This window comes from Chiloscyllium plagiosum, unplaced genomic scaffold (assembly GCF_037043375.1).
Source record: "Chiloscyllium plagiosum isolate Xiang-an unplaced genomic scaffold, Cpla_swu_hap1 HiC_scaffold_49, whole genome shotgun sequence".
In the NCBI taxonomy this organism is placed as follows: Eukaryota; Metazoa; Chordata; class Chondrichthyes; order Orectolobiformes; family Hemiscylliidae; genus Chiloscyllium; species Chiloscyllium plagiosum.
The window spans coordinates 13,634,284-13,922,641 of NW_028270187.1; the positions used below are offsets into that span (position 1 = coordinate 13,634,284).

The following is a 288,358-nucleotide window of genomic DNA, read 5'->3' on the forward strand; positions in this document are numbered from 1 at the left end:
TCCATTTGTTCTTTAGTTCAACATACAAAAAGTTTTAAATTATTGTGAAGACTACAATCGAGGAAACGGGAACTAGTCTTCAGCTCAAATGTCACATGATGTGACGGTTTTTTTTTCAAACCATGTGTCCTCCAAAATGATTTTTATTTTCATTTCATTATAAGAAAACAAATGCTTGGAAATGTTGACAATTTCCCTTTACCTTCCATGTTTGTTGGCAGTGAATAATAATGACACAATTATGACAATTCCTTTCCGTACCAAATGTCATTGATACTACTGATTGTTCACAATAATAGTCATTTTCATGGCCTAAAACCTTTCCTCCTAATTCTGAAATAAATATTGAAACCTTTATTATGATAAAAAATACATTAATAAAATTAACATGACTCTTCAAGAAAGCTATTGGAAGCATATAACTCTTGCATTGTCTGCATTTTTGAACAAAACTGTTTTTTTCCAATTGTTGCTGAATGATTTTTTCACACCATCCAGCTAAGTTTTATGCTTTCATTTTTAGTTTGTTAACCTTAATGAATATCCAATCAACATCAGAGCAAAGCGCTTTAAAAATATTAAGTCAATTTATCTGTCTGGATTATAAAGGCATTTATCAATTACAACAATTACACAGCAATTTAACTTAGACTTTGTAAACATGCAGTGATTTTTAAAATTTCTTTCACTATTTCTTATTGTCAATGCTACTATATTAATACCTATTTGTTCAGGCCAATCCAAATACAAAACGACCAATAACATCCCTTGCAAAATTCTTTGTAACTGTCTGATTTTTGCTCATTTGAAAGATTACAATTATCTCAGCCTTTGAAATTCAGAGAGCTCCAATTATGATTCCCTGCAATATTATTCTTCATTTCTATATATTACTCAGTCTAATATCAATATGAGATATCTCATTATTCTCAAATTAACGAATATGATTTTTAACATCCCTTTGTTGCTAATATATCTTATATATAATAATTGTGCAATCCAGTAAGGGGTATAAATGTGGAATAATGCTTCCGTACAATAAATACTGCAAGGACATTGCAAAGTGCAATCTCTCAATCATTGTGAATATTGTATTTATTTTAAACTTGGAAACATTTTTGAATTGATTTGATTATAATTTACTTTGATGCTGACATTTACTGTATATCCAATCACAATATCAGTAGATTATAAGGAGGTATTATCGTTCATTCCAATAATCATAGTATCTGCTATATACTTTCTTCTGGTCACTAATAGCAAGATGTATCTAATTCCACTCAATCAATATTCTTCGGAAAATATTTGAGAATGTTGCAGTCATAAAGCTGAAATATAGGAAGACATGATAGTCATTAATTTTCTCTTGTTCTGTACATCTTAGTTAAAGCAACACATAGAATTTTATGTTCCAGTGCTATAAATACGAGAAGAGATCAATTTATTCTTCAGTAAAATAAACAAATGTCACATGATATTATTTATCATTTTTTTAAATTACTGGTCAGTTTATGAATTGTGTGAGATTTGATTTTAGCATTCCAGTCATCTATTTATATTGAATGTGACATTGAAATGGTGTGAAAATATCAGGTTCTGTTCATTTGAAAGTTGGATTTGCCAACTCTCACTTATCCCATTGATTGAATGATGGTTTAAGAACGTTTCACTCAGCAATCGTAGTAAATATAAAAAGCTGTCAGATTTTAAATCAGATCTGTTCCTAATTCATGTAAATATCTCAATTTTATTGAAACCAATGTTCACACTAAACAGTACACTTAGAGCTACACAAAGACTTCCATCACCATCTGATTATTGTTCAGTAGAATAACCTGAGTAAGTACCTTATTGTTCCTGAAACCAATGACAACAGCAAGCATTTGTTTACTATTCCATGCAAAAAGTGGCAATTGATAGCTTCTATTTCAGTTCAGTAGTTAAAGATGATTTATGTTGCTTAAAATAATGCTTCTACTTTATCACGGATATTGACTGTAATACACTCATGCAAACAACAAACATTTTGTCATTCTAAAAATTCTTAAGTTTACTTATTTTAAATTTGTGTGCAAGAGATATTTAAAATTACAACCATTTTTGTTGTATAATTCAGCAAACCTAAAGTTTGAATTTGGGAAAGTCTCCATTTTTGCAAAATGGAAGTAGTCTTCAGTTTACGTAACACATTAAATGACTGTATTTTCAAATCACGTGCTCTGCAAAATGATTATTAGTTTCATTTAATTGTAAGAAAAGAGCTGCTTTGAATATGTTGATTGTTTTTTGTCTTTTCTATTCCAACATTATTCATCACTGTACAATAATGACACAATTATTATCATTCCTTTATGTACCAGATGTCATTGACTGCATCATTTGTTCACTTTCATGCTCACTTTCATTATCTATTAACTTTCTTCCAAATTTTGACACAAATGTCTGAACTCTGACCATAATATTAATCATCTGAATTAAAATAACATGTCTCTATGAGGAAACCATTTGATAGAAATTCATATTTCTTGTGTTACCTGTATTTAGTAAAGAAAGAGTGCGAGCAGCAGCTGAGTTTAAACGAACCAGAAGGCCACAGCTAAGGTAAGACAGTCTGTTTTAAATTTACTTACCGGTAGCGGCAGCGGTGTTTTTTTCTCTCTACACAGAAAGAGTGGGAGCAGCAGGGGGAAGTGACGACGACCAGAGGGGCAGCCGGGAAGGAAAGCAGTGAGTATATAAATCAGGATGGCGGCTAAACCCGAGACTCTACAACCGTAGTGTCTCCTACCCGTCCTCCTCCTCCTCTAACCCCCTTACTAAGTACTGTTTATCTATTTTTTTTAAAAGACGAAAGCAGAGAGGTATCAGGAAGTATTTTAACTCAAACCTGTACAAAGTAATAAAATAATTAACTAAGTAGAGATGGCTGGTCAGGTGGTGTGCTGTAGCTGTATGATGTGGGACCTGGCTGATCCCATTGTGAATGGCAGTGACCACATCTGCAGCAAGTGTTGGTTGCTGGAAGAACTCCGGATCAGAGTTGATGATCTGGAATCTGAGCTTTAAACACTGCGGCGCATCTGGGAGGGAGAGAGTTACATGTACACACTTTGTTTCAGGAGGCAGTCACACCTGGGAGATTAAGTAATTCACATCCAGTTAGTGATCAGGCACATCAGAATGTGACTGTAAGTGAGGCAGGTAGGGGGAAGCTGAGTTCAGGAGTGCAGGAGCCTCAGCCCTTGACTTGTCCAACAGGTATGAGATTCTTGCTTCCTGTACGGATGAGAAAAGAGGCTCTGGACAGGATGAGCCAGCTCACCACGGCACCATGGTGCAGAAGGCCATTCAAGAGGGGGGAGCAAAAAGACAAATAGTTGTTATAGGGGATTCTATAATTAGGGGGACAGAGAGTATTGTTTGCAAGCCGGATCGGGAGTCTCGCATGGTGTGTTGCCTACCCCGTGCCAGACGTTATATATTAATGCTCTGGATGAAGGGACTGGGGGCATTCTAGCGAAGTTTGCCGATGATACAAAGTTAGGTGGATAGGCAGGTAGTACTGAGGAAGTGGGGAGGCTGCAGAAGGATCTAGACAGTTTGGAGGAGTGGTCCAGGAAATGGCTGATGGAATTCAACGTTAGCAAACGCGAGGTCTTGCACTTTGGAAAAAATAATAGAAGCATGGATTACTTTCTAAACGGTGAGAAAATTCGTAAAGCCAAAGTACAGAAGGATCTGGGAGTGCAAGTCGAGGATTCCCGATAGGTAAACATGCAGGTTGAGTCCGTGATTAAGAAAGCGAAAGCAATGTTGTCAATTATCTCAAGAGGGTTGGAATATAAAAGCACTGTTGTGCTACTGAGACTTTATAAAGCTCTGATTAGGCCCCATTTGGAGTACTGTGTCCAGTTTTGGTCCCCACATCTCAGGAAGGACATACTGGCACTGGAGCGTGTCCAGCGGAGATTCACATGAATGATCCCTGGAATGGTAGGCCTAACATATGAGGAACGGCTGAGGATCCTGGGATTGTATTCATTGGAGTTTAGAAGATTAAGGGGAGATCTAATAGAAACTTACAAGATACTACATGGCTTGGAGAGGGTGGACGCCAGGAAATTGATTCCGTTAGGCGAGGAGACTAGGACCCGTGGACACAGCCTTAGAATTAGAGGGGTTAAATTCAGAACAGAAATGCGGAGACATTTCTTCAGCCAGAGAGTGGTGGGCCTGTGGAATTCATTGCCACAGAGTGCAGTGGAGGCTGGGACGCTAAATGTCTTCAAGGCAGAAATTGATAAATTCTTGATGTCACAAGGAATTAAGGGCTACGGGGAAAATGCGGATAAGTGGAGTTGAAATGCCCATCAGCCATGGCGGAGTGGACTCGATGGGCCGAATGGCCTTACTTCCGCTCCTATGTCTTATGGTCTTATGGTCTTATAAAAAATTGTTCTATAATCACTGAATGGCTCATTTTTCCTTCAATTCATACAGATTGTTACTATATTGTATTCCACAATTTACCAATTTTAATAAATATTTAATCAACATCACAGCAAAGTGTTTTTGAAATATTGAATCATTTTAATTGCTCATATAACAACATTATCAAGTCATTGTCATGATAATAATTACACAATTATTTAAGAACGTCTTTTGAACAAGTAAAGTGAGATTCACATTTTAATTTGACCAATTGTTTCTGAGTGCCAACACTGCAATATGAAACTTTATTTTCAGGTCAAGTTTCCCACGATGGATCCATGGACTTCCCATCCAACATTAATTATGAATGTCTGATGTTTGCTTATTTGAATGATCTCCATAATCACAGACTTTAAATTCACAGACCTGCAATTACTTTTAATTGCAATAATTCTTGTTTGTTTGCATATATTCCTCAGTCACATAGCAAAATGAGATTTCTCATTATTTCTAAATTCATTGATCGAATTTTATAATTCAGTTGTTGCTCATACCTAATAATCATTCAATCCAATATTTGCTGTAAATGTGGAATTACAGCTCTTTACATAAATAACTAAATAGATTGTAGTGTACAATCTCTCAATCATTGTTAAAATTAATTCTTATTTTACCCGCGTAAACATAGTTGAATTCATTTAAATATATTTCACTTCGATGCGAACATTTATTGTACTTCTAATCATAATAAGATTTAAGTATTTTTCATGCAACAAAATCATGTAAAATTCCTGCGTTTTGTTAAGTCAAATGATAAAGAATTAACATCTCTGTATTGTTTCATTAAACAATGACAATGCATTTTGAATTTTTCGAAGATGGGCATTTTTGCAAAGAAGGGAAGTTGTCTTCAGCTGAATAATCGCATTGAATAACTAATTCACAGAATCTGCTGTTTATTCTCTTTGTGTTCCCAAGAGAACATTGAGAACAGAGGATCATTGGTTAACACTTGTGTCTTACAGTGTTATGCAAATATGTTTGATTCCATCCTCGGCCACATGTTTGTGTGGAGTTTGCATGTTCTGGTTTTCTCCCACAATCCAAAAATGTGCAGATTAGGTACATTGGCCATGCTAAACTGTACGTTCTGTTCAGGGATGCGTAGGTTAGGTGCATTAGCCAGGGGTAAATGTCCAGTAATCTGAGAGCAGAATGGTGCTGAGTGGATTATTCTTTGGAACGTCAGTGTAGACTTGGGCCAAATGGCCTGTTTCCACACAGTAGGAATTCCATATAATTAGAATTGTGTTTCGCTAAACAAAACTGACATTTTTTTTTAAATGTTGCCTTTAAAACTTATCTTTAACAGTCAATTGTTAATCTTGTAAAATATCTCAATGTCACTGAAATCAATGTTAAACAAAACACTGCACATAAAGCCACACAAAGATCTTCATGACCATCTAATTACTGTTCAGTGGAATAATCACAGTAAATATCTTACTGTTCCTGAGATCAATCACCACTATCACAGTAAAGATCTGGTTATCATTCCCTCCAATAAATGCAATCGTTGCCCTTTGGTATTTCAGTTCAGTAGTTATACACCATACTGGTTGTTCATAGCATGGTTATTCTTTATTATGAATGGCCAAGGGTTCTAACGGCTAGAGATGTTGTTCGATCTGATTTGTTGCATGTTCTCAAACAGGTTTTCTCTATAAATATTGCAAAACATGTGTTAATTTGGTCTTGTTCAACTGCTGATGCTAACCTTTTCAGTTCACATTCATTAAACGTATTTGGAGAAAGTGAGGAAAGCTGAAGCTGAAGATCAGAGCCAAGAGTGTGGTGTTGGAAAAAGGCAGGCACATCCAAAGAGCAGGAGGATCGACCTTTCGGGCATTAGGCCATCATCAGAGAAGATTCCTGATGAACGGCTTATGCCCAAAGTGTTGATTCTGCTTCTCCTCGAATGCTGCCTGACCTGCTGGGCTTTTCCAGTGCCACACTCTTGACATTAGAAATATTTGACTGAATATTCAGAGGTAATACTAAACGTTGCCTCTCAATTTAATTTACTTTGCTTTCTATTCACTAAAGTTTACATGTTAATTGCTTCTCCTGTTCTTCTTAAATCTGATATAAATCTCAAAATACAGAACACGTTAAAATTCACATGAACTATAAATTTGCATTTTCGACAAGAAAGGCAATGTAGAATTCTTGAACCGCCTACACATTTAAATGAAAAAGCAATTCCTTCCAAAAAAATGTTTGCACGTCTGTATCTCTTTCTCAATTCAATAATCCTGCCAATAGTTTATAATTGTCAGTTGATCTCTCTGAATGAGTACCTAATCAAATTCAATGTAAACAGCTGAAAAAATTTCAACAGATTGATAACTGGGTGTTAAAAATCTTATTTGAAGTCAACAAATGTTTGGAATTTACTAGCATTCCATTAGAAAACATTATTGAATCATAATGCTAGAAGTGAGATATGTGAGAGATGTGCAAACCTTATTTTTAAATGAACACACTCCAATATTGTCAAAACATTTCAATCTTACGGTCAAAATGAACAGGTGAATGGAAAAATAAAAACAAGTTTCTGACAATTCATAAATTGAACAACAATTACAAATTCACTTTGATCAAAGGACAGAGTAATATTTAGATGAATCACAACATTTGGTTAGAAAGTAGGTAACCAATTGACTGACAAGTAATAGGTGAGAGCATTTGTTAGTTTACTGAAGATGATATCAACTTTATTTCAAATTTATAGCACGAGAGAATAATGTTTAATGTATTTCAATTGTTTGGACTGCCCCTTTGTAACAAAAAGAAAGATCAATCTCATTACTTAGCTCTTTGATTCTGCAACATTTTCAAGTATTCTCCAGGAACTTGTAAGCAACAGAATTAGATACAGGTATCCCCTCTATCTGGAAGTAGAATGTTACTATGAAACCTTTCATAAGCTGAAAACGCGAAAATCGAAGAAGCATTAATTCTTCTTTTGTAAAAGTGAAAATCCTCTTCAGATTTCTTTCAGTTAGAGAAAACAGGGGCAGATGTAAGTCTTTTGTAAAAGCAAAGTAGCTAAAGCGAACTTTCCAAAAGTGGGGGATACCTGTACACATATTTCTTGGTAAACTGATACAAATAAGTATCAGATTTTGTGATTATTGTTATAATAGATAGAAGCAGATCTAATGTTGGATTGAAAAGCAATTCAGTCTGTGCTTAGGTACTCTCTAATCAACATTCAGAGCGGCTCTTGATATATTTCTGTTGAAGGTGTGATTTGAAACCTTCCCTCGAGTCTAGTAATAGAGACACTATCACAGCTACACAAGCTCCTTTCATAATGTTCCCATTCAGGACTGGCAGGATTGCAATATTATGTTTAATGCGGTTACTCAAATGAAAACTAATCAGCTGTTTATTGTAGTAATTTGAATGGGAATTAATTAGGTAGTTTCTGTGTGTAATGGACTGGAAATTAAACAATATTTTACAATAACAATAGAATAAAGGAATGGTGGTCTTAAATAAACAGGAATCTCATGACAATTCTTTGAAAGACAAATTGACAAAACTGCGTGATCATTGTAATTTGATTTAAAAAATGCATCAGTCATTCAATATGAATATTCAGCTGAAGACAATTTCCCTTCCTTTCAAGAATGTACAACTTCCACAAATTCAAACTGAACAGTCATTGAAAAAGGAAGGAACAAGCAGATGTTAATTTTATTTTCTGTACATAAACATGCGGTGAATTTTAATTAAGTTTTATATATGTAAAAAAGAAACTCTTATTGTGGTTCGAAATACAATAAATGTTAGCATGAAGTGAAATATAATCAAATCAATTTAACTGTGTTTTCTCAGTTAAAATACAGTTCAATATTCAAAGAAATCGAGTGATTGTGCACTGCCATAACTTTACATTAATTCAGTGCTGACATACAAATCCATATGTATACTTCTTATAGTAAAGCAAACTTGTGCCAGGAGTCAGAGAAGGTAGGGAAGGTCTTTAATGAGTACTTGGCTTCAGTATCACGAGTGAGTGGGAGCTTGTCCTTTGTGAGGACTGCGTGAAATAGGCTGATATGCTCGAACCAGTTGATGTTAAGACGGAGAATGTGCTGAACATATTGAAAAATCATGGGGATAGATAAGTCTCTTGGGCCAGAAAGGATATAACTTAGGTTGTTATGGGAAGCTAGGGAAGGGATTACTGTGTTTTGACGATGGTCTTTGCATCCTCACTGTCCACTGGAGTCAGACCAGATGATTGTAGAGTGGCAAACGTTATTCCCTTATCAAGAAAGGCAATCGAGATAATCCTGGGAATCATTGATGAATCAGTCTTAGATCAATTGTGGTTAAATTATTGAAGAGGATTCTGAGAGACAGGATTTATGATTATTTGGAAAAGCATAGATTGATTAGAGATGGTCAGCATGGCTTTGTGAGTGTCAGGTTATGCCTCACAAACCTTATTGAATTAATTGAGGATGTCACAAACACGTTTGTGAGGACATCGCAGTGGATGTGGTGTATATGGATTTTAGCAATGTGTTTGATAACGTTCCCCATGGAAGTCTTATTCAGAAAGTAATGAGGCATGGGATCCAGGGTTATCATGATTCAATGTCGAGACATTTGTGTCAGAGACTGCAAGGGGGTGAGTGAGAGAGAAAGAAATAAGAAAAAAGCAGAAAGGAAAGGAACTGGTGAGCAGAGGAGCTCCAAATGTAGTTTCTCATCCTGCCAGCATCGTATTGGGTGAGCTGGAACACAGACTGGTCAACCAACGGCCTTACACAGTTATACGCGTAGAATCAATGTCCCAGACACCACCATCACCATCCCTGTATGTCCTGTCCCACCAGCAGGACATGGATGTAACTGAAATGCTGGAACATGCAGGGCTGTGGATTAAGGTCTGCAGAATGGGATCAATGTGATTTATTTGACATTTCTCCAGAATAATAAACTCCAGTACAATTTGAAAATTCATGAACATCATCAGACTTGAACTCCAAATGTCAGATAAAAAATATCAGAAACTTACAGCACAGATCGCGGCCACTTCACCCATCCTATATGTGTTGCTTGTAATAGAACTACCAAGGCTTTACAACGTTCTGTACTTACCAATGACAGCAACAATTTCAGACTGTGAACTCTGCCATCTATGTTGTTATAATCTGTTTTGTCAATGTATTTCTTTGACAGGTGCACACCTTGTTTGCTTTTTCCTTTCCCAGCCCTAACTCCATTCTCCGTGACCTTGAGGGACTACCATTTCTGCTGTTTAATCTCTCCTGCCTTCCCCCGTGTGACAGACTGTCTTTATGTCCTTGTCTCACCCCCACCTTGCTCACAACCTGTTACATTTCTGATGGTTCCCAGGCCTCTGTAACTTTCACTGCACCTCCTGGGTCAATGGCAAAAGTTTTGAATTTTCTTCCTCCAGAGATAATTGGAAATCTTTCTGGTTGCAGTTTCCCCCAGATTTATTTTTAAAAACAGAGCATTTGTGTCAGAGTCAAATATTCGTGAGCCTTCATTCACAATTCCGAGCATTTGGATGTAATCTGTGACCCTCCCACAGATGTGCAGGTTTGCTCTATTGGCCGTGCTAACATGGCCTGTAGTGCGCAAATTCAGCTGGTTGGGTTAGCCATGGTAAATATAGGGTTATGGAGGTAGGGTGGGAAAGCAGGTCATTGCAGGCTCGATGGACTGAATAGCCTCTTTCTGTACCTACGGGATTCTGTGATTCTAACTAGTTGCGATTGTCATCACGTTTTCCTAAGGCTAGGTTCATTTAGCTCAGAAACACACTCTACCTTGATGTTTCTGTGGGTGCTCACTCAGTCCTTTCCTTCTGTTTTACAGCAATTTCACACTGTACGTAAGGGTGAGAATGAATTTGTAAATACAAATACTCCAACCGAAACCCGCACAGGTCAGGAACTGTTTCTGCTGCTGGCATCACTCACAAGGAACAGAAAAATAATAAAGTTGTTGTCACAACTCTTACAGGAACAGAGAGGTTATAATCACCAGGACAAGCTGAACAACTCAAAATGATTTCTCAAGAAAAGAGGAGACTGGGGGACAACCTGGCATAAGAAGGAAGCTTTGTTTTTGTGGGCTCAGAGATTTGAGGTTGGAATCATTGGGTCTGAAGCATGTTTCATTGCCCCAGGTCAAAGTTGTGATCTAAATGTGTATCTTTCTTTTGTCTTTCTGTCTGAGTTAACAATCAGATGGGTAGGTCAGCGTCTGAATGTTTTCCCAAATCCCTCATTGAATCGGCCACCCCAACAATCTCAGGTGCCTCACCACTCACTGGGTCATGGAGAAACTTTGCTGTTATCATGAGAGCTTTCTTTGCTGTCACCTCTCTTAGTGTTTCTGTCTAATCCCCACTTCCCTTCATTAAATCCCAGCTGCCTCTAGCCCACCCACATGGGCATGTTGAAGAGCATGACAGGAGAATGGATTGAAATCGAGAGGTCAATACCCAGACTGAGAGAGGAAGAAGGAAATAAACGGGGTTTGTGGATCCCAGGGGATACAGACTCCAGGCCAAGTCCTTTGTGGGCATTCCCGCAGTAATACGAGACAGCATTCCATGATAAGAGTTAAACCCAGGTGGCAGAAGAGGGAGCCACTGAACATTAGCAGGTTTAGCTCAAACACAGGAGGTTTGTTCAGTCAGTAACAGTGTGTTCGACATGGAGGTGAAGTGAGCAGTGAGGGGAAATGTTGCAAAAAACTGCAGATGGACAACTTTCATTGGAACAGGAGGAGGCCATTCAGCCCCTCAACAAACTCTGCAATGCAATAGATCATGACTGATTTCTGGCCTAACTTGCAATTTTCAAATCCCTCAAAACTCATCAATAAACTCCTCTCCAACAGATAAGATGAATATCGAAAAACTAACCATCTGCAAAAGGTGGGAAATTAGAAACAAAAACAGACATTGCTGGAAAAATTGAACAGAACTGGCAGCATCTGTGGAGAGTGAACCTTTGGGTCCAGTGACTGGTCAGGTGACCAGCTGCAGTTGACCATTCTGCCTTTTCTGTAACACTCTCTGGAACAGGTTCTGGTGCGAGGGGAATGAGACTGTCAATAACAACTGAGAGAAACAGGAGGACGTGCTCAATCAGAATAAAACACATTTTGGTCTTTCACTTTTAATTCAACTGCAAAAATTATTCATTATTATTTCCTAAATAGGATAATAGACCAGAAAGCAACTCTTCACGTCATTGGGTCTGGGAGACTGTGTTAATTCTGACCTGGTCCAGCCTACATGTGAATCCAGACCCTGAATAGTGTGGTTGACCCTGGACCATCTCCTGGGCAGTTAGAATAGATGACAAATGCTGCCCCAGCAAGTGATGCCATGATCCCATGAACAAACAAAACAAATCCAATCGCTGTGGTTACTTGTGAACTCGCTGGTGTTTCATCAAGCTGGATATCTGAGTGAATTTCTTCCCACACTCAGAGCAGGTGAATGGTCTCTCCCCAGTGTGTATTCGCTAGAGTACATTGAGGATGGATGGCATCCTGAACCCAGTCCCACAGTGAGAGCACCTGAATGGTCTTGCACTGGTCTCCTGTGACCGGGAGAGATATTCACCATCCCGGGGGATGGTGGGTACAGATACCTCCAAAAGGGATCTAGTGAGAGTAGATCAGGACAAACTGTTCACATTCATGAACGAATCAATTGTGAGGAGGCACCGATGTAAAGGGATTGACAAAAGAAGCACATGTGACATGAGACAAAACGTTTTCATGCAGAGAAAGTTTATGGTCAGGAATGCACTGCCATAGAGTGGTGGAGCCAGGTACAATGCAGAGAATATAATTGAACACTTACTGGAAGAGGATGAATGGGAAGGTTTATGGGGTAAAGGTAGAAGAATAGCATTCGGTGAGGTGATCCGATGGAGAACTGATGAGCCAATCAGCCTCCTTTTGCGCAGTAATACTTCTGTGAACATTTCATTCTGAGCCCTCTGAGGAAATAACAGGGCAGGGTTTGTAAAGAGGTCAGATTGAATGACGGTCTCTGTGAACAAATATTAGACACAGATACAGAGGGGTTTTTGGATTGATTGAATCAAATGTTATCAATTTGCACGGCCCCTAACACTACAGCAGTTACAAACGGGAATGATCAAGAGAGTGGAATTAGTGGAACTAAATCTTAAACATTTATACAGCTAAAGGGGATGTTGGGTAAAGATACCACAGCTAGTGCTTATTTCATTCGAGACACACCAGCCAGGGAGCACATCCTTCCTGTATCTGTCCTATTGAGCTCTTGAAGAATTTTGTTCATTTCAAGTGTTTCATTTTAGATACCCCAGAGAAGACAGTTTCATGCTCCTCAATCTCTCCTGCCAGGGCAATGCTGCTGTTAGAATTCAATTCACTGCGGCATGTTACTGGCTGCTTCATGGACTGGAACTGGCAATTAAGATTGTAAGGTTACTGTATAAAATATCTTCAATTGTATTTCCAGATTGCCAGACACATGAGGGACTTTAACAAAAAATACAACTTACTGGCATTGAGTGTCAGAACACTTCCTGTTGTGGGGGCATCCTGTTTAGATACAATCTATTGACAGTTGTTAGAATTGACTTGTATTGGCTCCGTAGAAGTGGTCAGAGCATTATAACGGTCATTGGAGCATAACAAATTTCCATTGGGTGAAAACATGTAAATGACAGAATAGGTGTGGGTTCTTCTGGTAAATTGCGCAAAGTTATTCAAAATGGTCCTAATTTACTTTCAGAAACAAGTGAGAGAAAGGCACATTACTGAGGTCATTGCATTAGTCCTAACTTAGAAGTTCAGGAGAACTGAAGGGAGAGCGGGTGTTGGGAGTTGTAATAATAATAGGGAAAACCTTGTTTTCCAGAGAGAGAGAGTTCCCAGATGGGAAACTCAGTTTTAACATCACATCAACTGCAGAGTCATCAAATTCCGCAGGTCCTGATCCTTATCGGTAATATGGAAGGGGAAAGCAGCATTCCCAGCCCAGAGAAATCATTCCCATGTTATGCATGTGGTCAAATATTTAACCGGACATGTGATCTGGGAAGACACCATTATGACGGGAGCAGGGCGAGGGTATGCAAATGTGGGAATTGTGGGAAGGAATATACCTACCCCTCCCAGTGGGACACACCGACACAGTCACACTGTGAAATGGCCGCTCACCTGCCTCACGTATGGGAAGGGGTTTACTCGATCTTACAATCTGCTGAGGCACCAGAGATGGCACAGTGGATTTAGACCCTTCACCTGCTCCATGTGTGAGAAAGGTTTCATTCAATTCTCCCACCTGCGGAGACATCAGCGCATTCCCATCGGGGAGAGGCCATTCAACTACTCAGTGCGTGGGAAAGGATTCAATCAGTGACCTGTTGAAACACCAGCGAGCTCATTCTAGGTAAAGGCCATTCACTTGCTCCCAGTGTGGGGAGAGATTCACTCAAATGTACCACCTGCTGAGACCCCAGTGAGCCCACACAGGGGAGAGGCCATTCAGATGGTCAGTGTGTGAGAAGGGATTCAGTTATTCATCCCGCCTGCTGAGACCCCAGTGGGTTCACACTGGGTAGGAGCTGTTTCCCTCTCTGTGTGACACGGATTTGCTGAGTCTTCAACACGACTGAGAGCCCAGTGAGTGCACACAGTGAAGTGGTCATCCACTTGCTCCGTGTGGGGTAGAGTTCACACATCACTGCAGGACTCTGATTCGGAAGTTACTGTTCATCAGAGTCAGGACTGGACCTTGTACATTATTACACTGTTGGAGTATTGATGATGTTGTTGTTAAGCACATTAACTGGGCTGGAGTTGACTGAATTTTTATTGCCACTTTCTGAACCTCAGGATGTCTCTCTAGGCAGTAAGTCTCCACAAACAGCAACGTGACAACGAGCAGGGATCATCTGTATTGATTTAAATTGCAATTGTAGCACTGCTGCTTCACAGCACCAAGTACAAGGTTGGAGTCCAGCCTTGGTCAACGGCCTGTGTGGAGTTCCCACATTCTCCCCATGATAGTGTGGGTCACCTCCAGGTGCTCTGCTTTCCACCCACAGGCTAAAGATGTGCAGGTTAGGTGGATAGGTTGTGCTAAATTGTCCACAGTATCCAGGATTGTGCAGACTAGGTGGATCAGCCTTGGGAAATGCAGGGTTATAGGGATGGAGTGCAGTGGGTGGGATGTTCTTCGGATGGTCTGTGGGATTTGATGGGCCAATGCTCTCCTTCCACACTGTAGGGATTCTATTCTATGATTGAGGATAAACGCTACACAGCAGGGTGTCCTTGAAGAAGGAGCATGTGGTGTGTATCAATGCTCTCGATGCCTTTAGATAGAGGTGGGCACTGCAGGGGATACAGTCCTTTATCTCTGTTGCTGCCCCCTCCCTACATCTCTATCTTGATTTAGTCCCTTCTCACTTTGTCACTTGTAATGGTTTGCTTTGCATGGTTTGTAAACATTCAATTGGTGACACGGGTGATTTACTGCTGGTGATTATAGGTTATAGGTTAACAAACAGAAAAAGTATGTAATGATGATTTTGATGGTGGGAAGGTTGCTCAGCTGTGTGTGAGAACAATTCTGGGTAGGAGAAATGGTGAATAAAGAGCGCTTCACAGCTCACAGAACGAGAACTGAAAAGCAGTTAAATCAAACCAAACGTTCAGACAGGGTGGGAATATTTCCCTGGAGTTTGAGTAACTGGAAAGTGATGGTGTCCGGGAGTAGACAGGATTATGTATTACAGGGCGTTTGAAATTTTAAAAATTGTTATATTCAGATCATTTCGATTCTTTTACTTTTATTTATTCTGGAATAAACTTTAACACAAGGTTAGCAAATTTGTTTTTTTTAATGTAAAAGACAAATATTAAATAAAATCCATCAAACGTTCCCTCACTGAAAACTAACGTCGAGCTGCAATCTCCTGCAGAATCCCTGCCCTGCTTACTTCTTCCTACCCGGGCTCCATGGCTATATGCATACCTGAGAGATAGCAGGAGGAGGCTATTCGGCCTTTCAATCCTGCTCCACCAATCAATGGGAAACAGCTGACCATCCAGCTCAGTCTCCTGTACTGCTGTGTTCCAATCCCCTTTCATGACTTTACCTCGAAGAATTATATCTAAGTCCTCCTTTGGTTTCACTGCCTTTTGTTCCACTGATGTTGCGGTGTTACTGTGTGGGTGTAGGCAGGGGTAATGTGATGGTGCTGCCAACTGGAGGACGCACTCAGTGTCCCTCATCATCCTGCAGTAACAGCAACTGGGTTTTAGCAACTAGAGATAGAAACCATTTCCAGGATATGGGCATCACTGGCTCAGCCAGCATTTATTCCCCATCTCTAGTTACCCTTGAGAAGATGGTAGTGAGCTGCTGTCTTGTACCATTCACAATCCATTTGGCGCAGAGAGACCGACAATGCTGGGAGGGAGAGTGTTGCAGGATTTTGGCCGAGTGATTCTCCGTCTTTGGTTCTTCAAATGCTGGTTAATGTAATAACAATCTGCACGTGATGTTGAGATTTCAGTCTGCAAATCTTCACCATCTAGCACCCTGTATAAAGGAATATGTACAGATTAGAAATTCAGAACAGACAATTTTCGTTTCTCTGGAATATCCTTTTCCGGTTTCTTCCCCCAAAGCTGTAACCCTCCAGCCCACTTACTCTCTCCTACCATTCTGACTCTGCTACACCCTAATGTACACCCTCCGCATTCTCATGCAGTTACTGGTAAACAGATCCATGCCACCACTTCCCGTCCTGGTTAGACTCTGCACCCTTTCTGGGTTCACTTCCTTTCCCTTCAGTTGCTGCAAGTCAATAATGTAACAGCAGAATGAGACAAAAGGAAACAGACAGGGAGGTGGCAGATCCTGGACAGAAGAGGAACCTTCAGTCTGGGAGAATGGGTCAGATCCTTCTTTGTTTCTCATTGGTCGATTCCAGTGATATGACGAGTTGGGGATGGAAAGTGGTCCCGTGTGGGTGTGGTGACACTTTGACCCCCCCCCCCCCAACAGATCAATACTATCAGCAGATTAGTCCCTCTTCCAGCTAATCACAGTGTGAAATGCTTTCCGCTAATTACCCCAAAGCACATGCTCCAACACCCGCTCACATTCTGTACATGTTCAGTGCCAGGATTCCCCACACACGCATATTCCCTGCCTCAGGGATTGTGGGAGATGTAGTCCCCATGCAGCCCCTGGAGACATGTCTCTGGAAAGTGAATGAAATTTGTGGGTGGAGGGTGTTGTGTTTTAGATCCCCATTCAGACACACAGGACATGTGGGATGGCACTGTGTTTTACTGAGACATCCGCTTATACAAACCGACTTCTGATGTAAGGAAAAGAGATTCAGCCAATTGGGGGATAAGGAGGTTAATAACGGGTAGCAGATTTTTAGCAGAGGTGGCTCAATGGTTAGAAGTGCTGCCTCACAGAGTCAGGGACCCAGGTTTGATTCCAGACTCAGGTGACCGTGTGGTGTTTACACGTTGTCCCCATGTCTGCGTGGGTTTCCTCTGGGTGCTCCTGTTTCCTCAGTCAATCCAAAGATGTGCAGTTTAGGTGGATTGCCCATGCTAAATTGATCATACTGTTCATGTGTGTGCCGGTTAGACAATTAGCCACGGGAAATGCAGGGTTACAGGGAGTAGGTGTGTCTGAATGGGATGCTCATCATAGGGTTGGTGTGGAATCGATGGGTGAATACTCTGTTTCTGCACTATCGAGACTCTATTCTCATGAAGAAGAATGTACCTATCTCAATGTGTTGTGATTCTGTGGAATTCCCTATTCAAAATGCGGGGGATGCCAGGACAATGAGTCAATTTAATGAAGAGATACAGATGTTTAATTTGCAATGAGTTGAAGGGTGAGAGAGAGCAGGCGGGAAAATCCAGCTGAGACCGAGGTGAGCTCAAACATCATGGTATTGAATGATGGAGCTGGTTCGAAGGGCTGCATTGCCTCTCCTGTGCCCAGTGCTTATCTTCTTACAGTAATAACTGGAAAGGTACTGAGGTGGGGAGGGGGATGCTGAGAGAGAAGGTTCAGGGGTGGTGGATAGGGATGTTGCGAAAAAAGATGCTGGGGTGGGGGAGGGGGATGTTGAGAGGGAATGTGCTGGGATGGGGAGGGGGATGTTGAGAGGAAAAGTGCTAGGGTGGGGAGGGGGTTGTTGACAGAAAAGGTAGTGGGGTGCAGAAGGGGGATTATTGAGAGGGAAGGTGCTGGGGTGGTGGAGGGGGGATGTTGGGAGGGATGGTGCTGGGGTGGGGGAGGGGAGATGTTGGTAAGGATAGTGCTGGGGTGGGGATGGGGATGTTGGGAGGAAGGTGCTGGGTTGGGGGAGGGGGATATTGAGAGGGATGGTGCTGGGGTGCGGGAGGGGGTTATTGAGAGGGAAGGTGCTGGAGTGCGGGAGGGGGTTGTTGAGAGGGAAGGTTCTGGGGTGGGGGGATATTGAGAGGGAAGGTGCTGGGGTGGGGGAGGGGGATGCTAAGAGAGAAGGTGCTGGGGTGGGGGAGGGGTGATGCTGGGAGTGATGGTGCTGGGTGGGGAGGGGGATGTTGAGAGGAAGGTGCTGGGATGGGGAAGGGGTTGTTGAGAGTGAAGGTGCTGGGGTGGGGGAGGGGGATGTTTGGAGGGATGGTATTGGGGTGGGGGAGGGGAGATGTTGGGAGGGATAGTGCTGGGTTGGGGAGGGGGTTGTTGAGAGGAATGTGCTGGGTTGGGGGAGGGGGATGTTGAGAGGGATGGTACTGGGGTGCGGGAGGGGGTTATTGAGAGGGAAGGTGATGGAGTGCGGGAGGGGGTTATTGAGAGGGAAGGTTTTGGGGTGGGGAGGGGGATGCTGAGAGAGAAGGTGCTAGGGTGGGGGAGAGGGGATGTTGGGAGGGATGGTGCTGGGGTGGGGGAGGGGATATGTTGGGAGGGATAGTGCTGGGGTGGGGAGGGGGATGTTGAGAGGAAGGTGCTGGAGTGGGGAGGGGAATATTGAGAGGTAAGGTGCTGGCTTGGGGAAGGGGAATGCTGAGAGAGAAGGTGCTGGGGTGGCGGAGGGGATGCTGAGAGGGAAGGTGCTGGGGTGGCGAGGGGGTTGTTGAGGGGAAAGGTGCTAGAGTGGGGAAGGGGGATGTTGAGAGAGAAGGTGCTCGGTTTGGGGAGGGGGATGCTGAGTGAGAAGGTGCTGGGGTGGGGGAGGGGGATTCTGAGAGGAAAGCTGCTGGGTGGGGAGGGGGATGTTGAGACTGAAGGTGCTGGGGTGGGGGAGGGGGGATGTTGGGAAGGATGGTGCTGGGGTGGGGGAGGAGAGATGTTGGGAGGGATAGTGCTGGGGTTGGGAGGGGAATGTTGAGAGAGAAGTGCTCAGGTAGGGAGGGGCATGTTGAGAGAAAAGGCGCTGGGATTGGGGAGGGCAATGTTGAGAGGGAAGGTGCTGGGGTGGGGAGGGGGATGTTGAGGGGAACGGTGCCCAGGTGGGGAGGGGTATTTTGAGGGGGAAGGTGCTGGTGTGGGGAGGGGTTGTTTGGAGGGACGGTGCTGAGGTGGGGAGGGGGTTGTTGAGAACGATGGAGGAGTGGGCCATGGTGACCGAGAAGGAAGAGTTCCTGCAGTAGGTGGACAAGGGAGGGGAGGGGAACGTGTCTGATGGTGGCATCTCGGAGTTGGCAGAAATTCCTGCTGATAATCTATATTCTGCATTTAACCAGAGACCTTGAGCTTCCAGTTAACTGCCACTTTAACACTCTACCCTGTTCGCTGGCCAACATCTGTCTCACACTTTCTGCAGTGTTCCAGCAAAGATCAGCGTAAGTTGGAAGAACAACATCTCGTTTTCCATTTGGGAACCGTGCAGCTCTCCGGACTCAATACCAAGTTCAATAGTTTAAAGCCTGAACTCCCCCATATCCTAGCCCTCTCTCCCACACACCAGGTTTTGTTATCACATAGCCTGCCATTACACACTACCTCTGGTTAGTCACCAAGTCTCCTTTAACAGTGATTCACCCTCCCAACAACATTGTTATCCACTCCTTTATCCAACTCTTCTTTTCACTCTATCTATACCTACCCTTTACACCTTACCTCCTCCCCCCGACCCTTCAGCATATAAACCAATATTTTCCGACTATCAGCTCTGAGGAAGGGTCACCGGATCAGAAATGTTAACTGTGAAATCTCTTCACAGATGTTGCCAGACCTGCTGAACTTGTCCAGCACCTTCTGGTTGTTGTTTCTGATTTATATCGCCCGCACTTCTTTTGGTTTTATTTCACCGGGAATTTCTAATTCAGGTCTAGCAGCCTAGATCATGTGGTTATAAACCCTCCCAGTGCACACTAACTCCATTTCTCTCCCAGTCTCTGCTGTCTCTCCCACTCCCTTCACACTTAGTGAGTAAAACAAACTTCACATTATCACCCTGCAGTATTTGCCAACGAAAGTAGTTACTAAAAATGGCACAAAAGTTTATAATTTCTCTCTGTAACTTAAATATCCCTGAAAACTATCTGTTCCTAGTCGAAATCACTGCTTAACCGTCTCAGCGCCAAGGAGAATTATATGAAATTATGTTACATCTCCATAAAAGAGAAATCTTTTAGGTTTAATTTATTAGTGTCATAGAGATGTACAACACAGAAACAATCCCTACAGTCCAACTCATGCATGCCAACCAAGAATCCTGGATTTCCATTTGCCAGGAGCTGGCCCATATCCCTCGAAATCCTTCCTCTTCATGTATTCAATCAGATGCCTTTTAAATGTTGTAATTGTACCAGTCTCCACCCATTCCCCAGGCTGCTCATTCCATACAAGTACCACCCTCGATGTGAAGAAGTTGCCCCTAAGACCACTTTTAATATTTTCCCTCACAACTTATGCTGTGCCCTCTAATATTGAACCCATCACACATGGGAAAATGACCCTGACTGTTCACCTTATTCATGCCCATCATGATTTTATAAATCTTGACAAGATCACCTCTCAGTCTCTAACACTCCAGGGAGAATACTCCCAGCCTGTTTAGGCTCTCCCAATAGCTCAAACCGTCCAAACCTGGCAAAGCCCTTGCAAAACTTTTCTAAACGTTTCCAGTTTCATTCCTAGAAGAGGGAGACTGGAACGGAAAACAGAATTCCAGAAGAGCCTTAAATCAACGTCCTATATAGCCACAATAGGACATCACAACTTCTGTATTCATGCATTGTCCAATATTGGAAAGCGTACTTTCACTACCCTGCCTACCTGGGACTCTACTTCCAGGGAACTGTGAACCTGCACTCCAAGGTTTCTTTGTCCAGCAAAGCTCTCCAAGACCTTCCCATTAAGTGTATAAGTCCTGCCCTGATTTGCCTTTCCAAAATGCAGCACCTCACATGTATCTAAATTATACTGTCTGCCATTCCTCAACCCATTGCCCCGTTTGATCAAGATCCCTTTTCTACACTGAAGTAAACGTCTTTGCTGTCCATTACACCTCCAATTTTGGTGTCTTCTGTAAACCCACTGACCATACATCATTCACATCCAAATCGTTTATATAAAAAGACCAGCATCGATCCTTGCAGCACACTGCTGTTCACAGGCTTCCAGTCCACAAAGCAACCCTCTGCCCCCTACCTTCAAGCCAATTGTGTATCCAAATAGCTAGTTCTCCCTGCATTCCATGTTATCTAACCTTGGTAAACAGTCTGCTTTGCGGAACCTTGTTGAATGTCTTTGTGAAGTCCATATTGACAACGTCCACAGTCTCCCTTCAATCATCTTTGTCATTCTTCAAAAGGTTCAATCAAGTTAGTGAGACACAATTTCCCACGCACAAAGCCGTGTTGACTATCCCTAATCATGCCTTGCCTTTCCAAACACATGTAAATCCTATGCCTCAGAGTCTCTTCCAACAACTTTCCTGCCACTGGGATGTTCTGGAGTGGAATTGCTCTTCCTGAGTGCAGACATGGAAGAAGTGGAGGAATTCAGTACAGGACTAAACTCGAGGGAAATAAGGAGAGCAAAAAGGGGACATGAAATAACTTTAGGAACGGTTCTCTAGGAAACTCTATGTAAAGGCGAACTGATCTCTTGTTCCCCAACCTTTCCTTACCACCTTTTTAAAATCATTGCAGCCATCTTCCAGTACTTCACCTGTGACTATCGATGATATAAACATATCAGGAGGGGTCCAGAAATCACCTCACTAGCTTTCCACAAATGTCTGGATACATCTGATCAGGTCCCATTCATTTATCCACCTTGATATGATTTAATACGTGGGCGGCACGGTGGCACAGTGGTTAACACTGCTGCCTCCCAACGCCAGAGACCCGGGTTCAATTCCCGCCTCAGGCGACCGACTGTGTGGAGTTTGCACATTCTCCCCGTGTCTGCGTGGGTTTGCTCCGGTTTCCTCCCACGCTCCAAAAAAAAAAATGTGCAGGTTAGGTGAATTGGCCACGCTAAATTGCCTGTATTGTTAGGTGCAGAGGTAAATGTAGCAGAATGGGTCTGGGTGGGTGTGCTTCGGCGGGTCGGTGTGGACTTGTTGGGCCGAAGGGCCTGTTTCCACACTGTAAGTAATCTAATCTAAAAAAAAAACAAGTACCACCTTCTCTGTAATATGGACGTTTATCAAGTTATCACTATATATTTCTCCAAAGTCCCTAGCTTCCATTTCATTCTCCAGTAAAAAAAAAGTGAAATACTTGCATAATATCCCTCCCAGCTTCTGTGGTTCCATAGCCCGCCTTGTTGATCTGCCTGGTTATTCTTTTATCTGTGATGTATTTGCATAATCTCTTTGGATTCACCTTAAGCCATTTTCTGGAGTAATTTCATGTCCCCTTTTTGCTCTCCTGATTACTCTCGAGTATAGCCTTGTACCCAATTCCTCCACTTCTTCCATATCTGCACTGAGGAGGAGCAATTCCACTCCAGAACATCTCAGAAAGGCTTCTCATTCAATTTCTTTCCCACGTGATCAACAATGCCCTCCAATGCATATCCTCCACACTAATCTCCAAATACAGTGCATTAACCATTGCCATTTCCGCTACCTACAGTCAGACCCCAGCATCAGGGATATATTTCGCTCCACACCCCTATCTGTATTCCACATAGACCATTCCGTCTTCGATTCCCTTGTTAGGTCCACACCATCCCTTAAACCCACCCTCCATACTCGCGCCCTCCCCTGCCACCACAGGAGATGTAAGTCCCGTGCCCACACCTCACCCATCACCTCTGTCCAAGTCCCCAAAAGATCTCTTCAAAAGCAGGCAGAATTTTTCCTGCAAAACTAAACACCTCATCTACTGCGTCTGGACACTCTGGAGAATTTACCATGGCTAAATCACCAAACTTTGACATCTTTGGACTGTGGGAGGAAACCAGAGCACGTGGAGGAAACTCCGTCAGACATAGGGAGAATGTGCAAACTCCAAACAGAGAGTCACCCGTGGCTCGAATCAAACCCAGGACCCTGATGCTGAGGAAGCAGCGCTAACCAATGAGCCACAATACTGTGGGATCTTTCGTACTTACTTGCTGCCCAACTGACACCTCATTCACTCACCCTGTCTCATTTCCCAAGACAGGAGGCGGTGATGGCCTAGTGATATTATCAATAAACAGTTAATCCAGGGACCCAGAAACGATCTGGGGACCTGGATTTGAATCCCACCACGGCAGATGGGGGCATTTGAATTTAACAAAAAATCTGGAACTAAGAATTTAATGATGACAATGAATCCATTGTCGATTGTTGGTTAAAAAGCATCATCTGGTTCACTAATGACCTTTAGGGAAGGAATCTGCCATCCTTACCTGATCTGGCCTGCATGGGTCTCCAGACCCATCGCAAAGTGGTTGACTGTTAACTGCCCTCTGGGCCCAGCCAGTGACACTCTCATTCTGTGAATAAATAAAGAAAAAGGTCAAGTTTTGTTCCTACTCTAGTAGGTACATCCTAGAAACTGAATCTGAATTGTTCTCGTACACACTGAACAAATACGTTTCCATCCAAGCCCTTAACACTACAGCACTCAGAGGTGATGTTGGTAAATTTAAAACCCCTTCTAATTGCAACCATTTTATTCTAACAGATAACAGATACAGATCTCCTGGTAAACTTACTTCTCAATTCCCTGCTGACTATTGGGCGGAGGTCTATAATACAATCCCAATGAGGTGATCATCCCTTTCTTCTTTCGCAGTCCCACCCAAATAACTTGTCTGGATGTAGGACCAGGAATGTCCTCCTGAAGCCCAGCTGTAATGTTACCCCTCATCAAAGATGCCACTTTCCCTGTTCTATCCTTGCTATAGCATCTATACCCAGGAACAGTAAGGTACTGGTCCTATCCATCCCTGATTAATGCCTCTGTAACTGCTGTAATATCCCAGTCCCACGTTCAAAACCATACCCTGAGCTCATCTGCCTTCCCTGTCAGGACACTTGCATTGAAATAAATGCAGTGTGACCTCATTCTGTGAAGTGCCCTTGCCTGCCTTGATAGTCTGACCTCTGAACAGTATCAGCCTCCGACTTACCTCTTTCCTCACTATCTCTTTGCGTTTACTCCCACTCCCTCACTGGTTCAATTCCGCCTAAGTAGCATTAGAAAATCTTCCCTTCCAATGCAGTACAATCCATCCTTCTTAGGCAAGTCGATTCTACCCTACAAGAGAGTCCAATGATTCAAAAATGTGAATCCTTCTCAGCTCCACCAGGTCCACAGCCACTCATTCATCTCCTCCATCCTGCTATTCCTTTTGACATTAGCATGAGGCACTAGAACTAATCCAGATATTACTATCCTTGAGGACCTACTTTTTAAACCTCCAGGCTAATTTGCCATATTCTCATCAGGACCTCATCCTTTCTCTTCCTATGTCATTGGTACCAATGTACAACCACATCCCATTGGTTATTCTCCCTTTTTGAGAAGATTCTGCTCCCTTTGTGAGACATCCTTGACCCTGACACCAGGGAGGCACCACCCCATTCTGATGTCTCACTGTCAGCTGCACAAACGGCAATCTGTGCCCTATACCAGAGAATCCCCTATCATCATTGATCATCTGGAACCTGATATACCTCTCATTACATTGGCGACAGTCTCAGTACCAGGAACTTAACTGTCAGTGCGTCAGTCACTTGAGAGTCTAGCACCCCCTAACTTTTCCAAACCAGTATACTTCTTTGAGATGGAGACAGCCACGGGAGACTGCTGCATTACCTGCCTACCCCTCCTACCTTTCGTAGAGGTAACCCATCCACGTGACTGTTTCTACAATATCCTACCATCCTGAGACTGTCACCTATCATGCTCACTGACCAACCCCACCCCCCGTCAATTCCTAACCACCTTTAACTTTCCCACTCCAACCGATCCAATGGGATTTGCAACCCCACTTCCTGCAGACATAATCATCACGATCATTGAAACTCTCCCTAATCTCCCACATCTGGCAGGAAAAGCACATCAATCTATGAATGTCCATTTCTGTACCTTAAAATTTTACAGACCCAGGAAAAGGCACAGTCGTACTGCTCTACAAAACATTACTCCAGAATAACTTAATACCTACGTTTTATATTTTAAAATTTAATCAAGAGACTGTAAGACACATTAAAAAGAAACCCTCACCTTATACACTATTGTAGATTTACGAAAATTAAACAGACTATGACTTATGTACTAAGAGCTGATCCCCAGCTGTAGTAGTTCTGAGAGTGAGCTCTCTCCGAGGGCAGCTGTGAAATGTCACGGTTTGTTTCTCTTTTCTCCCACAATGCTCCCTCCCTGTCTCTGTAATTCCTCCTCCAGCCTCACAACCCTCCTTATCTCTTTAATCTCCCCTCCAGCTTCAGAAATTACAAGTCTGTGGTGTAAGATTTTTTTTTATTCATTTTTAGCTCTTTTATCACAAAAATGGAAAATACAAACCCAAAAATGTGTTACTTTCTTTTTGAAACAGATTTGTGTTAACTGACTATTTGGAGAGGCCGACACATGGACGGGCTCAGTAATTTATCTCAATATGTTCAAATTGAAGGACAGCCTTTTTGTAAAATAAAAAATCGTCGCCAAATAGTGAGGTGATGTTCTAATGGTATTTTTGCTAAGACGAGTAATATGGAGACCTGTGTAAAGTTGTGAGGATGAGGGTTCGAATCCCAGCATGGCTGATGGTGGCATTGGTATTCAATAAAATCTGGAATTAAGGATCTAATGATGACTCTGAATTCATTGTTGAATGTTAGGGAGAAAGAAACACCATCTGGTTCACTAATGTCCTTTAGAGAAGGAATCTGCCATCCTTACCTGGTCTGGCCTACATGTGACTCCAGACCCACAGCAATGTGGTTGACTCTGGGCAATGCATGTTCTAAATAAATAAACAATAAGATTTATTTAAATCATGGAGAAGAGCTTTTTTTGAACATAATTGTGTTTTCAAATTTAAATAAAAAAGATCAGCTTGGTCGGATGGCACGATAGACGCTGCAATATTCAGAGGGAACTTGAGGGACAAATGCACAGCGATATCTCAGATAGATGTCAGAATAATGAGGTTGTAATAGTAAGCAATTTAATTTTCCAAACATTGATTCCGATTACCATAGTGTGAAAGGTTTGGTGGGTGGAGAATTTGTTAAATTAGTTCGAGAACATTTCCTTTATCAGTGTGTAAATGTTCCTGTCAGAAAAGGAGCAGAAGTTGACCTTTTCTAGGGTAACAAAAGAGGACAAGTGACTGAAGTGAAAGTAGGGGAACGCTTTGTATGGGAGGAAATTGCGGGCCACTTGTAGAAATATTTGTATAATTGCGAATCACACGTGAGGTGGCTGATGACTGAAGAGTGGCTAATGTTGTACTTTATTACGGAGAAGCCTGGGAAATATAAACCTGAGAGCCTGACCTCAGTGCTGGGTAAGTTGTTGGAGGTGCTTCAGAAGGATAGGATTTATATGCGGTTTAAGAGTTAAAGAATGATTAGGGATAATCAACTGGGAGAAGGTGAGAACTACAGATTATGGAGGTCAGAATTGAAGAATGAGGTGCGGGAAAAGCGCAGCTGGACAGGCAGCATTCGAGGAGCAGGAGAATCGATGTTTCCGATATAAGCCCTTCATCAGGAAGGGGATGATTAGGGATAGTCAGCATAACTTTATGAGAGAGTGTCTCATCAAAATGATTATTTTTTTAAGGTAGTCACCAAGTAGATCGATGAGGGCAGAGCGTTAGACATTGCGTATTTGTATTTTAGTAAAGCCTTTGGCAAGGTTCTGCATGGGAGACTAATTTGTAAAGTTCGATCACGTGGGATTCAGGGAGAACTTGCCAACAGGATACAAAAGTAGCTTAACAGTAGGAGACGTAGTAATAGCGGAGGGTTGTTTTTCAGACTGAAGGCCTGTGAATAGCGGTGTTCCACAGGGATAGGTGCTGGGCCCACATTTGTTTGCCAATCATCTAAATGATTTAGATGGTTTTATACTAAATATGGTTCGTAAATTTGTGGGTGACACTGAAATTGGTGTTAAAGTGGACAGTAACAAAGGTTATCTACGATTACAAAGAGATCTTGATCAATTGGGTGAATGGGCTGAAGAGTGGCAGATGGAGTTTAATTTGAATGAATGCAAAGATATTAAATTTTGATAAAACAAACAAGGGCAGGAGATACACTAATTAAAAGTAGGGTCTTGAGTCGTGATATAGAACAAAGAAACCTAAAGGTTCTGGCCTTTGAAGTTTGCATCACATGTAGACAGGGTGGATAAGAAGGTGAGAATGTCTTTAGCCTTAAAACTTGTCTTTAAGCATTTAGACTAAAATGTAATGCTGAATTATAGAACACATTTACTCAACACTAGAAAATTGACAGGACAGGCTTGCAGGCTCAGAAAAAGTGGGGAATACAAGGTATACAGAAGATTAAAATATCTGTGCTCACCCAGTGATAACAGGATGCTCGAAGGCAATTACGAACATTTGCTTTAACATCAGTGAATCTGTGTAAACAGGACACCAAGTGATAACATTCACGGCTGTTCTTTCGTGAAATTAACCTCAGTGTTTGATACAGAAGCCTTGGAATTGACCGTCAGCTCGTGTCAATTATAATGATTCCTTATTACCACTTGGAAGCTGGGCAGACACAGAGAAAAAACATTTTGCCATTACAAGATCCTGACTTAAGAGTTCAAAAGGACATTAGAGAAAGAGATCATTTTAGTGCTGAGGCTGCTGAAACCATTAGAAAATGTAATTGGATTGAATTTAATTGCATTTCTTGAGACTTTATGATGATATTGTGTAGCTCTTACCGGTTATTAAATGCAAACTCTGTAAAAGGTAATATCGATGAAGCTTTAACTTGCTTTTCTTGCAGACCGCGCTACAAACCTTACAGACTGCCCCACTGTCAATTCTAACTATTCAGATCTCATGTCTTATTTGAATCTGAATCACAACCCTGAAAAGAAAGCATGTTTAATTCAAAGACTAATGGATCAGCTTAAATCACGGTAACATCTCAGCCTCGGGTACAGAATGATTCAGTGCTTAAAGAGCAGGAGTCTGCTCCTAGCTTAGAAATAATTCGAGGCCAAACATTGAAGAGGTTGTAGCACAATGAGTCAGGAAGCCATTTTACGGTCAAACGTTTGCCTTCCTTGCCAAGAAGCTATTTTGTAAAACAATCGTATCTGACATGTGAGCTGTGCAAGGTTACATCATGAACTCTCCAATTAGCTCAGACTGGTATATCTTTATGATAGGAGTTCATCTCCCTTGCAGGTGCCTAACTCGGCTGGGTATGTTTTTCCCACCTGATGAATGGCTTAGGACCTGGAGGAGTGATTAGTTGAGCATACATAGACCTGTCAATTAACTTCTCTTCCTTACAAATTATTGCCTTCCACAGTTATCCGTCTAATTAAGAACATGCAATATTTTTGTAAACGTTTTGTATGAAGGAAGCCACTTTGTATCAGTACAGCCTGCTGGGATACCTGAAGAGCTGGTACCCTATTCTCCTTAGTTATTAGAACCTAGTTAGTTTAGATTATACTATCAGTGTTATGTTTTAATAGTGATGCTGTTGGTAAATAGAGGGGATGAGTAAAATTAAACGAATCTGTCTGTTTTTATTCCAGACTTCCAAAGAGTACGATCTCCGGGACGAACCAAGAGAGAGAGAGGCTTACAGGTCTGAGTCCAAACGGGATCCCTAGGCCGTCTCAAATCTATACTTTAACAACAGCGCTTTGCATGCATGCGTTCATTGCTCAGACCTTTGAGTATAGGAGTTGGGACGTTATATTGAGGCTGTACAGGATGTTGGCGTGGCCTCTTCTGGAATACTGTGTCCAGTTCTGGTCGCCCAGTTATCGGAAGGATATTATTAATTTGGAGCGGGTTCAGACGAGATTTATCACAATGTTGTCATGAATGGATGGATTGTGTTATAAGAGAGGCTGGATAGGCTGGGATTTCTTTCACTGGAGCGCAGGAAGTTGAGGGGTGACCTTATTGGAGGTTTATAAAATCATGAAGAGTGTAGATAAGGTGAATGGCTGTGGGGCAGGGGGATTCAAGACACGGGTGCATGCTAGTGGGCGGCACAGTAGCACAGTGGTTAGCACTGCTGCCTCACAGTGCCAGACACCCGTGTTCAATTCCCGCCTCAGGTGACTGACAGTGTGGAGTTTGCACATTCTCCCTGTGTCTGTGTGGGTGTGCTCCGCTTTCCTCCCACAGTCCAAAAACGGGCAGGTCAGGTGAATTGGCGATGCTAGTGTTAGATGTAGGGGATTGGGCCTGGGTGGGTTGCTCTTCGGCAGGCTGGCGTGGACTTGTTGGGCTGAAGGGCCTGTTTCCACACTGTAAGTATGAAAAGTTGTAAAAAGACATGAGTTTTTTTTTTTTATTTTTGCACTTGTGGATTGAACTTCCAGAAGAAGTGATAGTTGTGAATACAATTACAATACTTAAAAGACATTTGGATGAGTACATGAATAGGAAATATTTGGAGGGATATGTGTCAAGCAGTGGCAGGTGCAAATAGTTTCGCTTAGAATTATTGTTGACATGGACTGGTTGAATCACAAGGACTGTTTCTGTGCTGTATAACTTTATAACTCTCACTCTCGCGACCTCTGTAAATTCCTCCAGCCTCACAACACTCCCTAACACTGTCCCCTCATCCAGCCTCGCAACACTCCCCACCACTGTCACCTCATCCAGCCTTACAACACTCCCTATCACTGTCACCTCATCCAGCCTCACAACACTCCCGATCACAGTCACCTCATCCAGTCTCACAACACTCCCTATCACTGTCACCTCATCCAGCCTCACAACACTCCCGATCACACTCACCTCATCCAGCCTCACGACACTCCCTATCACTGTCACCTCATCCAGCCTCACAACACTCCCAATCACTGTCACCTCATCCAGCCTCACAACACTCCCTATCTCCGTCACCTCATCCAGCCTCCCAACACTCCCTATCACAGTCACCTCATCCAGCCTCACGACACTCCCTATCACTGTCACCTCATCCAGCCTCACAACATTCCCTATCACTGTCACCTCATCCAGCCTCACAACACTCCCTATCACTGTCACCTCACCCTGCCTCATAACACTCCCCACCACTGTCACCGCATCCAGCCTCACAACACTCCCTATCACTGTCACCTCATCCAGCCTCACAACACTCCCTATCACTGTCACCTCACCCAGCCTCACAACACTCCCTATCACTTTCACCTCATACAGCCTCACAACACTCCCTATCACTGTCCCTTCATCCAGCCTCACAACTCTCCCTATCACTGTCACCTCATCCAGCCTCACAACACTCCCTATCACTTTCACCTCACCCAGCCTCACAACACTCCCTATCACCACCTCATCCAGCCTCACAACACTCCCTATGTCTGCTATCACAAGTATCTCTATCTCTGATCTCCCCCAGCCTTGCAAATCTCTTTGGTGTGTGCCTTTCTCTAATTCCAGTCTTGAGTGTAGGCCATTTTAATTTAGATTCCTGCATCCCAAGATGCAAAGTTTCCTGCAAAATCTCTCTGGCTCATTTCCTCCCATAAACATTAACCAATCTTGTATCATCTAATATCAACTCTCTGACCTTGTTTCAAATATGGCTTCTCATATTCCGATATTAGGTATTTCAGAGGCCTCGGGGAGAGAAAAAGGCTATGTGGTCCATCGGATCTGTGCTGTAAAGAAATCTACCAGCTAACTATTCTACTCCCATTTTCCAGCACTTAGCCTATTGCCCTGTCAGCTTTGGCATTGCAATTGTAATCCTAAATACATCTTAAATATTATCGGGATTTCTGTGTCTCCCACCATTACAAGCAGTGAGGTTTAGTGCAACTGTTGCTCGATGATGATATCACCCACAGGAACACAGAGCAGCTGGGTCTGTGCAAACCAGAGGTCGCCCACACATTGGGAAGGATGGCAGGGTCCCTGAGAGGGGGCACAGAAGAATTACCAGGATGGTTCAATGAACCCCCTCACACTCACTACATAACCGTCATCCTGACCCCCTCACACTCACTCCATCACTGTTACCCTGCCCCCGTTACACTCACACCATCACCGTCACTCTGACCCCTCACTCTCACTCCATCGCCCTCACCCTGACCCTCTCACACTCATCCATCACCGTCACCGTGGCCCACTCACACTCAGTCCATCATTGTCAATCTCTCCCACTGACACTCACTCCATCATCGTCACCCTGACCCACTCACACTCGCTCCATCATCGTCACCCTGACCCACTCACACTCACTCTGGCACTGTCACGATGACCCCTCACACTCCCCCATCACCGTCACCTACACCCCCTCACACTCGCTCGATCACCGTCACCTGGACAATCTCACAATCACTCCATCACAATCAACCTGACCCCCTCACACTCACTCCATCGCCGTCAACCTGACCCTCAGACACTCATTCCATCACCGTCTCACTGTCCCACTCACACTCACTACATCGCTGTCACCCTGACCCCCTCACACTCACTCCATCACCGTCACCCTGGTCCCCTCACCCCTCACACTCACTCCATCACCGTCTCCTGGACAACCTCACACTCACTCCATCGCAATCACCCAGACAACATCAAACTCACTCCATCACCCTCACCCGGACCCCCTCACTCAGTCCAACACCGTCAACCTGACCCCCTGACACTCACTCCATCACTGTCACCCTGACCCCCTCACACTCACTCCATGATCGTCACCCTGACCCCCTCACATTCACTCCATGTCCGTCACCCTGACCCTCTCTCACTCGTAGCCCTACACACGGATGAAAAAAAAACACCATTTCGACTGGGACAACACATCTATCCTGGGAAAGGCTAAGCAAAGACATGCCAGAGAATTCCTAGAGGCCTGGCACTACAACCACACCGCCATCAACAAACACATAGATCTAGATGCCATCTATCAACCCCTCAGAAAACGAACAGGAAATGACATCACCACAAACCCCAGGAACCCCATCCAGGAGAAAGATATGAATAGAAAGCAGGAGACAACAGCTTCGCTTCACTTGGAGGTCGCCACTGATGATGTTACCTAGCCAGGTAATGAAACGTCTGGATATCAAACCTACTGCTCAGCAAGCAAACCTACACCCTAAACTCAGTCCATCACCGTCACCCTGCTACTCTCACACTCACTCCATCACTGTCACCCCGACGCTCTCACACTCACTCCATCACCGTCACCCTGACCCACTCACACTCACTCCATCGCCATAACCCTGACACACTCATACTCCATCATCGTCACACTGATCCCCTCACATACACTCCATCACCATGACCCTGACCCCCTCACACTCATTCAATCAGTGTCACCCTGACACCCTCACACTCGCTCAACCACTTTCACCCTGACCCCGACACACTCACTCCATCACTGTCATACTGAACCCCTCACACTCACTCCATCACCGTCATACTGAACCCTCACACTCACTCCATCACTGTCACCCTCTCCCACTCCCACTCACTCCATCAGCGTCACACTGAACCTCTCACACACCCTCCGTCACTAACATCCTGACACTTTCACACTCACACCATCACAGTCACCCTGATCCCCTCCCTCTCACTCCATCACCGTCACCCTGACTCACTCACACTCACTCTGTCACCATCACGATGGACCCTCACACTCACTCCATCACCGTCACCTACACCTCCTAACACTCGCTTGATCACCGTCACCAGGACAACCTCACAATCACTCCATCGCCGTCACCCTGAATCCCTCACAAGCACTCCATCACCCTCACCTAGATACCCACACTCACTCAATCACCATCACACTGACCCACTCACACTCACTCCTTCGCTGTCAACCTGGCCCTCAGACTCTCATTCCATCACCGTCACACTGACCACCTCACACTCACTCCATCACTGTCACCCTGACCCCTTCACACTCACTACATCACTGTCACCCTGACCCCCTCACACTCAGCCCATCACCATCACCTGGACACCCTCAGACTCACTCCATCAGGGTCATCATGACCCCCTCACACTCACTCCATCACCATCACACTTATCCCCTCACACTCACTCCATCACTGTCAACATGACCCGCTCACATTCACTCCATCACCATCACACTGATCTCCTCACACTCCCTCTATCACCGTCACCGTGGCTCTCTCACACTCAATCCATTACCGTCACCCTGAACCCATCACGCTCACTCCAACACCGTCACCTGGACACCCTCAATCACTCCATCACCGTCAACCTGACCCCCTCACACTCACTCCATCACTGTCACACTGACCCACTCGCACTCACTCCATCACCGTCACCCTGACCCTCTCACACTCACTCCATCACCATCACCCTGACCCCCTCACACTCACTCTCTCACCATCATAATGACCCCTCACACTCACTCCATCACCGTCACCGTGGCTCTCTCACACTCAATCCATTACCGTCACCCTGAACCCATCACGCTCACTCCAACACCGTCACCTGGACACCCTCAATCACTCCATCACCGTCAACCTGACCCCCTCACACTCACTCCATCACCGTCTCTCCGACCCCCTCACACTCACTATATCACCGTCATCTAAACCCCTACACACTCACTCCATCACCGTCACCCTGACCCCCTCACACTCACTACATCACCGTCACTAAACCCCCTCACACTCACTCCATCACTGTCTCCCTGATCCTCTCACACTCACTCCATCACCGTCACCCTGACCCCCTCACACTCACTACATCACCGTCACCTAAACTCCCTCACACTCACTCCATCACCGTCTCCCTGACCCTCTCACACTCACTACATCTCCCTCACACTGACCCCCTCACACTCACTCCATCACCATCACCTGGACAACCTCAGCAGAGGCCTCACCTTTATTCCCCTACGCTCTCGGATCAACGAGTTCAACACGCGGCGTGACATCGAACAATTCTTCCGCCGCCTTCGCCTCCGTGCCTACTTCTTCAACCAAGATTCTTGCCCACCCACTGACGACCCCTTCTCCCACTTCCAACACACCCCATCCACCTGGACACCCAGTGCGGCCTCTTACCCGCCCTCGATCTCTTCATAGCCAACTGCCGCCGCGACATTAACCGCCTCAACTTCTCCACCCCTCTCACCCACTCCAACCTCTCACCCTCGGAACGAGCAGCCCTGCACTCCCTCCGTTCCAACCCCAACCTCACTATCAAACCAGCAGACAATGGAGGGGGAGGGGAAATGAGGAAACTGGAGAAATCTGAGTTCATCCCTTGTAGTTGGAGGGTTCCGAGGCGGAAGATAAGGCGCTCTTCCTCCAACCGTAGAGTTCCTATGGTCTGGCGATGGAGGAGTCCAAGGACCTGCATGTCCTTGGTGGAGTGGGAGGGGGAGTTGAAGTGTTGAGCCACGGGGTGGTTGGGTTTGTTGGTCCGGGTGTTCCAGAGGTGTTCTCTCAACTGTTCCACAAGTCGGAGGCCTGTCTCCCCAATATAGAGGAGGCCACATCGGGTGCAGCGGATGCAATAGATGACGTGTATGGAGGTGCAGGTGAATTTGTGGCAGAAATGGAAGTATCCCTTGCGGCCTTGGAGGGAAGTAAGGGGGGAGGTGTGAGCACAAGTTTTGCATTTCTTGCGGTTGCAGGGGAAGGTGCCGGGAGTGGAGATTAGGTTGGTGGGGGGTGTGGACCAGACGAGGGAGTCACGGAGGGAGTGGTCTTTCCGGAATGCTGATAGGGGAGGGGAGGGAAATATATCCCTGGTGGTGGGGTCCGTTTGGAGGTGACGGAAATGACAGCGGATGATCCGCTGTACATGGAGGTTGGTGGGGTGGTAGGTGAGGACTAGTGCGGTTCTGTCCTGGTGGCGGTTGGAGGGGTGGGGCTCAAGGGCGGAGGAGCAGGAAGTGGAAGAGATGCAGTGGAGGGCATCGTCAACCACGTCTGGGGGGAAATTGCTGTCCTTGAAGAAGGACGCCATCTGAGTTGTACGGTTTTGGAACTGGTCCTCCTGGGAGCAGATGCGGCAGAGACGAAGGAATTGGGAATATGGGATGGCGCTTTTATAGGGGGCAGGGTGAGAGGAGGTGTAGTCTAGGTAGCTGTGGGAGTCGGTCGGTTTATAGTAAATGTCCGTGTTGATTCGGTCTCCCGAGATAGAAATGGAAAAGTCTAGGAAGGGGAGGGAGGAGTCTGAGAAGGTCCAGGTGAATTTGAGGTCGGGGTGGAAGATGTTGGTAAAGTGGATGAACTGTTCAACTTCCTTGTGGGAGCACCAGCACTCTGACCCCACTCACTCAATCCATCACCGTCACCATGACCCCTTGACACTCACTCCATCACTGTCACACTGAACCTCTCACACTCACTCCATCACTGTCACCCTGACCCCCTCACACTCACTCCATCACTGTCACCCTGTCCCCCTCACACTCACTCCATCACCATCACTCTGACCCCACTCACTCAATTCATCATCGTCACCCTGACCCCCTGACACTCACTCCATCACTGTCACACTGAACCTCTCACACTCACTCCATCACTGTCACCCTGACCCCCTCACATTCACTCCATCACTGTCACCCTGTCCCCCTCACACTCACTCCATCACCATCACTCTGACCCCACTCACTCAATTCATCATCGTCACCCTGACCCCCTGACACTCACTCCATCACTGTCACACTGATCCCCTCATACTCACTCCATCACCGTCACACTGACCCACTTACACTCACTCCATCACTGTCACCATCTCCCACTCACACTCACTCCATCGCCGTCACACTGAACCTCTCACACACCCTCTGTCATTATCACCCTGACACCCTCACACTCACTCCATCATCGTCATCCTGACCCGCTCATTCTCACTCCATCATTGTCACCCTGACCCACTCACATTCGCTCCATCACCGTCACCCTGACCCATTCATACTCACTCGATCACCGTCACGATGACCCCTCACATTCACTCCATCACCGTCACCTACACCCCCTCACACTCGCTCGATAACCGTCACCTGGACACACTCCATCACCCTCGCCCAGATCCCCTCACATTCACTCCATCATTGTCACACTGGCCCCCTCACACTCAGCCCATCACTGTCACCCTGACCCCCTCACACTCGCTCCATCACTGTCACCCTGACCCCCTAACACTCAGCCCATCACTGTCACCTGGACAGTCTCACACCCACTCCATCAGGATCACCGTGACCCTCTCACACTCACTCCATCACCGTCATCCTGAACCCCTCACACTCACTCCATCATCGTCACCCTGACCCTGTCACATTCACTCCATCACCATCACACTGACCCCCTCATACTCACTGTCACCCTAACCACCTCACACTCACTCCATCACCGTCACCGTGACCCTCTCACACTCACTAAATCACTGTCACTCTGAACCCCTCACACTCGCTCCATCACCGTCACCTGAACAACCTCACACTCACTTCATCACCGTCGCCCTGACCCCCTCACACTTACTCCATCACCCTCACCCAGACCCTCACACTCATTCAATCACCATCACCCTGAACCCTGACACTCACCTTATCACTGTCACACTGACCCCATCACATGCACTCCATCACCCATCACCATCACCCTGACCCCCTCACACTCACTCCATCACCATCACCCTGACCCCCTCACACCCATTCCATCACCGTCACCCTGTCCTCTTCACACTCACTCCATCACCGTCACACTGACCCACTAACACTCACTCCATCATTGTCACACTGAACCTTTAACACTCCCTCCGTCACTATCACCCTGACACCCTCACACTCACTCCATCACCGTCACCCTGACCCCCCACACTCACTCCATCAGCATCACCCTGACCCCCTCACACTCACTCCATCAGTTTCAAACTGACCCCATCACACTCACTCCATCACCATCGCCCTGACCTTCTCACACTCACTCCATTTCCCTCACCCTAACCCTCTCACTCTCACTCCAACACTTTCAAACTGACCCCATCACACTCACTCCATCACCGTCACCCTTACCCTGTCACACTCACTCCATTTCCGTCACCCTGTCCCCCTCACACTCACTCCAAAACCGTCACTCTGACCCTTCTCACTCAATCCATCACTGTCACTCTGACCCCCTCACACTCACTCCATCACCGTCACTCTGACCCCCTCACACTCACTCTATCACCATCACTCTGACCTCCTCACACTCAATCCATCACCTCACTCTGACCTCCTCACACTCAATCCATCACCTCACTCTGACCTCCTCACACTCACTCCATCACTGTCACCCTGACCCCCTCACACTCACTCCATCACCGTCAAACTGAACCTCTCACGCTCTCTCCTTCACTATCACCCTGACATCCTCACACTCACTCCATCACCGTCACTCTGACACTCTCACACTCACTCCATCACCATTACCCTGACCCCCTCACACTCACTCCATCACCTTTAAACTGACTCCATCACACTCACTCCATCACTGTCACTCTGACCTCCTCAGACTCAATCTATCACCTCACTCTGACCTCCTCACATTCAGTCCATCATCGTCACTCTGACCTCCTCACACTCACTCCATCGCCGTCACACTGACCCCCTCACGCTCACTCCATCACCGTCACCCTGACCCTCACACACTCACGCAATTACCGTTACCCTGACATCCAGACACTCACTCATTCACCGTTACCCTGACCCTCTGACACTCACTCCATCACCATCACCTACACCCCCTCACACTCGCTCCGTCACCGTCACCTGGACACCCTCACAATCACTCCATCACTGTCATACTGATCCCCTCACACTCACTCCATCACAGCCACCTACCCTCTCAAACCCACTTCGTCACCGTCACGCTGACACCCTCACACTCACTCCATGACTGTCACCCGGACGCCCTCACACTCACTCCATCACTGTCACCCTGATCCCATCACACTCACTCCATCACTGTCACCCTGACACACTCACACTCACTCCATCACCGTCGCCCTGACTCTGTCACACTCACTCCATCACCACGGCACTAATTTCCTCACACTCACTCCATCACTAACACCCTGACCACCTCGCACTCGCTCCTTCACTGTCACCCTGACCCCCTCACACTCAGTCCATCACAATCAAACTGACCCCCTCACTCTCACTCTACTACCGTCACACTGATCCCCTTCCATTCACTCCAACACCGTTACTCTGACCCCCTTGCACTCACTCCACCACTGTCACACTGAACCCTGACACTCACCCATCACCGTCAACCAGACCCCCTTAGACTCACTCCATTACTTTAATCCTGACCCCCTCACACTCATTCCATCACCGTCACCCTGTCCCTCTCACACTCACTCCATCACAGTCACCCTAACCCCTCACACTCACTCCATCACTGTCATCTTGACTCCCTCACACTCAATCCATCACCCTCACCCGATCCCTGACACTCACCCCATCGCCGTCACGCTGAACCCCTCACACTCACTCCATCACTTTCACCCTGACACACTCACACTCAGTTCATCACCATGACACTGTCACCTTCACACTGACTCCATCACAGTCACACTGATCCCCTCACACTCACTGCATCACCGTCACCCTGACCCACACACACACACTCCATTTCCGTCACCCTGACCCCCTCACACTCACTCCATCACAGCCGCCTACCCTCTCAAACCCACTTCGTCACCATCACGCTGACACCCTCACACCATCACCATCCGGCTGACCAACTCACTCGCTCCATCACCGTCACCCTGGCCCACTCACTCTCATTCCATCTCCGTCACCCTTCCCCCCACACTCACTCCATCACTGTCACCCTGTCAGCCTCCCACTCACTCCATCACCGTCACCTACACCCCCTCACACTCACTCGATCACAGTCATCTGGACAACCTCACACTCACTCCATCACTGGCACACTGATCTCCTCACACTCACTCCATCATCATCACCTTGACCCAATCTCCTTCACTCCATCACCGTCACTCTGACCCACTCACACTCAATCCACCACGATCACCCTGACCCTCTCACAATCGCTCCATCACAATCAAACTGACCCCCTCACTCTCATTCTATCATTGTCACACTGATCCCCTTACATTCACTCCAACACCGTCACACTGAACCATTCACACTCACTCAATCTCCGTCACCTTGACCCTCTCACACTCACTCCATCACCGTCACCCTGACCCCCTCACACTCACTCCATCACCATCACCCTGACCGCCTCATATTCACTCCATCACTGTTACCCTGATCTCTTCACCCTCACTCCATCACCATCACGCTTACCCCCACATACTCACTCCATTACCGTCTCCCTGACCCTCTCACACTCACTCAATCACCGTCACCCGGACAACCTCACACTCACTCAATCACCGTCACACCGACTCCCTCACACTCACTCACTCACTCACCATTACCCTGACCCCCTCACACTCACTCCATCACCGTCACACTGATCCTTTCATACTCACTCCATCACCATCACCCTGGCCCATTCACACTCGCTCCATCACCGTCACCCTGGCCCACTCACTCTCACTCCATCACCGTCACACTGATCCTTCACACTCCCTCCGTCACTATCCCTCTGACCCCCTCACATTCACTCCATGACCATCACACTGACCTCCTCACACTCAGTCCATCACCATCACCCTGACCCACTCACTCTCGCTCCATCACCGTCACCTACACCACCTCACACTCACTCAATCACGGTCACGTGGACAACCTCACACTCACTCCATCACTGTCACACTGGTCTCCTCATACTCACTCTATCACCGTCACCCAGAGCCTCTCACACTCACTCCCTCACTATCACCCGGACAACATCACACTCACTCCATCGCTGCCACCCTGACCCTCTCACACTCACTCCATCACCGTCACACTGACCCCCCTCACACTCACTCTCTCACCGTCACAATGACCCCTCACGCTCACTCCATCACCGTCTCGCTGACCCCCTCACACTCGCTCCATCAACGTTCCCTGAACACCCTCAAACTCACTCCATCACTGTCACCTGACCTCCTCACATTCACTCCATCACCGTCACCCTGAACCTCTCACACTCAGTCCATTACTGTTACCCTGACCCACTCACACTCACTCCATCACTGTCACCTTGTCCCCCTCACACTCACTCCATCACCGTCATCCTGACCCCCTCACACACACTCCATTACTGTCACCCTGACCCCCTCACACTCACTCCATCACCGTCATCCTCATCCCCTCACACTCACTACATCACACTCTGCCCAACACCTCATTCACCGTCTCGGTAACACCTACACACTCCAACACACACACACTGCCCCACACCACCCCCTTCATCAAGTTCACATAACCCACACTACACCACCCTCACACATACTGCCCCACAACTCCTGCACTGTCACGCTCATCCCCACACACTCCACCACCATCACACACACTGCCCCACACCACTCTCACTGTCACACTCATCCCTCCACCCTCCACCACCCTCACACACACTGCCCCACACTCGCCTCGCTGTCACACTCACACCCACACACTCCACCACCATCACACACACTGCCCCACTACACCACCACCATCACGCTCACCCCCAAACACTCCACCACACTCACACACACTGCCCCACGCCACCCTCACCGTCACACTCACCACCACACACTCAATCCCCATCACACACACACAGCCCCACAGCACCCTCTCTGTCATGCTCATCCCCACACACTCTTCCACCCTCATACAAATTGCCCCACACCACCCTCACCGTCATGCTCACCCCTAAACACTACATCACCATCACATATTTTGCCCCACACTATCCTCACCGTCACGCTCACACTCACATACACCACCACCATCACACACACTACCCCACACCACCCACACCATCACGCTCACCACCTCACACTCCACCACTATCACACACACTGCCCCACACCACGCTCACCCACACACAAACCACCACCATAACAAACACTTCCCTCACCACTCTAATTGTCATGCTCACCCCCACCTACTCCAACACCCTCACACATACTGCCCCCCACCACCTTCTTCGTCACGCTCACCCCCACGCAATCAACAACCATCACACACTCTGCCCCACACCACACTCACCGTCACGTCACCCCCACACACTCCATCACCATCACACACACAGTGCACGAGGCCACCCCCACCATCACGCTCACACCCACACACGCCACCACACTCTCACACATTGCCCCACACCACCCCCACCGTCACCCTCAAATCCACGCACTCCACAATCATCAAACACACTGCCCCACACCAGCCTGACCGTCACGCTCACCCACATGCACTCCTCAACCAACGCACACACTGCCCCATACCACCCTCAACATCGCGCTCACCGCCACACACTTCACCACCATCACACACACTGCCCCACACCACTCCCACCGTCATTCTCACCGCCACTCACTCCACCACCATCACACACACTGCCACACATCACTCCCACCATCACGCTCTCCCCCACACACTTCACCACCATCACACACACTGCCCCACACCACCCACACCGTCACGCTCTCCCCCACACACTCCACCACCATCACCCACACTGCCCCACACCACACTCACCGTCACGCTCCCCCCACACACTCCACCACCATCACACACACTGCCCCACACCACTCCCGTCACGCTACCCCCACACACTCCACCACCCTCACGCACACACTGCCCCACACCACCCTCACCGTCACTCTCTCCCCTACACACTCGACCACCATAACACACACTGCCCCACACCACCCCCACCATCACCCACACCACCACACACCCCACCACCATAACACACACTACCCCACACCACCCTCACCGTCACGCTCACCCCTACACACTCCACCACAATTACACACACACTGCCCCACACCACCTCACCGTCATGCTCACCCACACACATTCCACCACCATAACACACACTGCCCCACACCACCCTCACCGTCACGCTCACACCCTAACATGCCACCGACAGGACACACACTGCCCCACACCACCCCCACCGCTACGCTCGCCCCCACACACTCCACCAACATTACACATACTGCCCCACACAACCCCCACCATCACGCTCACACCCCAACACGCAACCGACTGAACACACACTGCCCCACATCATCCCCACCGTCACGCTCACCCCCACACACTCCACCACCATCACACACACTGCCCCACACCACCCTCTCAGTGACGCTCACTCCCACACACTCCACCACACTTACACACACTGCCCCACACCACCCTCGCAGTGACGCTCACTCCCACACACTCCACCACACTTACACACACTGCCCCACACCACCCTCACTGTCAAACGCACCCCTAACACTCAATCACCTTCACGCACACTACCCCACACCACCCCCACCGTCACGCTCTCCCCCACACACTCAATCTCCCTCTCATGAACACTGCCCCACACCATCCTCACCATCATGCTGACCTCCACACACTCCACCATCCTCTCACACACACTGCTCCACACCACCCCCAGCGTCTCGCTCTCCCCCACACACTCCACCACCATCACACACACTGTCCCACACCATTCTCACCGTCACGCTCACCCCCCCACACTCCACCACCATCATACACTCTGCCGCACATCAGCCACACCATCATGACCACCCCCACACACTCCACCACCCTCTCACAGACACTGCCCCACACCACCCTCACCGTCACGCTCTCCCCACACACTCGACAATCCTCACACACACTGCCCCACACCACCCTCACCGTCACGCTCTCCCCCACACACTCCACCACGATCTCACACACTGCTCCACACCACCCTCACCGACACGCTCACAATCACACACTCCACCACCATCACATACACTGCCACACACCACCCACACCATCACGCTCACCCCCACACACTCCACCATCATCACACACACACTGCCCTACACCACAATCAACGTCACGCTCCCCCGCAAACACTCTACCACCAACACGCACACTGCCCCACACTACCCTCACTGTTATGCTCACCCCCACACACTCCACCACCCTCACACACACTGTCCCACACCACTACAACCGTCACGCTCTCCCCTACACACTCCACCAACCTCACACACTGCCCCACGCCACCTCCATCGTCATGCTCACTCCAACACCCTCCATCACCCTCACACACACTGCCCCACACCACCCCCACCATCACGCTTACCACCACACACTTCTCCACCATCACACACACTGCCCCACACCACCCCCACCGTCATGCTCACACCCACACACTCCACCACCCACGCAGACACTGCCCTACACCACACTCACCATCATGCTCACCAGCAGACACTCCACAACCATCACATGCACAGCCCAACAACACCCCCACCATAACTCTCAACCCCACACACTCCACCAACATCTCACATACTGCCCCACACCACCCCCACCATCACGCTCAAGACCACACACTCCACCACCCTCTCTATAGTGCCCTACACCACCTTCACCTCACACTCACTTCACACATTCCACAACCATCACACACTGCCCCACACCAACCCTATTATCACGCTCACCACCACACACTCCACCACCCTCACACCACAGTGCCCAACATGACCCCCACCGTCACACTCACCCTCTCACCCTCCACCACCATCACACACAATACCCCACACCACCCCCACCATCACGCTCACCCACACACAAACCACCACCATAACAAACACTTCCCTCACCACTCTCATTGTCATGCTCACCCCCACCTACTCCAACACCCTCACACATACTTCCCGACACCACCCCCACCATCAAGTTCACATAACCCACACTACACCATCCTCACACATACTGCCCCACAACTCCTGCACTGTCACGCTCACCCCCACACACTCCACCACCATCACACACACTGCCCACACCACTCTCACTGTCACTCTCATCCCTCCACCCTCCACCACCCCACACATGCTCGCCCCCACACACTCCACCTGCTTCACACAAACTACACCACACCACACCCACTGTCACGCCACCTCACTCTCCACCACCATTCTCACACACTGCCCCACACTACCTTCACCGTCATGCTCACCCCCACACACTCCACCACCATCACACACACTGCCCCACACCAACCCTACCGTCACACTCACCCCCACACACTCCACCACCCTCACACGCACTGCCCTACACCACCCCAACGTCACTCGCACCCCCACACACTCCACCACCTTCACACACACTGCCCCACACCACCCTCACCATCACACTCACCCCCACACACTCTACCACTCTCCCACACGCTCCCCTACCGTCAAGTTTACTCTCCCACACAGTCGCCCACCATCACACTCACTCCACCACACAATGCCCCACTGTCATTCTCTCTCACCCTACACAAAGCCTCCCCATCAGACTGAGTCAAGCACACTCTCCCCTACTGTATCGCTCACTCCCCCACTCTCAGCCCACCCTAATTCTCAGACCCCGTGCACTGCCACACTATCATGCTCACTCTCCCACACACTCCCATTGTCCCGTTCACTCCCCTGCACACACCCCCATCGTCACTCTCACTTCCCCACACTCTCCCCCACCGTCACTCTCTCTTCCACATACACTTCCCTACCATCAGGGTCACCCCCTCACACACTCCCTCACCATCGCGCTCACTATCCCTCACACTCCCATTGTCCCGTTCACTGCCCTGCACACGCCCCCATCATCACTCTCACTTCCCCACACTCTCGCCCACCGTCAAGCTCTCTCCCCCACACATTCCCCCACCATGAGGTTCACTCTGTCGCACACTCCCCCATGATCACACTCACTCCCGTACAAATTCCTCCACCATTACACTCACTCACTTGCACACTCCCCCATCGTCACTCTCACTTCCCCACACTGTCCCCCACCATCACACTCTCTCCCCCACACATTCCCCCACCATCAGGCTCACTCCCTCGCACACTCCCCCAGCATCATGCTCACAGGCCCACGCAGTCTCCCTCCATCACACCCCTCACACACCTTAAACTGAGCTCCTTCCTGTGAACACCGACTCAGTTGATCACCTATAAATGGCCTTTAACCCCGTCCCCATTCTATTCCCTGAGTAACAGACAGAATGTCCCACACAATGTGTTCTGTTTGTGATCTCCGGTTGTACCTGTCTCAGCCTACTGTGCCACTCCACCTATTACCCCCTAGTAACGGCTCATGTTCTCATACCCACTATGTCCCGAGCAATGGCGTTTGGCCCAAGCTCCATACTGTTGCCCTGGCAATGGCCTGATATGCCGTCCCAATCTCTGTTCCCTAACATCGGCCTGAAGATCGACAACCCTCTTCTGTTTCGCCAGCACCATAGGATTCGAGGAAGACAGTAACATTGGGAGGTTATGATAGCAAGATGGAGGGAGAGTGAATGAGATTGGGGAAGGCAAGGACAGTGGAATTGAGTGTGCATATGGGAAGAGGAGAGAGAAATAGCAGCGCAGGATGAGAGTGGGAGGGATATATGAAGGAAGAGAGACAAAGGGAGCAAGTTAAATTCTGCTGATAGCCAAGTTGGAGTGGGAGACCCAGAAGGGAATGTAAGGACAGAGGGAGTTAATCCCAGCTCCTGAGCTCAGGGCGCGGTGCCCTCCCCTTCCCTGAGGACCAGGACTTGCGACTGAGTCTGTCTCTCTCCAGCTCAGCTTCTTCAACACAAAGACACACAACAACATCGGTCACTCTGCTGCTCGGCACGCTTTAATGAACATTTTTATTGTTTACAAATGAAAGTGATGGATACAGTCAGTGGGATGGTGCCTTTTCTCACTGGCCCCTGAGTTGTGAGAAACATTGAAATGTTTCCCTGTAACCCACCTGTGGGATAAGGATGGACAAACCAGAGCTACCCTCAGTCTGTTACTATAGCCTCAGGCTTCTCCATCGCTGAAACACTGAACTGAAATGAGAAAATCCCGGATGGATTGATTAATGAGGGAATTTGATGGATGGATGGATTTGGGTGAAGGGATATTTCAGCACATTCTTCAGCTGCTGCCTGAACTTAGTCTGGGTCACGGCATAAATCGCGGTGTTTGTGCAGCAACTGAGGAGCTGCAGCATGAAGCCCAATTCCTGCACAAAGTCATTGATATACACAGACTCATACCCAAAATCATACATCCGAGCCCATATAGAATACAGCATTAATGTTGACCATAACAGGATGAAATTGGCCGAGATCACAAACAGTAAAATGATGGATTTTTTTCGGTTTCTCATTTCTGTGTCAGACTGAGCGTCCCCTTTGGTCTGAGCGCGGAGTCTCCTGCGGGCTCTGCTGGTCACTAAAATGTGTCTGACGGTGAGAATATTGAGCAGCAGAATCAGGAGAAATGGGACACCCGGGGTTAGAATGTTGTGTAGGAACGCGATTGTGACCCAGACATTGGAGAATCGAACAGCGATTGTTACATAACAAAACCAGGGGTCGTTTCCCAGCCAATACCGAGTCGTGAGCATAAAATACCAGAAAATGTTCTTTAAACAGCTCAGCACAGTCACTGCTCCCAGAACCACAGCCGCCGTTTTCTCACTGCAATATTTACTTTTCAGCTTCTGGCAACAAATGGCCACAAACCGATCAAAGGTGAAAGTGACAGTGAACCAGACAGAGCAGTCAGTGGCTGCATAAAGCAGCACGGCGTGGATATTACACACGGGGACGGAGTCCACCAGGAAATAAAACTGTTCCCGATAAACAACGGGAATGTGTCTCAGTATCAGGTCGAGGATAATGACCAGGAGATCCGCCGCTGCCATGACCCCCAGGTAACGTCTGACACATGGAGACAATCCACAATCGTTATAATGCAGGACGTAGATGGTCACTACGTTAACTGTGAGGAAGGAAAACAAACCCATTATCCATCAGCCTGGAGGCAACGGGACCCGTTTGATTGGGGACCCAGTGAGATTTTCAAATGTGTCCCTGTATTCAGGGATTTATTAAAATAATTGGAGCTGGAATAACAAATGTAAGGTCTGAATTACTGACAAAAATGTGACATAAACCACAGGAAACTCTCCCTCCCCAAACACACAGAGACACATCTATAAGGATAGATGGTTCCTAGAACATTCCCACACACTCGATCACTCGAGAGCAGACACAGGTCACTCCTTCCCAGTTCCTAATACAGATGGTGGAAACGTCGCTATCCTGAAGGATTCTCTCCCAGTTTCCTGAAGACAAACGGAGTTTGGGAATTCTATATTTTGGTCTAAATTGTGGTCGACCCTGTGTCGTGGAGAAATGTAAACGCAGGGAAAACGTATTCACTCCCTTAACTGCCTGAGGGGCCTTCGGAACAGTGTCTACTTCTCCCTGGAACGGGATCTCTTCCCTCGGGATCTTATCGTTTGTTCAATTCACTGACGTCCGGCCGTTCACAAACAATGTCAGGGACAGAACGTTCCGGGGAATATCCGTTATAGAATGTTGGGGACAGAACGTTCCGGGGAATGTCAGTTATAGAATGTTGGGGACAGAACGTTCCGGGGAATGTCGGTTATAGAATGTTGGGGACAGAACTTTCCGGGGAATGTCAGTTATAGAATGTCGGGGACAGAACGTTCCGGGGAATGTCAGTGATAGAATGTTGGGGACAGAACGTTCCGGGGAATGTCGGTTATAGAATGTCAGGGATAGAACGTTCCGGGGAATGTCAGTTATAGAATGTTGGGGACAGAACGTTCTGGGGAATGTCAGTTATAGAATGTTGGGGACAGAACGTTCCGGGGAATGTCAATTATAGAATATCAGGGATAGAACGTTCCGGGGAATATCAGTTATAGAATGTCGGGGACAGAACGTTCCTTGACCTGTCCATCACCTTCTCCCCTTACCCACCCCACCAACATGATGTTCTGACCCTGGGCACACTGTAACATTAATGGGGTGAGAGACGGAGGGTCCAATCACAGGAATGGGTACTAAAGGCATCGCCAGATCAGCTGAAATGGTTAGATATACCACATTCTCAACCCACCTCCCAGAACCAGCCCAGACACCATACACCCAGGGGAGATATCTGTTCACCGTGGAACACTGTGCAGACCAGGCCACTGTACCGCTCAGTACAAACCAGCAATCTGTCCAGATTCATCCATTGCACTGGTCAATACAATACAGCGATCTGGCCAGAATGGAACACTGCACCAATCAGTTCAGGGCATTGATCTATAAACCCTGACTAGATATCTGTACAACACCGGAAGCTGTGCAGACCACAGCAGTGCATTGATCGATAACCCCGGACTAGATATCTGTCCAGCACTGGGAGATGTGCAGACCACAGCAGGGCATTGATCGATAACCCCGGACTAGATATCTGTCCAGCACTGGGAGCTGTGCAGACCACAGCAGGGCATTGACCTATAACCCCGGACTAGATATCTGTCCAGCATGGGGAGCTGTGCAGACCAACCCGTGCATTGATCTATAAACCCGGACTAGATATCTGTCCAGCACGGGGAGCTGTGCCGACCACGGCAGTGCATTGATCTATAACCCCGAACTAGATATCTGTCCAGCACCGAGAGCTGTGCAGACCACAGCAGTGCATTGATCCATAACCCCGGACTAGATATCTGTCCAGCACCGAGAGCTGTGCAGACCACAGCAGTGCATTGTTCTAAAAACCCGGACAAGATACCTGTCCATCACGGGGAGCTGTGCAGACCACAGCAGGGCATTGATCTATAACCCCGGACTAGATATCTGTCCAACACGGGGAGCTGTGCAGACCACAGCAGGGCACTAATGTGTGAACCTGAAACAAATATCCATCCAGCCTAAGGAGCTACACAAACCACATCATTGCATTATCTATAAACCTCAACCAGATAGTCTGACCAGCACAGGCAACTGTTCTTTGATCACCCGTGAATTAATCTGTAAACCAGGAGCAGTTACCCTCCCAGCATGTAGGACTGTGTACCCCACCCCAGTGCATTGCTCAGTAACAATGTGTTAGATCCCTGCGCAGTATGGGGAACCTTGCAGCCCGGGGTGGAAGTGACAGGATGTGCAGCTCCCACCCATTTCCAGCTCAATATCTCCATTGTGCCCTGACAAGGGGGTGCTGTGGGTGTGAACATCACTGTCAGAGAGAGATGGCGGGGGAATCAGTTTAAATACCACCACATGGGAGGGGTTTGGGTATAGATAGAGAGGGGGAGACTGAGAGACAGTGTCATGGAAGGATGTGTTCCCAGGTTTCAGAATGCTGAAATGTCGGCACTTCGATAACATCCTGTAACATGAACCTGTCTTCCCAGAAAAGATGGTTAAAAGGGATATTGGTGTGAGATCAGATGAGCATTTGTTCTGCATCTTTGTAACTGGAATTAGTTTCAACAGAATCTATGACTCATTGGGCAGATTCTAACAATAATTTATCTTTGTTTGATTTTCCTTGAGTGTGACAGAGGGATCGTCCGCACGAGGCTGAGCTAGTTTTCTGGTGCTATCTTATCGAATTCACCTCATTAACTACCCAGCCCACCCCATGGTGTCCCTCTCATTCAATACCAGCCTGATTCTCCCACCCATCATGATTGGAGGTACTCACCATCGCTTGGGTGCCCCTGGATATTCCGTGATCCCAGGCACTGGTGCCATCTTTAAAAGGCCAATGGGCACACGGTTGAGCTTTCTCAGTAAGGAGCTGCCCTGCACAGTTTACCCCGATCATGGCAGATAAGGGGCAATTACACCACATTTTGTCGACAGGGGCACGGAGGTCCTGGTGGATGGGCTAGTACAAAGGGGGGGCATTCTCTTCCCAGAAGGGGCCACACCACCAGACCCACCGAACATGATCTGAGCTCACCACCCAGCTCAGTGCAGTATCTGCAGTCTGAAGAAATGTCCAGCAATACAAGACAAACATCAATAACCTTCCCCGCTCTGTCAGGATAAGGGTCACCGTATTCTCTCTGCTCCCTCACATTCACTGTATATCTGTTATAGCACCGACCCCCAAACAAGGCTCATGGTCCATCACTCTCACGACTGCATGCAGCACATTCCCCCTTTCTGACTCTGTCTCTGTCTCTCTCTCTCTCTCTCTGTCTCTCTCTCCCTCCACTTTACCCCGCTCCACTAATAACACTGCATGGATACAACACTGTGGACTGACTCCCTCCGAACACCTCACCATGACCATATCCCCCACCTACACCAGCACTAAGAGCAAGGCCACCCACTCCCAACTCCTTCTCTCCCTCCCTTTCTCCCATTCCAGGAGAAACAGCGTGGAATAGGACAGGAAGGGCTTATTCGGGTGGTGGAGGGCCCGATATCGGTTCCGTCACCCCTCCCCCTGCCATGTGGGGAGGACCCTGGTACGAGCCGGAGAGGAGAGGGACACCTCGTGTGGGGATTCTGAAACATCCACGTTCCACAGACCGAGTAAGGTGCAATGTTTAGTGAAGGGCAATTCTCACTTTAAACCCACTGACAGCTCCGTTTCCCCCCGGCACAAATTAGAAGCCGTGGCCCTGATGCCATCTCCCTTTTGTGTCGAGCTGGTACAAATGGAATCCCCACGGTCTCGGTGGGCAGGAGGGTGGGCTCAAATCACATCGTCACCACCACCTCCAGGAAGGGAGCACGGAAACTCCCTCCTACACCTCCCCCTGTAAACAGCTCAGATACTGAAACTAATCTGTGATAGTTACTGCTCTCCCCACTTGTCCTGATATTTTCAACAATCTGTGCTCATATACACCCAGCGCTCTCTGTTCCTGCAGCTGCATTATAAAGGCACAGTCTGTTTTAAACTGTCTTTCATTATCTTTCCTAACAAAATGCATCACCTCACACTGCTCTGCATTGATCCCCATCTGCCATCAACCTGAACACAACACCAACGTGTGATTGTCCTGTTACAGTTCCACACTCTCCTCCATAGAATTCAGAGTTCTTCCAGGTTCGGTGCCATCTACAAACATTGAGATTGTTATAGCGTCTCAGTCCCCATGAAACAACTGAAATCCTGCCCCATATACACGAGTGTGAGCAAGTGAAATACTGATATTTTCCTATTGACAAAGTCGAATAATGGCATGCTGTGAATGGAGCAACAAAAGTCCTGACACACACCAGACGGAGCAAATGAAATATTGACAAACCACAGAGCAAAAGAAATCCGGATAGGTCCCACTTATCGATATTCATCAGGGTATAATGTGATGAAATTGAAAGTGTGTACTATACCTTCAAGAGAGAGGGAATGCTGTTCTGAACTGAGAGCTTACAAGCACCTGTGGTATGAGAGGATGGCAGACCCAGAAACAGTATATTGATATAGAGCTGGTGTCGGGTAATAAGCAGTTAAGAGAAAGGGGGTCTCAGTGTTGTGAATAGTTGATGTAAAATGTTCACTTTCAGAGTGAAAAAATAAATTGATGTTTTTATTTAAACAGTGGAATTTAGCAGATCTGTCCCTCATATTTTAACAGCTTACGAGGCGAATTGAGTATTTCTTTATGTTTCATTTAAGTTAGCAGATGAGCTTCACGCCGTGCCCTAACCATTACCGTGTGTGTACCGTGTGTGTCCCTGTGTGGGGCAGGTCTGGCAGTCTCTGTGGTGTTTAAAGTGATGCAATGCCACCCTCTGCTGGCCTCCCCACGCCACTGCACAGGCATTGGCAGAGGGATTCATTCAGAGAGGGGGAGGGAGAGGGCAGCTGCTCACAGCACCATCCAAACTGATGTCTTATCCATGTACTGATCTAAATGTCCTTTAAACATTGTAACTGTCCCTGCTTTCACCACTTCCTCTGGAAGTTCATTCCACACACAAGCCAGCTTCTGTCTGAAATAATTACCTCTCATGACTTTTGTAAATCTTTTTTTCCTCACACCTTAAAAATCCCTCAGTTTTGAATCCTCAACTCTAGAGAAAAGACATCAGCCCTTCAGCTTCTCTGTAACCCGCATTATTTTATAAACCTCTGTAAAGTTACTGCTTAATCTCATATTCTTCAGTGAAAAGAAGTCCCAGCCGATCCAGCCTCGCCTGATAGCTCAGTCCCTCCTTTCCCAGAAACATCCAGGTTAATCTCTTCTCAATCCTCTCCAGTTTAATAATATCAACGTCAGTAATATCAAAGTGAATAGTCAAGATATTTTCTAAGGGTACGGGGAGTCCAAAACTAGAGGACATAGGCTTAAGGTGAGAGGGGAACATTTAAAAGTGACCTAAGGGGCAGCTTTTTCACCCAGAGGGTGGTGTGCCTATGGAATAAGCGGGCAGGGTAACCAGGCAGGAAACAGTATTCCAGAAGTGGTCTCACCAATATAATGTACAACCTCAACATGACGTCCCAATTCTGATACTCAAAGGTCTGCCCAATGAAGACAAGTGTGTTAAACACATTGTTAACCACACTATCTATATGAGATGCAAATTTTAACGAATTAAACCTGACGGCCGAGGTCTCTGTACTACAACACTGCCAAAGGCTCTACTTTTAATTGTATAGGTCCTGCTGTTGTTTGATTTACCAAATCCAATACCTCGCATTAATCCAAACTAAACTCCATCAGCCACCCCTCAGCCCAGTGAGTGATATTACTGTCACCTCACCCTCCCCCTTCAATTTTAAAATGCCCATCTGTCTCCAGGATGCCTACACACTCCGGCCTTGATTTTCACGAAGACCCTGAGCTTGGGATGCCTTGTATGGTAGGGGGAGGAGGGACAGATTGCAGACACAGTCAGTGGGGAGGGAAGGCTGTACAGTAATCAGCGGCCTGGTGTCATTTCATGGTTTTAGGAAGAGGGGAGTCGCACGTGAGAGTTGGGTAAGAGTGATCGGTGTTTTGGGGTAAGAAATTAAGCTCTTCCTTCGTCTCTGGTGTTCAGTAATAAATATCTATTTGAGACCCTACATTGGGCAGAGTATGTCTGCAGGATTTCTTTCCTTAATATTGCAGACTACAGATAATAGCAATTAAAGATGTTTATAGTTAATTTCGATGGCACAGCACGTACACTCAATATCCTACAGTTGAGACAAATATCTTGCATTTGTTTAATAATACAAAGTGTTGTTTGTAATTCAGTAATGGTAATCTGATTATAATAAATCCACACCAAGCTGAAAGTGGGCACTAAAATATGACCCTAAAACTGGGCATGGTAGTGTGGAGGGTAGTGTCCCTGTCTCTGAGCCAGAGCTCTGGATTTGATTCCAATTCCTGAACTTGTGTGGTAGTGTTCCTAGCTCTGGGCTAGAAGGCCTGGATTGAAGTCCTGCCTGTTGCAGAGGTATGTCCCAGCATGTCAGAACAGGCTGATGAACAAACACACAGGAGAATAATGTGACAGATTTATGGGTATTGCTGAGTGATGCTAGTATCCCTACCTCCGGGCACAAAGGTCCAGGCGTAAAGACCACAGAAGTGTCTCAGGATACATCTGAACAAACTGATTAAAATGGATTTAGAATTGTGACTTGATGGAGAAAGAAGAGGTGTCAGTATTGCAGTTCAGAATTTAGGCCCAGGATGACTGAAAATACAGCCCAGTCGTGTTGATAGGGGTCACATTTTGCAGCAGTAATGGTTTATAAAATCAAAATGGCCATGGATAGGGTGAGTAGTCAGGGGTTTTCCCCAAGTTAGGGGCGTCCAAAACTAGAGGGCATTGGTGGAAAGTGAGAGGGGAAAGGTTTTGATGAGGCCTAAGGGGCACCATTTCACATAGAGGGTGGTGTGCGTATGGAATGAGCTGTCAGAGGAAGTGGTGGAGGCTGGTACAACTACAGCATCTGGGTACTGAGAGACCTGGCGAGCTTTTCCAGCAATTTCTGTATTTTTAAAAAAAATGCATTCAGTTTAACACAGGCATTCTGAATAAATTAAACATTTTTATTTTCTAATGATGCAGGGACATATAACCATATCTTCAAATTGACCAAGACCATTTTCTGCGAAGGGTATGGGTCTGCGTATGACAGCAGCAATGATGCAACTACATGGAACAGGGAATGTGCTGGAGACATAGTTTGGACAATGTACAAGGAGACCTCACATGGTCCAGTTTGGGAGAGGATGACATTACTGTGAGATTCAGCTCAGAGAGGGAGAAAATGTAATCTGCCCCAGAAGGAATGGCCTCTTGCACTCTCTCTCCTTCATTGTTCCTCGTCACAGCAATGCGTGCAAGCTAAAAAAAAAAACAAGTCTACAGTCATTGTTACCATTCTTATTTTTATGGAATCCCTGCAGTGTTGAAACAGGTCCTTCGGCCCAACAGGTCCATACCAAACATCCCAACCCATTTCTCTATATTTACCCCTGACTATTGCACATAACCTAGAAATCCCTGAACACTACAGACAATTTGGCATGACCAACCACCTAACCTACACAGTTTGAGCTATGGTAGGGAACTAGATCACCCATTAGAAGCTCACACAGACAAGGGGAGAATGTGCAAACTCCACACAGACAGTCACCCAAGGCTGGAATCGAACCCAAGTCCCTGGTGCTGTGAGGCAGCAGTGCTAACCACCGTGCTACCCTTTGGATAACCCCTAACCAGAATTCACTGGAATCTACTCACTGCCTAAAGCAAAGGGAATCCAGCCAAATCCAAACTCTCCCAGGATGAAATCCCATTGCTAGCAGCTTGTGTGAGTACAATATCTTCCGAAGCAGAATAACGTTTTGGACAATCTCACAATTTTTCCTTTGTCATGAGTTCCAATAATATTTGCACCAAGTTCTTTCAAGTTAAAATTGCAGAAATTGTGTGTGTGTGTGTTTTTAGAAAGTGAAATATTGATTATATATATTTGCAATACCCAAACAGTTTGCCGTTCATCTTTTCATCATAGTTTGAGTAACATTGCTCTGGATCATAAACGTGTTATTTTAGCAGATTAAAGAAACTAGCCTGACTTGTTCCTAAAACTGACCCTGACCCAGTCTGAGACCGATATCATCGGCAATATCACCAACCTGGTTACATTTAACATTTGTTGTGAGCAGTGGAGGAGTGGGACTAGAAAATGAAACAGTGACACAAAAAGCCGGCGAACTATAGACCGATGAGCTTGATGTCGGTGGTGGGTAAGTTGTTGGAGGGGATTCTGAGGGATAGCATTTACATACATTTGGGAAGGCAAGGGCTGATCGGAGTAGACAACATGGCTTTCTGCATGGGAAATCATGTCTCATTAATTTGGTTGAGTTTTTTGAAGAGGTGACAAAGAAGATTGATGAAGGCAGTTTGGTCGACATTGTCTATATGGACTTCCGCAGGGTGTTCTTTTAAAGAACAAAGACCAAAGAAAATTTACAGCCCAGGAACAAGTCCTTCGCCCTCCAAGCCTGAACCGATCCAAATGTACTGTCTAAATCTGTCGGTCAATTCCTAAGCATCTGTCTTCCTCTGCTCCCCACCTACTCATGCATCTTTCCAGACGCATCTTAAATGAATCGACCGTGCCTGCCTCTACCACCTCTGCTAGCAACGCGTTCCAAACGCCCACCACCATCTGTGTGAAGTACTGACCGCGTGTATCCCCCTTAAACTTTCCACCTCTCACTTTGAAAGCACGACCCCTCGTTATTGAATCCTTAACCTGAGAAAAAGCTTGTCTCTATCCACCCTGGCTCTCCCCTTCATGATTTTGCAAACCTAAATCAGGGCCCCCCTCAATCTTCTTTTTTTCAGTGAAAATAAACCTAACCTTCCCAGCCTGTCTTCATAGCTAGTATTTCATTCTGATTGGTAGACAGATTAGTAATTTTCAATCACATAAGTTACAGAAGAAGCTAGTCACAAATGGCTTGAATGAAGAGGGATATTTTTCAGCCTGGAGGCTTGTGAGCAGCAGTGTGCTGCAAGAATCAGTGCTGAGTTCACTGCATTTCATCATTTATGTAAAGGATTTAGATGTGAATATTGGGGCAATAGTTAGTAAGTTTACAGATGACATCAGAAAGGTGGTGTCGAAGATTATCTCAGAGTACAACAAGATCGCAATTAGATGGGACAGAGACAAGGAGTAACAGATGAAGTTTAATTTAGATAAATATGAAGCTTTGCATTTTGGGAAGGCAAATCAGGGCAGACATTATATACTTCATGGTCAGGTCCTGGGGCATGTGGTGAAACAAAGGGGCATAGTCTGCAGATGCATTGTTCTTTGAAAGTGGAGTCGCAGGTAGACAGTATGGTGCAGAGCATATTTGGCACGTTTGCCTTAATCAGTCAGAGCATTGAATATAGGAGTTGTGGTGGTATGTTGTATCTGTACAGGACGTTGGTGAGGCCACTTTAAGAATACTGTGTACAACTCGGTTTTCTGCAGAAATGACTTAAATGGATGTACCAGGAGCTTTGGGGGAGGTTGATTAGGTTGAGGTGTTGCCCCCTGGAGTGTCAGAGGCTGAAGGGTGACATTATAGAGGTTTATAAAACCATCAGGGGCATGGATATTCTGAACAGCCACGTTCTGTTCTCCAGCATAGGGGAGTCCAGAACAAGAGAGCATAGGTTGAAAGGGAGAGGGCGAATGATTTAGAAGGTACCTGAAGATAAATGTTTCACACAGAGAGTGGTGTGTGTACAGAAAGTGCTGTCAGAGGAAGTGGTGAAGGCGGTTACAATCGCACATTTAAAAAGTATCTGAAAGAGGAGGGATATTGGCCAAATGCTGGCAAATGGGACTGGATCAGATTTGATATCTGATCGAAGTGAACAGATTGGACTAACGGGTCTGCTTTCGTTCTGCATGACACTCTGGTTCTATAAGAGGGATAATGAAAAATTCTGTAAGGTCCTTTCAAGTCGTACTTCTCTTCTCTGGAAGCTTATCGTGACTCTATGTTTACATTGATTGAAAGCTGCATTAGTTAAATATTTGACAAAGAAGTGAGTCATGGATAATGGGATACAGACAGGAAGGTGGGGCTGAGACCCCAACCTAATCAGCCACAATCTTACTGCCTGGTGGAGAAGGCTCAAAGTATCTCATCATCCTGCTCCTCAGTCCCATATTCCTGTATTCCATTCAGCCCCTCATACCTGCTAGACAGGAACAGTTGGAGGCCACTTACTCCTATAACCTGGTGAACAGAAACAGAGGAGACCATTCATTCCCTCAAGACTGTCACACGCGCTTTGAGGTGATTTGGGAAATGTAATTGGAAAATCCAGGCTGGGAAAGAAAGAGGCCCCTCATCTCTCTTTAGAAAGCTTCCCCTATCTGCAGCTTGTGTTCCATTTGTTGATCATGTTGTAGACCCAGATTCACTGTGAATACAGCCCCCATACCTCACCCAGAGATGGCTCACAAAATCATCTGGTTTCCCTGACTGCAATATGCAATACCAGAACATTCATAAAAATAACACCCACTAACTTTCCAAATAACAGAATGTGAGAACATCAGAAACAGGGGCATGTCGTTCACTCCCCAAACCTGCCTTGCCCTTCACTAAGATAATGGCTGATCTGCTCCTGGACCCAAATCCTCTTTCATACCCAATTCTTCATAGCCCTCAACTCTCTGACAGGTCAATATCCATCTATTTCCTCTTCAAATACTTTCAGTTATCTAGCTCCCCGAACACTCTTGAGAAGAGAAATCCTGACATTCAATCCCACCTGTTTGAAGAAAACTCTTGCTGCACCTATATCATGGCCTATTGATGCGAACAAAAGAGGTTGAGACAAGTGTTCAGGTAAAAATGACTGGCCCTGATATCAAGGCAATGGTTGACTTCTGTTGACATCAAGAAGCTGGACCTAATGGGAATCAGAGTAAAATCTCCAGTATTTGGTGTCAAACATGGCACAAAGGGAGATGTTTATCATCTCCGTCCTGGGTCACCTCTGAGGGAGATCCTCAGGGTAGCTTCCTCTTCACAAACATCTTTCGCTGCTTCATCAATGTCTCCCTACCCTCACCCTCCCCACCATAAGAACAAAAGTGGGGATGGTCGCTGAAGATTCCACAATGTTCAGAACATTTTGTCCCCCGTCAGCTCCTGAACTGGTCTGTGTTCACGGGCAGCAAGACCCAGGTTCCATTCAGGCTTGTGCTCTTAAAGTATCAGTAACATTCATGTAACAGCACTGCCTGACACTGCGCATTGCCACAGTAAAATAAGAGTTCATTCAACACCTAACGCTGGTTTCACAGGAATATGAGGAAGCCATTCAGCCCAATGACACTATTGGAGAAGAACAGGGATAAAGAGCTGAAAATGTGTTGCTGGAAAAGCGCAGCAGGTCAGGCAGCATCCAGGGAACAGGAGAATCGACGTTTCGGGCATAAGCCCTTCTTCAGGAGCCCCTCGAAAATATTTGACGGCAATAGCCTAGACTCTAATGTTTTCTTATTTTAAAGGAAATGTAAACTGTCTGTTCCAGATGCAATGTGACTGGTCAAACTACTCGATGGTAAGCAAAATGCCATCTATTTCAATACGAAAGAAGAAATAACACCACAGAAAGAGGAATTTAGAAAAACGTAATTCTATTGGACAGCTTAACAGAATAATAGATCTAGGAACTATTACTAATGAACTATTCCAATATCGAGAAATACCATAAACACAGCCCTTGGCAAAAAGAAATATTCAGACACAGAATGTCACAAATATTTCTCCAATCCAGGAATTAAAAACAGCATCAAGAGAAAATTCAGAGAGAGTAGCAGCCAGGAGACATCCACTGAAGCTTCCATCTCTGTGGAGACCCCAATAGTTTCTGACGTTACAGAGAAACCAAAACCCAGTGATCCTAACCTGTGAGAGCTGGCCACAACCATTCAGGCTGCATTAAAATTAACCTAAGGCCTCGCTAGCTGTTACTCAAGTGGTCTTAACTAGCCAGCTTGGTTGCAATCGTTCAATCTCTCTCATAAAAGAAATCCGGACAAAATAACCTCTTAAAGCTGCAGCAACATCACACTTGTCAGTACATCGAGCTGTCAAACAGGAACCAGGGGTAACCCAGTCAGGCCCTTGGCCCTGTACAATTGGACGAGGAAGTAGCCAGTCAGTCCGTTGAGTCACTTATACAGGGAGTAGGAGGCCATTCCCACCTCAATGCACTTACACGGGGGCAGAATGAGGTAATTGATGCTATTCCTGATGAATGTCTTATGCCCGAAACGTCGATTCTCCTGCTTCAAAGATGCTGCCTGACCTGCTGTGCTTTTCCAGCAATCAACTCTCTACTCTGATCTCCAGCATTGGCAGTCTTAAGTGTCTACTAAATGATGCTCTAACATGATGAACAAGTGGAGCAGAAACCACAGACAGACTGCTCCATGTTGTTCCTCGTGGCTCCGTTGCTCATGATACATACGTGAGATTGCAACCTGGTTTTCTAGTGGTGAGCAGGGAAGCCATATATCTTGTGTGAAGACAGCCTGGTGTTCTCTATGTAGGGTGGAAGTTGATGGGAATGGATACCTGTTTCAGATGGAAGGTACTGTGGCTGCTGTTGGGGATTGTGAATAACCTGATGTTCAGTACAGGGTTCACACGCCGACTGCACAATAACATGGGGAGAGTTAATTTAGGCATATAAACTATTTGGAAGGCCACGTTAGACTGATGAATGGATGCACTAATTTCAAAGAATACTGATCTTGTTCATGTTGATCTTGTCTAGTGCACGTCCTGTTCAGTGTAACCTGTATGCCTCACTCTGTCCAAGTCTATTTCCACCCTATGATCTTTCTGGCTATGCTTACTCTGATCTTCCTCCACTGCTCATAAATAAAGTGTTTCCCTGTACTGAGATACACGTGACAATAAATCAAACCAATCAATCCTGGGTAAAGTATGGAATTTCTCTCCCTGTCAATGTCTCTTTTGGAGATAAGTGATCACTGCCACGCTTCGTGTTTCAGCATCACAATTTCTTCATCTCTCACAGCTCTACAGATTAAACACTCAGCTTATTCATTCTATCCTCATGTTACCATCACCCGTGTCTGTGCTAAGGAGATCATTCCTTACAAAGGAGATCAAATCTGTAGAGAGTGCCCAAAATGCTCTCTCAGCAAGGCTTTACAACAGCAGGAAGATGGCTTGACTTATGTACTCGAATCATCTTACAGTGAAGGACAGCATACCATTGTCTGCACCCATTGCTTACACAGTGTTTGATTCGGAGCAGTACGCATAGACTTGTGAGTGGGAGATCATGCTTGCCAAATTTCTTAGAGTCCTTTGGTGAAGTGACCAAGAATGTTGATGAGGGCAGAGCGGTAAATGTAGTCTCGATGGATTTCAGTAAGGCCTTTGATAAGGTTCTACATGGCAGGCTGCTCTGGAAGGTTCCATAACATAGAATACGGGGGGAACTGACCAGTTGGAAACACAGTTGGCTTGTTGATAGGAAGCAGAGGGTTTAGTGGAAGGATGCTTGTTAGACTGGAGGTTGGGTCCATAGCTTTTTGTTATCTATGATTTGGTTGAGAATGTACAAGGCATGATTAGCAAGTTTGCAGATGACACTAAAATAAGTGGGAGCATGATCAGTGAGGACGTTTATCAGAAATTGCAGCAGGACCTTTATCAGGTGGGCAAGTGGGCTGAGAAATGGCAAATGAAATTTAATATAGATGTGTGAGGTCTTGCATTTTGGAATCTCAAATCAAGGTAGGGGTTTCACGGTGAATGGGCGGGCCTTAAGGGGTGTAGTGGGCAGAGAGATCTTGGAATTCAGGTGCATGGTTCCCTGAGAGTGGAGTCACAGGTAGGCAGGGCAGTGAAGAAGGCTTTTGGCACACTGGCCTTCGTCAGGCAGGACATTGAGTATAGAAGTTGGGAATTTATGTTTCAGTTACACAGGACTTTCGTAAGGCCGCACTTGGAGTATTGTGTTCAGTTTTGTCAACTTGTTATAGGGAGGATATAATGAAATTAGAAAGAGTGCAGAAGAAATTTACAAGGACATTGCCAGGACCCAATGGTCTGAGTTATAGGGAGAGGTTGGACAAGCTAGGACCTTTGCTTTAGAGTGTAGGAGACTGAGGGGCGACCTTATAGAGCTGTATAAGATCATGAGGGCTATGGATAGGGTGAATGCTCTCGTCTTTTCCAAAGTTTAGAGAATCGAGGACGAGAGGGGATCAGTTTAAGGTTAAAGGGGAAGGAATAAAAGGGAACCTGAGGGACCACTTATTTACATAAATGGCTGGTACGTGGATGAGCTGCCAGAAGATGTGGCTGACGGGGGTGTATTAACAACATTTCAAAAGCATTTGGATAAATACGTGGATAGGAAAGGACTAGAAGGATATGGGCCAACTGCAGGGAAATGGGGTTCGTGTGAATGGACATTTCAAAGGTGGAGTCGAACTCCTTTGTTAATTAAAACCAAACACCCAGAAAAGCTCGCCTCACATCGTAATCTGTTAAGATATGAGTGGCACAGATCTCCTACATTCCACTATTTAAACAAAAAATAGCAAGTTAGTTTCTTAACTTTAATATTGAACACCAAAGAAAAAGTATTCGCAAATACAAGCCCCTCTTTTCTTATCTACTTATTATCCAACTCTGTAAAACATATGCTGTTCCAACAACCCACATATTAAACGTAACAATCTCAAGACCACACAGTCTCTATCTTCCCTACTGTGTTCACTCTTTCAGCAGTTACTCTGCTGTTGGATGGCAGCGGCTCTCCCTCTATTTTCAAAATGCTGGGTTTATTTACTTCCCGTGATACAATAATTCTCATAATTTGATTGATTTCCAGGTGTACGAACAATAATATTCAAATTCCATTGGCTTCGGATATTCTGAGATTATTTAAAGTCTTTGATTGCATTTGAATTGCTGTCAAAACAGCAACCAAAACTCAGGCTTCCATTTCCCAGCTAATTGTTACATTTGGAACAGTCTGACCTTCAGCTGGCATCTGTGGCTGTACTTTCGATTCACAAAACCCGTCCTATCTTAAAGAGAACAGACATTGATTAGATTCCAGGCAGTAACACACCCCGGGCTATCTGTTATTCTGTATACTAACCTCCTTGAACCCCTTGATTAGATTCCAGGCCATAACTCACTCTGGGTTATCTGTTACTCTGCATATAACCCACCCTGAACACCTCGATTCGATTCCAGGCTGTAACTCACTCCGGGGTATCCGTTATTCTGTATATAAACAACCCTGAATCCCTCGATTACATTCCAGGCTGTAACTCAGTGCGGGGTATCTGTTATTCTGCATATAAACCACCCTGAACCCCTCAATTAGATTCCAGGCTGTAACACACCCCAGAATATCTGTTATTCTGTATATAAACCACCCTGAACCCCTCGATTAGATAACAGGCTGTAACTCACTCCGGGGTGTCTGCTGTTCTGTATGTAAACCCACCCTGAACCCCACGAATAGATTCCAGCCTGTAACTCACTTCGGGCTATCTGTTATTCTGTATATAAACCACCCTGAACCCCTCGATTCAATTCCAGGCTGTAACTCACGCCGGGCTATCTGTTATTCTGCATATAACCCACCCTGAACACCTCGATTCGATTCCAGGCTGTAACTCACTCCGGGCTATCTGTTATTCTGTATATAAACCACCTAGAACCCCGCGATTAGATTCCAGGCAGTAACTTCCTGTCAGGGTTGAAAGGGAAGGGTAGTAGTTATAGGGAATGCTGGCTGACTAAAGAAATTGAGAGTTTCATTCAGAAAAAGAAGGAAGCATATGTCAGGTATAGACAGGATAGATCGAGTGAATCCTTAGAAGAGTATAAAGGAAGTTGGAGTATACTTAAGAGGGAAATCAGGAAGACAAAACGCGGACATGAGATAGCTTCGGCAAATAGAATTAAGGAGAATCCAAAGTGCTTTTACAAATATATTAAGGACAAAGAGTAACTAGGGAGAGAATAGGGCCCCTCAAAGATCAGCAAGGCGGCCTTTGTGTGGAGCCACAGAAAATGGGAGAGATATTAAATGAATATTTCGCATCAGTATTAACTGTGGAAAAGGATATGCAAGATATAGACTGCAGGGAAAGCGATGGTGACATCTTGCAAAATGTTGCAGATATACAGAGGAGGAAGTGCTGGATGTCTTGAAATGGTTAAAGGTGGATAAATCCCCAGGACCTGATCAGGTGTACCTGAGAACTCTATGGGAAGCTAGAGAAGTGATTGCTGGGCCTCTTGCTGAGATATTTGTATCATCGATAGTCATAGGTGAGATGCTGGAAGACTGGAGGTTGTCAAACGTGGTGCCAATGTTTAAGAAGGGCGGTAAAGACAAGCCAGGGAACTATAGACCGGTGAGCCTGACCTCGGCGGTGGGCAAGTTGTTGGAGGGAATCCTGAGGGACAGGATGTACATGAATTTGGAAAGGCAAGGACTGATTCGGGATAGTCAACATGGCTTTGTGCGTGGGAAATCATATTTCACAAACTTGATTGAGTTTTTTGAAGAAGTAACAAAGAAGATTGATGAGGGCAGAGCAGTAGATGTGATCCATATGAACTTCAGTAAGGCGTTCGACAAGGTTCCCCACGGGAGACTGATTCGCAAGGTTAGATTTCATGGAATACAGGGAGAAGTAGCCATTTAGATGCAGAACTGGCTCAAAGGTAGAAGACAGAGGGTGGTGGTGGAGGGTTGTTTTTCAAACTGGAGGCCTGTGACCAGGGGAATGCCACAAGGATCGGTGCTGGGCCCTCTACTGTTTGTCATTTATATAAATGATTTGGATGCGAGCATAAGAGGTACAGTTAGTAAGTTTGCAGAAGACACCAAAATTGCAGGTGTAGTGGACAGCGAAGAGGGTTTCCTCAGATTACAACAGGATCTGGACCAGATGGGCCATTGGGCTGAGAAGTGGCAGATGGAGTTTAATTCAGATAAATGCGAGCTGTTGTATTTTGGGAAAGCAAATGTTAGCAGGACTTCTACATTTAATGGTAAGGTCCTAGGGTGTGTTGCTGAACAAAGAGACCTTGGAGTACAGGTTCAAGCTCCTTGAAAGTGGAGTCGCAGGGAGGTAGGATAGTGAAGAAGGCGTTTTGTATGCTTTCTTTTATTGGTCAGAGTACCGAGTACAGGAGTTAGGAGGTCATGTTGCGGCTATACAGGACATGGTTAGGTCACTCTTGGAATATTGCGTGCAATTCTGGTCTCTTTTCTATCGGAAAGATGTTGTGAAACTTGAAAGGGATTCAGAAAAGATTTACAAGGATGTTGCCAGGGTTGGAGGATTTGAGCTACAGGGAGAGGCTGACCAGTCTGGGGCTGTTTTCCGTGGAGTGTCGGAGGCTGAGGGGTGAACTTGTCGAGGTTTACCCTGAGGTAAGGGAGTCCAGAACTAGAGGGCATAGGTTTAGTTTGAGAGGGGAAAGATATGAAAGAGACCTAAGGGACAACGTTTTCACGCAGAACGTGGAACGTGTATGGAGTGAGCTGCCAGAGGAGGTGGTGGAGGCTGGTACAATTGCAACATTTAAGAGCAATTTGGATGAGTATATGAATAGGAAGGGTTTGGAGGGATACGGTCTGGGTGCTGGCAGGTGGAACTAGATTGTGTTGGGATATCTGGTCGGCATTGACAGGTTGGACGGAAGGGTCTGTTTCCATGCTGTACATCTCTATGATTCTATGACTCTATAACTCACTCCGGGCTACCTGTTATACTGCATATACACCACCCTGAAACCCTCGATTAGATTCCAGTCTGCAACTCACTCTGGGGTATCTGTTATTGTACACATAATCGTCCCGAATCCCCTTGATAAAATTCCAATCTGTAACTGACTTCCAATTTTAAGGGACTCTTTACATTAGCCACTTCAATCGTTTGATTAGATTCCAGTCTGTATCACACTCCTGGGTATCTGTTAGTCTGTATATTAACCATCCAATCAAAGCACTGTTAAAATTCCTCATGGTATTCAGGGATGTGTAGGTGAGGTGCATTAGTCAGCGGTAAATGTGGGGAAATTGGTCTGGATGGGTTATTCTCCTGAGGGTCAGTGTGGTCTTGTTGGGCTGAAGGGCTTGTTTCCCCACTGTCGGGATTAATCACCCGGAACCCTCTCGATTAGATTCCAACGTGTAACTCACTTCCATGTATGTGTGACTGGCATGTTTCAAAAACACCCCAAAACCTTCAATTCTATTCCACTTCGATAAACACGAGGTGCTGCATTTTGGGAAAGCAAATTTGAGCAGGACTTATACCTTAATGGTCAGGTCCGAGAGAGAGTTGCTGAACAAGTAGACTTTGAAGTGCAGGTTCGTAGCTCCGTGAAAGTAGAGTGGCAGGTGGATAAGATAATGAAGGCAGCGTTTGTTATGCTTTCCTATATTGGTCAGAGTTTTGAGTATAGACATTGAGAGGTCATGTTGTGGCTGGACTGGACATGGGTTAGGCCACTTTTGGAATATGGCATGCAATTCTGGTCTCCTTCCTATCGGAAGGATGTTGTGAAACTTGGAAGGGTTCAGAAAAGATTTACAAGGAGGATGCCAGCGTTAGAGGATTTGAGCTGCAAGGGAGAGGCTGAATAGGCTGGAGTTGTTTTCCCTGGAGGATCAAAGGCTGAGGGATGACCTTATCGAGGTTTATAAGGTCATAACGGGCATGGATAGGATAAATAGACAAAGTCTTTTCCTTGGGGTGTGGAGACCAGAACTAGAGGGCATAGGTTTAGTGTGAGAGGTAATATGAAAGAGACCTAAGGGGCAACTTGTTCACTCAGAGGGTGGTACATGAATGGAATGAACTGTCAGAGGAAGTGGTGGAGGCTGGTACAATTGCAACATTTAAAATGCAGCTCGATGGGTATATGAATGGGAAGGTTTGGAGGGAGATGGGCCAAGTGCTTGAAAAAGAGATTAGAGTAGGTTAGGATACCTGGTCGGCATAGACGTGTTGGGCCAAAGGGTCTGTTTCCATGCTGTACATCTCTATGACTGAATGACTCTGCGATTTTGTGACTCACTCCTTGTTATCTGTTATTCTGTATGTAAACCACCTCAAACCTCTCGATTAGATTCCACTCTGTCCCTCACCCCTGGGTATCTCTTATGCTGTATGTAAACCCTAAACCCCTCAATTAGATTCCAGTCTGGAACTCACTCCTGGGGATGTGTTATTGGATCTGTGAAGTGATCCTTGTTGGATGTTAGACTGAAGACAAGATAAACTAAATGGTCAAATGTTACATTGGGAGCAGGAATACAGAAAGCTGCTGCTTCATTTCTGTTCTGTTAGATATCTCCAAGTTTCAGATTGGGGCTGAATTTCTGTCACAATGGGGAGAGTCTCAAAAGCTGTTTACTGTCCTGCATGAATGCATCATCATAACATGAATTCCCTTGCAAGATAGGAAATGGAGACAGCTTCTGGAAGGTGTCTGTATATCTGTGTGTGTGATTCTGTGCGTCTGTGTATGTCTGTTTGTGTGTAATTCTGTGTGTGTGTTCAATGTTTTATATAATTTCGAACTGTATTGATGTTGCCAGTCTCTCTTTCTTTTCCTTATTTATAAACTCAATGTCATCGTTTTGTTGATATAAAATGGTGGCTGTGGACAAATCTAAAATGTCTGCCTGACTGATTTGTGTCAGGAATACTTTCAGCAAGGGAGAGGGGGCAATGTGTCAAAAGCCATTTCCATTCATTGATGCTAGCAGAGATAGGGAATGGAGACAGCTCTTTGAAGGTGCTTAAAATGCAAATCCCAGAACCTGTTTACAGTGAATGCGGAGAGACAATGTGACATTCCAGTAAAGTCTGCCTTACTTACCAAGCTCCTAATATATGAGAGAAACATAATATACACAACCTGAAAGAGCTCAGCCACTGAATTGAAGATTTGCAGCGTTGGATCAGAATCCTGCCTGGCTAGGCCTTATCCCAAAGTGAAGGGTTTCTCAAATCCCACACTGACCTTCTGTGAGTCCAAATTGTGTTTTGTCTACAAATAAAAGAAAATAATGCGCCTGCAATTAAACAAAGCTCTTTATGGAACTTTGTGCATCTGTTGGTTTAAGTATCTTTCAACAGGATTGAAGATAAATGAGACAGAGAGAGATAGGAGCACTGTAACCAGAATGGCAGTGCATTATAAAAGGTATATTAATACTTTCAGTGAAAGGGGAAAACAGAGGAGGATAGTCCTCAAACTAGGAAAGTTGAAAGTCAGTAAAGTTGTGTAGTTTGTTTCTGCATCATGTTTATGTGAGTCAAGATTTGAAACCAGTTGGCCAATAGTACACTATGTGACTCACTCCCAGTTACAAGTTATTTCACATAAAAAGGTTAACCTATCCCTCGATTAGATTCCAGTCTGTAACTCACTCCGGGCTATCTGTTATTCTGTATCTAAATCTCCCTGAACTCCTCGATTAGATTCCAGACTGTAACTCACTCCATGGCATCTGTTATTCTGTACATAAACCATCCTAAACCCCTCGATTAGGTTCCAACCTGTAACACGTTCCACGCTATCTGTTATTCTGTAAATAAACCACCCTGAACCCCTCGATTAGATTCCACGCTGTAACTCACTCTGGGCTCTATGTTATTCTGTATATAAACCACCCTGAAACCCTCGATTAGATTCTAGGCTGTAACTCACTCCGGGACATCTGTTATTCGTATATAAACCACCCTGAACCTCTTGATTAGATTCCAGATTGTAAGTCACTCCGGGGTATCTGTTATTTTGTATATTAACCACCCTGAACCCATTGATTTGATTTCACTTCCTGACATGTTAAGCTCATGTTCCCAACACAATCTAATCTCAATAATGTTAAATGTATCACTGGTCCACCTATCTGCTGGCACTACCATCATGTTAACTTTCTGATGTTTTCGTACATGATTACCTGTAGCAGTGAGTCGCAGGTAGACAGAGTGGTGCTGAACACATTTGGCACATTTGCCTTAATCAGTCAGAGCATTGAGTATAGGAGTTGTGGTGGTATGTTGCATCTGTACAGGATATTGGTGAGGCCACTTTAAGAATACTGCGTACAACTCGGTTTTCTGCAGAAATGACTTACACGTAGGTTCCTGGACTGGAGGTTTGAGCTATCGGGAGAGGCTGATTGCATTGAGGTGTTTCCCCCTGGAGTGTCAGAGGTTGAGAGGCAACATTATAGAGGTTTATAAAATCATCAGGGGCATGGATATTCTGAACAGCCATGATCTGCTACCAACGATAGGGAAGTCCAGAACAAGACAGCATAGGTTGAAGGGGAGAGGAGGAATATTGGCCAAATGCTGGCAAATGGGAATAAATCAGATTTGATATCTGATCCGAGTGAACAGATTGGACTAATGCGTCTGTTTCCATTCTGCATGACGCTCTGATTCTATAAGAGGGATGACTAATAATTCTGAAAGGACATTTCAAGTCGGAATTCTCTTCAGTGGAAGGTTATCGCGACTCTATGTTCACATTGATTGAAAGCTGCGTTAATTAAATATTTGACAAAGAAGTGAGTCATGCACAATGGGACGCAGACAGGAAAGTGGGACTGAGACCACAACCTGATCAGCCACAATCTTAGTGCCTGGTGGAGAAGGCTCAAAGTATCTAATGACCCACTCCTACTCCTCAGTCCCATGTTCCTGTGTTCCATTCAGCCCCTCAAACCTGCTAGACAGGAGCAGTTGGAGGCTACTTACTCCTATAACCTGTTGCACAGAAACACAGGAGACCATTCAGCCCCTCAGTACTGTCCCACACGGTTTGAAGTGAATTGGGAAATGTAATTGGAAAACCCAGGCTGGGTACGAAAGAGGCCCATCATCTCTCTTCACAGACCTTCCCCTCTCAGAAACTTGTGCTTCATTTGTTGGTCATGTTGGACACCCAGATTCAGTGTGAATACAGCCCCCATACCTCACTCAGGGATGCCTCACAAAATCCTCTGGTCTCCCTGTCTGCAACATTCAATAACAGAACATTCATGAAAATAACACCCACTAACTTTCCAATAACAGAATGCGAGAACATCAGAAACAGGGGCATGTTATTCACCCCCCAAGCCTACCTTGCCCTTCTTTAAGATCATGACTGATCTGCTCTTGGCCTCACATCCTCTTTCATATCCAATTCTTCATAGCCCTCAACTCTCTGACAGGTCAATTTCCATCTACCTCCTCTTCAAATACGTTTAGTCATCTAGCTCCCCGAACACCTTGAGGAGAGAAATCCTGACATTCAATACTACCTGTTTGAAGAAAACACTTGCTGCTCCTATATCATGGCCTATTGAAGTGAACAAAAGAGGTTGTCACAAGGGTTCAGATAAAAATGACTGGCCCCGATATCAAGGCAGTGGTTGACTTCTGTTGACATCAAGGAGCTGGACTTAATGGGAATCAGAGTAAACTCTCCAGTGTTTGGGGTCAAACATGGCACAAAGGAAGATGTTCATCATCTCAGTCCTGGGTCACCTCTGTGCGAGATCCTCAGGGTAGCTTCCCCTTAACAAACATCTTCAGCTGCTTCATCAATATCTCCCCGCCACCACCCTCATCACCATAACATTAGAAGTGGGGATGGTCGCTAAAGATTCCACAATGTTCAGAACATTTTGTCCCCCGTCAGCTCCTGAACTGGTCTTTTTCCATGTGTAGCAGGATCCAGACTCCATTGAGACTTGTGCTGTTAAAGTGTCCGTGACACTCATGTAAAAGCACTGCCTGGCACTGCACATTGCCACAGTAAAACAAGAGTTCATTCAGCACCTCACGCTGGTTTCAAAGGAATATGAGGAAGTCGTTCAGTCCATTGACACTATTGGCGAAGAACAGTGACAGCCCATTCAGTGCCTCCAGCCTATTACTCAGGAAGAGAGGGAGTCTAGTGTGATGGACCACACCAGAGCCCCTCGAAAATATTTGAAGGCGGTAGCGTAGATTCTAATGTTTTCTTATTATAAAGGAAATGTAAACTATCTGTTCCAGATGCAATGTGAATGGTCAAACTACTCGGTGGGAAGCAAAACACCATCTACTTAAACACGAAGGAGAAAATGAAACCAAAGAAAGAGGAATTTAGAATAACGTAATTCTATTGGACAGCTTAACAGAATAATAGATCTAGGAACTATTACTAATGAACTGTTCCAATATAGGAAAATCGCAAAAACAGAGCCCTTGGCAAAAAGGAATATTCAGACACAGATTGTCACAAACGTTTCTCCAATACAGGAATTAAAAACAGCAGCAAGAGAAATTTCAGAGAGGGTAGCAACCAGGAAACATTTCACTGAAGCTTCCAACTCTGTGGAGACCCCAATAGTTTCTGATGTTGCCGAGAAACCAAAACCCAGAGATCCTAATCTGTGAGAGCTGGCCACACCGATTCAGGCTGCATTAAAATAAACACAAGGCCTCCCTAGCTGTTACTCAAGTGGTCTTAACTAGCCAGCTTGGTAACGATCGTTCAATCTCTCTCTTAAAAGAAACCAGGACAAAATAACCTCTTAAAACTGCAGCATTGTCACACTAGTCAGTACAATGAGTTGTCAAACAGGAACCAGGGGTAACCAGTCAGGCCCTTGGTCCTGTCCAATCGGACGAGGTTGAAGCCAATCACTCCCTTGAGTCACTTACACTAGAACAGCAGGAGGCCATTCCCACCTCAATGCACTTACACGGGGGCAGAATGAGGTAATTTTTGCTGATTCCTGATGAATGTCTTATGCCCAAAACGTCGATTCTCCTGGTCCTCAGATGCTGCCTGACCCGCTTTGCTTTTCCAGCAATTGATGCTCTACTCTGATCTCCAGCATCGGCAGTCTTAAGTGTCTCCTAATTGATGCTCTAACATGATGAACAAGTGAGCCAGAGGCTGCACAGACAGACTGTTCCACGTTGTTCCTCTTGGCTCTGTTGCTTATGATACACATGTGGGAATTTAACGTGGCTTTTTAGCGGTGAGCAGGGAAGCCATATGTCTTGTGTGAAGTCACAAGAAGGCATCTTCCATCTCCAAGAAGACAGCCTGGTATTCTGTATGTAGGGCGGAAGCTGGTGGGAATGGCTACCTGTTTCAGATGGAAGGTATTGTGGCTGCTGTTGGGGATTGTGAGCAACCTGACGTTCAGTACAGGGTTCACTCGCCGACTGCACAATGACATGGGGATAGTTAATTTAGGCATATAAACTATTAGGAAAGTCATGTTAGACTGATGAATGGACTCTCTAAGTTCAAATAATGCTGACCGTGTTCATGTTGACCTTGTCTAGTGCATGTCCTGTGCAGTGTAGCCTGTATGCCTTACTCTGTCCAAGTCTGGCCATGCTTACTATGATCTGCCTCCACTGCTCATAAAATAAGTGTTTCCCTGTACTGAGATACACGTGACAATAAATCAAATCAATCAATCCTGGGTAAAGTATGGAATTTCTCTCCCTGTCAATGTCTGTTTTGGAAATAAGACATCGCTGCCACTCCTCGTGTTTCAGCATCACCATTTCTTCGTCTCTCACAGCTCTACAGATTAAACACTGAGCTTATTCACTCTATCTTCATGGTACAATCACTGGTGTCTTTGGTAGGGGAATCATTCCTTACAAAGGACATCAAATCGGTTCAGAGTGCCCCAAATGCTCTCTCAGCAAGGCTCTACAACAGCAGGAAGATAGCTTTACTTATGTACTCGAATCATCTTACAATGAAGGATAGCATACCATTGACTGCACCCATTACGTACACAGGGTTTGATTCGGAGCATTCAGCATCGACTTGTGAGTGGGAGATCATGCTTGACAAATTTCTTAGAGTCCTTTGATGAAGTTACCAGGACGTTTGATGAGGGCAGCGTGATAGACGTAGTCTCTATGGATTTCAATAAGGCCTTTGATAAGGTTCCACATAGCAGGCTGCTCAGGAAGGTTACATCTCGTAGAATGCGGGGGGAACTGATCAATTGGATACACAGTTGGCTTGATGGTAGGAAGCAGAGGGTTTAGTGGAAGGATGTTTGTCAGACCAGAGGCTTGGTCCATTGCTGTTTGTTATCTATGATTTGGTTGAGAATGTGCAGGGCATGATTAGTAAGTTTGCAGATGACACTAAAGTAATTGGGAGCATGATCAGTGAGGAAGTTTATCAGAAATTGCAGCAGGACCTTAATCAAGTGGGAAATGGGCGAGAAATGGCAAATGGAATTTAATATAGAAGCGTGAGGTCTTGCAGTTTGGAAACTCAAATCAAGGTAGGAGTTTCATGGTGAATGGGAGGGTCTTAAGGGGTGCAGTGGGCAGAGGGGCCTTGGTATTCAGGTACACAGTCCTCTAAGAGTGGAGTCACAGGTAGGCAGGGTAGTGAAGAAGGCTTTTGGTACATTGGCCTTCATCAGGCAGGATATTGAGTATAGAAGTTGGGACCTTATGTTGCAGTTACAGAGGACTTTGGTAAGGCCTCACTAGAAGTATTGTGTTCAGTTTTGTCACCTTATTATGGGGAGGATGTTATTAAATGAGAAAGAGTGCAAAAGAAATTTGCAAAGACGTTGCCAGGACCCAATGGTCTGAGTTATAGGGAGAGGTTGGACAAGCTAGGACCTTTTCTTTAGCGTGTAAGAGACTGAGGGAGTCCTTATAGAGCTGTATAAAATCACGAGGGGTATGGATAGGGTTAATGTTCTTAGTCTTTTTCAAAGGTGTCGAGAATCGAGGATTAGAGGGGATCAGTTTAAGGTTAGAGGGGAAGAATAAAAGGGAACCTGAGGGGTCACGTTATACAGAGGGCTGGTACGTGGATGAGTTGCCAGCAGATATGGTTGAGGGGGGTACATTAACAACATTTCAAAAACATTTGGATAAATATGTGGATAGGAAAGGACTGGAAGCATATGGGCCAACTGCAGGGAAATGGGGTTAGCGTGGATGGACATTTACAAGGTGGCACAGTGGTTAGCACTGCTGCCTCACAGCGCCTGAGACCCGGGTTCAATTCCCGCCTCAGGCGACTGACTGTGTGGAGTTTGCACGTTCTCCCCGTGTCTGCGTGGGTTTCCTCCGGGTGCTCCGGTTTCCTCCCACAGTCCAAAAGATGTGCAGGATCAGGTGAATTGGCCATGCTAAATTGCCCGTAGTGTTAGGTAAGGGGTAAATGTAGGGGTATGGGTGGGTTTCGCTTCGGCGGGTCGGTGTGGACTTGTTGGGCCGAAGGGCCTGTTTCTACACTGTAATGTAATCTAATGTAATCTAATCTAATCTAAAGGTGGACTCGAACCCCTCTGTTAATTAAAACCAAACACCCAGAAAAGTTCGCCTCACCTTGTAATCTGTTAAAATATGAGTGACACAGATCTCCCACATTCCACTATTTAAACAAAAATTATCAAGTTAGTTTCTTAACTTTAATAGTGATCACTAAACAACAACTATTCACAAATACAAGCCCCTCTTTGCTTAGCTACTTACTATCTGACTCCAACTCTGTAAAAATATGCTGTTCCAACAACCCACATATGAAACATTAAAATCTCAAGACCATACAGTCTCTATCTTCCCCGCTGTGTTCACTCTTTCAGCTGCTGATCTCCCTGGGTCATTTTTTTAATTGCAAGTAGGTTTACATGAACATGTGTCTTTGCTAGAGAGTGTTTGAGATAGCCAGTTAGCACTCCTGCTCTACAGCAGTTGCTCTACTGTTGGATGGCAGCAGCTCTACATCCAGTGTTCAAAATGCTGGGTTTATATACTCTCCATGATATAATGATTCTCATAATTTGATTGCTGTCCAGGTGTCCAAGCAATAATATTCAAATTCTGTTGGTTTCTGGTATTCTGAGCGTTATTTAAACTCTTTGGTTGCTTATGAATGGCTGTCAAAACAGCAACCAAAACTCAGGTATCATTTTTTCAGCTAATGGTGACATGTGGAACAGTGTGACCTTTAGCTGGCATCTGTGGCTTTAATTTCTATTCAACAAAACCGGATCTGTCTTAAAGTGCCCATACATGTTTTTGGCTTCATAACATCTTCCCGCTTCAGAAAATAAAATGAACCAGCAGAATGAAAAGATGGCTACATTTCTTTTCCTCTAATTCTTAATCCCAATTATATGAAGAACAAAAGTATTAATCTCAGTTATATCATTCATATTAATTCTGCACACCAGTACAACACTGGAACAAGTCGAATCTTATCTACACTGCTTTCCTTTAAATCAGCGAAAACACATCTGCTGTCACATTGTAGGAGCCGCAGCATGTACATTTTGTGAGTTTAAAGTCGGTAAGGTAAGACTCCAATTAAATAGTCTCATATTCTGGTCTTTAAATATTCCAAAAAATGCGAGAGGTTTGTCGTTGTCCACAACCATCTCCGACAATTTGTTTGTCACATACACATTAAAATATTGTCAGGTCAGTGTGAAACTTCATCATTCTTGTTCAATAATGGAGATTTTGTAATTTGTTTCTGGTGGTTATTGAGTTTTTTTCGACAATTAGCCAATTGGCCATTCAATTCCATCATCATCTTTCTGTATCAATACATCTCCGACCCCTATATCCCGAGCATCAAACACAATTTTCAAAGGGTTTCAAAATATTTGGTATATCTAAAACTGATGCGGTGATTAATCCTGCTTTAAAATTCTCAAATGCCTCCTGCCATTGTTCTGTCCACCACAATACTGTTTCCTTCTTTCATAAATCCATCAGTGGTGCCAATACGCTGCTGAAGTTCGGTACAAACTTCCGATAGAATCCACGCAGTTCCAAAAAAAATGAAGCACCTCTTTCTTCGAGAATGGTCGTGGAAATTCCTCAAAACCCTTCGTTTTTATGTTCCAGGGAATCAACCTTCCATGTCCAATGTAATATCCCAAGAACATCAGCCCTGCCTTCGTGAATTCTGTTTTCTTTAAGTTTATTACCAAGTTTCCTTCTTGTAATCGTTCAACATGCTCTGCCAACTGTAACATGTGAGCTTTCAATCACTTGCTAAAGATCTCTACATCATACAGATAAACTACACAATGTGTTCATATGGCCACAACGCTGTTTCTGAGTCTTAAATGTGGCTGGTGCAATATTCATCCATATGAAATACTCCATTAAGTTTTTTGTCATCTCTGGTATCTTTACTAGATAGTTTAACTGACTCCACATTTTTTATTTAATTTGAAAGGGGCCACTAAACCTGGCTTTGAAGAGATTTCTTACCACTGGTGGCAATACTAATACGTCATCCCCACGGGAAATCTTCAAAGTTTCAGTGTTTTTATCTGCCACCTGCTTCACTCTATGCTGTGCTCTTCAGATACTGTTTAGCAAACTCACCTACTCCATCTACTCTCTCCATCACCTCATACACATAATCCTGGGGTTAGATTTCCGACTTCGGTCCTGTCAATTTATATTTAATTAATTTCAAAGGAGCTCTCACTTCATGTACGAATATTAACTCAAAGGAAGTAAAGTGAGTAGATTTATTTGGGGCATCTCTAATGGCAAACAATTTAATGGGGCACCTTTATCCCAATCATTTGGCCAACCCTGACAGTACATTGTTAACATAGTCTTCAGCGTCTGATGCTAACTTTCCAATGCTCCCTGGGATTCAGGATGGGATGCCCTTGATTTGAAGTGCTGTATGCCTAAGCCATCCATGACTTCCTTAAACAGCTGAGCGGTAAAATGAGACCCTTGGTCTGACTGAATCTCTCTGGGCAGTCCACAGCGAGTCAAGAAAGCTACCAACTCCTCCACCTCCCTTTTTGCCTTGACACTCCAATAATGGAATTGCCTCTGGAAATCTGGTAGACACATCCATTATGGTCAGCAAATATTGGTTTCCACTTTTACTTTAGAAAGGGGAGCTACACAATTAATCATAACCCACGTGCAAGGTTCTTCGAATACAGGAATTGGCAAGAAAGGTGCTGGTTTTATTACTGCCTGTTACTTCCCTACCATTTGGTATGAATGTCACGTACAACAAAAATTAACCACGTCCTTGTGCATTTCAGGCCACTAGAAATGCTTCTGTACATTAGCCTGAGTCTTCTGTACACCTAAGTGACCACCTGCAGTTATTTTATGAGCTACCCGTAACACTGTACGTTACAGCGAACACAATCTGGTGCACTTCGGCCCATTTCCCTTCTGCAGTAACCTATCGGGGTCTCCATTTTAATTTTATGATTCTATCTTTAAGTTAATAACGTTCAACAATATATTCTGATTCCTTTTCTGTGTGTGTGCATGTGTATGCGTGCGTGTATGTGTGTGTATATATCTGTTGTAAGTCCATTAGCCTTTCTGGATTAAACACCTCTGCCTGATCCTCTGCCTGTTCAGGTTTTTCCTGCACGGTTACATCAAACAGGATATCAGTTCACTGAGCATCAACCCATTTGTCTTTTTCGTTCGTTTTACGTTCCTGCTGTAACTTATGACAGTGGGATCTTGTTACTACACAGTCTGGAAAAATTCCTGGGTAAAATTTTCTTTTAACTCACCAATTTCCTCGTCTTCCTTTGGTTTCTCCACCACAAGGGGTGCCTATCCCACCTCGCCTCCTGTTAAATCGTTCCCAAGAACAAACTGTATTCCTGGAACTGACACTCTGTTCCTCACTGTCATTGTTACTTCCCTAATCTTGATTTGACATTCTATCCTGATGTTACACAAGGGAATGCTTAATTTCTGTCCCCATTCCACAAATTAACACGCTCTTGATTAACATGCCAGAAAGAGTGAAAATACTTCCATATCTTACTATTAGAGGGTGAGAGAAAGTGAGGGCTGCTGATGCTGGAGATGAGTGTTCAAAAGTGTGGGGCTGGAAAAGCACAGCACGTCGGCAGCATCCTAGGGGCAGGAGCACTGACATTTCAGGCATAAATGCTTCATCAGGAAAGTGGTGGGTAAGGGAGGGGGAAAGAGGTTGAGAAATGAATTGGAGGGTGGGGGTGGAGCTGGGTGAAAGGGAGCTTGGAAAGCGATAGGTAGATGCAGGTAGCGTGTGATGGTGATAGGTCGGAGAGGAGGGTGATAGGACAACTATCGGTGGTAGGACAGCTGGAACCCTCAAACTGTACAGCATCAACGTTGACTTCACCAAATTCCAAATCTACCCTGCACCACCCTCTCCCAGATCCAACCATTCAACCTAGCACTGCCCTCTTGAACAGCCCTAACTGGCCATCTTCCTTCCCACCTGTCGACTCCACCCTCCCCACCGACATATCACTAACTCTCCCACCTACATCTTGTTATTGCGTTCCCAGTGACCCTCCCACCAGCTCAGCTACTACCCTAGTATTTATCTTTCAGCCCCCTTGTCCCCCCACCATGTTCCTGACGATGGATTTCTGCCTGATATTCGATTGTCCTGCTGTTTGGATGCTGCCTGATCTGTTGTGCTTTTCTGGCGCATCACTTCTCAACTATTAGAGACTGAGCAGATCCCGTATCTCACAAAATTATAACTTCTTGTCCTTCTCCCCCTGTTCTTTCTGAGTAAACTTTATCTACAAAGGCGAATTCTTTAGACAGATCAGGCACTGCCTCCATACCCAGCCCTTGCCTAGGCTGTGCAATCTCCTGCAGCTCCTCGGCTCCACTTGGGGTCTCCTTTACCAGTTTCACGAATACCACTGGGCTTAGCCTCTTCTACCACATCTTTCCCCAAAGTGTCTTCCTTTAACGCCCAGCACGGTGTGTCCCAGCTTACTGCAGTGAAAACAACTTTTTCCGTGTGCCCTTCTGAAACCACCAGCACTCTAATTTTATGTGTTCCACTCCCTTATAGTGAGAGCACCTGAGGCCTTTAACCACCTTTCAAACCCCTTTGGCTTCTTTCTTCAACTGTGGTGAACTATTGTGCGCTACTGTTCGCTTTGTAATGTGAGATCTTCCCTTCTCCCAATTTCTATCCCTCACAGAATGAAAATCCTGCCAGAAGCTAAATATCACCTCATGCCCCAATGCATATTTACCTGCCATTTCTGCTGCGCTTCTCACTTCTTTAACTTTCTGTAAATTTGTACCATCTCTGGAAGTGAGTCTTTTAACTTCTCCAGCAGATTAATCTCCCTTCAAGCTTCACAGGTGTTATCCATTTTTAAGGCCAGCACCTATCAAAATGACTGTGGTTAATTCTTTCAAACTCAATATAAGTCTGACCTGGTTCCGTCTCTATTTTTCTGAACTTCTCTCTATATGCTTCTAGCACCAATTCATAACCAATGAAAATAGCCAATTTGACATCTTGATAATCTCTTGACCCCCCATCTGATAGCGCTGCACATTTCTCACCAGCTGTGCCCACCAGCTTATTATGAACTAGCATTACCCACAAGTTCACTGGACACGTCATCTGCCTAGCCATTTTTTCAATTGAAATAAAAAAAGGTTTTGACGTTTTTCTCACCGAAATATGGCAAGTTATTAACATAGTTGCATATATCCCTACGTTCTCCCTTTATCTCAATCCTGTTAATTTAACTTCCTTGTCTAATTCCCAACTTCTGAATTTCAAATCCTCTCTCTCTTTCTTTTTCCTCTCTTTCTCTTTCTTCTCTCTCTGTTTCCATCCCTTTATTATCTTCTAACTCCAGTTGCCACATTTGCAATTTAAGTTTTTATAACTCTACTGCAGTTGCCTGTTTTTCTGATACATCAAAGTGCTTGACAAACTCCATTACAATTTCAGCTTCCCTTTTCTGCCTGGTTAAACCCAATTCCAACCTATTTGCTAATCCTAAAAATTGTCCTCTTCCTGTCTTTCTAAACTTCCTTGGAAAATTTGGGAACCTCTTTAGTAATGTTAAAAGCCATTTCCCTGACTTTTAATTTAACCAACCACAAGTAAGAAAATTAAACGAATTTTTCCACCGGTTTTATTTGAAGATCTAGGTCACTAATTGCAATGAGTCGGAAGTTGCTGGGACCTTTTGTGCCCCAAATCTGTTCAAATATGTCCATATCCCACAAGGCAAGGCCGCAAACTGTTATGACATCAATGTCGAATCCCTCTGTTAATTAAAACTACACACCCAGAAAAGCTTACCTCGCATCATAATCTGTTAAAACGTGAGCGACAGAGAACTCCTAAATTCCACTAATAAACAAAAAAAAAATTATATGTATGCAAGTTAGCTCGCTGAGCTTGAAGGTTTGTTTTCAGAAGTTTCGTCAGCATGACTAGGTGACATCATCAATGAGAGTCTCCGCTGAAGCTCTGGTGGTATGTCCCGCCTCTATATTTATAGGTCCTGGTTTCTTAAAGTGGGTGATGTCATTTCCGATTATTTTAACAAGCGAATGTAGACAGGATATAAATTGATGCGTTTATTGACGGGCTTCTGATACGAATGCCATTCCTCTAAGAAGGTCCTTGCGTGCCTTAGCATGTGTGTGTGTGCTTTGTCCCAGTCAAAGTGGTGCCCTTCTTTGTCTGTATGTATGGAACATAGTGATAGTGGGTCATGTCTTTTGGTGGCCAGTTGGTGTTCAGTGCATCCTCGTAACACGACAACAGGACAGTTTCAATGGTGGAAAAGTGATTTTGTATACACTGTTTAATCAATGTGTGTGTGTAGATAAGTAGCATATTTTACAGGTGCACAACACATTGTAAATGAACAACAGAGGCACAGTTAACGAAAAATGATGCATATAATGTATAAAATTGATAAAACATTAAAACATGATTTGATCCTCTCAACCTCCCCTCCTTTTCTGTAATTCTCTACTCTAATCTCTCATTCTTACCAGGATGTGCCCTCCAAATTCTTGATTCTAGTGCCCCAACTTATTTCAGTTAATCCCCTTTCTACGGGGAATTAAATATATTGGCCTGCTGGGTTCTTTCCAAAGCTAGTGTCTGTCACATTATTGGAGATAAATGACCTGGCATTAGACCCAGCAGTTCAACGTATTACTCTGTTGTACATGCACTGTACAAAGGACCCAGCACACAGGAATTGCCAAAACATTGGGGGATGTTCATCTCCTTCTTTCGATGATTTGGTTTTCTCATTTTGCACATTTCCTCATATATATCCTCTCTCTTTCTCTCTTTGCTGCTAGTTAAGAAATCTACATATTATTCTTCGCTTCCCTTCTCTCAAAACTCCTTTCGCTTTATATCTATTGCTCTCTTCTCGATGTAATGTGATTATAATTGAGCAAGGTTACTACAAATACATGCGGCAGGAGCTGACCAGAGTTAATCGGCAGTAGAGCCGAGCAGGGAGACCATGGAGCAGCAAAGGCATGCATTTCTGTGGATATTTCGGAGGATATCAGAAATTCATCCCAAAGAAGATGAAATATACTCATGGGAGGACAAGGCAGCCGTGAGTGATAAGGCATCAAACCAAAATAGTAAACATACAATGTGGTGAAGATGATCAGGAATACAGAGAATTCATTGGCTCTGAAACTACATAAGGCTGGCATCACTGACACTACAGAGCTCTTAATCATGGTCATGGAGAGGAACAGAGGGAAACACATTCACTTTAAACATAGAAGATGGCATTTCTCAAGGAAGAAAAAGATTCAGATGAATTAAAAAGTTGAATTGAAATCTGTTAATTGGTTTTGTAGAATGTGTCAGATTGGAAGCATGACCCGGGGACCGACCCTCTGCAGAATGAGAGTATGAAAATGGAAGTATTTCCACATTCGAAACCAGAGTGGGTCACTGAGTACAGGGCTGATGGGTGAATGGGTCTCGATGTGAACTAAGGGAGAGACAGCAGAATTGCATTGCAGATATTGCAGCTCAAAACTACGTTTTTATGTAGTGCTGTAGACTACAGCAGCAGGAGAAGCAGACCTGCATTCAACCACAACCTGTAACATTTTGCCCGGGATAATCTCCTCAGTGTGCCATTCCCATCAACATCATCTATGGCTCAGTGACGAGTGTGGGTAAACATATCAGGGTCAGAACCATGTGAACAGAACCCTGATTCTAACGCATTAAAGTTACCGCATTGACCAACAGATGTGATAAAAGCTCCGCTGTCCTGACACATTCAGTTATAAATGGTGATGGACGATTAAACAAATGACTGGAGGAAAGGGCCCCACAAATATCGCCATCCTAAATAATCGAACAGTGTGAAAGACCAGGATGTCATATCTGCACCATCCTCAGCCAGAAGTGTGGAACTGATGATCCACCTCACCCTCGCCATGATGCCCACAGAATCGTTTTGCCAGTCTTCAACCAATTTTATTTGCTGCGCGTGACATGAAGAAACAGCTGAACACCGTAGATACGACAAGGGCAATGGGCCCTGACCCCATTCCTGCAATAGGACTGAAGACTTGTGCTGCACAACAAGCCGTGTCCCTGGGGAAGTGGTTTCAACCCAGCACCAACTCTGACATCTCTCTGGCAATGTGGAAAATTACTCAACTATATCCAATCCCCTAAGAGAAGAATAACTACAATTTGACCATTCACCACCCCTTCAGTTCCATTACGACAGTCAAATTGGTGGGAGTTATTTTTGACGGAGCTGTCAAGCAGCACAGAAATAATCTGTTCAGTGTGGTTTCCGATAGGTCCCCATGTGGAAATGGTGCTGTTCTGGAAATGTCACTTTGCAATGATCCTTTGCAATGTTACAGCTACCCACTTGGAGGGTCTATGTACACTGGTCAGCGTGCCAATTCCATTCCCAGAATTGCCTTGTGGGTTCAGACCTCACTGCGCTGCAGGGACCTTGGAGGGATGCGCAGAAGGAAACAACAAAAAGGTGCATGCGTCCCTTTGTAGATCAACATGTTCCAAACAATCCCTTTTCAAACGATATGCTTCCAGTCTACTGTTCCCAACGAAGGGCACACCGTCACCTCTACACACCTTGCTCTCCATCTGCAAAATATTTGACCATTCACTCCACTTGTCTTAGTCACATTGAAGCTTTTTACAACCTCTTCACCCACTCACAATCCAACATCCTTTAGTTCTGTCAGCAGGTTAGGATATATTGTATTTGATTCCAGCAACCAAATGTTTAATTGCTATTGTGAACAGCTGGGGCCTGAGCACCGATCACTATGATGTCTAAGCAACCTTCCACTGTTAATTCTTTAAAACAATCGTGAATCTGGGTGTCACTGGCTGGGCCAGCATTTATTGCCTGTCCCTGGTTGCCTCTTGAGAGGTTGGTGGTGAGCTGCCTTGTTGAACCGCTGCAGTCCACTGTGGATTCAGTGATGGTAATACCATTGAACGCCAAGAAGCAGTGGTTAGATTGTATTTTAGTGGAGATGGTCACGGTCTGGCATTTGTGTGTACTGAATATTACTTGCCACTTGTCTGCCTGAATACTGTCCAGATTTTAATCAACAGGACATGGATTGCTTCAGTATCTGAGGAGCCACAAATGTTGCTGAGCATTGTGCAATCATTGGCGAACATCCCACTTCTTATCCTAAAATGGAGGGAAGGTCATTGGTGAAGCAGGCTCAAAGATGTTTGGGCCTAGACCACTGCCCGAAGGACTCCACCAGACTTGTCCTGGAGCTGAGTTGACTGACCTTTATCAACCATGACCATCTTCCTAAGTGTCAGGTATGGTTCTAACCAGCAGGGAGTTTGCCCCGGATACCCATTGATTCCAGTTTTGTTAAGGCCCCTTGATACCACACTTGGTCGAAGGCAGCCTTATTTTAAAGGGTTGTCACTCCCACCCCACCTCTGGAATTCAGCTCTTTTGTCCATGTTTGAACCAAGGTAATGAGGTCAGAAGCTGAGTGGCCCTGGTGGAGCCAAAACTGAGCGTCATTGACCAGGGTATTGCTGAGCAGGTGCTGCTTGAAAGCACTGACACCTTCCACCACTTTACTGATGGGTTGGTAATTGGCCGGATTGGATTTGTTCTGCTTTTTATGTATCGGAGATACTTGAGTAATTTTCCACATAATCGGGGAAATGTCATTGTTGTCACGATATTGGAACAGCTTAGTTAGGGCAGTGACAAGTTCTGGAGCACAAGTTGTCAGTACTATTGCCAGATTGTTGTCAGGATATGTACCCTTTGGAGTATCCAGTGTCTCCAACTGAATCTGGATATCACATGGACTGAATCAAATTGGCTGATGACTGGTAGCTGAATTGCTGAGGACAACTGGAGGAGGCCGAGATGGATCATCCACTCAGCACTTCTGACTGAAGATTGTTGCGAATGCATTAGCCTTATCTTATACACTGAAGTGCTGGGCTCTTCCATCATTAAGGATGGGGATATTTGTGGAAACATCTCCTCCAATGACTTGTCTAATTGTCCACAACTATTCTCAACTCGAAGTGGAAGGACAGCAGAGATCTGATCCGTTGCTTGTGGGATCACTAAGCTCTCTCTATCACTTACTGCTTATGCTGTTTGGCACACACGTTTTCCTGGTTGGTGGCTTCACCAGGCTGACACCTCATTTTCAGTTATGCTTGGTGCTGATCCTGCCCTCCTACAAACTCCATTGACCCAAGGTTGATCCTCTGGCTTGATGGTAATTGTTGTGAGGGGAATATGCCAGGTCATGAGGTCGTGCTGGAGTACAATTCTGCTGCTATTGCTGACCCACAGCAGCTTATGGAAACCCAGATTTGAGCTGCTAGATCTGCTTGAAGTCTGTCCCATTTAGCACGGTGATAGTACCACTCAAAATGATGGAGGTTATTCTCAATGAGAAGGTGGGACTTTGTCTCCACAATGACTATGCGTGGTCACTCTTACCGATACTGTCATGGACAGATACTTCTGCAACTGACAGATGAGTATGGCTGTGGTCAAGTATGTATTTTGCTTATGTTGGTTCCTTCACCACCTGCCGTAGACCCAGTTGAGCAGTTATATCTTCTAGGACTCGACCAACTCAATCAGTAATGCTGCTGCAGAGCTACTCTTGGTGGTGGACATTGAAATCCCCCACACAGAGTACATTTTGCGCCCTTGCCACCCTCAGTGCTTCCTCCAAGTGTTGTTCAGCATGGAGGAGTACTGATTCATCAGTTGAGAGAGGCTGGTACATGGTAATCAGCAGGAGGTTTCCTTTCCCATGTGTAAACTATCGCCATGAGACTTCATGGGATATAGAGTCACTGTTGAGGACTCACAGAGCAACTCCCTTCCAATTGTATCCCACTGTGCCGCCACTCCTGCTGTGTCTGTCCTGCTGGTGAGATAGGAGATATCTGGGGAAGTTGATGCGGTGTCTGGGACATGGTCATACTCACAGAATCGTACCTTTCATATAATATCAGGCTGTTGCTTGACGAGTCTGTTTATTTATATTCATCGTTTCCTGCCAGCTGTCCAATTCTAAAAACATGGCCATATTTTCACCCTAATCCACTAAGATTTAGTTTTTTGTAAATTGGTCTTGGAGCTTTACAAATGTTTTTTTTTCTAAAAATGCAAATGTTTTACATCCATTGCTTCTCTTTCATTTGTCTCCCAGTCTGCTTCTCAAACATAATTTCCATTTCATAAATCTATATTAGTGTTGTCTATGACCATTACTTTCACTCCCAGCATTTTCTTCAAAACCATGTACTTACTATGTTCTATGTTCCATGTACTATATCATTTTCCACACCAGACTTCGTTTTTCTAGTATTGATTGAAAGTTCTGTGAAGACAGAGCTGAGGTAGTGTCTTCATAGTTCTGCCATTTCCCTGTTTCCCATTCTCCATTCTCTGGATTCAGATTGTAAGGAAGCTGCAATTGTTTTCTCATACTTCTCACATTAGCATAATTTGACAAACTATTACAGTTCACTCTTATAACTCTTATGAATATACTCTTCAGAAATCCATCAATTCCTGCCTTACGCTGTTCAATGACTGTCCTTGCACAGCCATACACTCACAGGAGTATATATTCTGTACTGTCAGAAATACAGCACGATCTACAGTAGTCCCACTTTCCTACACCAGGCCCATAGCCTGGAATATTATCACGCTTCCAATTGCTCGTCCAAGCACTTTTTAATGGCAGTGCGGATACCTGTGATAACTCTCCTCTCAGGAATTAAATTCCGGACCCCATCACCTTCTGGGTGAAAGAAAACTATCTTTAAAACCTCACTAAACCTCAAACCCTTCACTTTTAAAGTGGGCTCCCTTGTTCTTGGCCGTCTGACTAAAAGGAACAGCTGCTGTCTATCCACCTTCTCCATGCCCCTCATCATCCTGTCCTTCTGAATCATATCCCCCTCAGCCTCCTCTGCTCTGAACTAAACAACCCGAGCTTACCCAGCCTCTCTCCATAGCTGATATGTTCCATCCAGGGAACATCCTGGTGAATCTCCTCAGCACACCCTCCAGTACCATCACATCCTTACTGTAATGTGGCTCCCAGAATTACACACAGCACTCCGTATTGGCCTCACCAAAGCCGTGTACAACTCTAATAATCTACACCCCGATTAATAATTGCTGCACCCAAGGTCCACTTCTTAACTAACGTATTACCCTGTCCAGTCACATTCAGGGATGTGTGGAGAAGCACCATCTGTGATTCCTAGCGTGCTGCCATTCATTGAGTCCTCCCCGTCTGGTTCCTTCTTCCAAAGTGTATCACATCATATTTATTAGGTTTACGTTCTATCTGCCATTGATCTGCCCATCTGACCAATCTATGTGTATCTTTCTGTAACATAAGACCTTTCTCTTCACTACCAACCAACCAGGCAAACACAAACTTACTTATGACAATCCACACCTCTTCACCCATTCCCCTCCATTCACATCTGCACCATTCATGAATATCACAAACAAGAAGGGACGCAGCACCAATCCCTGTGGTACACCAGGGACACTGGTCTCCAGTCACACAAACAACCTTCTCCCACCACCCTCTGACTTCTGCCACTGAGACAATTTTTGTTGTAATTTGTCAAGTTATCCTTGATTCCATGGGATTTTACTCTATTTTTCAGTTTTCCATGTGGAGCGTTGTCAAAGGCCTTGCTGCAAATTAATCAAGTGACCTCCTCAAACTAATTCACATTCGGTAGGTGTGACTTCCCTCTGATTAAGTTATGATGATTGTCCTGCTCACTCTCTCAGCGGAGCAGGTAAAGGCTGTTTGGCAGTGGCTGCTTGAAGGCTCGGTGACGTTTGTTTAACAGTTTAAATTTGCAACTTTATTTTTTTAAAAATGCGCGGAGCGGACCCGGAAGCTGGTGTAGCGCAAGCTTACCTGGGTAAGTTTTTTGTTTGTTCTATTGTTTAGACATAGTTTTTTTTAAAAGGTTACTTTTAGAGGGATGGCAGAGAAGGCAGTGCAATGTTCCTCTTGCAACTTGTTTGAGGTGAGGGATGCCATGGTCGTCCCTGCTGATTACACTTGCAGGAAGTGCACCCACCTCCAGCTCCTCCAAGACCGTGTTAGGTAACTGGAGCTGGAGTTGGATGAACTTAGGATCACTCGGGAGGCAGAGGGGGTCATAGATCGGAGCTTTAGGGAAGTAGTAACTCCAAAGATTGCAGACAGATGGGTGACAGTGAGGGGGACTGGGAGGAAGCAGCCAGTGCAGGGAACCCCTGCGGCCGTTCCCCTCAAGAACAAGTATACCGTTTTGGATACTTGTGGGGGGGGGACTTACCAAGGGTAAGCAATGGGGTTCAGGCCTCTGGCACGGAGCCTGTGCCCGTTGCTCAGAAGGGAAGGGTGGAGAAGAGCAGAGCAATAGTAATTGGGGACTCGATAGTTCGGGGCACAGATAGGCGGTTTTGTGGGGGCGAGACAGACTCACGTTTGGTATGTTGCCTCCCAGGTGCAAGGGTATGTGACGTCTCTGCTCGTGTTTACCGGGTCCTTAAGGGGGAGGGGGAGCAGCCCGAAGTCGTGGTCCACATTGGCCCCAACGACATAGGTAGGAGGAGGGCTGAGGATGTTAGGCAGGCTTTCAGGGAGCTAGGTTGGAAGCTCAGAGTTAGAACAAGCAGAGTTGTTGTCTCTGGTTTGTTACCCGTGCCACGTGATAGAGAGTCGAGGAATAGGGAGAGAGAACAGTTAAATGCGTGGCTACAGGGATGGTGCAGGAGGGAGGGATTCCGGTATCTGGATAACTGGGGTTCTTTCTGGGGAAGGTGGGACCTCTATAAACAGGATGGTCTACACCTGAACCTGAGGGGCACCAGTATCCTTGGGGGGAGGTTTGCTAGTGCTCTTGGGGGGGGTGGGGGGGGGGATTTACACTAACTCTGCAGGGGCATGGGAACCTAGACTGTAGCTTTAGGGTGCAGGACCTGGAGTGTAGGGAGGTTAGGAACATGGCATCAATCTCAAAGGAGGGTGCCTGTAAACAGGAAAATGGCTTGAAGTGTGTATACTTCAATGCAAGAAGTATACGAAATAAGGTAGGTGAACTTGCAGCGTGGGTTGGTACCTGGGATTTCGATGTTGTGGCTATTATGGAAACATGGGTAGAACAGGGACAGGATTGGCTGTTGCAGGTTCCAGGGTTTAAATGTTTTAGTAGGGTCAGAGGTGGGGGTAAAAGAGGGGGAGGTGTGGCATTGCTTGTCAAAGATAGTATCACAGCGGTGGAAAGGACGATGGATGAAGACTCGCCATCTGAGGTAGTTTGGGCTGAGGTTAGGAATAGGAAAGGTGAGGTCACCCTGTTAGGATTTTTCTACAGGCGTCCTAATATCCTAGAGACGTAGAAGAAAAGATTGCGAGGATAATTCAGGAGAAGAGTGAAAGTAATAGGATTGTTGTTATGGGGGACTTTAACTTTCCAGAGATTGACTGGGAAAGTTATAGCTCGAGTTCGTTCGATGGGTCGGTGTTTTTCCAATGTATGCAGGAGGGTTTCCTGACACAATATGTAGACAGGCCAATAAGAGGTGAGGCCATACTGGATTTGGTTCTGGGTAACGAACCAGGCCAGGTGTTAGAATTGGAGGGAGGTGAGCACTTTGGGGACAGTGACCACAATTCGGTGACTTTTACTCTAGTGATGGAGAGGGATAAGTGTGCACTACAGGGCAAGAGTTATAGCTGGGGGCAGGGAAATTATGATGCGGTGAGGCACGAAATAGGATGCGTGGCTTGGAAAAGTAGGCTTCAAGGCAAGGGCGCAATTGATATGTGGAGCTTGTTCAAGGAGCAACTATTGAGTGTCCTTGATAGGTATGTCAGACAGGGAGGAAAGGGTCGTGTGAGGGAGCCGTGGTTTAATAAGGAATTGGAATCCATTGTTAAATGGAAGAGGGCGGCCTATGTAAAGATGAGGCGTGAAGGTTCAATTGGGGCGATTGAGAGTTAAAAGGTCGCCAGGAAGGATCTGAAGAGAGAGCTAAGAGCAGCAAGGAGGGAACATGAAAAGTCCTTAGTTGGTAGAATTAGGGAAAACCCTAAGGCTTTCTATAGGTATGTCAGGAATAAAAGAATGACTAGGGTAGGAATAGGTCCAGTCAAGGATAGTAGTGGAAGTTGCATTTGGAGGCTGAAGAGATTGGGGAGACACTGAATGAATACTTTTCGTCAGTATTCACTCAAGAACAGGACATTGTTGCCGATGTGAACACTGAGTCACAATTAATTAGAATGGGCAGCTTTGAGGTATGTAGGGAACAGGTGTTGGAAATTCTGGAGAGCGTGAAAATAGATAAGTCCCCTGGACCTGATGGCATTTATCCTAGGATTCTCTGGGAAGCAAGGGAGGAGATTGCAGAGCCATTAGCCTTGATTTTTATGTCCTCGTTGTCTACAGGAATAGTGCCAGAAGACTGGAGGATAGCAAATTTGGTTCCTTTGTTCAAGAGCGGGCGTAGGGATAACCTTAGTAACTATACGCCGGTGAGTCTCACTTCTGTTGTGGGCAAAGTCTTAGAGAGAATTGTAAGGGATAGGATTTATGAACATCTGGATAGGAATAATGTGATCAAGCATAGTCAGCATGGTTTTGTGAAGGGCAGGTCGTGCCTCACAAACCATATTGAATTCTTTGAGAAGGTGACTAAGGAGGTGGACGAGGGTAAAGCGGTAGATGTTGTGTATATGGGTTTTAGTAAGGCCTTTGATAAGGTTCCCCAGGGTAGGCTACTGCAAAAAATACGGAGGTATGGCATTGAGGGTGAGATGGAGGTTTGGATTAGGAATTGGCTGGCTCGAAGAAGACAGAGGGTAGTAGTTGATGGTAAAGGTTCATCTTGGAGTGCAGTTACTAGCGGTGTTCCGCAAGGATCTGTTTTGGGACCATAGCTGTTTGTCATTTTTATAAATGACCTGGAGGAGGGGCTAGAAGGTTGGGTGAGCAAGTTTGCTGATTATACGAAAGTCGGTGGAGTTGTTGACAGTGAGGAAGTTTGCGGATTATACGAAAGTCGGTGTTTTTTTTTAGATTACTTACAGTGTGGAAACAGGCCCTCCGGCCCAACAAGTCCACACCGACCCGCCGAAGCGCAACCCACCCATACCCCTACATTTACCCCTTATTACCTAACACTAAGGGCAATTTAGCATGGCCAATTCATCTAACCTGCACATCTTTGGACTGTGGGAGGAAACCGGAGCACCTGGAGGAAACCCACGCAGACACGGGGAGAACGTGCAAACTCCACACAGTCAATCGCCTGAGTCGGGAATTGAACCCGGGTCTCTGGCGCTGTGAGGCAGCAGTGCTAACCACTGTGCCACCGTGCCGCCCAAAGTTGTTGACAGTGAGGAAGGATGTGTCAGTTACAGCGGGATATAGATAAGCTGCAGAGCTGGGGAGATAGGTGGCAAATGGAATTCAATGTAGCTAAGTGTGAGGTGATTCACTCTGGTAAGAATAACAAAAAGATGGGGTCCTGGGCTAATGGTCAGATACTTGGAAGTGTGGATGAGCAGAGGGATCTTGGTGTCCATGTACACAGATCTCTGAAAGTTGCCACCCAGGTAAATAGTGCGGTGAAGAAGGCATATGGCGTACTGGCTTTTATTGGTAGAGGAATTGAGTTCCGGAGTCCTGAGGTCATGTTGCAGTTGTATAAGACTCTGGTGCAGCCGCATCTGGAGTATTGCGTGCAGTTTTGGTCGCCATACTATAGGAAGGATGTGGAGGCACTGGAACGGGTGCAGAGGAGGTTTACCAGGATGTTGCCTGGTATGGTAGGAAGATCGTATGAGGAAAGGCTGAGGCACTTGGGGCTGTTTTCATTGGAGAAAAGACAGTTTGGGGGTGACTTGATAGAGGTGTACAAGATGATTAGGGGTTTAGATAGGGTTGACCATGAGAACCTTTTTCCATGTATGGAGTCAGCTATTACGAGGGGGCATAGCTTTAAATTAAGGGGTGGTAGGTATAGGACAGATGTTAGGGGTAGATTCTTTACTCAGCGAGTCGTGAGTTCATGGAATGCCCTGCCAGTAGCAGTGGTGGACTCTCCCTCTTTATGGGCATTTAAACGGGCATTGGATAGGCATATGGAGTATAGTGGGCTAGTGTCGGTTAGGTGGGCTTGGATCGAGTGCCAAAGGGCCTGTACTGCGCTGTATTCTTCTATGTTCTATGTTCTATGTTCTATATACACTGTAAATGCAGTATTCATAGTGGGGTCCTCAGACCATCGGGCTTCCCTGAATGAAACCAGTCGCTGACATCACAATCCTGAGAACACCATCCACAAAGCCTCCACTGACTTTCTAGATGACAGCAGCAAGTCAATTGCCCACACCCATAGTGCATCCACTCAGTGTTGAAAATGCCTCGGTCTCCTCAGTTTTGCTTCCTGGCTGAGAAAGCTCTTACATCTTCACACAGTGGCACAGTAACAGTTCCGCTCTCCAAAGAAGCAGTTGACAATGGAAAGTTATGCTTCTCTATATCTCAGCGACTAAAAGTATTGCTGATGGAGTTGGTCACCACACTAAGAGATGAGAGATAGAGGAACATAACTCACGGTAAGCAGGGACATGTCGTAATAAATATGATATTCAGGAATATGTGAAAAGAGGAAATGTTATAATAACTTCCCATTCTGTTTTCCTTCCAGTCCATCATCAGCAATACATTTGCTTGCTTTTCGTCTCTCTCTCTGTCTTGCTGGGCATCATCCACTCAACACAAACCTCCTGCTCACCCTTCCAACCATCCCTGATATAATAATATTATTTCTCAGTTGCATTCAGTTTTGATAGGTTCACTGAACTCGAAACGTTATTTGTGTTTCTTCTGAGATTCTCCAACATTCTTTCAGACGGTGGAGAATTTTATTTCAGATCGCCAGCTTCCACAGTTCCTTGGTTATTTCACCTTTAATGTTGTTGTTTCCCGGGATGCCAGCAGCACTGGCAAGGGCAGCATTTGTTGTCCATCCTAACTGCCGTTGACAACGTGGCCATTTGTCAAGGCAATATGGAGGCAACCATATTGTTGGGAATCTGAGCTGACACCTAGTTCAGACAGGGCAAACATGTTAGGTTTCTTTAACAAACGTTATCAATAAAATAAGAAAAGAAATCCGAATGGTTTATGGTTGTCATGAAATTAGGTGTCATTCCAATTTTTGTCATTGGAATTTAAATTTAGTCATCGACTGCGGTAGGATTTCAGATAATCCTTTTAGAGTCATAACCTGTGCCTGTGAATGCTTATCCAAAAGTTTTGGATAAGCATTTGTCCTGCAGCTTTGTAACTGGGAGTAGGTTCAGAAGAGTCTTCGATTCATTGGGCTGAATCTGACAATAATTTGTCTCATTGCCATTTTCATTGAGTGTGACAGAAGGACTGTCTTCACCAGTCAGAGCTAGTTTTCTGGTGTTATCTTATCGAACCCAACTCATTAACTATCCACCCCACCCCATGGTGTCCTTCTCATTCTATACCAGCCCGATTCTCCCACCCATCATGGCTGGTGGTACTCACCATCGTTCAGTTATCCCTGGATATTCTGTTACCACTGGCACTGGTGCCATCTTTAAAAGGCCAATGGACACACGGTTGAGCTTTCTCAGTTTGGAGTTGCCCTGCATAGTTTACCTGAGCATGGCAGATAAGGGGAAATTACACCACAGCTTGTCGAGAGGGGCACGGAGGTCCTGGTGAATGATCGAATACAGAGGGAGACCACTTCCCAGAGGGAGCCGCACCAGCAGACACACCCAGCATGGCCTGAGCTCAACCCCCAGCTCAGTGCAGTATCTGCGGTCTGAAGAAATGTCCAGCAATATAGGAAAAGCACCAATAACCTTCCCCGCTCTGTCAGGATAAGGATCACCGTATTAGATTACTAACAGCGTGGAAACAGGCCCTTTGGCCCAACAAGTCGATACCAACCCTCCAAAGAGCAACCGCATCCATAACCATTCCCCTACACCTAACACTACGGGCAATTTAACATGGCCAATTTACATGACATGCACATTTTTGGAGTGTGGGAGGATACCGGAGTACCCGGAGAAAACCCACATAGACACGGGGAGAATGTGCAAACTGCACACAGTCAGTCGCCTGAGTCGGGAAATGAACCCGAATCCCTAGGACTGTGAGGCAGCAGTGCTGACTGCTGTGCTACCGTGCCGCACGCTACTCTCTCTGCTCTCTCACACTCACTGTATAGCGCCTTCCCTAGAATAAGGCTCCATCACTCTCACCATTGTAATGAAGCACCTTCTCTCTGTCTCTCTTTCTCTCTCTCTCTCTGTCTCTCTTTCTCTCTCTCTCTCTCTCTCTCCCCTACGCAATATCTCCACATGGTTATAAAATGTTCTTATGAATGCTATTTCTAGAATTCTCTGGATGATGCCGTTTGTACAATGTTCCAGATAATTTTCAAAATAATTCAACTTTCACAAATTGTTCATTCCCCCAGTATGTAACGCATCAGAGGATGGAGCAGAGTTTTACTTGTTCTTAAATCACTTAGGAGGGACGTACCTCATAAGGCCATTAAGCGTCTCAAATATGCTCCACTATTCAGACAAAGGGAGCACCTAAACACTTGAAGACTCACTCTCTACTTGAAGAAAGGCGCCACATTGGAGTTTCGCAAGTTTCACTGGGACACTCCTGTAATCCCGAGAGGTATATAATATTTCCCACAGTGCTATCAGTCACTCTGTAATCACTTCGATTGAAACTGGCTAATAATTGCTGATGAGCTGTTTACTCTTGGTATTTTCTGTTTGAGAAAAGCCTTGTTCGTTTTGTCAGAGACAGTGCAAAACTTTCATCTGACTACAAATTTGTTTATAATATTGAAACTCTTTGTGCCTTCCCCTGTGTCGAACGATATAAAATACTGTTTTAAATTCTCTGCCTGTTCCCTGAAACCAAATCTCCAAGTGTCCCACATATACTTTCGTAACTTTCTTCCAAGTGTCTCACACATACATCATGAACGTTTTTTATTCGATATGGGAAAACTCTTGTGGTTAGTTTTTTTTCATATTTCTTGACAGTTTTGGAACATTTTTCTTTGTATTTTGTTTGAGACAATCTGCTTCTGGTTCCCAAATGTAGCCGACGCTAGTGCTCGCCAATCTGATTCTTTAGTTTGTGATTGATTAGTATCCTTCACAGCCTTTGTGCATCATGGGGTGGGGTTGGGGGGCATCTTCACGTCTTCATATCATCTTTTTTTTACCAGAGTCAATCATTGCTGAGCATTACTAAGCAGTACCTGCTTAAATGTCTCCCTGACGTTCACCTATGTCTATGTTCACACTCCGTATTTGACCAGATATATGATATAAATCTGCTTTTGAAATGCCTGGCTCTTTTCAGTCTTTCAGGTGGAACCTACGTTTGTGGCAAAACGCATGATCAGCTGAGAGTGACTCCATTGTCCCATTTACCCTGGCTCTGTGATTTCTGTTCGATGATGTCACATTCCAGGAGGAAGTTTCCTACATGTCAAACGAGAAATCCCCTCACTCTAATGGGCCTTCAGCTGTGATTGTTCCGTCTCCCTCACTTCTGCCCTCACTCCGTCCCCTCCTTCCCAGAACAATGATAGATCTCCCCTTGGCCTCACTTCCTACTGCACTAGAATCTGCATTCACAGAATCATCCTCCCCCATTTCCACCATCTCCAGTAGGACAGCACCATCAAACACATCTTCCCCTCCCGTCCACTGTCAGTATTTCACAGGGACAATTCTCTCTGTGATACTCTCCACCAACCGAACACTTCCCCATCAACCCCCCATGGCACCTTCCCAAGTAAATGCAGAAGCTGCAACATTTGCCCATTCACCTCTTCCCTCTTCACTGTCCAAGGCCCTTAACACACCTTCCAGGTGAAGCAGCATTTCACTTGTACTCTTTCAATCCAGTCTCCTGTCATTGCTGCTCACAATGCAGTCTTCTTTACATTAGTGAGCCAATTAGAAACTGCTTTGAGGAACATCTCCACTCTGTCTGTAGAAATGACACTGGCCTTCTGATTGTTCCCCATTTCAATAACCTACGTTGTTCTCAATATAATGACAATTCTTTGAGGCGGTAATGACGGGTTGAACCAGAGAGAGTTACCTATCTGAACATCCAGAAGGCCTTTAATATGGTACAGCACAGGAGGCTGCAGAGTAAGATAAGGACCCATGGTGTCAGAGGCCAGGTAGTAGCTTCGATAAAAGGTTGCCTCTCTGCCAGGATGCAGAATGAGGATAAAATTGTCCCTCCCAGGACGGCAGCCGGTGACTAGCAGTGTTCCACAAGAGTCAGTACTGGGACCACAACATTTCACTTTATAGGTTAATGATCTGAGTGGCGGGACAGAAGGCATTCTGGCTACGTTTGCATATGATGCAAAGATAGGTGGGAGGGCATATAGTATTGAGGAGGCAGGGAGCCTGCAGAAAGATTTCGACAGTTTAGGAGAGTGGGAAAAGGAGTAGCAGATGGAATACAATGTGGGGGAGTGTGAGGTTATGCACTTTGTTATGAAGAATACAGGCATGGACTATTTACTAAATGGGAAAAAAATCAGAAATCTGAGTAACAAAGGGACTTGCGATTCCAAGCCCAGGATTCCCAAGGATAAACTTGCAGGTTGAGTCAGCAGTTAAGAAGGCAGATACAATGTTGTCATTCATCTCGAGACGAGTAGGATATAATGGTGAGGATTCTGAGGCTGTCTAAGGCTCTGGTCAGACCACATTTCCAGTATTTTGTGCCTCATACCTCAGGAAGCATGTGTTAGACTTGGCGCGTATTGAGAGAAGGTTCACCAGAAATGAAAAGCTGAACACATGAGGAACGTTTTGAGGGCTCTGGGTTTATACTCAATGGAGATTTGAAGGATGAGGGGGGATCCAATTGAAACTTACAGAATACTGAATGACCTGGATACACACAACACTGTGAGGACGTGTGCACTGGCAGGAGGGCACAGGCTTAGAGTAAAGGGAAAACCTATTAGAATGGAGATAAGATGAAATGTCTTTAGCCAGGGAGTGGTGAAATCTAGAATTCCTTACCACAGAAGACTGTGGAAACCAGATCGTTTGGCACCAATGATATAGCCAGGAAAGGGACTGAGGATCTGAAAAGTGACTGCAGAGAGTTAGTTTGGGAGCTGAAGAGCAGGACGAGTAGAGTAGTGATCTCAGGTTTGCTGCCAGTGCCACGAGATAGTGAGATGAGGAACAGTCAGCGAATGCAGCTTAACACGTGACTTCGAGGCTGGTGCAGGAGGGAGGGTTTTAGATACCTAGACCATCGGGAAGGTGGGACCTGTACATGAAGGACGGGTTGCACCTGAACTGGAGGGGCACAAATGTCCTGGGTAGGAGGTTTGCTCGTGCGGGTTTAAACTAGTTTGCCGGGGGGTAGAAATCAGACCACATGTCTGAGGGGGTTAGTTGCAGACGGGATAGTGACAGAATATATTGAATCTATCAGGGTGGTTTCTCACGCGATGAAACAAAGGGATCGGTTAAAGTGTGTCTGCTTTAATGCAAGATACATCCAAAATAAGAGTGACGAACTTAGAGCATGGATCAGTACTTGCGGCTACGGTGTCGTGGCCATAAAGGAGACGTAGATTTCACAGGGGTTTTAATGGTTGCTTGATGTTCCAGGGTTTAGAACGTTTAAAAATGGTTAAAAGTATTTCGCGGTGGCACGGTAGTATAGTGGCTAGCACTGCTGCCTCACAATGCCAGAGATACGTGTTCAATTCCCTCCTCAGGGAACTGTCTGTGTGGAGTATGTAAATTCTCCCCGTGTCTGCATGGGTTTCCTCCCATAATCCAAAAATGTGCAGATTAGGTGAATTGGCCATGCTAAATTGCCCATAGTGTTAGATGAAGGGGTAAATGTAGGGGATTGGTTCTGGGTGAGTTGCTCATTGGAGGGTTGGTATGGACTTATTGGGCCGAAAAGCCTGTTTCCACACTGTAAATAATGTAAAAAAAAAACAGGGTGGGTGGGAAATGAGGAGGGGCTACAGAAATGAAGGTTGTTGAGAGAGGTTTGTCTACTCAGTCAGTATGGGTGGAAGTTAGCAAAAGCAAGGGAACAGTCACCGCATTTGGAGATTTTCTACAGACCACCTAAGAGCAGAAGGAGATTGAAGATCTCATAGGCGGGCAGATTCTGGAAAAAATACAAAATTAGCAGGGTTATTTTTGTGGGTGATTTCAACTTTTCCAATATCGAATGGTGTGGATGAATCCGTTTTTGTCAGGTGTGTTCAAGACGGTTTCCTTGCTCAGTATGTCGACAGACCGACGAGGTAGAGACCAGTTTGGATTTGGTGCTCGGCAACGAGCCAGGACAGGTGTCAGAACTCACGGTGGGAGAGCACTTTGATGAAAGTGATCACAACTGCCTCACATGTAGTATAGTCTGGGAGAGTGAAAGCAGCAGTTTCCAAGGGAAGATATTAATTGGGGAAAAGGAAATTGTGATGCTATCAGACAGGAGTTGAGAAGTATAGACTGGGAGCAATTTATCCATAGAAAAGGCACAGCAGACATATGGAGACTATTTAAGGAGTCGTTGTTGCGAGTGATACGCAAATCTGTTCCTCTGAGACAGGTAAGAAGGGGTAACATTATGGAACCTTGGATGACGAGAACAGAGGAACTTCTCGTCAGAAGGAAGCAGGCAGCTTACGTAAGATGGAGGAAGCAAGGATCTAGCACAGCTTTAGTGGATTACAGGGCTTGCTAGAAAGGAGCTCAGAAATGGACTGTGGAAAGCCATGATGGGGCACGAAAAAGGCTTGGCAGAAAGATTAGGGAGAAACCAAAGGCATTTTTTCTCATACGTGAGGAATAAGAGACTAATCAGGGAGAAGGTAGGGTCGATCAGGACTAACGTAGAAAACATATGCGTGGAGTCTGAGCAGATAGGGGAAACCCTAAATGTGATATTTGCTTCGATTTTCACCAAGCAAAGGGAACTTGTTGTAAATGAAAACTTAGAGATGCTTGGCCAGTTCATTCTTGACCAGTTCAATATTGATGAAGATGATGTGATATGAACATTAAGATTGATAAGTCCCCAGCGCCAGACCAGATTTATCTTAGCCGGGAAGTGAGAAAGGAGGTTGTTAAGCCGCCAGCGAAGATATTTGCCTCCTCACTCGCCACTGTAATCGTACCGCAGGATTCGAAGGAGGCGAATGTTGTTCCTTATTTCAAGAAGAGTAGTAGGGAAATCCCTAGCAATTAGAGACCAGTCAGTCTTACGTCTGTGGTCAGCAAAGTTTGGAAAAAGTTCTGATGGATGGGATTTATGACTATGTGGCAAAGTAGAGCGTGATTAAAGGCAGTCAGCATGCCTTTGTGAGGGGCAGGTCATGCCTCACAAATCTTATTGAGTTTTTTGAGGAGGTGTTAAGACAGGTCGATGACGGTCGAGCATTGGATGTGTTGCATGTGGACTTCAGCAAGGCATTTGATATGGTTCCCCATGGAATGCTCATTCATAAAGTCAGGAAGTATGGCATACAGGGAGATTTGGCTGTCTGAATTCAGAATTGGCTGGCTGGCAGATGGCAGACAGTGGTTGTAGATGGAAAGTATTCTGCTTGGAGGACAGTGTAGAGAGGGATCCCACAGGGCTGTGTTCTTTGGCCTCCCCTCTTTGTAGTTTTTATTAATGACATGGATGAGGAGGTTCTGGGGTGGATTAGTAAATTTGCTGATGACAAAGGTTGGAGGTGTCGTCGAGAGTATAGAGGGCTACTGTATGCTGCCGAGTGACAGAGACACGATGCAGAACTGGGCGGAGAAATGGCAGATTGAGTCCCACGTGGATAAATACGAATTGATGCATTTTGGAAGGTCAAATCGAATCCTGAATATAGCATTAAAGAGATGATTCTTGGCAGTGTGGAGGAACAGATGGATCTGGGTGCACAAGTGCATAGATCCCTCAAAGTTGCCACCCAAGTGGATAGGTTGTCAAGAAAGCATATACTTGGTAGTGTGGATGAGCAGAGGGATCTTGGTGTCCATGTACACAGATCTTTGAAAGTTGCCACCCAGGTAAATAGTGCGGTGAAGAAGGCATATGGTGTACTGGCTTTTATTGGTAGAGGAATTGAGTTCAGGTGTCCTGAGGTCATGTTGCAGTTGTAAAAGACTCTGGTGCGGCCGCATCTGGAGTATTGTGTGCAGTTTGGTCGCCATACTATAGGAAGGATGTGGAGGCACTGAAACAGTTGCAGAGGAGGTTTACCAGGATGTTTCCTAGTATGGTAGGAAGATCGTAAGAGGAAAGGCTGAGGCACTTGGGGTTGTTTTAATTGGAGAAAAGAAGGTTTAGGGATGACTTGATAGAGATGTACAAGATGATTAGGGGTTTAGATAGGGTTGACCATGAGAACCTTTTTCCATGTATAGAGTCAGCTATTACGAGGGGGCATAGCTTTAAATTAAGGGGTGGTAGGTATAGGACAGATGTTAGGGGTAGATTCTTTACTCAGCGAGTCGTGAGTTCATGGAATGCCCTGCCAGTAGCAATGGTGGACTCTCCCTCTTTATGGGCATTTAAGCGGGCATTGGATAGACATATGGAGGATAGTGGGCTAGTGTAGGTTAGGTGGGCTTGAATCGGCGAAACATCGAGTGCCAAAGGGCCTGTACTGCGCTGTATTCTTCTATATTCTATGTTCTATACGGTGTTTTGGCTTTCATTAACAGGGAATCAAGTTTAAGAGCCGCGAAGTTTTGCTGCAGCTCTACAAGTCCCTGGTGTGACCACACTTGGAATATTGTGTCCAGTTGTGGTCGCCCTACTATGGGAAAGATACGGAGGCTTTGGAGCAGATGGAAAGAAGATTTGCCAGTTTGCTGCCTGGACTGGAGAGCTTGCTCTATGAAGAGAGGTTGAACAAGCTTGGACCTTTCTCTCTGGAGACAAGTAGGAGAGAGGAGAGCTGATCGAGGTGTACACAACAATGAGAGGAATAGATAGAGTCAATACCCAGAGACTTTTCACCAGGGTAGGATTGACTGGCATGAGCAGCCATAGTTTGAAGGTATTAGGAGGAACGTATAAGGGAGACGTCAGAGGTAGGTTCTTTACGCAGAGAGTTGTGAATGCATGGAATGCGTTGCCAGCTCTGGTGGTGGAAGCAGAGTCATTGGGGGCATTTAAGCGACTGCTGGACATGCACATGGAGAGCAGTGAGTTGAGGGGTGCATACGTTAAGTTACTATATTTTACATTAGGATTAAATCTTGGGACAACATCGTGGGCCAAAGGGCCTGTTCTGTGCTGTACATTTCTATGTTCAATTTAGAATATTTAAAACAGAAACAGATTAGTTCTCGATTGACAAGGGGATCAAAGGTTACTGAGAGGAAGCAGGGAAATGGGGTTGAAAATCTATCAGTCATGATCGAACGGCAGAGCAGACTTGATGGTCCGAATGGCTTCATTTCTGCTCGTATAGAGTTGTGGTCGGTCCTGGGTGGCTCGGTGGCTCAGTGGTTTGCACCACTGCCTCACAGCATCAGGGAACTGGGTTCGATTTCCTCTGGGTGTTCCAGTTTCCTGCCGCAGTTCAACGTTGTGCAGGTTACGTGAACTGGCCATGCTGAATTGCCGAATATGTTCAGGGATGTTGAGGAGAGGTGCAATAGTCAAGGGTCTATGTATAGTACAGAATAGGATTGGACCACATATTTTTTGGAGGGTCAGTATAGACCTGTTGGCCTGAAGGGCCTGTTTCCACACTGTAGGGATTCTAAGAAAATGCAGGCTGCTGCAATGTTCAAATGAAGCATAACCCAAGCTCGAGTAACACCTCACTTTACACTTTGGTACGTTTCAGTCTGTAGGAGTTAATATTCAATTCCATAAATTCACAGCCTGAACCCATCATGGCTGTTCTCTATTTTCCGTGCACTCTCCCTCCTGGGCTCCCTCAGATCGTGTCTTGTTTATGTTACATTCAACAGAGAAAATCAATTTCTAATATTTGCACATTAATTTACACCCATTATATATATGTGTCTCTTTCACCACAATTTCAAGCCCATTTGTCTTTCACACTGGACCGCCAAAAACTCTTTCCCACTTCTGCCAAGATACTAAAACGCTCACTTTCCAATCCTTTACACTTCTGAAGAAGATTTACACTGGACTTGAAATTGCGTTCATTAAACGCAATTTCGCTGCAACACAATTAGTGAAGTGCACCCCTTTCTTTATAAAGTGAGCTCCCGTTCACTGTTATGGGAGTCTGTCTCTGGCACCAGCTGAACAGCAAATCCCAGCCTCAGAATCCCTCTGTCTGCCAAATGCACCCTCAGTATGTTCAGATAAAGCAGGTCTGTAATCCGCTCTGCAAGCCTTGAAACTGTGCCTGAATGTGGGATTTTTAGTCTACATTGACATTGTTTCTCTGTCTCTGCAGAGATATTGACAGACACGCTGAGTTTCTTCAAAAATGTAAAGTTACAGAACACATTTTCATTATAGCAAAGATCATTTGATACAGGAAATCTGAAACAAAAGCAAAACTTGTTTGAATTACTGGGTGCTTTGAGGAACAGTCACAGAACCCGAATGATTAACTCTGCTTTCACTCCACAGATGCTGTCAGACTTGTCAGTGAATTCAGCAATTTCTGTTTTTGAACAAATTTCAAACATGTGTGTCAAAGCTGCTCACACGCCCTGTCCAACATGGAGCGCTATACACCAGGAAGTGAATTATAACACAAGATATACAAATTTATTTGTTCTGAAATTACATAAGGCGGCCATCACGACAGAGCTCTGAATCATGGTCATGAAGAGAAAAAGAGGGAAACACATTATTGGAGGGGAAAATATTCAGATGAAAACGTCGAATGCTTTTGAGGAATGTGACAAATTGGAGGCATGGCATCACGAAGATACTCTAACAGCATGAGAATATTTTTAAAAAGGAAGCGTTCCCACATCAGAAACCAGGACAGGGCACTGTGTACAGGGGAGAAGGGTGACCGGGTCCCCGTGCGAATTGAGGACAGGCAGTAGAATTGTGTTGCAGATATTGCAGCTCAATCTGGGCATTCATGTGATGCTGTAAATCATAGCAGCTGTAGTAGCAGCAGCAGCAGCAGCAGAATTATATTCAACCACAATATAATCTCTCAGTCTACCATTACCATGAAGCCGATCTCCGCTTCAGTGATGAATGTGGGTGAACCTGCCACGGTCAGGACCGTGTGTACCTAAACCTGATGACAACCCATTCAAGCTACCGCACTTACTGCTTACATTAACAAACAGCAGAACTAACATCTGATAGAGAGGGAGCAATGACCCCAAGGCTGTGACCATTTCTTTTAAAACCAGCTATGAATTACTGCTGGCCTGTCTACTCTTGCTCTTATCTATTAGAAAAATCCTTGTTCCTTTTGTTAGAGACGTTTCAAGAACTTTCCTCCTATTACCATTTTGTTTACATCATTGAAATACATACTGTGCCTTCCCCTCTGAGAAAAGATGTAAAACATGGGTGTAAATTATCTGTCTGCTCCCTGTAGCCAATTCTTCAGTTACACCCTCCAATTATCCTTAGTGTACTTTCCTGACTTAATTTCTACCTAAGGTCACACACTCATCTTGACTTTTTTTATATATGTTCGGAAAAGCTCGTGCTCTTGTTTTTGTATTTCTTGCTAATTTACCAAACCATGTCTTTTCTCCCTTTTTCCTCACTTTCTAGATTCATGCAGTCATATAGCACACAAACAGACCCTTTGGTCCAACTTGTCCATGCTGACTAAACTAGTCCCATCTGATTGCATTTTGTCCATATGCCTCTAAACTTTTCCCATTCATATGTTTGCCCTAATGAGTTTTCAATATTGTCGCTGTACTTGCATCTCCTACTCTTCCTCTAACAGCTCATTCCATATACACACATCACCCTCTGTGTGAAAACGTTGACCCTTCGTCCATTTAAAATCTTTCCTCTTTCACCTTAAACCGATACCTTCTATGGTTGAACTCCCCCTTCCCGTGGAAAAGACCTTGGCTGGTCAATCATTCGGGGGAAATTCTGCATGTGGCTGAACACATGATCAGCGGAGGCTGACTCCATTCTCCAAGTTTCTCCATCTCTGTTATTTCTGTTTGATGATGCCACATTCCTTTGAGCTGCATCTAACGTGACCTCCTTTTCCTTCAAACCAGAAATCCCCTAACTCTGGGGGACAAGGCCTTCAGCAGTCACTGTCCCATCTCCCACGGTGTTGCCCTCAATCCGTCTCTACCATCCCAGATCAATGATAGATTCCTCCTTGTCCACACTTCCTCCTGCACTAGAATCCATATTCACATAATCATCTTACACCATTTCCACCACCTCCAGCAGGACAGCACCATCAAACATATCTTCCCCTCCCGCCCACTGTCAGTATTTCACAGGGACTGTTCCCTCTGTGTCACCCCCCATGACCCCGAACACTTCCCCACTCCCCCATGGCACTTTCCCATGCAATTGCAGAAACTTCAAAACTTGCTCATTCACCTCTTCACTCCTCACTGTCCAAGGCCCCAAACATACCTTCTAGATGAAGCAGCATTTCATTTGTAAAATTTCAATCTGGTCTCCTATCATTGTTGCTCACAATGCAGTCTCTCTATATTGGCGAGACCAAACATAGATTGCTTTGAGGAACTCTCCCACTCTGTCTGTAGAAATAACCCAGACCTTCTCATTTCTTGCTATTTCAATAACCTACCTTGCTCTCATGCTAACATTTCGGCCCTAGGCTGCTGCAATGTTCCAAGGAAGCAGAACCCAAGCTCGAGTAACAACTCACTTTACACTTTCGTACGTTGCATCCGAAAGGAGTTTATGTACAATTTCATAACTTCACAGTCTGACCCCATTATAACTGCTCTCCAGTTTCCGTACATTCTCCCTCCTGGCCTCCCTATGACCTTGTATGGTTGTATCTTCTTTATCGTTCACTCAACAGAGAGAACCCCATTTCCACATTCACATTTTAATTATTAGGCTACTTCACATGATCTTCTCGTTCACCACTACTAAAAGCATGTTTATCTTTTGCCACACTCTCTTTTACCCACTCCCCACATTTGTCAAGGGATTATTCAGCTCATTTTCCAATCTTTTTAGTTCTGAAGAAGTGTCATACTGGACTTGAAACGCTAACTCTGTTTCTATGTCTCTGCAGATGATGCCAGACCTGTTGAGTTTCTCTAGAAATGAATTGACTCAGAATAAATTTTCAATTAAACAAATAATTATGAATATGAAAACGCAAAAATTGCTGGAGAAAATGCGAGATTTGTAGAAGGGTCACTGGCACTGAAAGATTAACTCTGCTTTCACTCCACAAGATGCTGCCAGACCTGCAGAGTTTCGTCAGCAATTTCTGTTTATGAACAAGTTTCATACACGTGTGTTAAAGCGGCTCAAACGCCTTGCCTAACACGGAACGCCGTGCACTGGGAAGTGACCGATAATGCAAGGTGCACAAATTCCTTGATCTAAAACTGCATAAAGCTGGCATCACTGACACTGCAGAACTCTTAATCACAGTCAGGGAGAGAAACAGAGGGGAGCACATTCACATCAAACACAGAACATGGCATTGGGGGAATGGAAAAGTTTCAAATGCATATGTTAAGGGTTTTGAGTAAAGTAACAAGTTGGAGGCGTGACACCAGGGAGAGCAGAATGAGAATAGGAAAATGGAAGTGTTACCACATCAGAAACCAGTTTAAGACACTGAGTACATAGCTGATGGGTGAATTGGTCTTGGTGTGAACTGGGGGAAAGTCAGTAGAATTGAATTGAACACATTGGAGCTCAAAGTGGGCATTCATGTGGTGCGGTAGAATCACAGCCGCAGTAGAATTATATTAAACTACAATCTGTAACATTTTCCCCAGGAAAATTCCTCAGCCTACCATTAACATCAAGCTGATCTATGATTCACCGACGAGTGTGGCTGAACATGATAGGGTCGAAACCATGTGTACCTAAACCTGATGACAATCCATTAAAGCTATCGCACTTGACTGGTTCCATTCGAAACAGCAGGACTAACATCTGATATAGAAGGCGAAATGATACCAAGACTAACAGATCAGGTCTAAGCTCTGCAGTGCCGCCACGTCCAGACATAAATGTCGATGGACTATTAAACAACTCACTGGAGAAGAGGACTCCATAAATATCGCCATCCTAAATAACGGGACAGCCCTGTACATCAGTGTAAAAGACATGATTGTTTTATCTGCACCGCCCTCAGCCAGAAGTGTTGAGTTGATGATCCAACTCACCCTCGCCATGCTGCCCGCAGAATCACAGATGCCAGTCTTTAATCGATCTGATTTGCTGTATGTGACATGAAGAAACAGCTGAACAGAGTAGATAAGACAAAGGTAATTGGCCCTGACCCCATTCCTGCAATAGGACTGAAGACCTGTGCTGCACAACAAGCCATGTCCATGGGGAAGCTGTTTAATTCCAGCCCCAACTTTGACATCTCCCTGGCAATGTGGAAATTTACTCAGCTATGTCCAATCCCATAACAAGGGAATAACTACAGTCTGACCATTTACCACGCCCTGAGTCCCGTGGGATTTCTTTTTGACAGAGCTGGCAAGCAGCACAGAAATAACCAGCTCAGTGTGATTTCAGATAGGTCCCCATGTGGAGGTGGTGCAGTTATGGAAATGTCACTGGATTACTAATCCAGACCAGGTTAATGGCGGCTGGTGGACTTTATAATGAATAAAATATCGAGATGTAAAACCTGGAGTCATTAACAGTAACCTTGAAGCCAATGTCGATTGTAAACACCAATTTCCTTCCTCAATGTAGTTTCAGGAAGTGAACCTCCCGTGCTTTCCTGGTCTGGCCTAAACGTGACTCCAGGCACACAGACATCTGATCAACTCTTCAATGGCCTCGGAAACAGCCAAGCAAGACACTCTATTGTATCAAACTGTTCTGGAGGTATTAAAGGATAAAACCGTACAGATCACCCGGCACCAGCCTCAGCATTGGAACAGGAAATACTACTGTGTTGACCCTGCAGAGATCTCCTTCCTAACATCTGAGAGCAGGTGGCAGGATTTACAGAGCTTTTCCACAGACTGCACAGAAACTTCGGGAAAAGAGTAGGTCATTCAACACACTGAGCATCCTCCATTCTAATTCATGGTGAAAATCTCCTCAATTCAGTTTACCCCACACAGTGTTCGTATCCTTTAGTATGTTTAAACATAGGAACATATAAAATCGGAACTATTGTATTCGCGTTGGTCCATCAATTCTGATCCTCCATTCAATATACAGGCAGTTATCCAGTAAAGGTGTGTTTATTAAACGCAATTTCGCTGCAACACAATTAGTGAATTGTGCTCCTTTCTTTATAAAGTGAGCTCCCGTTCACTGTTATGGGAGTCTGTCTCTGGCACCAGCTGAACAGCAAATCCCAGCCTCAGAATCCCTCTGTCTGCCAAATGCATCCTCAGTATGTTCAGATAAAGCAGGTCTGTAATCCGCTCTGCAAGCCTTGAAACTGTGCCTGAATGTGGGATTTTTAGTCTACATTTAGAAGGAACTTTATTTCAAACCGGGAGGGGAATATTTTGGAGAGAACTGGAATTCCGCATCACGCGGTCAGTCATGCTGCGCGATTTCTGGTGAAGATCTTGGTGAAAGGTACAATGCTGTAGTCAGTGGCTGTACTGTTAAAGTGTGGCATTTACTGCACTAACTCATTACAATATACGGTTTAAAGATTTATGTAGCCTGTGCTATTGTTTGCGTTAGGCCGACTATTATTTTTGTTTTGATTTTTACTGATAATTTTGGGTTTTGCACCGAAGCCTCTTTTTTCCATTGGCCCCATTATTTATATTGCACCGTTTTCTATAATACGGTATTCCACAGGAACACAGCTGCCACAGTATTGGATAACTGCCTGTAATTATTGCTGATTCTATATCTCCACACCAAACCCCTGCAATCTCCCCATCCCTTCTGTGTCTTGAAATCCTTATTTATATTCAGTACTTTAGCTTTCACAGCCTGGTCAGGGAAATAATCCCCCAAGTTCACCAGTCTCCGAATGCAGACATTTAGTCTCATCTCAACGCACTTTGGCCTGGCTGTACCCAACACTGTGAGCCCGTGTTTTGGACATCCCACCCAGGGGAATTATCATCCTTGCTTCCAATCTGTCTCGCCATGTCCGAGTTTTATATAGTTCACCCATTTTCCTAAACCTCATGGAATACAGGCACAGTCGCCCCAAAATCTGTTCCCACAACAAGCCTGTCATCCCAGAGACCAGTCTGGTCATCCTTCGCTGCTCGCCCTTTATTAGGTAAGGAGACCAAAACTGCACACAATACTGCGCAATGTTCAAGATGGGGTCTCACCAAGGGCCTGTACAGCTTCAGTAAGACGCCCTTACTCCTGGACTCAAATCATCCTGAAATGAAGGTCAGCACACCATTCATTTTCAACAATATTGTGCAATCCCGTGACAGCTGAGCCTGCTCTAACCTGAGTGGGAACCTTACAACAAGCTGGTAAAGTGTGGCTGCTGCTGTACAGGGTCTTAGTGAGATCACGTCTGGAGTAATGTGCACAGATTTAATCTCCTCACTAAGAAAGGGCATTGGTATTAACTCAGATATTATTCCCTCAACTGATTCCTGCAATGAAGGTGTTAATCATAGAATCCCTACAGTGTGGAAGCAGACCATTTGATCCATCGTCTCCACGCTGATCCTCCGAAGGCTATCCCATACAAACCCCACTCTCCAACCCCCTTCCTAACCCAATCTCTGCAACCCAGCATTTCCCATGACTAATGCACCTAACTGGCACATCTGGGGATTGTAGGAGGAAACTGCAGTACACGACAGACACCCTTGCATGTACAGGGAAAATGCGCAAACTCCACACAAACAGTGACCCGAGACTAAAATTGAACCTAGATCTCTGGTGCTGGGAGGCAGCAGTGCTACCCACTGTGCTACCCACTGTGGGCAACGCAACCTGCCTGCACAATTCAACACTCGAAATGTGGCATAACAGCAGGGAGATTCCATAAGTTCCCAAACTTGTCATTGAGCAACAGGATGAGGACAATGATATCTTGAGCGGCTTGGTCAGGAACAGGCGCAAGACATGCAAGACATCGAAGCTATAGTGTAGGATCACCAGGAGGACATTCAGCCCATCGTGTGTGTAAAACAGGAACAGAATGAGTCCAATCAGCCACCCATGCCTCTTACACAGCAATTGGAGCCGACCTTTCACAGCCTCGTGCCTATTCACAGGAATTGAAACGGACTGTCGAGGTTATGGAAAAGGAAGAACTTAAAATAACCAACTTCAATCGGGAATGGAAAGGTATGAGCAAACGTTTGAAGACAAATTGTTCGAATTTGTTATTAAGGAATTAACAACAGGAGACTTTGAAAGTCAAACCACAACCCATCGAAGTCGACATGATTGTATTAAGGATAAATCATGTTTGAATGATTTTCTTAACTTTTTTTAATTAAAACGTGTGACAAACAAGTTGAATAACGGGGATCTGAAAAATGTATTATATCTGGACTTCAAGAAGGCAATGATTAGATTACTTACAGTGTGGAAACAGGCCCTTCGGCCCAACAAGTTCACACCGCCCCGCCGAAGCGCAACCCACCCATACCCCTACATTTACCCCTTACCTAACTCTACGGGCAGTTTAGCATGGCCAAATCACCTAACCTGCACATCTTTGGATTGTGGGAGGAAACCGGAGCATCCGGAGGAAACCCACGCAGACACGTGGAGAACGTGCAAACTCCACACAGTCAGTCGCCTGAGGCGGGAATTGAACCCGGGTCTCTAGCGCTGTGAGGCAGCAGTGCTAGCCACTGTGCCACCGTGCCGCTCAATGCTTGCCGAAGGATTAATATGCAAGACAAGAGCACACGCAGGGTTAGGACAATTTACTTAATTGGAGAGAAAATTGGCTAACCAATAAAAAAACATGATATGGAGGTGTTAGCTTTGGACTGGGTTGAGTAAGGTCAATAATCATATGGCACCAGGTTATAGTCTGACGGGTTAATTTGAAAACACAAACTTTCATTGTCCTGCTCCTTCGTCAGGTGTTAGAGAGAAAAGACCTTAGGCACAAAATTTATAAGGAAAAGATGAAAGGCTTGTACAACACATGCACAAGAATTGATCACATCTGAGATGACTGCTAAATCTTTAATCGGTTAGAATGGAGATGCAGATTTTGATTAATGAATATGCAAATCCAGAGTTCCTTTCAAGTCCTGCCTGGAGATACCTTCAGGTATTATCGATGTAAAGGAGGTGACCCTTCCAGTCAGACATCGTATTTGAGGCATGCGGTCTTGTTTGGAGTCTGTATATGTCTTCACCTGGAATCAGACTAGGTTTATTTCCAAAGTAGGAGTTAATAAAATATCGTATTGACTGACTGTCTACAAATTGTATATTTGTTTGAGAAAATATAATGCATCTGGAAATACAAACCGGCAAATGAAAATTCATCTTACAGATTAGATGTGTTCCTGTGTGTGTGTGTTTGCGCGCACGTGCGTGTGTGTGATTGAAAACAAGGTGGAGTGTCTGTGGGAGGGAGAGAGAGTGTGTGTGTTTGTGAGAGAGCGAGGGGGAGTATGTGTGTCTTTGGGAGGGAGAGAGAGGGTATGCGTGCGTGTGAGAGAGGGGAGAGTGTGTGTGCATGTGAGAGAGGGGGAATGTGTTCGTGTGCGAGAAGTATAGGGTGAATTTGCATGGGTGTATTAAAAGGGGAGAGGGAAAGGATGTGTGTCTCCTCGTTAAAACACAGGCAGGTTTGGCAGATCCCTTTCCCCACAAACACTCTGTGGTTTCAGAGCTCCCCCTCTCTGCAGCCTCTGCTTCATTTGTTGTTCATGTTGCGTACCCAGATGCTGTAACTACAGTCCCTATGCTCCATCCAGAGTTGGTTCACCAAATCCTCAGGTCTCCCTGAATGTCTAAGGCAGCTCACAGCACAACCTTCAGTAAACTATCTCCATCACCTCCACTAACCTTTCCATGACAGCAAGCAGTCAGATGCCCCTCAGCTCCTGTTCCTTGACAATAATACTCGAGGTGAAAATGTTTTGCAGGAACAACGCAGCAGGTCAGGCAGCATCCAGGGAACAGGAGAATCGACGTTTCGGGCATAAACCCATCTTCAGGAATGTGGAAAGTGTGTCCAGCAGGCTAAGATAAAAGGTAGGGAGGAGGGACTTGGGGGAGGGGCGTTCCCTTTCCAACTTGGAGCAACAGCCTGCCACATACCATTGCATTGTTTCTGAGCTTCACAATGCCAGCAATCGATACACTCGGGAGTGAAAAAAACAACGCTAGGGAAAGGTACAGAAAAACAAACAATTAATTAACTGATAACATGTTGTGAAAATATGGATAAGGAGACAGGGAGTGGGAGTAACTGGAGAAGTGAGACAATGGTGGGTCCAATCACAAGAATGGGAGCATTCAATAAAATTATTGCCAGATCAGTTGAAATGGTTAGTTACATCAAATTGTGAATCTGCCTCACAGAACCATCCAAGACACCATAAACTGGGACAAGGGACTAGCCAGAATGGAGAGCTGTGCAGAACATGCTAGTGGACTACTCTATAAACTGGACTACCTGGACATGAGGACCATTGCAAACCTTTGCCAGTATATTGCTACTATACTTGCACTACAGAAATGTCTTGCACGGGAAGATGTGTAACCCATGCAGTAAGTGACAGTAATTAGATTCCCACAAATGCATGGCTCTGTACCTCCACTGCCGAAATAAGAGATAAGAGATTGTGTGTGTGTGTGAGTGTGTTGGTGGCAGTAGATATGAAAATTATTATTTGAGAGAGAATAGACATAGAGGAAATCAGTTTAAATGTGAACAACTGACAGGGTTTTGTGTCATTAACCGAGGGAGACTGAGGACCGTGTTATAGACAGAGGTGACGACATGCTTGTGAATATTAAAGTAAAGACATTGCCAAACCCAACAACAATATAAAGCAATCCGTACAGGAATGATGGGATTTTGGTTGCATTTAGATACAAGCCATGGAATACCGACTCAGATTTGGTTAAGCAGCAGCAGATTATTGGCTTTATTAAGACTGTCTTTCATAGCTGAAGGTTCAAACAGCAGATGGGATGAACCGGTGAAGTATATTCTGCAGTTGTCAATAGTTAAAATTAGGAATGGTCAGGATATGGTGTCAGTAATCAGCTTGTGGACAAAGGGATCACCGTAGTTGTGACTCGTCTGTTTCAGCCTCAGTTATTGGCCAGGGATGAGATGGAGTCAGGGGAAGGAAATGGAGTTTGCATCCAGAACAGAAGACAGTGACCTCCAATCTCTCAATATTTAAATAGCAAGGGCAGTGATGCAATGCATCCTGGTTCATTCCTGAAAGTGAGTAGGTCAACCAAAAAGGCACAGTGCCAGAATAAAGAAGGCGAGAAAGAATGAACAAGTTCACTGTTGTTGTTGTGGTTTGGAGCGTGAATGCTTACAGAGTAGAGTAAATGAAAAGAACAGTAATACAGTCGCACATGGTTAATGCAAATAATATATCGACAATGAAACTTACCAGGGACACCAACAATAGCCAGGATAGGATAATAAAAACATTGAATAATGTAAAGTACATATTTGATCCGTAATGATAACGGCCACCAAGAATATGTAGAAAAAATCCAAACAAAATAGGATGTCCATTGTTGGAACTTTCCAGTCTATTGTTCTCAGATTCTGATCCATTTTTGTAACATTCCAGTATAACGTTCTCAGATTCTGATCCACTGTTGGAACTGTCCAGTCTAATGTTCTCAGTTTCTGATCTCTCCCTCTCTCTGGAGCAGCCGATCCCTGTTAGTGCTATCGGTGATGCTCCCGCCCATACCATGGGATAACATATTGAATCGAGCCCTTTTATCATTAAAAGATGGAAACTCTCCACTGGGATAATTAGAATCCATGGAGACTGACATTAGTCACAGTCACCCAAACAAACAGGTTCAGTTAACCAGTTCCTTACATCATTTTACATAACACAATAAAAGGGCACATTTACTAGGTTTGGATGGAATGAATGAGAGTTGCTGAGGGATAGATCATAAATCTTTCAATCTTTTTAATCTGTCTTCCCGATATATGGGAGTATTGTCGGAACACTGCACTGTTGTATATGATTCACCATGTTTATAAAAGGATACAGGAATAAAATAACAGACGAGCTGCATAAAATATTTGGTGGAGACGTTTCTAGATACCTTTGTGTAATGCTGCTCCAAGTTTGAAATTCCCTGTTATCAAGTCCTTTCTTCACCTTGTGACATCATTCAGAGCATTGAAACTGCTGCTCAGGAACAGGGAGAAACAGGAGGTAGTCACTCAACTGCTCGAGACTGGGACAGAGGAACAGGAGGCATGTCTTTCAACTGTTCGAGATTGGGACACAGGCACAGTAGGAGTCACTCAACTGCTCGATACTGGGACATAGGGAAATCTGGAGGCTAGTGAGGCCCAGAGTTGTGTTCCCCAGGAACAGGAGGAGATGACTCACTACCCACCACTGAGAGACACTGGGAGAGAAGAGGAATTGGCTTGGTACCAGCAGAAACATCTGAATAAGTTGCATGAACGAGCCATTCAATCCTGCTCCAACATTCGTCAAAACCATGGCTGATCTGCTCCATTTGTTGGTCATGTTGTAGATCCAGATGCTGTAACTACAGTCACCATGTTTCATCCAGAATTGGGTCACCAAAGCCTCTGGTCTTCCTGAATTTCCACAGCAGCTTAAAATACAGCCTCTAGGAAACCATCCCCAGCATTTCCACGAACGCACAAAAACTAGAGTTAAGTCAAATGTCAGTCAAAGGCAAATGAGAAGCCTGGTCTGAATCACGAACAGTTGTGAGGATTCCTCATGGTACTGAGCACATGAGCAGCAGAGAGAGATTAGCACAGGCGTTCAATGAATAGGCACAGAGCAAGTTACAAAGGTATGCCTCGAAACTGTTAAAACCCCATTATCCAACATGGAGCACAGGGCAGGACACTGGGAAGTCAAAGAAAACGCAAGCAATGCTTTTTTGACGACTGTTTCTAAGCTTCTTAGTGTTGGAAGTTGATGCTCTTGAGTGAGCAACATTCAAGGTCAGGAAAAGATATAGGACAGTTATTCACATTGAAACTGGACAATTAAAACTAGATGGCGGGGAAGCAGTTTAAACATCAACAAATGGGAGGGATTTGGGAAATTGACAGAGGGAGAGAGACTCTGAGTCAGTGTTATAGAAGGATGTATTTGCAGGTTTCAGAATGCTGAAATGAAGACATTTCGATCATATCTAGCAACATAGGTTAGCATGTCCGGGAATGATGAATTAATACGATATTGATTAGATTAGATTGGATTACATTACAGTGTGGAAACAGGCCCTTCAGCCCAACAAGTCCACACCGACCCGCCGAAGCGCAACCCTCCCATACCCCTACATTTACCCCTTACCTAACACTACGGGCAATTTAGCATGGCCAATTCACCTTACCTGCACATCTTTGGACTGTGGGAGGAAACCGGAGCACCCGGAGGAAACCCACGCAGCCACGGGGAGAACGTGCAAACTCCACGCAGTCAGTCGCCTGAGGCGGGAATTGAACCCGGGTCTCTGGCGCTGTGAGGCAGCAGTGGCAACCACTGTGCCACCGTGCCGCCCACTAAGGTGGCACAGTGGTTAGTACTGTGCAAGGTCAGATAGAGTCAGAGTCTCGGAGATGTACAGCATGGAATAAGACGCTTCAGTCTAACTCGTCCATGCTGATGGGATATCACAAATTAAACTAGTCACATTTGGCCAATGTCGATGTAAACCCTTCCCCTTCATGTACCCATCCCAATATCATTTAGACGTTATAATTGTAAAAGCCTCCACCACCTCCTCTGGCAGCTCATTCCACACATGCACCACCCTCTGTGGGAAAAAGTTGCTCCTTAGGTCATTTTTAAATCTTTTCCCTCTCATCGGAAATCCATGCCCTCTAGTTTTGGCTATGCCCACTATACATGCTCCTCACGCTACAGGAATAAAATAACCCAATCATCAAAGTTTGTGAGAACCCAATCTACTAGCACTCTCCCGATAGCTCCAATCTTGGCAACATCCTTGTAAATCTTTATGACTCCCTTCACGTTTCACAATATATTTCCAAAAGGAAGGAGACCAGAATTGAATGTAGTACACCAAAAAATGGCCAAGGTAATGTGCTGTACAGCAGCAACATGACCACCCAATTCATATAATCAAAGCACTGGCCAATAAAGGCAAGCATACCAAATGCCTTCTTCACTATCCTACCTAACTGCGACTCTACTTTAAAGAAACTATGAACCTGCATTCCATGGTCTCTTTGTTCAGCAACACCCCCCAGGACATTAGCATGAAGTGTACATGTCCTGCCCTGATTTGCATTTCCAAAATGCAGCACCTCCCATTGTCTAGATTAAACCTCCTGCTAATTGTCAGCCCATCTGCCCATCTGATCAAGATTCCATTGTACTCTAAGGTAAACCTTCTTTGCTGTCCACTACACCATCATTTTGGGTTTCATCTGCAAACGTAGCAACTATTGCTGCAATGATCACATCCAAATGATTTATGTGAATAGTGAAAAGTAGTGGAGCCAGCACTAACCCTTGTAGCACACCAATGGTAAAAACCCTACTTTTCGAAAAACAATCCTTCACCACCACCCTCTGTTTCCTGACTTCGGGCTAATTCTGTATACATATGGCTAGTTCTCCCTGTATTCCATATAACCAATCTACCATGCAGGAAGTTGGCAAATGCCTGACTGAAGTCCATACCAACAATATACACCTCTGCCGCAATGAATCCTCTTAGTCACTTCTTCAAACATACTCAGTCAATTTAGTGAGACTCAACTTTCCATGCTTCGATCCATGTGGCCTATCACTTATCAGTCCTTGTTTTTCAAAATCCATGCAAACCTTGTGCCTCATAATCCTTATCAACAGCTTGCCCTCCATTGAAGTCTGGCTCACTAGCTTTTCCTTACTATCCTTCTTAAATGTTGTCAATAATCGCACCAAATTCGCAAGCCTCATATCTTCCGATACTTCATCTGTGACAATTGACGATACAAATATCTCAGCAAGGGACCCAGCAATCACTTCACTCGCTTCCCACAGAGTTCTCGGGTACATCTGATCAGGTCCTGAAGATTTTCCCACCTTTACGGGTTCACGAACTCCAGCATCTTCTTCTCTGTAATACAGGCACTTTTCAACATGTCGCGGTTTATTTCCAAAGTTTTTTAGCTTGCATATCCTTCTGCACAGCCAATACTGACGCACGATGCTTGTTTAGTATCGCCTCCATCTCCTGCGGTTTTGCACATCGGCAACCTTGCAGATCTCTAAGTGGCCCAAAACTCTCCTGAGTTATTCTTTTGTCCTTAATATATGTGTAGAGTCACTTTGGATTCTCCTTAACCCTATTTGCCAGAACTATCTCATGTCCCCTTTATGGCCTCTGGATTTCCCTCTTATGTATTCTCCTACTGGCTTTAGACCCTTCTCGACAGTCACTTTAAATCTGGAATTAAGAGCCAATTGACGATGATGAATCCATTTTCGATATTTGGAAAACCCATCAGGTTCGCTGATGGCCTTGAAGGAAGCAAACTTCCTCCTTACCTGGCATGGGTTACATGTGACTCCAGATCGACAACCATGTGTGTGACTCGTAACTGGATTGGTGGTGCTGGAAGAGCACAGCAGTTCAGGCAGAATCCGAGGAGCAGTAAAATCCGAGGAGCAGCAAAAGCCCTTCATCACGAATAAAGGCAGAGAGCCTGAAGCGTGGAGAGATAAGCTAGAGGAGAGTGGATGTGGGGAGAAAGTAGCATAGAGTACAATAGGTGAGTGAGGGAGGGGATGAAGGTGATAGGTCCGGGGCGAGGGTAGGGTGGAGTGGATATGTGGAAAAGAAGATAGGCAGGTAGGACAAGTCAGGACAAGTCACTGGGCCAGTGCTGAGCTAGAGGTTTGGAACTGGGGTGAGTTGGGGAAGGGGAAATGAGGAAACTGTTGATGCCCTGGGGTTGAAGTGTTCCGAGGCGGAAAGTGAGGCTTTCTTCCTCCAGGCGTCTGGTGGTGAGGGAGCGGCGGTGAATGAGGCCCAGGACCTCCATATCCTTGGCAGAGTGGGAGGGAGAGTTGAAATGTGACTCGTAACTGCCCGCTGGGAAATTAGTAATGGGTAATGAATGCAGGCCCAACCAATGATGCCCTCAACCCGTGAATGAGTACTGAAAAAAACCTTGACTCCTGCTCTCTCTACCTGACATATGCTTCCCTCTTATCCGTGACCAGACACTCAATTTCTCCCGTCCTCCAGCATTCCTTACACCTATCAGCCTTACCCTTCACCCTAACAGGGCAGACTGTCTCTGTGATTTTGACATTTCCTTTTTGAAGGCTTCCCTCTTCTCAGCTGGCCCCGTAACTGCGAATAACTGTTCCAATCCAGTTTGGAAGTTCTTGCTAATATCATCAAAATTGGCCTTCCTCCAAGTTAGAGCGTTACCTTTTAGACCCAGTTCATCCTTTTCCATCTCTGTTTTAAAACTAATAGAATTATGATTATGTGTCTCAAAGTGCTTCCCCACTGATACCTCAGTCTCCTGCCCAGCCATATTTTCCAAGTGGAAGGTGACGTTGAGCTCCTTCTCTGTGATGGACAGCATTGGTCAAGCAGCTGCAGCGTTATAACTGGGATTGGACTCAACAGTGTCTTCGTCTCATTGGGCTGGATCGAACCATAATTTATATCAGTGTCATTTTCATTGAGTGTGACAGAGGGATTGACTGCACAAGGTCGAGCTAATTTCCTGGTGCTACCTTATCTAACTCACCTCATTAACTACCTACCCCACCCCATGGTGTTCCTCTCATTCAATGCCAGCCCTATTCGCCCACCCATCACGGCTGGAGGTACTCACTGATGCCCCTGGGTATTCCGTGATCCCTGGCACTGGTGCCATCTTTAAAAGGCCAGTGAGCACACAGTTGAGCTTTTTTGATGTCGGAGCTGGTTTGTACAGTTTACCCCGAGCATGGCTGATAAGGGGCAATTACAATACAGTTTGTCGACAGGGGCACGGTGGTCCTGGTGGATAGGGTAGTACAGAGGGGGACCAATCTCTTTCCAGAGGGTGCTCACACTATCAGACACACCTGGCATGGTCTGAGCTCCCCACCCAGCTCAGTGCAGTATCTGCAGTCTGAAGAAATGTCTAGCAATACAGGACAAGCATCAATCACCTTCCCCGCTCTGTCAGGATTAGGGTCACCGTATTCTCTCTGGTCCTTCACACTCACTGTATATCTGTTGCAGCAGCTACCCAGAACAACGTTCATGCTCCACCACTCTCAATGCTGCTTGCAGTACCTTTCTTCTCTCTCTCTCCCCATTATCCACCCCCCCCCCCCCCCCCCCACCACACACACACACTAATAACATTGCATGGATACAACACTGTGGACTGACTCCCTCCAGATACCTCACCATATCTCCCCCCACCTACACCAGCACGAAAAGCAGAGGCACCCAATCCCACCCTCCCTCCCTCCGTCCCTCCCTTTCTCCCATTCCAAGAGAAACAGCCTGGAATAGGACAGTAAGTGTCAAGCCGAATGGTGGAGTGTCCGATATCCGTTCCCTCACGTCCCCCCTCCCCCCGCCATGTTGGGAGGACCCTGGTACGAGCCGGAGAAGATTGGGACGCCTCGAGTGGAAATTCTGAAACGTCCCAGCAACCGAGTAAGGAGCAATGTTCAGTGAAGGGCAATTCTGACTTTTAATTCTGGTTGGGTTGGTTCGTCCGGGTGGCCCAGAGGTGCTCTCTGAATCGCTCCGCAAGTAGGCGGCCTGTCTCCCCAATATAGAGGAGGCCGCGACTCCCTTGTCAGATCCACACCCCCCACCGACCCAACCTCCACTCCCGGCACCTTCCCTTGCAACCGCAGGAGGTGCAACACTTGCACCCACACCTCCCCCCTCACTTCTCTCCAAGGCCCCAAAGGAAACTTCCATATCCGCCACAGATTCACCCGCACCTCCACCCACATCATCTACTGCATCCGCTGCAGCCGGTGTGGCCTCCTCTATATTGGGGAGACAGGCCGCCTACTTGCGGAGCGATTCAGAGAGCACCTCTGGGCCACCCGGACGAACCAACCCAACCACCCTGTAGCACAGCATTTCAACTCCCCCTCCCACTCCACCGAGGATATGCAGGTCATTGGACTCATCCACCGCCAAACCACAACAACGCGACGGTCGGAGGAGGAGCGTCTTATCTTCCGACTGGGAACCCTCCAACCACAGGGGATGAACTTGTACTTCACCAGTTTCTTCATCCCCCCTCCCCCCACCTTGTCTCAGCCGAATCCCTCCAGCCCGGCACCGCCTTCCTGACCTGCAGTCTTCTTCTTGACCTCTCCGCCTCCATCCTACTCCGACCTATCACCTTCACCTTGACCTCTTTCCACCTATCACATTTCCAACGCCCCTCCTCCAAGTCCCTCCTCCCTACCTTTTATCTTCTCCTGCTGAACACTCTCTGCTCATTCCTGAGGAAGGGCCTGTGCCCGAAACGTCGAATCTCCTGTTCCCTGGATGCTGCCTGACCTGCTGTGCTGTTCCAGCAATAAAGTTTCAACTTTGATCTCCTGCATCTGCAGACCTCACTTTCTCCTTTACACTGAGGTTGCCATGATTGGACTGTTTGAGTTATAGGGAGAGGCTGAATAGGCTGAGCCTGTTTTCCCTGGAGAATCAGAGGAGGAGGGTTGATGTTTAGAGGTTAGTAAAATCATGGGTGCAACGGATAGATTGAATAGCCAAAGTCTTTTCCCTAGGGTAGTGCAGTCAAAAACTAGATGCCAAAGGTTTAAGGTTGGATGGGAAAGACAAAAAAGGCTCTAATGGGCAATATCTTCATGTAGAGGATGGTCCGTGTGTAATGAGCCTCCAGAGGAAGGTATTGAGGCTGGTACAATTGCAACATTTAACAGGCATCTGGATGGACCGATGAATGGGAAGGGTTTAGATGGAAATTGACCAAATGCTGGCAAATGGGAGGAGATTAATTTTGGCTGTCTGGTTGCCATGGACACGTTGGACCAAAGGGTCTGTTTCTATGCTATACAGCTCTATGACGCCATGTTTTTTAACAAACTTCCTCCTCTTATCTTAAAACAATCCCCCACTCGAGGGAAAAGACACTTACCATTCAACATTACCGATACTTCTCATGATATTATGAACCTCTAAAAGGTTAATTCTCAGCCCCCTACGCTCGAGTAGAAAATGTCCGAGTCTATTGAGCCTGTCCTTATATGCAAACACTCCATTCCCAGCAACATCCTGATAAATTTCTTCTGAACTGTCCTGAACTTGATAATATTCTCGATATAACATGGCGAACAGAACTGCACAAAGTCCTCCAGGACATGCCTCATGAATGTCCTGTGCAACTTGAAAACACCGTCCCAACACCTGTACTCAAAGGACAGTTCACTGCTATTCGTCATTTATATAAATGATTTGGATGAGAACATAGGAGATATAGCCAGTAAATTTGCAGATGGCATCAAAATTGGAGGTGTAGTAAACAGTTAAGAACGGTACCACAGAGTAAAATGGAATCTTGTTCAGATGGGCCAATGGACTGAGGAGTGGCAGATGGAGGTATATTTAGATAAATGCAAGGTGCTACATCTTGATAAAGCAAATCAGAGCATGACTTATATATGATAAAGTCCTGGACAGTGTTGCTGAACAAAGAGACCTTGGAGTACAGGGTCATATTTCCTTGAATGTAGAGTTGCAGGTAGATAGGATAGTGAAGTAGGTGTTTAATATGCATTCCTTTATTGTTTAAACCACTGAGTACAAGAGTCGGGAGGTCATGTTGTGGCTGTGCAGGACATTGGTTAGGCCACTTTTGCAATATTGCGTACAATTCTAGTCGCATTCCTATCGGAAAGATGTTGTGAAACTTGGAAAGTTTCAGAAAAAATTGACAAAGATGTTGCCAGGGCTGGAAGATTTGAGCTGTAGGGAGAGCCGGAATAGGCTGAGGCTGTTTTCTCTGAATCATTAGGGGCTGAAAGGTGAATTATAGAGGTTTATAAAATCATGAGAAGCATGCATAGGGTAAATTGACAATGTCTTTTCCCCGGGGTAAGCGAGTCCACAATTAGAGGGCATAGGTTTAAGATGAGAGGGGAAAGATTTAAAAGGGACCACAGTGGCAATTTTTATGCTTAGAGGATGGTATGTGTATGGACTGAGTTGCCAGATGCTGGTAAAAATAAAGTATTTAAATAACTGAATGAGTATATATAAATAGGAAGGGTTCAGACGGATATGGGCAGGTGTTGGCAAAATTGACAAGATTAGGTTAGGGTATCTGGTCGACATGGACAAGTTATGCCAGAGGATCCGTTTCCGTTCAGTACATCTCTATGACTATGTCTATATAATGAAGAACATCAAGTGAAACACCTTCATAACCATCCTGTCTACATATGAATCAAACTTCAAAGAATTATGCCTGAAACCCTAGGTTGCTCTGTTCTACAACACTACCAATGGCTCAACATTTAATTGTATTTTTTTTTAGTTTGTTTTGCCAAAGTACAATACCTTGCATTTATCAACATTAAACTCCATCTGCAATTCTTTAGCCCAGTGAGTGATAATACTGGGGAAGAAAGGCTGGAATGTAATCCGTTACCTTGTACCATTTGGTGGTTTTAGGAAGAGGACAGTCACACGTTAGAGGTGGGAAACAGTGATCGGTGTTTCAGGCCAGAAAGTATGCTCTGTCTTTGTCTCTGGTGTTCAGTGTTGATATCTATTCGAGATCCTTCATAGTGCAGAGTGTGTCTGCAGGATTTCATTCCTCATATTGCAGACTACAGATAATAGCCATTTAAACTGGAAATAATAGACACGTATTTAAAGATGTTCATAGTTTATCTCGAAGGCAGAGCACATAAACTCGACATCCTACAGTTGAGGCAAGTACCTTACATTTTTGAACAACGTTATTATTTTAACTGGGTAATTCAGTAAAGTGAACCAGATTTCAATAAATCCATACCGATCTGGAAGCTGGCATTTGAAGTTAAAAATTTGGGCATGGTTTAGATTTTGTGTAGTCTGTAGTATCCCTGCCTCTGAGGCAGAGCTCTGGATTCTATTCCAAATTCTGAATTGTCTGGTTGTGTCCCTAGCTCGAGACCAGATTGTCTGGATTCCGGTGAAGCATGTCAGAACAGGCTGATGAACGAACACACAGGAGAATAATGCTGCAACTTTTGGGGCTATGGTGGAGTGGTGGTAGTGTCCCTACCTCTGGCCCACTAAGTTCTAATCCAACTAGAGGTGTTTGATAATATGTCTGAACGCGTTGACTAAAATGATTTTAAAATTGTAGTTTGATCGAGATGGAAGAGGTGTCAGTAATGAATTTCAGAATTTAAGCGCCGGATGACTGAAAACACAGAGGCTGCGTGGGAGACATATTTGCACTTTCTAGAGGTTTATAAATTCATGAAGTGCATGGATAGGGAGTGAGTAGTCAAGATCTTTTCCCCATGCTTGGAAGTCCAAAATTAGAAAGCATAGATATAATGTGAGAGGGGAAAGATTTTAAAGTGACGTCGGGGCAACGTCTTCACTCAGAAAGTGGAGCGTGTACATAATGAACTGCCAGAAGAAGTGGTGGAGGTAGATCTAATTACAACAGTTAAAAGGCACCCAGATGGATATATTAATAGGAAGGATTTAGAATGATATGCTACAATTGCTGGCAAATAGATTAGATTCCCTACTGTGTAGCACAAGTCCACACCAACTCTCTGAAGAGTTACCCACCCAGAACCATCTCACCAAATTTACCCCGACTAATGACCCGACATTATGTGCAACTTAACATGGCTAATTCACATAACCTGCACAATTTTGGACTGTGGGAGAAACCCACGCAGACACAGCGAGAATGTGCAAACTCCACACAGTCAGTCAGCTGTGCCAGCAATCAAACGCAGGTCCCTGGTATGGGAGGCAGTAGTGCTAACCACTGAGCCACTGCACCACCCCAAGTAGGGCACGATTAATTTCAGAAATCAGGTTGGCATGGACGAGTTGGTCAAAAGTGTTTGCTTCGGTGCTGTACAACTCTTTAGATTCATCAAACAATTTGATCTAGGTCCCTGTGCAATCTTCATTGTCCACTATATAGCCAAACTTGGTTTCATCCACAATCATTCTAACCACGCCTTCTATAATTCTCATCTGAATAATTTGTCTAAATGTCAAAACAAAAATGGATTGAGCAGAAGTCCCTTTGGAACACCACTGTGCACAGTGTCACAAACCTTTTCTCTAAAAGCTTCCTTTTCTCAAAGATACTGTGTCCTTGATTTTCTTTTCAGAGGGGTCGTAAATAGTTCCCGGCTCCAAGGTGACTGGTTTGGTACAGAGATTAAACAGTTTTGTATTAAAGGTATAATGAAAGGGGAGTGGTCAGCTCTCGAGGTGAGCAGTTCAGTCCAGAACCAGTTTGTAGTTTAGCTGTGTGGACAGGCTCTTTCTCTCTCTCTCTCTCTCTGTCTCACCTTCTGCCCTTCTAACTTTAACGTGCAATCATTTGTTCCATTTGTACTGTTTTTAAGGGGGATTTGCTTATTGGGATGGTTGTGTACTTCCAGAACAGCTAATTAAGTTTAGTTTGAATAGATTAAGTTCTGTAGGGGTTCTTTATTCTGTTCTTTGTGTTTCATTGTGTAGTTTTGTGAATATATTTTGTCTATTTTAAAACCTGATAATTTTCACTGTGCACTTACTGAAACAAATTACAAAGTTATAGTCTGCACTGCCAGCTCAAGAATATTTTGAGTGGTCCATAACAACAGGCCTCCAGTCTGAAAAACAACCGTCCTCGATAATGCTGTCTCCTGCTATTAGGTAAACACAGACACATACACAGACACGTACACGACACACACACACATACACACGCACCCAGACACACACACAGAGACACACACACGCACAGGCGCACATACACAAATACACACACACAAAGACACGCACACAGAGACACACAGGCACAGACACACACACAAAGACAACACATGCACACGGACGCACAAAGAGACATACACACACACACAGACACACACACACAGATACACACGTGCATGCGCGTGCCGCACACACACACATCTTAGCGTCTTTAGGATATAAGTCGATAAGTTATGATTAAAGATGGGCTCAAGGCTTGTTGTGAGACAGTAGTAGAACTGGCTTGAAAAACATGTCAGCCATGATCAATAGTTCAGTAGACTGGATGGGCCAAATGGCCTTTTTACTGCTCTAATTTTGTACGCACTATGGTACGTGCATGCGTCTGTGTTAGTGTGTGTATTTGCAGGTGCATGTGTGTCTGTGTGCCCGTGTTTTTGTGTTTCTGTGTTTTTGTGAGGTTGAGTGTGTCTGTGTGTGCGCGTCTCTGTGTGTTTTTGAGTGTGCCTGTGTGTGTATGTCTGTGTGTGTGTTTGAGTTTGTCTATGTGTGCCTGTGTATGTATCTGTGTGTGTCTGCATATGTATTTGCTCCTCATTACTTTTAGTAATGGAAATATCAACGGCCCTGACCCAATGTGAGACCTATATTATAAGCCATATCATCAAACTGGTCACACCGATAATTTGCTGTGACCAATAGAGGAGTGGCAGTAGAAAAGAAAACAGTTACTCAACAACCCAGGGAAATCTGGACCGGTGAGCCTGACATCAGTGGTGGGTAAGTTGTTGGATGGGATTCTGAGGGATAGCCAATTGCATGCATGTTCAAAGGCAAGGCTTGATTGTGGATAGTCACCATGGCTTTTTGCATGAGAAATCGTGTCACACTAATTTGACTGAGTATGTTAAAGAGGTGACAAAGCAGATTGATGAAGGCAGTGTTGTAGATGCTTTCCATATCGACTGGAGCAAGTTCTTCGACAAGATTCTGCATATTAGGAAAGTTAGTAAGGTTAGGACAAATGGGAACCAGCGCACCCAAGACAATTGAATAAAAAATTAGATTGAAGGAAGGCGACAGAGGTTGGTAGAGGATTGCTTTTCAGACTGGAGGCCTGTGAACAGTAGTGTGCCACAAGGACCAATGCTGAGCCCACTGCTTTTCGTCATTCATATAAATGATGTGGATGTGACCATAAGTGGTAAAGGTAGCAAGTTTGAAGATTACACCAACATTTTTGGTGTTGTGGGTAATAAAGAAAATTATCTCAGAGTGCAATGAGACCTCGATCAGATGGGCCCATAGGCTGACGATTGGCAGATGGTGTTTAATTCAGATAAATGTGAAGTGCTGCATTTTGGGAAGCAAATCGAGGTACTTAATGGAAATATATTCGAGTATGTTGCTGAGCAACGAGACGGAGAGATGTAGATGCAACGCTCCTTCAAAGTGAATAGGATAGTGAACAAGGTGTTGGCATGTTTGCCTTCATTGGTCAGAGCATTGAGTTTCGGAGTTGGGATGTCATGTTACAGCTGTACAGGATGTCAGTGAGGCCACATTTTGGAATACTGTGTGTAGTTCTGGTCTCCCTGCTGTACGAAGGTTGCTGTGAAACTTGAAAGGGTTCAGAAAGGATTTATAAGGATGTTGCCAGGTTTGGAGAGTTTGAGCTATAAGCAGAGGCTGAATAGGCTAAAGTGGTTTTCCCTGCAGAATTATGGGCTTAGGGCAGACCTTATAGAGGTTTATAAAATCATAAGGGGCATGGATTTTGTAAATAGAAAAGGTCTATTACCCAGAATAGGGGATTCTAAAAATAGAGGGTATAGGTTTAAGGTGCGAGGGGATATATTTTTGATGGAACTTAGAGGTAATGTTTTCATACAGAGGGAGGTGTGCATATGGAATCATCTGCCAGAGGAAGTGGTGGAGTCTGGCATCTTGATGGGTATCTGAATAAGGAGGTATAGAGGAATATGAGCCAAATGCGGGCAAATCAGACTCGATCAGATTGGGATGTCTGGTCAGCGTGGACAAATTTGCATGCTATATGACTCTTATAAGAGGGATGAGGAGACATTCTAAACAGGCATTTCAAGTGGGAATTCTCTTTCCCACAAATTTGAGACGCCTCTTTGTTTACATTTGTTCAAAGCTGAGTTAGTTAAATATTTGGCAGAGAAGTGAGTCATGGATACAGGATACAGTCAGGAAAGGGGCTGTGACCATAACCTGATCAGCCACAATCTTAGTGCCTGTTGGAGAAGGCTCAAAGTGCCTAATGGCCCACTCCTGCTACTCAGTCCCATGTTTCTGTGTTCCATTCAGTCCCTCAAACCTGCTAGACAGGAACAGTTAGAGGCTAATACTGCGATATCTTGGTGCACAGAAACACAGGAGACCATTCAGCCCCTCAAAACTGTCACACACAATTTGGGCTGGTTTGGAAAATGTAATTGGAAAACCTAGGTTGGGTATCAAAGAGGTCGCTCATCTCTCCTTATAGAGCTTCCCCTCTCTGCTACATGTGCTTCGTATGTGGTCATGTTGTAGACCCAGTTTCACTGTGAATACAACCCCAACACCTCAGCCAGAGATGGTCCAGACAATCTGGTAATATTCAATATCAGAGCTTCCAGGAAAATAACACCCTCTTCTTTCCAATAATAGAATGTGAGAATGCCACAAACAGGTATATGTCATTCATCCACACGCCCCCTCCCCCTGCAAGCATGTCTTCACCCACAATAAGATCATAAGATCTAATATCCTCTTTCATGTCCAGTTCTTCACAGCCCTCAACTCTGATTGGTCAAAAAGCACTCCTTACCCCCACACTGTGACCTATTAATATGAGCAACAGACGTGAACACAAGGGCTCAGGAAAGAGTGACCGGCCCTGACATCAAGGCAGCATTTAACTAAGAATGGTCTCAAGGAGCCTGAGTAGGATTGCACTTAATGGGAATGAGTTGTAAACTTTCCTGGTTAGAATGATTTAAAGTATAAAGCACAATGATTGTGGTTTGTGGACAAAAAGTCCATGCAGTCCTGGACATGTCTGCAAAAGATCCTCAAGGTAGTTCCTCAGCACAAACATCTTCAGCTGCTTCATAAAGATTAGAAGTGGGGGTGTTCATGAAGTTCACACGAATATTCAGGAAAAATATACCCGTTCAGCTCCTGAACTAGTCTGTATCCATGTGCAGCAAGACCTGGACAACATTCAGGCTTGTTCTGTTGGAAGTATTGGTAACATTCATGCAACAGTGTTGCTGGACACTGCACATTTCCACAGTTAAAAGGAGGAGATTATTCGGCTCCTCACGCTAGCTCACAGAAATATGTGTAAGTCATTCAGCTCAATGAAATTATTGGAGAAGTGTAGAGATAGCCCATTTAGTGCAGCCAATGAATTATACAAGAAGAGAAGTAGTCACGTGTTTATGAAGACAGCAGAGCTCCTCAAAAATATTTGAAGGCGTTGGCCTAGACTCTATCAACAATTAAGTGTTCTGATACAATAATATTCCATAAGCATGTACTTGGCAAAAAGGAAAGATCAGACACAGATTCTCAGATGCAGTTCTCCAATCTAGGAGGGAAAACAAATCCACTGAAGCTTCCAACTCTGTGGTGACCCCAATAGCTTCTGATGTTACTGAGAAATCAAAACACTTGCTGTAATGTGGCTGCCAGAACTGCACACTTTATTCTATCTATGGCCTAACCAATGGCATGTTTAACTCATATTATGTCGCCTCGATGAATAAACACTATGCCTACAGTCCCGTGTGATTTCTTAACTGGCTATTACACTTTCACATTCAGGGATGCGTGGAGAAACACCCTCTGATCTCCCTAGAGTTCTGATATTCATTGAATTCTCCCCTCTCTAGTTCCTTCATCCAAAGTGCATCACATCCTATTTATCAGGGTTCCATTCCATCTGCCATTGATCTGACCATCTGACCATTCCACCTGTATCTTCCCCTAACATAAGGCCTTCCTCCTCACTGCCAACCACCTGGCCAATCTTTGTGTCAAACACAAAATTACTTATTACGCTCAGCCCCCACCCACCACCACCCCCTCCACATTCATATTTACATCATTTATGAATACCACAAACAATTAGATACACTGCACTTCTCGCTGTGGTACACCACCAGACACTGGTCTATCGCTACCACCTTCCCAGTGACTTGGGACCACATAGCTGTTTTCTAGTCCTCTAGCACCTCCCTTGTGTGGTCAGATTCGACTAAAACATTAGGTCAGGACATTTCCTCTCTTGTCTCCTGTAATACAACTCATCTGGACTTTACATCATCCAAAACCATTAATCCCAACTTGCATCTTATATCAATCTGCTCGAGAGCTTCCCAGTCCATCTTCTTGAATTCTGTATCTGCATCTTCCATTCCCAAATAAAACAGATGTGAATCTCACATGTCACGGTCTATCAATGTTCCCCGGTTTCACATACTGATTACCCCATTGGTTTCGAAATGGGTTCTGATTATTTTGTTCAGCTTGATGTTTTTGTAGAACATCTTGGGTTCCCCCTAACTTTGCCTGTTGCACTTCTCCATGCCCCTGTATGAGTCAGTCTGCTGTGGGTGAATTTTCTAAGTTTCCCTGAGATCACCACTCATTCTTTGAAACAGTACAGAACACAGGTATAATCTTATCCACGCTGCATGCAGTCTGTGCAGAACGCCTTTACTTCGATATTCCAATTTCCGTTAACTGAAGGCCAACTTCACTTTTACCTTTCCATTTCCCAAAGTCGCCCCTGAACCACGTTGGTTCAATTTTATTTACTATTCACTTTCTGAACTCTTAAACATCCACCTGAATATCAAACCATATCATATCCAATAGTTCTCCATTGTCTCCCCCTACAAGAAACATCTTCAAACCATTTCAAAAATAGTTTGTGAACAGTGATTGTGAACAGTGGGTGCGATCCAAGATGGTGGCGATCCAGTAGGACTGCCCTGCTGAACTCTGCACCATAACCCAGACAAATTGATGCATTCACCCTGTCTTTCTTCCCTATTGTGGTAAAATTGGAGGTTTTTGATCCCCAGTATTGCTCTATGCCATTTTAAGTAAGTAACGGAAAATAACTAAGGTAAAAGGACCATGAGGATCACAACCAGCAGGGCACAGAAGCAATGGATACGCCCGTGGCTGTGACGTTGGCCTCTGCGAACGCTCCAGGGGACTTATCTGTGGAGTAGAGCCTGGTCTTGGAGTTCAGAGCCTGCGAGAGAAGATTGATTCAGCGATGGAGGAGACCCGAACCAGACTGTAACTGATCTCAGCCAAGCTGCAGAAGCAGGATCAGGAGATTCAGCGTCTCGGGCCGTACATCGTCGAGGTGGAGCAGCGGACCGTGGCTTAGGAAACCATGGCAGAATCTTCGGCGCGTCGTGCCCAAGCCCTGGAATGGTAGGTAAAGACCTTAGTAGAGTAGATCGACGACCTCGAAAATCGGAGCCGTCAGAAGAACATCAGCCTGGTCGGGCTGCCGGAACGAGAAGAAGACGGCCAGCTCGTCAACTACACCCTCTGCAGGAAGGGGGGATCTCTCCACTTATTTGTGTTTTATGTTGATTCATTTTAGAAATAGTTTTTAAAAGTTTTGATTTGGTTGTTATTATAGTTATAGTTTCAAGTTTGTATGAACTGTTTACTGCTTTCACTTGGCCCGCTCTAAATGGGGTTCTTCTCCCAGTGGGTCATGGGCTGCTTCAGGTGGTTATGGCTAACCGCTCTTTTAATGGTGCACGTGGAACCTTAAGGAGAGTCACTCACTCATTTAGAGCAAACGATACTTTCAAGCCTCAGAAAGGAAGGGGTCGCGATGTAGTCTTGCTGCAAGAAAAACATCTATAAGGAGCACTTAAAGTTACAGCAGGGAAGGTTCGGCCCGGTGTTTATTTCATCCTTTAATTCGAAAAGTGGAGGAGTAGCTTCACTCATTTATACAAACCTTCCACTTCAGTGGTTTGACCAAATTAACGACGAACGTGAGTGGTTTCTGATCCTTAAAGCTTTAATACATGGAGTGGAATATGGGACCTTGTTTCATATTGCACCCAGCACACCCCATAAAATGCGCTCTCCAGGTTAATGACCCGTGGGGAACATTTTACAATTAAAAGGGAGACTTTAGCCGATTTATGGATCCCGAAGTGCCTCGGATGTCAAGGGGTCTCACGGGTATTTCCCCGCCATCAAGTCAGCTGGTGGACCTGAACAGGGAGCTGCGTTGATGGACGTTTGAGATGTCTTCACCCTGAAGGTAGGGACTTCACCTTTTTTCTAACCCACGTAAGTGCTATACCAGCATTGACATAATTTTTGCCCCATTGGACTTCTTAAATTCGTTGCTGCCCTGCAAAATTCTGATCATGCAGCAGTGTACGTGGATGTGAAGGCCGATGGCGATAGGACAGGCTCACAGCACTGGCGCATGGACCCTTGCCTCCTGAAAGATAGCAAATTCATTGAGTACTTTTCGCGGGAATTTAAGTTTTTATTGGGAACTTAACTTGGGTATGGCCAGTAATCCATCTGTGTTCTGGAAGACTGCCAAGGCCTATGCAAGGGGTTTGATTATTTCTTACTCAGTGACTCGGAAGCAGCAAAAGGCAAAGCAGTAGCATATGCTCAAGGCTTGGCTGAAGGCAGCTGAGACAGCATACTTTGACAGACTGTCTGTAACTAAGTTGAAGCAGGTTACAGCCCTCCGGGCTGCTCTGAACACTGCACTCACCCAGACAGCAAAGAGGGAGATTTCCTTTGCGAAACAGAGGTTATTCGAGTATGGTGCTAAACTGAGAAGGTATTTGGCGCACTTGACCAGAAAGAAGAGTGCCCCCAAACTATTACATCCATTAGAGAGGGTGCTGGTACTATGACCTGCGCTCCCAAAAGGGTTAATGCAGCATTCCGAAAGTTCTACTCTGCATTGCTCCAATCAGAGGATTGTGCGGACAGATTGGTGAAAACGGAGTCATTTTTAAGACCCTGGACGTCCCAGGTATAACTTCAGAGCAGGAGTCTCTTTTGAATGCCCCGTGACATCTAAAAGATACAGGATGCGGTAAGGCAGCTCCAGAGTGGCAACCCGACCAGCCAGATGGCTTGTGGAGTGAGATTTATAAGGATTTCATAGACGTGATGGCTGGGCCAATGTTGGATATATTCAATTATTCTTGTGGACAGGACTGCCTCCCATCCTCTCAGAGAGAAGCAAACATTTCTTATTCTCAGGAGAGGGAAAGCCCCAGAGGATTGCCTATTCGTATAGGCCTATACTGTTATTAAACGTGGAATTTAAAATTTTGTCGAAAATACTAGCATTGAGGCTGGAGAAGATCTTGTCCTTCATTGTGAAAGAGGACCAGACACGTTTTATTAGGAGTCACAGGTCCCCGCTTAATATTAGGAGAGTGCAAAATATGGTTGAGGTGTGCCAGCAAGATCGATTCCAGGCTTGGTAGTCTCGCTGGATGCAGAGAAAGCATTTTATTGGGTGAAGTGGCCATAGCTCTTTTATGTCTTGGAACCGTTTTGCCTTGGAGGTGACTTTACCTGTTGGATGGCAGAATTATATAGTGACGCAACAGCAACAGGAGTTCTCACTAATGGTATAAGGTCTAATGGTATAATTTTAGCATCGGCAGAGGCAGCCGACAAGGGAGCCCCTTTCGCCGTTATTATTTGTTTTGGTGATTGAGCCATTGGCAGAGGCCACCCAGAGGGGTCTCATTATAACTGAACGGGTGGTAGGGTCAGGAAGGCATAACATCATCCTTTACACAGATGATGCTCATCTCTTTCTAACTAACCCGATGATATTTTTGCCCCGTTTAATAGAAGTGATTGATATATTTGAATCTTTCTCGGGGTATAACATCAATTTTATGAAATCGGACGCCATGCCTGTTCGGGTGTTATTCGAGTACATGATCATGGGGAGTGCAATCCGATTCCCTTTCAGATGGTCACAAGAATGTCTCCTCTATTTCGGCATTTTTCTCACACCGGCCTTCAGTCAATTATATAAAGCAAACTTCGTGCAGATGCTCGAGAAGATAAGACAGGACCTTCGGCTCTGGGAAGATATTCCAATATCCTGGTTGGGTAGAATACCTCCGGTTAAAATGAGTGCACTTCCTCGTTTCTTCTATCCTATGCGAATGTTCCTTTTGATGCTCTCCAGGTCAGTTCTATGGAGGCTTTACAGTTGGTTAAGCTTGTTTATCTGGCACCACAGGTGTCCTCTTATGAAGCTCGCCAAATTGCAGCTTCGGCAGGAGGTGAAGGGTGTGAATTTTCTGGACTTTAAGAAATACCAACTAGGTTCCCTGCAATCATATGTGGCTGATTGAGCTTGCAAAAAACTGCGGTCAGTTTGGCTGGACATTGAGGCATCCCAGGCAAAATGTCCCCTCATTAATCTGTTGTTCATTGCCAAGACGAGGACTGTTATGAACCATTGCAGAAATCCAATTGTCCATCAAATAGTTAAAGCCTGTAAAATGATGCGACAAAGTGAGGGCAATTCACAAAAATAGACTTCCCCTTTTACTCCCATTGTAGGATTGATAGGATCCCAGCTGGGATTGATGGATTCTGCCTTTCGGCTCTGAGAGGCCAGAGGAGTTTCATGTTTGGGAGAATTATTTGACGTGGTGGTCATGATGGTTTTCAAGCAGCTGAGCCAGAAATATGAGTTATCTTGGAGGGGCCACTTTCGTTACTTTCAGATGATGAATTTTATACAGAAAAAGTACTACATTAATGGTTAGTCCCCATAGGTCGGAAATGGAGAGAAGAGTGCTCTCTCGGTCAGCACCCTCTATCATTTATTAAGAGGTAGTATCTCAAAGGATATAGAGCAGCTGCATGGAATCTGGGCTCAGGAATTGTGGGTGGCGATCTCACCAGAGGAGTGAGAAGATATTTGGGAGACCGTAAGGAAGATTTCAATTTACAATAGGATGTAGACTATGCAGTTGAAGGTACTCCGCAGGTTTAATTGACACCCGAGCAGCTTGTCAAATTTAACACAGGAGCGTCCTCAATGTGCCCAAATGTACAATAGATGTTGGTACATTTACGTATTGCTTGTGATCATGCCACAAGCTTCGTAGGTATTGGTGCACTATAGCAAGTGTTTTGGAAGGGGTTTTGGGAACCGAGGTCAAGGCAAATCCGGTGCCTCTCCTCTTGTGTTCGCTGAATCCTCCCTCTTTGGACTTGCATGGGAATAAATTGTTTAGTATTTTTTCATTTTGTGCGAGGAAGAACATTCTGATGAACTGTGTTCCAGGAAACCTCCCAGGACTCTGATCGTGGTGTAGATTAGTTATGGAGCCCATCTCCCTAGACTTCCTTACGAGTATAGGCTCCAGAAAAAAGGAACATAGTTATAGGACGTGGCGGCCCTATTTCAACCATATATACATGGTTTCATTGGCTGTATTGGTCAGGGCATTTGTGTAACAATGAGGGCTCTGAGACGAAGAATTCTGAACAAATACGGGTATGGCAACTCATGGTACCGGTGATTGGTAGGAATGTGCTGGGTGTTGTAACTTCATGTAATTTAATTTAATTTGCCTTGGTTCAGCTCGGTTTAATCTATGTTTTGTTTTGATTTTGTTTTGACATCAGCCCATTGATTTTGTGCACAGGGAAGAGAATGGGTCCATTCAGCCACTCATGCTTCTTACACAGCAACCAGAGTAGGTCATTTCACACCATGCGTCAATTATACAGGATTGGAGGGAACGAAGAGAATATAGAGAGGTGAGAATTTAAGTTTATCACCTTCACGATGGAATTATAAAGTAGTGAGAAAACTGCTGGAATTTAAGAAAATTGTTAAAATCAATTATTCAGGAATTAATGAAAGGACATTTACAGAGTCAAGCCACAATCCATCAGAATGAACATAATTTTACAAAGGATGAATCATATTTTCATTATTTGTTTGAGTCTTTAAGAATGTGACAAGCAAGCTGCATAATGAGGATCCTGGAGATGTAAAATCAGGACTTGCAGAAGACATTGAATAAGGTGTACACAAAAGATTAATCTGCAGAATAAGATCGCATATGGTTAGAAGTAATTTATTCGCTTGGATGTAGGATTGACGAATCAAAGAATTGCATTGAGTTGGAATAACTGGTCAAATTTCTGTTTCTAAAAATATCATAGGGCTCAGTCCCCAGGCCCGAACTATTAGCAATAAATACTATCACCTATTTGAGGGAATGGACATGCTATAATCAGTTTTTCAGAAGACACTGACTCAGGTGAGAAATTGTAATGAATGGTTAAGGATAGGTTGCACCATTATTTGGCAGATGAAATGAAACAATGAAAAGTATGAGGCCGTTTTGGTCAGTGTAACAGAAAGGCAACTTACTATCCAAACAGAGGGAAACTACAGAGTGCTTAGGTACAGAGGGATCTGGTATCCTCATCCATATCGCAAAAGACACAGATGCAGGTATAGCAGATAATGAGAAAGGCAACTGCATATTTGGTATTTATTTCTGAAAGAATAAAGCGAGGGAGGTACTGTTGCAATAATGCCAGGCATTTGTGAGATCGCAATTGAGTACTGTGTGCAGTTTTGGTGTCCTGACTGCAGGAGGGATGTAATTACCATGGAGGCAGTTCAGAAGAGGTATACTAGACTGATTCCAGAGATAAGGAGTTTGTCCTCTGAATAGAGATTGTGCAGTTCAGGCCTATACTCGCTGGAGTTTAGAAAAATGGGAGGAGATATCACTGAGGACTGGACAATGCTAAAGGTGATTGATAATGTCGATATGCATTGGGTATTTTCTCATGTAGGGCAATCGACAACAAGACTTCATAGTTTTAAGATAAATGGAGAGGAATTAAAACAGTGATGAGAGAACTTCTCTCAAAGGATTTTAAATCTGTGTAATTCACTGTTCCAGGGTGCAGTGGATGCTGGGATATTGAGTAACTGAAGGGATATGGAGAGTGGGCTGGAAAGTGGGACTGAGACCGAGAGGACATCAGCCATGATTGTATTCAATAGTGGAGCAGGCTGACATCAGATAAGATTGTATTCAATGATGAAGCTGGATAACATCAGCCATGATTGTATTCAATAGTGGAGCAGGCTGACATCAGCCGTGATTGTATTCAATGATGGAGCAGGCTGATATCAGCCATGATTGTATTCAATGGTGGAGCAGGCTGATATCAGCCATGATTGTATTTAATGGTGGAGCAGGCTGATATCAGCCATGATTGTATTCAATGGTGGAGCAGGTTGATATCAGCCATGATTGTATTCAATGGTGGAGCAGACTGGCATCAGCCATGATTGTATTCAATGGTGGAGCAGGCTGGAGGGGCTGGATTGCTGACTGATGTTCCTCGTCCTTCTTCAGCCCGTCAAACGTGTTACACAGGAATGGGGGAGGTCTGGTTATCGTACAGAAAAAGCAGGCACTCCGGATAAATCAGATTTAATCAGTTTAAAAGAATGTAACCAGTAGGGTCACACAGTGACCAGTGCAAGGTCCTCAGCTATTTACCATCTATATCAATGATCTAGAGAAGTGGAACAAATATACTGTAACTAAGTTTGCCAATGAAACTAAGATAAGAAGGAAATTAAATAATCAATAGAAGTTGTAGAGTCTGAAAATGGATATGGACAAGTTAATCAATGGATAAAAGTTTGGCAGGTGGGATTTAACGTCATATATAACCTGTCATTTTCTTCCAGGAAGAACGGCAGGCAGTATGTTACTGAAATACAGAGGGATGACAGGACTTAGTGACACCGTGTGGACTGGAGGGTTCACTCTGAGCCGTTCAGACATGGCAAGTGTTTCTCCATCACCCTGATCGTCTGCTGCCTGATGTTCCCAGGGGGCCTATTGTTCTCATCCACCATAAATATCCTCCGTCACTGAATGATGACATTGATGTTGAGATCGGAGAGATAATGGAGCCGTCACCCACTCCTGCCTGGAAAGTTCAGGAACATAGAAGCTGAATGAAACTGTGACCATAAAGGCCACTGATAGCAACGCCCTCCCCCTGATGTGAAGCTGCAGGTCGTGTTGAAGGATGAGACACCGCTCTGTGACCAGCTCCTTGTTCAGTCAGGGTCCCCTCACACTCTGCTCCTTGGTTAGGTGGAGCTTGGGAAGCTGTTCCTGGAAAACCCGGGGTGAATCCAGCAGATCCCTTTCCCCAGACACGCGCATTCGTGATTTCACAGCTTCCCCTCTCTGCAGCCTCTGCTCCATTTGTTGTTCATGTTACAGACCCAGATGCTGTTACTATCGTCCCCATGCTCCATCCACAGTTGTGTCACCAAATCCTCAGGTCTTCCTGAATGTCTGAGGCAGCTCACAGCACTACCTCCAACAAAGCATTCCCAGCACCTCCACTAACTTTCCAATAACAGGAGTCATTCAGGAGCCCCTCAGTTCCAGGTTTGATGCCTGGTAATTAACAATAGTACTCGAGGGGCTTCCTCGTGTAACTGACCTCATGATCAGCTGAAAGTGACAAAAACAGATGTTCAGTGAACAGGCACAGACCAAGCTTCAAAGATGTGTCTCAAAGCTGCTGGGACCCCCTGTCTACCATGGAACACTACGTGGGACACACCGGGAAGTGAACAACAGCCAAACACACACTCAACTGTTCATGGATCACTACATGGGACACACCAGGCAGTGAACAGCCAGAGACACACCATTTCATTGTTTCTGAGTTTCACAGTGCCAGCTCTTGATGCATTAAGGATCCAAATGGGATCCACAGCCGTGATGTATAGAAGAGCATGAGCCGTGCACTTTGCATGTTGTTTCTGAACTTCATAATTACGTCCCCGGGGATTCAGGTATATTAGCACCAACGGTCAGGTTAAGATACAGAAAGACGGATGCTCGTGTTTTATTTGGATGATTACTTGATCAACAAGTTGAATAAACATGGCTCTTCTCAGAAAAATGGGATTAGCTGGAGGAGTCAGACGCTGGAGGGTCAAATAACAAGAGTAAGAACATAAAATAAATATGCTGACAGATCAGCTCAAATGGTCAGTTATGCCCGATACCAACTCCACCTCACAGAATCAGACATCATAATCCAGATGAGATATCTATTCAGCGTGAAGCACTGTGCAGACGAGGCTAGTGTAGTGCTCAATACAACCCAGCAATCTGTACGGACTGTGCAGACCACATCAGTCTACGGGGGGTTGTGCAGTGAATAACTCTGTAAACCTGGAGCAGTTACCCTTCCAGCATGTAGAGCTGTGTCCATCATCCCAGTACATCGCTCAGTAACACTGTGTTTGATCACTGCACACTGTCAGGAAACTTGCAGCCCATGCTGCAAGTGACAGAATGTGCAACGCCCATCCATTTCAGCTCCATATCTTCATTGTGCCAGGCGCTTTAGAACATCTAGTCAAGAGGAAGGATGAAGCTTACAGAAGGTTGAGAAGGCAAGGGTTAGGAAGTGCCCTAGAAGGTTGCAAGGTAACCAGGGTGGAAATGAATAATGAACTCAGGAGAGATAAAAGTGTGCATGATAAAGCCTTGGCAGATAGAATTAAGGTAAAAACTAAGACGTTCTACACTTACGTGAGAAACAAGAGGATGGCCAGAGTGAGGGTACGGCTGATCAGGGATAGTGGAGGGAATTTGTGCCAGGAGTCAGAGGAGCTAACGGAGGTTCTTAATGAATGTTTGTTTCATTATTCACTAATGAGGGGGACCTTGTCGTTTCTGAGGACAGAATGAAACAGGCGAATATGCTAGAACAGGAGGATGTATTGAAAAAATTGAGAAACACACGGATAGATAAATTTATTTGGCCAAACAGGATATGCCCTAGGATACTATAGGAAGTGAGAAGAGATTGCTGCGCATTTTGCGATTATCTTTGCATCCTCACTGTCCATTGGAGTTGTGCCAGTTGACAGGAGGCTGGCAAAAGTTATTCCCTCGTTCAAGAAAGGGAATATCGATAATCCTCGGAATTATTGGCTAACCCGTTTTACACCAGTGACGGGCAAAGTATTGGAGAGGATTTGAGAGACAGTATTTATGAATACTTGGAAAATTATAAATGATTAGAGACAGTCAGCATGGCTTTGTGAGGAGCAGGTCATGCCTCATAGATCTTATTGAATTCCTTAAGGATGTGACAAAACACGTTGATGAATTAGAGCAGTGGCTGTGGTATATATGGATTACAACAAGGCGTTTGATAAAGTTCTCCACGGTAAGCGCATTCACAAAATAAGGAGGCATGGCTTACAGGGAGATCAGGTTGTCTGGATGCAGAATTGGCTGGCCCACAGAAGACAGAAGGTGGTGGGAGGTGGAACTGTTGCAGCCTGGAGTTTGGTGACTAACTTGGTGATCTGTTCTGGGACCTCTGCTCTTTGTGATTTTTTTAATAAGAGAGTTGGATGATGGATTGGAAGGGTGGGTTCATAGGTTCGCCGATGTCACGAACTTTGGTGGAGTTGGTGGTTAGTATGGAGGGCTGTTGTAGGTAGCAACAGGACATTGATAGAACTGAGCTGATGAGTGACAGATCGAGATAAATCTGGAACGGCGGGATCTTGGGTCCATGTCTATAGATCCTCAAAGTTGCTATCCAGGTTGGTGCTGTTGTTTAGAAGGCGTATGATGTGTTGGCTTTCACAGCCGGGGAGATCAGTTTCAGAGCTGTGAGGTTTTGCTGCAGCTCTATAATCCCACTGTTTAACCCACTGTGATGAAGTTGAATGCTGTTCTGCATTGAGAGCTCGCAAGTACTTGTTATATGACTAGCCAATATTTTCAGAGTTTACTGTACAGAAACTATGTGACATCTGGCTGTGAAACAGATATGTTGAGCTTTGGTTGCTCTTTTAACAACTATTCGAGTTTAAACAACCAAGTTTAAATAATGTCCCACTATACTAAACCCATTCGATTTTAAATTTATTATTTTGCCAACATCAAACCAAGGAGATGAGCTGATGTTGAGGGAATAAAGAGGCACGCATTTTGAAAGTTAGACAGAGAATAAACTGCCAGCGTGAGAGTCTGCCATGAACAATATTCTCTGTGTAAGATTCATTTTTGAACGAAATATCCTTGCATTAAAAGACACAACATGACCCAGGGAGATACTCAGTGGAAAGAAGGAGGGCATTGGAGACTACAGCCACTGTCTGGTTTGTGTAATTTTAATACAGTTTTTCTTTAATTGGAAGAGGATATTGTTAAAGGTGGAGGAATATAACAAACAGTTCAGAGAAAGGGAAGCTTAGAGTTGGGCATAACTGTTGTTGTTCAATGTTCACTTTTAGAATTAAGGAATACATTGATATTATTTCCTGTTAAGTAGTGGAATTTGCGAGCTCTCTGTCACTCGACTTTAACGGATTATGAGTGAGGTGAGCTTTTCTGAGTGTTTGGTTCATTAGCAGAAGGGTTCATCGCCGTGTCATAACACCACACTTATAATACCGTGTTCTGGTCACCTCATTCCTCATTAAAGGAAAGACGTGGAAGATATAGAGAGGATGCAGAGAATTACCTATGGAACAGCAGAAAGATTGACACAAGCCACACAGAGTGAGTGAAATATTGAGAAAGTCACCACGTGAAAAAATAAACACTGGCAGATTCCTGATGTCGATATAAACGTCAGTGTGGCAGTGGGTGTAGAGTGTCTGTATTGATGACTGGGTATCTGTGTGTGCGTGTGCATCTGTGTATCAGTATTTGCCTATGTGTGCCTGTATTAGTATATGTGCTATTGCATCAGTCTCCGTGTATGTCTGTGCATCTATATTCATCTCTGCGTGTCTCTACATGTCTGATTTTGTCACTGTGTGTATCTGCGTTTCTGCATTCATCGCTGTGTGTATCTCCATGTATGTATTTGTCTCTGTGCGTATCTGCATGTCTGTATTTGTCTCTGTGCGTATCTGCGTGCCTGTATTTGTATCTGTGTGCAGCTGCATGTCTGTATTCGTATGTCTGTATCTGACTGTGTATATTCACCTCTGTGTGTATCTGCATGTCTCTATTCGTCTCTGTGTGTATCTGCGTATCTCTGTGTGTATCAGCGCATCTGTTTTTGTCTCTGTATATCGATTTATCTGTGTCCAACTCTATGTGTATACGTGTATCTGTATTCGTCTCTGTTGGTATCTGTGTGACTTTATTCGTCTGTGTGTGTAACTGCACGTCTATGTTTGTCTTGCTGTGTTTCTGCGCGTCTATATTTGTCTTTCTGTGTATCTGTGTGTCTGTATTCGTTTCTGTGTCCATCTGTGTGTCTGCATTCATCTCTGAATCTGCGTGTCTGTATTCATCTCTATGTGCATCTGCGTGTCTGTATTCATCTGTGTGTGTCATTAAATTCGTCCCTGTGTGTATCTGTGTGTCTCTATGTGTATCTGCGCGTCTGTGTTTGTCTCTGTGTGTACCTGCATGTCTGTATTCATCTTGCGTGTATCTGTGTGTCTCTATCCGTCTCTCTGTCTATCTGCGTGTCTTTGTGTACATCTGCATGCCTGCAGTCATGCCTGTATCTGCATGTGTGCATTCGTCTCTATATCTATCTGCATGCCTGTATTCATATCTGTATCTGCATGCCTGTATTCATGTGTGAGTATCTGTGTGTCTGTATTCGTCTCTGTGTGTATCTGCAGGTCTGTGTTTGTCTCTGTGTGTATCTGTGTGTCTGTGTTCATCTCCGTGTTATCCTTGTGTCTGTATTCACCCCAATGGGCATCTGTGTGAGTCTATTCGTCTTTGTGTGTATCTGCGTGTCTATATTTGTCTCTGTGAGTGTCTGCGTGCCTGTATTCATCTCTGTTGTGTATCTGCCTGTCTGTATTTGTCTCTGTGTGTATCTGTGTGTCTGTGTTTCTGTGTGTCGCTGCACGTCTGTATTCGTCTCTCTGTGCGCCTGTGCATCTGTATTCATCTCTGTGTGTCTGTATTTGTCTCTTTGTGTATTTGCGTGTCTGTTTTCATCTCTGCGTTTTGTCTGCGTGACTGTATTCGTCTCTGTGTGTATCTGTGTGTCCATGTGCACAGCGGATCTGTCAGCCTTTCCTATGTTTAAAGTGACGCAATGTCCCTCTCTGCTGGCCTTCACACTCCTCTGCGTTGACAGCACCTCAGGGTGACAACCATCAGGGATTCAGTCTGCGAGGGAGGGGGAGGGAGGCATCTCATAGCGACATCCAAACTGACAGAACCATCTGCACACGCACACACACACACAGTTTGGTATATGGAGGATTGTAATTGTACTGAAGACCCTCAGAGTGGATAATGTTCATGTAAAGTAATATCGATGCTCGCTCTGCAATGTTGAAGTTATTTGTCTTTGAAGATTATTCTTGACACAGAGTGCATAAATTAAAGAGCATTTCCACCGCAAATGCATCCAAGCAATGTCGACGGAACGATTTGTAAGTCGATGCAATGAATATATTGCATGTTCATTATCTTGAAATGTTTTACAATATACTCCTACAAATTATAAATGAGAAAAGATTGAAAAGTCCTGAAACTGACACAGTGGTGGTGATAATATCTCAGGAACGATATCGCTAGGTATCAGACGAAACTGCTCTTTGCTTCCAAAGACGTTATTTGAAAAACCAAACAGCCATGCAATGTGAGAAATTGACAGAATTTCATGCCTTCTGAAAGAAACAAAAAAAAAACTGACACTAGTGCAAAGGCATGGGGAGGCGAGCAGAAGGTGGCATTGTATAACTATAAACTTAACAGTGACAGATGTAGAGGTGTGGGGGGTGGTGACGGGTTGATCTCAATTTCAATGGATTTACCCCCCAAAAGGGCAAGACCTCGTCTCACGGAGATACACACAAACATGCACAGACACGTTAAACATACAACACATATACATTCAGATATGGACACACAAAAACAAACACACACACTCCTGCACACAGTTTCTTTAAGATAAGTTGAATAAGCTTTTCATTAATTCGGGAATCAATGCTCATTTGGCGAAGGCAGGAGAATGTAGGTGAGAAACATTTCGGCTTTAATCCAATGGCACAGCAGATCCAATGGGCTAAGTGGCCTGATTCTGGTCCATTTTCCCATTTTCAGGAGAGAGTCGCTTTCAAATGTTAAATTTGAATGCAGATTACAGGGTTAAAGGTAGGATTCTTGGCAGTGTGGAGGAACGAAGGGATCATGGCGTCCACGTCTATAGATTCCTCAAAGTTGCCAAAGCCCTCAAGGTGATAGGGCTGTTAAGAATGTGTATGATGTGTTGGCTTTCATAAGCTGGGGGATTGAGGTCAGAGCTGCGAGGTTATGCTGCAGCTCCATAGAGGCCTGGTTAGACCACACTTGGAATATTGTGTTGAGTTCTGTTCGACTCATTAAAGGAAGGATGTGGAAGCTTTAGAGAGGGTGCCGGGGAGGAGTTCCCAGAATGCTGCCTGTCCTGTAGGGCATGTCTTATGAAGAAGGTTTGAGGGAGCTTTAGCTTTTCTCATTAGAGTAAAGAAGAATGAACGGTGACTTGACAGAGGTGTGCAAGATGATGAGAGGCACAGATAGAATGGATAAGTAGAATCCTTTTCAAAGGAAAACACAATTTTAATGCGATTGGAGGAAGGTTTTGGGAGGTGTCAGAGGCAGGTTGTTTACACAGGTAGTGATAGGTGCGTGGAATGTACTGCCAGCAGTGGTAGTAGAATCAGCTACATTAGGGATATTCAAGTAACTCTTGGATAGGCACATAGATGATAATAGGATGAAGGCTCTGTAATTTAGTTTAATCTTAGAGTAGGATAAAAGGTCGCCAGACCATTGAGGGCTAAAGGGCTCTTACTGTGCTGTACTGTTCAAAGTTCGGTGTTCTAATTTCTTGAACTCTTGTGAACATATTGTACCTGGAATTCCTTTAACTTCAGTGGAGGTTAATCTGATCAGTGTTTGATTGTCGAGGGTTAATGGAAATTTGGGGAGGTTTGAGGGGCTGAATGGTCTATATCTGTTCCTAACCGTTGCGTCCTTGGGTCAAAAGAATGATGATTGGTTTGAGGGGAAATCATTTTGAGATTAAGGGCATTCCTATTTCAGACTGGGAAAGGATGTTTCTTTCTCTTTAGGATTGTGTGGTCTGTGGTCTTCTCATGCCCAAGGAGCAGTGAAGACTGGGTTAATGAAAACACTCATGGAGGAGTGATGTAGATGTTTGATGAACAAGAGAATCAATGTTTATTGGGAACAGACAGGAAAGGGATGCTTAGTTATAATCACATTAACCACGAACATTCTGAATTGTGCAGCAGGCTCGAGGGGCTGAATGGCCACCTGCTGGTCTTGCTTCATGTGTTGTTCCATCACTCAACTCCTCGATGCTGTTACAGAAAGTGAGGAAGATCGCTTTCAGCCATTCAGGATCGATTCAATGAGACACGAGGAGACCTTTCTGCCCCTCTAATGATTTACAAAGGATTAGGATGAAGTTTTTCAGCCATTTCAGTACATTACGCAGCACAAGAGGAGGTCACACCTACTTTCTAGGTTGCTACACAGGAACAGGGGAGCCCTGGGTAACTATCAGAAAATAGATAGTCGTGAGAAATTTTTATTTTCGGATTGGAAATCTTTAACTTGGTGAAGTGCCTCAGAGATCAGTGCAACATCAAAAGCTGTGTAGAATCTGTTAATGATTTGCGTGTTGGAACTGATTGGATGGAACTCAATTGGCTCAACCACTAAGATAGTCATTCGGTAAGATGTCAAGTGGAGGTAGAGAGTCTGTAATGTGATATAGACAGGGAAGGTTAGTGTGCAAACCTTCAGCAGAAACAGGATTACATGGGCTACCGAAGTTTATGCTGTGGCAGAAGGGTAAAACAACAGTAAACTAATTAAAAGAAGAGAGATCACAAAACTCAGTTGTGCAAAGGCATTTGTTCACCCTAGTACATACATCACACGGGGTTAGTATGCAGATGCAGCAAGTAATTAGGTAGGTATATTGAATGATTACTTAATGAAAAGGCTATCAGGATGTTTTACTGCATCTGTACAGGGGATTTTTGAGTCAACATCTGATGTATTGTGGGCTGTGATGATTCCATAAACTGAAAAATAAATATACTCAATAGCTTTAGAAGATTTGCGAAGATGTTTCACTGTACTTGCTCCTGGAAATAAGGCCTTATTCTGTCAAACAGCACGGAAACAGACCCCTCGGTGCACCATGTCCATGCTGACCAGGTGTCCTAAATTAATCAAGTTCCATTTGCCAGCACTTGGCCCATATCCCATAAAACCTTCGTGTTCACTCAAATGGCTTCATTCAAATGGTTTTAAATACTGTAGCTGTCCCAGCCTCCAACGTTTCCTCTGGAAGTTCATTCCATACACTCTTCTCCATACTACTTTTGTCCCTTGTAAATCTTTCTCCCCTCACCTTCAATCTATGTGTTCTAGTTTTGGACTGCCCTAACCTAGGAAAATGTCCTTGGATCTTCACTATTTCCTTGCTCCTCATGATTTTACAAATCTCTATAAGGCAAGAGCACTTCAGGGTTGAGAATGAGAGGCGTTCGTATTGAACCGCATACGATATTGAGGAGAGTGTATCTGGTGCATAGCCTATGGACATTTTCTCTGGTATGGGAATCTAGAACTGAGGATTCAAATTTAAGAAAACAACATGCATATGTTATATACTCTTTTCATAGTATAAGAAAACAAATACTATGAAGAAATGATTTTATTGGACAAAAATATGAGGACACATACAAACGTATCTTCATTAAAACCCGTACATGGAGCAGAGAACAGGGACGAAGTCATACAGTTCTGAGAATGTTCAAGGAGGCCTCACGTGGTCCAGTTTCATGGTCAGATAACATTACTGTATATTTCTGTTGAGATATGGAGAAAATGCCACATGCTGGAGAAGCGACTGCTTATTGCTCCCTCTCTTTCCTTGTTCCTTCTCGCAGCACTGTATGAGAGTCAAAACCGTTCAGTCATCGTTACCATTCATGTAGGATTACTGTTGAGGAATCATTGGCATCTCCCCACGGCCTAAAATCAAAGGGAATTCAGCCAATCCGACAGTTCCAGGAATAAATCCTGCTTGTGTGAGCAGAACAGCCTCAGAGGCAGAATAACATTTAATTATTTTACTTTTGTCTTGAGTTTAACTATTGCTTGGACAAAGCTCTTTCAAGCTGATATTTTGCAGAGTTTCTTTTTCCTGCTTGTCTTTAGGCATGTGTATGTGTGTGTCTGTGTGCACTTGTGTGTGTGACACTGTGTGTGTCTTTGTGTGTGTGTGTCTGTGTGTAAGCATATTAAATATTAATGTACATATTTATCCCAACTGTTTGCCATGTATGTTTTCATCTTAGCTTTGAGTAACTTTGCTCTGGTGAATTATTTTTGCAAATGTAAGATATCGAACTGACTTGTTCCCAGCAAAGAATCTGACCTAGTCTGAGACCTATATCATTGGTCATATCACCAACCTAGTTACATTTAAAATGTATCATGATCAATGGAGGAACCGGACTAGAAAATGAAACAGTGATCCGTCCAACCCCAGTCTGAACACGGAAGAGGATAATTTCACAAAAGGTTGTTTGCGTGGGAACGCTCTTCCCCAGAAGTTTGTGGTGCCTGTGCGTTTGCATTTAGTCAAAGCAATGGTAGTTAGATATTGGACAGTAAAGGACAATGAACTACAGATATGGAAGTGGGGCTGAGAACACATCCAGGTCAGCCACGATCTTACTGCCTAGTTGAGAGGGCTTAATGTGTCTAATGACACACTCCTACTCCTCAGCCCTTCGTCCCTATGTTCCATTCAGTTCCTCAAAATTGCAAGACAGGAGCGTTTGGAGTTCATTTATTCCGATAACCTGGTGCACAGAAACAGAGGAGACCATTCACTGACTGAAGACTCGAGAGTGTAGCGCTGCAAAAGCACACAGGTCAGTCAGCGTCCGAGGAGCAGGTGAATCGCCGTTTCTGAGCATAAGCTTCAGCCCGAAACGTGGTTTCAATAGAATACAAGGACGCCATTCAATCCATTGAAACTATTGGACAAGAATAAGGATAGCCCATTCAGACCCTCCTGCCTATTACACATGGAGGGAAGGAGTGTCGTCAGCACATGGAGATGTTAAACAGGAACCGGAGTCGCCAAGTCAGGTCCTTGAGCTGCTTCCAGATGACCAGGACGTGGCCATTCGGCCTATCAAACCACGTGTACAGAAATAGGAAGATGTCTTTGATGCCCCAACATGACAAAGAGTGAAGCAGAGTCTACACAGATAGACTGCTCTACGTTGTTCCTCCTGGTTCCTTTGCTTGTGGTACACATGTGTCACTTTAACTTGGTTTGCTGAACGTGAGGGGGAAAAGTGAATGGTTTGTGTCAAGTCTCAATGAAATGCCTTCTATCTCCGAGAAGACATTATTGTACTCCTATAGAGGCTAGAAGCTGGTGGGAATGGCGAACTATTTCAGGAGTAATTCATTAATGCTGCTGATAGATTTATGAACAGTGCAGAGACACACACCAACTGCACATTGAGACGGTGAGAATTCATTCAGAGCCTGGAGCTCCCTCTCAATCAGCATGGGGTCTCCACACTGGTACGTGAACTACTGGGAATTACATATCATGGGGAAAATGCAATTTCTCACAAAATCACCATTTTTTTTTCCGGACATAATAAATGTTAGTCCATAATCGTCATGTTTAAATGTAATCGCTTGTTATTCTCTCGCTGTGCTACGGATTTCGCTGGATTATACTCTCATATCTTGTATCAGTTAATTATCGCTTACACAATGTAATTCAATAATTTGCTTGCAAAGGTACAAACATCTTATTGCACATTTTGTATGCCTTTTCTTTTTTAGATTTTCTGCAGCCTTACCGCAAAAGTAAATGTTTTGTTTACTGAACAACCTTGGGCAACCGTCTGTGTGGCGTTTGCACATTGTCCCCGTGTCTGCGTGGGTTTCCTCCGGGTGCTACGGTTTCCTCCCACAGTCCAAAGATATGCAGGTTAGGTGAATTGGCCATACTAAACTGTCCATAGTGTCAGGGATGAATAGAGAGTAGGGGAATGGGTCTGGATGGGTTACACTTCGGAGGGTCGATGTGGACTTGTTGGGCCGAAGGGCCTGTTTCCATACTGTAGGTAATCTAAAAAAAGGTGACCTGTTTATCGGGATTCAATGGTTAGACTCAGTATGTATTTTTAATGGGCTAAGAAACACCGTGCCAGCCGTGGGCGGCACGGTGGCACAGTGGTTATCACTGCTGCCTCACAGCGGCAGAGACCCGGGTTCAATTCCCGCCTTAGGTGACTGACTGTGTGGAGTTTGCACGTTCTCCCCGTGTCTGCGTGGGTATCCTCCGGGTGCTCCGGTTTCCTCCCACAGTCCAAAGATGTGCAGGTCAGGTGAATTGGCCATGCTAAATTGCCCGTAGTGTTAGGTAAGGGGTAAATGTAGGGGTATGGGTGGGTTGCGCTTCGGCGGGGCGGTGTGGACTTGTTGGGCCGAAGGGCCTGTTTCCACGCTGTAAGTAATCTAATCTAATCTAATCTAATCTAATAGAAGACAGTGACTGTGGAGACTGACGAGGAGTAAAGTGACATCTCCCCTGTCCCCGATGTCTTCTTGACAGACAGAATAAAATCAAATGTAGAGAAAGAAAGAGAATATATTTGGAAGAAGGAATTGCAAGTGACAATGTAAATACAACAGGATAATTTGAAATGGAATGGCCAAACAACGATTGATCAGTGTGTGTGTGTGTGTGAGAGAGAGAATGTGTTTCTCTCTCTCTCTCTGTGTGTGTGTGTGTGTGTGTGTGTGTGTGAGTGTATGAATGTGTGTGTGCCTGTGTGTCTGTCTGTCTGTGTGTGAATGCGTGTGTGTCTGTGTGTGTGTGTGTGAGTGAGTGTGTGTGTGTCTCTGTGTATGTGAGTGCGTGTGGGTGTCTGTGTGTGGGTGTGCGTCTGTGTGTGTGTGTGTCTGTGTGTGAGTGTATGTGGGTGTCTGTTTGTGTGTGAATGTGTCTGTGTGTGTGTGTGGGTGTGTGTGTGCGTGCACGCGCATGCGTGCAGATACATGAGACTGTTCATATGTGTGCACCATATTCAGAATGAACAAGAGAGACATTGTTAACAAAAATTATGCATGTGATGTACAAAATTTATAAAATGTTAACATGTTATTTCGTCTTCAGCTGAGATGTTATGTTCCCCATCTTTCAACGTACACTTGCCTCCTGCCTCTTCCTTGCATGCCCAGACGTAATCTCTAATTCTTATCAGGATGTATGTTATAAATTCTTACTTCTCGTGTTCCAATTTATTTCAGTTAATTAATTTTCTACCGGGAAACATATACATTGGCCTGCTGGGTTCTGCCAGCAACTGTTGCCTGTCATATTGCTGGAGATAAAAATTCTGGCATTAGACCGACATTTCAACATATTATTCTGTTGCACATACACTGTACAAATGACCACAACACACAGGAATTGTCAATCCAAATACAGAAGTACATCTATATCTATCAGTCATGTGGACTTCTCTCTCTCTGTCTCTCGATTTCTCTTTTAATCTCATTAATAAATCGTCCAATCGTTCTTTCTGTCCCATGCCTCAGACGTCCCTCCTTCTGTTTACAGCTATTGCTCACTTTTGGATGTGATGTCTTTTAATTGAGTAATGTAACTACAAGACATGAGGGAGCAGTTGGCCAGAGTTAGTTGGAAGGAAGCTGAGCACGGGAAGATAGTGAAACAGCAATGACAGGAGTTTCTGGAGATAATTCAGCAGCACATCAGATATTCATCCCAAGTAAGAAGAACAATATTCAGCAGAAGACAAGTCAGCCGTGAGTGATAACGAATTCAGGGAAAGCATAAAAACAAAAGAAAATGAACACAATTTGGTGAAGATTATTGGAAATCCAAAGGATTACGAAGTCTACAAATTCGAGCACGGATAACAAATAACAGCAAATGGGAGGAGACGCTTCTTAATCGTGTAAAAGAATAATGAAAGCGATTTTTATATATATAACAAGGAAGACAGGGAATAAAAAACAAACAAAGGACTGTTGGAAAATGAGGCTTGAGTAGTTATGGAAAGCAATGGAATGGCAGAGGCATTGAATAGATACTTTACATCAGTCTTCACGGTGGAAGACAACAGCAAAATGCCAGGACTTCAAGACAGTCAGGGTACAGAGTTGAGTATACTGACCTCAGTAAAGAGGAGGTGCTGGGGAAGGTGAAGTTGAATCAATCAGCGAGACCAGTTGGACAACAGCTCGTAGTTCTAAAGAATTGTAATTGTGGAGGCATTGCTGGTGATCTTTCAGGAAACTTTGGAGTGAGGGAGGATTGGTAAATGTAACCTCCCCGTTTAAGGCGAGAGGGAAACAGAAGACAGGAAATTGTATAAGGACTTATTGGATCTTTGGGTTTATGAAAAGATGTGTGGAGTATTAGAACAAGGAAGTTGTGAAGTATATTGGAAAGGGTGTGATTAAGCTACAGCATAACAAGAGTTACGTTTACAATGTCAGTGCGAACAGCAAAGATGAAAGTATGGTTAAAACAAAGGAAATCAGTTCGAAGCAGACAGGAGCATTAGTGACAAAAACAATGTTTCCTTGATCCTGCAGTGAGAATGTTGAGATAAGCTTGTCAGTAAACAGACAAAAAGGAATGCATAAAAAGCACAATAAAATCTGTTGCTGATAAGGTCTCAACATGCAACTATATCGCCAATATATATGAAGCTGAAAAAGCAAAGCAAGTGAGCCAGCATCCTAGGAACAGGAAAACCAACGTTTCAGACTGAAAGACTTCATCAGGATTGGGGTGAGGGAAGGGGAGCCGGGAAGTAAATAGAGGGAGGGAGGGCCGTGGGACTGGTGGAAGTGTAGGTGGAATGGCGATAGGGGGATGCAGGCAGATAATTATTGTGATTGGTCAGTGGGAAGGGTGCAACAGATATACGAATGGGAAGATGGACAACTTTGGTCAGGTCAGGGAAGGAGACATGGGGTAAGGCTGTGGGTAGAGAGACTTTGAAGCTAGTGAAATCAATATTGAGATCATTGAGCTGTAAGGTCTCCAGCTGTGTACGGTATCAAGTTGTGTTCCCCAGTTTCTGTTTGGCTTCACTCTGACAGTGGAGGAGGCCAAAGATGGACCTGTTGCTGGATGAACACGGGGAGGGGAGTGATTGAAATGGATGGCAACTGGAATGCTAAGTTTGTTAAAGCGTGCAGAGAGCAGATGCTCCATTAATATGTCCCTGAGTCTTCCTTTGGTCTCCACAACAAAGAGGAGACCATGTTGGGAGTTGGAGACGAGCTCGGTGGGCCAGGATCAGGCTCTATGTGGAGCATTAGTGCTCTGCACGAAACAACCAACTCGACTTTCCAGTTACCATTCATTTTAATTTCAATTCCCACTCGCCCATGCGACATGCCCATCCTTAGCCTGTTCGCTGTCAGAGGAACACTTCCTGAGAGTTTACCTTTGAAGCTGATAGCCCAATGGCCTCAATATTGACTGAAGCTGCTTCAAAAGCCTTCCACCCACAGCCTTATCCAATGTCCCTTTTCCCTGACCAGACCCACCTGTATCTGCTCCATCCTTCTCACTGACCAATCACAGTAACCTCATACCTGCATGTACCTACCACCACTATACCTACCCGCCGCCCTTCCATATCCCATCACTCCATTCCAGGGCTCCCCTCCCACTAACCATTCCTGACGAAATGTACAAGATCAAAATATTGCCTTTGCTGCTCTTCTATTCTGTCTGGTCTGCTGTGTTTATCCAACTCCAAGTTTATTAACTCTGGCCTCCCGCACTATATTACTTCCTCTCTCCAAGCTGTGGAACTAGTTGGTCTATATATAAGAAGAAATAAATTTGGACATTTGAAAAGAACGCGGACACATTCGTTATGTCATAACAACCCAATGCACACATTCCAGATGAAGCAGCATTTCGTTTGCACTCTTTCAATCCAGTCTTCTGTCATTTCTGCTCACAATACAGTCTCCTTTACATTGGGTAGACCAAACAGAAACTGTTTTGAGGAACACTCCCACTCTGTCTCTGGGAATAACCCTGACCTTCTCATTGCTTCCCATTTCAATAACATACCTTGCTGTCATGCTAACATTTCAATCCTGGGCTGCTGTAATGCTCCAATGAAGCACAACTCTACCTCGAGTAACACCTCACTTTGGAACTTGGTACGTTCTATCCTGAAGGAGTTTTTATTCAATTCCATATTTCCACATCCTGACCGCATTATGGCTGTTCTCTATTCTTCACACATTCTTTCTCCTGGTCTCCCAATGAACTTGGAAGAGAAAGCGAGGACTGCAGATGCTGGAGATCAGAGCTGAAAACGTGTCGCTGAAAAAGTGCAGCAGGTCAGGCAGCATCCAAGGAACAGGAGAATCGACGTTTCGGCCTAAGCCCTTCTTCAGGAATCCATTTCTCCCCTTCACAATCTAATTAATACTCATTTTACATTTGATTCTCTTTTACCAGAAATAAAAGTCAACTTGTCAGTGGCATTGCTCCTCCACACCGTTTTGTTTCCCGTCACCCCTCCTCTACCTCGGTAAAGGGATTTAAAAGCCCATTTTCCAATCCTTTTCTGTTCTGACAAGGAGTCACACTGGACTTGAAACGCTAACTGTGTTTCTCTCTCTCCGCAGATGCTGCCAGATCTGAAGTATTTCTCCAGAAATGAAAAAAGCACATTTTCAATTAAACAAATAACTCTGGATACTTGAAATCTGAAACGAGAACAAAAAAGAAAATGTGAGCCTTGAATAATGGTCACTACACCCAAATGATTAAGTCTGCTTTCACTCCACGGATACTGCCAGAGCTGCTTAATTTCTCTAGCAATTTCTGCTTTTCACCACGTTTCAAAGACATGTGTCAACTTGGCTCAAACACCCTGTTCAACCTGGATCGCTATTTGCCGTGAAGTGAAAGATAACACAAGATGCACAATTTCCGTGTCTCTGAAATGACGTAAATCTGGCGTCACTGACACTACAGAGTTCGTACTGTTAGTCAGGGAGAGAAACAAAGGGACACGCGTTCACTCTAAACACAGAAGGTAGCACATACTGGAAAGGAAAGGATTCAGATGATTATGTTAAAGGGTGTTGGGCAATGAGACAAATTGTAAGTTTGACACCATGGAGAGACCCTCAGTATATAAAATTGGAAGTGTGCCACATCGGAAACCAGAGTAGGTCACTGAGAACAGGGTTGATGGGTGATTGGGACTTGGTGTGAACTGGGGGCAGGACTGTATTGGAGATATTGCAGCTCAAACTGCGTGTTCCATATGATGCTGTAGACCACAACAGCAACAGAAGCAAAATTATATTCAACCATAATCTGTGACTTTTTGCCTGGGATTATCCCTCAGTCTACCATTACCAATAAGCAAATCTACGCTTCAGCGACGAATGTGGTGAACATGCCAGGGCAGAACTATGTGTACCTAAAACTGATGGCAAACCATAAAGCTACCACACTTGACTGTTTACATTCCAAACAGCAGAACTACCATCTGATAGGGATGGCGGAGTGATTGCAAGACCAACAGATCAGTTCGAAGCTCTACTGTCCTGCCAGATCCAGCCATTATTGGATTAAACAACTCACTGCAGGAGAGGACCCAACACATGTCCCCCTCCTTAATAATGGAACAGCCCTGCACATCAGTGCAAAAGACAAGCATGTAGTTATCTGCGACATACTCAGACAGAAGTATTGAGTCAATGATCTACCTCACCTCGTCAGGATGCCCACAGAATTACAGATGGCAGTTTACAAACAATCGGATTCGCTCTATGTGACATGAAGAAACATCTGAACACAGTCGATATGACAAAGGCAATGTACAAAAAGCCGTGTCCCTGGGGAAGCTGTTTCATTCCAGTTCCAACTCTGACATCTATATGACAATGTGGAAAATAACTCAACTATGACAAGTCCGTTAAGAGGAGAATAATTACAGTATGACAAACATCACCCCCTCAATTCCATAATGACAGTCAAATTGTTGGGAGTTCTGTTTGACAGAGTTGTCTCGCAGCACAGAAATAAACTGCTCAGTGTGGTCTGCGATAGGTTACTATGTGGAGATGGAAATGTCACTGGATTTCTAATCCAGACCAGGCTAATGCTCTGGCAGCTGGTAGAAGTTAATAACAATTAATAAAATATCGAGATCTAAAATCTTGAGTCAGTAATAATGACCTTGAAGCCAATGTCAATTATAAACACCCATTTGCTTTCCCAATGTGCTTTCAGGAAGTGAATCTCCCGTGTTTTCCTGGTCTGGCCTAAAAGTGACTCCAGACACACAGACATGCAATATACTCTTCAATGGTCTCTGAAATGGCCAAACAACACACTCAATTTTATCAAACTGCTCCGAAGTCTTAAAGGATAAAACCAGTCAGAACACCCGGCATCAGGTTCTGCATTAGAAAAGGGAAATACAGGCCTGTCAACATTGCAGAAACCTCCTTCCTAACATCCGAGAGGTTGTGACAACATTGACAGTGCTTATCCACAGACGACATAGAAACTTTTGGAAAGGAGTAGGTGATTCAACACAGTGAGCCTCCCACTTTCTCACCATGGCTGTGAATCTCCTCAATGCATTTCTCCTACAGCAGACTGAGATATATTGCAATTGATTCCGTCAACCAAATGTTTGAGGTGTTTGCGAATAGCTGAGACCCAAGGACATAATCCTGAGATACTCCACGAGCCTTCATGTCCAATAAAAGTATCCTTTCATTCCTGTTTTTCCGGTCCAAGTGCTCCTTTGCTGACCTGCTTTCTTTTTCATATTTTCTCCTCCACTTTTATTTTTGTAATTTACTGACCAAAAGCTGGACCCAGCGTTTGGAACTCAAGCTAAGGCCAATGCGGAGGAGAGTGAGTCCTTACTTTCTTTTCCGGAGCAAGCACATGACTTGGAATTGGCAACTGCAACATCAACAGCGTCAACGTGAGTGAGATAGGGCCCCGCAATAAAAGGTCATGCCTGAAGATTGGAGACATGTTGTTGTTTGGGTTCTGCACTGGTTGTGGTGAAGCGGATAGTGGAAGGCCATGATGGTAACATCGATGAGGTGGGCCCAGCAGTAAGAGACATGTCTCTGACATTGGAATGGCCTGGCAGAGGAGACAATGATCTGGAGATGGAGGAATATCTGCCCAGTGGCAAAGATGGTGCCTAAGGATCAGAAACTTCGATGTTGCTGGGGTCTGGTGGAGATGAGGATGAAGCTGTCATGAAGGGGTTAGGTTGCAAGGGTGGTAGATGATGAGGAGCTGTCTCACAACCCATAACCTCTCTTCAGGCTGTATCCTCTGTTTATTCCACTGTCTTCAATTATTCAAAATGGCACCACTTTGTGGCAACAAGTGAAAGCATTTCACTGTATTTTATTGTATTTATCCTGGAAAATACACCTGGTCATAAAATCAAAATCAAAAACTTTTACTCACTCTTTCCTGCCAGCTGTCCCATGCTGTAACCATGTCCAAATATTTGCCACAATCCCATTAGATTTGATTTTGCCCACTGGGTTTGGGACTTCAGCAAAAATCTCTCTGGAAATCCCCCTCATAATCTTATCCTTGTTAATCACCTCTCCCTCAGCCTTCTCTGCTCCAAAGTAAACAACCCGAGCTTATCCAGCCTCTCTCCATAGTTGATATGCTCCATACCAGGGAGCATCCCGGTGAATCTCCTCTGCAACCCCTCCACTACAATCACATCCTTCCTGCAATATGGCTCCCAGAACTACGCACAGTGTTCCAACATGGCCTAACCATAGACTTGTATAGCTCTGACAATCTATACCTCGGTGAATGAAGGCTCTGCCTCCGGTTCCCTCTGCCTTATTAACTAACTTATTAACCTCAGTCAAAAAGTATATGGCTGGAAAAGCTACAGCAGATCAGCCAGCATCCGAGAAGCAGGAGAGTCGACTTTTTGAGAATATGCTTTTCATCAGGAATGTGGCCACCAATCCTGATAAAAAGCTTATGATCAAAACATCGATTCTCCTGCTCCTTGCATGCTGTTTGACCGACTGTGCTTTACAAGAACGACACTTCTTGATTCTGATCTCAAACATCTGCAGTCCTCATTTTTTCACTAAACTATTACCCTGTGCCGTTACATTCAGGGATCTGTGGAGGAACACCCTCTCAGCTTCTTAGTGTGCTGCCATTCATTGTATACCCCCATTTTTGGTTCCTTCTTCCAAAGTGCATCACCACATGTTTATCAGGGTTACATTCCATCTGATTATCTGACCATTCCATCTGTAACTTGCTGTAACATAAGGCCTTCCTCCTCACTACTAACCACCCGGCCAATATTTGTGTCAAATAAAAACTTAATTAGCACACTCCCTACCCCCCCGCCCTCCCCCCCCCCCCCCCCCCCCCCCCGCCCCCCGCTAACACATTCACATTTATGAATACCACAAATAATACGATACACTGCACTGATCCCTGTGGTACATCAGGAGACACTGGTCTCCAGTCACACAAACAGCCTTCCTCCACCACCCTCCGTCTTCTGCGAATAAGACAATGATTAGTTTACATTACAGTGTGGAAACAGGCCCTTCGGCCCAACAAGTCCACACCGACCCGCCGAAGCGCAACCCACCCATACCCCTATATTTACGCCTTGCCCAGCACTACAGGCAATTTAGCATGGCCAATTCACCTGACCTGCACATCCTTGGACTGTGTGAGGAAACCGGAGCACCCGGAGGAAACCCACGCAAACACGGGGAGAACGTGCAAACTCCACACAGTCAGTCGCCTGAGGCGATGTTTGATGTAACTCACTAAGTTACCCTTGATAGCATGACTTTTTTTGATCATTTCCACATATGGGGCTCTGTCAAAGGTCTTGCTGAAAAACCATAAGAACAACATGCTCGAAAACAGACAATAATATTCACTTGGTATGACTTCCCTCCTATGATGTCATGCTGACTCCCACTGATCAAACCTTGCCTCTGCAAATAGAGATAAATTTTCTCCTTTCTTATTTACTCCAGTACTTGCCCTAACACGGATCTAATACTGACTGGTTAACAGTCACGCTTTTCCACCATCCTTTCTGTAAAGTGGGACCATATTCGTTGTTCTCCAGTCATCTGGCAACTCCAACTTCCCTGTGGCCAGATTCGACTTAAAGATTTGAGTCAGCGCCTTTTCTCCTTTGTCTCTAACAGCAGCTTGTAAAGCAACTTATCCAGACCTGGCAATCAGTCCAATTTTATACCAGCCAAAGCCTCCAATCCCTGCTCACATCTTATATCAGTCAGTTCAAGAGCTTCCCAATCCATCTTCTTGAATTTTGTACCTGCATCATCCTTCTCCAAGTAAAACAGATATGGAGCTTTCATGTAACAATCGATCAATGATCTCTAGCTTCGCACACAGAGTGCTCCCTTGGTCTCTAATGGGCCCTAGTTGAGTCCTGGTTATTCTGTTTCGATTGATATACGTGGAGAATATTTTGGGATTCTCCCTAACCTTGCCTGGCAGCACTTCTCCATGCCCCTGTCAGTCCGTCTCTCTGTGTGAACTTTCTAAGCTTCACTGCGATCTCATTTCATTTTGGCAATCACCGGAGGTCACAAACTGAATTTCACCATCAGTTAATCTTGCCTCTAATAATGTTGGCATAAAAGTAACTGTTTAGTTTCTCTGTAATTTCCAAGTTCTCTGCAAGAAACTATCATGTGTGGATATTCCCCATTCCACACGTGCCCTTGCCTTCACTTTCCCATCAAGTATCGAGAGAAGCGTTTAGTCATCCCAATGTTTCTTTTTAGTTTGCATTCTTTTTTTATTATTATTTCAGTATCAGTTCATTGGTCCTCAAATGTTTCTGAATCCAGGGCTTACAACAATATCTGACAATTTCCTGAGCTGCTTCCTTTGATCTAATGCAATCTTTAATTTATTTTGTTAACTAGTTAAGACACCTTACGCCTTTTCTGTTTGAACTGTGGTGGACATGTGTATATTGTACATTTTTAGGTGTTTATTTAAACAACAACCATTGCCTGTCTTCCAGTAAATCTTTTTCATGTACTTCTCCAATTCACTGAATCTAATTTTAGCCTCATACTTTCGTGAATTGCATACTCAGGTTTATAACCACAGTTTCAAAAATAACTGGTTTGCTTTCAGACGTCATATAAAATTCAATATATTATAAATACTATTCCCGAAATCTCCTTTTCAGCAGGGTTTTCAATTAGCTCTTCTGATCACATAATATCAGTTTCAAAACAGCCTCACCTCTACCTCAGTACTCAACATACTGTTAAAGGAAACATCTCAAATTCGCTAATGAAATCCATTTTCCCAGCATTATTATTCACGTGGGTTACCACAGTTTAGATGTAGCTTGAAACTGTTCATTATTACTGCGGTACCCACAAACCTGGATATCTAATTTCCTGTTTTATATCATACCCAACATTTGTATTGCAACTTTCACTTTGACATATGACTTCCATCAATCTTTGCTTCTCCTTGTTGTTTCTAAGCTTCACCTTAATAGATTCTGTGGAATCTGAGCGATGTGGCCTCTTGGAAGATTAATGGTAGATTCAGGTGAGATATTTGGTGAAGCCTATTTGGACATTGAGATAATCTCGTCACGTTATTCATTCTTCTCAAGTGTTATTATGACATTTTCACCAGATCTCCCGTTATGCTGGTGGAGTAGAGAAGGACAATGATCTTTCAACAATGTTATGCATTCCCCCAGACAGCTGAGCGTGCTCTAACCTGGCTGGGAACCTTACAGCAGGCTGGTAACGTGTTGCTGATGCTGAACAGGATCATAATCAGATCACGTCTGGAGTAGTGTCCACAGCTTTAGTCTCCTCACTGAAGAAAGGATATTGCTATATTGGAAGCAGATCAGAAATGGTTCCTTCAACTGATTCCTGCAATGAAGCGGTTAACTTACATGGAAAGGATTATCAGGTTTATCCAATACGCATGAGAGTTTACAAGAATGAAAAGTGACCTTATTTTTACATATAACACCGCTAAGAGTCAGCAACAGAAGCCAATTACACAGCCAATTCCATTTCTCCAGCCTGTAACACAGGAACAGCAGAAGGGTATTCAGGACTTCGAACCTGTTACACCAGAACAGGAAAAGGTTATTCAGCCCCTGAATCCTGATATACAGTTACAGGAGGAGGCCAATCAGCTCCTCGAGTCTATAACACTACACGCAGAGTAGGCCATGAGGCGCCAGTATCCTGTTATGCAGCAACAGGATCAGTCCATTCAGCCTCCTCAATTCGCTAACACAGGAACTGGAAGAGTTGGGTACACTAGAATAACAGGAGGCCATTCAGCACGAGAATTAAAGAAGGAGATAAAATTATTTGAGACTTATTACGGAAAGGTGGAGGTAATTCACCCGTGTGTCTGTTGTATGGGAACAGAAGAAGACAAATCACTCCTTCGATCCCATTTCAGGGATGCAGGAGGTGATTGTTCAGTATCTCGAGCCTGTTGTGAAGGATAATATGAAGTGACCTTTCAGCCCCTCAAAATATTGCACAGCAACAGGAAAATTCCATAATCCCTCAGGCTTCTGACGTATTATCAGGAAGAGAAGAAGCAGATTTTGAATCTGTAAATCAGGACATTCCGTCCATCCAGACTATAATGTAGGAACACCATGGGGACATTCAGCCCGTTGAACGTACAAACCAGGAACTGAGCGAATCCATTCAGACACTCATGTCTATTACACAGCAATTGGAGCAGATCTTTTAAAGATTTGTACCTGTTTCAGAGGAACACGGGAAAGGGAATGTAGAGGGTACAGAAAAGTTAGGAATTAGGATAATCATCTTCATTTGTCAATAAAAGGTTGTGAACAAACTGTTGGGAATTAAGGGAAATTGTGAGACTCCATTATTAATTAATTAACAACAGCGGATTTGCAAAGTAAAACCAGAATACATCAGAATCAGCATTTTTTAAGCATTTGTTTGCTCGAATTCTTTAAAGATGTGACATGCAAAGTTAGACAATAGGTATCCTGGAGGAGTAAAGGACCTGGACTTTGAAAAGGCATTGATTAAACGCTGCACAAAATATTAAGCTGTAAAATAAGAGGTCATGGGTTTGGGAGGAAGTTATTCGCCTGGATAGTGGGCTGGTGAGCCAACAAAATGCAGAGAGATAGAACAGATGTTTCGTTAGTGGTTGGCAACTTTTGGGGTTCCATAGAGTTCAGACCGCAGACCTGACAATTTACCATCCACAGCCACATTTTCAGCTGACACTAAAACAAGTGGAAAAGTAGGTTGATGTAATGAAGATGTAGAACATTTACAAATGGGCATGAACAGTTTAGATGAATGTGCCAACATTTGGAAGCAAAAGCTTAACATGGATATTCCCCAGAGGAATCCAACATCTTATGGAAATGGACAACAACTTCAAAGTGCTTACTTGCAGTGGCATCTGGGTGTCCTTGTGCAGACCGCAGAAAACTCACATGCAGGTACAGCAGGGAATGGGAAAAGCAAGTGCATTTTCAGCATTTACTTATAAAAGTATGGAGTATAAATAGAGGGAAGAATTACTGCAACTCTGCACAGTATTAGTGAGACGGTAATTGACGTACTGTTTTCAGGTTTGTTGTCCTGACTGCAGGAGTGATGTTGTTTCAACAAAGGCAGTTCAGAACAAGTTCATTAGATTGATTCCATAGATGAATTTGTCTTTTGAAGCAAGTTCGAGCAGTTCAGGCCGATGCACTCTAGGTTTAGAAGAATGAGAGGAGACCTCATTGAGGCCTGAAGGATGTTAAAGGTGATTGACAATGTTGGTGTGGAGTGGATATTTCCTCATCTGGGGCAAACTAGAACAAGAGATCATAGTTTTAGGATTAAGCAGAGCATATTTAAAACAGGAGTGAGGAGAACTTACTTCTCTCAAAGGGTTGTGAATCTGTGTAGTTCACTGTCCCAGTGTGCAGGGGATGCTGGGACGTTGAGTAAATGAAGGGATATGGAGAGCAGGCAGGGAAATGGAACTGAGCCGGCGATGACATCAACCATGATTGTATTCAATGGCGGAACAGGCTTGAGGGGCTGGATAGTTCATTTTTCTTATTCAGACCTTCGACTGTGCTCCACAGGAACGGTGTGGCGGGGGGGGGGGCGGGGAAATGGTTATCTATCAGAAAGCAGGCATTCTGGTTAAATCAGTCTTAATCAGTTTGACAGAACGTAACCAGTGGAGTCACATACTGACCAGTGCTGCGTCCTCAACTGTTTACAATCGATATCAGTGATCAGGACGGTTATACTGACGTTCTGCTACTAAGTTTAGTGACGACACTCAGGTAAGCAAGACATTAAATTATCAAGAGAATGTGGAGAGTCTGCAAATTGATATGGACAGGTAAAGTCAATGAATAATACTTTCCCATGTGGAATATAACGGAATGTATAACCTGCCAGCTTTTTCTGGAAGAATGGAAGGCAGTATGTTACTGAAATGGAGAGGGTTACTGAACATAGTGATACAGTGTGTTCTGGAGGGTTTACTCTAACCCATTCAGACATGGGAAGTGTTGCTCCATCTCCCTGATGGTCTGCTCCCTGACATTCCCAATGGTCCTATTGCTCTCAGTACACACGGGACATTTTGATGTGGTTGGTTGGCGGTGGGGAGTGGTGAGGGGGAGGATGTTTAGAGCCGTGTATCAAGGGCCGAGAGACTATCCTTTCTTTCCGAATGGAGACCCAAAGACGATGGGAATGGTTTATTGCTTCTGAATGAAGATGCAGTGGCACCTGCCAGGACAGTGAGTATTCACCAACAGGATGCCCTGCGCATGGGCACACTGTAACATTAATGGAGTGAGAGTTTCTTCATTTCCTCTAGATCTCCTCATTATCTTGGGGAGCCCACAGAGCCATGTACATCATCGGGAATCCTGCTATACTGAGAAAGCATTGATACACCTGGCAGCTCTCTGCTCAGAGAGAAAACATTCACCTCATCCACAATATATATCCTCCGTCACCAAATGGTGGCATTGATGTTGAGATTAGATTACTTACAGTGTGGAAACAGGCCCTTCGGCCCAACAAGTCCACACCAACCCGCCGAAGAGCAACCCACCCAGACCCAGTCCCCTACATTTACCCCTTCACCTAGCACTACGGGCAATTTAGAACATCGATCGAACATAGAACATAGAACAGTACAGCACAGAACAGGCCCTTCAGCCCACTGATCCTCATGAATGCACCCTCAAATTTCTGTGACCATGTGTATGTCCAGGAGTCTCTTAAATGTCCCCAATGACGCTGCCTCCACAACTGCTGCTGGAAACACATTCTATGCTCTCACAACTCTCTGTGTAAAGAACACGCCTCTGACATCCCCTCTAGACCGGCTTAAAACTATGACCCCTCGTGTTAGTCATTTCTGCCATGGGAAATAGTCTCTGGCTATCGACTCTATCTATGCCTCTCATTAACCTGTATACCTCAATTAGGTACCCTCTGTTCCTCCTTTTTCCCAATGAAAAACGTCCGAGCTCAGTCAACCTCTCTTCATAAGATAAGCCCTCCAGTCCAGGCAGCATCCTGGTAAACCTCCTCTGAACCCTCTCCAAAGCATCCACATCTTTCTTATAATATGGCGACCAGAACTGGACGCAGTATTCCAAGTGCAGTCTAACCAAAGTTTTATAGAGCTGCAACAAGATCTCACGACTCTTAAACTCAATACCCTGTTAATTAAAGCCAAAACACCATATGCTTTCTTAACAACCCTATCCACTTGGGTGGCCATTTTAAGGGATCTATGTACCTGCACGTCAAGATCCCTCTGTTCCTCCACACTTCCAAGAATCCTATCCTTAATCCTGTACTCAGCTTTCAAATTCGACCTTCCAAAATGCATCACCTCGCATTTATCCAGGTTGAATTCCATCTGCCACCTCTCAGCCCATCTCTGCATCTTGTCAATGTCCCGCTGCAGCCTACACCAATCCTCTATACTATCAACGACACCTCCAACCTTTGTGTCATCTGCAAATTTGCTGACCCATCCTTCAATCCCCTCATCCAAGTCATTAACAAAAGAGGCCTAAGGACAGAGCCCTGTGGAACACCACTCACCACAGACTTCCAGGCAGAATATTTTCCTTCTACCACCACTCGCTTTCTTCTGTTGGCCAGCCAATTCTGTATCCAGACAGCTATGTTCCACTGAATCCCATTCCCCCTGACCTTCTGAATGAGCCTACCAAAGGGAACTTTATCAAATGCCTTGCCGAAGTCCATATACACTACATCCACAGCTCGACCCTCATCAACTTTTCTAGTCACATCCTCAAAGAACTCGATAAGGTTTGTGAAGCATGACCTGCCCCTCACAAAGCCGTGTTGACTGCATTTAATCAAGCCATGCTCTTCCAGATGGTCTGAAAATGTGTTGCTGGAAAAGCGCAGCAGGTCAGGCAGCATCCAACGCACAGGAGAATAGACGTTTCGGGCATAAGCCCTTCTTCAGGAATGCCCGAAACGTCTATTCTTCTGTTCCTTGGATGCTGCCTGACCAGCTGCGCTTTTCCAGCAACACATTTTCAGCTCTGATCTCCAGCATCTGTAGCCCTCACTTTCTCCTCTTCCAGATGGTCATAAATCCTAACCCTCAGAATCCTTTCTAACACCTTGCAAACGACAGACGTGAGACTTACTGGTCTGTAATTGCCGGGGATTTCCCTATTTCCTTTCTTGAAGACAGGAATTACATTTGCCTCTCTCCAATCCTTAGGTACGACTCCAGTGGAGAGCGAGAATGAAAAGATCTTCGCAAGTGGCGAAGCAATTGCATTTCTTGTTTCCCAAAGCAGCCGAGGACAAATCTGTTCCGGGCCTGACGACTTGTCAATCTTAATGTTTGACAAAATTTTCAGCACATCAGCTTCCTCTATCTCTATCCATTTCAGGATGCACACCTGCTCTTCAAAGGTTTCATTCACTACAAAGTTCGTTACTTTCGTAAAGACAGAAGCAAAAAACTCATTTAGGGCTTCCCCGACCTCCTCAGACTCCACACACAAATTCCCTATGCTATCCCTGATCGGCCCAACTCTTTCTTTGACCATTCTCTTATTCCTCACATAGTGTAAAATGCCTCTGTTTTCTCCCGAATCCGTTCTGCCAAGTCTTTCTTGTACCCCCTCCTGGCTCTCCTCAGACCATTTTTAAGCTCCTTCCTCGCCTGCCTGTAATTCTGTAGAGCTGAGCTTGACCCTAGCTTCCACCACCTTATGTAAGCTACCCTTTTCCTTTTGAAGAGAAGCTCCACCGCTCTCGTCATCCAATGTTCCTTTATCCTGCCCCTTCTTGCCTGTCTCAGAGGGACATATTTATTCATCACTTGCAACAACTGTTCCTTAAACAGTCTGCACATGTCTATAGTGCCTTTACCATGGAACAATTTCTCCAATCCATGCTTCCTAACTCATGTCTAATCGCATCATAGTTTCCTCTTCCCCAATTAAATATCCTCCCATTTTGCCTAATCATTTCCTTCTCCATAGCTATGTAGAATGTGAGGCAGTTGTGGTCACTATCACCAAAATGCTCTCCCATCACAAGATCTTATACCTGCCCTTGCTCGTTTCCGAGCACTAAGTCTAGAATGGCCTCTCCCCTCATCGGCCTGTCAACGTACTGTTAGTAAACCCTCCTGAACACACCTTACAAAAACAGCTCCATTCAAATCTTCTGCTCGAAGGAGGTTCCAATCAATTCTGGGAAAGTTAAAGTCACCCATTACAACAACCCTACTACGTCCACACTTTTCCAAAATCTGCCGAGCTATGCTTTCTTCCATCTCCCTGCTGCTATTGGGGGGCCTGTAGTAAACCCCTAAAGAGGTGACTGCTCCCTTGCTGCTCCTAATTTCCACCCATACTGACTCGGCAGGCAGATCTTCCTCGACAATGGAAGGGTCTGTAGTCTGATACTCTCTCTGATTACTAGTGCAACACCCCCTCCTATTTTTCCCCCTCCCTATTCTTTTTAAATGCTCTAAACCCTGGAACATCCAGCAACCATTCCTGCCCTGAGAAACCCATGTCTCTGCTATGGCCACAACATCACCAGGTACTGATCCATGCCCTAAGTTCATCACTTTTATTCCTGATACTCCTTGCGTTAAAGCAAACACACTTTAACTGATACCTTGGTTCCTTGCCAGGAAAATCCTTCCCACTAGCTGGTCTACCTCTTGCTATTGCCTCATCTGCATCAACTCTCACTCCGGTATACAGCTCAGGTTCCCACCCCCCTGCCATACTAGTTTATACCCTCTCGAACTACGCGAGCAATCCTTCCACTCAGGACATTGGTCCCCTTCCAGTTAAGATGCAAGCCGTCCTTCTTGTACAGGTCCCACCTTCCCCAGAAGGCATCCCAATTTTCTACATATCTGAAGCCATCCCTCCTACACCAGCTGCGCAGCCACGTATTAAGCTGCGCCCACAGGTGAAATTAGGTGAATTTAGCATGACCAATTCACCTAACCTGCACATTTTTGGACTGTGGGAGGAAACTGAAGCACACGGAGTGACCCCACGCATACAGGGGGAGAATGTGCAAACTCCACACAGGCGGGAATTGAACCCGTGTCTCTCGCGCTGTGAGGCAGCAGTGCTAACCACTGTGCCACCGTGGTGCCGGGAGACGATGCATATGTCACTCACTCCGGCCTGGAAATTTCCTGATCATAGAAGCTGAATGAAACAGTGACCCTACCAGTCACTGGCAGCTCAGTCCTCCCCCTGGTGTGAAGCTGCAGATCGTGTTCAAGGAGTTGACACCGCTCTGTGACCAGCTCCTTGTTCAGTCAGGGTCCCCTCATACTCTGCTTCAGGGTTAAGTGCAGCTTGAGAAGCTGTGTCTGGAAAACCGGGGTGGACCCAGCAGATCCCTTTCCCCAGACACACTCACTCCGTGGTTTCAGAGCACCCCTTTCTGCAGCCTCTGCTCCATTTGGTGTTCATGTTCAAGACCCAGATGCTGTAACTACAGTCCCCATGCTCCATCCAGATTTGGGTCACCAAATCCTCAGATCTCCATGAATGTCTGAGGAAGCTCACAGCACAACCTCCAGAAAACCATCCCCAGCACCTCCACTAACTTTGCAATAGCAGGAGACAATCAGAAGCCCCTCAGCTACAAGAGTTATGGACCTGACCAGACCCCGTCAAAATATTTTAAGCAGGCAGCCTAGACCCTAACTTTTCCTTATTTTAAATGTAGATGTTAACTGCGTGTTCCAGATGTGTTGCAATTGGTCAACACACTCAATGTAAAACAAAATGTAATCCATTCAAACTCTCCAATTAAGACACAATCAAAGAGAAGAACAATTTGGGATAGCTTCTCTACTGGAATACCGATGTTACCATTAGATACAGTGTCTTCTACTAATTAATTGCGCTAATACAGGAACATCCCAAAACACACCCCTTGGCAAAAAGGTAAATTCAAACACAGAATCTTACGTGCAGTTCTCCAATCCAGGAGGAAGCAACTTTAAGTGAGTTCTCAGAGAGAATAGCAGCTGGGGATCATGCACTGAAACTTCCAACCTATCTGAGATCCCAAGCAGCTTCTGAATGCTGCAGCAAAAACAAAATGAGAAAACCTGGCCACTACCCTTCCATTGTTCCCAACGCTTTAAGAAAACCTAAATGCCTTCTCAGTTATTTACTTAAGCTGTTTTCAGGTGACAGTTCGGCATCTCTGCCTTAAAGACCTCTCTTCAAAAAAAAACACAAGAGAAAATAACCTTTTTAAAGTGTAAAAAAAACCATCAATATACAAAGATGGCCTCATTTAAACCCTTTATTCTTATTGTTCCAGTAGACTGCAATACATATATATTACATTGACACTAAGTGTGCTGACATTCACAACTCTATTCTATTTCAGTCAGTTTACTTCTGCGACTGAACGCCTCTGTTTTTCTTCATCTAAGTTTCGACAACTTGTCAGCAAGTACAGGTTCTCGTCCGGTCACCTGTATAACTTCCAAATTGAATGGCAACAATAATAACCTCTGTCTGAACGGACTGGAAGTATTCTCCCTAAATTTGTCCAAAATCGTTCAGGCGTTATGATCAGTATATATATTTGTCTTGACACGGTATTGGCAACTTAGATGCTGAAATGTTGTAATATCAACACCAAGCTCAAGGCCTCCTTCCCAATTGTGAAATATTTTACAATTGATGGCGTCACCGGATACTCCAAACAAATTTACATAATGGAGCACTTCTCATCTCTAACATAGTCCTTCTCAATGACATATCTCCTCATGTCTCAGCTTAAATGATTAACATCTTCCTGTACGTCTTAATGCTGTAACCTCTTTACCCGCTAATCCTGGCCTATGCCACTAAATCTTACACACAGGTATATATTTTAAGATCTTGCACATTCTCCTCAAGCCCTCCCAAAAGCCAAACTTTGATTTATGGACCAACTGATGATCATCAGCCATTTCAGATTCGAATCGTGCCATTTCAACTCTCCCCTGTTCCCCACGCGTTCTCACGACTGCAGGAAGTGAGTTTTTGAACTCGTCCAAAGTATGAATCTGTCCAAGAGTGTCATAGGTTGCTCTGTTTTTAATACCCTGACTCACCTTTCAAAATTACTTTGGTTAATCCTTTCAAACTCAATGTACGTTTAACATTTTACATTCTAAATCACTCTCAGTGGGCTTCTGGCACAAGTTCATATGCACTTCAAATGTCTTTCTTCACCTTCTCATACTCTCCAGATACCTCTTCCAAAAGGGACACAAATACCTCACTCGTAATACCGACCAGCTTTGTTTGGATTAACTAACCCACTTGGTCAGTGGTCAGTGCATCCGTTTAGCCACTTTCTCAAATGAAATTAAAAAGACTTCTACATCCTTTTCATCAAATTTAGACAATGCCTGTACATATTTAAACAGATCCCCCTCAGGCCTTTGTCTACCATAGAGTTGTTCATCCTCACTATCCTCCTCATCCAGCCTACCATCTCCCTTCATCTCCACCCTGCTATGTCGACTTTCCTCTCAAATTGCTAACGTTTGAAGTTGAAACTCTCTCTCTTTCTGTTTTTCTTCATTCTTTTTCTGTCTTTCTTCTTCCTCTTGTTTTAATTCTACTTTAAATCATATTTCAAACTGTCTCAATTCCTTTTTGTGTCCAAGCTGCTCCATCTGCAAATGAATTCTAGCCATTTCCAAAGATTCTGATGTTTTTTTTCCGCAAAAATGTAAATGTCAAGCTACAGCTGTAATTATCTTCTTTTCTCACAGACAAACACAAACCCAACTCCAGCTTGCCTGCCAATCCTAAACGCTTTGCCTTGCTCACCTTTTGTAAAATCTCCAACTTCACTTTGTCCTCACCCAGAGAACTCTTAGTGACAGAAATAGCCATTACTACACAAAACATTGGACAAACCAATCGAATTCAGCACCCACAACAAAAGATACTAACAACTACAAAATGCTGCCTTTGAGCCCAACAATCTCCCTGTGCACATTCTCCCCGTCCCTACGTGGGTTTTCTCCAGGTGCTCCAGTTTGCTCCCACAGTACAAATATATGTAGTTTAGGCGAAATGGCCATGTTAAATTGCCCTAAACGTTCAGTGATGTGTAGGTTATTTGTACTCGTCAGGGGTAAATATGGAGTAATAGGGGACGGGAATGCATCTGTGTAATTTACTCTTCGGAGGGTTGGTGTGAACTTGTTTGGCCAAATGGCCTGCTTCCACTCTGTAGGGATTCTAATCCTGAACCCAATTTGGAATTATCGATTTTGAACTGGACAAGTGTTCCCACTTTGCTGTGGAACAGACCAGACTGCCTTAAAATACATTAACATGGTGGCCTGGACGCCAACCTTGTCTTAGGTTAGATTCCCAACAGTATGGAAACAGGCCATACATCCCAACAAGTCCACACTGACCCACCGAAGACGTAACCACCCAGCCCCTCTCCCCTACCCCATATTTACCCCTGCCTAATGCACCTAACACTATGGGCAATTTAGCATGGCCAATTCACCTGACCTGCATATCGTTGGATTGTGGGAGGAAACCACAGAACCCAGAGGAAACCCACGCAGATACAGAGAGAATGTGCAAACTCCACACAGTCATCAGTGGGAATTGAACCTGGGTCCCTGGTGCTGTCGCCCCACTATCTTTTAGTAAAGGTAGATGTGAAATTGGTGCTCCAAATGTGATGCGGCTGGTCAAACCACTCAACCTTAACCAAAACACAATTTATTTAAACACCATAATAAAAATACATACAAAAAGAAGCGAAGTTTAGAATAACTTAACTATTGGAAATCTTAACAGACTATTAGATACAGTACTTTCCACTAATGAAGAGTTCCAATGTACTAACATCCCATAAACTCGTCCCTTGGCAAAAAGACGCATCCAATCCAGGAGGAAACAGCATCAAGACAGATTTCAGAGAGAATACAGCTAGGGATCATTTACTGAACCATCCCACCCTTCTCCCACCCCAGGCACCTGGTGATTGTTACAGCTCAGCAAACCTAGAAAGTCTGGTCTGTGAGAGCTGGCCATTGTTATCACTATTTATTAAAAAAACACCGTAAAAGCCTCCTAAGTTATTTACTTCAGCCGTTTGCAGTTGGAAGTTCGGCCTTTAAGATCTCTCTTTAAAGAAAAGGAGAAAATAAACTTTTTTTAAAATTGAGAGCATTGTCAGAGATGTTAGACACCTGGTTTTTACAATAATACTCAAGGGGATTCCTCGTGTTACTGACCACACAATCAGCTAGGGAAATAGAGGGGGATAGAGAGATTCAAATTAAAGACAGAAACAGATAATTAACTAACTGAGAGCATGTTGTGGAAATATGGAGAAAAAGACTGGGTAGTGGAACTAACTGGAGAATTGATCACTTAGAGAGCAAAATTACAAGAACGAGATCATTGAATAAAGGTATTTTCGGATCAGCTGAAATGGATTGTTTAATCAAATTCTGAATCGGTTTCACGGAACACTTCAAACAACATACGATGAGACACGATGACAGACCAACATGGAGAGCTGTGCAGACTATGCCAGTGCATTGCTCAGTAAACTGGATTATCTGTCCAGCATGAAGAGTATTGAAAACTATACTTAAAGGAAACCAGGTTAAATATGAACAACTGGCAGGGATTTGGATAATCCACACAGAGGGACTGAGGGAAGTTTCATGGACAGATGAGTTAAAGTACTTGAGAATAGTAAAATAAAGGCATTGCCAGACACAATAGCGATATAGATCATCGTGCACAGGAATGTCAGATGGATGGAAATTTGGTCTGAGTTCGATTCAGGTTTGTTTCTGCAGATTTCAACCCGAGAGTGTCAGCAGCAGATTGTTGTCATCATTAAGCCTGTGTTACACAGCTCAAGGTTTAAACAACAGATGGGTTATGCCAGTGAAGTATATTCTGGAACAGTGAATAGTTAAAGTTAATAATGGTCAGGGCATGATGTCAGGAATCAGCTCATGGCCAAAGGGATGACCAATGTTGTGATTAGTCTGGTTTAAACACCACTTGGAGGTTCCCCTCCAAGTCACTCACTACTCTAACTTGGAAATATACCGTTGTTTCTTCACAGTCGTTGAGTCAAAATCCTGGAATTCCCTCCCTACCAGCATTATGGGTCAACCGACAGCAAGTGGACTCCAACGATTCAAGAAGGCAGCTCAAGGGCAAATAGAGGGAGGCTATCAATGCTGGCCAGCCAGCGACACCCAAGTCCCAAAAATGAATGAATAAAAATATTGGCCAGGGATGAGATGGAGTCCCAGGAAGGAAACGGAGTTTGAGAACATAATAGAGGACAATGACCTCCACGCTCCCAATATTTAAATAACAAGGACAGTGAGACAATGGTTCACATCTGAAAGTGAGTAGGTCAACATAGAGACCCATGAGTAACACTGCCAGAAGCAAGGAGGGAGTAAGTAATTGAACAAGTTCATTGATGCAGTTAGACGTGATCTGCAGAGTGAATATCTGGATTCAGAGTCTCAACATGGACAATAATAGTGGCAAGAAGTGAAGACTATATGAAAGAACCATAATGCAGTCGTAACTAGTTTTAAGGAAAACATACCTGGACAGTGAGACTTACCAGGAACACCAACGATAGACAGGAGAGGATAATAAAAATATTGAATAATGCGAAGAGCACAATGAATCTGCGAATGCAATGACAACCAACAATAATTTGTAGAAAGAAACCAAACATAATAGGATAAACTCCTGCCCATTGTTGTAACATTCCAGTCCAAAGTTCTCAGATTCTGATCCATTATTGGAACATTCCAGTCTAATGTTCTCAGATAATGATCCATTGTTGTAACATTCAAGTCTAACGTCCTCAGATAATGATCTCTCCACCCCCTTCTCTCTGGAGCTGCTGATCCCTGTTAGTGCTGTCGGTGATGGTTCTGCTCATGCTATGGCATAACACATTGAATGGAGCCCATTGATCATTAAAAGATGGAAACTCTCCACTGGGATAATTACAAAACATGGTGACTGACATTAATCAAAGTCACTAAACAAACAAGTTCAGTTAACCCTTTCCTTACATAGCATTTCACATCACAATAAAAGGGAATATTTACACAATCTGAATGGAATGGATGACGGTTACTGATGAATGGCCTATAAATCGTGCAATTTATAAAAACCTTTTCACTGTATGTGGGAGTATTGCCAGAGCACTGCGGGGCTGTATATGTCCCACTCTGTTTATAAAGGAGAAAGGGACAGGGATAAATTAACAGACAAGCTAACTAAGATGTCTGGTGGGGAAATTACGGGATGCATTAACTCAAGGGACAAAATTAGGATTGCAGATGCTGGAGATCAGAGTCGAGAATGTGGTGCTGGAAAAGCACAGGCTGTCAAGCACATTGGAGGAGCATCGACATTTCTTGTGTAAGCTTTTCATCAGGAATGAGGTTTGTGGCCCAAGGGTACTGAGAGATAAATGGGAAGGGGATGGTGCTGGGGGAAGGTAGCTGAGAATGTGATAGGTCGATGAAGTTGGGGTTGGAGGTAAAATGTCGGAGAGGAAGGTGGAGTGGATGGGGAGAAGGAAGATGTACAGGTAGGACAGGTCATGGGGCGGTGCTGAATTGAAAGGGTGGATCTGGGATAAGGTGGGGGGAGGGGCAATGAGGAAACTAGTGAAATCCACATTGACCCCATGTGGTTGCAGGGTCCCAAGGCAGAAGATCAGTATTTCTTCCTCCAGGCATTGGATGGTTAAGGTTTGGTGGTGGAGGATGCCCAGGACCTGAATGTCTATGGCGGAATGGGAGGGGGAGTTAAAGTGTTCAGCCACGGGGTGGTAGGGTTGTTGGTGCCGGTGTCCCAGACATATTCTCTGAAGTGTTCCACACGTTGGCATCCTGTCTCCCCAATGTCGAGGAGACAACAGGAGCAACGGATACTGTAGGTGACTTGTGTAAGTGCAGGTAAACTCTGAAGGATGTGGAAGGATCGTTTGGGGTCTCGGACAAAGGTTAGGGCCTGGTTTTCCAATTCGTGCGGTGGCAGTGGAAGGTGCCAGGAGTGAAGGCTGGGTTGGTCGGTGGTGTGGACCTGACAAAGGAGTCACGCTGGGAATGTTCTTTATGGAAAGCAGATCAGGGTGGGAAGCGAAATATGGCCATGGTAGTGGGGTCTGTTTGTAGGTGGCGCAAATGGGGGAGGATAATGCGTTGTATCTGGAGGTTTGGTGGGATGGAAGGTAAGGAACCAGGTGTTCTTTTCCTGTTGAGATTGGAGGGGTGGGATTCGAAGGCGGAGGTGTGGGAAGTGGATGAGATGAAGTGGATGGCATCGTCGACCATGCGGGAGGGTAAATTGCTGTTTTTGAAGAAGGAGACCATCTCGGATATATACTGGGTTCAAAGAGTGGTGCAGGAAAAACACAGCGGGTCAGGCAGCATTCGTGGAGCTGGAAACTTCGACGTTTCACACTCTCGATTTTAATCTCTCGCATCTGCAATACTCACTTTCGCTAGTTTTAGTCACTTCTGTAATACTGCCTTTAATTCTGTTCACACTGCTACAGGAAAGATTTTGTTAAACTTGAAAGCATGCAGAAAAGATTTCAAAGTATATTGACAGTGTTGTGCAGGGTGGTGGTGGCGAGTGATGTTGAGCCACATGGAGAGTATGAATGGGCTGGGGCTACCTTCTCTGGAGCGTTGGTTCTGACGACTGACTTACTGAGGTTTATTGCGGTGAATTCTGATGCTCCAGGATGAGCAAGGCCACAGGCCAGGGAAATAGACAGAATAGTTATTCATATTGAAACTGGACAATTACTCACGGGACAACACGTTGCTGAAATATGGAGTTAGACTGAAGAATGGGACTGGCTGGCGGAGTCAGAATTTGGAGGGTCCAATCACATGATTGCGAACAAAAATAAAGGCATTGCCATATCAACTGAAAGGATCAGTTATATCACATTCTCAATCCACCTCACAGAACCAGACCAGACACTATAAACCCAGAGGAGATATCAGTTCAGCATGTAGCACTGCGCAGACCAGGCTAGTGTACTGCTGAACACCACCCTGCAATCGGTCCAAAGCGGAACACTGTGCACATTATAGCAGTGCATTGATCTATAAACTCAGATAAGATATGTGACCAGGGTGCGGAATTGTGTCCATCACCCTAGTACATTGCTCAGTAACACTGTGTGAGATTACTGCCCAGTGAGGGGAAACTTGCAGCCCATGCTGGAAGTGACAGGATGTGCAGCTCCCATCCAATGACAGCTCCATATCTCCCTTGTGCCATGACATGGGGGTGCTGTGGGTGTGAACATCACTGCCAGAGAGAGATGGCGGGGAAATCAGTTAAAGTATCAACAAATGGGAGGGGTTTGGGGAATAGACAGAGTGAGCGAGATTGAGAGACAGTGTCATGGAAGGATGTGTGCATGGTTCCAGAATGCTGAAATGAAGAAATTTCTACCGTATCTTGCACCATGAGCCAATGTTCCCAGGAATGATGGGTGAACAGGATATTGGTGTGAGCATGGTCTGAGCTCACCACCCAGCTCAGTGCAGTATCTGCAGTGTGAAGAAATGTCCAGTAATAAAGAACAAGCATCAATAATCTTCCCCGCTCTATCAGGAGCAACACAAATTCCCAGCTCAGCGAACAGAACCACAACAATCAGGATAACGCTCACCATATTCTGGGTGATGGAGTTCCCGATATCCGTTCCCAACCCCCCCACTCACCCCACCCCCCCCCCCCCCCCCCCCCCCGCGCAATGTGTGAAGGACCCTGGTACGAGCCGGAGAGGACCGGGATGCCTCATGTGGAGATTCTGAAACATCCACATCCCACCGACCGAGTAAGGAGCATTGTTCAGTGAAGGGAAATTCTCACTACCCCCCCGGCACAACTTAGAAGCCGTGGCCCTGATGCCATCTCCCTTTTGTGCCGAGCTGGTACAAATGGAATCCCCACGGTCTCGGTGGGCAGGATGGTGGGCTTACAACACATCGTTACCACCACCTCCCAGGAAGCGAGCACGGAGGCTCCCTCCTACACCTCCCCCTGTTAGCAGCTCAGATACTGAAACTAATCTGTGATAGTTACTACTCTCCCCACTTGTCCTGACATCTTCAATAAGATGTGCACATATACACCCTCTGCTCTTACACCCCTTTATAATGGACCAGAACTTTTTATATTGACTTTCCGAGTTAATCCTACCAAGGTGCATCATCTCACACTGCTCTGCATTGATCCTGATCTGCCATAAACCTGAAAACTACACCAATGTGTCACTGTCCTGTTAGAGTTCCACACTGTCCGCCACACACTTTATAATTCTTCCAGCTTTGGTATCTGCGAACATTGAAATTGTCATACAGTCACACTCCACACAGAAGTACTGACTCACTCACTATTGTGAACAAGTACAATATTAACACACTCCCTAAGGACAGATTTAAATATTGACACACACCAGACAGAATAATTGAAATATTGACAAGGTCACCGCGTAGCAAGAGAAATACTGACAGACAGTCCATGTCTATGTTAGTTTCTGTGCATTCGTGAGTGTCTCTATGTCTCGGTATTAGTGTGTATTTATCTGTGTGTATCAGTGTGAGGCGAGTCTGCAGTCTCTGTGGTGCATAAAGTGCTTAAAGCCCCGACATGACACAGACAGAAATCCTTTCATTTCTGTCCACAGATGCTGTCAGAACTGCTGAGCTTTCTGTTGCTGTCAGTCTCTGCTGGCCTCCCCACACCACTGAACAGGTGGGAGTGGAGGGTAAAAATCATCAGGGATCCAGTTTGGGAGGGACAGAGGGAGGGCAGCAGCTCACAGCACCATCAACACACACACATACACACACACACACACACACACAGACACAGATGCACGCATACACGTACACAGACACTGACACACACGCAAATACAGATACACACAGACACACACAGGCACACACACACAAACACACATACACGGACACACAAACACAAACAGTCACACACACACAAACACACACAGACACATACACTGACACGCACACACACACACTCACAGAAACAGGCACACACAGATGCAGACATACACACACACATACACAGTGTCAGACACAGACACAGACTCACAGGAACAGGCACACACGCAGTCAAACACAGATACATACACAGATGCATACACACTCACAGAAACAGACACAAATGCAGACACACATACAGCAGCACACAGACACAAACATAGATACTGACAGAAACCCCACTCCCACACAGACACACGCACACACACACACCCAGATGCAGAGAGACACAGAGACGTGCAAACAGACATACAGAGACGTACACACGCCAACTGCCACACAACACACACAGCCAGATTTCACCAGTTTCATCATTTCCCCTCCCCCCACCTTATTCCAGATCCAACCCTCCAACTCGGCACCTCCTTCTTGACCTGTACTACATGTTCATCTTCCTTCCCACCTATCTACTCCACCCTACGCTCCGACCTATCACCTTCACCTTCATTTAATAATCACCTTTCCAGCTACCTTGCCCCCAGCACCACCCCCTCACATTTATCCGTCAGTCCCCTTGGCCCACAAGCCTCTTTCCTAATGAAGGGATTATGCTCGACATTTCGACTCTGCTGCTCCTTGGATTCTGCCTGAATGGTTGCGGTTTTTCAGCACCACACTCTTTCAACACAGACACACAAATGCACACACAGACGCAGAAACAGACAGACAGACACAGAAACACACAGACAGACAGAGAGACAAACACACATACCGACACACGCACAAAGACACAGACATCCACCCTCCCACCCACGAAGACATCCACCCTCCCCCCCCCCCCACACACACAGACACCCACACTCCCCACACACGCACACATACAAAGAACAAAGAAGAAGAACAAAGAAAATTTACAGCCTAGGAACAGTCCCTTCGGCCCTTCAAGCCTGAGCCGATCCAAATGTACTGTCCAAACCTGTCGGTCAATTCTTAACATTTGTATCCCTCTGCTCCCCACCTACTCATGCATCTGTCCAGACGCATCTTAACTTAATCTACCGTGCCTGCCACTACCCCCTCTGCTGGCAATGCGTTCCAAATGCCCTCTGTGTGAAATACTTGCCACGTGTATTCCACTTAAACTTTCCACCTCTCATCTTGAAAGCATGACCTTTGTTGGTTGAATCCTTCACCCTGGGAAAAAAGCTTGTCTCTATCCAGCCTCTCTATGCCCTTCACGATTTTGTAAACCTCAATCAGGTCCCCCCTCACTCCTTTTTTTCTAGTGAATCATCAACCTAACCTACTCAACCTCTCTTCATAATTAGCACCTCTCATACTAGGCAACATCCTCGTAAACCTTCTCTGCACCCTCTCCAAAGAGTCCACATCCTTTTGGTATTATGGCGACCAGAACTGTACACAATATTCTAAATGCGGTGGAACCAATGTCTTGTACAATTTTAACATGACTTGCCAGCTCTTATACTCAATATCCGGTCCAATGAAGGCAAGCATACTATATGCCTTCTTGACCACTCTAACCACCTGTGCAGCAACCTTCAGGGTACAATAGACCTGCTTTCCCAGATCTCGCTACCATCAACTTTTCCCAAGGCTCTTCCATTCATTGTATAATTCGCTGTAGAATTTGACCTGCCAAAATGCATCACCTCACATTTACCTGGAATGAACTTTATCTGCCACTTTTCTGCCCAACTCTCCAGTCTATCTATATCCTCCTGTATTCTCTGACAGTCCCTTATGTTTTCTGCTACTCGACCAATCTTTGTGTCATCTGCAAACTTGATGATCATACCAACGCTGACCTCTTCTAGATCATTTATGTATATTACAAACAACATGGTCCCAGCACTGACCTCATGTGGAACACCGCTGGTCACCTTTCTCCATTTCGAGAAATTCCCTTCAACTACTACTCTCTGTCTCCTGTTGCTCAACCAGTTCTTTATCCACCTAGCTGCACACCATGTGACTTCACTTTCTCCATTAGTCTACAATGGGGAACTTTATCAAACGCCTTACTAAAGTCCATGTATATGGCATCAATAGCGCTTCCTTCATCTAACAACTTGGTTACTTACTCGAAGAACTCTATTAAGTTGGTAAGGCACAATCTCGCCTGCACAAAACACTGTTGCCTATCACTGATAAGCTCATTCTTTTCGAAATATAAATAGATCCTATCTCTTAGCACTCTCTCCAGCACATTCCCCACTACGAACGTCAGGCTCACTGGTCTGTAGTTACCCAGAATATTCCTAATACCCTTCTTATACAGGTGGACAACTTAAGTTACCCTCTCGTCCTCTGGCACCACGCCTGTATTAAAGGATGCACAAAGATATCTTTCTGGGTCCCAGTTATTTCCTCTCTCGCCTCCCTCAACAACCTGGGACAGATCCCATCCGGCCCTGGGGATTTGTCCACCTTAATAGCCTCTAGCATACCCATCACATCTTCCCTACTTATGCCAACGTGATCCAGATTAATCAAACGTATATCTCTATTCTCAAGATTCATCATGTTCCTCTCCTCAGTGAACACTCTCAGGTTCGTCACACAGCCTTCCTTCATTGTCTTTTAGTGGACCAATCCTTTCGCTAGTTACCCACTTGCTTCTTATATAAGAACAAAATGCTTTGGGATTTTCCTTAATTCTGCTTGTTAAAGCTATTTCATTACCCCTTTTCGCCCGCTGGATTCCTTGTTTAAGACTTGTCCTACTGTTCCGATATTCATCCAGGACCCGTTCTGTTCTCAGCTGCCTAGATCTTACGTACGCTTCCCTTTTCCTCTTGGCAAGTCGTACAATTTCTGCTGTCATCCACGGTTCACGAATCTTGCCCTTCCTATCCTTTGCCTTCAACTGGACATGACTATTCTGCACTATCTTTAGCCCATCTTTGAAAGCCTTCCACATCTCAAATGTGGACTTCCCTTCAAACAGCTGTCCCCAATCCACATTTCCCAGCTCCTGCCTAATTTTGATATAATTGGCTTTGGCCCAGTTTAGTACTCTTCCCTGAGGACCACTCTCTTCCTTATCTACAAGTATTCAAAAACTTACGGAATTGTGGTCACTGTTTCAAAAGAAATCCCCCACCGCAACTTCTACCAATTGTCCTGGCTCGTTCCCAGTACCAGGTCCAATATGGCCCCTCCCCTCGTCGGACTATTGACATACTGCTCAAGACAACTCTCCTGGATGCTTCGTACAAATTGTACTCCATCCAGAACTCTGACTGTAAGTGTATCCCAGCGATGTTGGGAAAATTAAAGTCTCCCTACAAAATTTTGTTGTGTACAAGATCCCATGCAAGGACTGCACAAAACACTACATAGGACAAACAGGAAGACAGCTAACGATCTGCATCCATGAACACCAATTAGCCACGAAATGACATGACCAGCTATCCTTAGTAGCCACACACGCAGATGACAAGGAACATGAGTTTGACTGGGACAACACTACTATCATAGGACAAGCCAAACAGAGAACTGCCAGGGAATTCCTAGAGCAATGGCACTCGTCCACAGACTCAATCAACAAGCACATCGACCTGGACCCAATATACCGACCACTGCAACGGGCAGCTGGATATAACAACCGGAAGCGGCAGATTCAAACCACTATAAATGCCGGAGGAAAGATCACAGAAGCGCTTCACAGGAGGCTCCCAAGCACTGAGGATGTCACCTAGGCAGGGGACAAAACATCTGCAACACAAATTCCCAGCTTGGCGAACAGAACCACAACAACGAGCATCCGAGCTACAAATCTTCTCACAAACTTTGAGGTGTTTGATATGCTTGTCGTTGTTAGACAGTGCATTGAATGTAGGAGTTGGAAGGTCATATTGCAGCTGTACAGGACATTGGTTAGACCACTATTGAATACTTCGTGCAATTATGGTCCCGTTATTCGAGGAAAGATGTGTGAAACGTGCAAGAATTCAGAAAAGATTTACAAAGATATTGCCAGGGTTGGATGTTTTGAGGTTTATGGAGAGTCTTAATATGCTGGGACTATTTTCCCTGAAGCATCAGCGGTTGAATTGTGATCATAGAGGTTAATATACTCACAAGTGGAATGGGTAGTGTCAATAGCCAAGGTCTTTTCTCCAGGGTAGCATGTTCCAAAGCTAGAGGACGTAGGTTGAAGTTCAGAGGGGCAAGATTTAAAAGGGATGTAAGGGGCAACGCTTTCAAAGAGAGGGTGCTTTATATGTAACGAGCTGCCAGCGGAAGTTGTGCAGGCTGGGACAATTACAACATTTAAAAGGGATCTGGACGGGCATGTGAATAGGAAGTGTTTAGGAGGATATAGGCCAAATGCTGGCAAATGGAACTACACTAATGTAGGTCATCTGTTTGGCAGGGACAGGTTGGGTAGAGCTGGGTAGCTCTATGACACTTTGTCTTCTGTAAACCTTTCTCCTGTCATCTTAAAATTACCCCCAGTCTTGAAATCCACCGTAAGGAAAGGGCACCTTCCATTCAACATTATCTATACCCCTAAATGTTTTATAAACGTCTATAAGGTTGATAATGCCTCAACCTTCTACGCTGCAGTGGCAAAGTTCCCAGTCCATCGAGCCTGTCCTTAAACACTCCATTCCCAACAACAGACTGACAAATCCTTTCTGAACCCCCTCCAGTTTAATAATATCCTCAATGTAACTGGGTGACCATAACTCCACAGTACTTCAGGAGAGACCTCACGAATGTCCAGTACAACCTGAAGATAATGTTCCAGTTCCTGTACGCAAAGATCTGAGCAATGAAGGCTAGCAAACTAAACGCCTTCATAACCACCGTGCCTACACATGGTGCTAACTTCAAAACCCTAGATATCTCTGTTCTACAATACTACCAATGGCCCGACATTTAATTGTAGGTGTCCTCTCCTTGTTTGTTTTCTCAAATTGTAATACATTGTAATTATTGAAATTAAACGCCATCTGCCACTCCTCAGTCCAGTGACTGATAGTACTGGGGAAGAAAGGCTGGACAGTAATCAGCTGCCTTGGATTCCTTCGTGGTTTTAAGAAGAGAGCAGCCGCACGTTAGAAGCAGGAAAGAGTGATTGGTGTTTCTGATCCAGAAAGTATGCTCTTTCTTGGTCTCTGGTGTTCAGTAATAAATATCTATTCCAGATCCTTTATAGTGCAGAGTGTGTCTGCAGGATGCTTTCTCCCTCATATTGCAGATGTCAGATAATAGCCACTTAAGGTGAAAACCATAGCCAAGCAATTAAAGATCTTCATAGTTTATCATGAAGGCAGCACACATAAACTCAACATTCTAGAGTTGAAGTGAGTACGTTTCACCTGTTTAACAATGTAATTCATTTAACTGTGTAAGTCAGTAAAGTTAACCAAATTTTAATGAATCCACACCGAGCTGAAAGCTGACATTTAAACCGTGACCCAAAATCTGGGCATGGTTTAAGACTTGTATCGTGAGTAACGCCCATGCCTCTGAGCCAGAGCTCTGGGTTTGATTCCAATACATGAACTTGCGTGGTAGTGTCTCTCACTCTGGACCAGAATGTCTGGATTCAAGACCTGCCTGTCACAGAAGTATGTCACAGTATTTCAAAAGTGTCTGATGAACAAACACACAGAAGAATAATGTTGCAGCTTCAGGGATTGTTGCCAAATGGTGGTAGTATGTCTACCTCTGAGCCCATAAGTTTAGATTCAAATCCCACAGAGGTGTTTCATAATGTGGCTGAACAAGTTATTAAAATGAATTTAGAACTTGTGATGTGATGAAGAAGGAAGAGGAGTCAGTACTGAATTTCAAAATTTAGGCCCAGGCTTACTGAAAACACAGCCATTCGGGTGTGGAGTCAAACTTGCACATTCTAGAGGTTCATAAAATCATGAAGACGCTGGATAAGTTGAATATTCAGGGTCTTTTCCCCAGTGTAGGGAAGTCCAAAACTAGGGGACAGAGATTTAAGATGAGATGGACAAGATATAAAAGGGACCTAAGGGGACCATTTTCATACAGAAGGTGGTATATGTAAGCAACGAGCTGCCAGACGAAGTGGTGGAAGATGGTATAATTGCATCATTTAAAACGCGACTGGATGGGGACATGAATTGGAAGGGTAAAGAGGGATATGGTACAGATGCTGGAAAATGAAACTACGTTAACTTACGACATCTGGTTGGCACGAAGGACTTTGACCAGAGCGTCCGTTTCTGTGCTGTACATTTCTATGATTCATTAGCCAATTAAACATGATCTCGTTGTCATCTTATGTAACCTTCTTCACCTTCCACTATATAACTAATCATATTGTCATCTGTAAATTTGCTCATCATACTTTGTACAATTCTCATCTAAATAATTGATGTAAATGACAACCTATAGTGGATCCAGAACCAATCCCTTTGGAATGCCGCTGGTCACAGGCCTCCAGTCCAAAAGTCAACTTTCCTCCACCACCCTCTGCCTCCTGCCAATAAGCTGAAGCATACAGACATAGAGCACAGACACAGTTATGTCTTTAAGACAGAGATAGATATATTCTGATTGATAAGTGGATCAAGATAAAGTGAGAAGGTGGGATACATTTGTTGAGAAACATGTCAGCCCTTATTGAACAGCAGGTCAGACTTGTTGAACCAAACAGTCTAGTCCTGCACCAATTACATACGCTCTATGGTTTACGCTATCTGAAATGGCTAACCACGAGAGCAGTGGAGGCTACGTTTGATAAATACTTTACTGAACGTAGCCAATGGGAATGTGGGATAGGTTTGAGGGGCTAAATAGTCTATGTCTTTCCTATTGGTTGTGCCCTCATTTTTTTAAAAAATGGAAGCTGACTTGCTGTGAGGTTCATACACTTTTACATTTAAATGTTTCCCCATTTAAGATTGAGATAAGGATGTTCCTATCTCCTTCGAGTTGTCCTGTCTGTGGAATTTTCATCCCCAGGGAACAGTGAAGACTGGGCCATAGAGTCCTAGAGTCCTAGAGGTGTACAGCATGGAAACAGACATTTCGGTCTAACTCCATACTGACCACATATCCCAACCCAAACTAGTCCCACATGCCATGTCGCTCCAAAGTCCTCCTACTCATATCCCCATGCAGATGCCTTTCAAATGTTGCAGTTGTACCAGCTTCCACCATTTGCTCTCATGAATCATTCCATACACATACCACTCTCTGAATGAAAAAGTTGCCTGATAGGTCTCTTTTATATATTTCTCTTCTCACCCTAAACCTATGCCGTCTAGTTCTGGACTCCCTTACGACAAGAAAAATATCTTTTGCTGGAAAAGCGCAGCAGGTCAGGCAGCATCCAAGGAGCAGGAGAATCGACGTTTCGGGCATAATCCCTTCTTCAGGAATGATGGGGGTGTGCCAAGCAGGCTAAGATAAAAGGTAGGGAGGAGGGACTTTGGGGAGGGGCGTTGGGAATGCGATAGGTTAAAGTGAGGGTGGTAGGCCGACGAGGGGGTGGGGGCGGACAGGTCAGGAAGAAGATTACAGGTCAAGAAGGCGGTGCTGAGTCCGAGGGTTGAGACTGAGAAAAAGTGGGGGAGGGGAAATGAGAAAACTGGAGAAATCAGCATTCATCCCTTGTGGTTGGACGGTTACTAGGCTGATTATGAGGCGCTCTTCCTCCAGGCGCCGTGTTGCCATGGTCTGGCGATGGAGTAAGCATGTCCTTGGCGGAGTGGGAGGTGGATTTAAAGTGTTCAGCCACGGGGCGGTTGGGTTTGTTGGTGCGGGTATCCCAGAGATGTTCTCTGAAACATTCCGCAAGTAGGCGGCCTGTCTCCCCAATGTAGAGGAGGCCACATCGGGTGCAGCGGATGCAGTAAATGATGTGTGTGCAGGTGCAGGTGAATTTGTGACGGATATGAGTGGATCCCTTGGGACCTTGGAGGGAAGTGAGGAGAGAGGTGTGGGCACAAGTTTTGCATTTCTTGAGGTTGCAGGGGAAGGTGCCGGCAGTGGAGGTTGGGTTGGTGGGGGGTGTGGACCTGACGAGGGAGTCGCGGAGGGAGTGATCTTTCTGGAACACTGATAGGGGAGGGGAGGGAAATATATCCTTTGTGGTGGGATCTATTTGGATGTTGTGGAAATGACGAAGGATGATACAATGTATCTTGAGGTTGTTGGTGTGGTAGGTGAGGACCAGTGGGGCTCTGTCCTGGTGGCGATTGGAGGGGAGGGGTTCAAGGGCGGAGGAGCGGGAAGTGGGGGAGATGTGGTTGAGAGCATTGTCAACCATGTCTGAGGAAATTGCGATCTTTGAAGAAGGAGACCATCTGGGTTGTTTGGTATTGGAATTGGTCCTCCTGGGAGCAGATGCGGCGGAGGCGAAGGAATTGGGAATATGGGATTTCGATTTTAGAGGGGGCAAGGTGTGGGGAGGTGTAATCTAGGTAGCTGTGGGAGTTGGTCAGTTTATAGTAAACGTCCGTGTTGAGTCGGTCGTCCGAGATAGAAATGGAGAGGTCTAGGAAGGGGAGGGAGGCGTCTGCGACGGTTCAGGTAAATTTGAGGTTGGGGTGAAAGGTGTTAGTAAAGTGGACAAACTGTTCAACCTCTTCGTGGGAGCACGAGTTAGCGCCGATACAGTCATCGATGGAGCGGAGGAAAAGGTGGGGGCTGGTGCCAGTGTAGCTGGACTCTTCCACATATCCAATGAAGAGGCACGCATAGCTGGGGCCCATGCGGGTGCCCATGGCTACTCCTTTGGTTTGAAGGAAGTGGGAGGATTGGAAAGACAAGTTGTTCGGAGTGAGGACCAGTTCAGTCAGTCGAAGGAGGGTGTCAGTGGAAGGGTAATGGTTGGTCCGGCGGGAAAGGAAGAAGCGGAGGGCTTTGAGACCTCGTGGCGTTATTTGTTCCAAAAGAAATGGCTGGGTGTCCAACAGCAGCAGTGATGCATCTACATGGAGCAGGGAATGTGATGGAGTCTTACAGTTCAGACACTGTTCAAACAGTCTTCATTTGGTCCAGTTTGTGGCCGGATAACGTTATTGTGTGATTCAACTCAGAGAGGGAGGAAATGCATCCTTCCTGAGAAGTAACAGACTGTTGCTCCCTCTCTCTCTCTGTTCCTCTTCCCAGCAATGTGTGTGAGCTGAAAACTCCTCAGTCGTCTTTACCACTCATGGAGGATTCCTGTCAAGGATTGATTAGAATCGCCCCACTGCCTGAAGTAAAGGCAATCCAACTAAATCCACCTGTTCCAGGACGTTATCCCATTACAAGTAGCTTGTAAGAGCAGAGTAGCTTCTTAAGCGGAATGATGTTTGGAACTATCACTCATGTTTCCTTTCGTCATGAGTTCAACTAATATTTGGGCATAGTTCTTTCAAGTTAACGTTCTGCAGAGATTATATTTTTCAGTTTGTCATCAAACGTGTGCATGCGTCAGTATTTTTAGAGAGGGAAACATCGACGCACAGATTTGCAATAGGCAAACTATTTGTCATTCATTTTTCCATCCCAGTAACTTTGTTTCGGTCATAAACTTGTTAATTTTAGCAGATTAAAGAATCCTGCCTGACTCGTTCCTAATCCTCACACAGTCTGAGACCTATATTATTGATCAAATCACCAATCCGGTTACATTAACATTTCCACTGAGCAGCGGAAGCATGGGACGAGGAAATGGAATAGTGACCTGAACTATAGATCAGTGAGCCTGACGTCATTGGTGGCCATATTGTTGAAGAGCATTGAGAGGGGCAGGATTTACATGTATTTGCAAATGCAACAACCGATGAAGGATAGTCAACATGGCTTTGTGCATGGGAAATCATTTCTAACAAAGTTTATTGCATTTTGTGAAGAGGTGACAAAGAAGATTGATGATGGCAATGTGGTAGACGCTGTCCATATAGATTCAGCAAGGCAGTCGACAGGATCCTACATGGCAGACAAGTTAGTAAGGTTAGGTCATAAATAGATCCAAGCTAAGCTAGCCAATTGATGACAAAATTAGAGTGAAAGTAGGAGACAGAGGTGGCAAAGGACTGTTTTTCAGACTGGAGGTCTCGGACCAGTGATGTGCCACAAAGAGCGGTATCCACTGCTTTTTATTATTTATATAAATGATTTGAATGTGAATATTTGCCTGTTTATTATGTTTACACATGATATTAAAATTGGAGGTGAAATGGCCAGCAAGTTTTACCTCAGTGTACAATGAGACCTTGGTCAGATGGGCCAATGGGCCAAGGAGTGATAGATGGAGTTAAATTTAGATAAATGTGAAGTATTGCATTTGGTAAGGTAAAATAGGGCAAGACATATACAATTAATGGTGAGGTAATGTGGAGCGTTATTGAACAAAAGGGCCCATGATCATAGATCCTTGAAAGTGAAGTCGCAGGTAGACAGAGTGGTGAAGGCGGGGTTTCGTATGCTTGTTTTTATTGATCAGTGCATTGAGTAGGCGAGTTGGGAGATCATGTTGCGACTGGGCAGGATGTTGCTGAGGCCAGATTTAGAATACTGTGTTTAATTCAGTTCGCTCTCCTACAGGTGGGATGTTGTTAAACTTGATAGGGCGCAGAAAAGATGTACAAGGATATTGCCGTGCATGGAGGGATTAGGCTACAGGGAGAGGCTGGACAGACCGGGGCTTGTTTATTCTGGAGCATCGGAGGCTGAGGCTTGACATTATAAGGGTTTATAAAATCATGAGGAACATGGATAATCTGAATGGCCAAGGTATTTTTTCCCACGTTAGGGGACTCCAAAGCTATAGGACAAAGGTTTTAGGTGAGAGGAGAAAGATAGTAAAAGGTCAATGTTTTCATGCAGGTTGTGTAGCATGTATGGAATGAGCTGTCAGAGAAAATGGTGGAGGCTGTTACAGTTGCAACATTTAAAAGGCATCTGGATATGCAAATTAATGGGAAGGATTTAGAGGAACATGGGCCTAATGCTGGCAAATGGGACGAGATCAGATTGGTTGTCTGAGTTATGTGGACAGGTCTCCGTGCTGTATGGCACTGTAAGAGAGATGATGAGAAATTCTTAAAGGGTCTTTTGAGTGGGAATTCTCTTCTCCAGAGCTATGTGCTGCCTCTTTTTTCTCATTTATCCAAAGCTAAGTTAGTTAAATGACAGAGGAGTGAGTCACAGATGATGTACACAGACAGGAAAGTGGTGCTGAGACCACAGCCTGATCAGCCACAATCTTAGTGCCTGGTGGAGAAGGTTCATAGTGTCTAATGATCTGACCCTGCTCCTGTTCTGATGTTCCATTCACACCCTCCAACCTGCTTGACAGGAACAGTTGGAGGGTACTCTCTGCAATAGCTCCCCTGACTCTCTGGAATAGAAAATTACTGACATTCACTACTCTCTACTTGAAGAAATCACTGTCTTCTCCTCCACGATGACCTATTAATATGAACAAGGGCTTAGCAAAGAGTGACTGGCCCTGATATCAAGGTTGCATTCAACTGAGGATGACATCAAGGAACCTGAGCAAAATTGCACTTCATCAGAATCCATTGCAAACTCTCCAGTGTTTGGAGTCATTCACAGCACAAGGGAACATGTTTATCATCGGTGGGCATCAATCATCTCAGCCGTGGGACATCTCTGCAGGAAATCCTCAGGGCAGCTACCTCAGCTCAGGTATCCCCAGTTTATCAGCAGGGAATCCCTGCTGTGAGGAAGGAGGCCATTCATCCCTTTGAGTCCACATCAATCAGAAATTGGGATACTTACTGCATGTTACACAGTATTCAAAAAGTGTTGTTATGCCTCAGCTCCTGATGCAGTCTGTGTCCATGTCTAACAAGACTGAGATAACATTCAAGCCTGCGCTGTTGAATTGTAGGTAACATTCACGAAAGAACGCTGCACATTTCCGCTGTAAATGGAGGAGTTCACTCAGTACTTCAATCTGGCTTCGCAGGAATATGGGAAAGTCTTTCAGCCCATCAAAACTACTGGACAAGAAGAGGGACAGCACATTCAGTCCCTCCTGCCATTGCACAGGAAGATAAGGAATCTGCTCATGCCCACACATCACTTACACGGGATCAGCAAGTGACCATTTCACACCTGTAGTCACTTGTAAAGGGACAGGAAGAGGTTATTCAGCTTCTCAAGTCACTAAAACAGGAACAGAAAGGTGTCAGAGATGTCCAACATCACAAACAAATGGAGCAGGGGCTTCACAGATGAACTGTTCCATGGTATTCCTCGTGGCTTCATTACTCATAGTACATCCTTTTTTTTTAGCATGCTTTTCTGGCAGTGGGAATTAAACCATTTTTTAACCAGTTGCAAAGGCATCTTCCATCGCTGAGAGAGCAGACCTACGTTCCCTCTAGAAGTCAGAAGCTGGTGGAGAATGGCTAACTGTTTCAGAATGAAGGTTTTGTGGCTGCTGACAGGATTGTGTACAATGTAACATTGAGTGCAGTGTCACACAGTAACTGTGCATTAAAGTGCTCAGAGTTCTTTCAGAGACTGTACCTTTCTGTTAATAGACTTGAGGTCTCTGCACATGCACGTAAACTATTAGGAATCTAGCATCCTATGGAAAGTATGGAATTTCTCACCTTATCAATAGCTGCTTGGGACATAGTGAGGGCCCGTACGTAACCATCAAGTTCCAACTTCTTGTTCTCTCACAGTGCTTCAGATTAAACAAATAGTTATTGCACTCTCTCCTGATGGCATCATCATGCCAGGGTTCAGTCTGGTGAAACTCCTTTGCACTGTCTCGGTGACGTGGAGATCATTATTTATAAAGCAGACTCAGTCTGTACACAATACACAAACCACGATCATTGTGTAAGATATATTTAATGTGGTACTTCAAGTATTTTGCTTGAAGGACCAGATATCATTTCCAGTTATAATTACTTACTGTCCCATCTGAATTCTGTTAGTGACGTATAACCAAGGACATTCAGGTCCTTTTCAACAACAGAATTTCCCAACCTCTCACCAATAAATAATCGTAAATGTGAATCATTTTATTTGTTGTTTCCACCCGAATCATGTTATGCCATGCGAACAGTTATTGCCCAAGCACTGATCCTTCTGAGACCCCACAAGCCTTCCACCCATAGAAAACACTTCTCTCTTCATTTTGCCCATTATCCAATTTTACTCCTTATGGTATATATTCCACCCCTACCTACCATGGACACTAACATTCCCCATTCACCAGTATTCATACGTGTCAAATTTCTTCTGATAATTCAAATACTCCACTCCCGCTGGTTCTCATTTGTCGATATCACGACGGGCAATCCCCACAAGCTACAGCAGGTTTGTCATAAATCATTTCCCTTCCCTGAATCTAGGCTGACTCTACCAAATCATATCATTATTCTGCAAGTATCTAGGCGTCACATTCCTCACAAAAGGTTCCAATTTTTTTTTTACAGCTGATACCAAGCTAACTACAATTTAGTTTTCTGGTTGCCCTCTCTGTCCTGTTTTAAATATTTAGGTTTACAACAGTTGCTTTGCAGATTGCAGCATCCTTTCTAGTTTTGAAACTTTGAAGAATAATCAGTAATTCTTTCAGTAGCTCTGTTGCCACCCCAACAATACTCTAGGATGTAGCTCTTAAGATGTAGTAACATACCAAGCTTCAATTTGATTGGATTTTCAAATACATGCTCTTCATTAATTCTAATTTCGTGCAGCCACTCATATTCACCAGGGCCCCTGTTCCCTAGTATTTCTGGAATTTAGTTCCTGTACCTTCCTCTGGGAAGACAGGACCAATGCATTCCTCTCAGAAGGCAGATGGCTTCTGTTAGTTAGTGATATTGAAGGATTGCACTGCGGATATTTCACTCACTCCTGCTTGGAAAGTGCCAGAATCACTCCAATACATTACATGGTGATGGATCTGCCACCTATTCTTGCCTGGAAAGTTCCAAACTCAATCCAGTTCTTTTCATGGTGAGTGTCAGCACAGCCCTGTCCCTGTGAGTTTACAGGTTATACTGAAGGAGGGGACACAGCTCAGTGACCCCCTAACTTTAGAAAGACGTTGGTTTCACATTTTATACTTGGAATGGGTCCATCTTAGACAAATGTTCCTAGAAATCTCAAGGAGAATAGTGCAGTTCCCCTGTCCCTCCTCGTGTATGGAGCTTTCCTTCTGAGTAGTCTTGGCTCCATTTGTTCACCATTTACCCAGAACACTCTGTAAATGCATTGTCCATATCTTGACCACAGTGGGGACAGCAGACTCTCAGGTCACTGTGAATGGACCAACAGCAGACAACACAAACCCGAGAAAAGCATCCACAGAATGTCCCCTTACTGTCTAATAACAGGATCAAGTCAAATCCTCACATAGGGTGCACCCATTCAGTGTTGAAAATGTTTCTTTTCTTACCAGAAAAGGCTGTTACATCTCTGTACAGTCCCACAGTAACAGTTCATTTCTCCAAAGAAGCAGTCGTCAATGTAACAGTACTTTTCTCTGTATCTCGCAATTGGAAGGGCAGCACCAGTATTCCCAATAGAATTGATCACCACATTCAGACGAGAGACACGGGGAACATACCTCAATTTAAGCAGGGCCATGTCGAAATTGACATGATATTCAGGAGTATGGAAGAAGAGGAAATTTTAGTATTCTTCTACTTCATCATCAGCAGTCCCTTTATTGGCTCTCTCTCTCTCTGTCTTCAACTAACCTCCCCCCTCACTCATCCAGCCCTCCCTGATATAAATAATATATTTCCCAGTTGCTTTAAGCTCTGATGTCGGGTCTCTTGACTCAAAAGTTAACTGTTTTTCTCCTGACAGAGGCTGCCATGCTTATTGAGATTCTCCAAAATTTTCAAAACCTGGAGAATTTTATTTCAGATTTCCATCATCCACAATACCTTCGTTTATTTCAGCTTTAACGCTATTTTTTCAAGGGATAATTGCCCTTGAATGTGAGGCCATTTGTCAAGACAATATGGAGTCAACCATTTTTTTTTGTGGGTCTGTAGTCACACTTAGTTTCTTTACCAAAATCTATCAGTGAAATAATAAAGTAAATGCTGATGATTTATGTTTGCTGTTTGTTAAATAGTGTTTCATTCTAATTGTTGCCATTCAACTTGAAGTTCTGTCATCGGCTGTGATGGAATTTGAAACAATGCCTTTAAAAAGTCATAACTTGTGCCTCTAAATTACACGGCCAGTGACGTTATTACTCTAATATAAAGCCCCCATTATGAAATAACTGGAGAGACAAGAACAAGTTTGAGATCAAAATATTTGTAACTAGAAGAGTGGTCAAAAGAGAACTGGAGCCATAAAATCTGTCATTAACAAGGGGGCAGATGATGTTAATTCAGCAACAGTACTGAGGCAGAGGTGGAAACTGGGTATATTATAGAGGTGGGCTTTGGCAGGTTCGATGGCAGAGAGATTACAGAGGAACCTCGTTCCCCAGTACCAGGTCCAATATGGCACCTTCCCTCTTCGGACTATTGACATAATGTTCTAGAAAACTCTCCTGGACGCTTCATACAAATTCTACTCCATCCAGACCTTTGAAGCTAATAGTATCCCAGTCAACGTTGGGAAAATTAAAATCTCCCATCACCATTACCACATTGCTCTACACCTTTTAATAATCTGTTTACTTTTTTCTTCTACCTTACGTTCACTGTTGTAATACAGCCCCAACAATGTAACTGCACCCTTCTTATTTCTCAGCTCCACCCATAATGCCTCACTACCCAAGACCGCCATAGTGTCCTCCTTTCGCACAGCCGTAATATCGTCCCTGACCAGCAATACAACTCCACCCCCTCTTTTCTTCCTTCCCTGTCCTGTCTGAAACGTCTTTATCCTGGAACATTCAGTTAGCAATCATCATGCCCTTCCTTCAACGAAGTTTCTGTGATGGCAATAATGTCATACTCCCAGGCACCAATCCAACCCCTAAGTTCATCTGCCTTACGCACTATACACCTTGCATTAAAGTAGATGCATTTCAAGCCACCAGTTCTTTTGCACTCACTTGCTCTCTGCCTACTTTTCCCTTTATTAGTGCAATCTTTATAATTCTTACAGTCTGCAGTCTCCACCTCGCTGCCTACTTGTTTTCTCTTGTTGTTCCTAGTCTCCTATCACCTGAGATTAAAGCCTCCCCAACAGCAGTAGCAAAAAGGCCTCCAAGGATATTGGTACCAGTCTGGTTCAGATGTAGACTATCCCTTTTTATAATAGTCCTCCCTTCCCCAGAAGCGGTCCCAATGTCCAACAAATCTGAACCCGTCCCTCCTACACCAACTCTCAAGCCACGTGTTCATCCTGTCTATTTTTTCATTTCTGCACGTGGCACTGATAGTAATCCTGAGATCACTACCTTTGAGGTCCTCCCCTTTAAATTCTCTCCTAGCTCCCTGACTTCTTCTTAAGAACCTCATCTCGCTTTCTACTTATATCGTTAGTGCCTATATGCACGAAGACAACTGGCTGTTCACCCTCCCCTTTTCGATGCTCTGCAGCCGATCAGTGACATCCCCGAGCCGAGCACTGAGGAGGCAACACACCATCCGTGAGTTCCGTTTTCGGCCACAGAACCGTTTATCTATTTCCCTCACAATAGAATCCCCTATGACTATGGCCCTATGAGTCTTTTTCCCACTCTTCTGAAGAGCTGTGCCCGACACGGTGACATGATCTTGACAACTGCTGCCCTCCCCTATTAAGCCATCTTCCCCAACAGTATCCAAAACAGTATACCTGTTTTGGAGGGAGATGAATGGAGGGGACACCTGCACTGCCTTCCGACTCTCTTCTGTCTTTTGGTCACCCATTCACTGTCTCCCTGAGCAATCCTAACCTATGGTGTGACCGGTTCACTAAACGCTATCTGCGACCTCCTCAGCGGATGCTCCACAGTGAGTCCATCCGCAGCTTCAGAGCCGTCATTCGGTCAAACAAGAGCTGTAGCTGGACACAGCTCTTGCAAGTCTAAGAGTCAGGAACGTCAGACACGTTCCTAAGCTCCCACATCAAGTAACAGTCACATGCCACGGGTCTGCGGTCCCCTGCCATTGGAAGCTTAGCTTTATATGAACTAACTAAAACCAAACAATGCACTTAAATAAATGAAAAAGATGGATAAGAAATAAAAGCTTTACCTTACAGGGTATTTGTTATCCAGTTAGAGGAGTGGGGCGGGAGAGAGTGACTACATGTGTAGTATCTCGGGTTTAGCCACTGCCCAAATATAAATTAAGCCCTTATCTTCCCGGCAGCTTCACTCATCCTTCACTCCTCTCCGCTCTGGCAAAATGGAGGCACGACTCCCGAGGTAAGTCCCTTTTTTATGCTGGAAAACTCACCCATCCCGGCATCCCTCGCTTCACTCCTTCTTCTCTCCTCGCAGGTCTTTTTCAGAGGCTCCTACAGTGCCCTAGACGGTATAGATACAGTCCATTCCTTGTGGTCCTTGCAGCTGCGGCTTGGTCCTGTGGAGTGATGGTCAAACTCTCACAGAGCCAACATTCTTAGTTTTACCTTTCCCCGGTTATTGCTGGGGTCACAGCTGGGTTGAAAGGCTGGAAATCTCTCCCGGCTGTTACACACTCTCTCTGAGATTTCTCTCAGAAGTGTCTTTTGAAGTTCTTGCCTCCTGGATTGGAGAAATGGCTGTGAGTCAATCTGATTCCTGAATTTGTTTTTTGACAAGAGAGTGATTATAGGATGTTACCATATTGGAGCCGTTACTGTGTAGTAATTAAATAATCTGGTACTCCTTTAATTTTCCAGTAGATTGAGAAAGCAGCAGAGGCTGCGTTTCATACATATTTGATTGGACAGGGTCAGTGGCAATGTGGGACAGGTTTGGAGTCCAGAATAGGTTATGTTCATTCCTAATTATTTTGTTCTTATGTCTGAAATGATGTGGTGATTTGATGTTCAGTTAACACAGTTTTAAAATAACAGGTCCCACAATGAAATGAGGACGTCCCTTTCTCTTTAGTTTTGTGCTACCTGTGGTGTCCTCATCCTCAGGGAGCAGTGAAGACTCGGTGTTTGAAAATATTCAAGGCTGAGCGCGACTGATCTTTGCTGGACAGAAGAGTCAATGGTTATTGGGAACAGACAGGAGATGGATGGTCAAACAAACTCGGATCAGCCATGAACATTCTGAATGGTGCAGCCGAATGTCCAACTGCTGCCCGTCCGCCATGTCTTGTTCCTAATCCCAACCCTCGATTCTGTTACAGAGATATACTGCTGCCCGGACCCCATGTGTTGCTGTCTCAACCCAGCCCTCGATGCTGTTGCAAAAATATACTCCTGCCCCTACCCCGTGTGTTGTTCCGCCATCCACCCCTTGAGGCAGTTACGTGGTAGGGGACCACCCATTTAGTCAGACAGATTCCACTCCTTGAGGCATTTACGTGGTAGGGGACCACCCATTTAGTCAGACAATGAGACAGGAGGAGACAATTCCACCCATCTAAGGAATTACACAGGAATATAAAATGAAGTAATTCAGTTCGTTGAGTACATTACACAGCCCAGAAGGAGGCCATTCAACCTGCATGAACGGCTAAACAGGAAGAGGGAAGCTGTCACTAACCGGAAATGGAGAGTAGAAGCAAATGTTTACTTTCAGGCAGCAAAGCTGTAACTGATGGAATGTCTCAGAGATCACTGCGCGGTCATCAATGACCAAAAATCTGTATCAAAGATCTGAAGGAAGGGGAGGGAATGGCTTGAATTTCAATTAGCTCGTACACCAAGATAGTCATTCAATGTGTCATCCAAGGGAGGTAGTGAGTGTGCAATGTGATTCAGACAGGAAAGGTTAGTGAGGAAAACCTTCAGCAGAAGTAACATAAGGTAGGTTGCTATTTTGGCATGAAGGATCAAACAATGGTGATCAATTTAAATGGAGAGAGATTGCAGAACTCTATGATTCAGGCGGTTTCCATGTTCTTGGGACATGAATCATATGAAGTCAGTCTGTGGATGCAGCAAGTGATTTGGACGGTAAGTGGAATGATGTTGTTTCTGACAAAGGGTATTGGGTTTAATCGCAGGAATGTTTTACTGCAACTGTACAGGACATTGCTGAGACCACCTCTGAGGCACTGCATGCAGTTTTGACCCCTAAATTAAAATAAAATAATAATTTTTTCTAAGATTTTCAAGGAGGTTTCCCTTTACTCATTCCTGAAATGCCGGCGTTTTGTTATAGGGGATTATCAGTTTCGACCTTAGCTGAGAAATAGTATTGAACCATCCTCGATGCTGTTGCAAAAATATACTCCTGCCCCTACCCCGTGTGTTGTTCCGCCATCCACCCCTTGAGGCAGTTACGTGGTAGGGGACCACCCATTTAGTCAGACAGATTCCACTCCTTGAGGCATTTACGTGGTAGGGGACCACCCATTTAGTCAGACAATGAGACAGGAGGAGACAATTCCACCCATCTAAGGAATTACACAGGAATATAAAATGAAGTAATTCAGTTCGTTGAGTACATTACACAGCCCAGAAGGAGGCCATTCAACCTGCATGAACGGCTAAACAGGAAGAGGGAAGCTGTCACTAACCGGAAATGGAGAGTAGAAGCAAATGTTTACTTTCAGGCAGCAAAGCTGTAACTGATGGAATGTCTCAGAGATCACTGCGCGGTCATCAATGACCAAAAATCTGTATCAAAGATCTGAAGGAAGGGGAGGGAATGGCTTGAATTTCAATTAGCTCGTACACCAAGATAGTCATTCAATGTGTCATCCAAGGGAGGTAGTGAGTGTGCAATGTGATTCAGACAGGAAAGGTTAGTGAGGAAAACCTTCAGCAGAAGTAACATAAGGTAGGTTGCTATTTTGGCATGAAGGATCAAACAATGGTGATCAATTTAAATGGAGAGAGATTGCAGAACTCTATGATTCAGGCGGTTTCCATGTTCTTGGGACATGAATCATATGAAGTCAGTCTGTGGATGCAGCAAGTGATTTGGACGGTAAGTGGAATGATGTTGTTTCTGACAAAGGGTATTGGGTTTAATCGCAGGAATGTTTTACTGCAACTGTACAGGACATTGCTGAGACCACCTCTGAGGCACTGCATGCAGTTTTGACCCCTAAATTAAAATAAAATAATAATTTTTTCTAAGATTTTCAAGGAGGTTTCCCTTTACTCATTCCTGAAATGCCGGCGTTTTGTTATAGGGGATTATCAGTTTCGACCTTAGCTGAGAAATAGTATTGAACCATCCATGACTTTCTGAAAAGTGTATCAACTGGATGCATATTATTGCTTGTCAGGGAGGCTAAAGCTAGAGAATAAATTTTAAGAAAAAGATGTCTTGATATTAACACACATATTGTGAAGACACCGCCCGATATTTACAAATTACACAGACACATGTAAGCATGTCAGCAAATTAAAAAGTGGGGACTTTTTTTGCCATTGAAAGGAATGACGCACTTGCATATAATCCGTTATCAAGTTTTCCAGAGAATGCACCAGGAGAGCACACATGGTCCAGTTTGGTGTTCAGTTGACAGCATTGTATGTTTCAACACAGAGAGGGAGAAAATTTTTCCCTGCCTGAGAAGCAGCAGCCTATTGATCTCTCTCTCTTACTTTGTTTCGCCTGATAGCAAAGTGTCAGTCCATAAAATCCCTGAGTTATCTTTACCACTTGTGAAGGATTCCTTTTGAGGATTCATTGGAATCTCTCCACTGACTGAAACAAAGGGAATTCAGCCAAATCCAACTGTCCCAGAAAGAAATCCCACTACCAGTAGCTTGTGTGATCAGAATAACTTCAAAAGCATAATAGCGTTTGGGACACTATCATTTTACCATTTGTTATGAGTTCAACTTTTGATGTCTCACATTTTTCCACAAAATTATCTACTCTGAGACCTATATCATTGGCCGCATCACTAAACTATTTAAGGTTGGTGTAACCAGTGGAGGAGTGGGACTGGGAAATGAAAAAGTGACCGTCCAACATTGGTTGTAACACAAATGAGAAATTCTCAAAGGACTGCTCAAGTGGAAATTCCCTTCCACAGATGTTTGTGGTGCATGGATGTTTGCATATTTTCAAAGTTGTTTTTGGTGACATTTGGCAGACAAGTGAATGTAGGGAAATGGTATACAGACAGAAAAGTGCTGCTGAAACCACAAACACATCACCCATGATCTTCGTGCATGGTGGAACGGTGACAAAATTTCTAGTGTCCCAATCCTGTTGCTTGGTCTTATATTCCTATGTTCTATTCAGCCCCTCACAGTTCCTGAAAGGAGCAGATGGAGGTCACTTGCTCCAAATACCTGGTCCACAGTAACACAGGATATCATTCATTCCCTCTAGACTGTCACACAAGTTTTGATGTGGGTTGGAAAATGTTTTTAGGAAATTGAGGCTGGGTTCGAAAGAGACCTCTGGTCTCTTTACAGAGTGTGCCCTCTCTGCAACTTGTGCTTCATTTGTTTGTCATGGTGTTGACCCAGATTCCCTGTGAATAGAGCCCCCATACCTCACCCAGAGATGACTCACAAAATGCTTTGCTCTCTCTGATTGCAATATTCAATCACGGAACGTCCAGGAAAATTACAATCATTAACTTCGTAACTATAGAATATGAGGACATTAGGAAGAGGATCAGATCATTCGGATGATCAAGCCATTGTATACCATCATGGCTGATCAACTGTTGACATTAACACCTCTTTACTGCAGAATTCTTCACCCCTTAGCTCTCTGACAGGTTAAAAATGCATCGACCTTCTCCTTAATACTTTCAGTGATTTAACTCCCATAACTCTCTATCCCAGATAATTCCTGACAGTGATTATCCTCTGTGAGACACCATGCACAGACACCATCACCTATTAATTCGAATAAGAGGTGAGCACAGGGGCTCAGGAAAGAGTGAATGGCTTTGATATCAAGGCAGCATTTGTCTGAGAATGGCATCGGGACCACCTACTTAATTGAGCTGAATAGGAATCAGGTGTAACCTCGCACTGATTGGGATCTTTCAGAGCACAAAGAAAGATGTTTGTGCTCAGTTGCCAACAATCGTCTCAGTCCCCGGATATCTCTGCAGGAGATCCTCAGGTTAGCTTCCTCAGCACAAACATCTTCAGCTGCTCCATCATTGTCTTTCCCCATCATAAGATTTGAAATGGGGATGATGACTGGAGAGCACACAATGTTCAGAACATTTTGTCCCCATCAGCTCCTGAACCATTCTGTGTCCATGTGCAACAAGACCCGACAGAGTTCCGGGTTTGTGCTGTTAAAGTGTTGGTAGCATTCATGTAACAGCACGGCTCAGACACTGCACATTTCCACAGTTGAAAGAGGAGCTCATTCAGCATCTCAAGCTAGTTACACACTGATATGTGGAAGCTATTCAGCTCCTGGAAACTACTGAACAAGAAGAGGGACAGTCCATTCAATCCTCCTGCCTGTTCCACGGGAAGAGAAGGGGTCTGGTCAGTACATCGAGCTGTTAAACAGGAACAGAGCCCAATCAGACCCTTAACCCTGTTCCATGAGACCAGGAGGAAGCTATTCAGCCCCACGTGATAGTCATACTGGGAACAGGAGGGTGTCACTGATACTCCAACATGACAAACCAACATGAAACAGAGACTGCATTTACAGAGAGCTCCATGATGTTAATCATGGCTCCAGTGTTCGTAGAACGTGTGCTACGTTAACATAGTTTGCTGGCAGTGAGGAGGGAAACTAAATATTTCGTGTCAAGTCTCAAGGAGGCATCTTCCATCTCCGAGAAGACACAGCCATATTCTCCATGTAGGTCCGAAGCTGCTGGGAAGAGTTTACTATTTTATAATTAACATTTTGTAGCTGCTGTCGGGATTATGGATAGCATGACGTTCATTGCAGGATCACGCACCAATTCAACTGTATTAATGTTGGAAGAGTTCATTCAAAAGCCTGAACCTCTCTCCCTCTCTCTCTTTCTCTCACTGCCTCAATCGAAATAGGGAGTGGGGGTGGTTGGGTGGAATGTTCTCAGATGCTCTTAAACTATCGAGAATCATGTAACCCAAATGAAAAAAAAGCCATGGAATTTATCACCATAAGAGTGTCTGTTTAGATCATCATGAGTGATTGTCCACCCCCCTTAATGTTCAATGCAATCACCTCTTATTCACTCACTGAGCTTCATTCACTGTTCTTGTTGCCATCATCCCAGAGATTAATCTGGTGTGACTTGTGAGAAAGCCTATCCACAGTACCCCAAATACTGCCTCAACAACATTCTCAGGGATGATCGCAGTAATCCTTTTCTCTCACTTAGACATCGCCGTTTCTTTCCTGTGCCATAAAACGCCATTACATCTCTATGCACTACGACTGACCTGGAATTTGTAAGTCCCTTACATCTGTACGTCAGCATCAATAAAGCCAGCACCAGAGATGCGTATGGTGCATCATTCTCTGGGAGAATTTCAATGAGATTGAATATATCTAAAATAGGGGATGATCACCTACCTGAATAGAAATGACCTGTAGGAATACAGGAAACAGTCAGAGGAAGGGAGCTATCTTTACTTTTGTTCTTCATTCACAGGATGTATGCAGCCCTGGTCAGGGCAGCATGTTATGCCGATCTTGAACTGAGTGGCAGGTTCAGTTGTTCCACAGGACAGTAAAAAGTAAAACACATTGCTCGGGGTTTGTAGTGTTACAACACAGGATAAATTCTCCTGCTTAATTAAAACCAGCAATAGAGAAAATATTTATCCCATGCAGTATTCTGTGATAATTATAGAGCCCAGAACTATTTAAAATTAAAAAAAACTTTATTTGTTAAAGTATAACAGAGAATAATAAACGAATGACTATTTACAACTTATTCCTCTAATGTATCTTTTACCTCCCCACCCCCATTACAATACTAGTCCGATAAGACTCCTAATTGAGATTTACGAAACAAAGCTTCTAATCACAAAATCAGAAAGCTTTCTGCTCTTCTCCATATTCCTGTGTTCTTTTCTTCTTGGGGATTCTGCTTCACCAATTACTAATCAATAAAGGTACCTTTAAGACAGCTATTTTTCAGGCAGTCTTTGCATGCTGGTAGCTTGGCAGTTCTCCTCTCAACTGTTCAATTTCCATCGTCCTGTGCCCCCAAACCATTGGATTGTGTCATTGGCTTTTACGATTGTCAGTATACTAAATTCAAACTTGGTTGGAGTAGGGTATTTTGGGGTATAATTTAAACTGGCTGAATTTGTTTTTGGCTCGAGACAATGAGCTAATTGAGCTGTCCGACCAAATTTTACATTATATCTATTTTTTAAGAACACTTGGTGCTGTCAGGTATTTATTACTGGCTTTTAATTCTCTTAAACGTACAGTACACACACATGTTCATCACAGAAGTCACACAGAAACCTGACTAGGGAAGTATGACACATTGACTGCCCTAAAGGACTTGAGGCAAGCAGATGGGCTTTTATTACAAATGATAATGGATGCTTTTAAATTCCACCAATTTCCTTCATGAGATATCAACTCTATTATTCTGTGACTCTAGATTATGAGTCAATAGCTTGACCATCATAAACTGTCTTCCCTTATGTGCAGAGAACGAGTTAAACATCCTCAAGAGCAATTATGTACTGATGGTCATATGGTGAGAAGGATCTTGAAACTGTTGCATCCGGATTGAACAAAGGCACAAATCATGGTTTATTCAGAAGTTGCACTGAGACTGCGGATGAGACTGGGATATCATAGTGGTGGTATTGGACAGGATTGGTGAGTGGGGAGGACATGGAGATGTAAATCTGTGAAGGACAAACTGGATTATGGAATTTGAGAACAGTCTAGTTGTTTCTCACATACCAGTGAGTAATTTATAAATAGTCGTTTGATGTTATAATTCATAAGGAAAGGAATTTTTGTTTGGAACTGAAGACATTGACTTGCATTTTCCAAAATTATTTTTCATGGGCAGAAATTTAGTTCAACTTGGTTTAGTAATCAGATATAATGACTTACCAGGAACACCAACTATAGCGAGGATGGGATAGTAACCACCTTGAATAATCCAAAGGATAACCTGAATCCATGGTGCTAATAATATCCAAGGCCGAGAAAGCCAGTAAAGTCCCACGGATAAACTCCTGTCCATTGTTGGAACATTCCAGTCTAGTGTTCTCAGATTCTGATCCATTGTTGGAACATTCCAATCCAAGGTCCTCACTTTCTGAAGCATTATTGTAACATTCCAGTCTAATGTTCTCAGAATCTGATCTCTCCTCCCCCTCTCTCCCGAGCTGCTGATCCCTGTTAGTGCTGTCAGTAATGCTCCTACTCATACTATGGGATAACCCATTTACACAGCCCATTTATCATTCAATGATGGAAACTCTCCACTGGGATAATGAAGATCCACGGAGATTGACATTAATCACAGTCACTGAACAAATATCTCCAGTTAACCCCTTTAAATTCAGTACTGATTTTATTTAAATTCAAAAGAACGCTTAACACTTACACATTTGGCATGGGATACGTGGGGGTGACTAAGGGAAGGAATATTGGAGATGGTTGTGTGATGGATATGCGAGTAATATCAAAGGATTGTCAGAACTTAACCAAGTTTCTCCGTTTATAAATGGAAACATAAAGGCTGTAACTACTGATCAGTGATTGTAATGCCAGTAAAACATGGAGAGAACTTTTCTAGTCCATAATCTGACAGGAAAATGTGCCTACGACAGCATGAGTTATGGCATACAAATCGGCATGAATATGTTAACAGAGAATATGGTGTGGCACACAATTCAGATGGTTATTCGAGGATCAGAGAGGGCAGGTGAGGGTCATGATGTTAATGTTATCGACGTCAATCAACTGTGACTTGGTACTATTCACTGGATTTAAATTGCAGTGTGATTATGATATTGGGGACATGGCTGCTGAGACTGGAGGGAGGGAACATGATATTTCCCAGTCATCAGTATTGGAATGTTACTCTTTATAAATCATATTAAGATCAAATTCCAGGATACATCTCCAATGAGGAATGAGGAGAGCCAATATTAACCAAGCAACCAGAAGACATTGGAGCAGAAATTTGGCGATTCAGCGCATTGAACCTGCTCCATCATTAAATGATGGCTGTTAAGCGTTTCAACTCCATTCTCCTGGTTTCTACTTGTAACCGTTGATCCTCATTACAATAAAGAACCTACCTGTCTCACTCTTAAATATACTCAATGACCTTGCCTCGACAGCCTTCTGTAGCGGTGAATTCCGTAGGTTCACCACACTCTGGCTGAAGAGGTTCCTCCTTATCTCTGTTCTAAAGGTCTCTTCTTTACTCTGTACCCACGGGTCCTAGTCTCTCCTACCATTGAAAATATATTTCCAGTATCCAGGTCATTCAGTATTCTGTAAGCTTCAATTAGAACACTTAATATCCTTCTGAACTCTATCAAATATAGAACCAGAGCCCTCAGATGTTCTTCGTATGTTAGCGTTTCATTTTTTGGGACCATTCTCGTGAATCTCCTTGGAAAACATTCCAGGGCCAGTACATTCTTCCTGAGATATGGGATCCAAAACTGTGCACAATAATCCAAATGTGCCCTGACCAAAGCCTTATAGAGCTTCAGAAGTACATCCCAACTTTTATATTTAAGCTCTCTTGAAATAAATGCCATAACTGTATTTGTCTTCATAACTACTGACAACATGCAAGTTTACCTTTCGGGACTCCTGGACTAGAACTCCCTCGTCTTTTTGCACTTCAGACTTCTGAACTTGCTCGCTATTTAGAAAATAGTCCATGTCTGTATTCGTCCTGACAAAGTGCATGACGTCACACTTGCCCACGTTATACTCCATCTGCCACTTCTTTGCTCACTTTCCTAACCTGTGCTAATCCTTCAGCAGGAGAACATGAGGACCGCAGATGCTGGAGATCAGAGTCAAAAAGTGTGGTGCTAGAAATGCACAGCCATTCAGGCAGCATCCGAGGGGCAGGAGATTCAACGTTTCAGGCATAAAGTCTTCATCGGGAATGAGGGGTGTGGGTGTAATGGGGCTGAGGGATAAATAGGAGGAGCTGGGCTGAGAGGAATGTAGCTTGGAAGGCAATAGCTGGATGAAGGTGGGTGGTGATAGTGATAGGTCGAAGTGGAAGGTGGAGTGGATAGATGAGAAGGAAGATGGACAGGTAGGACAGTTCAAGAGGGTGGTGCTGAGTTGGAGGGTTAGATCTGGGATAAGGTAGTGGGAGGGGAGATGAGGAAACTGGTGAAATTGCCCTTCATACCGTGTGGTTGAAGGGTCGTGAGGCGGAAGGTGATGCGTTCTTCCTCCAGACGACTGCTGGCTAGAATTTGGCAGTGGAGGAGGCCAAAAACTTGCATGTCCTTGGCGGAGTGGGAGAGGAAGTTGAAGTATTCAAGCACAGGGAAGTGGGGTGGTTGAATGTGTGTGTCCGAGAGTGTTCTCTGAAACGTTCTGCAAGTTGATGTCCTGTCACCCCCAATATAGAGGAGACCAGGAGCAATGGACAGAGTAGATAAAGTGTTTGGATGCCAGGATGTTCTTTGCCTGATGTAGAAGGATCCTTTGGGGCCATGGATGGACGTGAGGAGGGTGGTGTCGATACAGGTTTCATACCTCTTGTAGTGGCAAAGAAGGTGTCAGGAGTGGAAGGTGGCTTGGTGGGGTTTGGAGAGGCGGGAGTAGACCTAACGAGGGGGTGGTGAAGGGAATGGTCAGTACAGACTGCTGATAGGGGTCGGGAGGGAAGTAAATCTCAGGTGCTGGAGTCTGACATTTGGTGGCGGAAATGTCGGAGGATGATGCGTTGTATCCTGAAGTTGGTGAAATAGAACGCGAGCACGAGATGCGCTCTATCTTTGTTGTAATTGGAAGGGTGGAGTTCAAGGACGGAATTGCAGGAAGCAGTGGAGATGTGCTAGAGCACCCTCCTGCAGCCGAACTACCTCTTTAATGCTACCTGTCCCTCTATATATCTTTGCAATGTTTGAAAACGTAGCCAGAATGCCCTCAGTTCCTTCATGTAGATCATTAATTCACAAAGTGAAAAGTTGTGGTCCCAACATTGAGTCTTGTGGAATACCATTTGTCTCTGGATGCCATCCTAAGAAGGACTCTTTTATCCCAACTCTCTGCTTTCTGTCAGACAGCTATGATACTATCCATGCTAGCATCTTGCCTCTAACACCATGGGCCCTTATCTTTATCAATAGCCTCCTGTGTGGCACCTTGTCAAAGGTTTCTTGAGGAGCAAGTCGATAACATCTATTGTTCTTCTTGGTCCAATCTGCTTGTTACTCCGTCAATGTATTCTAGCAGGCTTGTCAGGCCTGACCTCCCCTTGATGAAACCATGCTGACTCTGTCTTATTTTACCAAAGACCTTCAAGTATTCAGAAATCCCATTCCTTCACGATGGATTCCAGGTTGTTACACACAACTAAGGTTAGGCTAATCAGTCTGTAATTTTACATCTTCTGCCTAACTCCCTTATTGAACAGGGTGTCTTGTTAGCAATTTTCCAGTCTCTTGGCCCTTTTCCTGATTTTAGTCATTCCTGAAAGATTACCTCTTATGCTTGCACTAACTCTTCAGCTATCTCCCTTACAAAGCTGGGGTGTAGTCCACCTGGTCCAGGTGATTTATCCACATTCAGGCCATTCAATTTTCTAGCATATTCTTCTTGATGATGGCCACCATACTCAGCTCTGCCCTCACTATCTTCAATTTCTGGGAAATTACTCATGTCTTCGACCATGACTGATTAAAAGTTTCTCGTTCTTCTCTTTGTTTCCCACTACTGTCTCTCCAGCATCATTTTCCAGTGTCCCATATTACTTTTACCTCTCTTTTGCACTTTATAATATCTAAACAACCTCTTACAGTCTTTATACTACTGGTTCGCTTACCCCTATATTTAATCTTCTCTGTCCTTTTTCTTGCCCTCTGTTGGTCTTTGTAAGTTTCCACTTCTCTAGTTTCCCACTGCCCCTCACCACATGAAATGCTTGCTCTTTTGCTTGTATGCAATCCCCGACTTCCCTCGTCAGCCCTCGTTGCCTCATCCTCCCTATACCATGCCTCTGTTCCTCAGCATGAATCTCTGCAGTGTCTCCTGAATTAATCTTGGAATCTCCTGCCATTGATGTTCCGCTGTCTTTCCTGATAGACCCCTCTCCAGCTCAATCCTACCCAACGTCTCCCTTATGCCTCTGTAGTTGCCTTTATTCATCTGAAATGCTGTTACCTCCAATTCTATCTTCTCTTTCTCTCAAATTGCAGAATAAATTCAACTATATTCTGATCACTGCTTCCGAAGTTTTCCTTCACCTGAAGATCCCTTATTTAACCTGCTCATTAAATCAAGTATCATCTGTCCCTGAGTGGGCTTCACCACCAGCTGTTCCAAAAAGCCATCTCGTAGACATTCCCCAAATTCTTTTTCTTGCGAACCACTGTCAACCTGATTTTCCCATTCTACCTGCATATTGAAATCCCCTATGGTCACTGTACTTTGCTGTTCCTATCTATCTTTTCTATCTCCTGGTGTATCTTATCCCTCAGCTCCTGACTTCTCTTTGGAGTCCTGTACAAGACTCCAACTGTGGTTGTCTTACTTGTGTGGTTTCTCAATTCTGCCCACGCTGATTCTACACCATCTGTCCTTACGTCCTTTCTTACCATTGATTTAATGTCATTTCGTACTAATAATGCAAATCCACTACATCTGCCCATCTATCTATCTTTTTGATAGGATATATGTTCTTAAATATCCTGATCCCCTTGCAGCCACTTCTCCGTAGTGCCCATCTCCTCATACTTGCTACTTTCAATCTGTGCCACAAGCTCACTTACCCTTTTCCTTATGCTGCATGCATTCAGTTATAACCCCTTCAGTCCTGTGTTAATCATCCCTCTTCTCGTTGTCGTTCGTTTGACCAGTATGCTTGAAGTTTGATTGTTGAACATTTCCAGATGCTCTATCCTATTTGTTTTTGTGCTGGAGACTTTAATAACCTCTCCCGAGTTCTGTATTCTTACCTGTTCTTTTAATTCGGCTTTTCCAATTAAACCCTATACCTGAACCCCCACCCCGCACGCACTAACACTCCTAATCAGTTTCAAGCTCTGTCTACAACCCTGATTAGGATTTACTCGGACTCTGGTTACAACACGGTTCAGATGAAGACTGTCCCATCGGAACATGTTCTTTCTTCCTCCGTAATAAAATTTGTTTATTCAATACAAAATACAGGGCCAAAAAAGCTGTTCTGTACATACCAAAATATGAAAACTTAAAAGAGACAAGATTGTGAAAATACACTTACTATGTGGAGCTATATAAATTGAAATGTGTATTACTAAACCATGGAAGTGGTTTGCAAACTTCAGCAATCATTATTTGACCCACAGCTGAGATCCTGATTTCCCCTCTGTCAGTAATCCCCCTCACTGATATTCTCCCGCCCTGTCTCTCACACAGTATCTAGAGGGGCTACAAGTTGATGATCGCCCAAAATATTTAAATTAATCCACCTTCTCCCTGGAACCAATCTACGGGCCTGTTGGATTGTGGTTAGCTGTCAGCAACTCAGCTCTGGGATGTCATTGGCAATATATGATCTGGGATGACAGCCAGTATCAGCATGGTGCTCACAGGATATGGCACCAGACAAAGGGCTTACGGTCTCTGGTAGTTTCTAACTAAAGTTTCTGTGTATTTCTCCTCATGCTAACTTCAACTCATCTGGCACCCCTTGCCCTCACTCATTCTGTCGCTCCGTTTTCTCGCCACTCTGTTTATCTCACTTCACTTGATTTCTCACTGTTTATTCCTCTCTATCCCTGTCAGTCTATCTCCGATCATTCTCTTTCTTTTTGAGTTGTCACGTTGGAGAGCACGTGGACGCATGGTGGGCTGAATGGCCTCCTTCTGTACTGTATTAATTCTGAATTTCTCTGACCCATAATAAACACTTTAGGTGCCTGGAGAGACAAGCCGGTCCAGTGAAGGACACAGTGGACGAATAACCATTATCTCTTCCAGTTTTCTGACATGCAGCAGCATCTAAATATCTGTTCAAACAAACAGACTCCTCACATTTAAATCAGCAAACTTCAGGCTGCAAGGTCCATTGTGTTCAGTACCTCCTGCCTGCTTGCTGTTGGTCTTAACTGTACTGGGATTAATCTCCAACTCCTCGTCAGTCACTGCACCTGTGGACATATTGCTGTGTTTTCCCACACCCCTCCCGCCACCCCACACCCACTGCCGCCACACACTGGTTTAAACCCTCCTACTGGACAATAGCAAACCTGCCTGCCAGGAGATTGCTGCCAGTTTAGGACTGTACTGTCCATCTTGTGTCGTTCCTGCTAACCATGGAATCCCAATGATCCACATATCGGAGATTGCTGCCAGTTCAGTCCATCCCATCCTTATTGAGTATATGCTACCGACCCGGGAATCCCAATGACCCACATATCAGAAGTGCTTCCAGCTAACCTACCAGCTCTTTGGCCGGTTATTTAACTGTGATACCTTCCTATTTCTAATCTCACTCGCACGTGACATATTCTAATGCCTCCAAAATTCAAATATCCTTGCAGTACAACTCCTGCAAGGCCTTTTGTATAAAGTGGATAGACTTGCTAATAAAAAAAACCTTAAGTGCGACCTCAGGAAATTGGAGTCCACTGAATCAGTCCAATGACCAGATAATCTGATATCTATCACTGCCACTAAACCTGTTTGACAAGGTATACATATGGACCATATATTTGCAGATTGACGAGGATAAACAGAAGACTGGAAAATGTCAGAGCAGATGAATGTAATTGAGCTTGTTTACTCTGCTTTGCTATTCAATTGGATTTTAGTTATTCTGTTCCTTTCAATGGCAGGATCTTTACCCAGCATCCCCAGTGGGTCAGAAAGTGCCCAGTGTCGTTGTGTGCACAGTCCTGCAAAGGGAGTATGCAGTGCCAGGCAATGGGGAGTCACAGGGGTGGCACAAGGAAAGGCTGCATGTAATGACAATGCACTGAGGGAACTGAGAGAGATGGAGTGGGTATCCAAGGGATAGTGCACACAGGCAAGTGGCCGGGCAAGATTCCTAAACACCCAGGGAACCCGCGAAGCACGGCTGCTTTTATAAAAACCTGTCACATTTACTGCATTTCTCCATCGAACCAAAGCAAAAATACTGCAGATGGCAGAAATCCGAAGCAAACACAGAGACATACTGTGGAGATACGAAAGAGTTAATGTTCCCAATGTAGACACGGGAAGAATTAAAAAGTCGACATAGATAGGTTCCAGAGATTGGAAGTGAAACCGAGTCCCTAGCACTTTGAAGCAGCATTGCTGTGTCACCGTGTTGCCCAATGATGGATAATTGGGGATAGTATAGTTAGAGACATAGCTACTGTTCTCTGTGACTGGGATTGAGAGTACTGAAGATTGTGTGGCCTACCTGATGCTTAGGTTTGGGATATATCATCTGGGCTGCAGAAGAACTTGGAGTGGGCGGGGAATGATCCAGTGGTCAGGGTCCGTGTGGGTACCAACGGCTAGACAAAGTGACAATGACAAGAGCGAAGGGTAATACAGCACTGAACTGTTATATCGGAATGCATGCAGTATAAGCAATAAGGTAAACACGTTTGTAACTCATTCACAAATTGGCAGGTACGACAAAGTGGACATTACAGTGATATCGCTGCACGAAGATCAGGATTAGGAGCTGAATATTCAAGGATATTCATCCTGTCAAAAAGATAGGCAGTTGGGCAGAGAGATAGAGTTGTTTCATTATTAAGAATGGAATTGAATCAATAATCAATATTAAGAAATAAAGTAAGGTCAGATCGTGTAGAATCTGTGTCGGTAGAATTGAGGAATCCAAAAGTGAAAAAATGCAGTCGCAGTTATGTACAGGGAGCTGGGGTGCAAGATACATCAGGAGGTGGAAAGTTCTGTAGGAAAGACAAAGTTGCAGTGATCATGTGGGATTTCATTATGAAGGTGGACTGGGAATTCAGGTTGGTAGTGGTTCGCAAGAAAAGGAATTTATGGAATATCTATGAGATGGCTTTTTGGAGCAGTTTGTACAAGCAAACGAGAGGAGGGAGCTTATGGTGAAGGAGATCGTAAGAGGCAGTGATCATAATATGATTGAACTTACTCTGCAATTTCAGATGGAGAAGTTAGAATCAGTAGTAACGGTATTAAGCTGAATAAAGGCAATTACACAGACATGAGGGAGGAATTAGGTAGAATTGACTGGGAGATGGGCCCAGCAGGAAAGACAGTGCAATATCAATGACAGGAAATATTTGGAGTAGTTCAGGATACAGTAGTGATTTATCCTGAGGAAAAAGAGGCATGGTGCAGGGAGGATGAGGCAACCATAGCTGATTAGGGAAGTCAGGTATAGGATAAAAACAAAAGAGAAATTGTATAATGTGGCAAAGTGCAGTGGGAAACCTGAGGATTGGGAAGCTTACAAAGATAAAACAGAGGGCAAACAAAATAAAATAAGGAGGGAGATTATTTAATATGGGGTAATATAAAGGAGACTGTAACAGTTTCTTTCGTTATACAAAGTACAAAGGAGCAGCAAAAGTGAACATTGGATTGCTGGAAAATGATACTGGAGCGATAGTAGTGGGGAATGAGAAAATGGCCAAGGAACTGAATAATTACTTTGCAGCAGCCTTGATGGTGTAAGATACGAGTAATACCTTAAACATTCAAGAGATTGAGGGGCCAGAGCGGAGTATGATGGCCCCCACCATGGAGAACATGCAAGAAAAAATTGAATGGCCCGAAGGTGGCTAAATAACATTGACCAGATGGACTACATCCCAGTGTTATAAGAGAGATAGCTGAAGAGAGAATGGAGGGGATAGTGGTGATCTTTCAGGAATCACTAGTGTAAGGAACAATCTCAGAACACTGGAAACCCTCTTTAATGAGGGAGTAAGAAAAAGTCATAAAATCCACAATAAATAACTTAACCTCGGTCGTGGGTAAGATCCTGGAATCCATTGTGAGGGATGAGATTTCTGAATACTTAGAAGTGTTTGGTAAAATAGGACAAAGTCACTATGGTTTCATCAAAGGAAGTTCATGCTTGATAAATGAGTTGGAATTCTTTGAAGTCGAATTGAGCAGGCTCGAACAAGCACAGCCAATGGATATTGTCCACCTGGACATCAAGAAGGCCTTTGACAATGTGTCACACAGGAGATGACTGAGTACGCTAAGGACGGGTGGTGTTAGAGGTAAGGTAGTGGCATTGGTAGAAGCTTGGCTGCTTGGCAGAAAGCAGAGAGTGGGGATGAAATGATCCTTATCAGGATGGCAGCCGGTGACAAATGGTGTTCCACAAGGCTCGTGTTGGAATCGTAGCTTTTTACTCGTTACGTTAACAATCTCGATGAGGGAATTGAGGGCACTCTGACTAAGTTTGCAGACGATAAAAATATAGACAAATGGACAGGTCGTATTGAGGAGGCGTAGAGGCTGAAGAAGGATATCGACATGTAAAGAGATTGGCAGATGCCTTCCAATGTGTGCAAGTGTGAAGTCATGAACTTTGGTACGAAGAATAGAGGCATGGTCTATTTTTTAAATGAGGAGAAAATTCAGAAATCTGAAGTGCGAAGGGACTTGGGAGTTCTAGGGCAGTGTTCTCTCAAGGTAACCTTGCAGGTTAAGGCAGTAGTTTAGGAGTGAAATTGCATTTATTATTGATGGCATTTATTACGAGAGGAATTGAATATAAAACAGATTGTATACGGCTCTGGTCAGACCACATTTGCAGTATTGTGCATAATTTTGAGCTACATATCTCAGGAAGGATGTACTGCCCCTGGAGTGTGTTCACAAGATCTTCATGAGAATGGTCATAGGAATGAAAAGCTTATCGTATGAGGGATGCTTGAGGACTCTGGTGGATACTCGATAAAGTTTAGATGAATGTGAGGGATTGAATTGAAATCATGCAAAATACTGAATCACCTGGACAGAATTGATGTTGGTAAGATATTCCCATTGGACGAGGACTGGAGGGCACAGCCTTAGATGAAAGGGAACAGCTTTTAGAACAGTGATAAGGAGATATGTCTTTAACCAGAGAATGGCGAATCTTTGAAATTTATTGCCACAGAAGGCTGTGGGGGCCAGGTCATTGAGTATATCTGAGATGGTGATAGATAAGCTTTTGATTATCCCAGGGATCAAGGGTTACAAGGGGTAGGTCAAAGAATGGGTTAGAATAAACTGTCAGCGATGATTGAATGGTGGTGCAGAGTCGATGGGCTAACTGGCCAAACTTCTGCTCCTATGCATTATCGTCTTATGGTCCAAACCTCAAGGAGGCACCTTGCATCTTGGAGAAGATGGATTCATGTTCTTCATGAAGGTCAGAAGCTGATGGGGATAGTTAACTGTCTTAGAATGAATTATTGTGGCTGCTGTCAGGGTGGTGGATAATATGGTATTAAGTGCAGGATCACACACCAACTGCACTGTATTAAGGTGGGGAGAGTTTATTCAAAACCTGGACCTCTCTGTCTTTCTGCTAATCACTGTGAGGAGTGGGGGTTGGGGTAGGAGGGCGTAACGTCCTCCCGGGCAGTTAAACTATCCAGAATCATGCATCCTGAGTGAAACAATAGTCATGGCATTTGTCACCACCTCACTGTCTATTTAGAATATAATGAGTGATTGCACATCCCACCCAGTGTTCAATGCAATCACCTCGCATTCTCTCACAGCGCTACAGCTCAACCTTTACTAACTCCTCGTGGTGCCATCATCCTAGGATTAATCTGGTGGAACCCTTGTTCACTCTCGCTGTGGTAAGGAGATCATACCTTATAAAGGAGAGAAAATCTGTCCACAATGCCCCAAATATTACCCCAACAACAGTCTCAGGTTTGATCGCAATAATTCCTTTCCCTCACTTAGCTGGCTCCGTTTCTTTTGTGTGAAATAGGAAACTATTGATTTACGATGCACTGTCACTGATTTGGAATTTAAAACATCCTTACATCTGTAGGTCAGCATCAATAAAGCCAGCACCGAAGGTTCCTATTTAGATGGGGAGAGAAACAATCACAAAGAATACATCTAAAACAGTGAATGGCCACCTACATGAATGGAAATGAACTGCTGGACTATGGGATACAGGCAGAGGAAGGGAGCTATCTTTCCTTTTGATCTGCCCTCACGGGATGTGTGCAGACCTGATCAGGGCAGCATCTTATGCGGATCTTGAACTGAATAGCTAGTTCAGCTGTTCCACAGGACAGAAAAGAGTAAAACACAGTACCGTGGGTTTGCAGTCACACAGATACCTGACCAGGTAAGGATGATCCACTGCTTTCTCTAAAGGGCATGAGGCAAGCCGATATCCACAGATTATTATCCTGTGGCTATAGATTATGAGCCAATCATGTGACCACCATATACTGTCTTCCCATCTTTCAGATTCTGTGCAGAGAACAAGTTAAACATCTCAAGTGAAATTTTTTCATAATGGATACGTGGTAAGAAGGGACTTGAATCAGATGTATCCGGAATTGACAAAGGCACAAACGATGTTTATTCAGGGGTTGCACTGAGGCTGAGGAGGTGACTGGACGTCATAATGGTGGTACAGGACAGGATTGGTGAGTGCGGAGGATATGGAGATGTAAACTGTGCAGGAGAAAATGAATCAAGGAGGTTGAGAACAGTCCGTTTCATCCTCGCAGATTGGTGAGCAATTTGTATTGAGTAATTTGCGAGTCATAATTTCTCAGGAATGGAATCTTTGATTGGAAATGAAAACGTTGACTTGCACTTTTCCAAATTTTGCATATCATGAGCATCAATTCAGTTCAGACCGTTTAAATAGACAGCTCGATGTACTTACCAGGAACACCAACTACAGCAAGGATAGGATAGTAGCCAGCTTGAATAACCATCAGTACATATTCAATCCGCGATGCTAAAGATATGAAAGGCTGAGAAAGCCACAGCAGACCATCGGATAAACTTCTGTCCATTGTTGGAACATTCCAGTCTAATGCTCACAGATACTGATCCATTGATGGAACATTCCAGTCTAATTCTATCAGTTTCTGATCTTTCCTTACCCTCTCTCTGAAGCTGCGGATCCTGTTACTGGTGTCGGTGATGCTCACGCTCATACGATGGGATAAAACACTGAAAGTATTCCCTTACTCATAGAAGAAAGAAACTATCGAGGGACGCATAGGTTCCATGGAAACTGACATAATCTCAATCGCTGAACAAATAGCTCAGTTAATCCCTTTCAATTCAATACTTTTCATTAAATTCAAAATAACTTTGAACATTCATGCATTCTGGATGTGAGATGTGAGTGTGACTGAAGGATGGAATGTTGAAGGTGGAAGATTGATTGTTTGTAATCATTCAGTCTGCCTTGGATATGGAAATAATGCCAGAGGTTTAACAGGTTTAACATGTTTCTGTGCTCATACATGTAGAAACAAATCCTGTAACTACAGATCAGTCATTGAAATATCAGTAAAACATTCAGAGAACATCTTTCTTCCATGCTCTGATGGCAAAATGTGCCTAAGACAATTTGGTTTTATAACAAGCAAACGGCATGGGCATGTTAACGGAGAATTGTACATGAGAAACACAATTCAGATTGTTAATCCAGAATCAGAAAGAACAGGTGTGGGTCATGTTGATGTTATCGATGCTAAGGAACTGTGACGAAGTATTACTTACTGGACTTCATTTGCATTGTGATTATGACATTGGGGAAAAGAGAGAAGATGGCGAGGACTCGAGGACATGCCTGTTCAGTCTGGGCGGAGGGACAGTGATGTTCCCTAATCACGAGCATTGGAACGTTACTCTTTATAGCTCATATGACAAACAAATTCAAGGATACATCTACAATGAGGAATTAGCAGAGACAACATTGCTGGGCCCTCTACTTTTCGCCTTTTACATAAATGATTTGGATGCGAGCAGAAGAGGTACAGTTAGTAAGTTTGCAGATGACACCAAAATTGGAGGTGTAGTGGACAGCGAAGAGGGTAACCTCAGATTACAACAGGATCTGGACCAGATGGGCCAATGGGCTGAGAAGTGGCAGATGGAGTTTAATTCAGATAACTGCGAGGTGCTGCATTTTGGGAAAGCAAATTTTAGCAGGACTTATACACTTACTGGTAAGGTCCTAAGGAGTGTTGCTGAACAAAGAGTCCTTGGAGTGCAGGTTCATAGCTCCTTGAAAGTGGAGACGCAAGTAGATAGGATAGTGAAGAATGCGTTTAGTATGCTTTACTTTATTGGTCAGAGTATTGAGTACAGGGGTTGGGAGGTCATGTTGCGGCTGGACAGGACATTGGTTAGGCCACTGTTGGAATATTGCGTGCAATTCTAGTCTTCTTCCAATCGGAAAGATATTGTGAAACTTGAAAGGGTTCAGAAAAGATTTACAAGGATGTTACCAGGTTTGGAGGATTTGAGCGAGAGGGAGAGGCTGAACAGGCTGGGGCTGTTATCCCTGGAGCGTCGGAGGTTGAGGGTTGACCTTATAGAGGTTTACAAAATTATTAGGGGCATGGATAGGGTAAATAGGCAAAGTCTTTCTCCCTGGAGTCGAGGAGTACAAAACTAGAGGTCATAGGTTTCTGGTGAGAGGGGAAAGATACAAAAGACACCTTGGGGCAAATCTTTCACGCAGAGGGTGGTACGTGTATGGAATGAGCTGCCAGAGTAAGTGATGGAGGCTGGTACAATTGCAACATTTAAGAGGCATTTCGGTGACTATATAAATATGAAGCGTTTGGAGGGATAAGGGCCAGGTGCTGGCAGGCGGGACTAGATAGGCTTGGGATATCTGGTCGGCATGGATGGGTTGGACCGAAGGGTCTGTTTTCATTCTGTACATCTCTATGACTCTAAGGAAATGCATTTATGCAATATGAAATACAGGGAAAAATGTTTTTCTATACAGACCGAAATATGCAAACTACGAAGAGTTAAGGTTATTAAAATGCCCTCCTGATATGGAGCTATATATATTGAAATGTGGATTACAAAACTATGGAAGTCGTGTGCAATAGTTATCAATCATTATTTGATCCACAGCTGAGATCCTGATTTCCCCTCTGACAGTGTAATGGAAAATTTACAAAATTAACATTTTCTGTGCAACCTGAAAGAAAATGCAATGCTAATTTTAAAATTTTTCTGAACATGGCAAACAATTTGCTGAATTCTGCAGTCTCGGAGACAGCTTGTCTTTGCTGAACTGTTTGAACATTCAACCTTGCCTGGCGAGCAGTCGAATTCAGCAGAAAAGCTAAGGAAAGCTTAAAGACAGTTATGCCCACGGCAAGGGAATGAGAAAGTAAGAACTCGAATGTTTCCCAGCCCTTGTCCTTGAGCGCGTGATAAGAAGAGTATGAAAGGAATACGTTAGTTATGTATCGGGCCCTTACACAAGGCACTTTTCCCAACTGTATTGGCCCCCTGCAAAGAATAAAGCTTTTCCTTTCTCTTACTAACGTCTGAGTCCAGTCAGTTTAATTTAAAAGGCAGTCAGTAATTCGCCTGACTTAAATTATCTGGACCAGTCTCTCACAGGGTATCTGCGGGTGGTGGGTGGTGGGTGGTGGGTGGGGGTGGGGGTGGGGGGGGGGGGGGCGGGGGGAGGAGAGCTGGTGTCATTATTTCCTGCTGTTCTTGGCATAGTCAATTTTTTAAAATCCACCTTCTCCATGGTACTAATCTATTGGCCTAATGGGTTTTGTTTAGCTGTCAGTAACCTCGCTCTGTGATAATATTGAAAATAAGTGATCTGGGATGACAGCCAGTTTCAGCACTTTGCTCACAGTGTATTATACCAAGACAAAGGGCTTTCAGTCCAGAGGCATTTCTAAATAAAGCTTCTAACTTCTGTCTGTTCATCTATCCACCCTCATGCTGTCTTCTGATCTATCAAACTTCACCGTCATCTAGCATCTCTTCATCTCCCACTCAGTTAGTCACTCCCCTTTCTGTTCTCTCTCAGTTTTTCTTTCTTCACTTTATTTCTCGCTGTTTAGTTCTCTCTCACGCAATCTATCTCCACACATTATCTCTACCTCCAGTTGTGCAGTTGGAGAGTTTGTGACCCCACGATGGGCTGACTGACCTCCATTTGTGCTATAATAATTCGGCGGTTCTCTGACCCCCAATAAATACTTTAGGTGCCTGGCCAGACACGCTGGTCCGGTTACAGGTACAGTGCACAATCACCCATTATCTCTTCCTGTTCTCTGATGTGCAGCTGCCTTGAAATGTCTATTCAAACAAAACAGACTGAATGAAATTCGAGCAATCGGGATGACTTTCATTACTGTGTATTTCAATCAGGATTTACTGAAGGAGGAGGTTCCATAATAACATAACAATGATAGCAAAACAGGGCAACACAATGAATAGCAGTTGAGTACAACATGTGGTTCCAAGTAGGGCTTATGGTATTACCGCGAGGTTATCAATACAGAAAATCAGCTCCTGTTCTGTGGACCTAGGTTCGAATCCCGCCACTGCAGATGGTGGAAATTCAATTCAATAATTTTAAAATATCCCTGGAATTAAGAATCTACCTATGAGAATGAAATCGTTGCCGATTGTCAGAAAAATCCATCTGGGTCACTGATATCCTTCAACGAAGGAATTTTCCATTCCTCACATGGTCTGGCCGACCGTTGATTCCAGACCCAAAGCAATGTGATTGACTCTCAATAGCCCGCTGAAATGGTTTAGCGAGTCGGTCAGATGTACTACAAAATCGCAAAGAAATGAATCCGGATCTTTTGACCTGGGCACCGGAGAAGTGAACGTTAGAAACATCATTGTCGAACCGGCAAGGTCCTCCTAACTAACAAATGAGGGGTAATGTGCCACAATTGGGACAACTCTTTTACAGACTAGTCAAGCAACAGCCTGACATAGGCATACTCATGGAAATTTACATTACAGATTATCCCAGACAGCACCATCACCATCACCATCCCTGGATATGTCCCAAAGGCAGGACCGATCCAGCATAGGAGCAGCTCAGTGCGATACAGTCGGGCGATAGATGCTCTGAGAGTCCTTGTAACCTATAACCTAATATACCCAGCATAATCCCCTCACAAACATCAAGCAAGAGTATTAACCCTGGCTCAATAGAGATTGCAGGTGGATAAGCCAGCAGCAGAACTAGGCATACATAAACATAAAATGTTAATCTTCTGAAGCTTACAAACAGAACTACTTGCATGCCAAATAGCATAAAAAGCAAGGAACAGACAGAGCTAAGCGATCCCAGAACCAACACATCAGATTTAAGCTCTGCAGTCCTGCCAATCTGATCCTGGATGGTCGTGCACGATTAATCAACTCACCGGAGTGGGAGGCTCCACAAATATCTCCAACCTCAATGATGGAGGAGCCCAGCACATCAGCGTAAAAGATAAAGCTGAAGCTTTCACAGAATTCTTCAGTCAGAAGTTTTGAGTGGATGATCTATTTCGGCATCGTCCTGTGGTCCCCATCAGCACAGATAGTAGTCTTTAGCAAATTGGATCGACTGATATCAAGAAACGATTGAAGGCACTGGATACTGCAAAGGCTATGGGCCCTGATAACATGCTGATAGTAGTCCTGAAGATTTGTGCTCCAGAACTTCCCGCTCCCCTAGCCAAGTTGTTGCAGTACGATTACAAACCGACAATGGGTAAAAACTGCTCAAGTGTGTTCTGTACGTAAAAAGCCGGACAATGTCAACCCGGCCAAATACCACCTCATCAGTCTAATCCCCATTGTCAGTAAAGTGATGGAAGGGGACATCAACAGTGCTATCAAGCAGCAACTGCTCAGCAATAACCTGCTCAGTGACACCCAGTTTGCGTTCCACCAGGGCCACTCAGCTCCTGACCTCATTACAGCCTTGGTTCAAACATAGAAAAAGGAGCTGAATTCCAGCCCTTGACATCATGTTGCATTCTTTCAAATGTGGTATCACGGAACCCGAGCAAAAAGGGTATTGCGGGCAAATACTCCATTATTGGTGTCATACCTGTCAGATAGGAAGATGATCATTGTTGTTGGAAGTCATTAATTTAATCTCCAGAAGATTTCTGCAGTACTCCCTCAGGATAATGTGGATATTGGTTTCTCGGTGAGCTGGAAGGTTTATTATCAGAGGTGTCATCACCATACTAGGTAACATCTTCAGTGACTCTTCAGATAAAGCCTAGATTGAAGCATCTTCAGCTGCTTCATCAATGACCTTTCCTCCATCATAAGGTCAGACGTGGGGATATTCGACAATGACTGTACAATGTTCAGCACCATTCACAAATGCTCAGATATGGAAGTAGTCCATGCCCAAATGCAACAAGATCTGGACCCTCTCCAGGCTTGGGCTGAGAAGTGACAAGTAACATTCGCACCACACAGATGTTCGACAATGAACATCACCAATCAGAAACAATTCGGTGACCATAATTCGGTGATTTTTACACTCGTGATGGAGAGGGATAAGTGTGTACTACAGGGCAAGAATTATAGCTGGGGTAAGGGAAATTATGATGCGGTGAGGCATGACTTAGGATGTGTGGCTTGGAAAAGTAGACCCCAAGGCAAGAGTGTAAATGATATGTGGAACTTGTTCAAGGGGCAACTATTGAGTGTCCTTGATAATTATGTACCTGTCAGGCAGGAAGGAAAGGGTCGTGCGAGGGAGCCGTGGTTTAATAAGGAATTGGAATCCCTTGTTAAATGGAAGAGGGCGGCCTATCTCAAGATGAGACGTGAAGGTTCAATTGGGGCGATTGAGAGTTATAGGGTAGCCAGGAAGGACCTGAAGAGAGAGCTAAAAGCAGCAAGGAGGGGACATGAAAGGTCCTTAGTCGATAGGATTAGGGAAAACCCTAAGGCTTTCTATAGGTATGTTAGGAATAAAAGAATGACTAGGGTAGGAATAGGTCCAGTCAAGGATAGTAGGGGGAAGTTGCGTGTGGAGGCGGAAGAGATTGGGGAGACACTGAATGAATACTTTTCTTCAGTATTTACTCAGGAACAGGGCATTGTTGTCGATGAGAATACTGAGTCACAAATAAGTAGAATGGATGGCTTTGAGGTATGTAGAGAAGAGGTGTTGGAAATCCTGGAAAAGGTGAAAATAGATAAGTCCCCTGGGCCTGATGGCATTTATCCTAGGATTCTCTGGGAAGCAAGGGAGGAGATTGCAGAGCCATTGGCCTTGATTTTTATGTCCTCTTTGTCTACAGGAGTAGTCCCAGAAGACTGGAGGATTGCAAATGTGGTTCCCTTGTTCAAAAAGGGGAGTAGGGATAGCCCTAGTAACTATAGGCCGGTGAGTCTCACTTCTGTTGTGGGCAAAGTCTTAGAGAGAATTGTAAGGGATAGGATTTATGCACATCTGGATAGGAATAATGTGATCAAGGATAGTCAGCATGGTTTTGTGAAGGGCAAGTCGTGCCTCACAAACCTTATTGAATTCTTTGAAAAGGTGACGAAGGAGGTTGATGAGGGGAAAGCGGTAGATGTGGTATATATGGATTTTAGTAAGGCGTTTGATAAGGTTCCCCATGGTAGGCTACTGCAGAAAATACGGAGATATGGCATTGAGGGTGAGTTGGAGGTTTGGATTAGGAATTGGCTGGATGGAAGAAGACAGAGGGTAGTAGTTGATGGCAAAGTTTCTTCATGGAGTGCCGTCACTAGCGGTGTTCCGCAAGGATCTGTTTTGGGACCATTGCTGTTTGTCATTTTTATAGATGACCTGGAAGAGGGGCTAGAAGGTTGGGTGAGCAAGTTTGCGGATGATACGAAAGTCGGAGGAGTTGTTGACAGTGAGGAAGCATGTGGCAGGTTACAGCAGGATATAGAGAAGCTGCAGAGCTGGGCAGAAAGGTGGCAGATGGAATTCAATGTAGCTAAGTGCGAGGTGATTCACTTTGGGAAGAATAACAAAAAGATGGGGTACTGGGCTAATGGTCGGATACTTGGTAGTGTGGATGAGCAGAGGGATCTTGGTGTCCATGTACACAGATCTCTGAAAGTTGCCACCCAGGTAAATAGTGCGGTGAGGAAGGCATATGGCGTACTGGCTTTTATTGGTAGAGGAATTGAGTTCCGGAGTCCTGAGGTCATGATGCAGTTGTATAAGACTCTGGTACGGCCGCATCTGGAATATTGTGTGCAGTTTTGGTCGCCATCCTATAGGAAGGATGTGGAGGCATTGGAACGGGTGCAGAGGAGGTTTACCAGGATGTTGCCTGGTATGGAAGGAAAATCGTATGAGGAAAGACTGAGGCACTTGGGGCTGTTTTCACTAGAGAAAAGAAGGTTTAGGGGTGACTTGATTGAGGTGTACAAGATGATTAGGGGGTTAGATAGGGTCGACAGTATGAACCTTTTCCCGCGTATTGAGTCGGGTATTACAAGGGGGCATAGCTTTAAATTAAGGGGGGGTAGATATAGGACTGATGTTAGGGGTAGGTTCTTCACTCAGCGAGTCGTTAGTTCATGGAATGCCCTGCCAGTAACAGTGGTGGACTCTCCCTCTTTATGGGCATTTAAGAGGGCATTGGATAGGTATATGGAGGATAGTGGGTTAGTGTAGTTTAGGTGGGCTTGGATCGGCGCAACATCGAGGGCCCAAGGGCCTGTACTGCGCTGTATTCTTCTATGTTCTATGTTCTATGTTCTATGTAATGTAACAACTTGGTATTCCGCAGCATTAACATCACTAAATTCCCCACTATCAATATCCTGGGGGTTATCATTGACCAGAAACTCAACTGGACTCGCCACATAAATACAAGAGCAGATCAGAGGCTAGGAATACTGTGTGAGTAACTCACCTCCTGATTTCCCAAAGACTATTGATCATCTATAAGGCACAAGTCAGGAATGAGATGGAATTTTCCCACTTGCCTGAATGAGTGCAGTCTCAACAACACTAAAGAAGCTTGACACCATCCAGGACAAAATAGTCCATTTGATTCGCATCACATCCACAAGCATTCACTCCCGCCACCACCGTTGGTCAGTAGTGGAAGTGTGTACTATCTACAAGACACACCGCAGAAATTCGCCAAAGATCCTCAGACAGCACCTTCCAATCCCACGAACACTTACATCTCGAATGACGAGGGCAGCAGACTGATGGGAATACCACCACCTACAAATTCCCTTCCAAACCAGTCAACATCTTGATGTGGAAATATATCGTGTTCCTTCACTGTTGCTGGGTAAAAACCCTGGAATTCCCTCCTTAATAGCATTGTGGTTCCACACACAGCAGGTGGACTGCAGCTGTCCAAGAAGGCAGTTCAGCAGCACTTTCTTAAGGGGGCAACGAGGGACGGACAAGAAATGGTGGGCCCATCCAGCGATGCCCACATCGAAAAAAAGATTTTTAAAAAATAGTTCCAAGTTGAGCATCTTGATGAGACAGGTTATCTCATTTGAACATGAACAGGAAAGCAGTGTTTCTTATACAGAACATTATAGTCGTTTCTGCAATTAGAAGGGTGTTCAGTATTCGATGACTTATTGTTGCTGTGTGCTGTGATAAATTGCATCTGTTTTGTTAAATTCAACAATACTGGCGTAATGGGATCGATCCTTCGGAAATACCAGACTGAAAATGACAAGCATCTGAGAGACAGTGTACTCCCGCCAGATGATACTCACAGATAGCTGTTTATGTTCAACGTTTAATGGAATCCTGGCCGACACTGAATCCTCCCACCATCCATATCACAGCGGTTACTATTCAGCAGAACGTGAAGTCAAATCAACATACAAATACAAGGGTTACAAGAGCAACTCAGAGATTTACAATTCTGCACTGAGTAATATACCATATGACAGTAAGGGCATGAGATATAGCTATAGATTTAGGCCATTCAACCCATCCCTTCACTCTGAAACTGCCATTTTGTCATTGTCTCTCTGACTAGTGGAACAATCTTCTACACACTGACTGTATCAATCTTTGCAGTAATCAACCAGTTTCTATCAGATACCTCGCCTCCCATTCTTCTCAATTCCATTGAGTACACACACTGCCGCTCATATGACAAGACATCATCCACAGGATGAATCACCTCCAACACCAGCAGATCTTTCCCCGGAGATAGTGCCCAAAATAACTCCCAATATTCCAAAAGCCGTCTGACCATAGGACATTACATTCTCAGCAGTATGTCTCCTCTCTTGTATTCTAAATCCCTTGAAATGAATGCTAACATTGAATTTGCTTTCCCTACTGCCAACTGAGCCTGCACATTAACCATAAGAGAGGTCGAGTGCTTCAAAATCCTTTTGTGCTTCGGATTTAATGGATCCTATTAGAACATAGTGTCTGCCTCTATTCCGCCGAGCAAAGCGCTTAATCTCACTCGATCCCATATTGTGTTCCATCAGCTACGTGTTTTTTCCACAGTCCTCAACTGTCCAAGCTTTTCTGCATCCTCCCCACTTCATGAATATCACCTGCCCATCCAACCATCACTGTACCATCTCCAAACGTAGCAAAAATGCCCTCAGGTCCTTTGTTCAGGTGTTTCATGTAAATGACGCTTCCTGACTCCCTAAGTACTGTCCACCATTGAAAAGACTCAGCACTCAAGGTGCTTGACTCTATTCAGGTTAAAACAGTGACTTGACTGGAATTATACCTGCAAAATCTTCACTCCCTGCACCACTGAGACCCAGTAGGAGCACACCCTGCCCCCGTTTTATTGTGAATTTACCCCGTTATGGTGACACAGAATTTGATGGCGCACAATCCCAATTTAATGATGTCACTCTGTCTCAACACTAACTGTGTGTTGCTCACAACAACCAACGTCACTGTGTGGTGATGATGATGGAGGGAGGTGAGGGAAGGTAACGTCTATGATGAATGACTGTGTGACTGCCAGCGTGAAACCTGCCCCAACAGCCTCGGATTGACCTGCGTCCGCTGTCACCACTGCAGGCATGATCAGTCTTCCTGCAGGTCCAGTCAAGGAAAGCGACAGGCCTCGAGAGTGTTCCCGGCTGAGCACTCAGATCCTGTGAGGACCAACTGGCATCTTCAGCCTCTCCCTCCTGAACCGAAGTCCCAACCTGCTTCAAGAAGACCACCATCATCCTTGTAAGAGAGAATGCATCTGTAATGTTCCTTAATAACTACCGCCCAGTGGCTATGACCTCAATAAACATGAAGTGCTTTGAGACGCTGGTTATGGCCCACACCACCTTCAGTCTTCCAGCCTGACCCGCTGCCCTATAATGTGCCGGCTGATGTAACGGGACCACAACAGATGCCATATACTGAGCCCTGCCCTCATCACTGGGACATCTGGACAGCAAGAATGCCTACAACAGACTCCTGGTCATTAACTATAGCTCCACCTTCAATAACATTATCCCCTCCTGACTTATCTCAATACTCCATGACCTTGATCACGGTTCCACCCTCTGCAACGAGATCCCCCAGTTTCTGACACACAGAACACAATCTGTGAAGACAGGCATCTGCACATTCTCAACAATAAAACCCAACTCTGGAATTCACGGAGGATGTGTTCTCAGCCCACTATTGTACTCCCCGTGCACCCACAGCAGTATCCTCAGCCCCCTACTGTACTCCATGTACATCCATGGCTGTGCCCTCAGCACCCTACTGCACCCCTTGCATACCCACGGCTGTGCCATCAGCCCCTGCTGTTCTCCTTGTACACCCATGACTGTGCCCTCAGCCCCCTACTGTATTCCCTGCATGCCAACGGCTCTGTCCTCAGCCCCCTACTGTACTATCTGTATACCCATGGCTGTGCCCTCCGCCCCCACTGTACTCCACACCCACGGCTGTGTACTCAGAACCTACTGTACTGCCTGTACACACACGGCTGTGCCCGCAGCCCACTACTGTACTCCCTGTATACCCACAGCTGTACCCTCAGCCCCCACTGTACTCCTTGTATACCCACAGCTGTGACGTCTGCCCCTACTGTACTCCCTGTACACACACGGTTGTGTCCTCAGACCCCTACTATAGTCCCCATACACCAACGTCTGTACCCTCAGCTTTGTACTGTACTCCCCGTACACCCACGGCTGTGTCCTCAGCTCCCTACTGTACTCCCTGCACATACACAGTTGTGTCCTCAGCCCACTACCGTACTCCCCATACAACAATGTCTGTACCCTCAGCCTTGTACTGTACTCCCCGCACACCCTCGGCTGTGTCCTCAGTCCCCTACTGTACTCCCGGTACACACACGGTTGTGTCCTCAGCCCCCTACTATACTCCCCATGCACCAACGTCTGTACCCTCAGCTTTGTACTGTACTCTCCGTACATCCATAGCTGTGTCCTCAGCCGCCTACTGTACTCCCTGTACACACACGGTTCTGTCCTCAGCCCACTACTATACTCCCCATACCCCAACGTCTGTACCCTCAGCCTTGTACTGTACTCCCTGTATAACCTCAGCTGTGCCCTCAGCCCCCACTGTACTCCTTGTATACCCACAGCTGTGACCTCTTCCCCTACTTGTACTCCCTGTACACACACGGTTGTGTCCTCAGACCCCTACTATACTCCCCATACACCAACATCTGCACCCTCAGCTTTGTACTGTACTCTCCGTACATCCATAGCTGTGTCCTCAGCCGCCTACTGTACTCCCTGTACACACACGGTTCTGTCCTCAGCCCACTACTATACTCCCCATACCCCAACGTCTGTACCCTCAGCCTTGTACTGTACTCCCTGTATAACCTCAGCTGTGCCCTCAGCCCCCACTGTACTCCTTGTATACCCACAGCTGTGACCTCTTCCCCTACTTGTACTCCCTGTACACACACGGTTGTGTCCTCAGACCCCTACTATACTCCCCATACACCAACATCTGCACCCTCAGCTTTGTACTGTACTCCCCGTACACCCACGGCTGTGTCCTCAGCCTCCTACTGTACTCCCGGTACACACACGGTTGTGTCCTCAGCCCACTACTATACTCCCCACACACCAACGTCTGTACTATCAGCTTTGTACTGTACTCCTCGTACACCCACGGCTGTGTCCTCAGCCGCCTACTGTACTCCCTGTACACACACGGTTGTGTCCTCAGCCCACTACTGTACTCCCCATACACCAACGTCTGTACCCTCAGCCTTGTACTGTACTCCCTGTACTCCCATAGCTGTGTGCTCAGCCCCTACTGTACTCCCCATACACCAACGTCTGTGCCCTCAGCTTTGTACTGTACTCCCCATACACCAACGTCTGTGCCCTTAGATTTGTACTGCATTCCCCGTACACCTACGGCTGTGTCCTCAGCCCCCTACTGTACTCCTGTACACAAACGGTTGTGCCCTCAGCCCTCGACTGTACTCCCCATATACAACGTCTGTACCCTCAGCTTTGTACTGTACTCCCTGTAATCCCATGGCTGTGCCCTCAGCCCCATACTGTACTCCCTGTACTCCAATGGCTGTGTCCTCAGCCCCTACTGTACGCCCTGTAATCACGTGGCTGAGTTATCAAATGCTAAACAACGCCAGCTACAGGTTTGCTGATGACATCACCAAATCAGGAGGGATATCAAACAACGATGAGTCAGAATACAGAAAGGAGATCGAGGGTTTAGTGGCATGGTGTAATGATAATAACCTCTCTCTCAAATTCAGCAATAGTAAAGAACTGATCATTGACTTCAGAAAGAAAGGAGAGGAACACGGCGTTATCTACATCAATGGTTGAGGGAGTGCAGAGCATGAACTCCCTCAGAGTGACAATAACTGACAACCTACCCTGGTCTCCTTACATCGGTGTGACAGTAAAGAATGTTCAACAACGCCTCTCCTTCCTCAGGTGGCTCAGGACATTCAGCACGTACTATTTCTACAGATGCACTATTGTGAACGTACTGTCCGGGTGTGTAATGGCCTGGTACGGCCACACTCTGCCCAAGACCATCAGAAACTACAGAAGGTTGTGTTCACAGCCCAGACTATGACGGACTCCAATCTCCCAACCATTGATTTATTTACACGGTTCGTTGCCGCAGAAAGGCTGCCAACATCTATCCAAGATTACTGAGGGAAGGGAGAGAGGAAATAGCTGGGGCCTGAACAGATATTTTTGTAGCATCCATGAACACAACTGAGGTCCCAGAGGACTGGAAAGTTGCTAATCCCCTTGTTTAAGAAGGGTAGCATGAATAATCCAGTTGATTATAGACCGGTGAGCCTGTCATCAGGGGTAGGGAATCTGCTAGAGAAGATACTAAGGGATAGGATCTATTCTCTTTGGATGGAAATGGCCTTATCAGTGAGAGGCAACATGGTTTTGTGCAGGGAAGGTCATGTCTTACCAACTTAATGGAATTATTTGAGGAAGTGACAAAGTTGATTGATGAGGGAGAGGCTGTAGATGTCATGTACATGGACTTCAGGAAGACGTTTGATAAGATTTCCCATGGTCGTGTTATGGGGAAAGTGAAGTCACATGGTGTCCAGGGTGTGCTAGCTACATGGATAAAGAACTGGCTTCGCAACAGGGGACAGAGAGTAGTAGGGGAAGGGAGTTTCTCAAAATGGAGAACTGTGACCAGTGGTGCTCCATTTAAGATGTTTCTGGAAAGATACGTGAATGGGCCGGGAGCAAAGGGATAGAGACCCTTAGAAAATAGGCGACGGAATTAGCGAGAGGATCTGGTTCGGCGCAGGCTTGTACCGCCGAATGGCCTGTTCCTGTACTGGAATTTTCTTAGTTCTAATATTATCAAAGACCCATCACATGCCTGTAAAGATATCCCAGAACCTCTTCCATCAGGCTAAAAGGTACAGAAGCTTGAAAACACAGAGCATCTGGTTCAGTAACAACTTCTTCCTGGCTGTTATTAGACTGATGAATGGACTCTCTTATCTCAGATAATGCTGATCTAGTTCATGTTGATCTCACCTAGAACACGTTCTGTGCAGCGTAACCTAAATGACTCTCAGACATGTTTTACAGCCATCTTTCTGTACATCCTTGCTTACACTGATCTGCCTGGACAGCTTGGTACAGGACAAAATAAATTCTCACCTCCCTCCTCCCAGCTCCCACTCCCAGGTCTCTCCGGTCCTCACCCCAACTCCTCCAATTCCCCACCCACAGCTCCCCGTGACCCCACCCCCACCTCCCGGTGTCCTTTGTCTCTCACTGTTTCTCTCACACTGTCTGTTTCCGTGATTTCCTTTTCCCGTCTTCTGTTTCTTTCCCTGAACCTGTCATCTTCCCTGTTCCCTGCCCATGTGCCTGTTTGTTTCCTTGTTTTGTTTCCTTTCTCTCTTTGCCTGACTGTGCATCTGTTTCCCTCGCTGTGTTCTCTCTCTCTCTCCTTCCCTTTGTTTCTGTCTCTTTCTCCTTCGTTGTGATGGTGATGGCTTCTCTATTTGTTTGACGCAGGTGACGGCTCATTGGTTCGATGTTGGCAATACAATGCACTCGACAGGGTTTTGGTATAGAGGACATAACTTAAATTTATCGGTTAAATTTAAATTGTTGTCAAGACAGCAACCAGAACGTGGGTAACCATTTAACAGCAATTGTTACATCTAACTATTTTGAAAACACCCTTCTCCCAGGGCTCTGTATACTGGCAACTCAAAGCATTCTATTCACGTGCAAAATGGATTACATGGTAACTGCTCTGCCCAGGACCATAAGAAACTACAGACGGTTGTGTGCACAGCCCAGACCATCACAGAAGACAACCTTCCGTCAATTATACTTGTCATTGTTGCAGAAAGGCTGGCAACATCAAAGATCTCTCCCAAACCAGTAATGATCTCCTACAGCCTCTTCCAAAAGGGAGGAGACAGAGATGCTTGAAAACATGGACCAGGATGCTCAGGAACACTTCATTCCCTACTATTATTAAACTGACGAATTAACGTCTCTAAGTTTTCATATAATATTAATCTTGCTAAGGTCGATCTTGCTTTGCCCACTTCCTGTGAGGCTGTAACCATGTATGCCTCACTCTGTGTAAGTACCCTATGATCTCTGTTTTCTTGCTTACTATCATGTGCCTGCACTCCTCGCAAAACAAACCTTTCCATTGTACATTTGACTACGTTAAATCAAATCAAATCAGATCAAACACGTGGACTGCAGTGGCTCAAGGCCTTTTCAAGGGCAACTGTGAAAGTGAACTAACGCTGGCTTAGTCAGAGATACCCATATCCGATTAATGAATGTAAGAAGATGACCACACTCTGGGAAGAAAGACAGGGGTATAAAATCGATTTAAACATGATCTTAGATTAATACAAGTTTCCCTCGCTATCTGTAAGTAGAGTGTTCCTACGATATGGTGTAAAGAGCAGTAGCACTAATTTGTATGGGAAAATTTTGCCTTTCTTCGTAAAAGTGAAAATCCTCTTCGGATTTCTGTTGGTTAGCGAAACAAGGTCCTAATGTCGGTCATTCGGAAAGGGAAGTGTTGAAAAGCACACTTTTGAAAAGCGGGCGATATCTGTATCTAAGTGAGCATAATATCCAGGAAGATGGGATAAGCAAAAAATAAATGAGGTGAATCTTACATTTTATTTCCAGCCCAGCAAATCATCATTCTCTTTGTTTGCTCTTTTTTCTTCTATATCTCTCTTTCTCTATTGACTCCTTCTCCCCTTTAAAGCAGACTTCCCTGTCAACGGTATTAATCACACTCCTTTCATGCTGCTTTCAGTTAAGGAAATCTCCCCAGCACTTTCTGTTCGTTTCTTTGCATTTCTTTCCATAATTTCAGATTTTCAGCATCTTCCTTTATTTGATTTCGCCTTCAATTTTGTTATTTCGTGGGATGTTGGCCAAGGGCAGCATTTGGTGACCATCACTAATTACCCTAATTCTGAGGCCATTCCACAAGCCGATATAATGTCAAGCACATTGTCATGGGTCTGAAGTTTCACTTAACCCAGACCGGGTAATAACATTAGATTTCTTTACCGAAGGTGATCAGTGAAACAGGAAGGTATTCAGACAAAATGTTGGTTTTGTGATTGTTTTTCGTGAAATTCACTATTATTCCAATTCTTATCATTGTTTATTCAAGTTCTGTCATCAGCTGTGGTAGGACTTGAAACAAATCACTTGAAACAATATCTTTTGTTTAATAAGCTTTGCTTCTGAAATGCATCCAGCGCCATTCCTACATTCATACAGTGTCCTAATCATGAAGTAAGATCCGAGACAAGAATAATTTTGTGATTGAAATATTTGTAATTGGAGAAGTGGTCAGCAGAGAGCTTTAAACATTGTCTTAGTTTTACCAACGTGCAGCCAATGGTTTGTTCAGCAACAGCACTGACACAGAGATGAAGATTGGGGATATTAGGAGCTGGTAGTGGACAGGTTTGGTCACAAAGAGAACACGAGACATAAATCGGTTCAGGTGAAAAAGATCTCGTGGTTGTGAACAGTTTTGATCGCAGATATTTGCGAGGTAGTGGTCTGCAATTCCTGGATAATGAATGGAGACTGCAATTGAAACTGAAGACAACAGTTTCTTTCTCTGACAAATATAGATAACAGAATTTGCAACGAAGTTCAAATTTGTTTATGGAATTAATGAATGGACAGAGGTAGCGAACACCAGCAAAAGTGATAATAGGTTAGTAGCACACCGTCCACCCGCCCAGAAAAATCATAAGCACTGCTGATATCCGATATGGTAGAAATTCCTAATAGAAATCTTGAAAAGACTCAAGGAAACTCTCCTCTCCATTGTTGTAATGTACCAATCCGCTATTCTCAGGTTCACATCTGTCCTCTCTCTGTCTACACAGCTGTTGATCTCTGTTACTGTTGGAGCTGATGCATCTGCTACTACACTGGGATAGCACACTGAATGAAGCCCCTCACCAACAGGAGAGGGAATCCCTCCAGTGACACAGTTACATTGCATGGAGACTGACATTAATCACAGTCACTGAGCAAACAGTCCCAGCTTTCAATACAGCACATTCAGTTCACAATATAACTGGACTGGACTACGTGTTGGCATTGCTGGCTATTGAGGAGAAAGTGAGGTCTGCAGATGCTGGAGATCAGAGCTGAAAATGTGTTGCTGGAAAAGCATTGCTGGCTATTGGTCAAATCTCCCATCACCAATTGCTCTAGTGAAGGCAGTTGTGAGGGAGAATGATGGATGTTATCTTTTCATAGGCTACATGAGTCTGCTTTGTTGTCCGTTTACTATGCTGTAACCATCTCTCCCCAAATCCATCCACCTCCCAAAAGACTCACAATCAGGATGTTGTTACTGTGCTGTTCTCTCCTCCACGGGAACAAACGCTAGCGAACAAACTGTCACGGGGCACAGTTGCCCTGAACATAGATAGGAAGTGAAGACTTCTCTGAATGTTCCTCTCATTGCTCTAATAAGGCAATTTTGGAACTTCCATAGAGAATATGCTTCAGTAATTAATTTATACAAATTGACAAACTTCTAAATGCAGTTTTATTTGCTGTAAAACAGTATGTTTTTTACACATTTTGGCCTCAGCCCAAAACCAAAAATGATAATTACAATTAACTTAATCATTAAGGTTTTATAATTAATGAGTCAGGTTCGAATGAACATGACATTGGCTGCGAGATAAGGCGGAATGGGGGCAGTGTCTGCGGAGACCGCATGCGGAGTACAATGATATTCACCAGTCATCTTCACTCTTTCTGACAGACAGAATTAAATCTAATGGACAACGGGGAAACAGCCAACATTTGGGAGATGTAATGCTGAATGACAATGTGATCTGAACAGGATAATTTTAAATGTGATGAAATGAGCAATATTTTATATACACACCATTTAATCTTTGGGTATACAGATTGAGTAAGGTCACAGGACCTGAAACATTAACTTTGATTTCTCTTCACGATACTGCCAGACCTGCTGAGCTTGCCCTCTAAGTTCTGTTTTCCTTTTTGTTTTGGATTGATAATATTGTTCATATCTGGCATGATACTTACTATTAAAAGCAGACACTAATAACAAAATGTGAAGACCTCTGGGGACAATACAGGAGACTAACAGCAGAGATATAGTCATTCCAAGCTGGAAGAGACAATGGGCTGAGTTTCCCCCACTTTTGCTGTAAATAATTCTATGATATGTAGTCAAAGCCTTTAGAGAGAGGATAGACAAGTTTGTTCAATGAAGGATATAGAGTGCTCCACCATCAATAATCTATTCCTAATATCTCATGAAATTTCAGCTGGCTCTGAAATGTCTTTTCAAACAAAGTAGAGTTCCTGAGATTTACAGGATATTCAGAAAAACATTATTTTTTCCTTTAAGTCTTAAGGAAGAATCAGATTTCGGCCGTAACACAGGTGTCACAGACACAACAACTACAATAGGAACAGGAAAGGACGACATTGTCCACATATAACCAAATTCAGCATGTAACCCTGTCAAGAACCATGAAATATAGTGATACGGAAACATGAAATGCAAAGAGAAAATGGTGGAGAAACGCGACAGATGAGGAAGTATCTGCAGAGAGAAACAGAGTTGATATATCGAATATGATGTGACACTGTTCTGAAAAAGTCATATTGGAATCAAAGGTTAATTCTGTGTATCTCTGCTCAGAGGGTGCCAGACCTGCTGAGTTTCCTTCATTCGATTTCTTTTTCTTTCTGAACTGTGACAAATTGACTGATCTGAACGATATAAGCAAAGCTGCTGTCTCAGTTGAATATCGAATAATTTGTTATGGACATTAAATGAGAAATTACAAAGTTCCTATGTTTCACAGGGCTCTAAATATCGATGACGTATTGCATTGTGAGACAAAACCATTGTGATGCACTGCCTTTTGCATAGGTACATCTTGGATATTCCGTGAAGTAGTCACCCAGTCTACCTTTAGTTTCCCCAGTGTAGGACAGACCACAATGTGAGCAGCGACTATAACAGACCGGATTGTAAGAAATGTTATTAGGATGCTGCTTCACCTGGGAGGTATGTTTGGCCCCTTGGATATTGAGGGGGGAATAGGTAAATGGGAAATGTAACACCTCCGGCAGGGGAAAATGAAGTGGACTTGTGGTGGGGGTGGGGGTGGGGGAGGTGGGGGTGTGGAGGTATCGGGAGTGAATAACGAGCGGACCAGGGTGTCCTGGAGGAAATGATCCTTCAGAAGGCGGAAAAGGGAGAGGAGGGAAACATGTCTCTAGTGTGGCATCTCGCTGGAGGTGGGGGAAATGAGGACTGATGGTTCTCTGCATGTGTATGCTGGTGAGATGGTAGTTAAGGACAAGGGGAACTCTAACGCTGTTGCAGGAGGGAGGAAAGAGGCTGAAGGTAGAAGTGCAGGAGATGGATCAGAACTGGTTGAGGGCCCTGTCGATAGCAATGCTGGGGAATTCTTGGGTGAGGATGATGGTGGACATTTCAGAGGCGACATTTTTGTAGTTGACATCATCAGAAGCAATGTGGTGGAGATGGAGGAACTGAGAGAATTAATTGGAGTCTTTGCAGGAAACAGGGAGTGAGGATGTATGCTCCAGGTAGCTGTGGGAGTTGGTGGGTTAATACTGGATAACAGTGACCGGCCTATCCCTAGAAATAGAAGCAGAGATGTCGAGGAAAGGAAGGGAGGAGTCAGAGGTAGATCAGCTGAACGTAAGGGAGGGGTGCAATTTGGAAACGATGAACTTTTCTAATTTTGGACACGAGAGAGGAGCAGCAGCGTTGATATAATCTACGTATCGGAGAAAGAGTTATGGATGGGGGCTGGAATAGAACTGGAACAAGGAATGGTCTACGTACCGCATGAAGGAACAGATATAACTTGGGCCCATGCACCCCCTCTGCATGGCAGAAGCAAGCTGAAGCAATGGGTCTGCCCAGGTAGTTCTGTTTGTGGATTTTCAGGAGGAGATAAAAGCGATCTCTGCTAAGAGAGGACCATCATCTTCGGGACTGTTAGCTGGGGGTGATGTATGTGTGTGTGTGTCGGGGGGGGGGGGGGGTTGGCGAGTGGGTGGGAATCTCCAGATGAAGTGTTGTCAGACTTAGTTAATAGAAAAACCTGATGTGCCATGTGGGGTTATGGACAAGTAGCTGATATGTGGGGGTACCTGAGAGCTGGCACTCAGCCTGAGAAATGTAGAGGTGAGTCCACCAGACTACAGCAGCACCTCCCTTATCGGCACAGGCTGAATAACGTAGTCAGGGTTGGATCGAAGCATACAGCGTACAGTCTGTTCAGAGGGCTTTAGGTTTGATAGGGTGAGGGGGATACAGAGAATTTAAGACAACCAAACTCACATGGAGCGTTCTCAAGGAACAGATTGAGTTCAAGTAAACGCCAGAGGAATGGGTCCAGGTGGAGGGAGAGTGTTGGAACTGGGCGAAAGATCTATGGGATGGGGAGTGTACTCTAGCACAAAGAAATGGAACACTGAGGAGAAGACGGTGGAAGAGGAGTTCAACATTATGTCGTGCCTGAAATTCATTAAAGTGGGGGCACAGAGAGATAAAGCGGAGACCTTTTCTGAGTACAGAACATTCAGCATTAGAGCGAAGAAGGTTAGGAGGGATGGTGAATACACGACAGGAGGTGGGCTTGGGGGAGGGGATGGACTCAGATTGCAGGGCATGGGTGGGATGGCTGGTTCCAGAGGCTCGTAGGCATCTCTAGGTTATTCTATCTTGTGGGTCTCGTGTATCTGGCGAGCATGGCGAATCAACTGGAGTATGAAGTAGAATTGGGGAATGATGCAGCCTTGAGCCAATGTGATGTGATGCTGTTGAACAGAGAAAATGTTGATCTCAGTGGCAACGACACTGCACGACCAGTCCTCAGAAAGTAAACAATTGAAAATAATCGGAACCATTATCTTATTGTAATGCTCTGATTTCATTGGGGTGACACTCAACCAGCAAGGTCTTACTTTTCTGAGATTTTAGACCAAACTGTGAAAACAGAATGTATCTTGATGTTATTAATAAGACAAATCCATCCATGGTTTTGGAAGGCACTAGCAAGAGCAGAGTTTATTTGTCATTCCCAATAGCTCTAGGGAAGGTGTCATTATTCATCGAGGAAATTACCAGCACAGAATTTCCTCCAATTCCCGTTGACCGCAGTTTCCTGAGGATCAATGATGCTACATGAGTCAAATACTAATTTAATGGCAAGGGAAGTTACTCTGATCTCACCTCAACTGACATTGGAAAATCAGTTAAAATACTAAAGAGAAAAAGGCATAGTTGAACAATGTGGTCACTGTCCTCGCAACTTTAAGGACAAACAGATGCATGGACTTCTGATTCTGAGGAGAGGTTTGTCCTCTTTGGGATGAGGCTGTTTAGTTAAGCGCTGTGACAGAGAGACTGAAAAAAGTCCCACTCTCTATGGGGAAAAAGAACACCTTATTGACGGTGCATTGGACAATGACAGACATGCACTATTGTCTGTTCCTATTGGGCATTGATCATCTCAAACTCATCATTCACTGCTGATCAATAGCAGCACAGAAGCCAGCAGCTCCCATCACCCCAGTTGGAAATCAAAAAGGGGTAAGGGATGGCCAGTGGAAGTGGGAGTAACTAGGGAACTGGTGTAACTTACAGTGGGAGTGGCAGAATAAGGGTGTGAAGAGATTCCATCAGTGGAAGAGAATGTGGCAGCAGAAGGGGTAGTTCAAGGGAAGTAGGAGTGTAAAGAAAGAGTAGGAAGAGGAGGAAGAATGGCTAATGAAGTTTTAGTGCCACGGAAAAGCTAGTTTTTGGAAAAGTGAGGTTGGGTGAAAACCACGACTGTTCAGGAAAATTGGGAACTGATTCGATTGAAAATTAAGATTTGATGTACTTCTTTTTCTATCACTTGATTCTTCATCAGATTGTACATTTACTCTGTGGTTTTGTATCTCCATCAAATGCAGGTGACGTGTTTTTTTTCTCCCCTGGTGTTGTGTCTCAACATTATTGATTTTTTAACAGTATGTATTTGCTTCCGATTCAAGGTAGACATAAGAATATGATTTGATCTCCTGCAGTTTGTCCATAACATCGAATTTAATTGAATATTTATCCTCATCACATTAGCTGATTCAAGCAATGAGTCTGTGTCCATCCTGCAGATGCAAAATTTCTTCAGTTCTGACTATTGTTACAAAGAACAGTACCATACAAAAGGCTAATGTTCCAGTGCAAGGTGCCAAACCGTAGTTAATCCTAAATTTGTTACAAGCTTTATGAATAAGACATGCTGAGGGACAGAGTGTAAACGCTGAATTTAACTTTGTGTCGAAAATGGTATTTGCAGCACCCTCATAATAGGTGTTAACTACATCACTCTGTAAATTTCCCAAAAGAAGAATAACAAGAGACTGGAATTCTGAATTCTTCTTCTGTGAATAAAATCTGGAGAACAGGAAGGAAATCAAGGATTTTGTGTGATATTCATAAATGATGATGGTGAGAATGTGGAAGATGGATGACAGTGGAATGATAACTAATGTTGGGGATGACACAAAGATTAAATGGGTGCTTCAAAGTGAGGAGGAAAGGATGAGGCTACAGGACGAGATAAACAGACGGTTTCTATAACCAGATCAATTGCCATTGAAGTTTAACACGACAAATGTAAGATGATGCACATCTGAATTAACAAGACAAGTGAGTGTTCAAACTGTGAAAAGCAAGGGCTAAATTTGCTCCTTTTTACTTTGCAAAAGGGAAGGTTGAGTAGTGAACCTGGTACAGATGAACAAAAACATAAGGGGTATGGATAGGATGAACAGACAGCAACTGTTTCCCTTACTCGAAGTGTCAATAACAAAGGGACACATACTTAAAGTGAAAGACAGGTGATTGAGAGAGGATTTGTGGAGTCTGTATTGAACTGAGAGGGTGGCACAGACATATATTATAAAATGCATACCATGTGGAAATAGGCCCTTCAGCCCAACAAATCCACACTGACCCCCCCAAAGAGTAACCCACCCAAACACGTTCCTCCTATATTTACCCCTGACGAATGCACCTAACCTACACATCCCTGAACATATTCGGCAATTTAGCATGGCCAATTCACTCAACCTGCATATCTTTGGATTGTGGGAGGAAACTGGAGTACCTAGAGGAAACCCACGTAGACACGGGGAGAATGTGCAAAACCATACAGGCAGTCACCCGAGGCTGGAATCAAACCTGGCTCCCCAGCGCTCTAAGGCAGGAGTGCTAACCACTGAGCCCCCGTTCTGCCCCTGGTAACATGTGTCTAGAATGCATTTCCTTGGCGGGTGATTGATCAGGTAATCTCACAAACCTATAGAAAAGTCTTTGGACATGCACTTGGTGGTGCAAACTCGCGTTTTCATTCAATTATTCTATGTGGTGGTAGCCACGAACACTCAGATATATTCTGAAGCAATAGCTAATGGCAGTTCCTAGTTTGTTCCATTGACTACTCAGTAGGTGAGTCTCCAGTGAAGTGCTGGTGTTATTTCCCACTTTCTCTTTAAGCGTTTCGGTTTCCTTGAGTTGGTAATGCAATTTCCTGTGTCGATGATGTCATTTCCGGCCCTTTTTCTCAGAGGATGGTAGACGGAGGCAAAATTGACGGTGTTCCGGTTGGAATGGCATGATTCTAGGAATTCATGTGCTTGTCTCTGTTTGGCCTGTCCTAGGATGGATATGCAGACCTAGTCAAAGTGGCGTACTTCCTCATCAGTACGTAGGATATTAGTGTTGGGATCACGTCTTTTGAGGCTAGTTGATGTTCATCTATCCTGGAGACTAGTTTTCTGCTTGTTTTTCCGTTGAAGTGTTTGTTACAGTTCTTGCAAGGCTTATTGTTCCTGGAGCTGAACAGACAAAGATGTGAATTTATTGCGGTGCTCAAAAGTATGAAAAAAAGTTGCAGAGTAGAAAAAGAATACTCTTATTAGTTGGCATTACAGCATCAAGGAATTCTAATTTCAAGATTGTCAGCAAACGAGCTAGGAGTGAAACAAGGAAAAAAATCTATATTTAGGGAGTTGTTACGAATTGGAATTGACTGGCTGGGAAAGTTGTGGATGAATATTCAAAAGAGAAGTGGATATATATTTGGAAATTATGAATTTAACGGGAAACAAAGAGAGGGCTGGCAAATGGGAGGTGCTTGGGAGACATTTTTGGAGCTGATGCATAAATGGCCAATGGCCTCCTCCTGTGCTTTACAGTTGTACTCAATCATGTGCCAGCTGTGAATAAAAGTCAGTATCCAATTATTTCACAGTGTTAATGCTCGCAAATATCGGCTTATTTGATGCAGCATAAGCATTTAAAATGCAAGTATTGCAAGGTCAGCTTCATTATGAAATCTAATTATTACTCATAACATGAATATTTTACATATTGTATTCCAATTACTCAAACAAATATATCATTGCTTTGTCACAAAGTTCTTTGGAAAGCTCGGATTTTTCATTGACACGATATTATGTTCGTTGCTTTTGTTTTCACTCTCAACATTTCATATTAAACATCATTCATTCTAAAAATTGGACGTTTTTAAATTATTGTTCACCAAACTTTGATAACACAAATAATTTATTTAGTTTAATATTCCCAGTCCATTTTGAATATTACCATTTTTAAATGCTGGCAAATAGCTGAAGATCGTACATTTCAGTGAGAAATTAAACTGATTGCTTATATATGAATGTATAAGAACGCTAATTCTATTTGTATATTTAATCGTTTGCTCATTCTGAACATGTAATCATTCAGAAGCCAACATTGCTTTGAATCCTGACATTGAATATCTAATTCTGATCAGCACAAGAGTTATGTTGTTTCTTCGATAAAATAAAATGTACATGCTTTATTTCTGTATTAGAAAATCTTGACAGGAGTTTATATTTTAGTTCCATAAATATAGAATCAACACAATTGATTTAAGCGATTATAGTTCAGTTGAATGATTATCGTTCACATCTTATGTTTTGCCCAATTCATGAAATATAGCAAACATCCGATTATTGTTCGGGTCAGTAAACTCAACAACTTGCAATGAGCTACGCTGAAAATTGCTTCCAATAGATCTGAAATCATTTACAGTGTTATGGGACCTCACCGCTGCCTGTGATACAGAGAGACTCAGTGGCCTGTTCCAAAATCTGTGCATTCAGCTTCTAACCTGGTTCAGGGCAGTCAGTCAAACATTACTTCAAAACAAATAATTTGGAATCAACCTTGGGCAGGGGGAGAACCCGCCAATAGACGATCACTGGTCTCAGTGCAGATACAAATGTTGTCCAGGTTAAATACTAATGGTTGACCAGCAACCAAGTTTTAAAATTCATCTTCAGTCAGAGCTTGGCCCAGAGAGCAGACGTGTTGATATGGAGAGCAATAATCACACCATGCAAGTTACCAATGGTGATGAAATCTGACCAGCCTCCCAGACTCTATACATCTGCACCCCGGATCAGACATGGGTGAAGACGTTATCAAGTTGACAATCTATTGCAGTGCCTTGTGTTTCACAAAGGAACCTCTAAAAACATATCCAATAAATGTCACCGTCACATTCTCCAGTATCAAAATAAATTTGTACATCTCTGTGAATGGTCAGAGATTAATACATGGATCACATCGTAGAATGTATGCGAAGTAACCAGCAGCAAACGGCAAGCCAAGAATATCATTAATAACTGAACATGGCGGATTCTGTCTGGTCTAAGTAACCACACATATTATGCTGACTTTCAGGTGACTGTAACAATGTACACCATAACTGGAGGCTTTGTCCTTACACCCCTCCAAAGCTTCCTGATCTCACACACATCACTCCCTCATACTTTCAACAATTGATGAGAATCCACAAGCTGGCTGAAACTGGAAACATTGAACAGTGCAACACAGTGCAGGCCCTTCGACCTTTTATCCTACTCTAAGTTCAGACTAACCTACATACTTTTCATCATACTATCATTCATGTGCCTATCCAATTAACTATCCCTAAATATAGCTGACTTTAGTACAACTGCTGGCTATTCATTGCACACACCCACCTCTCTGTGGAAAGAAACTAAATCTGACATCTCCCCAAACCTTTTTCCAATTACCTTAAAATCATCTCCCCTCGAGAGCCATTTCCTCCCTTGGAGAAAGTCTCAGGCTGTCCACTCTATCTATGCCTCTCATCATCTTGAACACCCTGTCAAGTCACTTACCAATGAGGAAAACACCCTAGCTCCCTCAACTTTTCTTTGTAAAACATGCCCTCCAGTCCAGGCAGCATCTTGAAAAATCTCCTCAGCAACCTCACCAAAGTTTCCACATCTTTCTTATAACGAGGCAATCAGAATTGATCGCAATATTCTAAGTGTGGTCTCACCAGGGCTTCATAGAGTTGCAGCATAAACTCGTAGCTCTTAAACTCAATCCCTCGGCTAATGACCACATCAACGCCGTCTTAACAACCTTATAAACCTGGGTAGCAACTTTGTGGGAGCTATGTCATGAACCATATGATCCCCCTGTTCCTCCACAACGCAAGAAGCCTGCCTTTAACCCTGTATTCTGCATTCAAACTCGACTTCCAAAATCAATCGGATCCCACTTTTCCATATTGAACACCACCTGCCACTTAGCAGCCGAGTCCTGCATCCTGTCAATGTCCTGTTGCAAACTACAGCAGCCCTCCACACTATCGACAATTCCACCAACTTGTGTCACATCATCAAACTTACGAACCTGCCCTTCCACTTCGTCATCCAAGTCATTTATCAAAACACAGAGGTCCCAGAACCGATCCTTATAGAACACCACTGCTCACCTAGTTCCACACTGAATACTTCCCATTTACCACCACCCTCTGTCTTCTATGGGCTAGCCAATTCTGTATCCAGACAGATAGGACTTCCTGTATGCCATGCCTCCTTACTTTCTGAATGAAACTACCACGGGGAAGTTTATCAAACACTTTGTTAAAATCCATGCACTCCACACTCACTGCTCTACCTTCTTCAGTGTGCTTAATCCCATCCTCAAAGAATCCAATAAGAGTTGTGAGGTATGACATGCCACTCACAAAGCCATGCTGACTATTTATAGTCAAACCATCGTTTTTCAGAATCCTCTCCAATACTTTGCCCAATACTGATGTAAGACTGACTGGTCTGCCATTCTCAGGACAATCCCTCTTTCCTTGCCTGAACAAGGGAGTAACATTTGCCACTCTCCAATTATCCGACGCTACCCCAATGCAGAGTGAAGACGCAAAGACCATCGCCAAAGGCACAGAAATCTCTTCCCTCTCTTCCTGTAGTAACCTAGTGTGTTTCCCGTTTGGCCGCGTGATTTATCTATCCTTATGTTTGTACATCAATCAGTCTGTATTTCATCTCAACTTGTTTACTCCCTGTCCAACCAACTGATTGACTGCTTTCCATTTCAGGGCTCTGTACAGTGCTGCCTTCCTGAGTAAGTATGGTTCCCCATATCCTGTATATTATAGAATGGAAAACATGGGAACGGCAGATGCCAAAGCTTTGACTCTGCTACTCCTCAGATGCTGCCTGACTGGCTGTACTTTTCCAGGGCCACAATTTTCGACTCTGATCACCAGGATCTGCAGTCCTCACTTTCTCCACTACTGAGGGCTGTCCCCTCTGCACATTGAGCAGGGAACTAATCAGCAGAAACCCGTTGTATCTGGAGCTGACTGTTCAGTTCTGGAAAGTTGCATTTGATGAGCACATTTACTAAAAACGAAATTAAAATTCGACGTATATTCATTCAGTCCCAGAGTTACAGTTTTGGTTCATGAATTGGACAGGTTGATAACGAACAATGAATTACTGAAGAACTCCGAGGTACAGAGTATTCCAGGTGATATATTTCAGGTTGGATGTGCTGATAATATTAATGCTAGTAATGCTGGTAATATTAACAGACAGACAGATATGATAAGGAAACGAGGTGACATGTGGAAGTGTGACATTTTTGCCATTTCTGAAATGTGTTTGAGGGAGTTCAGGGCTGACAACTCAATATTCTGTGGTACCAGGATATAGTCAGGACAGGAGAGAGGAGGTGGTGTTGCCTTATTAATTATGGAGCCAGTTAATGGTGTGAGAAGGGACGATATCTTGAAAGGATCTTTTAATGAAGCTTGGTGGTTAGAGCTCAGGATCAAAACCATGACCGAAACACTGCTAGGGATATATTATTAGATCCAAAGATAAAGGAAAGTATGGGAGAAGGTATATAACCAAGTTATTGAGGTGTATAAAAACAATAATAGGATCATTATATTCAGGCATGTCAATTCTAAACATTCATTAGGTCAGTGATAACATTTTAAGAAGGGACAGGTGTTTTGAAATTTATTCCAGAGAACTTCTTATACAGTTATAACAATGGGCAGTGCAGTGCTGGGCCTCACTGTGGGGAACGAAGCCAGTCAGCTGTTCCAGGCAGAAGTGGGAGAACATTAGAGGACCAGTGACCGTGACATCATACATTTTGACTTTGCTAAGGAAAAGACCCCAAAAATGTTAGAAAATAAACGATTTTTGCATTTGGGACAAAGATTTTATGGGGAAAAAATGACAGGATCTGGCCAAAGTGCAGTTGCTTCTGTGTGAAACTGCAGCAGAACAAGGTGGGGCAGGGGTTGGGGGATCATGTGATTAAAATTGAATTGATGACAGTGTCGGCCCAGCATGTTACACCGAAGATAAAATTTAGGAAAACCAGCCCAGAGAACCCCAGATGTCGACACCAATTCCGAACAGGGTGAAAAAGGAAAGAGAAGCTTAAAGCATGTACCAAGTGAGCAGGCCAATGAAGGTCCTAAAAAAATATAGAAAGTGTAGGGCTAAACTTAAAAAGTCAGTGGAAGAGCAGAAGGAGGGGTGATAAAACATTAGCGGGTAAGATTAGCAAGAATCCAAACTCTTTTTTTTTGGTTTATTAAGAGGAAGAGGATAACGCGGGATAAAAAATCGGAGGATCAGGGACTAAGGGGACAGCGTGTTCACAGAACCAGAGAATATGTTAAACACATCCTATGAATCGGTCTTCAGTTTGGAGGAGCTGAGGAAGAATTGGAAGTTTATGCAAGATAGAGTGCAGAAATCACCAGATTAAAGGCCACCAAGTCTCACATCAGTGAGAGGGAAGCAATTGTAGACAATTCGGAGGGCTGTTGAGGCTGGACCATTAAATATCTTCAAGGCTGATACAGACAGATTTTTTTACAAGTGTTACGGGGAAATCGCAGGATAGTTGAATGGGGGATTATCAAAATAGGTATAAACTAATCGAAGGAAAAGCAGAGTCAGTGAGCGGATCGACATATTGTTGCCCCTTTGTCTAATGGTGTTCTTTTCCAATAGCACTGTATTCACAAGAACATCAAATTGTCTTGCTATGGTGTGAGACACAGTTTGGAATGCTATCAAGGGATTCAAGGAATTCATAAACGCAATACTAATAGACAGAAAGTACCAGAAAACTGCAACAACACGGATTACCTATGGGGGGAGGATTTGCATCGACACAGTCACCACTACCAGAAGGAAGACCTCAGCAAGACACTGTACAAGGCCAAGCAGTGACCTGAACTGGGGAGCAGATAGTCAGGGGCCAGTTGTCAAGGAGTGCTGAAAGCCCAAACACTACATCACTGTAGTGCCTTCTTCCTTTCCTGACCAAAACTAAATGTGGAGGGATAGAGAGACATGCCATTGTAGCAGAGTAAGCAATAAGGCTTTGACACGAGAGGCTTCGGACAGCTGCAGCTCAGCAAAAATTACTCGTAAACCCAAATAACGTCCTTTTCACTTTATTGTTACATCAGTCGAGATGGCATTTAGGGCAGCCGCACGCTCCTCTTGTGGGATGTGGTAACTCAGAGAGATTTCTGACGGCCCTGATCGCTATACGTGTGGGCATTGCACCCAGCTTCAGCTCCTGGGAGAACGTGATAGGGAGCTACGCTGCGCGGCACGGTGGCTCAGTGGTTAGCACTGCTGCCTCAGAGGACCAGAGTTCAAATCCTGCCTTGGGCAACTGCCTGTGTGGAGTTTGCATATTCTCCCCCTGCCTGGATGGGTTTCGTCTGTGTGCTGTGGTCTCCTCCCACAGTCCAAATATGTGCATGTTAGGTGAATTGGTCATGCTAAATTGCCCGTAGTGTTGGGTGTAGGGGGGTGGGTCTGTGTGGGCTGCTCTTCAGTTGGTCGGTGTGGACATGTTCGGCCGAAGGGCCTGTTTACACATTGTAGGTAATCTAATTTAGGATGCGCTCAGTGGCATCCGAGATACTGAGAACTTCATAGATAAGTGCTTTAGTGTGGTGGCCACACCCAAGACACGCCCCTAGTTATGTTTCTTTAATGACTGTAATATTCCAGTCCAACGTTCATCGCCCTGAGGTCATTAGCCTTACCTGTCAGCCCTGTTGCATTTAAATAAACACGATTTAATCCAACAGGCTTACCTTGCTTCCTGTCACGTTCCAGGCGAGAGTAGTTGGGCGACAACCAGGAATAGCAAACGGAATAGGCAGGGAGTGCAGGAATTCCCTGTGGCCATTCCTCTCGAAAACAGGTAGACCGTTTTGGATTTTTGGGGGTGATGACCGTTCAGAGGAAAGCAGCAGTAGCCAGATTGGTCGTACTACCACTGGCTCTGGGGCACAACGGGAAAGAGTAAACATAAACAGGACCTAAAAGATAGGAGGGTCGATTGTTAGAGGGACAGATCGGAGATTCTGTGGTCACAAACGGGAATCCAGGATGGTGGGTTACCTCCCAGCTGCTAGGGTCCAGGATGTCTCCAAATGGCTGCAGAACATTCTCAAGGGGGAGGGGCAGAAGCCAGAAATCATTATGCACGTTAGCACAAATGATACCCGTAGAAATAGGGACGAGGTCCTGCAGTGTGATTATAGAGAGCTTGGAGAAACATTTAACAAAAAACCTTGACAGTGGTAATTCCTGAGAGGGAGATTACCGTCCGAGACATGCACTGGAGCGAACACCAATACCTTGGCGGTCAGTTTTTCTAGTGTTACAAGGGTGGGTTTAAACTAGATTGGCAGGGGGTGGTGTCCTCAAGAGGAGGGAGGCAGGTGCGAGGCTGGAAGGTGATACAGTAATCAGAAATAGTAAGGTTAGGCTGGAAAACGACAGAGAGAAAGTACTGCCGTTTGGATTAAATTGCATCTATTTCAATGCAAGAAGGCCTACAGGTAAGGCCGATGAACTCAGGGCTTCAATAGGTAGGTGGGACAGTTATATTATAGCCATTGCACAAACATGGCTAAGTGATGGATAGGACGGACAGCTTAATGTGCCAGGATACAGGTGCTTTAGGCGAGACAGAGATGGTGGAAGGAGGGGAGGGAGAGTTGCATTTCTGATTAAGGGGAGTACAACAGCATTAATCAGAGATAAAATAATTATGGATCACCCAATCAGGCTTTCTGGGTAGAGGTAGGAAATAGGAAGGTGATGGTGAGGTGATTGGGGATGTAATATAGTCCCCCAAATAATAGGGGATTTTCATTTTTCTAATACAGACTGGAACGGCCAGAGCGTTAAGGAATTTGATGAGATAGACTCTGTTAAATGCGTCGGGAAAGTTTCCTCAAGCAGCATATAGAGTGTCCTACTCAGGAAGGGGCAAAACTCGAAATTTTCTTCGGAAATAGGGCAGAGTTAATAGTGGGGGAGCACTTTGGGACCAGTAACCATAGTTCTATTAATTTTCAAATAGGTATGGAGAGGGACGAAACTGGTGCACAGGTTCATGTTCGAACTTGGGACGTGGCTCAGGTACAGGCAGCTCGGATCAAGGGAATCCCTGGAGGTATATAAAAGATACAGGATTTTACTGAAGAAGGAAATCAGTGGGGCGAAAAGGGGGTAACAAAGAACCTTGGCTGAGAAGATAAGGATGAATCCAAAAAGATACCTTAAATATATTAAAAGAAAAAAGCAATGATTGGAGGGAAAATAGGACTCCTCGAAGATCAATGCAGACAAGTATGTGTGGAACTTTAAGAGATGAGTGATGTCTTCAACGAATATTTCTACTCTATGTTTACAGTGGAGAAAGACATGTTGACTTGAGAACTTGAGGAAGTTATTGGTGATATCTTAGGGACGATCCATATCATAGTAGATGAGATTTTGGACGTACTGGAAAGTAGATAAATCTCATGGTCCTTACCCGATATATCCAAGAACACCTCAAGGGGCTCAAGAAGAATTTGCGGGAAACCTGGCTTATAATGTTGATCATCATTAACCACAGGTCACATCCCGGAAAACTGGAGGATAGCAAATGGTGTGCCCCTATTCAAGAAGAATTGAACAAAAAAAGCTTTGGAACTACAGACCAGTAGGTTTAACATCCGTGGTCGGTAAGTTACTTGAGAAGGTTCTGAGGGATAAGATGTACATGTATTTAGAAAGACAGGCTTTGATTAGGAATAGTAAGTGTGGTTTTGTGCGAAGAGGTTTGTGCCTGACAATTTTCTTAAAATAATTGGATGATGTAACCAGGAAGATTGACTTGGGTGGGGCAGTAGATGTCGAAACATGTGCTGTTGGAAAAGCACAGCAGGTCAGGCAGCATTCGAGAGGCAGGAGAATCGATGTTTCGGACATAAGCCCTTCATCAGGAACGTCCAAAACATCTATTCTCCTGTTCCTCTGATGTTGCCTGACCTGCCGGGTTTTTTTTTTCCAGTGCCACACTTTTCGACACTGATCTCCAGCATCTGCAGTGTTCACTTTCTCCAAGGGCAGTAGATTTAGTCAATATGGATTTCAGTTACACCAGAGCAGAATGAGGCTTTTCAGCCCATGAAGCCTGATATACAATTACATGAGGATGCCAATAAGCTCCTCGGGCCTATAAAACTGTAACCAGATCATGCAGCACCAGTATCCAGTTGCACAGCAACATGATCAATCTATTCAGCTACTTGTAGTCAGTAACACAGGAAATTGAAGATGCCACAAAGTGACTGGACTATGGGGTATACTGGAATAAAACCAAGCTGCATAGTCCCTCAGACCTGCCCTTCCATTCAGTAAGTCAGGGCTAATCTGCACTCGGCCGCAAATTCTCTTTTATGCCCAATTCTTTGTAGCCCTCGACTCTCTAACGGGTCAAAATCCACTGACACCCACTCGCATCCCCAAACATTCCATGATGTGGCCTCCTCTAACTGTCTGGTCCCAACTGTCACTACCCCCTGAGAGAAGGAAACACTCCCCACACATATACATTGACCAATTGACATGAACAAAAGATATGAACACAGCGTCAGAGTGATTGGCTGTTACATCATGGCAATAATTGACTGAGCAAGATATCAAGGAGACTGAACAAAATTGAACTTGATGGGAATCAGTTGTAAACTCCCCACTGGTTGGATCATTCAGAGCACAATGGGGCTGGAGGACATCAATCCTCCCAGTCCCTGGATATCTCTGTGGGCAATCCTCAGGGTAGCTTCTTCGGCAAAAAACATCTTCGGCTGGTTCATCAATGTCTTTCCCTCTATCATATGATCAGGGATTGGGATGTTCTGTGAAGATTATACAATGTTCAGAACAATGAGTCACCTCCTAAGGTACTAAAGTCTCAAATCTGAAAAACATTTAATGTAAAGGTAACATGAATCAAAAGCACTGCTGGACACTAAACATTCCCACGGTTAAAAGAAAGAGGAACTCCTTCAGCAACTCTAGCTGGTTTCACAGTAGTATAAGAAAGCTATTCAGCCCGTCTGATCTGTTGGATAACAAGAGGCGCAATGCGTTCACTCACTCCTGCCTATTACACAAGAAGACAATTTAAAATAAAAGCAGGTGTTGGAATCCAAACTACACACGCAGGAAGCTGGAAGAACAGAATAGGCAATGCAACATCAAGACTTTGAGAAGTGAAAGCCTTGTATATAACCCTTCGTCAGGACTGTGGATGGGAGTAAGGGGGTCTATAGAAAAAGTGGTGGGTGAGGGAGGAGGATGCAGAGTGGCGAGGTGGGGATAAGTGAACACAGATAAAGGGTATCAGCGAGTTGTTGATGCGAGGGCTAAATCCCATTGGTAGCTGGACAAAAGGTTGCTCAGAGGAATGGAAGGGACTGGAGGGCAAGGGAAGGGAGTCGGGGGATTGGAAGGGCGGTTATTTGAAATTGGAGAATTCAATGTTGAGTCCCCGGGGTGTAAGCTGCACAGGTAACAGATGAGATCTTGTTCATCCAAATTATGGTTTAGTTCATTGTGGCAATTGAGGAGGCCAAGGACGGCCATGTCGGAAAGGGATTGGGAAAAAGAATTGAAATAGGAAGTGACTGGGAGGTCTTCCATTCCACCTAACGACCCGACCTTTCAGCTCGCAACCGGATTCATCCCTCCCATCGCCCAACCAGGTTGCACCCACCACTTGTGTCCACATAGCCGTAACTCACCATCCCCCTGATCTCCCCACCCCAACCACCCCCTTCCCTCTTTATCTGCAGCTCCCCCTACCCCTCAACCCAGTTCTGAAGAACGGTTATATCTGAAATTTTGACTTTCCCAGCTCATGATGCTGCCTGGCTTGTTGTGTTCTTCCAGCCTTCTGTTTGTCTCCTATAACTCAGGAAGATAGAGTCTAGTCAGCACAACGTGCTGATAGGCAGGAACCACGGGTTGCCCACTGCAGTCCTTGAACCTCTGCCCTCGGGCCAGGAGGAAGACAGTCAGTTCCTCGAGACACTGACACATGAACAGAAGAGGCCATTTAGCCCCTCAAAACTGTTACACTGAAATAGGAGGATGTCATTGTTGCTGCAACACGACAAACCAATGAGGCATAGACTGCACAGACAGACTGCTCCATGTTGTTCCTCCTGGCTCCATTGCTAATGGTATACATGTGTTATGTTAACGTAGTTTGCTGATCATGAGGATGGAAAGTCATTGGTTTGTGCCAAGTCCCAAGGAGGCATCTTCCATCTTCGAGATGTTATGAACTAGGCGAGACTACTCAAAACACTTTTAAGCAGACAGCCCAGAGCATACCTTTGCAATTTGTTTCGGTAAGTGTATAATGAAAATTACCCGGAGTAATTTAGCTGGGGTGACTAGTAGATTTTAAAACAGACAAAAACTTTATTCATAAAATTACACAATGAAATACAAAGAACAGAGTAAAGGATCACGACAGAATTCAACCTATCCAACTAGACTTAATTATGCTATTTCGAATATACACAGCTGTCCCAATAAGCAAACTCCCAATAAAAAACAATATAAATGGTACACATACTTCCAGGTTGAATTTGAAGGTCAGAAAAGAGACAGAGTTTCCACACAGCTCCCAGTTGAACTTCCCAGTTCAAGACTCAACTCAAACTGCTCAGCTCAGCTCAGCTAGTTCAGCTAAAATAGCTCACCACTCTCCGTTCATTATACAGGTCACTTATAAAGCATTACCACTTTGGCCTGAAGTTTCATCTGTTTCCGTGTAAACAAAAGGCCTCTGAAAATCCTTTTCATCTCTGTACCAAACCAGACTGATCGGAGCTTGGCCCCGTTTTATTGTACCTCTGAAACAAAATCAAGGACAGAGCCAAGGAACAGCTTTTAAACAAAAAAGTGACTTGCTTTGTGACGGGTCTCTCTCCCCCCCACCATAAAAAATAACCATCAATGCTAAAAGGTGGCTGCATTTTTAACGCTTCAAACCCAGTAAGTAGTCTCAAAACTGACAGATACACTCTCCTAACTGTAAACATTCAAACATGCACAAACTCATGCAAATTCAGACCGCGGTATACCCACCACCGAACACCTCCGTATCTCATTCGAGTCTCAATAACTCATCAGCTTTCACATTTTCGCGACCTGCCACATGCACAATCGTCAGATTGAACGGCTTCAACAAGAAGCTCCATCTAAACAGTCTGGCATTTTGTCTTTATTTTTTTCCACAAATGTCAATGTGTTGTGATCAGTGTATACGATTGTCTCAGATGCATTGCTGGTAATGTAAACACATTTATGATGTAATGCCAACACCAAGTTTAAAGTCATTTGATCCACGGTTGAACATTTCTGTTGATGAACGCTCGATTTCCCAAAATAATACCTGATGGGTCTTCCTATTCCCTCATCATCCCCCTGCAGGAACACCGGACCGACACCCACATCTCTGGCAAGGATAGCCACCTTGAAATTCTTCGTGTGATCTCGTGTAGCTAATTCTGGGAGCAGTGGCTAACATAGATTTTAGGCTGAAAAATGCATTTTGACAGTCCTCTGTCCACTGAGTTCTTGCCCTTGACAATTCGGTGAGTGGAGCAGCCACACTGCTTAAAGTTTCGCACAAACTTTCAGTAAAATCCAGTCAATCCCAGGAACCGTAGTATTACATATTTCTTTTTGTAGACGGTGTGGAACATTCCCCAACTACTTTCGTTTTTGTATCTCATGAGGCCATTGGGCAATGTCCAATAGCGTGACCCAGGAACGTGACTTGGGCTTTCTCAAATGCACTTTTAGCTAGGGTTACCAACAAGCCTGCCCTCTGAAGTCAATCAAACAAGTCTGATAAATGCTGTAAATTTTCCTTTCATGAGTGGCTAAAAACCACAAGGTCATCAATGTACACCACATAGTTATTATCAGTCTCTGAAATGTGGCTGGATCGTTTTACATACCAAATGCCACAACTTTGAACTGATATAATCCATTTGGCGTTATGAAAGCCGAAATTGCATTTGCTCTCTCCGACAGAGGTCCTTGCCAATAGCCTCTGAGCAAGTCCAGCTTAGAAATGTAAGTAGCCTCTCCCACTTTTTCGACACAGTTCTCTAAGCATGGAATTGGATATGCATCAGTCTTTGTAACGAAGTTGACTTTGTGATAATCCACACATGACCGTTGGGTGCCATCTGGCTTTGGCACCATGATTATACGTGAGGTCCAGTCATTGTAACTCACATCAATTATGCCATCTTGAGCATGCGCTCTACTCCTTCCGAACCTGTGCCAATTTTGGAGGGTCATGCCTATAAGGATGTTACTTAATCAGAACAGTATCTCCTGTGTCTAAATCATGCACAATTATGTTCGTACTTCCCAGTTTTTTTCCGCATATCTCTCCACGAGATAGTAATAACTCTTTCAGGTCGCTTTGTTTTTCTTGTGGAAGGTAACTCAATAATTTATCCCAATTTTTGACAACTTTCTCATTGTTTAATTTGATTTGAGGAATGTCCAATTCAGAATCCTCTGAACTTGGTTCTTCCTTCTGTGCTGTAATCATGAACACCTTCTGCTCTTGTTTTCCTTCCCTGTCAAAATACCTTTCGAGCATATTCACATGACACATTCTGTGAGATCTTATCCTGTCTGGAGTCCGTATCGAATAGTTCACCTCAGTCAATATCTTCCCAATTTGATAAGGTACACTAAAACTTGCTTTTCAAGGCTCAATTTTTACTGGAAGTAACACCAACACCTTATTCCCAAGTGCAAAATTGCCAATTTATGATTTCTGATCCACTTCCTGTTTCATTGTATGCTGTGATTCTTTTAAATGCTGTCTGCCCAACTCTCCAGCTCTATTTAATCGTTCCCTAAAATTTGACACATCATCCAAATGGGTGGTCTCTGAATTCTGACTTATTAATTTCTTCTTAACCAATGGTAATGGTCCTTTTACTTTATGCCCACAAATTAATTAAAATAGACTGAATTTGGTCCATTCATTCTGTGCGTCCGTGATCACAAATAGTTCAAAAGGAATTTCATTATCGCAATCATCTGGATAATCCTGACCATAAACCCTCAACATGGTCTTCAGTGTTTGATGCCATCTCGCTCATGCTCCCTGTGATTCCGAATAGTATGCAGTGGATTTGAATTGCTTTATTCCCAAGTTATCCATCATCTCCTTGAATAGTTCGGATGTGAGATTTGATTTGTCTGGAGCTATATTGGTAGTCCGTACCTCGTAAAAAGAATAAGCATGTTTTCTACAATTGTTTTAGCTGTGATGCTGCATAATGGGTCTGGCCCTGAAAATCTAGTCGACACATCCATTACTGTTAATAAATACTTATTCCCACTTTTTGTTTGAGGTAGGGGACTTACACAATCTATCAGGACTCTTGTGAAAGTTTCCTCAAATGCTGGAATAGGTATTAAAGTTGTAGGTTTTATTACTGCCTGTGTGACATGTTTGAGACGTCTGGCAAAATTCAACTACATCTTTGTGTCATCCAGGCCAGTGAAAATATGTTTGAATTCCAGCCTGTAATGTCCTAACCCCGAAATGATTTCCAAGTGGTAGCTCATGTGCCACTCGCAGCACCTCCTTTCTATACCCAATAGGTCCACGCATGATCTGCTTCAATGAGTGCTGATCTCCATATCCGCATTAAGACATCATTTGTTAAGTAATGACATGCAGGAATACATTCATTCTCTTTCTTGCTAAATGTCTTTTGATATGACTTTTGTAACTCCTCATCATTCTGCTGTAATTCAATCACCTTAGCAGAGCTAAAAATAAGTTCATGTTTCCATACTTGCTCCTTCTCTGTTCCACTTATATAGTCTGAAAGAAACTTTCGGATAACGTCAGTTTCCTTATCTGTGCCTTTATCCTGCTTCAACCTGCGCATTTGTCAATTTCTGATCACGCAATCAGGAAAAATTCCTGGATAAACATTCTCCAGGTCTTCAGTTGCCTGCATCTCCACTGGCTTTTCAACTCGAGTAGGCAGCACGCCTACCAGTAAATCAGCTATATTATTTGCAAGGACAAATTTTATTCCTGGAGCTCAGAGTTAGGGGTCCAGTACTCCTACCACACATGCTCACTCTTTTCTGGACTACCTAGCCTCACTTTACATAACTGAGCACTTTTTGCCTGTTCCCAGCACATTTTCTGGCAATAGTCTCTCAAGAGTGCATAAAGCCTCACCCCGCAGCATTACAGACTGAAAATATCCTGTGTCAATTAATATTGGATCCTCCTTACCAATTACTCCCGGCCTATGTGAATCAACTTTACCCTTCCATGTAGATTTTTTAATGCAGATTTAGCACGTCCACTGATCATCTTGTACACTCTGAGGCAGTTGCCTAACTCCCCCTATGCTTTTTGTTACTCGTTCAACGAAACTTCCAGGCTTGTCTAGTTATCCTACATCTGGTTTTCTCCCAGCCCATCAACACTGTGATTTTGTGTGGCCCACTTTATTACAATGAAAACACCATAGTATTTTAACTTCTTTGTCCCCCTCAAGGTTTTCTTTATTACTGTGGTAAATTATCCTTACGTTCTACACTGTGATCTACCTTTCCCTCCGCACGTGAGGTATCTCTTTGCTCCAACTTCTGTCCCACAGACACCAGAACTGGTTCTGACAAACAAACCAAGTTTATGGACCAGTTCATAATCATCAGCAATTTCAGCAGCCAACCTTGCTGTTTACACTCTCTGCTATCCCACCTGAGTTTGCACTACTTCAGGTAGTGAATTTTTGAATTCCTCCAAATACTAACCTCTCTAAGGGCATTATAGCTTTGCTTCAATTTTAACGCTCTTATCCAACTATCGAAATTAGTCTGTTTGTTCCTTAAAAATTCAGTGTAGGTTTGACCAGGATCCTCATTAGATTCCTGAAAGGTTGCATATGCAGACGACATTTTTTTAATCTCCTCATATTCCCAGATACCTCCTCTGATAGGGATGTGAATACCTCACCAGTCCTACCTACAGGTTTCGTTTGGACCAACAAAACACACATTGCCTCTGGCCACTGCATTTGTTTAACCAACTTTTCAAATGAGACGAAAAGAGTGTCACATTCTTCTCATCAAATTGAGGCAATGCTTGAATATACTCAAACAAATTCTCACTAGGCTTCTGACTACCGGGGCTTTCTTCATCCTCACTCTCTTCCTTACTAAGCCCACCCTCAGCCGTTATCTCCGGCCTTTTACACTGACTTTCCTTTTTAAGTGTCAGTTTTGGCTATTCAAATGCTCTCTCTTTCTCTCTCCCCTGCTGCTCTCTCTTTACCCCCTCTTCTGCATTTTATCGTAAGTCAAGTGTTTCATTTTGGCTGCCCTTTCCTTACCTCTCGCCGCTAACTCAAGATGTTTCATTTGCAACTGAATTCTTGCCATCTCTATGGATTCTGATGGTTTATCCAGCAAGTATAATTGACGAGCTACTGCTGTAATTATCTCTCCTTTCCTCACAGAAGCAGTCAGTTCCAATTCCAGCTTCTCTGCTAATTCTTGCAAATTGGTCTTATTCACTTTTCGTAAAATTTCCAAAGTCACTGCATGCACACCCAGGAAATGTTTGGCGACTGAAATAGTCATTACTATTCGAAGCTTTGTCAACCCAATCAAACGAATACCCGAACTAAAGACACTAGCACCTCCCACTCGCTGTTGAAAATCCAGCAATGAGCCCCCAGTCTGTTATGGACGAGGCCAGACCACTCAAAACATTCTTAAGCAAGCAGCCCAGAGCATAACTTTGCAGTTTGTTTCGGTCATTATCCAATGAAAATTACCCGGAGTAATTTAGCTAGGGTGACTACTAGATTTTAAATCAGACAAAAAAAGGTTATTCACAAATTTACACAATGAAACACAAATAACAGAATAAAGAACCCCGACAGAATTCAACCTATCCAACTAGACTTAATTATGCTATTCCAAATACACGCAATAGTCCCAATAATCAAACTTCCTTGAGAAAACGTTACAATGTAACGCATGTTTCCAGGTTGAAGCTGAAGGGCAGAAAAGAGAGAGAGTTTCCGCACAGCTCCCAGTTGAACTTCCCAGTTCAAGACTCAACTGAAAACTGCTCAGCTCAGCTCAACTCAGCTAGCTCAGTTAAAAGAGCTGCCAACTCCCCGTTCATTATACAGGTCACTTCTAAAGCATGACCACTTTGGCCTGTAGTTCATCTGTTTACATATAAATAGAAGGCCTCTGAAAATCCCTTTCATGTCTGTACCAAACCAGACTGATCGTAGCCTGGCCCCGTTTTATTAACCCTCTGAAAAACATCAAGGACAGTGTCGACTTGAGCCAATGAACAGCTTTTAACCAAAAAGAAGGATTGGTTTGTGACAGAGAAGACAGGCTAATGTTCTGTATGGAGGTCAGAAGCTGGTGGGAATGGTTAATACTATCAGAGTGTGGCTGATGACAGATTTGTGAACAACATGATGTTCAATTCAGGGTCACACACCAACTGCACATCAAGTCAGTGAGAGTTCATTCAGAACCTGGAGCTCTCTCTCTCAACCAACATGGGGGCTCCATAGAGCTCTGTAAATTGTCATAGAGTCATAGAATCCTATAGCACAGAGACAGGCCCATTAGCACAAACTAGTTCATGCTGATCAAAATGTCCATCCATGCTAACCCCATTTCCCTGCGCTTGGTCCATATCCTTCTAAACCTTTCCTATCTATATATTTGTCCAAATGTGAAGACACATATCATGGAAAACATGTTATATCTAATGCTATCCGTGTTTTGTTTTGGAAATAATGAGTGTTGATTGATAACACTCCAGTGTTAATGCAATCACGTGTTATTCTTTTTGTAGCATTAAAAACTAAACACTCATTTCCTTCATACTCTCCTCATGGTACCATCACCGCAGGGATTAATCTGGTGAAACTCCAAAACACCGTCTCTCTGTACCAAGGAGATCATTGATTATAAATGAAAGAAAATACTGTCTCAAGTACACTCCACAACTGCAGGACGGTGTCTTCACTCTTCTACTTTAATCATTTTGTAATGAACGCTCCTACTCATTTATTGTGCTGATTACTTGCTGAGTAATAGAGTCATAGAGATGTACAGCATGGAAACAGATCCTTCGGTCCGACCCGTTCATGCCGACCAGATATCCCAACCCAATCTAGTCCCACCTGCCAGTACCCGACTGCTCTGTATGAATTCTGTTAGTGCCTCATGATCAAGGACATCCAGCTTCTTTTCACCAAGAGCACTTCCCATCATCTCTTCTTCTCATAAATACAAAATGAGAAGGATGGCATTTTTTGCCAATCATTTATTTGCCTTATGAAGCAAAGTCACACCAACAACAACATCACTGTTGCCCTTGGAGTTGATTGGAGATACTGGGAGGCGATGATCGAGATGTATTATCTCTGATAATGAATCCAGGGACCCAGGTAATGACCCAGACACCGGATTTGCTTTCCACCTTGGCAAATGTTGGAAATTGAATTCAATAAAATATCAGGAATTAAGGATCAAATGAAACAATGAAACCATTGTCGATTGTCCTACCTGGCATCCTCATGCCCTTCAGGAAAGGAAATCTACCATCTACAGCTGGTCGGGCTGACATGTACCTCCACAGCAATGTGGTTAACTCTCAGTTGCAGTTTGAAATAGCCAAGCCAGCCACTCAGTTATATCAGTCACTTCAAAGCCTCAGAGAAAAGAAATCGCATGGACCTCAGCACTGACTACTTACAGCCCACGGACTGCAGTGGGTCAGGAAGGCAGCTCACCAAAATCTTCTCAAGGGCAACGAGGAAAGGGAATTAAATACTGTACCAGCATCCCATTAATGAATAAAAGACGATGATCACACCCAGGGAAGAGAGTAAAACAGACATAAATAACTTCAAACAGGGACTTTGACATATACCTTACATAGTCATGATTATCAGTAATATGGGAAGAGGAAAAACATAAGTAATGCTTAATTTCGTTTTTCATTTCTATCCCAGCTGATCATCACCAATCTCTTTGTTTGCTTCTTTCTCTCTATCTCTCTCTTTTTCTATCTATTCAACTCAGTCCTTCTCCCCTTCATAACAGATGTTGGGTGTCACCAACATCAATCACACTATTTCCCAACTGTATTCACTTCTGATGTATGGTCATTAGAATCGAATTGCCAATTCTATTTTTCTCTCGAACCGAGGGGGCTGCCAAATCTGTTCAGTTTGTCTGGCACTTTCTCGTTCTTTATTAGCTCTGATCTGTTGCATCATTCTTTGCTTTATTTAACCTTTAATGTTGTTATTACTTGGAATGTCTGCATCGCTGACAAGGGCAGCATTTGTTGACCTAACCAAATGTCATTTACTGCGAGGTCATTCTTTCAGGCAGTACAGAACAAAGCACATTACTGCGGGTCTCACATCAATCTTAAGCCAGACCAGATAATAACGCAAGATCTATTTACCAAAGGACATCAGTGAAATAGACAAACGTATAGACAAATTGCTGGAGGTGTTATGGTTGTTATTAGTAAAACTTGCTTTTTTTTCCAATTCCTGTCTTGTGTATTTATTTTCTGACATCGTCCGTGGTAGGATGTGGAACAGTGTCTTTCTGTGTAATAACATATGCATCAGAATTACATTTCTTCCAACATTACTGCTCTGAGAGAGTGTTCCGTCATTAAGTTATTTTAGAGACAAGAACAAAGTTGTGATCGGAATATTTGCAACTCAAAGTGTGCTTAGAGGAGAGGTGGAACCATAACGTCTGAATTTTACCAAAGCATAGATAATGGATAATTAAGAAGCCAAGATGGTGACTGGGCATATAATTGAGCTGATAGTGGATAGGTTTTGTAATGGGCAGAATACCGAGACATAAATGAAATCAGGGAAGAAATGGACGTCGGTACTTCGGTATTGTAAATAGTCTCGTTCTCAGATGTTTGTGAGGGCGGGGGTGTGGGCGGTTCTGAAATGTGTGGGGAATGAATGGAATTTGCATTTGAAACTGAAGATAATAGTTTCCGTCTTTGTCAAATATAGATAAAAGAAATAGCAAAGAAGTTCGCCATGGTTGAAGAGATTAATAAATGGATAGAGCTGAAGACACTTACCAGGAACACCAACAATAGCGAGGACAGGATAGTAACCCGCCTGGATAATCATCAGGGCACCATATATCCGAAATGATAATGTTGACCTAGGCCAGGAAAAATAGAAAAGTCCCTCGGATAAACTCCTGTCCATTGTTGCAGCATTCCAGTCTAATGTTCGCAGATTCTGATCCATTAATGGATCATTTCTGACTATTCTCAGATGTTTAAATCTCCTTTTTCTGTCTCTGCAGCTGCTGATCCCTTTGAGGGTTGGAGTTGATGCATCTGCTGCTACAATGACATAAACCATTGCAACAGGCCCCTTTCTAATAGGAGACGGAAAACATCCAGTGACACAACTAGGATCCATGGAGACTGGCATCAATCGCAGTCACTGAACAAACAGCTCCATTTAACCCCTTTCAGTATGGTTCCTTCAGTTCACAAAAACTACTGGACTGCACTGAATGTTGGCTATTGATCACATCTCCCATCACCCATTGCTCTCGTGAAGTTGGTAGTGAGGGAGAATGATGCATTGTTTCTTATCGCAGGCTAGATGATTCTGCTGCGTTGTCCGTTTGCAATACTGTAACTGGCTGAACGTCCCACCACCACCTCCCTCAAAAACCACAATCTACATGCTGTTACCGTGCAGATCGCTCCTCGACTAGAACAGGCACCAGCCAATATATTTACAGTGAATATATTTGCACTCCAATACATAGGAAATGTGAATTTGCCTTGGCATTCCTCTAATTGATCTAATAAGGCAATTTTGTATCTTCAACACTCAATGTGCTTCAGCATCTTTTTAAAATATAAACTCACAAACACCTTAACACACTTTATTAAGCACAAGTTTCTTCACTTTCTCTTCATGGTAGCATCATGCCAGGGTTTAGTCTGGTGAAAGCCCTTTAGACTGAAGCGCTGACAAGATCAGTATTTATAAAGCTGATTCAGCCTGAACACAATACACCTAACAGTCTCTCAACAAAATACTATCATTGGGAAAGATACATTTACTCTAGTACTTTTATCATTTTGCATGAAGTGCCACATATCATTTACTTCCTGCTGCGTAAAAATTCTGTTTGTGACTTATGACCAAGCAGATCCAGTTCTATTTCAACAACAGCACTTCCCAACCTCTCACTATTTAATGAACATAAATGTGAATGATGATATTTTATGTTCATATCTGAAATATTTTGTATCTTCCGAAGAGCTATTGCCAAAACACTGATCCTTCTGATACCCCAAAGCCTTCACTCCAGATAATTATACTACTCCCTTCATTCTCTCGATTATCCAACTTTTAATACATTCGGTGTATTCCACCCCTACCTACCCATGGACGCTAACATTCCCCACTCACATCTATTCAACCATGTCAAACGTCTGCTGAAAATTCAAATACTTCATCCCCACTGGTTCTCAATTGTCGATGTCACAACGGACAACCTCCACAAAGTCCAGCAGATTTATTACACATCAAGATCATTTCCCCTTCCTGAATCTAGATTGACACTACCGAATCATGACATTATTTTCCAAGGGTCTAGTTGTCACATTCCTCACAAAAGGTTCCAATGTTTTTTCTCACAGCTTACATCTAGCTAACCACTGTTTAATTTCCTGTTTGCTCTCTCCGTCCTGTTTTAAATATTTAGGTGTACAATAGCTGCTTTCCAGTCTGGAGGATCCTTTCCAGAATCTAACCAGCTTTGAAGAATAATCAGTAATTCTTTCACTAGCTCTACTGCCACCTCCTCAATACTCTGGGATGTAGCTCATTAGATGCAGCAATATACCAATCATAAATTCAATGAGATTTTGAAAGACATAACTTTATTATTTCTAATTTCCTGCTGTTCCTCATTTTCACCAGTCACTCTGTTCCTTTGTACTTCTGGAAGTTTCTTTCTGTATCTTCCTCAGGGAGATGGACACAGTACATTGCTCTCAGTGGACAGATTGGTTCTGTCAGCCACTGAATATATCGGAGGACTGCACTGCGGTGATCAAGGATATGTTACTCACCCCTGCCTGAAAAGTTCCAGAACTAATCCTGTTTAATTTATGGTGAGCATCAGCACAGTCCTGTCACCGGTGTGAGGCTACACAGTATACTGAAGGAGGGGACACAGCTCAGTGACCACCTCAATTTTGAAACAAAGTGGTTTCGTACCTGACACCTGGTCCAGCTGAGTCAAATTTCCCGAGAAATCCCAGGAAAGATAATGTACTGTCCTACACCTCCCTATTTATCGAGCTTTCCTTCTGTGGAGCCTCATCTCCATTTGTTTAGCATGGACCCAGACACTCTGTAAATGCAGTGTATAGAGTGGGGTCACCAGATCCAGCAGCTGACAATACAAACCCGAGATTAGCATCCACAGAAACTCCACTGATTTTCCAATGACAGGATGAAGTCAATTCTCCACACGGAACGTGCACGCACTCAGTGTTGAAAAACTATTTCCACTCTAGAGTTTCTGTTCCTGGCTGGGAAAGCCATTGCATTTCTGCACAGTCCCACAGTAAGAGTTTCTCTCTCCAAAGAAGCAGTTGACAATGTAGTATTACCTTCCTCTATATCTCAGCAACTATAAGGGTAGCACCAGTATTGTTAATGGATTTGATCATCACACTCAGAAGAGAGATAGAGAGAACCTAACTCACTTTAAACAGGGACATATCTAAATGGACGCGATATTCAGGAATATGGGAAATGGGGAAACGTGAGAATAACTTGCCATTTGTTTTCCTTTCAGTTCATCATCAGAAATCCCTTTGCTCACTTTTCATTTCTTTTTCTCTCTTTTTCTGGCCATTTCTCCATCCATTCAATTTAAACCTAGCCCCCACCTCTCTCTCCAAACCAACCATCCATGATACCAGGATAAATAATATTATTTCCCGGTTTGCTTCCAGTTGCGAAGCAGGGTCACTGGGCTCAAACCGTTATCTGCATTTCTCCTGACAGAGGCTGCCATACCTGCGAGATTTTCCAACACTTTCAGACGCTGGAGAATCTTATTTTCGATCTCTAGCACCAACCGTTCTTTGGTTTATTTCACCTTTAATGCTGTTGTTTCACGGGATGCCAGCATCACGGGCAAGGACAGCATTTGTTGTCCATCACTAATTGTCCTTGACGACACGGCCATTTGTCAAGACAAAATGGAGCCAACAATGTTTCTGTGTGTCTGAAGTCACACTGAGTTCGGACTGGGTAATAATGTTAAGTTTCTTTACCAAAGGCCATCAGCAAAATAATAAAAATAAACCTTAACGGTTTCTGGTTTCCATGAGTGAAATTAGGTTTTATTCTGATTTTTGTCATTCGAATTTAAGCTCTGTCATGGGCTGTGGTAGGATGTTAAACACTGCCTTGCAGTCACAGCCCGTGCCTCTGAATTACCCGTCTAGTTCAATGATCGCTGTTGTGGGTCTGTTCGCCGAGCTGGGAATTTGTGTTGCAGACGTTTCGGCCCCTGTCTAGGTGACATCCTCAGTGCTTGGGAGCCTCCTGTGAAGCGCTTCTGTGATCTTTCCTCTGGCATTTGTAGTGGTTTGAATCTGCCGCTTCCGGTTGTCAGTTCCAGCTGTCCGCTGCAGTGGCCGGTATATTGGGTCCAGATCGATGCTTATTGATTGAATCTGTGGATGAGTGCTATGCCTCTAGGAATTCCTTGGCTGTTCTCTCTTTGGCTTGTCCTATAATAGTAGTGTTGTCCCAGTCGGACTCATGTTGCTTGCCATCTGCGTGTGTGGCTACTAAGGATAGCTGATCATGTCGTTTCGTGGCTAGTTGGTGTTCATGGACACGGATCGTTAGCTGTCTTCCTGTTTGTCCTATGTAGTGTTTTGTGCAGTCCTTACATGGGAGTTTGTACACTACATTGGTTTTGCTCATTCTGGGTATTGGGTCCTTCGTTCTGGTGAGTTGTTGTCTGAGAGTGGCTGTTGGTTTGTGTGCTGTTATGAGTCCTAGTGGTCGCAGTAGTCTGGCTGTCAGTTCAGAAATGTTTTTGATGTATGGTAGTGTGGCTAGTCCTTTGGGTTGCAGCATGTCCTCATTCCGTTGTCTTTCCCTTAGGCATCTGTTGATGAAATTGCGTGGGTATCTGTTTCTGGCAAATATATTGTATAAGTGTATTTCTTCCTCTTTTTGCAGTTCTGGTGTACTGCAGTGTGTTGTGGCCCTTTTGAATAGTGTCTTGATGCAACTTCTTTTGTGTGTTCACCTCTATCGACAAAACCCTAGCCAGAGAAACAATAGCCAACCTGCTGGACATACAGAACAGACAAAAGGACGTTGAACCTATCAACAAAGACGGCATACTCAAATTAATGTGCCTCACAACACACTTCTCATTCAACAACCAAATATATGAACAAATCAACGGCACACCCATGGGCTCACCCATCTCTGGACTCATAGCAGAAGCGGTAATGCAAAGATTTGAAGAAACAGTGTTACAACAAATTCAACCCAAACTCTGGGTCAGATATGTTGACGATACCTTTGTAATCATTAAAAACACAGAAATAGAGAACACACACCGGATCATCAACGCCACACTCACAGGAATCCGATTCACTAGAGAGGAAGGAAAGAAAAATCAACTCCCATTCCTAGACGTGATGGTACAGAGAAAACAAAACGGAGAATTCACCACATATGTATACAGGAAAGCCACACACAGAGACCAAGTCCTGAACTACGAAATCAACTACCCCAACACACACAAAAGAAGTTGCATCATTTCACTGTTCAAAAGGGCCACAACACACTGCAGTACACCAGAACTGCAAAAAGAGGAAGAAGGATACCTATACAATTTATTCACCAAAAACGGATACCCGCGCAATTTCATCAACAGATGCCTAAGGGAAAGACAACGGAATGAGGACATGCCGCAACCCAGAGGACTAGCCACACGACCATACATCAAGAGCATTTCCGAACTGGCAGCCAGACTACTGCGACCACTAGGACTCATAACAGCACACAAACCTACAGCCACTCTCAGACAACAACTCACCAGAACGAAGGACCCAATACCCAGAATGAGCAAAACCAATGTAGTGTACAAAATCCCATGCAAGGACTGCACAAAACACTACATACGACAAACAGGAAGACAGCTAACGATCCGCATCCATGAACACCACGAAACGACGCGACCAGCTATCCTTCGCAGCCTCACACGCAGATGACAAGCAACATGAATTCAACTGGGACAAGCCAAAGAGAGAACAGCCAAGGAATTCCTAGAGGCATGGCACTCATCCACAGATTCAATCAATAAGCACATCGACCTGGACCCAATATACTGACCACTGAAGCGGACAGCTGGAACTGACAACCGGAAGTGGCAGATTCAAACCACTACAAATGCCAGAGGAAAGATCACAGAAGCGCTTCACAGGAGGCTCCCAAGCACTGAGGATTTCACTTAGACGGGGGACGAAACGTCTGCAACACAAATTCCCAGCTCGGCGAACAGAACCACAACAACGAGCACCCGAGCTACAAATCTTCTCAAAAACTTTGAACATGATGACTCTGATCACAGAGTTCTTATTGCCTAGTCTGTATTCCCTAGTCACTGCCAGAGAGAGATGGCGGTGAAGTCAGCTTAACTACCAACAATCAAAAGGATTTTGGGAAAAAAGAGAAAGGGAGATGAGAGATAGTTTCATGTAAGATCACAGGTTTCAGAATGAAGACGGTTCGACAGCATGCTGCAACATGAGCCATTATTCCCAGGATGATAGATGAAGGGGATGTTGTCGTCAAAAAAGATGATGGAGATTTTTAGATGAAAATTTGTTCTGCAACTTTGTAACTGGGTGTGGGGTCAGCAGAGTCTTCGACTCAGGGCTGAATCTAACAATAGTTTGTCTCAGTGATATTTTTATTGATGTGATTGTCTGTACGAGACTGAACAAGTTTCATGGTGCTATTTTATCGAACTCACCTCATTAACTACCAACTTAATCTCATAGTGTTCCTTTCATTCAATGCCACCCCGATTCTCCAACCCAACATAGGTGGAGGGACTCACCATCGCACTGATGTCCCTGGATATTCGATGATCACTGACACTGGTGCCTTCTTTCAAAGGCCAATGGGCACACTGTTGTACTTCCTCAGTTTGGACCCACCCTGCACAGTTGACCCCGAGCATGGCAGATAAGGGGAACTAATACCACGGTTTTTCAACGGGGCACAGAGGTCCTAGTGAATGGGCCAGTATATGGGCGTCCATTATCTTCCCAGAGGAGACCTCACCACCAGCCCCATCGAGCATGGTCTGATCTACCACCCAGCTCAGTGCAGTGTCTGCGGTCTCTCTCCCTCTCACACGCACACTTTGAATATGGAAAATTCCAGATAGTGTTCCAAAACAGTCCCATTTTCAGGTACAGGAACATTCAGTCTTTCAACCCCCTGAGTTCCTGCAAAAATATGCACTTATTTTATATCCAATCACAATTAGTAATTTTGGCTAGTTCACTTTGTCTCACTTTATTGTATTCAGCCAAACACTACTCCTAAACACTTGTCCGGTTATGAAATACAATCAATTTGAGCAGAGAACTTTTTATCCTCAGCTCTTATCTTGACCGTTATCTAAATTGTACTTTTTTTCTTGTTATGAAGGTTTCTCTTGCCCTTTGCCTGTGCCTGTTTCTGTCAGTAACAGTAACACTGTCTCCCACTCAGTTGGCTGGACGGCTGGTTTGTGATGCAGAGGGAGGCCAGCAGCACAGGTTCAATTCCCCCACACTGACAGAGGATACCATGAAAGGACGCTATCTCAACAATGGACAATGTAGAATGGCCAATCCACTCTAAGCTGCACATCTGTGTACTCTGGGAGGAAACTGGAGCAGTGGGAGGGAACCCACGCAAATACGTGGAGAATGTTCAAACTCACCTGAGTTTGGAAGTGAACGCAGCTCCTTGGTGATGTGTGGCCGCAGTGCTAACCACATATCCATCATTCTCTTCAGTTATTTCTGTTAAATACTTGTAGCTGACTGAAGAAATCCAACGCTTGTTCTGATAACTGAACCTGACCCAGTATTAGACCTTTATCATCGGCCATATCGCCAACCTGGTTACATTCAAAATTTGTTGTGAGCAGTGGATGAGTGGGACTAGAAATGGAAACAGTGACACGCTCCGACCTCAGTCAGAACCGTAGTGAGGAGAAATTCACAAAGTAGGAATTCATTGAAGTGGGAATTCTCTCACGCAGATATTTGGGAGGGCTGAATTTTCATATTATATCGAGGCTGACTTTGTCTGATTTTCCATAGACAGGTGAATCAGGAATCATTGTGAAATCAGAGAAAAGTGCAGCTGGGAACACAATGAGATGAGGCATGACCTTATTGACTGGTGGAATAGTGTCAAAGTGCCGAATGGCCCAGTTGTGTCTGTTAGCCCTATGTTCTCATATTTCATTCGGCCCTTCGGTCCTGCTGTACAGTATCAGATTGAGGCCACTCCGATGGTTTGGTGTAGTTTGGCAAATGTATTGTAAAATCCAGGCTGGGTCAGTCAGTGACCCCCCTCCCCCAAATCCCTCTTTTCAGGCTTCCCCTCTCTATAACTTCTGTTGCTGGTGTAGGTCATGTTACAGGCCCAGATTCGCATTGAATACAGCCCCCGTGCCTCACACAAGGTCAATTCAGACAAATCCTCTGCTGTCTCTGAATGCAACATTTTACATCATGACTTCCAGGAAAATAATCAAAGTATTTTCCAAAAACATAAATAAGAACGTAAGAAATAGGACCAGGAGCATGTTTTTCGGCCCCTTAGACCTGCGCTGTCATTAAATAAGAACATGGCTGATGTACTCCACGGTTCAACGCCAGTTTCCTAGTAACTCCTTGCAACCCTCAACTCGCTGAAATGTCACAAACCAGTTCACCCGTCTGCAAATACATTCAGTGACCCAGCCTCCACAGCACCCTGGGCTTGGAAATTCTAGCCATTCACTACCTTCTGAAAGAAGACATTTCTTTACATCTCAATTTGAAATCCTTTCTCTGTATCTACGTCCCTGAGTTCGAGACTCTGCCCTGGTGTAGAACCATATTCTGAACACCGACCTTATCAAGCCCCCTCTGTATCTTGTCCGTTTCAGTAATGACACGCTCATTCATTTAAACCACAATGAATAATCGCCTCAGCATTTTTGATGTAATCAATAATTCAACCCTTTGCTCCCAGGAACCAATCTAATGAACCAACATTTCTGCATCAGCATGCTGACGTTATGTTTCATATACAGGAACAGTCCAATCTGTTGTATTGCTCCTTTTTAGGGAGTCCTCTCCATTTAATAAAAGCCTGCCTTTTGATCGTCAGTGTCATCCTCAAACTCGAATGTATATTGCACTCAGCTCCCGCCATCAGTAGCTAAGTGCAGATCTTGTAAGCAGCTCCTGCCATCGGACTGATATTTGTGGTACTCCAGTAGGTACATTCTTTTCATAAAGATCGATGAATCATGACTCTCCGATTTGTAAGTGTTTACGAAGTGTCCTCCCATGCTAATGAATTATCCATCTTACTATGAGCTTCTGTCTTGCGTAAGAACCTTTATTTTGTGATACCTTGTGGAAAATCTCTGGAAAGCCTCATGTCTATCAGTCTCCGTTTATCAAGCCCACTTGTTACATTCTCATGGATTTCCAGAAAAACTTTGCATAGTTTTACAGGCAAAATATAATTCGCCTTTAACAAGACCATGCTGACTCTGTGTGAAGCTTTTCTAAATGCCCTGCAGTCCCTTCCTTAATAACAGACTCTCACAGATTTCCCGCAATAATATTGAGGCTAAGTGTTTCCTGCTTTCAGTCTCGTTCGTTTCTTGAAGACGGTCGCCACATTGGAGGGTCTCCAGTTTCACTGGAACACTCCTTTAATCCAGAGAGTTATGGAATATTTCACACAGTGCCACCAGCCACTCTGTGACCACTTCTTTTAAAATCAGCTATGAATTGTTGATGACCTGTTTAACCTTGGTCTTATCTGTTTGAGAATTGCCTTGTTCCTTCTGTTAGAGATAGCTCAAGATCTTCCCTCCTATTACCATTTTGCTTATACCATTGAAATATTTACAGCACCTTCACATGTGAGGGACGATGCAAAATACAGGTATAAATTATCTGTCTGTTCCCTGTATCCAGTTCCCCAGTCACACACTCCAAATGTCCTCAATATACTTCCCTGACTTTCTTTCTACCAAAGATCACACACACCTCTTGAACTCTTCTTACATACAAGGAAAAGCTCGTGCTGCTTGTTTTTTATATTTCTTGCCAATTTGCTTACATCACATCTTTTCTTCCCTTTTCTTCACTTCCTATATTTATACAGTCGTCTCACGCGCAAACACAATCTTTGGTCCAACTTGTCCATGCCGGCCAGGTTTTCCAAACTAAACTATTCCCATCTGCTTATATTTGGCCCATATGCTCCAAATGGCTCCCATTCATATGTTTGGCCAAATGTCTTTTAAATGTTGGAACTGTACTTGCATCTGCCATTTCATAAATACAAAAGAAAGCTCCCTCTTCCTCCCTTTTATATCTTCCCTCTTCCACCAGACTCCTATGGGTCTATGATTTCATTTTCCTATCCTGCGGAAAAGACCTTGGCTTTTCACCCTGCCCAAGTCTCCCCAGATTTTTTAATTTCTATAATGTCACCCCTCAACCTCCTACACTCCATCTGATATTAACTTCAAAAACAAGCATTTAAAGATAAGCACTATAAATTTGAAACAATATTAAAAGTGACAGGTAAACAGCACTCAGCCCAAACGTCATCCTGTTATTTGCTTTCCTCTTTATGTTACAATACGAAGGAAGCATGAAAATGTTACTAGTGCCAATAAGCCGTCAAGCACCTGTATTCCTTTGTCTGATGGTGGTGATGATCTCTACAGTCAAATTGTATCTCTGGCCAGATCTATGTAATTCCACATGTTCAGCATTCTCCCTCTTGGCCTCCCTATGACCCCATGTGGTTGTGTCTTCTTTATCTTGCACTCAATAAAGAGAACCCCTTTCCCCAATTCACATCTTAATTTAAATTCATTTTGTATCATCTTCTCGTTCACCACTGCTAAAAAAGTCTGTTTATCTGTTGTCACATCCTCTTTTCCCTGTCACCTACCCCCCACCTCTGGCAAGGAACTAAAATGCGCAGTTTCTGATCGTTTTCAGTTCTGAAGAAGTGTCACACTGGACTTGAAACGCTAACTCTATTTGTCTGTCTCTGCAGATGCTGAAAGACCTGCTGAGTTTCTCCAGAAATAAATAGGCACAGCACAAATTTTCAATTAAATAAATAACTATGGATACTGAAAATGAAAATGCACAAATTGCTGTAGAAACTGGGAGCTTCGTCGAAGGGTCACTGAACCCGAAACATGAACTCAGCTTTCACTCCACAAGATGCAGCCAGACCTACTTAGTTTCTTCAGCAATTTCTGTTTTTGAACATTTTCCAAAGACGTGTGTTGAATCTGCTCAAAAGCCCTGTCCAGCAGAGAGCGCTGTACATTGGGAAGGGAACAAAAACGCAAAGTGCACAAGTTCATTGGCTCTGAATCGACATAAGGCTGGCATTACTGACACGACAGAGGTCTTAATCATGGTCAGGGAGAAAAACAGAGGCAAAAAAACATTCACTTCAAATGCAGCAGATGGTATTACGAGAAAGAAAATGATTCAGATTAATGTGTTAAAGTATCTGAGTAATGTAACAAATTGGAGACGTGACATCAGGGCCCTCAGCAGAATGAGAATATGAAACTGGAAACCAGGTTCGGTCACTGAGTACAGGGCTGTTGGGTGAATGGGTCTCGGTGTGAACTGGGGGAAAGTCAGTCGAATTGATTTGCAGATATTGCAGCTCACACTGGGTTATCATGTGATGCTGTAGATCACAGCAACAGGCGCAGCAGAATTGCATTCAATCACAATCCATAACTTTTCCCCCAGGATAATCCATCACTGTACCATGATGATCAAGCCGAGTGATGGTTCAGTGCCGAGTTTGGGTGAACATGCCAGAGTCAGAACCATGTGTATCTAAACCTGATGACAATCCATTAAAGCTACCGCACTTGACTGGTTACATTCCAACCAGCAGAACTACCATCTGATAGAGAGCGGGAAATGATCCCAAGACAAAAAGCTAAGATCGAAACTCTGCAGCCCTGTCACATTCAGTCATCATTGTCGATGGACTATTAAAAACCTTACTGGAGGAGAGGACTCCACAAATATCCCCATCCTAAATACTGGAACAGCCCTGTACATCAGTGCAAAAGATAAGGATATAGTGTCTGCACCATCCACAGCCAGAAGTGTTGAGTGGATGATCCAACTCACCCTCGCCATGACGCTCTCAGAATCACAGATGCCAGTCTTAAACCAATTCGATTCGCTGCACGTGACATGAAGAAACAGCTGGACACAGTAGATACGACACAGGCAATGGGCCCTGACACCATTCCTGCAATAGGACTGAAGACCTTTGCTGCACAACAAGCCGTGTCCCTGGGAAGCTGTTTCATTCCAGCTCCATCTGCCTGGCCTTGTGGAAAATTACTCAACTATATCCAGTCCCATAACAAGGGAATGACTACAGTCTGACCATTTACCACGTCCTCAGTCCCGTCGCGATAGTCACGTTGGTGAGAGCTCTTTTTGACAGAGCAGTCCAGCAGCATAGAAATAACCTGCTCAGTGTGGTTTGCCTTAGGTCCCCATGTGGAGATGGTGCTGTTGTGGAAATGTTACTGGATTACTAATTTTATTAATTGTTATTAACTTCCACCAGACCAGGCTAATGCTCTGGCAGCTGGTGGAAGTTAATAACAATTAATAAAATATTGAGATGCAAAATCTGGCGTCAGTAACAGTGACCTTGAAGCCAATGTCGATTGTAAACACCAATCTTCTTCCACAATGTACTTTCAGGAAGTGAATTTCCCATGCGCTCCTGGTCTGGCCTAAAAGTGACCCCAGACACACAGACATGTGATAAACTCTTCAATGGTCTCTGAATCGGCCAAGCAAGGCACTCAATTGTATCAAGCTGCTCCGGGTCGTAAAGGATAAACTTGAACAGTATACCCGGCCTCAGCCTCGGCATTAGAAAGGGGAATGGGAAATACAGCCCTGTCATCCTGCACAGATCTCCTTCCTAACATCTGGGAGCTTGTGACAGCAGTTATAGAGCTTTCCCACAGACTGCACAGAAATATCTGGAAAGGAGGAGGTCTTTTGACACATTGAGCTTTCTCCATTCTAGTTCATGGTGAAAATTTCCTAAATGCAGTTTTCCCCACACAGTGTTCATAACCCTTCGTATGTTTAAACATCGGGACACATAAAATAAGAATTACTGTAGTCCCTTCGGTCCATCAATTTTGCTCCTCCATTCAATATACAGGCAGATCTCCAATACTGTGGGTTTATTAAAAACTATTTTGGCTGCAACACGATTCATAATGTGAGCTCCTGTTCACTGTGACGTGATTCCATTCCCGGTCCCAGCTGAACAGTAAAACCCAGCCTCAGGATCCTCTGTCTGCTAAATACACCCTCAGTGTGTTCAGCTAAAGCAGGAATGTAATCCGCTCTGCAAGCCTTGAAACTGAGCCTGAAACTGGGAATTGTTTGCGAATTTTGAGAAGATTTGTAGCTCAGGTTGAGGTTGTAGATATATGAACCTTCCAGCTCAACGAGCAAACCTGCATCCAGAACTGGGAATTGTAGTCGACATTTAGAAGGAACTTTATTTCAAACCAAGGGAAGAATCTTGGGGAGAAATCTTGGCACGGCAGAGTGGCTCAGTGGTTATCATCAGGAACCCGGGTTCACTTTCCGCATTGGGTGACTGTCTGTGTGCAGTTTACACGTTTTCCCCGTGTCTGCCGGGTTTCGCCGGGTATTCCAGTTTCCTCCCATAACGATGTGCTGGTCAGGTGAATTGGCCATGCTAAATTGGCCATTGTGTTAGGTGTGTTAGTCAGAGGTAAACATAGGGTCGGGAAATGGGTCTGGGTGGGTTACTATTCGGAGGGTGGTGTGGACATGTTGCGCCGAAGGGCCTGTTTCCATACTGTCGGGAATCTAATCCAACTGGAATCCCGCTGTAGAGTCAAGTGGTCAGTCAGCTCGCGTGCTTTCTGGTGAAGAGCTTGGTGAAATGTACAGTGCTGTAGTCAGTAACTGTTTTGTGGAAGTGTGGCACTTACAGCACTATTTCATGGCAATATATGGTTTTAAGATTTACGTAGACTGTGCTGTTGTTTGTGTTACGTTGACTATTATTTTTGTTTTGATTTTTCCTGACACTATTGGGCGTTCGCCCCTTACCCTCTTTTTCCTACAGCCCCCATTATTTATATTGCTCTGCTTTCTATAATAGTGTTCCACAGGAACACAACTGCCGCGTTATCAGAGAACAACCTGCAATGATCGCTATTCCTCTATCTTCACACCATACTCCTGCACTCTTCCCATCCCTTTCCTGTCTAAATTCATTATTTATATTCAATGCCTTGTCTTCCACAGCCTGATCTGAGAGAGAATTCCCCATGTTCACCAGTCTCTGAGTGCAGACATTTATTCTCATCTGAGTGCAGAGTGGCTTGTCTGTACCTAATACGGTGGGCGCCTGTTTGAGACGTTCCAGCCAGGGGAATTATCATCCCTGCTTCCATGCTGTCTCCCCCTGTCAGAGTTTTATATATTTCACTCATTTTCCTGGGAATACAGGCCCAGTCACCCCAAACTCTGCTCTTACAACAAGCCTGTCAACCCAGAGACAAGACTGGTCATCCTTCACTGCTCTCCCTCAATGTCAGCATTGTGCCTTATTTGGTAAGGAGAGCAAAACTGTACACAATACTGCACAATGTTCGAGAAGGGGTCTCACCAAGGGCCTGTACAGCTGCAGTAAGACACCCTTACTCCTGTGCTCAAATGATGGTCAACGCACCACTTATCTTCTTAACTGTTTGCACCGTCCCATAATCAAACAATCAGAGAAGCTTAGACTGTGTACTGTCAGAAGAGCAGTACGATCTACATTAGTCCCACTTTCTTACATGAGAATCTGTAGCCATAAATGTTATGATATTTCAAGTACGTTTTAATCGTTGTGAGATTACCCATCACAACTATCCTCTCAGGAAGTTTAATCCTGACGCCAACACCCTTTAGGTGAAAAACAATCCTCATATCTTCTCTAATCCTCAATCCCTTCACTTTAAAAGTGTGTTCCCTTGTTCATGTCCCTTTTACTAAAAGGAATAGCTGCTGTCTACCAACCATCTCCATGCCCCTCGTAATCTTATCCTTCTGAATCACGTCCCCCTCCGCCTTCTCTGCTCCAACGTAAACAACCCGAGCTTATCTAGCCTCTCTCCGTAGCTGATATGCTCAATTCCAGGGAACTTCCTGGTTAATCTCCTCTGCACCCCCTGCAGTGCAATCACATCCTTCCACAATGTAATTCCCAGAACTCCAGACAGTATTCCATCTGTGGCCGAATCAATCTTTTGTATAACTCTTACAATCTATGTCTCAATGAATAAAGGCTATGCCGACAGTCGCATGTGACTACTGAACTAGCCTATTACCCTGCCTAGTGACATTCAGGGATGTGTGGAGTTGCACCCTCTGAGCTTCCTAGTGTGCTGTCATCCATTGAGTCCTCCCCTGTCTGGTTCCTTCATCCAAAGTACATCACCTCATATTTATCAGGGTTGCATTCCATCTGCCATTGATCCACCCTTCTGATCATTCCATCTGTATCTTCCTGTAACATAAGACTTTTCTCCGCAGTCCCAACCACCCAGACAATCTTTGTGCTAAACGCAAACTTACTTAACACACTCTTCCCCCCCCCCCCCCCCCCCCCCCCACATTCGCATCTACATCATTTCTGAATACCACAAATAATAAGGGATACAGCACTGATCCCTGTGATACGCCAGGGGAGACTGGTCTCCAATCACACAAATAGGTTTCTACCACCACTCTGTTTCCTGCCAGTTAGACAACTTGAATATAACTTACTAAGTTACACTTGATAGCATGAGATTGTACTTTCTTTATTAGTTTCCAATGCGGGGCGTTGACAAAGGTTTTGCTGAAGAACCATATAAGTGACCTTTCCGCAAAAAAATCAATAAAATTTGTTCGGCATGACTTCCCTCTGATATCTTCATGCTGACGATCCCTGATCTAATATTGCTTCTCTAAATGAAGATGAATTTTCTCCTTCCCTATTTCCCCCAATAGCTTCCTTGACACTGATCTGATGCTCACTGATCTACAATTCCCTGGTCTATCTCCACCCGAACTCCTGCAAAGGCTCCAGTGTGACCAGATCCGACTTAAACATTTGAGTCAGTGCCTTTCCTCCCTCGTCTCCAACAGCAGCCTAGGATACAACTCATTCAGCCCTGGGGATTTGTCCAATTTTATACCATCCAAAACCATCATTCTCTGCGCGCATCTTATATCAATCTGTTTAAGATCTTCCCACTCCATCTTCTTGAACTATGTACCTGCCTCCACATTATCCCAAGTAAAACAGATGGGAAGCTCTCATGTCACAATCTATCAATGTTCTCCAGCTTCACACACAAATTGGCCCCTTGGTTTCTAATGGGCCCTAATTGTTCCCTGGTTATTCTCTTCTGCTTGATGTCCTTGTGGAATATTTTGAAATTCTCGCTAACCTTGCTCACACTTTTCAATGCCCCTATGTTTGTCACTCCCCTCTGTGTGATATATTTAAAGTTTCATTTCGATAATCTCTCATTCTCTGAAACTCTACAGAATACAGGCGGAGTTCGCTCATCAGATAATCTTGCCATACAAGGAATTATACTGGAGAATGTCCATTCAGTATATGAGATCAGTATGATTTACTTGAATCAGGAAATCAAAGCTGTATACAATACTCCAGGTACAGACTAACCAACATATTGTGTCACTGGTGCAGAACATCTTTACTCCTAGTCGGAGCAAATTACTTCAGAAGCTGGAATCTGTACAGAAACCAACACATGCTGGAGATCGCACGGACTCAGCCATCATCCATGGAGAGAGAGCACAGAGCCCTTCATCGCCTATATTCTGATTCCCTTCAAACAAAGGGAAACTTAACTTTTACCTTCCCACATTTGCATACGTTCCTCCCAATACAGTTTTTTTGTTTTAGGGCTAACTTACTGTATGATTTCTCCAAACATTCACCTGATATCCAACTATACCATTGTTTATATCGACAAGGGACATCGTCAAGGAAAAATTTTGTAAATGTTGCCTTCCCTTTTAAAAATCTAGCATTATTCTCCAGACGTTTGCTATAACTTTCCAAGTGTCCGATATCACATTCTTTATAATAAATTCCAACAGATTCCCCACTGTGAACAATAAGTTAACTAGTCTGTAGTTCACCATTCTCCCTCTTCTTCACTTTGTAAATCCTTGGAATGCTCTTATAACCTTCCAAAATGAAAACGGAAAAATACAGTGATTCGCAATGCAACTATTTCTCCATTTCTGCTTTCTCTGAAATTCTGGTATGAAGTACATTTGGTCTGTCAGACTTATCCATACAGTTATGTTTTCAAATGCTACCTCGTCACTGATATGAATGATTTTAGTCTTTAGTTACACAAGTCCCATGGCCACTTGGTATTTCTGGGAGATTTTCTGGATCTTCCTCCGTGAAGACAGACATAAAGTAACTGTTTAGATGGCTTATCATTTTTTTGTCTGTTCTCCACAATAAATTGTCCTGTCCACACATTCACTGTTCCACATTTGACTTTGCTTTTATTTTCCTTTCAAATATTGATGGCAGTTTTTCATCAGTCTTCTTGTTTTTGGTTAGTTTGCATTCTCGTTCTCTTTCTAATTTACTTATCAGTTTATTAGTCTTCCTTCATTTCGTCCAAAGTTTCAATGAATCCACAATATGTGACTCTTTTCTAAAGCACTTTCATTGATCTAATGCAATTCTTAACTTCTTTTATTCACCATCGTTGAATCACCTTTCACTTTTGCTATTTATGCCTTGGAGGGATATATGTATAAAGTAGACTTTACAGTGTTTTGGTAAATAACAGACATTGCCTGTCTTTCATTAATTCATTTAATGTACTTTTCAAATTCACTAAAGCCAACGTTATTCTCATATCTTAATGGCTTGCATGACTCAGGTATATACTCGAAATATAAGAAAAAAAACTTTTTTTGTATTTATAAAATACTTATAAAATTCAATGTATTAAGATCACTATTCCCAAAAGGTCCTTTACAGCAAATTCTTCGATTTGCTCTGCTGATCACACAACACCAACTCCAAAATTGCCTGATCAACTGCTCGTTGCTCAACATACTTCTAAAGCAACCTATCTCATACACACTCAACATTAACATTCACTTGGGTAAACACTGGTTAGGTGTAACTTCAAGCTGTCCATTATTACTGCAGTACCCACAAACCTGAATGTCTACTTTTCTGTTTTATGATATATTCACACTTGTATTGCAGCTTTCACTTTGATACACAACTCCCATGAACTTTGCTTCTCCTTGCTGTTCCTAAGATCCACCTCACCACATTCTGTGGAATCTGAGTGACGTGGGCTCTCGGGAGGCTAATGGTAGATTCAGGCGAGATGTTTGGCGAGGCATATCTCATCATTTAAATTATCTCACCACATCTTACCCGTTCCTCTCAAGTGTCATTGTGAAATTTTCTCCAGATCTCCGGTTATGCTGGTGAGGTAGAGAAGGGCAATGATCTTTCAACAATGCTGTGTATTCCCCAGACAGCTCAGCCTGCTCTAACCTGGGTGGGAACCTTACAGCAGGCTGGTAGAGTGTTGCTGCTGCTGTACCGGATCTTGTTGAAATCACATCTGGAGTACTGTGCACAGGTTTAACCTCCTTCCTGTGGAAAAGATATTGGAATTACCTCTGAGATTATTCCCTTTACTGGTTTCTGCAATAAAGGTGTTAAGCATAAAATCTCTACAGTGCGAAGCCAAGCCATTTGACCCATCGACTCCACCATGGTCCTCCGAAGACCATCACATCCAATTCCACCACCCACCCCACCCAATCTTGTAACCTGGCATTTTCCATAACTGATACAAATGGCCTCCACATCCCCGAACATTATGGGTAATTTAGCATGGCCAATCCACCTAGCACGCACACCTTGGGACTGAGGGAGGAATCTGGAGACTGAAATTAAATCTGAATCTCTGGTGCTGTGAGGCAGCAATGCTAACCCCACTATGCTACCTAAAGTGGGCAAAACAACTTGCCTGCACAGTTCAGTCCTTGAAAAATGACATTTGAGCCGGGAGATTTCATAACTCCCCAAACCTGTCATTGTGCAACAGGAGGAGGACATTGAGGTCTTGAGCGGCTTGGTCAGGAAAAGGGGTAGGACATTCAGGCCATCAGGACTAATGTCAGAACACCAGGAGGACTTTCAGCCCATCCTGTGTGTGTAAAGCCGGAACACAATAAGTCCATTTAGTCACTCATGCCTCTTATAGAGCAACTGGGGCAGATCTTTTACAGCCTTGTGCTTGTTACACAGGAATTGTGAAAGGGAACGTAGAGATTATAGAAAGGGAAGGACTTCAAATAACCAGCTTCACTGGGAAATGAAAAGTAGTGAAAACACTGTTGAGATTGAAGACAAAGTATTGGAATACGTTATGAAGGAAGTAATAACAGGAAATATCCAAAGCCAAGCCACATTCTAACACAGTCAACATAGTTTTATGAAGGATAAATCATGTTTGAATGATGTGACTAACTTTCTTTAATAAAACGTAACAAGAAAGATGGATAATGGGGATCCTATAGATGTATTATATCTGGACTTCCAGAAATGAGTGCGTAATCGCAAATGATTAATATGCAAGACAAGAACACATGCGGTTAGGTACAATTTAATTGCTATGGGAGAGGATTAGCTAACCAGTAAAATACATAATATGAAGCTGCTGGTTTTGGACTGGGTTGGACAAGGTCAAAAATCAAATGACACCAGGTTAGAGTCCAATGGTTTTATTTGTAAATACAAGGTTTCATTGCGCTGCTCCTTCATCAGGTGTAAGAGAGAGGAAGACCTTAAATAAAGAAATTATAAGGAAAAAATCAAATGGTTGTACAACTCATGCACATGAATTGTCCACACACTGAAGATGGCTCTTAAGTACTTAATCAGTTAGAATGTAGGTGCGAGTTTGACAGATTAATATGCAAATCGCAGAATTTATTTCAAGTCACTGCCTGGAGACACCTTCAGGCACTATCGATGTAAATTAAGTAACACTTGTGGTCAGACAATGTATTATAAGCGTGAGGCCTTGTTTGGAATCTGTCTGTGTCTTGATCTGGAGTTAGACTGTTTTTATTTACAAAGTAGGAGTAGCGCGTGTGCGTATGTGTGAGAGAGGGGCGTGTCTGTGTGAAGGGGAGGGAGAGAGACACTGCGTGTACGTGAGAGAGAGTGAGGGGGAGTATGTATGTGAGTGCGCGAGGGAGAAAGAGAGGCTGTGTGCATGCGTGCGTGTGACAGTGTGGACTGCGCGTGTGGAATGAGAGAGAGGGGTTGTGTGAATGTGTATGAGGGGCAGATAGGGAGAGTGTGCATCATTGTATGTAACGGGGAGAGTGAGAATGTGTACTTGTCCCGGCTAAGATGCAGACAGATACGGCTGATCACTTTCCCCACACACTCACTCCGTGGTTTCAGAGATTCCCCTCTCTGCAGCCTCTGCTCCACTTGTTGTTCATGTTACAGACCCAGATGCTGTAACTACAGGCCCCATGCTCCATCGAGAGTTGGGTCACCAAATCCTCAGGTCTCCCTGAATGTCTGAGGCAGCTCACAGCACAACCTCCAGCAAACCATCCCCAGCAGCTCCACTAACCTTTCAATAACAGGAGTCAGCTACAAGCCCTTCAGCTACAAGTTAGATGTCTGGTACTTTACAATTATACTCAAGGGTCTTCCTCGTGTTACTGAGAGAGACAAACAGGCATTCCGCGGGTAGGCGCATACCAAGTTTCAAACACGTGAGTCAGAGCTGCTGGAACTCCGTTGTCCATGAAGCACCACATGGGACACATCGGGAAGTGAACAACAATCTGATACACACCATTTCAATGTTTCTGAGCTTCACCATGCCAGCACTCGATGCACGAGGGAGTCAAAAACTAAGGCCAGGGAAAGATACATAATTAAAAAAAACAAATAATTTATTAACTGATAACTTGCTGAAAATATGGATAAGGAGATGGGGGGATTGGGATAACGGGATAAGGGAGACAATGGTGGGTCCAGTCCCCAAGAAAGCAAACATTGAATGGAGACATTGCCAGGTCCGCTAGAATGGTCCATTGCCTCAAATTCTGAATCTGCTTCGAGAACCAGCCCAGACACCAGCAGACCGTGCTAGTGGATAACTCTATAAGCTGGACTATCTGCACAGCATGGGGAGCATTGCAAATCTTTGCCAGGAAATTCCAATCCTCTAACAACACCCTCTGCCTCCTACCTTTGAGACAGTTTTGTATCCAAATAGCTTTCATATGAAAAAAACCTTGTTAAACAGATGACCATGCACAATGTTATTCAACGCCTTACTGATGTCCATACCGACAAAGTGCACCACTCTGTCTCAATTACTCTTTTTAGTCGCTTCTTCAAAAAAAATCTCAGTCAAGTCAGTGAGACACAATATTGTTTGCACAAAGTCATGTAAACTATCCTTAATCAGTCGTTACCTTTCAAAATGTGTGGAAATCCGATGACTCAGAATCCCCTCCAACAACTTACCCACCACTGATGTCAGGCTCACTGGCTTTTCCTTATCACCGTTCTTAAATCTTTTAAGTGGTGGCACCACGTTAGCCAACCTCCAGTCTTCTGACACTTTACCTGTGACTATTGATGATAGCAAGGGGCCCAGCAATCACTTCCCTAGCTTCCCACAGAGTTCTAGAGTACCTCTAATAAAAGCCAGGACATTTTCTTTCTTTTGCATGTTTTAAGACCTCCAGCAGCTCCTCTGTAATAGAGACACTTTCCTAGATGTCACTACTTATTTCCCAAATTCTCTAACTTCCATATCCTCCTGCGAAGTAAATACTGATACAAAAAAAAACGTTCAGTACCTCCTCAATATCTGTGGCTCTGCACATGGGCAGCCTTGCTGATCTTTAAGGATATCCTATTCTCTCCACAGTTACTCTTTTGTCCTTGACGTATTTGTAGAATTCCTTTGGATTCTCCCTAACTCTGTTTGCCAAAGCTATCACATGTCCCCTTTTTATGCTCCCAATTTCCCTCTTAACTATACTCTCGTTGCCTTCAGACTCTTGTAATGATTCACTTTAAATCAGGAATTAAGAGGCTAATGATGACCATTTCGATTGTCGGAAAAATCCATCTGGTTCACTGACACGCTTTAAGGAAACAAACTGCCATTCTTACCTGGTCTGGCCTACAAGTGACTCCAGACTCACAGCAATGCGGTTGACTGCTAACTGCCCTCTGGGCAATTAGGTATGGGTAATAGATGCTTGCCTAGCCAGGGACGCCTTCATCCCGTTAATGAATTAAGAAAAACCCTCAATTCCTGCTGTCTATGCCTGACATATGCTTCCTGTTTGTCCGTGTAGATCCTCAATTTCTCCAATCCTCCAGCATTCCTTACCCGTACCATCCTTACCCTTCACCCTAACAGGGCCATAATGTCTCTGTTCTCTTGACATTTCATTTTTGAAGGCTTCCCACTTCGCAACTGACCCCCTTTTCTGAGAATATCTGTCCCAATCGAATTTGGAAAATTCTTAGTTAATATCATCAAAATTGGTTTTCAACAATTTAGAACTTTAAATTTTAGACGTGGTTCATCCTTTTCCATCTCTATTTTAAAACTAATAGAATTCTGAAGACTTGCCATAAAGCTCTCCCCCACTGATACCTCAAGCACCCCCTCCCCACTGCCTTATGTCCCAAGGATAAGTTGACGTTTAACTCCTTGTCTGTGATGGAGAGCATTGGTCAAGCTGCTGCAGCTTTGTAACTGGGGTGGGGGTTGGCAGAGTCTTCGATTCATTGGGTTGAATCTAACAATAATTTGCCTCAGTGACATTTTCATTGAGTGTGACATCGGGATTTTCTGCACGAAGCTGAACTAGTTTCCTGGTGCTATGTTATGTAAATCGACTAATCATTTACCAACCTCACCCCATGGTATCCCTCTCATTCAATGCCAGCCCGATTCTCCCAGCCATCATGGCAGAAGGTACTCAGCATCGACCGTATATCCCTGGATATTCCGTGATCCCTGGCACTGGTGCCATCTTTAAAAGGCCAATGGGCACATGGATGAGCTTTCTCATGTTGGAGCTACCCTGTACAGTTTACCCCGAGCATGGCAGATAAGGGGCAATTACACCACGGTTTGTCAGCAGGGGCACAGAGGTCCTAGTACAGACGAGGGATGGGCTAGTACAGACGAGGACCATTCTCTTCCCAGAGGGGGCCACACCACCAGACCCACCAAGCATGGTCTGAGCTCAGTGCAGTATTTGTGGTCTGAAGGAATGTCCAGCAATACAGGACAAGCATCAATAACCTTCCCCACTCTGTCAGGATAAGGGTCACAGTATACTCTCTGCTCCCTCAACATCACTGCATATCTGTTATCGCACCGACCCCCGATCAAGGCTCATGCTCCACACTCTCACTGCTGCATGCTGCACCATCCCTCTGTCTTTCCCCTCTACTATGTCTCCATCACTAATAGCACTGGATGGATACAGCACTGTTGACTGACTCCCTCTGGACACGTCACCATTTTCCAACCGCACCCCCCTCCCCCCACCTATACCAGCACTTTCAGCACGGTCACCCAATCCCACCCTCACTCCATCCTTCCCCGTCTCCTATTCCAGGAGAAACAGCTTGGAAAGGGACAGAAAGGGCCAAGCCGGGTGGTGGAGTGTCCGATATCAATCTACACTCCCCACCCCAACACTCCGTACCAGTGTGTCTGTATTTGACTCTGTGAATATCTATACGTGGGTGCAGGTCTGACAGTCTCTGTGGTGTTTAACAGGACACAATCTCTCCCTCAGCTGGCCTCCACAACCCACTGCAGTGACAATGGCAGAGCGTGATTCAGTCTGGGAGGGAGAGAGGGAAGCAGCTCATAACACCATTCAAACTGACAGCACCATCAACACACACACACACACACAACCCTCACACACACAATGCTGGTAGATCGAGGGTTGCAAATTTACTTGGGCCTTTCAGAATGGAAATGCTCACCTCTGAGTGAACCATTTCGTCAGGAGAGTAGATGAATTTACTTTTCATTCTGTGACTTCCAATGCTTAAAAGGTACCTGAGAAAGTATTGAGAAGTCCTGAAAAATGCCGCAGGAACAACATCGCTTAGTAACTGCTCTGTGCATCCAAAGATATTATTTGAAAAATCAAATGGCCATGCAATTTGACAGATTCACAGCAAAGGATTTGTTATCTTCTCAGAGTTAAAAACTGTGCCACCGATGCAGTGGGGTGGGCAGTCCCACAGAGAGAGGTATTGTATGAATCTAATCACAGAACTCAGAAGCGAGCACTCCTGCCTCACAGCACCAGGCACCCGGGTTCGTGTCCACCCTTAGGCGACTGTCTGTGTGGAGTTTCACATTCTCACCGTGTCTGCGTGGGTCCTCTGGTTTCCACCCACAGTCCAACGTAGTGGATGTTAGGTGAATTGGACATGCTAAATTGTCCATAGTGCCGAGGGATGGATAGGTTAGGGGCCTTAGTCATGGGTAAGCGTAGGATAGCATTTGAATGGGTCTGGGTGGGTTATTCTTCGAAGGGTCAGTGTGGACCCGTTGGGTCGAAGGGCCTGTTTCCACACTGTAGCGATTCTATGAACTCTATGAACAACTGGGACAGACAGAGAGAGTGAAGGAGGAAGATTTTGATTCCAAGTTCAATTTATTTATTTCAAAAACAACTTTGCACAGAGATGCAGACAGAGGTACACACAAACTGAGATACTGACACTAACACACATAACACATGCCCACAGAGATACGCACGTAGATATGGACATTTACACACAAACGCACAAACATAACCCCATGTACAGGCACACACGATCTTTAATACAGAGATATATACATTTTTTTTAATTAATAAGTTATCATTGGTTCGTCGGAGAAGGCAGGAGAATGGAGTTCAGAAATATTTTAGCAGTGATCAAATGTCATTGCAGAAAAGATGGGCTGAATGGCCTCATTATGCTCCAGTGTTCATTGCTTATATGATCTTTCCTGGAATTGTCTTTCCACGAGGTCAGTGGAGACTGAATTTGATTAGTATTTTGTTTAGTAGAGTTAATGGAAATGTGAACAGATTTAAGGGGCTGAGTGGTCGATATTTATTTCTAATTGTCAACTCCTCATATATCAAAAGAGTGGTGATTGGTTTGAGGGGAACACATTTTGAGAATAAGGACCTTTCCATTTCAGACTGAGACAGGGATGCTCCTTTCTCTTTAGGGTTGTGTAATCTGTGGTGTTCTCATCTCGAGGGAGCAGTGATGTCTGGATTACAGAAAACACTCAAGGTTGAGTTCCATAGAACTCTGATGAACTAGAGAATCCATGTTTATTAGGAACAGACAGGGAGATTATGTTTAGTTACAATCGCATCAACAATGCACATTCCGAATGGTGCAGCAGGCTCAAGGGGCTGAATGGCCAACTGCTACTCTTAACCCATGTGTTGTTCTCTCAAGCACTCCGTAAAGTTACACGGGTAAAGAAAGATCCCATTCAGCCAGTCAGCATCATTATGAGACAGGAGGAGATCCTTCTGCCCTCTAAGGATTTACGCATGAATAGATTGAAGTCATTCAACTCGCTTAAGTACATTACACAGCGTAGGATGAGGCCAACCAACCTTTTTTTTTGATTAGATTAGATTAGATTACTTACAGTGTGGAAACAGGCCCTTCGGCTCAACAAGTCCACACCGCCCCGCCGAAGCGCAACCCACCCAGACCCCTACATGTACCCCTTGCCTAACACTACGGGCAATTTAGCATGGCCAATTCACCTGACCTGCACATCTCACACTGTGGGAGGAAACTGGAGCACCCAGAGGAAACCCATGCAGACACGGGGAGAACGTGCAAACTCCACACAGTTAGTCGCCTGAGGCGGGAATTGAACCCGGGTCTCTGGCGCTGCGAGGCAGCAGTGCTAACCACTGTGCCACCGTGCCGCCTACTTTCTAGCCTGCTACCCAGCAACAGGAGCAATCTGGTTAACTATCAGGGAATAAACATTCGGGTTTTTCAGTTTGTAAAGTTGTAACTGTGTTGGAGTTCCTCGGGGATCAGTGTGAGATTATCAACTATTTACAATCTATACCAATGACTTGGATGAGAGGACTGATTGGCTTGGAGCTCAGTTAGCTCATTCACAAAGATAATCATTTAACTAGACATGGAGACTCTGAAATGGGATACAGACGGGAGGTTAGTGATCAAAACTTTGGCAGAAAACAGTACAATGTTAGTTAAGAGAAGTCAGTGTTGTGTTGAAAAGAGAAAATAACAGTAACCTACTTAAATGGAGAGAAAATCACAGAACTCATTGGTTTAGAAGGATTTGTGCATTCCGGTACATGAGCCACGTAAACCTAATCAGCAGATTCAGCCAATAATTAGAAAATGATATCGAATCTTGCTGTTTTATGCAAAGGCTATTAGTTATAATCATTAGGATGTACTACTAATGGCGGCACGGTGGCACAGTGGTTAGCACTGCTGCCTCGCAGCGTCAGAGACCCGGGTTCAATTCCCGCCTCAGGCGACTGACTGTGTGGAGTTTGCACGTTCTCCCAGTGTCTGCGTGGGTTTCCTCCGGGTGCTCCGGTTTCCTCCCACAGTCCAAAGATGTGCAGGTCAGGTGAATTGGCCATGCTAAATTGCCCGTAGTGTTAGGTAAGGGGTAAATGTGGGGGTATGGGTGGGTTGCGCTTCGGCGGGGTGGTGTGGACTTGTTGGGCCGAAGGGCCTGTTTCCACACTGTAAGTAATCTAATCTAATCTAATCTAATCTACTGCATTTGTACATGACAATACTGACACTACATCTGAAGTATTGTCTCTCGTAATGAACGCCTAAACTGAAAGGAAAATATGCAATGGTTTTAGAAGCTTTTCACTGATGTTTTACTTTACTCTTTGCTAGAATGAAGGCCTGATGGAATCATAGTGTCATACAGCACGGAAACAGACCCTTCAGTCCAGCTTATCTGCACCGACCAGATATTCCAATCTGATGTAGTAATCTTTGCCAGCATTAGACCCAAAATCCTCTAAACAGTTCTTATTCACATACCCTCCATTGCCTCTTAAATGTTGTAAATGAACCAGCCTCCATCACTTTTTCTGCCAGTTCGTCCCATACACACACTATCCTGTGTAAAAAAGTTACCTCTTCAAGTATCTTTTTAATCTTACACCTCTCACCTTAAATCTATGCCCAATGGTTTGGAGCCCTCCGAACTTGGAAAATAACCACATCCATGCCCACCATAGCCTCTACAAGGTCAGGGCACTTCAGGCCTGAGAATAAGAGATGCTCATATTGAACATAAAGGACCCTGAGGAGAGTGTACTGGGCGTAGCTGAGGAATGAGAGAATAAAACTAAGGATTTAATTTAATAAAACAATATATTCATTTTAACACAGTTCTTTGAAGACATGAATTTATTGTACAATAATTATGAAGACACATATAAAAATATTTTCAAAAAGATAAATTACAAATCACTCCTCAATGGAGCAGATAACAGGGATGGAGTATGCAATCAGGGGAATGTTTAACCAGACACTACATGATTCACGTTGCTGTCCGGGTAACATTATTATATGTTTCAGCTCAGGGAGGAAGAAAATGTAACTTGCCTGAGAAGCCACAGCCATTGCTCCATCGCTTTACTTGTTCATCTCGACAGTAACATATAGAACATAGAACATGGAACAATACAGCGCATAACAGGTCCTTCGGCCCTCGAACTATTCTCAGCTCGTCCCATAACACTACCCCAAAATCATCCATGTGCTTAGTTAAGGATTGTTTAAATCTCCCTAATGTGGCTGAGTTGACTACATTAGCAGGTAGGGGGTTCCATGCCCTTACCACTCTCTGTGTAAAGAACCTGCCTCTGACATCTGTCTTAAATCTATCACCCCTCAATTTGTAATTATGCCCCCTCGTACAAGCTGACATCATCATCCTATGAAAAAGGCTTTCACTGTCTACTCTATCTACTCCTCTGATCATATTGTATGCCTCTATCAAACCCCCTCTCAGCCTTTCCACATAAGACCTTCCCTCCAGACCAGGCAACATCCTGGTAAATCTCCTTTTCCAATGATTCCACATCCTTCCTATAATATGAGAACCAGAAATGTGCACAATATTCCAAGTGTGGTCGCACCAGCGTTTTGTATAGTTGCAACATGACTTTATGGCTCCAGAACTCAATCGCTCGACAAATGAAGTCTAACACACCGTATTCCTCTTTCAGAGGGAGCAGAAAATCCATCAGTCATCTTTCCCACTCATGGAGGGTTCCTTTTGAGGATTCATTGGAATCTCCCACTGCCAGCAGAGAAGGAAATTCAGCCAAGTCCAGCTATTCCAGGAAGGATCTCCAATGCCATCAGCATCTGTGAGGCAGAATTACAATTGGGACCATCTCAATTTTCCTTTTGCAATGAAATTATCTATTATCTGGTCAAAACTCTTCCAAACTAATATTCTGCAGAATTTGTTTCTTTTTTCTGTTTGCTTTCGGACGTATGCGTGTGTCTCAGAGTTATAGGAAAATAAATAATGATATACATATTGTCAATGTCCAAACTATATGTCATTAATCTTTTTAATCTTACCCCTCTCACCTTACATTTATACCCACTGGTTTGGAGCCCTCCAACCTTGGAAATAACCATATCCATGCCCCCCAAGGCCTCTACAAGGTCAGGGCACTTCAGGTCTGAGAATAAGAGATGTTCATATTGAACATAAAGGACCCTGAGGAGAGAGTACTGGGCGTAGCTGAGGAATGAGAGAATAAAACTAAGGATTTAATTTAATAAAACAATATATCCATTTTAACACAGTTCTTTGAGGACATGAATTTATTGTACAATAATTATGAAGACACATATAAAAATATTTTCAAAAGATAAATTACAAATCACTCCTCAATGGAGCAGATAACAGGGATGGAGTATGCAATCAGGGGAATGTTTAACCAGACACTACATGATTCACGTTGCTGTCCGGGTAACATTATTATATGTTTCAGCTCAGAGAGGAAGAAAATGTAACTTGCCTGAGAAGCCACAGCCATTGCTCCATCGCTTTACTTGTTCATTTTTTGAGTAACTTTGTTTTTGTTTTAGCTTAATTGTTTTTGCAAATTTAAGAAACATGCCTGACATGTTCCTAACACTGTACCTGACCCAGTTTGAGACTGATATCATTTGCCATATCACACACTTGTTTCCACTGATAATTTGTCATGACCGATGGAGGAGTGGGACTAGAAGAAGATACAATGACTCTCCAACCTCTGTAGGAACAGGGATAAGGAGAAATTCTCTAAGGACCGTGAGTCGGAGTTATCTTCCCCACAGGTCTGTGGTACCTGTGTGTTTGCATTTATTCAAAATTGTGTTAGATGCGCAATTTAGCATGGTCAATCCACTGAAAGTCTTTAGACTGTGGGAGGAATCTGGCGCACCTGGAGGAAACACTTGCAGACAGGGCAAGAATATGAAAACTCAATAAAAATAGTCTTGAGTGTGGAAGCAAACCGGGCCCCTGGTACTGTGAGACCGTCGTGTTAACCACTGAGACACCATGCTACTCCCACTCCGCTCCCCACAATGAATCACTGTGCTAGGGAATACTGGGGAAAATGTAAATCTGTAATATAAACAGAATACAGTGGCAAAACACTACAGAGGAGCCAGTATCTGGAAAGAGAAACAGAATTAGAATATTAAGCCTGATATTACCCTATTGGGAAAAACTCATATTCGACTCAATAAGTTAAATCTGTTTCTCTCTGCTCAGAACCTGTTAAGGTTTTCCAGCACTTTCAACTTACTTAGTCTTTTGGACTGTGGATATTTGTCTGATCTGAAAGGGAACAGTAAAGCTGCCATTTCTGTTAGCTCTCGAGTATTTGGTTGTGGCTTCTGAATGAAAAATTTAAATATATGAGAATGACTACCATTACGCATTATGAAAATGTTGAACTCAGTGGCACTGACATCACACAATCAATCATCTGTAACTAACTAACTGAATTAACTATTCCAATTGTTATCAATGTCTTGTCATGCTCCTGATGTCACTGGCATCAAACTCATCCAGCAAGGTCTTACCTTTCCGAAACTTCAGATGAGAGTGTGCAAACAGAATATATCTTGTTTTTCTTTTAAGCAGGACATATTTATCCATGGTTTTGGAAGGCACTAGCAAGGGCAGAGATTATTTGTCGTCCCAAGTAGCTCTTGAAATAGCGCCAGAGAGCTGCCTACTTGAACCTCTTCAATCCAAGTAATGCAGATCCACACAGAGCTGTTGTTGAGACATTCCAAGATTTTTAACAACCGATAATGAAGTAAGAATAAATTAGTCCCTAGTCAGAATGTCATGCAACTTGGAAGATACCTTGCAGAGACCGCTTTTTCCATTGTTCCCATTTCCATTGCAGAATTTTGTCTAATGACCATTAACCACAGTTTAGCTCAGGGTCTTTGATTCCACTCTCAGTCAAGTCATGCTTCGATTGAAAGGGAAGTCACTCTGATCTCAGCCCAAATTACATGGGAAGATCAGTTGAAAGAATAAAGAGCAAAAGACAAGAACACTGTTTGTTAGAACAATGTCCTCGCAATATTCAAAAGAAAATTGATACATGGTCTTACGATTCTGTCAGAAGGTGTTGTCCTGTTGGTGATGAGGCTGTTTGGCTAAACATTGTGACACACGGACAGGAAGCAGCTCCAATCTGTACCAATAGTGAACAAAACTATCCTGCTCACGGTGCATCAGATAGTGGCAAACATCCTATTGTCTGTTGCTATTGGACATTGATCATTACAAACTCAACATTAACTGATGACCAGTAGTAGCACATAAATCAGCAGATTCCAACATCTAGTGTGAGAGCAAAAAGGGAAAGGGAGGGTCCAGGGAAGTGGTGTGACATACAGTGCAAGAAGTGTAAAGGGAGATGTTCAGTGAAAGGGTATGTAGCATCAGAATAGGCAATGCAAGGGAAGTAGGTGGGTAAAGATCGAATAGGAAGGGAGGACGAGGTGTGCCAGAAGGCGCATCGGTGGCAGGAAAAGCATAGAGTTGTAAAAGTGAGATTGATGGACAATCAAACATCACTGTTCAGGATAATTGGGATCTGGTTTCCTTTGGAAATTAAGAAAAGATTTCTCATACTCTTTTTATTAACACTTGATTCTTGTTCATATTGTACATTCACTCTGCATTTCTGTATCTCTATCAAATGCAGACAGCATTTTATTTTTCCCCAATGCATTATTGCAACATGATGTCACTTTTTAAAACAATATTCAGAACGATGGGTCCTTGTTCTTTTAATTTGCTTCCAATCCAACGTAGAAATGAGAATGTGAATTGATCTTCTATAGTGTGTTTATAATGTAAAAATTAATTTAATCTTTATCCTCATCCCTCTAGCTCTTTCAAACAAACTTAATGAATGAGCCTGAGTCCAACCTGCAGATGAAAAGAAAAATCTTCAGCTCTGACTATTGCAGCGAATTTATTACAGAATAAGCTGCAGGCCCACATCAAATTGAACTGTCACAGTGCACAGTGCCAAACCCTATTCCAAAATTAATGATATACAAGTCTTATGAATAATACATGCAGAGCGGTGGAGTGCAAAAGCAGAATTCAGCTCCATGTCCAAAATATCATTTCTGGCTTCCTTATAAAAGACCTCAACTGCATCACGCTGTAAATTCACCAAAGTATGAAAAACAAGATACTGGAATTCCCAAATCTTCCTCTGCAACAGATCTGTAGAACACGTAGAAAATCAAGGTTTGTATCTGATATTCATAAATAGAACATAGAACATTACAGCGCAGTACAGGCCCTTCGGCCCTCGATGTTGCTCCGCCCTATCATACTAATCTGAATCCCATCCCACCTGTACTATCCCATGTACGTCCATATGCCTGTCCAATGACGACTTAAATGTACTTAAATTGGCGAATCTACTACTGTTGCAGGCAAAGCATTTCATACCCTTACTACTCTCCTAGTAAAGAAACTACCTCTGACATCTGTCTTATACCTATCTCCCCTCACTTTAAAGTTGTTTCTCCTCTTGTTTGCCGTGCCCATACTTGGAAAAAGCCTCTCCCTGTCCACCCTATCTAACCCTCTGATTATCTTGTGTGTCTCTATTAAGTCACCTCTCAACCTACTTCTCTCTAACGAGAACAGCCTCAAGGCCCTCAGCCTTTACTCGTAAGACACTCCTTCCATACCAGGCAACATGCTAGTAAATCTCCTCTGCTCCCTTTCCAAAGCTTCCACATCCTTCTGAGAATGTGGTGACCAGAGCTGTACACAATACTCCAAGTGTGGCTGTACCAGAGATTTGTACAGCTGCAGCATAACCTCCTGGTTCCGGAACTCAATCCCTCTATTAATAAAGGCCAAACACTGCATGCCTTCTTAACAACCCTGTCAATCTGGGTGGCAACTTTCAGGGATCTGTGTACATGGACATCGAGATCTCTCTGCTCATCTGCACTCCCAAGAATTAGCCCAGTACTTTGCATTCCGATTACTCCGTCCAAAGTGTATCACCTCACACTTGTCCACATTAAACTCCATTTGCCACCTCTCAACCAATCTCTGCCTCCTATGTATGTCTCTCTGCAACCTACTAAATCCTTCATCACTATCCACAACTCCACCAACCTTAGTGTCGTCCACAAATTTACTAACCCACCCTTCTAAGCCGTCATCCAGGTCATTTATAAAAATGACGAACAGCAGTGGACCCAACACCAACCCTTGCAGTATGCCGCTAGTAACTGGACACCAAGATGAACATGTTCCATTAACTACAACCCTCTGTTTTCTTTCAGCAAGCCAATTAGTGTTCCAAACTGCTACGTCTCCCATAATCCCATTGCTCTGCATTTTGTGCAATGGCCTACTGTGGGGAACCTTATCGAACCACTTGCTGAAATCCATATACACCACATCAACCGGTTTACTCTCATCTACCTGTTTGGTCACTTTGTCAAAAAAAATCAAAAATATTCGTTAGACACGACCTACCCTTCACAAAACCGTGCTTCTGTCCCTGATCAGATTATTCTTTCCTAGATTGTTATAAATCCTATCTCTTATAACCTTTTCCAACACTTTACCAGCAACTGAAGTCAGACTCACTGGTCTGTAATTACCTGGGTTGTCTCTATGACCCTTTTTGAACAAGGGAACCACATTTGTTATCCTTCTGTCCTCAGGCATTATTCCTGTAGACAATAATGATTTGAAGATCAATGCTAAAGCGGCAATCTCTTCCCTTGCTTCCCAGAAGATCCTAGGATAGATCCCATTCAGCCCAGGGGACTTGTCTATTTTCACACTCTGCAGTATTTCTAATACCTCTTCCTTGTGAACCTCAATCTCTTCTAGTCTAGATGCAAGTATTTCTGTATTTTCCTCGCCAACATTTTCATTTTCCATCGTGAATACTGTCGAAAAATATTTATTTAGTGCCTCCCCTATCTCCTCTGACTCCACACACAACGTCCTACTATTATCCTTGATTGGCCCTAATTTAACTCTTGTCATTCTTATATTCCTGACATACCTATGGAAAGCTTTAGGGTTAACCCTGATCCTATCCGCCAACAACTTCTCATGTCTCCTCCTGGCTTTTCTGAGCTCACTTTTTAAGTCTTTCCTGATTTTCTTGTAACCCCCAAGCGCCCTAACTGAGCTTTCACATTTTGTTCTAACATAAGCCTTCTTTTTCTTCTTCTTGACCAGGGATTCCACTTCCTTAGTAAACCACGGCTCACGCGTTCTAGATCTTTAGTGGGCGGCACGGTGGCACAGTGGTTAGCACTGCTGCCTCACAGTGTCTGAGACCAGCGTTCAATTCCCGCCTCAGGCGACTGACTGTGTGGATTTTGCACGTTCTCCCCGTGTCTGCGTGGGGGTCCTCCGGGTGCTCCAGTTTCCTCCC

The 288,358-nt window shown here is 44.3% G+C and overlaps 1 protein-coding gene across 1 annotated transcript; it reads right to left on the minus strand.

Annotated features, from left to right (window-relative positions):
- Positions 1 to 46,172: 46,172 nt before the first annotated feature.
- On the minus strand, positions 46,173 to 198,964 carry LOC148135610 (putative G protein-coupled receptor 139). Its single transcript, XM_087984608.1, has 2 exons — positions 198,832 to 198,964; positions 46,173 to 47,083 (listed from the first exon to the last, which is right to left on the minus strand). The coding sequence occupies exons 1-2, from the start codon at positions 198,962 to 198,964 to the stop codon at positions 46,173 to 46,175; spliced, it is 1,044 nt and encodes a 347-aa protein (XP_087840734.1).
- Between the last annotated feature and the right edge of the window lie 89,394 nt (positions 198,965 to 288,358).

What these genes read in the sequence shown, in the direction of transcription:
- LOC148135610 (XM_087984608.1), bottom strand. Translation starts at nt 198,964, where the DNA reads ATGGACAGGAGTTTATCCGTGGGACTTTACTGGCTTTCTCGGCCTTGG. An exon ending in CGCTATAGTTGGTGTTCCTG is followed by an intron (nt 47,084 to 198,831) that starts GTAAGTCATTAT and finishes CCTTCCTCACAG; the next exon opens with TTAACGTAGTGACCATCTAC.